Consider the following 279,192-nt stretch of genomic DNA (forward strand, 5'->3'; position numbering starts at 1 on the left):
CGTATAAAAATATAAACCAAAAGAGTAACATGCGGCTGTAAAATCAACGCAAGTCCTGAGCATAATTTTTATTCAATGCTCAGCTCTGTTCACTCGCCACTGTTAAAATTTCTCCTTCCGAGCCGACTGTGGTGAAACACTCTCATCGCATTTTGTTAGGTTTTGACAATTCACACCAGAGATAAAGAGATGCCCAACTCGTCTCTCACTGGAAATAAGAGCGCAATTGATAAACGTCAAAACCTACTGAACTCAAGCAACTGTCAAAGTTCAGTAGGTCTGACGTTTAGCAATTGGAAAAAAGGGACGGCCAGATTAAAATCCTACAGAAAAATATGTAAACAGAGAGATTTGTGCTGCTGTTGAAGATCACTAACAAAAATTGGAAAACAATGAAAATGAAAGAAAACGCGAGATTGAAATGTATGTGATGATATCTTTTATGATGTCAAGCTAAGTGGTATTGATTTTCAATTGAAAATTTTTAAAAACATTTATTAATTGAGAGATAATACATTTGTTCTTTTGATTACGTATTGAAAGTTCAAAAATCAACTGTTTAATATATCACAAAATCACAAAAAAAGAGTATAAAAAGTTTCTGCATATGTTTAACGGATACATGTATAATAACATTTAATCTTTATAAATGATGGGTATTTTAATTTAAATTCCCAAAAATTATTTTGTCCGATCTGGCTACAATGGATAATGTTATAAAAAACTCTAATTTTGAGGCGCTCTCACACTGGAAAGAGTTGGGCATCCCATTATCCCTGATTCACACGCTGGTCCGTAGTTGGACCTTCTCTGTATTTTACGTTCTCTGCTAAGGCAAATTGAGAACCTAACAGAGAAAGAGGAAAAAAAAAACAGAAATTTACATACATACATACATGCATTTTAATTTACAAAAATATATACATACGTACATACAATATACCACATTCATATGCACACATACATTTTTACATATACCTATATACAAGGTTCGTTCAAAAGTAAACAGGACTTTAAAAAAAAAAACAGAACAAAAAGTCTTATCGGCAAAATCAATTAATTTTATTCAAAATAGTCTCCTTCTGCTGTAATACAGCTTTTTGCACGGTCCAAAAGAATGTCGAACGAGTGGTTTAGCTCGTTGCCCGGTATGGCCGCCAGTATGCCGGTGCAAGCCTTTTGAATGGCCTCCACGTCTGCATAACGCTTTCCGTTCATCGGCAAATGCATTTTTCCGAAAAGGTAGAAGTCGCACGGTACCATATCAGGTGAATACGGGGAGTGGTTGATTGTTAAAATGTGATTTTTGTTCAAATAATATCGTACAACAAACGCTAACTTCCATCTTCACGATATTCGGGTCGAATACGGCGCACCAAAAGCTTCTAAACTCCAAGGTAGAATACCGCATTAACGTTTTGGCCGGGTGGAACAAATTCGTTTTGGACAATACCCTTGGAATCATAAAAACAAATCATCACCAAACAACTTTTGACTTCTCCAGGCGCGATTTTTTGAGTTTCGGCTCATTTCTCATTTACGTCCTCACTACCACTTTGAACGTTGAAACCACTCGTGCATTCTGCTACGGGATAGGCAATCATCGCCATAAACTTGTTTCATTAATTGAAACGTTTCGGCAAAAGTTTTACCAATTTTAAAACCCAAATTTGATGTTGGCTTTTTTTCGAAGCTCATTTTCGCACCGATAACAAAAATATGAAATTTTTACTGGAAGTCGATAAAGGATAGCAGATTCTAACGCACTAGTCGACATATAGATGGCGCCACTACCCTGTTCAGGGTATAATAAGCAAGGAAGGGCTAAGTTCGCGTGTAACCGAAAATTTCATATTCTTGCAAGGATCAAAGAAATACCTACAGGTGTTGGCAAAGCGCTATATTAAGAAATGTCGCGAAAAGGTTCACATTAGCACATTAGCCTATATATGTGGAATACTAAGAGTTCAGAAATCTTTATATTATGTATAAGGGGCTAAGGGAAGTATTGATCCGATTCAACCCATTTCTGACACAAAGGCATATTGTTATCAGAAAACATTTTCCTCGAATTTCAACTATATATCTCACAGACCGATCGATATTTTAGACAAATAGTCAGCAATAGACCCTGGGGTCCACATTTCCGGTATCTGATAAGAAACTCACTAAGTTTTATCGCTATATTTTACTTCGCGACAGCTAAAATTATATTAAAGTCATCTTCAAAGGAGATATATCTGATATAAACTCAATCGAAGAGACTAAATTTAATATATAATAAATATTAAAATAATAGTTAAAAATAATAATATAAATAATAGTTGATGTGGAAAACGTTAAGCAGAAGATCGCAATTCAATATAAGGTTTGCACCAACTCCTTACATATTCAGCGCCAAAACACATAACTTTTAAGAAAATTTGTCCACTTAATTTTATTAAAATATCACACACTTTGACAACCCAAATGGTTTAAAGTCAGCTGCAAAGTTGGAAACCACCATACAGGGTATATTGGGGGCAGAGAAAGATATGGGCTTGTTGCATAAAAAAAACAAGGTGAAATTGCATATATGGTATTTTAAATGAAGTTACATGATTCTTTCAGTAGCAAGGGGCCACCATCAAAATCGATTTCCGCATGAAAAATGGTTAACATCGATTTTCAAGTTGCTACAGATTGTAGGGATATTCAAGAAGTTTTTTTGAAACCCATTCTTTCTTCAAATATACCATTTGATGTACTGGTATATTCTTCATAATTTATGCCCTTTTAAGCTAAAACAGTCATAATTGACTTTATAAGTTAACAAAGTTTTTTTTCAATGCGACCAAATCAAAACAAAACCATATGTGACAGGTTGCCGAAGTTCCCAATAGCATAATCGAAATTCGAACAATTCATACGAAGCTCGTGATCTAAATTTTTCGTTCGAATGAAAGTAAAAATACGTGAGATTTATTTATTCACACGAAGTTTATAATAAGGCTGATTATACTTGTATGCATGTAGTATATAGGAATCGGGGCAGTTCATAGATTAAATTCACATATTTTCGGCTTTAAACTTTAGTTTATTCAACATTATACGCTCAGTTAATTTTGCTAAGATATCTTACTTATGGACCGATTATACGGTATAAAGTCAACCGAATGTTTGAAAATCCTGTTACTAGTTTTATGAGGGCTAGGGCAAGTTTTCACCCGATGTAATTCATTTTAGGCGCAAAGATACACTGTTAATAGAAAAACACGCCTACTCAATTTGTTTAAAATAATTTACATATTGGCCGATATATGCGATATGCAGTCAGCCGGAAGTTCGAAAATATTTTTATTAGGCATATGGGTAAATGGGGGAGTATTGACCTGATTGAACCTATTTTTCACATACAGATATACATACAGAAAAAATTATGTACAAATTTCGATTATACTATAGATCCCACCCATTGAACGACATTTTGAGTGAAGAGTCAGCCATTGGCACTGGGGTCCAAAATCTTCGGTATCTGCGGGCTTGAGAAGTTATTCTCCGATTTTGATATGACATACCTCAAAGGCACTATTTGTACAAAGTTTTATACCACTATATACATTGGTGTTTGATTTACATACTGCAAAGTATAAGAATCATTGGAATATAAATTTGTCTTATATTGACAGTGGGCGTTGTTTTGGCCCGATATCGCCCATTGGAACACAAGAATGGCAGTATAGTGTTACGTAGCGAGATTGGTTGAAATTGGTCAATTAGTTCCGGAGATAAAGGTTTTTACCTTAAAATGGCCGGTGCCACGCCCAGTGATAAATTTTTCCACCAGCTCTTATAAAGCTCAATCATAACATCTTATGTGTTAAATAAAAGCGTTATATGAGAAGTTGGCAGGGTCCACCTACTTCCATACTGTCGTAAGAGGTGTGAAAAATATTTGAATGCTTAGTTATGGCAATTTATAACTTTTCGATTAATGGCGTTTTGTGGAAGTGTCAGTGCGCCCATCTGCAATAAGAAACTTTTTATGTTGCCAGGGAACACGTGTACCGAGTGTCATGAATATATTTTATTTTTACTCAAGTTACAGCTTGCACAGACAGATGGGCGGACAAGCAGTCATGCGGATTCCAACACGTCTTGTTATCCTGATCATTTATATATGTATGTTTATATAACTCCATATCTATTTCGATCAGTTTCAGGTGATACAAATAATGGTTAAGTGAACATAACAATTATACTCTGTAGCAACATGTTGAAAGGGTATAAAAATCAGTGGTTGATCGTATAAGAGAGATTTAGAATAGTAAATGTATGTAGAGCAGGTTCGTCTCCGCGCGGTGCATCCTGGGTAATGCCAGTTTGACCTGCGGCCTTTACGGCCTTTTTAAGCTCCTGATCAGACCTTTGCTCTACACGGACATATCCTTGACTATTAGATGGATTCGGTTGAACCCTGGGCTGGTGGTGAGGTTATTCTGTCACCTGAGTATGCAGGGGGATACCCTGCAGAAATGGCTGATGGGCTAATGCCAAGGCCGCCTCGGTCCCGTTAAAACCATGGCCGGCCTCAGAGTACGTTCCCCACCCGTCATCATTAAATTGGTGTGGTAGCTGTTTGTTGAGATGACTCCTTTTTGCATATAAATATCAATAAATCATAATCATAAATCATCATCATAAATCATCATCATAAATTAAACATCTTTCTGATGTTCCCTCTAGAAGGGAAAAGTGACAACCCTGTAAACACAGAAATCAATGACAAAAGTGGCAACAAAGCTTTTGTCGATTTAAAATATTTCACAATTCTAAAATATTTTTCCGTGGCTCGCAAAAATCTTCGTCAATATGTATGCATGTTCATATAAAAACATACATACCTACAATGATTTGTGGGCAAAGCTGTTAGAGCGGCAAGGGAAGCGATGACAATCGGCGAGCGTTCCGTTATTTTTCGGCACATCTCGGATTTTCTACCAACAACACAATGTTGTGACGCTTTGTCGTCGCGTCAGTCCTTCGACAGATTGACTCTTTGACATAAAAGCGAAGAACGTGAGCTTCGATCATTGGTTGACCGTGTCAACGGAGATTTCACATGAAGTAATGAGTGTTCATATCTACATACATATGTTGTTTATAGACAAATTTACAAATATTTTTACACATGATATAAAAATGCAGACGGCAAAACATAATTCTGTACTTTTATGACTCCATAATGGTGTCAAGCACTTGAATTATTTTAAGAAATATATCAAAATATGTTTAAATTATTATTAATAACTCACAAGAAAGTAAAAATGAATTAACAAAAAATAATTTAAAAATAATAATAAATAATAGTTCAATAAAAGATAATATGTTTCATATAGCATATCAATATTCCCAGTTTGGCATACATATACATATATTCTCTTCAATATTCGCCGTTTGGTTATGTTAAGAGAGTGTATGTTTACAGATTCACCGCTGTTATAAAAGCGAGAAATGTTATTTGTTTCTCGTGCATATGAGGTGAACTCCTTGATAAAATCCTACAAATTGTTCGCTATCGAACCTGCACCTTCTCATTGTTTTAAGTTCTCTGGTTGAACTTGCTTCTCGCAAAAAGCAAAAAGTGTGGACAAAAGTCATTGTTTGTGCGGGGCAAGAAGAAGCAAGCATCAGCGTACGTGTATTTAAGAACGTATGTGTGATTATCACATTTGTGTAAATACGCATAATAAGGAAATATTCAATAAACCTAAACATATGAACATATTTTCCTGATATATTTTAATTATACCAGGAAGGCTATTAAAGAAATGGAATTATGATATGCTTAGACTCCAATTAATAACATAAAAAAATTAAAAAAAATTTAATTTACATCAGTTTTAGGATTCGAACTTATATGCTCGTATTCGGAATGAGCTTAACTCCTTCGCGCTTACGACCTAAGCCACCACAAAAGTGGAAACGCGGCCGCTTAGCCACCGTTTTATTTTTATCCTTTGTTCAATACGCAATTACTCACTTATAAGTTGAAAAACTAGCCTATTAAATGTTTATATTATTATGAATTCTGGGGTTTTTATCGGTAATACAGATTTTTAATTCAGAAGGCTTTTCATAATTATGAATTTGCCATATCATAGAAATTGAAAACATAAATCTAAATAGGTATGCGCAACGATTTTTCATTTAGGAATATTCGTTGTGTCTATTTAAAGCATTTCGCACATTGCGTGGTGTATTTTTATTTTTCGAAGTTATATTTTTCGATGTTCCCTCATCTGGAACTTCAAATTAGTACTCAAAAAGATTTAATTTAACATTTGCTTCTTCTCTATTCATTAACATTCTCTGATATAAGCGTATAAAAATATAAACCAAAAGAGTAACATGCGGCTGTAAAATCAACGCAAGTCCTGAGCATAATTTTTATTCAATGCTCAGCTCTGTTCACTCGCCACTGTTAAAATTTCTCCTTCCGAGCCGACTGTGGTGAAACACTCTCATCGCATTTTGTTAGGTCTTGACAATTCACACCAGAGATAAAGAGATGCCCAACTCGTCTCTCACTGGAAATAAGAGCGCAATTGATAAACGTCAAAACCTACTGAACTCAAGCAACTGTCAAAGTTCAGTAGGTCTGACGTTTAGCAATTGGAAAAAAGGGACGGCCAGATTAAAATCCTACAGAAAAATATGTAAACAGAGAGATTTGTGCTGCTGTTGAAGATCACTAACAAAAATTGGAAAACAATGAAAATGAAAGAAAACGCGAGATTGAAATGTATGTGATGATATCTTTTATGATGTCAAGCTAAGTGGTATTGATTTTCAATTGAAAATTTTTAAAAACATTTATTAATTGAGAGATAATACATTTGTTCTTTTGATTACGTATTGAAAGTTCAAAAATCAACTGTTTAATATATCACAAAATCACAAAAAAAGAGTATAAAAAGTTTCTGCATATGTTTAACGGATACATGTATAATAACATTTAATCTTTATAAATGATGGGTATTTTAATTTAAATTCCCAAAAATTATTTTGTCCGATCTGGCTACAATGGATAATGTTATAAAAAACTCTAATTTTGAGGCGCTCTCACACTGGAAAGAGTTGGGCATCCCATTATCCCTGATTCACACGCTGGTCCGTAGTTGGACCTTCTCTGTATTTTACGTTCTCTGCTAAGGCAAATTGAGAACCTAACAGAGAAAGAGGAAAAAAAAAACAGAAATTTACATACATACATACATGCATTTTAATTTACAAAAATATATACATACGTACATACAATATACCACATTCATATGCACACATACATTTTTACATATACCTATATACAAGGTTCGTTCAAAAGTAAACAGGACTTTAAAAAAAAAAACAGAACAAAAAGTCTTATCGGCAAAATCAATTAATTTTATTCAAAATAGTCTCCTTCTGCTGTAATACAGCTTTTTGCACGGTCCAAAAGAATGTCGAACGAGTGGTTTAGCTCGTTGCCCGGTATGGCCGCCAGTATGCCGGTGCAAGCCTTTTGAATGGCCTCCACGTCTGCATAACGCTTTCCGTTCATCGGCAAATGCATTTTTCCGAAAAGGTAGAAGTCGCACGGTACCATATCAGGTGAATACGGGGAGTGGTTGATTGTTAAAATGTGATTTTTGTTCAAATAATATCGTACAACAAACGCTAACTTCCATCTTCACGATATTCGGGTCGAATACGGCGCACCAAAAGCTTCTAAACTCCAAGGTAGAATACCGCATTAACGTTTTGGCCGGGTGGAACAAATTCGTTTTGGACAATACCCTTGGAATCATAAAAACAAATCATCACCAAACAACTTTTGACTTCTCCAGGCGCGATTTTTTGAGTTTCGGCTCATTTCTCATTTACGTCCTCACTACCACTTTGAACGTTGAAACCACTCGTGCATTCTGCTACGGGATAGGCAATCATCGCCATAAACTTGTTTCATTAATTGAAACGTTTCGGCAAAAGTTTTACCAATTTTAAAACCCAAATTTGATGTTGGCTTTTTTTCGAAGCTCATTTTCGCACCGATGACAAAAATATGAAATTTTTACTGGAAGTCGATAAAGGATAGCAGATTCTAACGCACTAGTCGACATATAGATGGCGCCACTACCCTGTTCAGGGTATAATAAGCAAGGAAGGGCTAAGTTCGCGTGTAACCGAAAATTTCATATTCTTGCAAGGATCAAAGAAATACCTACAGGTGTTGGCAAAGCGCTATATTAAGAAATGTCGCGAAAAGGTTCACATTAGCACATTAGCCTATATATGTGGAATACTAAGAGTTCAGAAATCTTTATATTATGTATAAGGGGCTAAGGGAAGTATTGATCCGATTCAACCCATTTCTGACACAAAGGCATATTGTTATCAGAAAACATTTTCCTCGAATTTCAACTATATATCTCACAGACCGATCGATATTTTAGACAAATAGTCAGCAATAGACCCTGGGGTCCACATTTCCGGTATCTGATAAGAAACTCACTAAGTTTTATCGCTATATTTTACTTCGCGACAGCTAAAATTATATTAAAGTCATCTTCAAAGGAGATATATCTGATATAAACTCAATCGAAGAGACTAAATTTAATATATAATAAATATTAAAATAATAGTTAAAAATAATAATATAAATAATAGTTGATGTGGAAAACGTTAAGCAGAAGATCGCAATTCAATATAAGGTTTGCACCAACTCCTTACATATTCAGCGCCAAAACACATAACTTTTAAGAAAATTTGTCCACTTAATTTTATTAAAATATCACACACTTTGACAACCCAAATGGTTTAAAGTCAGCTGCAAAGTTGGAAACCACCATACAGGGTATATTGGGGGCAGAGAAAGATATGGGCTTGTTGCATAAAAAAAACAAGGTGAAATTGCATATATGGTATTTTAAATGAAGTTACATGATTCTTTCAGTAGCAAGGGGCCACCATCAAAATCGATTTCCGCATGAAAAATGGTTAACATCGATTTTCAAGTTGCTACAGATTGTAGGGATATTCAAGAAGTTTTTTTGAAACCCATTCTTTCTTCAAATATACCATTTGATGTACTGGTATATTCTTCATAATTTATGCCCTTTTAAGCTAAAACAGTCATAATTGACTTTATAAGTTAACAAAGTTTTTTTTCAATGCGACCAAATCAAAACAAAACCATATGTGACAGGTTGCCGAAGTTCCCAATAGCATAATCGAAATTCGAACAATTCATACGAAGCTCGTGATCTAAATTTTTCGTTCGAATGAAAGTAAAAATACGTGAGATTTATTTATTCACACGAAGTTTATAATAAGGCTGATTATACTTGTATGCATGTAGTATATAGGAATCGGGGCAGTTCATAGATTAAATTCACATATTTTCGGCTTTAAACTTTAGTTTATTCAACATTATACGCTCAGTTAATTTTGCTAAGATATCTTACTTATGGACCGATTATACGGTATAAAGTCAACCGAATGTTTGAAAATCCTGTTACTAGTTTTATGAGGGCTAGGGCAAGTTTTCACCCGATGTAATTCATTTTAGGCGCAAAGATACACTGTTAATAGAAAAACACGCCTACTCAATTTGTTTAAAATAATTTACATATTGGCCGATATATGCGATATGCAGTCAGCCGGAAGTTCGAAAATATTTTTATTAGGCATATGGGTAAATGGGGGAGTATTGACCTGATTGAACCTATTTTTCACATACAGATATACATACAGAAAAAATTATGTACAAATTTCGATTATACTATAGATCCCACCCATTGAACGACATTTTGAGTGAAGAGTCAGCCATTGGCACTGGGGTCCAAAATCTTCGGTATCTGCGGGCTTGAGAAGTTATTCTCCGATTTTGATATGACATACCTCAAAGGCACTATTTGTACAAAGTTTTATACCACTATATACATTGGTGTTTGATTTACATACTGCAAAGTATAAGAATCATTGGAATATAAATTTGTCTTATATTGACAGTGGGCGTTGTTTTGGCCCGATATCGCCCATTGGAACACAAGAATGGCAGTATAGTGTTACGTAGCGAGATTGGTTGAAATTGGTCAATTAGTTCCGGAGATAAAGGTTTTTACCTTAAAATGGCCGGTGCCACGCCCAGTGATAAATTTTTCCACCAGCTCTTATAAAGCTCAATCATAACATCTTATGTGTTAAATAAAAGCGTTATATGAGAAGTTGGCAGGGTCCACCTACTTCCATACTGTCGTAAGAGGTGTGAAAAATATTTGAATGCTTAGTTATGGCAATTTATAACTTTTCGATTAATGGCGTTTTGTGGAAGTGTCAGTGCGCCCATCTGCAATAAGAAACTTTTTATGTTGCCAGGGAACACGTGTACCGAGTGTCATGAATATATTTTATTTTTACTCAAGTTACAGCTTGCACAGACAGATGGGCGGACAAGCAGTCATGCGGATTCCAACACGTCTTGTTATCCTGATCATTTATATATGTATGTTTATATAACTCCATATCTATTTCGATCAGTTTCAGGTGATACAAATAATGGTTAAGTGAACATAACAATTATACTCTGTAGCAACATGTTGAAAGGGTATAAAAATCAGTGGTTGATCGTATAAGAGAGATTTAGAATAGTAAATGTATGTAGAGCAGGTTCGTCTCCGCGCGGTGCATCCTGGGTAATGCCAGTTTGACCTGCGGCCTTTACGGCCTTTTTAAGCTCCTGATCAGACCTTTGCTCTACACGGACATATCCTTGACTATTAGATGGATTCGGTTGAACCCTGGGCTGGTGGTGAGGTTATTCTGTCACCTGAGTATGCAGGGGGATACCCTGCAGAAATGGCTGATGGGCTAATGCCAAGGCCGCCTCGGTCCCGTTAAAACCATGGCCGGCCTCAGAGTACGTTCCCCACCCGTCATCATTAAATTGGTGTGGTAGCTGTTTGTTGAGATGACTCCTTTTTGCGCCTATCTGCGGACGAGATTGATGAGCTCGTCGAGGTTTTCAATTCTGTTAGTAGAACTACTCTAGAAAGCTTCTGTCCTCTGAGAACTCAGAAAAGTAAAGGGAAACCCCCTTGGCGGACTTCAGAGATAACGGAGATCAGATCTTGGAGTAGAAGACTCTTCAATAACGCCCGTAAAATGGGCTTTAGTGACGACTGGGCGTTGTACAAGGCCGGACTGAGCTTTTACAAGTCCGAGTTGAAGAAAGCTAAGAGAGCTTCGTGGAGAGCCTTCTGCGGCAGGGTGGAGGTTTGTCACGAGTCCTACTCTAGTGGGATATCTTAGAAATGCAGATAGCGGGTAGACAACGAGTAGCAAGGAGTCGCGAAGCTACTCCTAGATGCTTATTTTCCGCTGAATCTCTCCACTGAAAAAGTGCCACTGGGGAAGCTTCAGGAAAAGTGTACAGCCTTCTTTGACCTTCTGGATGAGCGTCACCTTACCTGGGGGCTGAAAACATTCAAGCCCTTCAAGTCCCCGGGTCCTGATGGCATCATGCCGACGCAACTACAGCGTACGGTCAAGTTGTCATGCAGCTGGCTGGACGCCATCTACGCGAACTGTGTTAGATCGGGCCATGTCCCGAAGGTCTGGAGACAGGTTAAGGTTACGTTTATTCCGAAGGCCGGTAAAAGCTTTCACGTGGGTGCAAAGGATTTCAGACTCATCAGCCTATTTTCGTTTCTGTTGAAAACGCTGGAGAGACTTATGAGTAAAAACACGTCAAGTGGAGCCCCCATTTTCCACTTGATCATCGAATTTGAATGTGAGTATTTTTTCATAAAGTAGTCACCATGAACAAGTAATCCCCCGCTCAGTTTTTTTAAATTTTAATTTTAACAACAATTTTTTTTTTAATTGAAAATATTTACTAGTTTTAATTAAAAAATTAATAATTAGAAAACTATTGGTGATTTTTAAGTTAAATTTTTAGGAGTTTTATTATATATTGTTATTTTTTTCATATTGTTAATAAACTTTTAAGTTAACAAATAAAAATTTTAATGACTTCTCCCTCAAAAAATTAAAAAAAAAATTAAGTAACGAAATCCGCAAACAAATTTTACTGTTTTCTTGTTCTTGTTTTAAATAAACTACAAGCAAATATATCCATATGGGAAAGAACAATTACAAATTGAAAATATTTGATTTTTAAGCATTTAAAGCTTTTTGACCATTTTTGATTTTTGCGACCAGCCTCTTGAAACTCTTACAGATATATTCTAGACTATTTTGATAATTTTTTTTTAAGCATTCTGAGGCGAAATAAAAGCTGTAATCTTTGTAGACCCTCAAATTATGCACTGTGATATTTATCCCGAGGTTAATTAGCGATGAGGAGAAAAGAGTCTGGAACAGTTTTAAAGTAGTAGAACATGGTGTCCTTGAAAACCACAGAGCTGACAATTATGACGACCAGATCACTGACATGATTACGAATTTCTACATCATCGGATGTAAAATGTTTGAAAGATGCACATGTTACATTTTCATTTAGATAAATATTAAGATAATATGAGAGGATATTCGGAAGAACAATGATAACGCTTCCATCAAGATATATTGGAATTTGAAAGAAGTTACCAAGACCAGTATACAGTATTGGGGACTCTATTTGGCGGTAAATAAAAGAAACTTCAACGAAATATGACAGGAAATGTAAAAATGTTCATTTTTAAGTTTTTGGAGTCTATTTTAAAATGTGCATTGTAAAAATGAATTCTAAATGAATGATCGGTATCTTTTAAAAAATTATTTATATGTAAAAGTTTTGTGTATTTTTATTGAGCTAAATTTTTTCATTTTTTTTTTTGATAAGAATAAAATATAATTTGTAATTCTTTGAGGTAATGTGATCCCTGTTCACATAAATGGAACCGAGGGCCTTGAACCTGCGTCTACAAATTGCTGTGCAATCTAGAATCAGGTGTTCTACAGGAGCACCGGCAGTTTCTTCAAGAAGCTATGCCCATGTTGGACAGGTGCTTCTTGAGCCTGCAGTGCCCAATATAGACCACGACAAGGTCCATTTTTTATACACAAAAGCAAAAGCAAAATTTTTTTTATTTTTATTCTTATTACAAGGTGTAAATGCAACAAAAATAAGGTATGTAGTATCTGGGTGGTGAAGTAATTCCAAAATCACATATTTTCGGCATTAAACTATAGTACAGGATGGTTCACGACTCGTCCTACAAAAACAACCCGTTATAATTTTTTTTGTTTTCTTGTGAGTAATCCATTTATTTTTATTTTTTGGCAGGTTATTATTTAATTATCTTTTAAATGGAAAACATAAGATTATGACTATAGAAAATGTCATAATTATTGAGTTTAAGTAAAAATGCAAAATATCTTGATTTACAAAACATAATAAACGTAATTTAACACCGAAATGCGCCTTTATTTATTCGATAACGTGATCTAAATCTGTAAAGTTAGCATGTATGCAAGCTTACAAGTAAATCAAGCCAAATTTCAAATGTAGGGGAACCACGAGGGGAACAACCAAGTGGAGTACCTTCCTTTCATTTTGTAAACTTTAATAGACTTTAAAAAATGTATCTATTTTCTTGTCACATTTGTAACAGCTGAATCGAATATTGGTTTTGCGTATGTTCGAAAAGACGAAAATTCAATCATATTCATCGGTTATTGCGGAGCTCCAACGAAAATTTGAAAACAAATTAATATCAAAAAACACCATTTTCCGCTGGCACCCAAGGTCACCTGATCTGACAGCACTAAACTTTTCTATGGGGTTATGTCAAGCAAGAGGTGTACAAAACAAAACTCTGTGTTTGTCTAAAAGTAAAAAACGTATGGAAAGTGCAGTAAAAATATTAAATAAAACTTTTGTATACTATTTTTATACATAATAAGTTATTTGAGCACAAATTTATCAGTTTATTGTTTTCATGTCGAGGTGTACGGATAATTTTTCTGGGGAGTGTATATGCGAAAATGGCACAAGCCATCCCACGCTTTCCTCACAATAATGAAATATTATATATTTTTTTTGGTCAATATTAGGTCAGTTTATATTAATAATTATAATTTACTTTTTAGCTTGAAGTGCTTTAAAAACGTATTTTTTGGTTTTTGTGTTCTAAATATTTATTTTCCACTATTTAGTTTCAATGTGCTGTAAAAGAATGTGTTTTAGACTTTTATACCGTACCTATTATTTAGCCACAAGTGGTGTTTTCACTTTCTTTAATAATGTGTTTGAATAAATTTGTTATTCAAATGACGGCATGGAAAGTTGATGCTTTTACCTGCATAGGGGTATTTTTTTTTTGCAGGATGGATCATGCTTTTAACTGCATAGTTTAAGCAGAGAACTTAAAACAATGAGAAGGTGCAAATTGAATTTTGTATGATGCTCGATTGGTTGGCTGAAAATTTGAGATCAAGGAGTTTACCACTTTCTGTATAGTTTTGCTCTTATTTAACAGAAATGAGAATTTTTAACAACGTTCTCTGACAAAATACGTATCTACCAAAATAAAGAGAAAAATTAAATGAAATGAATGAGAAAATAAGAAATACAAATGCCACTTCACATATGCATGATTATTTTTTGCCATATAAACGATTTTTATGATGAAAAATTGATAAATTATTATTTTTTTGCACAAATGCTACATTGATAAAATGTGAAAGATTATGCAAAAAATGATATTTTACTATTTTCATAATTTTCTAATTTCAATTTTTACAGAATTAATAATTTATGTATGTACATCAATATGTTATATTATATAATATAATAATATATTATCAATTATCAATAAATACATGTGAGCGCACTGCTCTATATGTAAGTATGTATGTACAAATATGCATATGATCGCGCAAAATAAGTAATGCATACACAAATCTACATACATTTAAGCGTACAAATGTAAGTACGTCAGCCAATAGGAAAAATACAAACATTGTTGTACAAAAACAACAATTGTCTCAAATAGCATCAGCACCAGAAATCAATATGGCAGCCAAATTGACAAATCCTAAATTTGTAGTAAATCACACACCAACAACATTTTCATTCATGAACGCTGGCGCACAAGCAATAAGCTTTGTCGTTTCATTCATAAAAGCATACGCCTTACACATCTCCCCGAGCATGCGTTTGCCCACAAGCGTCTTTTCGCGACGATGGCAAAAGCTAAAAATCATAAATTGAACAAATTTCTGATATTCCCTCTAGAAGGGAAAAGTGACAACCCCTCAAATATGAGTATTAAAATATTTTAGAATAAAAGTGACAACATAGTAAATTTGTCGATTTACAATTCAAGAAACTTTTTAAAGAAAATATTCAATATTCCTCTGATTTATGTATACAGTAAACCCCGGTTAAGTATCACTCCTCCAATCCCTCTTATCTGCCGGTGTCTTGCTGCATCTCACTTTTTTTTCTTAATTTTTTAAAGAAAACGGTAATTTTTTTTTATAAATACATAGAAATAATTTTTTTTGGTACCACTCGCTTAAGTACCACAATCGCTTATGTACTACAAAGCACAAAAAATCTGCATCTTTGGTTTTGGCACTTAACCGGGATTGACTGTATTTGTCAAAGAATTTACGTAAGTACGTTCGAATTTTTTGTACACACATTGACTTTACACTTGGCCATATGCGATGTATGTTTGTAAGAGTGTGTATGGCACATCTCGGATTTTCTACCAACAACACAATGTTGTGACGCTTTGTCGTCGCGTCAGTTCTTCGACAGATTGACTCTTTGACATAAAAGCAAAAAATGTGTCAACGGAGATTTCACATGAAGTAATGAGTGTACATATCTACATAAAAATACATACAAATGTGTAAACGACATAATATATGTATGTCCTGTTACATATGTTTACACATGCATTTGAAAAGAAAAATTTAATGTGAAATACCGACGGCAAAACACAATTCTGTACTTTTATGACTCCATAATGGTGTCAAGTACAATTAATGAATTATTTTAAGAAATATATCAAAATACTTTATTAGTAATAATTTAAAAGTATTTTGATATATTTCTCATAATAAAGTAAAAATGAATTAACATAAAATAATAAATAATAGTTCAATAAAAGGGAATATATTTCAAATGGCATATCAATATGCCCAGTTTTGCTCACATATTATATTCTCTTCAATATTCGTCGGTTGGTTATGTTAAGAGAGCGTATGTGTACAGATTCACCGCTGTTATAAAAGCGAAAAATGTTATTTGTTTCTGGTGCATCTGTGGTGAACTCCTTGATAAATTCCTACAAATTGTTCGCTGTCGAACCCGCACCTTCTCATTGTTTAAAGTTCTCTGGTTTAAGTATCGTTGTCCGATTTCGTCCGTTCTCGCAGTGTTGATAGGAATGGCTGGGTAACCTCACATACCAAATTTGGTTGAAATTGTCCGGGTAGTTCCTGAGATATAGAATTTCACCTAAAGGTGGGCAGTGCCACGCCCACTGTTAAATTTTTACACCTCCTCCTATAAAGCTCTTCCCTACCATCTTGGTTGTGAAGTTTAATGTGGGGCAATTATTTGGTGAGTTATGGCACTGTTAATGGTTTTCAATATAATCGTTATATGGGGAGTGGTTATTATTTGATTTTAACCATTTTCACAGCATGGGCTAAAACTACTTCGTCTCAGCAAATTTGGTCGAGTTAGCTTCAGTGGTTTGGAAGATATGTTCATTAAACCATTTAGAAGGCGGGGCTACGCCCACTAAAAAAAATTCAGACTTCAAGCGTCCCTTGTTACTCCGATCCCCCGTAACAAATTCCAGTTCGGTATCTTAATTTAGTGTAGTGGGACTTTATAGGTTTTCTTTTAATGGCGTTTTATGGGTGTATTTGTGGTTATATTACGCCCATTTGCAATACTTACCCCTTTTGGGTGCGAGAGAACACGTGTACAAAGTTTCATCAAGATATCTCAATTTCTTATTTCACAGACAGACGGCCTGATAAAAGTTATAAACATACTTACATACATAAAAACATACATGTGAAGCTAATAAAAGCGTATCAAAAAACATTGCGTGCGTTGCGAATACCATTGTTGTTCTATTATCTAAATAATATACTACGACTTTGCAGAACATGCAATTATCTACAAAAAATGTCGCGACAGTATATGTCTAACTGTTATATAATATTTAAGTCACAATAAGTGTTCTTTTATTTAAAAATAATAATAATGAAAATGCTGTCTCTGTAAAAGCTCTTTATTTGTACCTTGGTATTAATCCTTATCAAAATTATTTACTTAATATTCAAGACCTTTGAGAATTATTCGATTCGGATATCCTATTCGAAAGATATCACGATATTAACAATGTTACAATAAGAAACAAGTAAGGAAAGGTGTAGCCGAGCATTTCATACTCTTGCAACTGACATGGGTCAAAGCCGGTTAAATACCTTCAGTTGTTGGTAATATTGACAAATGTAGCGAAAGGGTTCATTGTTCGACGAAATCATCATATATGGATTACAATCAAATTTGGTATCATAATAATTTATTTTAAAGGTCTCTTAGTTGTATTACTATATTTTACTTCCCGTCACCGAAATTTATACAAAGAAATGGAAGGGCTGACTGCATTAATATTAAATATTTCTAAGGTATACTTAATAACTGGTTTTAAAGCAATTTCATAAATATATATATATAAGGAGTAAAGTCATCCGGAAGTTTCAAAATCGTTCAGTTATATGGGGGCTAAGGCAAGTTTCCAAACGAATTTTCATTAAGGCCCCGTTATTAAAAAAACGCGCTCTCTTAGTTTCATTAAAACAACTCCCACACTGGCCGAAATCAATTTCATTATAATATCTCCCACATTGGCCGATTTATGTGTATAAAGTCAACTGAAAGTTCAAAAATCATTATATGAGGTATATGGGGGCTAAGGGAAGTATTGACCGATTCAACCTCCTTTTAACAAAAGAGTGTATTAGTATCAAAGAGATATTTTCCAGGAAATTCAAAAATATATGATGTAAATTTTGTCTCTAAAGTATTTAGTTACTGATATACCGCGCTTTTAGTAGTTTTAATCCGATTTCATCCATTTTTACACGGTCTTAGGGGTTCTTAAAGGATTTGTTCAAAGCGAATTTGGGTAATACAAGTATACAAAGTGCGTTCCAAAGTAAACAGTAAAAAAGTAACAACGTAAACTCTAGTGGCCATCTAGCCATCTATATGTCGACTAGTGCATTAGAATCTGCTATTCTTTATCGACTTCCAGTAAAAATTTCATGACATTTCATGTATTGGAAGTAAAATTATTGCGTTTTAAGTGTCAGTATGTGAGGACATAAATGAGAAATGAGCCTAAAAAATCGCGCCTATCCAAAAAGAATTTGTTCCACCCGGCCAAAACGTTAATGCGGTATTCTACCTTGGAGTTTTAAAGCAATTGGTGCGCCGTATTCGACGTGTTCGGCCCGAATATCGCGAAGATGGAAGTTGGCGTTTGTTGCACGATAATGCGCCGTCTCATCGATCGACGCTTGTGGCCGATTATTTGACCAAAAATCACATTTTAACAATTAACCACTTCCCGTATTCACCTGATATGGCACCGTGCGACTTCTACCTTTTCGGAAAAATGCATTCGCCGATGAAAGGAAAGCGTTATACAGACGTGGAGGCCATTCAAAAGGCTTGCACCGGCATACTGGCGGCCATGCCGGGCAACGAGCTAAAACACTCGTTCGACATGCTTTTGGACCGTGCAAAAAGCTGTATTACAGCAGAAGGAGACTATTTTGAATAAAATTAATTGATTTTGCCGATAAGACTTTTTGTTCTGTTTTTTTTTTAAAGTCCTGTTTACTTTTGAACGATTCTTGTAGCTTGAATGATTTGGGTATGTATGTATTGTACATTAAACTTATTAAAGGGCGAAGTAGCGCCCAATTTGTTTTAGCTCACAAAAGTGGTGTGGTGAGCGGCGACCCGTTTAGTTTGATTGCAACATAATATGCAATGTGGGCGTCATTGAGGCACGGAGAAATAAAATACAGCGTAGCTCAGTCGCGTGCAGAATTGAATAATTTTTGCTTGAATACAATTTTAATAAATGTATACTCTTGCAACAATTACTACAGAGTATAATAGAATTATTCACTTAACTTGTATCAACTAAAAATAATCGTGTTAGATATAGGGTTCTACAAGTATATATATAAATGATCAAGATGATGAGACGAGTTGAAATCCGAGTGACTGTTTGTCTGTCCGTCCGTGCAAGCGTTTACTTGAGTAAAAATTGAGACATATGAATGAAACTTGTACACGTGTTTCTTGGCAAAAAAGTGAAGACGAGTTCGTAGATAGGCATAATTGGACAACTGCCACGTAAATCGTAATATAACCACGCCCGTTTTACATATAACGGTTTTGTTAAATACTACTAAATCTGCGATAAATCAATAACGATATGACACAAAAGGGCTTTATAAGAGCGGGTCTCAAAATTGGACTATGGGCGTGGCACTTAGGTAAAATTACCTATCTCCGAACCTACTCCATCATTTTCAACCAAATTTTGTACATAAGATTATTTTAACATTCTCATGTAAATGGGCGAAATCGATCAGTAACCATACCTATTTCCCATATAACACATCTTTAAATTTCATCTGATTTTTTTGCTTTTCAGTATAAGGTACAAATCAAACACTAATTAATATATCAGGATAAAAATTCGCAAGAATATTTCCTTTAAGGTATGCCATCTCAGGTCTAAGAATTGTCCAAATCGGTCCATAATCATTTAAGCCTGCAGATACCGGAAATGTGGACACAGATACTATGGCTGACTTTTTACTGAAAGTATCGGTCAATGCGTGGGACACGTTATTGCATTTGGAAGATAATGCTTTACTGATAAAACTATGTCTGTATGTAAAAAATGTAATGATTCGGGTCAATACTTCTTTAATCCCCATATACAAGGTGTGTTCAAAAGAAAATGTTAATATTTATTTTCGGGGGATGTGTACATTCAATTATCGATATTTTGGTTTTGTTATAGTTGGACACATATGTTTATCATGTGCTTGGATTAGGAGCCAATTTCGATTAGTAGTTTGACTTTGACAACAGAAAAGGTTAGTCACGTTTTCATGCGCTCTTGGATTTTTGACTTTTGAAAGAAATGGATCAAAGAATATGTACTAAAATTTTTGTTAAAAATGGAACAAAGTGCTCGAAGGCATTTGAAATGTTGACTGTGCCATTCGGTAAGTTCACTATGTATGTCCCAAAAAAAGTGATATAAGTGGTACAAAGGCTTTACAAAAGGGCGAGAAGATGTTGATGACGATGAGCAGCCTGAAGGCGGGACCACGTCAACAAGCGAAGAAAACATCGAAACAGTGAAACAAAGAAATGTCGCTCAGAAACAAAATATTTCACCAAAAACAAAACCGTTTTGCCACAATCCGAATCAAGGAAAGAGCTGATAGCCATACCAAAAAGCGCATTTCAGAAGTGCTTTGAGGATTGGAAAAAGCGTTGGTACAAGTTTTATATCCGAGGGTGATTAATTTTAAGGGTACTGAATATATATTGATGAATAAATAATTATTATTATAATAGATATTTTAATGAAATTGAGAAAGCGTGCTTTCTAATGAAAGTTTTTCTTGGTGTCTTTTTAAGAGGCCAGACCACGCCCACTTTTTAAAGATTTTCAAACCGAGGGTGCTCCTCCTTATTGCGATTCATTGTCCCTTTGTATGTAGTTTTGTATCTTAATTTACGACTTAGTTATTGCAGTTTATATATTTTCATTTGATGGCGTTTTGTGGGCGTGGCTGTGGGCCGATAACGTCCCTGAACTGAATTTGTTATGGTGCTATGGACACTTGTAGCAAGTTTTATCAAGATATCTTAATTTTTACTCATGCTACGGCTTGCACGGTCAGTCGGACGGACGGACAAACAGTCATTCACACCTAATCGTTTAAACCATATATGTATAACTCTCTAGTTACCTCGATCAGTTTTAGGCGATACAAACCACCGTTAGTTCAACAAAACTCTTATACTCTGTAGCAACATGTTGCAAGAGTATAAAAATCTGTGGCTATTAAAACACAATGCGCACAATTACCTCCAAAGCAAGGGAGAGCAGGACAAAGCTTTGGACTCCACAATATACGAAATGTTCGTTAAAACCCCAGGATAAAACAAAATTTCCTGAAAGCTCTTCCCCACACTTTAAAAATTAGGCTAATAACATTATAAAATAGCACCTTAGACCAAGGCATACTCCCTCAAACATTTCTAATACCTCAATCAGCTCATAAGACAATTTCCTTAGTATCCTACATGACAAAAGTTCAAACAAAAGGATTAATAAAAGGAATTATAAACCTTAATTGTGAGAAAGCTTTTGACATAATCGAAACTCACATCATACTACAAAAAATAAAGGTTGCATTTGGAAACAAAATCTACAGTTTATACACCTTCCCTATCCTGTTCTTTGCCAATATAAATCAAACACACGAATATTTTGAGGATACTTGGACTTTTGAACTTTTAAAGACCATTGAAAATATTATTGTCAAGAATGCATATGAGATTTATGGATACTAAAAACACCACCCCCTTATTCACACATTACCATAAAACAGCGAGAACAAGCATTTGCACATTCCCCACCTATCCAATCAAAGTGATATTACGTACTATAACTCGCCACAGAACAAGATACAACACTGATGCTCACCCAAAACTTTCTCCATCGTAGAAACAAGCTCCTATTTTACCTAGTGGAATCACACCGTGCAACAAAACCGTCAAGATCTAATAACGTTTGTGCGCCTTAAAATAGGCCACACCTCCAGAACGCACTGTTATCCACTGGTGATCATGAAATGAATGCACTGATATAGATCAAAAAGGTAGAATCAATTACCTCTATAACTATTACATCAGCAACTCGAAAGAATAACTAGTAGTAACATAAAAATCAAAAGCAGAACATAGACCAATAGACGAGTACATATAGGTATTTCGCATTCGCGTATTGTATAAAGATATATATTTATTATAAAACAATAATACAAGTATGGTAAAGGGTAGTTTTATAACATACATGTACAAATTATAAATGAAACAGTGTCTATATTATTTCATCAATCGCAAGCTTAATCCTCACTAGGTTCAACAATTCTACAAATAATAGGTATATCCTGAACTTTTGTTGGATTTCCCAAATACCTCGTTAAGTTGCTTGATATTATACTATTTTTGAACTTCTGCCATGTGCGAGTAGTTAAAAAGTCTTTGAAGAGTTGTTCTCTAGATGGGATTGTGGAATCTAAGTAGAATCGCCTACGTTGCCATATGTTTCCTGGATTTTGATCCCTTTCCATGAGCCAATATCTTGGAAGCATAAGACATTGGACGGTAGTTCTGGCCATTATAACTCTATGTTCTAGTTTCTCGCCTAAACTAAAAATACCTCCAAACGTTATTGACCCAACGTCAATAAAATGGTTTTCAATTTTGGTATTAGATTCCTGTAATAAAAATTACTATAGTTATAGCTATATATTTCTAAAGAAGCTTTGTAACTATCAATAATTTATAATCTTATTATTAACAACAAATAAATGTAGTTCAAAAAAACTGAAAACCACGCTTTCAAAGCATTTCAAATTAAAAAGTGAAAAATAAGTCTAAATGTAAGTGACAGTAATATTTCCCGAAAAAGTCTTGTATTATTGCGAGAAAAGTGTGGTATGCTCGATATGCGACATAGGTATATGGCACGAACCATCCTATGCTTTTTTCATAATAATATACGTTTTCTTCGATCAATTAATTTTTACTTTTTAGTTTGATGTGCTATATGAGCATGATTTTTAGTATTTTCTATCATATTTTTTGTTTAGCCACAGGTGGTGTTTTCACTTTCTTTAAGAATATGTTTGTGTCATTTTGTTCTTCAAATGATATTTTGGAAAGTTGATGCTTTTAGCTGCTTACAAGTAGTTTTAGGGTAATTTTTTGGGCCTATGAAACTGTTGATTCTTTTTCAGTGCCATTCAGTTTCAGTACCACTAAAAAAAGTTACAAACATAAAGGTGAAGCTAATAAAAGCGCTAAAGAGAAGAAAAGCTTATAGCTACATATATTTTCTAAAAAAGGTTTGAAACTATATATATAACTATATAGGGCTTGTTCGAGTTGCAATCACAAGAGTTGTGATGTACGATTTCTTAAAGTATCACTTTCGATGTGAAATTCAAGCTGTCAAAAAATTGGTAATTGTTATGAGCGAAGTCAAATAAATTAGCATCAAGAATTTCTTGTTTGGATGACTGCTATCGAAAGGTGAGCAAACTAGTTATTTGCAATTAAATATATTATATTTAATTTATAATATACATATGTACATCAATATATCTAATATTATTTGTATTTGTTTTATATTTCAGCGAAAAACATTGCAGCATCTAGGTATTCAACTTCGGCAATATATGCAAAAGAAATGGCGAATAACAGAAAAGAGCTGAGTGGTTGAAACAGAGCTGCAAATTTTTGTCAGTGCAGCAGTATTGCCATTTTTATTATTTGCCTCGGACAAGCCCATAATCTTATTATAAACAACTATGTCCAAAAACTCTACGTTTTAGCAAAAATTTCAATACTCTAATTATAGCTATGCGTAAAACATATGTATATTACTTTCTTTGTACTGGACATTCCTTCAGGTTCAATATTAGAATTTAAATTATTGAAATAATTGCGGTTTCCACTACTTCTAATTTTAATGCCGGGTGGTATATTTTCTTTGTTGTTTATATTTGATAACCTTTGCTTATCGATGCCAGTTTTGCTTTCCGATGATATCACATGTTCGTGTAGAGTTTCGACACTTAGCTTTTGCGTATATGAAAAATTACTGAACTCAGAGAGGAATTCTGTGTCTTCAGATTCGTTTAAATACTCCTTGGAAAAGTGACTATCTTTTCCAGATGTAATTTCCTCCTCGCTTGTTCCTTTTAGGCCACATGAAACTTCTATACTTTTAATGTCCATTTTCTGAAACTAGCATTTTAACAAATATGTTAACAATCAATACACAGACTTTCCTTTGAAGTCATATTGTAAACAAAATTGTATTATAAAAAGAAATCCTGATAAGAATTTTTAATGTCTACACAATCTTCGTTGGTTTGCATATATATTTTATTAAAACATATTTCTTATTTCTAGATTTGGGTATAACCAAACATACTGGGGAAATACCTTATACACGACGATACATTGTTATTAGAAAAACACGCTCTTCCAATTTCATTAAGAAAACTCACATATATGTATATTGACCGACATATGCGGTATAAAGTCAGCCGGAAGTTCGAAAATCTTTCTATTAGGTATAAGGGGTCTAAGGGAATTATTGATCTGATTCAGCCCATTTTTGACAAACACACATACTATATCAGAAAATTATTACTTCCAAATTTCTTTAATATATCTCACAGATTGGCCGATATTTTCAATAAAAAGTTTGTAATAAGAACTGGGGTCCATATACTTGTATTCGGTAGCTGAAGGCTCGAACAGTTTTACACCTATGTGCGCAATTATTGGTCATAAGGTGGCCACTATTCATGCAAAGTTTTATCTGGATCAATTGATTGGTTCTTGATTTGATACATGATAGTTCCAGAATAGAAAGTGAAAGAATCAGGTGGAATTTAAAATTGTTGTGGAAAAGTAGGAGTGGTGTTTATCTGATATAATTTTCGCACCGTAATGTAGGAGTTTCAGGATAATATTATCCTATCTGTCAAATTTGATTGAAACGATGAAGTAGGTCTCGAGATATGGGGTTTCACCTAAATGGGGGCCGTGCCACGACCAATAAGGCCCTCTTGTCCCATTTTGGATGTAAAATTGTATCTCACGGGCGCTTTTATTTATATATTTATCGCATTTTAAGTAGTTTTTAACAAAATCATTATATGGGGAGCGGGCGGTTACCTTCAGAATTCCCCCATTTTCACAGGGTGAATAGCGATGCTTAAAAAATGTATCCTGAACGAATTTGGTTATTACAGCTTGAATGGTTTATATATGTTCAATAAACTTATTAAGGGCGGGGCCACGACCACTTTTAAACAAATTTTTCAACCATAGGTACTACTTTCTAATGCAATTCGATGTACTGAATAACAGCTTTGTATCTTATTGCGGAGCTTATGGAAATTTATTGGTTTTCGATTAATTACGTTTTGTGGGTGGGCATGCCGATGGCAGTCTGATTACGCCCGTCTACAATACCGACCTTCTTACAGTGCCAAGAAACTTGTATACCAAGTTTTATCCAGATATCTCAACTTTTATTCAAGTTACAGCTTGCACAGATGCACGGACGGACGAACGGACGGAGAGTCACCCGGATGTCAATTCGTCTCTTCTTCTTATCTAACTCGATTAGTTTTGGATGATACAAACAACCGTTGGGAAAACTATCATACTCTGTACATGCTGCAACAGGTTGCAAGAGTATATAAATGGAGCGAAAGTGCTCAATATATAGGTACTTACATCGGTCACTTTATGAGTTATCTTGAGATGCTCATCTCTGATAATACTACAACTACATCTAGCCCGCGTAAAAAAACGGCGATTACTCGTAACGGTTTGGTTAAAAGTTTGATCAGTTATGCATACTTTTGTTTTTGACATTTGTTTCGGTGTCCCAGTTCTGGGAAATCCGATTCAAATAAAACCTCGTTTTAATAGTAAAAGTAGCTTATATATTTTTTTTTGCAAAGTTTTCGATAATTGTGCGACCTGATGTTCAATTTCCACCGTCGGGTTTACTGTTTGCCGGTTATTTTGGACCTTTATTTAATAAAAATTTGCCTTTCATCTATTTTAATTTCTTTCGCTTTCCATTACGACCAAAACCGCAAAATGTTTAACAATTTACAAAATAAGACTTTAATAAGATAGCTTTTACTATAAAAACGAGCTTTTATTTAAATTCGTCGGATGTACGATACAATAACTACAACTGGAACGAGATGAGGGTACACTTTTGACGCATGTACATATTTCTTTTTTGCGGCAACTTAAGTCCCGCTATCTATGGCGTCGCCTGTTTGTTTGGCATTATTAGTACTACAAGTATTAGCATCTTAGCTTATTGAGAATAATAGTAACATACTTGTATATATGTATAAAAAGTTTTAAAAGTTATTTAAATAATAATTCCTATGATTTATAGCAGTAAACATTTATTTTGCTGATGAGTATGTATAGATATATTCTGATTAGTTTCTAAGAATAATGATGAATTTACTATTAAGTGCGAAAGGTACACCCATTTGTATATTGCTAGGAATTTAAGTTTTATACATAGTTTATTAAAATCTCTTACCAGGCGACTTCCTTTCTTATTTTTATCATCCTCTTCGGACATTATTTCATAATTCACATCAAAAAACGACAATATATTGCGAAAATTTCCATCTTTCGAAATATTTAAAGCGGAATCTTGAAATATATTTTCGTCTTCGTTTTGAGAAATATCAAAAAGTTCAAATAATTTTCCGCCTAGTTTAGTAGTAACCTGAAATTCAGTATGTTTTATACTTTATCAATTTTGTACCGATTTTTATGTTCCATATATTTCTTATATAGATTAAATCTATTTATATGAGTATAAAGCCAATATTGACAATGTGAAAGTTATCTTTTGTACATTAAAAAAAAGTGGCTTTTTCAAAGATTTTTTGTTCACATAATTAATTTTTTATTAAATCGTTAAATAAATGAAGCTTTAGCTTTTCCTTACTTTTAATTTTATTTTTTAAGTACTGTAATATAATATATTGATATTTTTTATCATTATATGAACAGAAATCGGTCAGAGGGAAAATAGTAAGTTATTTTGTCACCTTCATTTTTAAACATTGTAAGATCATGCATTCACCACTAATTACGAAATGCACGTAACTAATGTGACCTTTATCTTCATAATATATTGTTTCCAGTGGATCAAACTGTCGAATAAGGCCTAATTTGCAGGCGGTAATAATCTAAGAAAGTGTCAAATGAGTATTTAATATTGTTGTAAACTTTAAAAACTATTTTTACCTGATCATTATTTAAATACTTAAAATACTCCAATGAAAAAAGGGCTGCCTTCCTTTCCATCCATTGCTTTGACATTGTGGGTCGCAGAATGTTATTAAAATCGTCCTCATGCAGAACAAGAAGTTCAACTTGATCTAAAAATTTTATACTTATTTTTTATGTTAAGGATAATCAATGTAATTTCAAGGGTCATAGTAATAAGTTGAAGGCAAAATATAATAAGATATATTAGAAATAAATAAGCGAATATTAGAAAGGCGTAGTTAAGCAAGAATGATTATCCCTAGTTATGGTATGTATGGTTACAATAGGTACATATTTATCTACAAGACATAACCCTCTAACTTTAATATATTTAATTCTGAGAGCGATGCATTACATACCTATGGAGAACAATTAAAGACATTTAAATTCTCATTCGCTAATCGCAACATATTGTATAGAGTATAATAGTTTGTATTTTAGTTTCCTTTTTAACGATATAGCAATGAGAAAGCTACTTAAGTTCTAAATTTTAAATTTCCATATCGAATTAAAAGACAATTTGTTAAAATGGTGTTGATGAAAATATTCCTAATCAAAAGTTGTTAAATTTCAGTAATACGAATATATTTAAATATGTGTGTATTTAAAAATATTTCTATATACTACGTTTTCACAGTTTAATTTAGCCTGAATTAGTGCATCATTTAAAAGTAGTATTCAAGTTTCAAGAATGTGCTCTTCCAAACCTATTTTTCCAAGAAGCGGGCCCAGTTTCTCTGTTACACCGATTTTTGAGATATTGTCAAATAACGGATATTTAAAGAAAAAATTCATCGCTGCATTATAAATAAGAATATATGTTTTACACGCATTCTTCTCATTAGTCTCTTAAAACATTATTTGTTCATGATGTTATGACTTCACCAAAAAAAATTCATATTTAAACTCACATTTAATCAGATTAAGAAACTCTTAACCGGAACCGCCCCAACTGTTCTGATTTTAGAGCGTTAGAAAATTATCGAAGTACAAAGTAAAAGGAAAATAACGAGGAAATATGTTTCATTCGTATAATAATTCCTAAATTTTACTTTAATATTTCCTACAACTAATTATTATAATTAAGGCAAATCTGATGTTGAATTCGGACTTCTCTAATAGAACCGAATTAGCGTAAAAAATATATTGGTTTAAGCCTATATTTCGCGTATTTTAGTAACACAAATATTTTAGTCAAAATCTTAATTTTCTACTTAGAAACATTTTTCTTTTAATAAGCATTTGAACGGAGATAATTGTGTACTAAGGTGGTCACATGCAACCTGCTACATTTATTTATCAAAGTATTCCGGATGACGAGGCGAGTGGAATTCCTATCTGTCTTTCCGTGCATAAAAAGTGACATATCTTGATGATGATGAATCTGAAGAAATTGGTATTGCAATTCGCACTTGTAATTTAAGCAGGAGCAATGAAGCTAAGATGGTATGGGCGGAAATTGGTATAAGCATCTGACAAGGTTCGTTTTACCACCCACCTATGTATATCTCTACTAAATCAATCATATAGATAAATCAAGCACAAAAAATAGTATTGGAATATAACTTTGCTCAAATAGTTCCTAGCTCCCTCATACCGAATATTTCGGTTAATAAGTGAGTTATCTTCTTAGAATGAAAACATATTTCCGAATATACTTGAGTAATGCCGAAAGCTAATATAATCAATTCAGACATTTTATTTTGTTCAAAATGTGTGGTATTTTAAATTTTATTAAACATGTGTGCTAAAACATAATGTTGTTTAGTGCAGAATATGAATGAAATCAGTCTAGATCTTGGTACAAAGTTTTATCCGTAATATAATGAGTTATGCCCTCTTGATGATTTTTTCACCACATACCCACTATAATAAATTTCGTCCATTTGCTTGAATTTAAGTCGCATCAGCATAAGTAGGTCGCTAGTAAAATTTATGGATATCGATACAACAATTTAATACAAATATATAGGATATAAAACAAAATATATTGATGAAATTTATTGACAATTTTTCTTAACAATTGAATTGAATAACAATTTTTAGTACAAAATTTGGCCAACATTTTTCATTATTTGAAATTTTAGAGCATAAATTGTATAGTATAGTGAAAATAAAAAGGATGTTAGGTACATACATAAACGAAAGATAATTAACTTATATGTAGAAAGGGGAAATTGTTGAAAGCAATATCGATATATTTTCTATATATAACTATTTGTTATAAGTTCATCTTTTAATACAACAACCATAATATTATATTGTATGTAGAAGGCAATGGAAGTGGTTATTGCAGGATAAATGAACATCCCTAATAAGTACAAATGTGATTGACATTTCCATTTAAGTTATTGAATAATGTTTTATTACCATGTAATATTCTACAGTACCACACAAACTCCAAGTTGGATCCAATAAAATCAACAAAGCCCAAATTCATTTATTTGCAAGGCAATATTTGTATATACATACATTATTGTATACCTGAAAAATCTACTAACAAACCATAGACCCGACCTCTAGAGCCCCAAGCTCAGATAAAGAGTAAGCGAAAAGTGTAATAGTGAGTGTGGAACATATTTTGCCAGTTTCTATGCAAAAGAAAAATCTAGGTTACTGAGTACAAAAATGGAAACAGTATAAAATAGTAAGTAAAAGAGTTAGTTCTATGATTATAACTTGAATTATCAATTTTAATTATTTTGTCCACACAAATATTAAGATTTTTTATTTATTTATAAAATCAAATATTTTATTCAATTAACGGGATTTTCCTAAACCCAAATTAAGATGGATATAGGGCTAAGTCGCGTAATTTTAAGATATCTGCCTTGATTATACTTGTCGCGCAGTACTACTTTCTATTTTCGTAAAAGTGCAGAATCGGACCATTATTGGGCACGATGTGTTGATACTTCGGCAGGGAGTGTATTATAAAAATAATTATATAATTTTTAGGAAGGAAAGAGTATATATATATATATATACTTGTACTTGTATATATATATATATATGTATACGTTTCGAACGCAAAAATAGCAATACGTAGAAATTTCTTGTCCGTTATTTATTTACTTTTAGTAAATTGCATTTAAAATACAGTTAAAAGAAAGTTCGGGTTTAATATAACATTTTTATCAAGCCGGAGCAACATGTCACACAGCTCGTACCACAATCGTTTTATTGAAAGACACGTTTGGTGACCGCCTAATTTCACGTTTTGGACCTGTGAATTGGCCTCCAAGATCTTGTGATTTAACACCGCTAGACTACTTTCTGTGGGAAATTATCTGCTCACCGAAGTGTTCTCTCAATAAATCCATGGCTTGATGCGATGTGTGAAAATCAAATGTCGCCGAGATCAAGAGCTTCCATATCAGGCATCCAAAAGTCGGTTATCATGGCGCGATAACGGTCGCCATTGACGTTTACGTTCATACCGGTATCATTTTTGAAGAAATATGCACCTATGCTTCCACTCACAAACCGTTGTTTTTTTCTGGATTAAATGGCAGATCTTGAATCTCTTCAGGTTGCTCTTTGTCCCAAATGCGGCAATTTGCTTGTTTACATACCCATTAAGCCAGAAATAGGCTTCATTGCTCAACAAAATTTGGCTCGAAAGCGCGCGCAACACATTCTTTACAGATCGTGAAATTTCGTAATAAAGTTAAACAATTTGTTAAAGTACCTCTAAGTACTCTAGTACTAAAAATGGATTACTTCGATAATTTTCTACTTCAACTATAATACTTTATATACAATACTATAGTTTATTGCAGGAAATTCGTGAATTCAGTCCACGAAATATACCAAATCTCATATACTTCATATCATGATTTTCGTTATTTTAGCAGTTTTTATGCCGAATGTTTCCGTGAATTAATGCAATTAATACAACCTTCCCAATGCCGAAATATACACTTTTTCTGCTATTCAATGTGTGAGATCTATTAATGAAATTATAATTATTTATTATGAATACTTATTATAAAACGATTATAATTAGTAGTACAATAAAAAAGTTTATGGCACCTAATTCTGTTAACACACAGTTTTGATTTACACAGTTTCAAAAAAATTAAACATTAAACACAATTAAAAATTTCGTTGGGCTTAAATTTTATTTGTCAGATTTAATTTTTGCGAAATATGTTCATATCACAACTTTCGAGGAATTCTCTTTTTGTGGATATAAGCAAGTTTGCAGATCAGAGCAATTATAAATTGTACAACTTTAGGGGAGATCCCTTTTTATGCATACCAACAAATATTTTATAGGCAATAATTTTTTTTCAACGTTACATTAACTTTAATGCATGTCTTTATTTTCTTAAATAACTATGCTTGCATGCTGTAATACAAATTATATATATATGCGATTTATCAAAATAAACATTGATACTTGTTCTCAAAAATTTCTTGTTTTTTATTAATTTTATTAGGTTTTAAAGTATAGAAACCAATCATATATTCTTGCATACGATCAATGTCTTTTTTTACACGTTTTTTTGTACAGATTGTTTTGGAACCAATCTATCGTGTAAAATGTTGCCTAGCCTACCAGTCTTTCTTCACACATTGTAGAGCGCAGGTAGGTTTTACAGGATGTGAACGTTCGTTTCGCTGTAAATTCGGAGGTCAAGAGAACAAAAACACTTTTTACTAAAAAAGCACATAAAAGAGAGCAAATCAACGAAATACTCGCAATCAACGCATAGCAACGTACACCATACAAAAACAACCACGAGGAATTAACAACACTCCCGTTGTCGTTTATTATTTAAATTTGAAGGCAAAAATATAAAACTATGACTTTTTTATATTATAAAAAATTATATTTATAATGAAATAAATAAAGTAATTTGCCAATTATTTTATACTTTATTTAAACAAAATCTGAAAAAAAAAACAAAAAAGTTAACTTCGGTTGCACCAAAGCTATTATAGCCTTCACAATACAAAAGAGTTCTTACACGAACTTGATTTTGATAGGTCAGTTTGTATGGCAGCTATATTCATTCGATCTGAACAATGTCTTCACCATTTTCACCGTTGTCATGGACAATAAGCCATGCCACATTTCGTGAAGATATCTCGTCAAATGAAAAAGTTTTCCATACAAGCACTAGATTCCGATTGTCCAGTTTATGTGGCAAATATACTTGTATGGCATAGTGATCTGATCTGAGCAATTTCTTCGGGGTTTGCATCATGGGCTTAAACAATAACCCATGCAACTGCTGTGGCATCTCTATGCTATAACAGTCCGATATCGGCCGTTCCGACAAATGAGCAACTTCTTGGTGAGAAAAGGATTGATGCGAAATTTCAGATCGAATCAGACGAACATTCTTGGCTAAATCTACACAGCTCGTCACGCTGATCATTTGTATATATACTTCACATGGTCTCTGAAATTTCATTTTGATATTACATACATCGTGTCAAACTTAACATAATATACCCTGTTCAGGGTTTGATAAATAAACAAACAAATAAAATATGTAAAGAAAATGTGCCAAAATGTCGCCCCAAATACCTGCGCCCAAGGCAATTGCCTAACTTGCCAATATGAATGCCAATATAAAAGTGTTATTCAAATACCGGTTGTCTAAAAATCGCAAAATTTGTTTATATAGATATAGAGTGTTAGTTTTTAAATCAAAATTATGAGATGATGATACAAATTAAGTTCGCGAAATTTTTTTGTCTGTTAATCCCATGTTTTGTCACTTGTTACAATACGTTTTAGTAATTCTGCACCGTTGTTGACTTCATTTAGCAATTCCTGCGCAACCTCAACGGGTATGACCTGGGGCGTACGCAAAGGGGGTGTTTAGAGGTTCAAACCACATACCACCAGCCTCCTGCCCACCCAAAATTGTAAAGAATAAATGTTAAGTGTTTTTAATGATTAATTTAGTTTACCCCAAAAAATTAATCTACTTCGAACTAAGAAATATATGAATATTTACATATATAATATGTATGTTAGCTTGTACAATAAATAAATATTTCTATACAATTTTTATACTCTCGCAACCTGTTGCTACAGAATATAATAGTTTTGTTCAACTAACGGTTGTTTGTATCACGTAAAACTAATCGAGTTAAATATAGGATTATATATACAAGTATATAACTAATCACTATGAAGAGCCGAGTTGAAATAAATGTTTGTTAACTTGAGTAGAAATTGAGATATTATTATGAAACTTGGTACACATGTTTCATTAATCAATAACAAATAAATTGCCATAACTAAGCTCCACAATAAGATACAAAACTGTTATTTATTATAAAGGATCACATTAGGGTGGGGCATATGCAGTTTTTTTTTTTGCCTATTTCAGTGCCTATAGTTGACTACTTACTGAAAATATCGGTCAAGGTGTAAGATATGTAATTGAAATTCATATAATAAAATAAATAAATGAAACTCTTGATAATAGTATGTCTTTGTGTCAAAAATGAATGGAATCGGATCAATACTTCCTTTAATATAAAATTTTGCCAACACCTTAAGGGTTTCGATTATTGCAAGTTGCGAGAGTATAAAATGTAAATGCACCCGAACTTAGAGCTTTATTACTTGTTTAATTTTATTTCATCGCCGGTATTCTATTTTAGCGATGCATCGTTATCGACGATATTGCATAGTTTATTCGATAGCGTACCGATTATCTTTTGAGATCGATACATGAGGGAAGGGAGAACTCGGGGAACGGTCGTTACGAGGCTTCGTCAAACTTCGTTCACGTGGGCAGGTCCGTCGGGGTCGCTAAGGATAATCGAAACAAGCTATATACGTACGACTCGTGTGCACGCGTGTCAAAAAGTTTTATAAGCACTTTTTGCATTTGCGAAACATTTTGTTCAGCTTAAAAGTGAATATGATTTAATAAATAATTGACGTAGAGGACTACAAGTATATTAAACAATAAAAAAATACACGTGGCAGCACTTATTATTTTTAACTTTCTCATCCTGTTTCTGCGTACGCTGCTGTCGTTGAAACTAACGCTCAATCGTCTTCATTTTATCCATCTCTTTTAACAAATAAAAATCGCCAAGCTCATAAAAACTTGTCTAACCTCAGCGGCTGCTACAGACAAAGTAAGCTAAAAAAAATTTGCATACTTATATACATATATATATATATCAACATTCTAAAAACAATTAAGGATTGGAAATTCCAATATCGTGAAATTTTAAAATTCCTGTTATTTTTTAACACACCTCGTATGGGTGTTGAGTAATTCGTAGACTAATTTCATTAAAGTATTGTACCAATTGTATTGTTGTATTGTATTAGTATAGTAATTAATGAAATGAATTTATCTATTTTTAGCATTACTACATATTACTAACTGAAAAAGTTGGTATCTTAGTTTCATTATGGTACTTCACAAACCTTCACTAATATGTAAGGAGTAAAGTCAAACAGATGTTTGACAATCCTGATATTAGATATATGGAGACAAGAGCAAGTTTTCACCCGATTTTATCCATTTTATGCTCAACGATGTACCGATATTAGAAAAACACTCTCACTCAATTTTACCTTGTAGACATACTATTACCAGGAAAGGACCTCCTCCGAATTTCAATTATCATATTATATCAGCCGAGGTCCGCATCTACGGTAACCTCCAGAGTACTAAACAGTTTTGGTCTGAATTTGAGAAATTTTATACTTGAGATGGCATAACTTAAGCGCGGTTATGGTGCAAAGTTTTATCCCGTTATATTCATTGGTGCTTGATTTGTATACTGGATTAAAATAATCACTTAAAATTGTAGTCCGATTTCGCCAGGTCTCACTGTAACATAGAAATGTCAAGATAATATCACCAAAGGAATTTGGTTGAAATCAGTCCAGTATATCTCGAGAAATGGACTTTCACCTAAAAGTGGGCGGTGCCACGCCCATTGTCCAATTTTTGTATTGGACCCTATAAAGCTTATATGTTGCACCATATGTGTAAAATTCAAAGTTTCCGACCTGTTTATTTAATGGGTTATTGCACTTTAAATAAAAATTTGGACTGAAGATGCCCCTCCGTATATACATACATACATATGTACCATATGTGGCGGAGCAACTTTTGCCGGGCCAGCTAGTATAATAATAAAATTTAGTAGGTACATATGCCTTATAATACAAGATACCAAATATAATTGTAATCCATTCGCATTTTCTTTAAATAATAAAGCTCAATTCTTACTTAACATGTTTAATATAAAGTTTTGTTAATACCTGCAAGCATTTCCCCGGTTTTGATCCTAATAATGAATGCCCAGCATATCCAATGAATTCAAAAAGTCGGTTGAAAATTTCACAGTTTTCTTTGCGTCGATAGATTTGTAGGACACCAATTCCCCTGGAAACAACTGTTGTATCATTGAATTTAATCCATTGAGGGTGTCCCAAAAAAATATGGTTACTCGTTTGTGACGCATACCCTCTTAATTCGTTTGAATCGTGTTGAAACAATTAAAAACTAAGTTTGGTGCAGGTAGGATTACGATAAGCCGAGCCGATTTGCATCGAAACTTGTACTTACTACAGCCGACACACGCGATCTGTCAATATGCATGTTATAATTTGTGTTTCTTATATGTACATTAAACACATATTTTTTGTGCGATGAACATGTCAGTGGAACGGCCCAGTTGTAAGAAAAATATATTTTTAATAGGTAATGCGAAACACCAATTAACAGGATCAAAACTTCCTTCTTATAAACTAGTTTTAGCACTGTAAATACCAGTATTAGCAGGTGCATTATACAAGTATACACTCATACCCTCACTATAGGGCATTTTGCTGTAGTGGCCTTCTTGAATTAAGGCACATTTTCGATATACGGCCTATATTGTTTCGTTATAAAATCCAAATTTTTTGTATCAATGTGAGCACGACAGTAAACATATTCATTGAGAACTATCTATGTAACCTTATATTTTGAGAATTTTGTTTTGTCATTTCATTGAACAAGCTTTTCGTTTTTATACCCTCACAACATGTTGCTACAGAGTATAATAGTTTTGTTCACCTATCGGTTGTTTGTATCACCTAAAACTAATCGAATTAGATAAAAATTGAGATATCTTTATGAAACTTGGTAGACATAGTTCTTGGTACCGTGAGACGGTTGGTATTGCAGATGGGCGTAATCGGACCACTGCCACGCCCACAAAACCCCATTGATCAAAAACAAATAAATTGCTATAACTATTGCCGCAATAAGATACAACACTGTTATTTGGTTATCATTTAGCACCTCTACCTACGGTGTGAAAATGGGTGAAATCGGGTGACCACCCCTCCCACTCCCCATATAACGGTACTGTTAAAAACTACTAAAAGCGCGATAAATGAAGCACTAAACAAGTCAGAGAAACTAAATTTTATCTCTAGGATGGTATGAGATGACTTAATAGGAACCGCGTTCAAAATTAGATAATGGGCGTGGGACCGCCCACTTTTAGGTGAAAATCCATATCTTGGGATCTACTTATCCGATTTCAACCTAATTCGGTACATAATATTTTCATAATTCATTGTTATAGTATGAATGTATAGGCGAAATCGGATTACAACCACGCCCTATTTCCCATATAACATCATTTCAAATTCCATCTGATTTTTTCACTTTGCAGTATGCAAATCAAGCAACAATGATTACAAGTATATCGGCGTAAAAGTTTGAGTGAATAATACGTTTAAAGTATGCCACCTTGTGACCAAATATTATCTAAATTGAACCAAAACTGTTCAAGCCCCTGGGTACTGAATATGTGGACCTCAGTGCCTATAGTTGACTTTTTACCGACAATATCGGTCAACATAGAACAAGGCGGCAAGATCCACAAAGAAATCTAAAACGAGTATACCATTTGACTTTGCGAGAGTATAAAATGTTCGGTTACATCCGAACTTAGCCCTTCCTTACTTGTTTAGTTTAACTTCTTGTAAGCGAATACCATTCTCATTTTGGGAGTACCGTTTTCATTGGTTCCTTTTTTTGGAACCACCCATATATGGGAGCTATAAGGACTCTTGATTTCCATTATAATATTTTTTTAACAATTTTTCTATTTCTTGATTAACGAATTTGTTGGCTGATAGTGGGTAAGGGTATTGCTTACTCCAGATAGAACTGTTCGTAGCAGTCCTGATTTCTGCGTTTACGTCTGTTCTGAAGGATAATGAGGTATCTATGGTATTTTCCCATGTTCCCATGCTCATTGTTATCCTGCTCATTTCTATCCATCATAGGTATAGAATTTTTCTCTTTTCCCGTTTATTAGAAGTGTATTACTTATTTTCAAATTTAGTTGTATTTTCGTTTTACTAAGCGAATTTATTCCTATTAGGATATCACTTTCTAAATTTTCAATCTCAGAAAATCTCCTTTAGTGGTTAAAAATCTATGCATTATAACAGTGTGTAATTGCTGTGTAACCATTTATTGTTTTTACGCGCTTCGCAATTTCTAGTAACTCTCTATTGGGTAGGATGTTTGGTTTACAGAGGCAGTTTGTTGCTCCTGTGTCTAGCATTACTTTTAATTTTATGTTTGTGTCTCGGATTTCCCTGAATATATAAGGTATGGGGTTGCTTCGTCTAAAAAAACATTATCTTGAATATTATTAATTCTTTGTTGTTTAGTCTGGGGTTGATGACGAATGCCTGACCTCAAAGCTCTTTTAGGATTTGGTTCAAGTGTATTATAGCTATTTTGGAAGTTAGATATAGTAGTCTGCTTCGGTTGGGCGTTGAGTTGTTGCCTATATAGGCCTAAAATATCTACCTGCATTAGTTCTAAATTAGGTTGGGTTTGCCATCCGAAATTTCTATAACTGCTGATCTGTTGGATGGGACGCTGGTCAAAGCGTAATTTATTCGAATGTTGATTGTAATTATTTTATTTAGGAATATTCCTAATATCATTGTGGGCATTTCTATATCTATTCACTTGATTTCTGGCATCTCTGATTTCATGCGAAGTTGTGATTCGATTAGATTCTATTTCTTGGACTTCAGCCAATGCTTTGGGTAAATCTTTTGGTCTCAAAGCCATTAAAATATCATTTAAAATATAATTCAATTCTGTTACAAAAATCCTAAGCGCATCTCAATGTCTTTTGTTATATTCCTTAGTAATTTTCAAACTATTTCCCTAGGTATTTATGGTTTTATTAATCATAAGAGTTAACTGTGATTTTACTTTATTATAGGAATATATTACAGAGGACGCTTGTCTGCATAAGCAAAGTCCAGGCGACTAATAGGTTAGAATATCATTGGCTTCTTGTGTAATTTATTTCCTGAGGATAGTTAGTGCACAGAATTGTTTTCTACTTCCATGAATGCATAATAAAATAGTAATATGGGCTTCTTGCCACCAGCTAAGATAACTTTTTCCATTAAATTGCAGTAAGGATTTTATAATATCTAATTTAAAATTTTTAATTGCAGGCTCAATTGTTCTAATTCCACTTTAAAACTTTTTTGTTTGCGCTGCAATGAGTTGCTCTACCATTTCACTATTTGTATGTAATTTTGTCACTCCACAATTTATTTTCTTAAAATTAAAAGTTTACTTTTTTCTCTAAAGAATACTTGATTGTTGAGATTTTTGGCGGAGCTCCTTTGTCCTTTGGAGGTCCTTGATGTCCTGGTACCTTGCAAACTTGATTAAATGTTCTGCTCAATTCAAGTTAGTTGATTGTGGCACAGGAATAATGTAAATTTGTACTTATTGCTTATTTCTCCTTATTTATTGCAAGGATACTTTTTAGCGAAATATTCACTTTTAAACTCACTGATCGGGCGCCAATAAATAAAGCTGCACTTCACCGTTTGGTTTGAACTAAAAATTTAGTATACCTTAATTTTAGATATTCATTCTTTAATGAACAAATGAAGATAAGTATTTTTTTGCAATGACTACGCGATCCAAGTTGACAGGGTGAAGGGGACAAAAAAAAACCGATAAAGAATAAAGGGCGCCTGAGATCTAATGAGAAAGAGAAACGGTGATCTATATTATCGCAGAGTCAACTCCATCCAAATCATCATATGATCCTATGCAAGAAGACTCATCTGATTCGGGCACAGACTTAATATCATTGGCGCTGGGCACTTAAGTATGAGAGCCCCGTATACATATATTCTTGAAGCTACTATTGAAGCACTTGGAAAAAATACTGATGAATTTCCCATAAGTTAGTCCTCCATGCAAAGAATTCACACAGAAAAATGCGAGGAGCGTCGGGGATCCTTTAAAATTAATTTTCAAATTGAAATGCAGGAGTTTGTAACGGTTTATTTGTTGGAAAATTATTGGTTGTTGCTTTAAATGAAAGTTTATAGAATAATGTTTTTATGTATAATATTAAATAGTATGTAATATGCTTTGAGTATATTAGTGTTTTATTAACTAAATAAGCTCAAACTCGAAACTTTTTATATTTTATGTTCGGCATCAAGTCGGCACGGGTTGTTATGATCGCAATAATATTTTTGATTTGTGCTAATAAGGTCATTTAGAAAGAAAGTGAGGTATTATGCAATTTAATTTTCGAGAAAAAAAAATTATTGCCTTATACCTTGACGATGAGAGTATTTTGTTAGTTGATGATGGCGCATGTTTACTGCCAGTTGTTCTTTTTGAACGCCACAGTCGCGATATTTTATTGCATCTGGGTTATTTTGAATGTTTTTAATGGCAGTTTATATGCTAAATGAGTTGTTCTGCCTCTATATAATAAAGTTGCTGCAATGCCAGATGATGCAACGGCCAATGCGATACCATGAAATATAGAATGTCTTTGTATTTCCACCTTGTGCGTCCAAGAAAAGAGGAAAGGAAGCATTATGCCGCTGCTAATAAGACAGTATCATACTGCACTTCACGATTTATATAAGTATGTGTTCATTGAGTCAGATGCACTGCGATTTGGTGAACGATATTGATACAATATTTCATCAGTTATCGAATCTTTCTGATTATTCCACAACATTTATGCTCGAATCTAAAAACATGTCATCAGTGCAATATTATAGTAGACGAATTTTTGTCCCTTGCAATTTAATGCAGTTGCAGCAAGCATACTGTCACAATGATTATCATCTTCTAGCAATCCTAGTACAAGACACGTGCATCTTTATACATTGGATAATGTTGTCCATTTCTTTACGTATATCTTAAAATGACAATGGTCCGATGACATTAACCAACAACAGTCGATGATAAAAGCGCTCAGTCTACCTTGGGCTGACTGTATATGCATTATTATAGAAGAATCTTGTTCGTGAAGAATACTCGTTGGCCCTTTTCGAGATGTGCAACTAAATGGATAACTGCGGGCTCTTGTTTATGAATTTGGAAACCGAAGATACGTCAGGCAACTTCACGGGAGCTGATAAACCAACCAATTTGGTAATTCATTTTCATTTATTGGAGGAGCATTTACATTAGTATTTTCAATTCTAAATTCATTTCTTTTATTCGCTAACTTAAACTTGCAAATATACAATATTTGATAGCCTTCATCGAACTGCGGAACTCAACATTATTATAAGTATTGAATGTTTTGGTCAGCACAGATAAATTTGGTATCACCCAACGATTGCAATTTTAATGTCTGTGATATCGATATTTTTAGCACAAAGAAATAATATTCAATTAACTCGAGACAGAGAACGTATATTATAGATAAGCTTCAATTGTGGACCAGCGTGTGAATTGTCAAAACCTAACAAGATTTTATTAGTGAATTTCACCACATCTGGCTCGGAAGGAGAAATTTTAACAGTAGCGAGCGAACAGAGCTGAGAATTCAATGAAAATTATGCTCAGAGACTTGCTTTGATATTACCAGAGAATGTTAATGAATAGAGAAGGAGCAAATGTTAAATGAAATCTTTTTGAGTACTAATTTGAAGTTCCAGATGAGGGAACATCGAAAAATATAACTTCGAAAAATAAAAATACACCACGCAATGTGCGAAATGCTTTAAATAAACACAACGAATATTCCTAAATGAAAAATCGTTGCGCACACCTATTTAGATTTATGTTTTCAATTTCTATGATATGACAAATTTATAATTATGAAAAGCCTTCTGAATTAAAAATCTGTATTACCGGTAAAAACCCCAGAATTCATAATTATATAAACATTTAATAGGCTAGTTTTTCAACTTATAAGTGAGTAATTGCGTATTGAACAAAGGATAAAAATAAAACGGTGGCTAAGCGGCCGCGTTTCCACTTTTGTGGTTGCTTAGGTCGTAAGCGCGAAGGAGTTAAGCTCATTCCGAATACGAGCATATAAGTTCGAATCCTAAAAATGATGTAAATTAAATTATTTTTCATTTGTTTATGTTATTAATTGGAGTCTAAGCATATCATAATTCCATTTCTTTAATAGCCTTCCTGGTATAATTAAAATATATCAGGAAAATATGTTCATATGTTTAGGTTTATTGAATATTTCCTTATTATGCGTATTTACACAAATGTGATAATCACACATACATTCTTAAATACACGTACGCTGATGCTTGCTTCTTCTAGCCCCGCACAAACAATGACTTTTGTCAGAGAATGTTGATGAGTAGAGAAGGAGCAAATGTTAAATGAAAACTTTTTGAGTACTAATTTGTAATTCCACAAGAGGGAACATCGAAAAGTATAACTTCGAAAAAGAAAAATACACCACACAATATGCGAAATGCTATAAATAGACACAACGAATATTCCTATATGAAAAATCGTTGCGCATACCTATTTAGATTTATGTTTTCAATTTCTATGATATGACAAATTTATAATTATGAAAAACCTTTTGAATTAAAAATCTGTATTACCGGTAAAAACCCCAGAATTCATAATAAAATAAACATTTAATAGGCTAGTTTTTCAACTTATAAGTGAGCAATTGTGTATTGAACAAAGGATAAAAATAAAACGGTGGCTAAGCGGCCGCGTTTCCACTTTTGTGGTGGCTTAGGTCGTAAGCGCGAAGGAGTTAAGCTCATTCCGAATACGAGCATATAAGTTCGAATCCTAAAACTGATGTAAATTAAATTTTTTTTAATTTTTTTATGTTATTAATTGGAGTCTAAGCATATCATAATTCAATTTCTTTAATAGCATATTTTACTTCCTGAGATAATTAAAATATATCAGGAAAATATAATATGTTCATATGTTTAGGTTTATTGAATATTTCCTTATTATGCGTATTTACACAAATGTGATAATCACACATACATTCTTAAATACACGTACGCTGATGCTTGCTTCTTCTTGCCCCGCACAAGCAATGACTTTTGTCTACGCTTTTTGCTTTTTGCGAGTTGAACGATCGCAGGCAAGGAGGGATTGGGGCGCACCGCCACATAATTATTTCAGATATATATTTTATTTATCGAATTCAGTTTGAAAACGATTATAGGTATGAATTTATTGGTATATATATATATATATATATATATATATATATATTGTATTACGAAAATAATTCATAAATGCATCAGTATTTTTCAATACAAATTAAGCAACATATCAATATATTATGAGCCCTCACTTGACACGCCTATGTGCATGGTGGCAAGCCAACGAAATAACGGCGAGTTCGCGCGGACATTGTGTTGTTGAAAAAAACCAAATGACGACTTTGCCGACAAACATACATATTTATATACATACATACAAACGAGCTCGCATACATATTGACGCCAAATTTTGCGCATCGTCGCGGAGTTGACAAAATTTGTTTCAATCGACAATGTCGATCGGCTATGTTGTCTCGTTTGTCCTTTTTGCAGTGGTTTGCTATTGAAAGTTGACTTATGCTCTTTTGAATATAAAATGGGCTAAATCGAAAAACTATGAAACAATGATAATAAGTAAACATATAAAAGTACTATATGGACTGTGCTTAGAATATATAGAAGTAGTTAATGATTTCATATGAATGTCAATTTGATATAAATTTTATAATTTAATGCCATAAATAGTGCATAATATGAAAAAATATAAATATTATTTAAACTCGAATAGGTCATGTTGCCAATTCTCCTTTCTGAAGTGAACATCAGACAAATTCTTCAATTTCTGATTTTTAGCAAATGTTGTGAGGAAGCAGCTTGTGGGCAACATACAAATGCGAGGGGGATGGTAGGATTTTCAGTGGTGGCTGTCAAATTGTAAAATTGAATTTTTCTCGTTTTACTCAATTTCATTCATTTATTTCGCATATGCGTAGGAATTCTATATGAAAACCAAATGTAGTTTACCAGGCGCACAGAAAAAATAGCGCGGCGCAGAGTTATGAACGAACGCACTTTGCTTTGAAGCAGCGCACGTTCCTTATGAATGAATTTGTTGTCGTTGTAATATAAAATACTTAGAAAATAAGCCGCGAGTTTGCTTGAATATTATTGGCCGATGCTGGTGCGTCTACGTTTTTTTGTCACTTGCGCGAATGTTTGATTTTTTGCGAAAGACATATTGAGGGACATACATATGTACATATGTATACATATATGCAAATATATTTGGACATGCGAATGAAAGAAGGCAATTTCAAGAATATTCACATATGGACATATGAACATTTGAAGCAAGTAAACAATAATAGCTGTTTGAATTCACAGATTAAACCCAAGAGCTTGAATATTGTCTGTGGTGCTGCTTGTATAGCAGACTTCTTTATTGCAATGTGAAATATTTTGCCTAAGTTCAAATCCTATCAGATATTTTTTTATACTCTTTTTTTATTTTTATATTCCTTTTTTATTAAATGATATTTTAATTCTATTTTCATATTATTTCCCTCATTATTTATATTTTCTTGTCGGAAGTCAATTACTTTCATTTTTATTATTTCAATTTTTGTTTATGCGCATATCAAAGAACATCTGCGCATATGTATGTATATACATTTTGCTTATAGAGTGGTGTAGTTCGTTGCGTAAATTGACAGCTGTGGTGACATTTTATTTTCGAACTTGCGCGTTTTCGATGTTCCTTCTTAGCAATTAACATTTTAGTACTGCTAACATTTGCTCCTTCTCTACTCATCAACATTCTCTGCCCTCCGTCAAGCGGTTCCTATAAAATCATCTAATGTCATATCAGAGAGAAAATTTAATGTCTCTGGCGTGTTTATTGCTTGATTAATCGCGCTCTTAGTAGCTTTTAACAGTACCGTTATATGGGGAGTGGACGTGGCTGTCACCCGATCTTACCCATTTTCACACTGTAGATAAAGGTGCTAAACAAATTCTTCCATGAATCTGGTTGTTATAGCTTTAGCGGTTTTGGAGATAGGCACATTAAACTTATTAGAGGATGGGACCACGCCCACTTTAAAAAAACTTTAACTGCAGATGCATGTTTCTATAGTGATCCTGTATACCAAATAACAGTCTTATATCTTATTGTGGAGCTTAGTTATGGCAATTTATTTGTTTTCGATTAGTGGCGTTTTGTGGCCGTGGCAGTGATGAAACGATATATTATTTCACTAAAATTAATTCTAACTAATCAACTTCACAATACCGATTGTAAAACGGGACTGAGATCACGTCAAATATAGCATATAACTGGTAAAAAGAAACTTCACATATTTACCGATAAATCATCGAAATTTTCTGTTATTAATTATAAAGTTAATTAACAATATCATAATATAAGATTAGTTTTAATTATTAATATATTATTCACAATAAATATTAAACTATAAATCTTAAAAATTTCACTAACTTATCTTTAACGGTTGATTCAAAAAAAAATTTTTAATTAAAAGTACTTAAAATTTTAATTTTAACAAAATTATTTTTAAAACTAAAATTTAAAAAAGTCGTTTAGGGGATACATTTTACACTACAACTACAATATATAATACAACGGGGTAATAACGCCGATTTGGATGCACAGTATTCAACTGTGGGGTACGACTTGTGCAATTAACATTGATATAACACAAAGATTAAGTGGACAATGGGGAACCAGATGACGTGATCTTGATTACAGTTAATGTAAAACTGATAATAACTTGCAACATTGTACTAAAGATTAAACTTGGGAAAAATTGTAATGTCCTGATGCCACTTGGCACTCTGCAAAGGTTGGTGTTGGAAATGAGCGAAATCGCACTATTGCTACAACCATAAAAGACCATTAAACGAAAACGTATAAGGTGCTATAACCAGAGAATGTTGATGAATAGAGAAGGAGCAAACGTTAGCAGTACTAAAATGTTAATTACGATGGAGGAACATCGAAAACGCGCAAATTGGAAAATAAAATTTCACCACAACTATCAGGGTACGAAACGAACTACACCACTCTATAAGCAAAATGTATACACATACATATGCACAGATGTTCTTTGATATGCGCATAAACAAAACTTAAAATAATAAAAAGGAAAATAATTGACTTATGAAAAGAAAATATAAATAATGAAGGAAATAATACTAAAATAGAATTCAAATATCATTTAATAAAAAAGAGTTATAAAAATAAAAAATAGTATAATATATAAAAATATGATAGGATTTGAACTTAGGCAAAACATTTCATTGCAATAAGGAAGTGTGCTATACAAGCATCACCATAGATGATATTAGAACATATTTGTCTAATCTGTGAACTCAAACAGCTATTGTTGTTTACTTGCTTCAATGTTTATATGTCTATATGTGAATATTCTTGAAATTGCCTTCCTTCATTCGCATGTCCAAATATATTTGCATATATGTACACATATGTACATATGTATGTACCTCAATATGTCTTTCGCAAAAAATCAAACATTCGCGCAAGTGACAAAAAAACGTAGACGCACCATCATCGGCCAATAATATTCAAGCGAACTCGCGGCTTATTTTCTAAGTATTTCATATTACAACGACAACAAATTCATTCATAAGGAACGTGCGCTGCTTCAAAGCAAAGTGCGTTCGTTCATAACTCTGCGCCGCGCTATTTTTTCTGTGCGCCTGGTAAACCACATTTGGTTTTCATATAGAATTCCTACCGCAAATGCGCGAAAATAAAAATGAATGAAATTGAATTTGAATGTCTTCAGTAAAATTGAAGAATCAGCAAAATTTCAATTTTACAATTTGTATCACTGAAAATCCTACCATCCCCCTCGCGTTTGTATGTTGCCCACAAGCTGCTTCCTCACAACATTTGCTAAAAATCAGAAATTGAAGAATTTGTCTGATGTTCCCTTCAAAAAGGAGAATTGGCAACATGACCTCTGAGCGAGTTTAAATAATATTTATATTTATGCATATTATGCACTATTTAAGGCATTAAATTACAAAATTTATATTAAATTGCCATTCATATGAAATCATTAACTACTTCTATATATTCTAAGCACAGTCCATATAGTACTTTTATATGTTTACTTATTATCATTATTTCATAGTTTGTCGATTTAGCCCATTTTATCTAAATACGACGCTATGAAAATGCAGCCCAATCGGTAATCGCAATATTTCAAAAGAGCATAAGTCAATTTTCAACAGCAAAGCCCTGCAAAAAGGACAAACGAGACAACATAGCCGATCGACATTGTCGTAAAATTGTGGATTGAAACAAATTTTGTCAACTCCGCCACGATGCGCAAAATTCGGCGTCAATATGTATGCGAGCTCATAGGTATATATGTATGTTTGTCGACAAAATCGTCATTTGGTTTTTTTCAACAACACAATGTCCGCGCGAACTCGCCGTTATTTCGTTGGCTTGCCACCATACACAAAGGCGTTTCAACTGAGGGCTCATAGTATATTAATATGCTGCTTAATTTGAATTGAAAAATACTGATGCATAAATTACTTATTTTCGAATTATAATATTAATATACGTAAAAATATAAATACACATATATTCATACTTATAATCGTTTTTAAAATAAATTCGATTAATAAAAATATATCTGAAATAATTATTTGGCAGTGCGCCTCAATCCCTCCTTGCCTGCGATCGTTCAACTCGCAAAAAGCAAAAAGTGTAGACAAAAGTCATTGCTTGTGCGGGGCAAGAAGAAGCAAGCATCAGCGTACGTGTGTTTAAGAATGTATGTGTGATTATCACATTTGTGTAAATACGCATAAATAAAGGAATATGCAATAAACCCAAACATATGAACATATTTTCCTGAAATATTTTAATTATCTCAGGAAGTTAAATATGCTATTAAAGTAATTGAATTATGATATGCTTAGATTCCAATTAATAAAATAAAAATTAAATAAAATTTCAGTTTCATGAGTTTTAGGATTCGAACGTATAGGTTCGTATTCGAATTGTGCTTAACCCCTTCCCGCTTACGACCTCAGCCACCACAAAAGTGGAAATGTGGCCGCTTAGCCACCGTTTTATTGTTATTCTTTGTTTAATAAGCAATTGCTCACATAACGCACATACATAAGTTGGAAAAATAGCCTACTAAATGTTTATTTTATTATGAAATCTGGGGTTTTTACCGGTAATACAGATTTTTAATTCAGAAGGCTTTTCATAATTATAAATTTGTCATATCATAGAAATTGAAAACATAAATCTAAATAGGTATGCGCAACGTTTTTTCATATAGGAATATTCGTTGTGTCTATTTATAGCATTTCGCATATTGTGTGGTGTATTTTTCTTTTTCGAAGTTATATTTTTCGATGTTCCTTCATGTGGAATTACAAATTAGTACTCAAAAAGTTTTCATTTAACATTTGCTCCTTCTCTATTCATAAACATTCTCTGCTATAACTCAGCTTCAAATTAAGAAATCGAATATAATAATTGTACAATAGTATACTATAATTTTCATTTATAGTTCTATCAATCAATCAGTTATCCCCGCCAGATGTCTCCCGTTATCATTTCTGACAGAGAACGTATATCATTGAATTTCTGAATTCGTACAATCAAATGCGCATGTTCAGATAAACGTACATATGACTATATAAGATTAATATGATAAAAGATATACAATTATATAGGAATTCATATTATGTAAAAACTATATAATATAATATTATTAAATGCCCAAATTGACTATAAATATTATTTCGAAATTCCATAATTTAATAGATCTTATCAGTTTTTCATGCATTCATAAAAATTCGTAAAATGATATTCATATCAATAAATATGATGATATGCAAATAAACGTATAAAAATATAAGCTAAAAAGCCAACATGCAGCTGTAATATCAAATCAAGTCTCTGAGCGTAATTTTCATTGAATTCTCAGCTCTGTTCACTCGCTACTGTTAAAATTTCTCCTTCTGAGCCAGATGTGGTGAAATTCACTAATAAAATCTTGTTAGGTTTTGACAATTCACACGCTGGTCCGCAATTGAAGCTCCTCTATAATATACGATCTCTGTTTTTGAATCAGCAAATATTACGGAGTAGGGATAAAAAACATTCTCGATCGTAGCAGTGACTATTATTCGTGTCATTTTAATTTTTTAGTGCAACTCTCGAGCAGAGAACGTATATCATAAAGAAGGTTCATGGTGTGCCGATTGTCAAAATGTTCCGTGACACCGCCCACTTTTAGGAAAAACCCCATATCTTGGGATCTGCTTAACAGATTTCAACCACATTCATTACATAACATTCAGTGCGAAAATGGGCGAAATTGGTTTACAACCACGCCTTTTCCCCATATAACACCATTTTAAATTCCATCTGATTCTTTCACTTTCCACTATGCAAATCAAGCAACAATAACGGTATCGGGGTAAAACTTGGCGTGAATAATGCTTTTAAAGTACTAGGTACTGAATATGTGAACCCCAGTACCTATAGTTCCCTTTTTATCGAAAATATCGGTCAATATGTAAGATATATAATTGAAGTTTATGTAATAAATGGATTTGTCAGTAAATAACTGAGGCAACAGTTCCTACTTCTACTTAATAAAATATATAAAGAAATGTCAAACGAGTATATAGCCGTTCCTTACTTTAATTTAAATTACATATTTATCGGGTGATCCAAGCAGAGGTACTTTTTTCATCAGCCTTTTTTACAGATCACGTGTGAGTCGTGTCAAGCTATCATGTCATTGTTGTTTTTTGTTGTTAAGTACTTGTATTGTTTGACAAATCGTTCAACTTTATTATGATAATTCACGTTCTGTAAAGAATGTGTTTCGCGCGCTTCGCCTAACTTATGGTTAACATGATCGGCCTGCTGATCGTACTATTCGCAACACCATTACCCTTCTTTAAACTCAGCATTCATTAGAAGACCGTGGTAAGTCGATTCGGCGCCATTCGCAGCAATTCGGACTGACGCATGGAACGACTTGGCGCATTTTACGTCGCGATCTTTCTATATTTCTTCAAATACAATGCCGTTGAGAACGTAACCGTCAATGGCGACCATTATCGCGCCATGATAACCGACTATTTGATGCCTGACATTAAATCTCGTGATCTTGGCGACATTTGGTTTCAACAATACGGCGCCACTTCCCACACATCGCATCCATCAATAAATTTATTGAGAGAACACTTCGGTGAGCAGATAATTTCACATTTTGGGCCGGTCGATTGGCCACCAAAATCGTGTGATATCACACCGTTAGACTTTTTCCTGTGGGGATATATAAAATCTTAAGTCTATGCGGACAATCCCGCTTCAATTGAGGCCATGGAGCAAAACATCACGCGTGTCATTCGCCAGTTACAAGTCGAAATGTTAGAACGAGTCATCGAAAATTGGACTCAACGAATATATCATCTGATATGTAGCCGCGACCAAAATTTGAAAAATCTTCAGAAAATAAATACCAAAGAATGTTCTTTCGAATGATAATAAACAATCCTAATTAAATTTGAATTTTCTGCGTTTTTTCTTTAAAAAAGTAGGGAACCTCGAAATAGATCACCTTTTACAATATTAAAATCCCTCAAAATCTTATCACTTACTGCGAGAAATATATGTATTTAATCTATCACACTCTTCAATCATTTCAATATCTCCAAGACAGTCTCCTGGCCCGCTAATAGATTCTAATTTATCCACATATATGTGTTTTGTCTGATAAAGATAAATCTTAATATAATTTAAAGAAGAACTTAGCGTTGGAGAATTATTTGTTATACTAACCCGATCATAAACTCTTTTGTATAGCTCCACTTCTCCACTCAGTATAAAATACACCGTGGAAGGTGGATCGCCTTCCTTTATTATTTTCCTTCCAGGACCCACGAATGATAATTTAATTACTGGTGTTAGCCTAGCTCGTACTTTCTGAGGAATATATTTGTACATATATCATTTGAAAATAAGATGGTAAATTTAATCGATAACTAACCGGTGGTATTCTAGAAAAACACATGAGGCTTGCCAACAAGTTAACTAACTTTTTCCGGTCATCTACTGAACGAAGGTAGTGATGGGTCCGCAATAACGTCTTTTCCTTAAATAATACAAATAAACTTTCATTATATTGATAATAGTCCATTATCGGAGCGAAGTTATTGATGGACATTTAACAAATTTTTAACATGTCACACGTTCCAATTTTACCAAATAAAATTTTTAAATTAGTTTTAACGAAACAATCAATTTTACGAAACGAAATAAGAACTGATATATCAATGCTCTTATTCTCAATAAATACAAAAAACCTATTATTATTAACATATTTCTTTTTTGTAAGTATTGTAGCTACTAAACTCGGGAGTATATTTTCAGGTGTTGGAAAATCTTTGTATTATATTAATAACGAAGGAAGGGCTAAGTACGATTTTATTATTATTCCGAAATTTTCAAGGATCAAAGCCTTGGAAATTCTTTTAGGTATTCACAAAACTTTATATTCAACAATTGAACATTCATTATTTGTAGAAACTGCGAATATATTACAATTATATAATATTTGGTATCTTATATTACAAGGCATACCTAATCAATTTTATTAATATACTAGCTGTCTACGTTATTTCTCAGGAAATGTTTTTTCAGAAATATTTTTTTGTAGTTTGATTAATTTATAGTTTGGAACATAAGAAACAATGGCCCCCAGACCCCAATCTCAGAGATAACAGATTCGCCTTGCTGGCATCTGTCCCCCAACCAAAACGGAAAAAAATAAAATAAAAACAATTTGAACCTTTTCCCAATCTTTCAGAAATAGAAGTGAAAAATCTAAAATACGTTGTAATATCGTCCGTTCATATTAATAAACCATTAAATAGGTGTAACTGCTTTGCCATTCATACTGCATTAAAATTGGTATGCAAAGAAATTATCAAAATCACAGAATTATGCGACGGAAGTCTGTGCCTATTACTAAAAGACAAATCAACCGCCGAAAAGTTCATTCTTACATTCATACTTTTGACTAGTACCAACTACCCAATCACATAGATGTCACATGGCATTCAGTTAAGGTTAGACCATGTTTGTCAAATCCTATGCAATCCAAAGATATTTTAAAATACAAAACAAAAGTAAAATGGAGCAGCAATAAACATATATAGAAATCAAAGTCTACCAATTGTTGGTCGTCGTCCTTTCTTATCGTAAGCCAACTAATTAATCCAAAAATAATAATAAATAATACCTAGATCCCACTTAAACAAAATTTCTCTAGCTAAGACATTTTACATATTTTAATAAAATCCCAAAATCCTTTAGTTTGGTTGGGGGATTTTAACTCATGGAGCCAAAAATTTAAGACAGCAATCTCATAGTTTTAAACGATGGCAGTACTATACACTTCTCTACTCATCAATCACTCACTCATCTAGATGTCACAATATGTTTCACTAAAATGTTTCCATTATGTTCTTGAAAGGTCCTTAGTGACCTCCATGGTAGTGATCCCTTCACTTTCATGATAGATATCGGACTTCACCCAGACAAGTCTATAAAAAAGTTTAAACCTATTTTTCTAATAAATAAAGCCAATTAGGATAATTTGAAAAAAGATTTCTGCTCATCAATATCCAACAAACTCAGTGTTTCTAATAATTCTGCACTTGTACGAAAAATAAAACGTTCTTTTGCACACCATACCTCAAACTAAAAATACATATCAACTCCGAAATGAACCATGGTGGAATAGTGAGTTAGCAAACCTTAGATCACAAAACGGAAAAGCTGGTATAAATACAAAAAAACACGCAACCTTCTGACCTCTTAATATTATATATAAACGCGATAATGTTTTTTTTAAATGACAAACCAAAAAGGCAAAAAACTTTGTGTTATAGAATTTACTGAAAATATCAACTCCACAAACTCTCTTCAACATGTTTGGCGAGATATATGTTAAGACCCTAAAAAAAACCTATTACTACAATCAATTACTTAAACACCCAATCTGGATTAACAAACGACCTGAATATCCTAGTGGAGGGCTCATATTCTAGTGACTTTACTTCTACCAAACAGTTCGTGACTGAAAAGCGAAAATATCTGAGCCATAACCTCTTACCTAACGATAATCTTAGTAATTCAGCGCTAAATTTAGAATCAAATATAAGCACTGACAAGTTTGAGGACGCGATATCCAACTCCAGAGGTAAAACACCTGGTTTAGACAGGATTGCCTATGCCATGTTAAGAAACATCCCACAAAACGTTAAAAAAAGGAATAGTAAATCGTTACAAGAAAATACCTTCAGACGAGTATATCCTCAAAGTTGGAAAATAGTTGAAGTCATTCCTATATCGAGGTAGGAGGAGTACTATATGGACTGTGCTTAGAATATATAGAAGTAGTTAATGATTTCATATGAATGTCAATTTGATATAAATTTTATAATTTAATGCCATAAATAGTGCATAATATGAAAAAATATAAATATTATTTAAACTCGAATAGGTCATGTTGCCAATTCTCCTTTCTGAAGTGAACATCAGACAAATTCTTCAATTTCTGATTTTTAGCAAATGTTGTGAGGAAGCAGCTTGTTGACATACAAATGCGAGGGGGATGGTAGGATTTTCAGTGGTGGCTGTCAAATTGTAAAATTGAATTTTTCTCGTTTTACTCAATTTCATTCATTTATTTCGCATATGCGTAGGAATTCTATATGAAAACCAAATGTAGTTTACCAGGCGCACAGAAAAAATAGCGCGGCGCAGAGTTATGAACGAACGCACTTTGCTTTGAAGCAGCGCACGTTCCTTATGAATGAATTTGTTGTCGTTGTAATATAAAATACTTAGAAAATAAGCCGCGAGTTTGCTTGAATATTATTGGCCGATGCTGGTGCGTCTACGTTTTTTTGTCACTTGCGCGAATGTTTGATTTTTTGCGAAAGACATATTGAGGGACATACATATGTACATATGTATACATATATGCAAATATATTTGGACATGCGAATGAAAGAAGGCAATTTCAAGAATATTCACATATGGACATATGAACATTTGAAGCAAGTAAACAATAATAGCTGTTTGAATTCACAGATTAAACCCAAGAGCTTGAATATTGTCTGTGGTGCTGCTTGTATAGCAGACTTCTTTATTGCAATGTGAAATATTTTGCCTAAGTTCAAATCCTATCAGATATTTTTTTATACTCTTTTTTTATTTTTATATTCCTTTTTTATTAAATGATATTTTAATTCTATTTTCATATTATTTCCCTCATTATTTATATTTTCTTGTCGGAAGTCAATTACTTTCATTTTTATTATTTCAATTTTTGTTTATGCGCATATCAAAGAACATCTGCGCATATGTATGTATATACATTTTGCTTATAGAGTGGTGTAGTTCGTTGCGTAAATTGACAGCTGTGGTGACATTTTATTTTCGAACTTGCGCGTTTTCGATGTTCCTTCTTAGCAATTAACATTTTAGTACTGCTAACATTTGCTCCTTCTCTACTCATCAACATTCTCTGCCCTCCGTCAAGCGGTTCCTATAAAATCATCTAATGTCATATCAGAGAGAAAATTTAATGTCTCTGGCGTGTTTATTGCTTGATTAATCGCGCTCTTAGTAGCTTTTAACAGTACCGTTATATGGAGAGTGGACGGTCACCCGATCTTACCCATTTTCACACTGTAGATAAAGGTGCTAAACAAATTCTTCCATGAATCTGGTTGTTATAGCTTTAGCGGTTTTGGAGATAGGCACATTAAACTTATTAGAGGATGGGACCACGCCCACTTTAAAAAAACTTTAACTGCAGATGCATGTTTCTATAGTGATCCTGTATACCAAATAACAGTCTTATATCTTATTGTGGAGCTTAGTTATGGCAATTTATTTGTTTTCGATTAGTGGCGTTTTGTGGCCGTGGCAGTGATGAAACGATATATTATTTCACTAAAATTAATTCTAACTAATCAACTTCACAATACCGATTGTAAAACGGGACTGAGATCACGTCAAATATAGCATATAACTGGTAAAAAGAAACTTCACATATTTACCGATAAATCATCGAAATTTTCTGTTATTAATTATAAAGTTAATTAACAATATCATAATATAAGATTAGTTTTAATTATTAATATATTATTCACAATAAATATTAAACTATAAATCTTAAAAATTTCACTAACTTATCTTTAACGGTTGATTCAAAAAAAAAATTTTAATTAAAAGTACTTAAAATTTTAATTTTAACAAAATTATTTTTAAAACTAAAATTTAAAAAAGTCGTTTAGGGGATACATTTTACACTACAACTACAATATATAATACAACGGGGTAATAACGCCGATTTGGATGCACAGTATTCAACTGTGGGGTACGACTTGTGCAATTAACATTGATATAACACAAAGATCAAGTGGACAATGGGGACCCAGATGACGTGATCTTGATTACAGTTAATGTAAAACTGATAATAACTTGCAACATTGTACTAAAGATTAAACTTGGGAAAAATTGTAATGTCCTGATGCCACTTGGCACTCTGCAAAGGTTGGTGTTGGAAATGAGCGAAATCGCACTATTGCTACAACCATAAAAGACCATTAAACGAAAACGTATAAGGTGCTATAACTCAGCTTCAAATTAAGAAATCGAATATAATAATTGTACAATAGTATACTATAATTTTCATTTATAGTTCTATCAATCAATCAGTTATCCCCGCCAGATGTCTCCCGTTATCATTTCTGACAGAGAACGTATATCATTGAATTTCTGAATTCGTACAATCAAATGCGCATGTTCAGATAAACGTACATATGACTATATAAGATTAATATGATAAAAGATATACAATTATATAGGAATTCATATTATGTAAAAACTATATAATATAATATTATTAAATGCCCAAATTGACTATAAATTTTATTTCGAAATTCCATAATTTAATAGATCTTATCAGTTTTTCATGCATTCATAAAAATTCGTAAAATGATATTCATATCAATAAATATGATGATATGCAAATAAACGTATAAAAATATAAGCTAAAAAGCCAACATGCAGCTGTAATATCAAATCAAGTCTCTGAGCGTAATTTTCATTGAATTCTCAGCTCTGTTCACTCGCTACTGTTAAAATTTCTCCTTCTGAGCCAGATGTGGTGAAATTCACTAATAAAATCTTGTTAGGTTTTGACAATTCACACGCTGGTCCGCAATTGAAGCTTCTCTATAATATACGATCTCTGTTTTTGAATCAGCAAATATTACGGAGTAGGGATAAAAAACATTCTCGATCGTAGCAGTGACTATTATTCGTGTCATTTTAATTTTTTAGTGCAACTCTCGAGCAGAGAACGTATATCATAAAGAAGGTTCATGGTGTGCCGATTGTCAAAATGTTCCGTGACACCGCCCACTTTTAGGAAAAACCCCATATCTTGGGATCTGCTTAACAGATTTCAACCACATTCATTACATAACATTCAGTGCGAAAATGGGCGAAATTGGTTTACAACCACGCCTTTTCCCCATATAACACCATTTTAAATTCCATCTGATTCTTTCACTTTCCACTATGCAAATCAAGCAACAATAACGGTATCGGGGTAAAACTTGGCGTGAATAATGCTTTTAAAGTACTAGGTACTGAATATGTGAACCCCAGTACCTATAGTTCCCTTTTTATCGAAAATATCGGTCAATATGTAAGATATATAATTGAAGTTTATGTAATAAATGGATTTGTCAGTAAATAACTGAGGCAACAGTTCCTACTTCTAATTAATAAAATATATAAAGAAATGTCAAACGAGTATATAGCCGTTCCTTACTTTAATTTAAATTACATATTTATCGGGTGATCCAAGCAGAGGTACTTTTTTCATCAGCCTTTTTTACAGATCACGTGTGAGTCGTGTCAAGCTATCATGTCATTGTTGTTTTTTGTTGTTAAGTACTTGTATTGTTTGACAAATCGTTCAACTTTATTATGATAATTCACGTTCTGTAAAGAATGTGTTTCGCGCGCTTCGCCTAACTTATGGTTAACATGATCGGCCTGCTGATCGTACTATTCGCAACACCATTACCCTTCTTTAAACTCAGCATTCATTAGAAGACCGTGGTAAGTCGATTCGGCGCCATTCGCAGCAATTCGGACTGACGCATGGAACGACTTGGCGCATTTTACGTCGCGATCTTTCTATATTTCTTCAAATACAATGCCGTTGAGAACGTAACCGTCAATGGCGACCATTATCGCGCCATGATAACCGACTATTTGATGCCTGACATTAAATCTCGTGATCTTGGCGACATTTGGTTTCAACAATACGGCGCCACTTCCCACACATCGCATCCATCAATAAATTTATTGAGAGAACACTTCGGTGAGCAGATAATTTCACATTTTGGGCCGGTCGATTGGCCACCAAAATCGTGTGATATCACACCGTTAGACTTTTTCCTGTGGGGATATATAAAATCTTAAGTCTATGCGGACAATCCCGCTTCAATTGAGGCCATGGAGCAAAACATCACGCGTGTCATTCGCCAGTTACAAGTCGAAATGTTAGAACGAGTCATCGAAAATTGGACTCAACGAATATATCATCTGATATGTAGCCGCGACCAAAATTTGAAAAATCTTCAGAAAATAAATACCAAAGAATGTTCTTTCGAATGATAATAAACATTCCTAATTAAATTTGAATTTTCTGCGTTTTTTCTTTAAAAAAGTAGGGAACCTCGAAATAGATCACCTTTTACAATATTAAAATCCCTCAAAATCTTATCACTTACTGCGAGAAATATATGTATTTAATCTATCACACTCTTCAATCATTTCAATATCTCCAAGACAGTCTCCTGGCCCGCTAATAGATTCTAATTTATCCACATATATGTGTTTTGTCTGATAAAGATAAATCTTAATATAATTTAAAGAAGAACTTAGCGTTGGAGAATTATTTGTTATACTAACCCGATCATAAACTCTTTTGTATAGCTCCACTTCTCCACTCAGTATAAAATACACCGTGGAAGGTGGATCGCCTTCCTTTATTATTTTCCTTCCAGGACCCACGAATGATAATTTAATTACTGGTGTTAGCCTAGCTCGTACTTTCTGAGGAATATATTTGTACATATATCATTTGAAAATAAGATGGTAAATTTAATCGATAACTAACCGGTGGTATTCTAGAAAAACACATGAGGCTTGCCAACAAGTTAACTAACTTTTTCCGGTCATCTACTGAACGAAGGTAGTGATGGGTCCGCAATAACGTCTTTTCCTTAAATAATACAAATAAACTTTCATTATATTGATAATAGTCCATTATCGGAGCGAAGTTATTGATGGACATTTAACAAATTTTTAACATGTCACACGTTCCAATTTTACCAAATAAAATTTTTCAATTAGTTTTAACGAAACAATCAATTTTACGAAACGAAATAAGAACTGATATATCAATGCTCTTATTCTCAATAAATACAAAAAACCTATTATTATTAACATATTTCTTTTTTGTAAGTATTGTAGCTACTAAACTCGGGAGTATATTTTCAGGTGTTGGAAAATCTTTGTATTATATTAATAACGAAGGAAGGGCTAAGTACGATTTTATTATTATTCCGAAATTTTCAAGGATCAAAGCCTTGGAAATTCTTTTAGGTATTCACAAAACTTTATATTCAACAATTGAACATTCATTATTTGTAGAAACTGCGAATATATTACAATTATATAATATTTGGTATCTTATATTACAAGGCATACCTAATCAATTTTATTAATATACTAGCTGTCTACGTTATTTCTCAGGAAATGTTTTTTCAGAAATATTTTTTTGTAGTTTGATTAATTTATAGTTTGGAACATAAGAAACAATGGCCCCCAGACCCCAATCTCAGAGATAACAGATTCGCCTTGCTGGCATCTGTCCCCCAACCAAAACGGAAAAAAATAAAATAAAAACAATTTGAACCTTTTCCCAATCTTTCAGAAATAGAAGTGAAAAATCTAAAATACGTTGTAATATCGTCCGTTCATATTAATAAACCATTAAATAGGTGTAACTGCTTTGCCATTCATACTGCATTAAAATTGGTATGCAAAGAAATTATCAAAATCACAGAATTATGCGACGGAAGTCTGTGCCTATTACTAAAAGACAAATCAACCGCCGAAAAGTTCATTCTTACATTCATACTTTTGACTAGTACCAACTACCCAATCACATAGATGTCACATGGCATTCAGTTAAGGTTAGACCATGTTTGTCAAATCCTATGCAATCCAAAGATATTTTAAAATACAAAACAAAAGTAAAATGGAGCAGCAATAAACATATATAGAAATCAAAGTCTACCAATTGTTGGTCGTCGTCCTTTCTTATCGTAAGCCAACTAATTAATCCAAAAATAATAATAAATAATACCTAGATCCCACTTAAACAAAATTTCTCTAGCTAAGACATTTTACATATTTTAATAAAATCCCAAAATCCTTTAGTTTGGTTGGGGGATTTTAACTCATGGAGCCAAAAATTTAAGACAGCAATCTCATAGTTTTAAACGATGGCAGTACTATACACTTCTCTACTCATCAATCACTCACTCATCTAGATGTCACAATATGTTTCACTAAAATGTTTCCATTATGTTCTTGAAAGGTCCTTAGTGACCTCCATGGTAGTGATCCCTTCACTTTCATGATAGATATCGGACTTCACCCAGACAAGTCTATAAAAAGGTTTAAACCTATTTTTCTAATAAATAAAGCCAATTAGGATAATTTGAAAAAAGATTTCTGCTCATCAATATCCAACAAACTCAGTGTTTCTAATAATTCTGCACTTGTACGAAAAATAAAACGTTCTTTTGCACACCATAGCTCAAACTAAAAATACATATCAACTCCGAAATGAACCATGGTGGAATAGTTAGTTAGCAAACCTTAGATCACAAAACGGAAAAGCTGGTATAAATACAAAAAAACACGCAACCTTCTGACCTCTTAATATTATATATAAACGCGATAATGTTTTTTTTAAATGACAAACCAAAAAGGCAAAAAACTTTGTGTTATAGAATTTACTGAAAATATCAACTCCACAAACTCTCTTCAACATGTTTGGCGAGATATATGTTAAGACCCTAAAAAAACCTATTACTACAATCAATTACTTAAACACCCAATCTGGATTAACAAACGACCTGAATATCCTAGTGGAGGGCTCATATTCTAGTGACTTTACTTCTACCAAACAGTTCGTGACTGAAAAGCGAAAATATCTGAGCCATAACCTCTTACCTAACGATAATCTTAGTAATTCAGCGCTAAATTTAGAATCAAATATAAGCACTGACAAGTTTGAGGACGCGATATCCAACTCCAGAGGTAAAACACCTGGTTTAGACAGGATTGCCTATGCCATGTTAAGAAACATCCCACAAAACGTTAAAAAAAGGAATAGTAAATAGTTACAAGAAAATACCTTCAGACGAGTATATCCTCAAAGTTGGAAAATAGTTGAAGTCATTCCTATATCGAGACCTGGAAAATCTTCATCAAAACTTTGGAACTATAGGCCTATTTCGCTACTTTTCTGTTAAGGGAAGGTCTTGGAGAAAATAATCTCCAAACGATTAATGTGGTATGCAGAGAAGAATAGACTTATCAATCACAACCAAGTCGCATTCAGAAAAAATCAAGGTACAATAGACGCCCTTTTACACTTCGAGCGCTTTTCCTCCAAATTATCTGTAACCAGGGGCATGTTACTTGCTTGAGCTTAGACTTTGAAAAAGCGTATGACCGTTTTGGGTTTCATAAAGTTCTACAACAATTAGAAAAATTGAAATTAGGAACAAAATATACAATCTACTGAAAAATTTCTTAGCAAACCGAAGATTTCGTGTTAAAGCCCACAACAAATTTTCTCACTGTTTGAAACTAGAAAGTGGAGTTCCTCAAGGTTCCCCTTTATCTGTGGTCATATTCATAAATATATTTACCGAAATCAGCCAGATACTATCCAATTACCCAGTCGACCATTGTATGTACGCAGATGACATTGTGATATTTTCAAATTTTACGGAAATATTTAATAATATATCCCACTAGTCTCTCACATCAGGCGCTAAGCTATCTTTCGATACATGTAATATCTTACAATAATAAAGTAAGAAATAATTTTAATAATAATAATAACTAATATTAATAACTCCTTTAAGAACATACATATAATATGTGCATATGAAATTAAATTTTTAGGACTAGTTTAAGATCAAAAAATATCAGCATTTTTACATAAGAAAAAACTTTTTGAATACTAAGTATAATTAAGTTTTTATCTTCACGACATTCTTTTATTCATCCTTTAATACTTATCAACATTGTGAGATCTTTCCTATTACTCATTATTGAATATGGACTTCCAATCTACGGACATCATAGCGGTAGTGAGTTAAAGAAGCTTTATGCGACTAGTCACATGGCAGTAAGAAATAGTCTTAGGGCATTTTCAACTTCCAGCACCAAAAGTATTCTCGCTGAATCCGGAATGCCACATATTAACGAAAGACTGGACTAACATATTGCGGCTGATATCAAAGGTATATCACGGCTCTAACCCGAGTCTGCTGAACAACGTACCTACGGCTACCCGGCACAAAGGAATACTCAAGTTCCCCTCAACAATACACATAATTATAAAGTACGTTCATGAACTTGATATTCACCTTACACCTAAATTATGTTGTTTTTTACCGCAGAAGCATACGCCATAAAAGAACCTAACCAGTGGGTCACGTCCTCAATAAGTACAAGTATTCACGTGAGAACTTATGAAAGCAACGACATCTTGCGATTCGTTAAAAATTTCTTAAAGTCTAAAGCGAAAGCGGCATGGTGTACTTATGACAACCGCTTCCGACTCATAAATAAACAGAAAAGCAGTATACCCTCCTACATGCAGTATCCCACAGATACAAATTTTCACACGTCTCCGTTGAGGACACTGTATTTTAACGCACCAACATATACTAGAACGCAATCTAACGCCTTGCTCCCGTTATGCAACAATTCAACAAATTCTGTGGAGCGCATTTTTAACTCCTGTCCTGCCTTTCGTAATATACGACAAGATTACGTCAAGTCTTCTCTTTCCTAATTCCTCAAGAAACCATCTACTGTCAATATAAAAAAAAAGAACGTGAGACACTCGGGGACTGCCGCGGTAAAGCTATTGCATAGCATTTTTTATCAAGTTATGCAATTATATGCGAAGAAATGCGAGATTTGTTTCTAAACAATTATTTATATATTCTTCTGATTAAATGGTCTCTTTCGTAATTGAAGTACCTTGCCCAACATACACAAACGTAACGTTGAAACATCTCCTAACTCACAACCTCATGATTTTAGCGGCGATGTATAACAGGTGTTGTGGGTCAGTAGCACGCCTATCAGTATGCCGAAGTTCACTAGTAGCTTGCATAAATGATGTAACAATAAAACCATATCTGTATGTTCGAAACTGACCGCCGTAAATTGTCGGAAAAGATGGTTCTTCCGCATGTTTATCCATTAAAATACTGACTGGCCTGTTATATTCACCGGGTGCTAGACTCAAAATTAAAATCAAATTACATATCCACGATTTTTCTACATTTCGTTGACGAAATTTCCTTTGACGTTCAACATTTGATTTTGGTACTTTTTCGTTTTTATACTCTTCCAACCTGTAGCTACAGAGTATAATAGTTTTGTTCACCTAACGGTTGTTTGTATCACCTAAGACTAATCGAGTTGGATATAGGGTTATGTATATATAAATGATCAGGATGAAGAGACGAGTTGAAATCCGGGTGACTGTCTGTCCGTCTGTCCGTCCGTCCGTGCAGGCTCTAACTTCAGTAAAAATTGAGATATCTTTATGAAACTTGGTAGACATGTTACTTGATACCGTGAGACGGTTGGTATTGCAGATGGGCGTAATCGGACCACTGCCACGCCCACAAAACGCCATTATTCAAAAACTTTTATTTGGTGTACAGGATCAGAATAGGGAGGGGCATCTGCAGTTAAAATTTTTTTTAAGTGGGCGTGTTCCCGCCCCTAATAGGTTTAATGTGCATATCTCCTAAACCGCTAGTGCAATAATAAAAAAATTAATTGGAAGCAAATGTTTGTAGAACCTCTACCTACAGTGTGAAAATGGGTGAAATCGGGTGGCAACTCCGCCCACTCCCCATATAACGGTACTGTTAAAAACTACTAAAAGCGCGATAAATCAAGCACTAAACACGCCAGAGACATTAAATTTTATCTCTGGGATGGTATGAGATGACTTTATAGGAATCGCGTTCAAAATTAGACAGTGGGCGTGGCACAGTCCACTTTTAGGTGAAAACCCATATCTTGAGATCTGCTTAACCGATTTCTACCAAATTCGGGGCATAACGTTCTTTTCATATTTCATAGTGCGAAAATGGGCGAAATCTGACTACAACCACGCCTACTTTCCATATAACACCATTTTAAATTCCATCTGATTCTTTCACTTTCCACTATGCAAATCAGGCAACAATGACTGTATCGGGATAAAACTTTGCGTGAATAATGCGATTAAAGTATGCCACCTTGTGGCCAAAAATTGTCTAAATCGAACCAAAAGTGTTCAAGCCCCTAAGTACTAAATATGTGGACCCCAGTGCCTATAGTTGACCTTCTACCGAAAATATCAGGCAATCCACAAAGAAATCTCAAACGAGTATACTATTTGACTTTGCGAGAGTATAAAATGTTCGGTTACATCCGAACTTGGCCCTTCCTTACTTGTTTATTTTTTTAATTTAATTTTTTTCATTTTTCTTCACATATTTCTAACACTGATAATATGCCCTATGAAATGTACGCTTACAGATTCGTATATTTACAATGCGCAAACGAATTTACATATAATTTTAAGATATTCTGCATATACAGGGCGGCTCACAAATCGTGCTACAAAAATAAACCGTAATAAGTTTCTTTTTAATCAATGCATTACAATAATTATTTTTGGATTGTATAGAAAATCTTATTTTATTTTATACAATTAATTATTCCTCCATGCTCGGCCACGCATATGCGACACCTAATTAGAAAATTAATGCGGGCTGGAGGGTTCGTCGGGATTGATGGGAGTTCAGTCAGATTTCTGGGTTTGATTTTGTACTCCTCTTGCTTGACATAACCCCATAAGAAAAGACCAAGCGGTCGCAAATATTCTTATACATATAAATGTAAGTATATGTATAATTATGTGTGCATGTAAACAAATATGAAAGTTAATTTGTCTATATGCAACGTATGTATGTAAATATGTACACTCATTGTTTCATGGGAAATCAGAACCATACACACTCTTACAAACATACATCGCATATGGCAATTGCAAAATCAACCATTTTCATATACAACGTGGCATGCGTAAATGGAAACAAAGTCAACAAGTCATGTGCATGTATACGGGCAGATGTGTGTACAAAAAATTCGCATATTTACATACGCACATTCTTTGACAAATACAGTCAAACCCGGTTAAGTGCCAAAACCAAAGTTGCAGATTTTTTGTGCTTTGTAGTACATAAGCGATTGTGGTACTTAAGCGACTGGTACCAAAAAAATAATTTCTATGTATTTAAAAAAAAATTACCGTTTTCCTTAAAAAATTAAGAAAAAAAACGTGAGATGCAGCAAGACACAGGCAGATAAGAGGGATTGGAGGAGTGATACTTAACCGGGGCTTACTGTATACATAAATAAGAGGAATATTGAATATTTTCTTTAAAAAGTTTCTTGAATTGTAAATCGACAAATATACTATGTTGTCACTTTTATTCTAAAATATTTTAATACTCATATTTGAGGGGTTGCCACTTTTCCCTTCTACAGGGAATATCAGAAATTTGTTCAATATATGATTTTTAGCTTTTGCCATCGTCGTGAAAAGACGCTTGTGGGCAAAAGCATGCTCGGGGGGATGTGAGGGTATCTGTTTTTATGAAAGAAGCGAGGTTGCTTGTTAAAAGTACGCCTGCGTTCATGAATGAAAATGTTGTTGTTGTATATTTTGCTATAAATTTGGGATTCGGCTATTTGGCTGACATATTGACTTGTGACTATTGTTGTTTTTGTAGAACAATGTTTGTAGTTTTTGCGGGTGACATATTAACATGTGTACGCATATACATATGTATGTATGTTGGTTTGTGTATGCATTATTTGTTCGGCAATTTTATGTATACATACATATATGCGTGTACATATAAATCAATGCGCGCACATAAGTATAGTGTATTGATAAGTGATAAAATCATGATTTGAATTTCTGAATGCGTACATTCAAATACATACGTACATACATATGACTATATAAGATTAAAAGATGTATATATTGTACATACATATATTGTAATAAAGTTAATCTCTATTATTATAATATAAACTATTTAGTATGAATGTACTTATATTAGGTGAAAACTAAATAAAATTATTAAATGCCCAAATTGCCTATAAATATTATTTAGAAATTCCATAATTTCATAGATCTTATCAGTTTTGCATGCATTCATAAAAATTCGCAAAATGATATTCATTTCAATAAATATGATTGCATATAAACGTATAAGAATATAAGCCAAAAGGCTAACATGCAGCTGTAATATCAAAGCAAGTCTCTGAGAATAATTTTCATTGAATTCTCAACTCTGTTCACTCTTCACTTTTAAAATTTCTCCTTCCGAGCCAGATGTGGTAAAATCAGAGAATGTTAATGAATAGAGAAGGAGCAAATGTTAGCTGTACTAAAATGTCAACACCTATCAGGGTACGCAACGAACTACACCACTCTATAAGCAAAATGTATATACATACATATGCACAGATGTTCATTGGTATGCGCAAAAACAAAAGTTTAAATAATAAAAACGAAAGAAATTGACTTCTGACAGGAAAATATTAATAATGAGGGAAATAATATGAAAATAGAATTAAAATATCATTCAATAAAAAAGGGTTATAAAAATAATAAAATAGTATATAAAAATATGATAGGATTTGAACTTAGGCAAAATATTTCACGTTGAAATAAACAAGTCTGCTATACAAGCAGCATCACAGACAATATTTAAACCAGAGAACTTAGAACAACTTAGCGAGTGTAAGGCGCTATGTTGTGGTGTGGTGCGTTGTAATCGGGTGCGCCAGTTTTTCCCGAATAGAGCGTTTTGTATATGTAGGGGAGTCTTAATTCATTTATATATCATAAGCAACATAGGCGAATATTTTGCACATATGTATATGCTGTTGCATGTGTTATTTGGATTTCGGCGTGCTTCTGCTAGAATAGCCGAGGGCGCGGCATACATGGCGATGGAGTATTCGTATATCCTTATTTACCAGTATATGTAGGAATCAATTTGGGAATTGGTGTTTGAGGAAAGCAACTTTATTTTGCATATTTATTTGATTTATTATTTTGGCGACTTATTATTATTATAGTATATATAAGTTTTTCATTTTTAATAGTTTCATTGGAAGTTGTTTAAAATTTCTTTAGTATCGGCTTGTTGGGGTTAGCGACTCTATGTCTGGCTCAGATGTAGCCGGAATGGGTGCTCCGTTGCAAAACATGTCCTGGAGTTAGGCCTGTGACCTTGAAGAGATCTTGCGAGCGTACTATGATGGGCCTTGAACTGGGAACGGCTTCATTTCGTGTTAATAATGTTCACAATTTTTCTACTCTTGCAACATGTTGCTACAGAGTATAATAGTTTTGTTCACCTAACAGTTGTTTGTATCACACTAATAGAGATAGATATCGAGTAACAGCAGGTTTTCCAATAGGGTTGATATGATTTCTAAGTGTCGTTACGGCCATTTGAATATGTTATGATTTGTAATTTTTTTTTGATTGCATTCAATAATGTTTACAATTTCATCGTGGAAAGATATATGCAAGAATAACGTTTAAAAATAATTAAATTTTATTATTAAAATAATTGTTCTCCAATTGAAACTTTTTCTGCGCTTTTGCATTTTATGGTCGTAATAATAGTCCACCTGTGCTCGCTATTCGTAAAATTTCTGAAAATTTCGAGCGTACATTTTCTCTACATAATGTTCAAGCAGAGAACTTAGAACAACGAGAAGGTGCAAATTGAATTTTCTATGATGCTCGATTGGTTGGCTGAAAAATTGAGATCAAGAAGTTCACCACTTTCTGTAATATTTGCGATTATTTAACAGAAATGAGAATTTATAACAACGTTCTCTGACAAATTACGTATCTCCCAACATAAAGAGAAAAATGAAATGAAATGAATGAGAAAACAAAACATACAAATGCCACTTCACATATGAATGATTATTTTTTGTCATATAAACGATTTTTATGATAAAAATTGATAAAATATGATTTTTTTGCACATATGCTACATTGATAAAATGTGAAAGATTATGCAAGAAATGATATTTTACTATTTTCTAATTTCAGTTGTTACAGAATTAATAATTTATGTATGTACATATGTACATCAATATGTTATATTATATAATATACTTGTAATAATATATTATCAATTATCAATAAAAACATGTGAGCGCACTGCTCTATATGTAAGTATGTATGTACAAATATGCGTATGACCGCGCAAAATAAGTAATGCATACACAAATCTACATACATTAAAGCGTACAAATGTAAGTACGTCAGCCAATAGGCAAAATACAAACATTGTGGTACAAAAACAACAATTGTCTCAAATAGCATCAGCACCAGAAATCAATATGGCAGCCAAATTGACAAATCCTGAATTTGTAGTAAATCACACACCGACAACATTTTCATTCCTGAACGCTGGCGCACAATCAATAAGCTAAGTCGTTTCATTCATAAAAGCAAACGCCTTACACATCTCCCCGAGCATGCGTTTGCCCACAAGCGTCTTTTCGCGACGATGGCAAAAGCTAGAAATCATAAATTGAACATATTTCTGATGTTCCTTCCAGAAGGGAAAAGTGACAACCCTGCAAACACAGAAATCAATGACAAAAGTGGCAACAAAGCTTTTGTCGAGTTAAAATATTTCACAAATCTAAAATGTTTTTCCGTGGTTCGCAAAAATCTGCGTCAATATGTATGCATGCTCATATATTATATAAAAATACATATTTACAATGATTTGTGGGCAAAGCTGTTAGAGCGGCAAGGGAAGCGGTGACAATCGGCGAGAGTTCGTTTATTTTTCGGCACATCTCGGATTTTCTACCAACAACACAATGTTGTGACGCTTTGTCGTCGCGTCAGTCCTTCGACAGATTGACTCTTTGACATAAAAGCAAAGAACGTGAGCTTCGATCATTGGTTGACCAGAGAACTTAAAACAATGAGAAGGTGCAGGTTCGACAGCGAACAATTTGTAGGAATTTATCAAGGAGTTCACCACAGATGCACCAGAAACAAATAACATTTTTCGCTTTTATAACAGCGGTGAATCTGTACACATACGCTCTCTTAACATAACCAACCGACGAATATTGAAGAGAATATAATATGTGAGCAAAACTGGGCATATTGATATGCCATTTGAAATATATTCCCTTTTATTGAACTATTATTTATTATTTTTTAAATTATTTTATGTTAATTCATTTTTAATTTATTATGAGAAATATATCAAAATACTTTTAAATTATTACTAATAAAGTATTTTGATATATTTCTTAAAATAATTCATTAATTGTACTTGACACCATTATGGAGTCATAAAAGTACAGCATTGTGTTTTGCCGTCGGTATTTCACATTCATGCTTCAATTTTTCTTTTCAAATGCATGTGTAAACATATGTAACAGGACATACATATATTATGTCGTTTACACATTTGTATGTATTTTTATGTAGATATGTACACTCATTACTTCATGTGAAATCTCCGTTGACACATTTTTTGCTTTTATGTCAAAGAGTCAATCTGTCGAAGAACTGACGCGACGACAAAGCGTCACAACATTGTGTTGTTGGTAGAAAATCCGAGATGTGCCATACACACTCTTACAAACATACATCGCATATGGGCAAGTGTAAAGTCAATGTGTGTACAAAAAATTCGCATATTTACATACGCACATTCTTTGACAAATACAGTCAAACCCGGTTAAGTGCCAAAACCAAAGTTGCAGATTTTTTGTGCTTTGTAGTACATAAGCGATTGTGGTACTTAAGCGACTGGTACCAAAAAAAATTATTTCTATGTATTTAAAAAAAATTACCGTTTTCTTTAAAAAATTAAGAAAAAAAAAGTGAGATGCAGCAAGACACCGGCAGATAAGAGGGATTGGAGGAGTGATACTTAACCGGGGTTTACTGTATACATAAATCAGAGGAATATTGAATATATTCTTTAAAAAGTTTCTTGAATTGTAAATCGACAAATTTACTATGTTGTCACTTTTATTTTAAAATATTTTAATACTCATATTTGTATTTATTGATAATTGATAATATATTATTATATTATATAATATAACATATTGATGTACATACATAAATTATTAATTCTGTAAAAATTGAAATTAGAAAATTATGAAAATAGTAAAATATAATTTTTTGCATAATCTTTCACATTTTATCAATGTAGCATTTGTGCAAAAAAATAATAATTTATCAATTTTTCATCATAAAAATCGTTTATATGGCAAAAAATAATCATGCATATGTGAAGTGACATTTGTATTTCTTGTTTTCTCATTCATTTCATTTAATTTTTCTCTTTATTTTGGTAGATACGTATTTTGTCAGAGAACGTTGTTAAAAATTCTCATTTCTGTTAAATAATAGCAAAACTATACAGAAAGTGGTAAACTCCTTGATCTCAAATTTTCAGCCAACCAATCGAGCATCATACAAAATTCAATTTGCACCTTCTCATTGTTTTAAGTTCTCTGGGTTGACCGTGTCAACGGAGATTTCACATGAAGTAATGAGTGTTCATATCTACATACATATGTTGTTTGTAGACAAATTTACAAATATTTTTACACATGTTATGAAAATGCCGACGGCAAAACACAATTCTGTACTTTTATGACTCCATAATGGTGTCAAGCACTTGAATTATTTTAAGAAATATATCAAAATATGTTTAAGTTATTATTAATAACTCACAAGATAGTAAAAATGAAATTACATAAAATAATTTAAAAATAATTATAAATAATAGTTCAATAAAAGGGAATATGTTTCAAATAGCATATCAATATTCCCAGTTTGGCATACATATTATCAGAGAATGTTGAAGAGTAGAGAAGGAGCAAATGTTAGCAGTACTAAAATGTTAATTGCTAAGAAGGAACATCGAAAACGCGCAAATTGGAAAATAAAATTTCACCACAACTATCAGGGTACGAAACGAACTACACCACTCTATAAGCAAAATGTATATACATACATATGCACAGATGTTCATTGGTATGCGCATAAACAAAAATTGAAATAATAAAAACGAAAGAAGTTGACTTCTGACAGGAAAATTTAATAATCAGGGAAATAATATTAAAATAGAATTCAAATATCAATTCATAAAAAAGGGTTATAAAAATAAAAAAGGACTATATAATATATGATTGGATTTGAACTTAGGCAAAATATTTCACGTTGCAATAAAGAAGTCTGCTATACAAGCAGCACCACGGACAATATTCAAACTCTTATGTCTAATCTGTGAACTCAAACGGCTATTGTTGTTTACTTGCTTCAAGGTTCATATGTCTATATGTGAATATTCTCGAAATTGCCTTCCTTCATTCGCATGTCCAAATATATTTGCATATATGTACACATATGTACATATGTATGTCCATCAATATGTCTTTCGCAAAAAATCTAACACTCGCGCAAGTGACAAAAAAAAACGTAGACGCACCATCATCGGCCAATAATATTCAAGCGAACTCGCGGCATATTTTCTAAGTATTTTATATTACAACGACTCAATTCATTCATAAGGAACGTGCGTCTGCTTCAAAGCAAAGTGCGCTCGTTCATAACTCTGCGCCGCGCTATATTTTCTGTGCGCCTGGTAAACCACATTTGGTTTTCATATAGAATTCCTATCGCATATGCGCGATATGAATGAAATTGAATTTGAATTGAATGTCTTCAGTAAAATTGAAGAATCAGCAAAATTTCAATTTTACAATTTGTATCACTGAAAATCCTACTCATCATCCCCTTCGCCTTTGTATGTTGCCCACAAGCTGCTTCCTCACAACATTTGCTAAAATTCAGAAATTGAAGAATTTGTCTGATGTTCACTTCAAAAAGGAGAATTGGCAACATGACCTCTTAGCGACTTTAAATAATATTTATATTTTTGCATATTATGCACTATTTATGGCATTAAATTACAAAATTTATATTAAATTGACATTCATATGAAATCATTAACTACTTCTATATATTCTAAGCACAGTCCATATAGTACTTTTATATGTTTACTTATTATCATTGCTTCATAGTTTGTCGATTTAGCCCATTTATCCAAATACGACGCTATGAAAATGCAGCCCAATCGGTAATCGCAATATTTCAAAAGAGCATAAGTCAACTTTCAACAGAAAAGCCCTGCAAAAAGGACAAACGAGACAACATAGCCGATCGACATTGTCGTAAAATTGTCGATTGAAAAAAATTTTGTCAACTCCGCGACGATGCGCAAAATTTGGCGTCAATATGTATGCGAGCTCGTTTGTATGTATGTATATAAATATGTATGTTTGTCGGCAAAGTCGTCATTTGGTTTTTTTCAACAACACAATGTCCGCGCGAACTCGCCGTTATTTCGTTGGCTTGCCACTATGCACATAGGCGTGTCAAGTGAGGGCTCATAATATATTGATATGCTGCTTAATTTGTATTGAAAAATACTGATGCATTTATGAATTATTTTCGTAATATAATATATATATATATATATATATATACCAATAAATTCATACCTATAATACCGATAAATAAAATATATATCTGAAATAATTATGTGGCGGTGCGCCCCAATCCCTCCTTGCCTGCGATCGTTCAACTCGCAAAAAGCAAAAAGCGTGGACAAAAGTCATTGCTTGTGCGGGGCAAGAAGAAGCAAGCATCAGCGTACGTGTATTTAAGAATGTATGTGTGATTATCACATTTGTGTAAATACGCATAATAAGGAAATATTCAATAAACCTAAACATATGAACATATTATATTTTCCTGATATATTTTAATTATCTCAGGAAGTAAAATATGCTATTAAAGAAATTGAATTATGATATGCTTAGACTCCAATTAATAAAATAAAAAAATTAAATAAAATTCGTTTTAGGATTCGAACGTATAGGCTCGTATTCGGATTGTGCGTAACCCCTTCCCGCTTACGACCTAAGCCACCACAAAAGTGGAAACGTGGCCGCTTAGCCACCGTTTTATTATTATCATTTGTTTAATAAGTATATTGCTTACGCAACGCACATACATAAGTTAGAAAACTAGCTTATTAAATGTTTATTTTATAATGAATTCTGGGGTTTTTACCGGTAATACAGATTTTTAATTCAAAAGGTTTTTCATAATTATAAATTTGTCATATCATAGAAATTGAAAACATAAATCTAAATAGGTATGCGCAACGATTTTTCATATAGGAATATTCGTTGTGTCTATTTATAGCATTTCGCATATTGTGTGGTGTATTTTTCTTTTTCGAAGTTATACTTTTCGATGTTCCCTCTTGTGGAATTACAAATTAGTACTCAAAAAGTTTTCATTTAACATTTGCTCCTTCTCTACTCTTCAACATTCTCTGACTACACCACTCTATAAGCAAAATGTATATACATACATATGCAGAGATGTTCTTTGATATGCGCATAAACAAAACTTAAAATAATAAAAAGGAAAATAACTGACTTATGAAAAGAAAATATAAGTAATGAGGGAAATAATATGAAAATAGAACTAAAATATCATTTAATATAAAAGAGTTATAAAAATAAAAAAGAGTATATAAAAATATGTGATAGGATATGAACTTAGGCAAAATATTTTACATTGCCATAAAGAAGTGTGCTATACAAGCACCACCACAGATGATATTCGAGTAATTTTGTCTAATCTGTAAACTGAAACAGCTATTGTTGCTTCAATGTTCATATGTCTATATGTGAATATTCTTGAAATTGCCTTCCTTAATTCGCATGTCCAAATATATTTGCATATATGTACACATATGTACATATGTATGTACCTCAATATGTCTTTCGCAAAAAATCAAACATTCGCGCAAGTGACAAAAAAACGTAGACGCACCATCATCGGCCAATAAAAATTCAAGGGAAGTCGCGGCATATTTTCTAAGTATTTCATATTACAACGACAACAAATTCATTCATAAGGAACGTGCGTCTGCTTCAAAGCAAAGTGCGCTTGTTCATAACTCTGCGCCGCGCTATTTTTTCTGTGCGCCTGGTAAGCCACATTTGGTTTTCATAACGAATTCCTACGCATATGCGAAAGAAATGAAATGAGTAAAACGAGAAAAATTCAATTTTACAATTTGACAGCCACCACTGAAAATCCTACCATCCCCCTCGCATTTGTATGTCCACAAGCTGCTTCCTCACAACATTTGCTAAAAATCAGAAATTGAAGAATTTGTCTGATGTTCACTTCAGAAAGGAGAATTAGCAACATGACCTATTCGAGTTTAAATAATATTTATATTTTTGCATATTATGCACTATTTATGGCATTAAATTACAAAATTTATATTAAATTGACATTCATATGAAATCATTAACTACTTCTATATATTCTAAGCACAGTCCATATAGTACTTTTATATGTTTACTTATTATCATTGTTTCATAGTTTTTCGATTTAGCCCATTTTATCTAAATACGACGCTATGAAAATGCAGCCCAATTGGTAATCGCAATATTTCAAAAGAGCATAAGTCAACTTTCAATAGCAAACCACTGCAAAAAGGACAAACGAGACAACATAGCCGATCGACATTGTCGATTGAAACAAATTTTGTCAATTCCGCGACGATGCGCAAAATTTGGCGTCAATATGTATGCGAGCTCGTTTGTATGTATGTATATAAATATGTATGTTTGTCGGCAAAGTCGTCATTTGGTTTTTTTCAACAACACAATGTCCGCGCGAACTCGCCGTTATTTCGTTGGCTTGCCACCATGCACATAGGCGTGTCAAGTGAGGGCTCATAATATATTGATATGTTGCTTAATTTGTATTGAAAAATACTGATGCATTTATGAATTATTTTCGTAATATAATATATTATATATATATATATATATATATACCAATAAATTCATACCTATAATCGTTTTCAAACTGAATTCGATAAATAAAATATATATCTGAAATAATTATGTGGCGGTGCGCCCCAATCCCTCCTTGCCTGCGATCGTTCAACTCGCAAAAAGCAAAAAGCGTAGACAAAAGTCATTGCTTGTGCGGGGCAAGAAGAAGCAAGCATCAGCGTACGTGTATTTAAGAATGTATGTGTGATTATCACATTTGTGTAAATACGCATAATAAGGAAATATTCAATAAACCTAAACATATGAACATATTATATTTTCCTGATATATTTTAATTATCTCAGGAAGTAAAATATGCTATTAAAGAAATTGAATTATGATATGCTTAGACTCCAATTAATAAAATAAAAAAATTAAATAAAATTCGTTTTAGGATTCGAACGTATAGGCTCGTATTCGGATTGTGCGTAACCCCTTCCCGCTTACGACCTCAGCCACCTCAAAAGTGGAAATGTGGCCGCTTAGCCACCGTTTTATTGTTATCCTCTTTTTAATAAGCAAATGCTCACATAACGCACATACATAAGTTGGAAAAATAGCCTATTAAATGTTTATTTTATTATGAATTCTGGGGTTTTTACCGGTAATACAGATTTTTAATTCAGAAGGCTTTTCATAATTATAAATTTGTCATATCATAGAAATTGAAAACATAAATCTAAATAGGTATGCGCAACGATTTTTCATATAGGAATATTCGTTGTGTCTATTTATAGCATTTCGCATATTGTGTGGTGTATTTTTCTTTTTCGAAGTTATACTTTTCGATGTTCCCTCTTGTGGAATTACAAATTAGTACTCAAAAAGTTTTCATTTAACATTTGCTCCTTCTCTACTCATCAACATTCTCTGATATTATATTCTCTTCAATATTCGCCGTTTGGTTATGTTAAGAGAGCGTATGTTTACAGATTCACCGCTGTTATAAAAGCGAGAAATGTTATTTTTTTCTCGTGCATGTGAGGGCAGAGAACGTAAATGAATAGAGAAGGAGCAAATGTTAGCAGTACTAAAATGTTAATTGCTAAGAAGGAACATCGAAAACGCGCAAGTTCGAAAATAAAATGTCACCACAGCTGTCAATTTACGCAACGAACTACACCACTCTATAAGCAAAATGTATATACATACATATGCGCAGATGTTCTTTGATAAGCGCATAAACAAAAATTGAAGTAATAAAAATGAAAGTAATTGACTTCCGACAAGAAAATATAAATAATGAGGGAAATAATATGAAAATAGAATTAAAATATCATTTAATAAAAAAGGAATATAAAAATAAAAAAAGAGTATATAAAAATATGTGATAGGATATGAACTTAGGCAAAATATTTCACGTTGCAATAAACAAGTCTGCTATACAAGCAGCACCACAGATGATATTCAAGTAGTTTTGTCTAATCTGTAAACTGAAACAGCTATTGTTGTTTACTTGCTTCAATGTTCATATGTCTATATGTGAATATTCTTGAAATTGCCTTCCTTCATTCGCATGTCCAAATATATTTGCATATATGTACACATATGTACATATGTATGTCCCTCAATATGGCTTTCGCAAAAAATCAAACATTCGCGCAAGTGACAAAAAACCGTAGACGCACCAGCATCGGCCAATAATATTCAAGCAAACTCGCGGCTTATTTTCTAAGTATTTTATATTACAACGACAACAAATTCATTCATAAGGAACGTGCGCTGCTTCAAAGCAAAGTGCGTTCGTTCATAACTCTGCGCCGCGCTATTTTTTCTGTGCGCCTGGTAAACCACATTTGGTTTTCATATAGAATTCCTACGCATATGCGAAATAAATGAATGAAATTGAGTAAAACGAGAAAAATTCAATTTTACAATTTGACAGCCACCACTGAAAATCCTACCATCCCCCTCGCGTTTGTATGTTGCCCACAAGCTGCTTCCTCACAACATTTGCTAAAAATCAGAAATTGAAGAATTTGTCTGATGTTCACTTCAAAAAGGAGAATTGGCAACATGACCTCTTAGCGAATTGAAATAATATTTATATTTTTGCATATTATGCACTATTTATGGCATTAAATTACAAAATTTATATTAAATTGCCATTCATATGAAATCATTAACTACTTCTATATATTCTAAGCACAGTCCATATAGTACTTTTATATGTTTATTTATTATCATTATTTCATAGTTCGTCGATTTAGCCCATTTTATCCAAATACGACGTTATGAAAATGCAGCCCAATCGGTAATCGCAATATTTCAAAAGAGCATAAGTCAATTTTCAACAGCAAAGCCCTGCAAAAAGGACAAACGAGACAACATAGCCGATCGACATTGTCGATTGAAACAAATTTTGTCAACTCCGCCACGATGCGCAAAATTCGGCGTCAATATGTATGCGAGCTCATATGTATATATGTATGTTTGTCGACAAAATCGTCATTTGGTTTTTTTCAACAACACAATGTCCGCGCGAACTCGCCGTTATTTCGTTGGCTTGCCATCATACACAAAGGCGTTTCAACTGAGGGCTCATAGTATATTAATATGCTGCTTAATTTGAATTGAAAAATACTGATGCATAAATTACTTATTTTCGAATTATAATATTAATATACGTAAAAATATAAATACACATATATTCATACCTATAATCGTTTTTAAACTGAATTCGATAAATAAAATATATATCTGAAATAATTATGTGGCGGTGCGCCCCAATCCCTCCTTGCCTGCGATCGTTCAACTCGCAAAAAGCAAAAAGTGTGTACAAAAGTCATTGCTTGTGCGGGGCAAGAAGAAGCAAGCATCAGCGTACGTGTGTTTAAGAATGTATGTGTGATTATCACATTTGTGTAAATACGCATAATAAGGAAATATTCAATAAACCTAAACATATGAACATATTATATTTTCCTGATATATTTTAATTATCTCAGGAAGTAAAATATGCTATTAAAGAAATTGAATTATGATATGCTTAGACTCCAATTAATAAAATAAAAAATTAAATAAAATTCGTTTTAGGATTCGAACGTATAGGCTCGTATTCGGATTGTGCTTAACCCCTTCCCGCTTACGACCTCAGCCACCACAAAAGTGGAAATGTGGCCGCTTAGCCATCGTTTTATTGTTATCCTTTGTTTAATAAGCAATTGCTCACATAACGCACATACATAAGTTGGAAAAATAGCCTATTAAATGTTTATTTTATTATGAATTCTGGGGTTTTTACCGGTAATACAGATTTTTAATTCAGAAGGCTTTTCATAATTATAAATTTGTCATATCATAGAAATTGAAAACATAAATCTAAATAGGTATGCGCAACGATTTTTCATATAGGAATATTCGTTGTGTCTATTTATAGCATTTCGCATATTGTGTGGTGTATTTTTCTTTTTCGAAGTTATATTTTTCGATGTTCCTTCATGTGGAATTACAAATTAGTACTCAAAAAGTTTTCATTTAACATTTGCTCCTTCTCTACTCATCAACATTCTCTGGTGAGGTGAACTCCTTGATAAAATCAATCAAATTGTTCGCTGTCGAACCTGCACCTTCTCGTTGTTTTAAGTTCTCTGGATTAACTACCAGCGATGGCGCACTGGGTATTCAGTTGCGCATTAAAAAAACTGTATGTTCTATTTTGTCCACAAATTGCTTATTCAATAAGCACAAATTCACCTGGGCTGCGCTAAACTACATGCTGGTACAGTCGCTTAGGCACGCCTATTCAAAATCTGTGTATTTACTTCACTGATTCGTTTTTCTTTTATTTTTCCCCCATTTCTGGGTTTATTATGCTCAAATAAAACACTTCTTTTTTGCTTTACACTTTTATTAGTTATATTTCAATCCGAGCTCTTCAACGGTTAAAAGTCTTCTGAACTTACAAGCTAAAAGATATATAAACCGTTACAATTTCTTAGGCTGCTATGATGGACGCTTCTTTCTCTTTCCGGTCAGTTGGTATTGCCACTTGTTACTATTTGTCCTACTACCGTATCGTTCCTAAATACATATATTTTTTTGTCACACACAGGAGTGGTGTTTTCTTGTATCACTTTTGAGCAACTAACATTTTTTTTTGTTTCTTCTCTTTCACTATTCACTATTTTTCATTGTTTTTATACTCTCGCAACATGTTGCTACAGAGTATAATAGTTTTGTTCACCTAACGGTTGTTTGTATCACCTAAAACTAATCGAGTTAGATATAGGGTTATATATACATATATAAATGATCAGGATGAAGAGACGAGTTGAAATCCGGGTGACTGTCTGTCCGTCTGTCCGTCCGTCCGTCTGTCCGTGCAAGCTGTAACTTGAGTAAAAATTATTTATGAAACATATCTCCTAAACCGCTAATGCTATAACAACAAAATTCACTGGAAGCAAATGTTTTTAGAACCTCTACCTACAGTTTGAAAATAGTTGAAATCGGGTGGCAACTCCCCCCACTCCCCATATAACGGTACTGTTAAAAAATACTAAAAGCGCGATAAATCAAGCACTAAACACGCCAGAGACATTAAATTTTGTCCCTGGGATAGTATGAGATGACTTTATAGGAACCGCGTTCGAAATTAGTCAGTGGGCGTGGCACAGCCCACTTTTAGGTGAAACCCCATATCTTGGGATCTGCTTAACCGATTTTAACCAAATTTGGTGCATAACGTTCTTTTCATATTTCATAGTGCGAAAATGGGCGAAATCGGACTACAACCACGCCTGTTTCACATATAACACCATTTTCAATTCCATCTGATTCTTTCACTTTGCACTATGCATATCAAGCGACAATGATTATATCGGGGTAAAACTTTGCCTGAATAATACGTTTAAAGTATGCCACCTTGTGACCAAAAATTGTCTAAGTCGAACCAAAACTGTTCAAGCCCCTAAGTACTAAATATGTGGACCCCAGTGCCTATAGTTGACCTTCTACCGAAAATATCAATCAATCCACAAAGACATTTCAAACGAGTATACCATTTGACTTTGCGAGAGTATAAAATGTTCGGTTACATCCGAACTTAGCCCTTCCTTACTTGTTATTTTTGAGTTTTGTCACCACTGGAACGTTTATTTTTACTCTTTATTATTTTTTACAAATTTTTATGTTGTTTTTACATAGTGCCATTCGGAATGGATAGAATGAAGGCTCATATGCTTTAACCAGAGAACTTAAAACAATGAGAAGGTGCAAGTTCGACAGCGAACAATTTGTAGGAATTTATCAAGGAGTTCACCACAGATGCACGAGAAACAAATAACATTTTTCGCTTTTATAACAGCGGTGAATCTGTACACATACGCTCTCTTAACATAACCAACCGACGAATATTGAAGAGAATATAATATGTGAGCAAAACTGGGCATATTGATATGCCATTTGAAATATATTCCCTTTTATTGAACTATTATTTATTATTTTTTAAATTATTTTATGTTAATTCACTTTTACTTTATTATGAGAAATATATCAAAATACATTTAAATTATTACTAATAAAGTATTTTGATATATTTCTTAAAATAATTCATTAATTGTACTTGACACCATTATGGAGTCATAAAAGTACAGAATTGTGTTTTGCCGTCGGTATTTCACATTCATGCTTCAATTTTTCTTTTCAAATGCATGTGTAAACATATGTAACAGGACATACATATATTATGTCGTTTACACATTTGTATGTATTTTTATGTAGATATGTACACTCATTACTTCATGTGAAATCTCCGTTGACACATTTTTTGCTTTTATGTCAAAGAGTCAATCTGTCGAAGAACTGACGCGACGACAAAGCGTCACAACATTGTGTTGTTGGTAGAAAATCCGAGATGTGCCATACACACTCTTACAAACATACATCGCATATGGGCAAGTGTAAAGTCAATGTGTGTACAAAAAATTCGAACGTACTTATGTAAATTCTTTGACAAATACAGTCTATCCCGGTTAAGTGCCAAAACCAAAGATGCAGATTTTTTGTGCTTTGTAGTACATAAGCGATTGTGGTACTTAAGCGAGTGGTACCAAAAAAACTTATTTCTATGTATTTAAAAAAAAATTACCGTTTTCTTTAAAAAATTAAGAAAAAAAAGTGAGATGCAGCAAGACACCGGCAGATAAGAGGGATTAGAGGAGTGATACTTAACCGGGGTTTACTGTATACATAAATCAGAGGAATATTGAATATTTTCTTTAAAAAGTTTCTTGAATTGTAAATCGACAAATTTACTATGTTGTCACTTTTATTCTAAAATATTTTAATATTCATATTTGAGGGGTTGTCACTTTTCCCTTCTAGAGGGAATATCAGAAATTTGTTCAATTTATGATTTTTACCTTTTGCCATCGTCGCGAAAAGACGCTTGTAGGCAAACGCATGCTCGGGGAGATGTGTAAGGCGTTTGCTTTTATGAATGAAACGACTTAGCTTGTGCGCCAGCGTTCATGAATGAAAATGTTGTCGGTGTGTGATTTACTACAAATTTAGGATTTGTCAATTTGGCTGCCATATTGATTTCTGGTGCTGATGCTATTTGAGACAATTGTTGTTTTTGTACAACAATGTTTGTATTTTTCTTATTGGCTGACGTACTTACATTTGTACGCTTAAATGTATGTAGATTTGTGTATGCATTACTTATTTTGCGCGGTCATATGCATATTTGTACATACATACTTACATATAGAGCAGTGCGCTCACATGTATTTATTGATAATTGATAATATATTATTATATTATATAATATAACATATTGATGTACATACATAAATTATTAATTCTGTAAATATTGAAATTAGAAAATTATGAAAACAGTAAAATATCATTTTTTGCATAATCTTTCACATTTTATCAATGTAGCATTTGTGCAAAATAATAATAATTTCATCATAAAAATCGTTTATATGGCAAAAAATAATCATGCATATGTGAAGTGGCATTTGTATTTCTTGTTTTCTCATTCATTTCATTTCATTTTTCTCTTTATATTGGTAGATACGTATTTTGTCAGAAAACGTTGTTAAAAACTCTCATTTCTGTTAAATAACAGCAAAACTATACAGAAAGTGGTGAACTCCTTGATCTCAAATTTTCAGCCAACCAATCGAGCATCATACAAAATTCAATTTGCACCTTCTCATTGTTTTAAGTTCTCTGCTCTTACAAACATAGATCTCATATGGGCAAGTGCAAAGTCAATGTGTGTACAAAAAATTCGAACGTACTTACGTAAATTCTTTGACAAATACAGTCAATCCCGGTTAAGTGCCAAAACCAAAGATGCAGATTTTTTGTGCTTTGTAGTACATAAGCGAGTGGTACCAAAAAAAATTATTTCTATGTATTTAAAAAAAAATTACCGTTTTCTTTAAAAAATTAAGAAAAAAAAAATGAGATGCAGCAAGACACCCGCAGATAAGAGGGATTGGAGGAGTGATACTTAACCGGGGTTTACTGTATACATAAATCAGAGGAATATTGAATATTTTCTTTAAAAAGTTTCTTGAATTGTAAATCGACAAATTTACTATGTTGTCACTTTTATTCTAAAATATTTTAATACTCATATTTGAGGGGTTGTCACATTTCCCTTCTAGAGGGAATATCAGAAATTTGTTCAATTTATGATTTTTAGCTTTTGCCATCGTCGCGAAAAGACGCTTGTAGGCAAACGCATGCTCGGGGAGATGTGTAAGGCGTTTGCTTTTATGAATGAAACGACTTAGCTTATTGCTTGTGCGCCAGCGTTCATGAATGAAAGTGTTGTTGGTGTGTGATTTATTACAAATTTAGGATTTGTCAATTTGGCTGCCATATTGATTTCTGGTGCTGATGCTATTTGAGACAATTGTTGTTTTTGTACAACAATGTTTGTATTTTTCCTATTGGCTGACATTTGTACGCTTAAATGTATGTAGATTTGTGTATGCATTACTTATTTTGCGCAGTCATATGCATATTTGTACATACATACTTACATATAGAGCAGTGCGCTCACATGTATTTATTGATAATTGATAATATATTATTATATTATATAATATAACATATTGATGTACATACATAAATTATTAATTCTGTAAAAATTGAAATTAGAAAATTTTGAAAATAGTAAAATATCATTTTTTGCATAATCTTTCACATTTTATCAATGTAGCATTTGTGCAAAAAAATAATAATTTATCAATTTTTCATCATAAAAATCGTTTATATGGCAAAAAATAATCATGCAAATGTGAAGTGGCATTTGTATTTCTTGTTTTCTCATTCATTTCATTTCATTTTTCTCTTTTTTGGTAGATACGTATTTTGTCAGAGAACGTTGTTAAAAATTCTCATTTCTGTTAAATAACAGCAAAACTATACAGAAAGTGGTGAACTCCTTGATCTCAAATTTTCAGCCAACCAATCGAGCATCATACAAAATTCAATTTGCACCAGAGAACGTAAAAGAACGAGAAGGTGCAAATTGAATTTTGTATGATGCTCGATTGGTTGGCTGAAAATTTGAGATCAAGGAGTTCACCATTTTCTGTAATATTTTCTGTTATTTAACAGAAATGAGAATTTATAACAGCGTTCTCTGACAAATTACGTAACTCCCAACATGAAAGAAAAATGAAATGAAATGAATGAGAAAACAAAAAATACAAATGCCACTTTACATATGCATGATTATTTTTTGCATTATAAACGATTTTTATGATGAAAAATTGATAAAATATGATTTTTTTGCACAAATGCTACATTGATAAAATGTGAAAGATTATGCAAGAAATTAAAATATCATTTCTATTTTCATAATTTTTTAATTTCAGTTGTTACAGAATTAATAATTTATGTATGTACATATGTACATCAATATGTTATATTATATAATATACTTGTAATAATATATTATCAATTATCAATAAAAACATGTGAGCGCACTGCTCTATATGTAAGTATGTATGTACAAATATGCGTATGACCGCACAAAATAAGTAATGCATACACAAATCTACCTACATTTAAGCGTACAAATGTAAGTACGTCAGCCAATAGGCAAAGTACAAACATTGTTGTACAAAAACAACAATTGTCTCAAATAGCATTAGCACCAGAAATCAATATGGCAGCCAAATTGACAAATCCTAAATTTGTAGTAAATCACACACCAACAACATTTTCATTCATGAACGCTGGCGCACAATCAATAAGCTACTTAAGCAGAGAACTTAAAACAATGAGAAGGTGCAGGTTCGACAGCGAACAATTTGTAGGAATTTATCAAGGAGTTCACCACAGATGCACGAGAAACAAATAACATTTTTCGCTTTTATAACAGCGGTGAATCTGTACACATACGCTCTCTTAACATAACCAACCGACGAATATTGAAGAGAATATAATATGTGAGCAAAACTGGGCATATTGATATGCCATTTGAAATATATTCCCTTTTATTGAACTATTATTTATTATTTTTTAAATTATTTTATGTTAATTCATTTTTACTTTATTATGAGAAATATATCTAAATACTTTTAAATTATTACTAATAAAGTTTTTTGATATATTTCTTAAAATAATTCATTAATTGTACTTGACACCATTATGGAGTCATGCAAGTACAGAATTGTGTTTTGCCGTCGGTATTTCACATTCATGCTTCAATTTTTCTTTTCAAATGCATGTGTAAACATATGTAACAGGACATACATATATTATGTCGTTTACACATTTGTATGTATTTTTATGTAGATATGTACACTCATTACTTCATGTGAAATCTCCGTTGTGGAAGAACTGACGCGACGACAAAGCGTCACAACATTGTGTTGTTGGTAGAAAATCCGAGATGTGCCATACACACTCTTCCAAACATACATCGCATATGGGCAAGTGCAAAGTCAATGTGTGTACAAAAAATTCGAACGTACTTACGTAAATTCTTTGACAAATACAGTCAATCCCGGTTAAGTGCCAAAACCAAAGATTCAGATTTTTTTTGCTTTGTAGTACATAAGCGATTGTGGTACTTAAGCGAGTGGTACCAAAAAAAATTATTTCTATGTATTTAAAAAAAAATTGCCGTTTTCTTTAAAAAATTAAGAAAAAAAAAGTGAGATGCAGCAAGACACCGGCAGATAAGAGGGATTGGAGGGGTGATACTTAACCGGGGTTTACTGTATACATAAATCAGAGGAATATTGAATATTTTCTTTAAAAAGTTTCTTGAATTGTAAATCGACAAATTTACTATGTTGTCACTTTTATTCTAAAATATTTTAATACTCATATTTGAGGGGTTGTCACTTTTCCCTTCTAGAGGGAATATCAGAAATTTGTTCAATTTATGATTTTTAGCTTTTGCCATCGTCGCGAAAAGACGCTTGTAGGCAAAAGCATGCTCGGGGGGATGTGAGGGTATCTGTTTTTATGAATGAAGCGAGGTTGCTTGTTAAAAGTACGCCTGCGTTCATGAATGAAAATGTTGTTGTTGTGTAATTTACTATAAATTTGGGCCTCGCCTATTTGGCTGACATATTGACTTGTGACGATTGTTGTTTTTGTAAAACAATGTTTGTAGTTTTTGCGGGTGACATATTTACATGTGTTTTCTAGACGGAATATCAGAAATTTGTTCAATTTATGATTTTTAGCTTTTGCCATCGTCGCGAAAAGACGCTTGTAGGCAAACGCATGCTCGGGGAGATGTGTAAGGCGTTTGCTTTTATGAATGAAACGACTTAGCTTATTGCTTGTGCGCCAGCGTTCATGAATGAAAATGTTGTTGGTGTGTGATTTACTACAAATTTAGGATTTGTCAATTTGGCTGCCATATTGATTTCTGGTGCTGATGCTATTTGAGACAATTGTTGTTTTTGTACAACAATGTTTGTATTTTTTCTATTGGCTCACATACTTACATTTGTACGCATATATATGTATATATGTGGATTTGCGTATGTATTACTTATTTTGCGCGGTCATATGCATATTTGTACATACATACTTACATATAGAGCAGTGCGCTCACATGTATTTATTGATAATTGATAATATATTATTATATTATATAATATAACATATTGATGTACATACATAAATTATTAATTCTGTAAATATTGAAATTAGAAAATTATGAAAACAGTAAAATATCATTTTTTGCATAATCTTTCACATTTTATCAATGTAGCATTTGTGCAAAATAATAATATTTTCATCATAAAAATCGTTTATATGGCAAAAAATAATCATGCATATGTGAAATGGCATTTGTATTTCTTGTTTTCTCATTCATTTCATTTCATTTTTCTCTTTATATTGGTAGATACGCATTTTGTCAGAGAACGTTGTTAAAAATTCTCATTTCTGTTAAATAACAGCAAAACTATACAGAAAGTGGTGAACTCCTTGATCTCAAATTTTCAGCCAACCAATCGAGCATCATACAAAATTCAATTTGCACCTTCTCATTGTTTTAAGTTCTCTGACTTAAGTCGTTTCATTCATAAAAGCAAACGACTTACACATCTCCCCGAGCATGCGTTTGCCCACAAGCGTCTTTTCGCGACGATGGCAAAAGCTAGAATTTATAAACTGAACAACTTTCTGATGTTCGCTCTAGAACGGAAAAGTGACAACCCTGTAAACACAGAAATCAATGACAAAAGTGGCAACAAAGCTTTTGTCGATTTAAAATATTTCACAATTCTAAAATATTTTTCCGTGGCTCGCAAAAATCTTCGTCAATATGTATGCATGTTCATATAAAAACATACATACCTACAATGATTTGTGGGCAAAGCTGTTAGAGCGGCAAGGGAAGCGATGACAATCGGCGAGCGTTCGGTTATTTTTCGGCACATCTCGGATTTTCTACCAACAACACAATGTTGTGACGCTTTGTCGTCGCGTCAGTCCTTCGACAGATTGACTCTTTGACATAAAAGCGAAGAACGTGAGCTTCGATCATTGGTTGACCGTGTCAACGGAGATTTCACATGAAGTAATGAGTGTTCATATCTACATACATATGTTGTTTGTAGACAAATTTACATATATTTTTACACATGATATAAAAATGCCGACGGCAAAACACAATTCTGTACTTATATGACTCCATAATGGTGTCAAGCACTTGAATTATTTTAAGAAATATATCAAAATATGTTTAAATTATTATTAATAACTCACAAGAAAGTAAAAATGAATTAACAAAAAATAATTTAAAAATAATAATAAATAATAGTTCAATAAAAGGGAATATGTTTCAAATAGCATATCAATATTCCCAGTTTGGCATACATATACATATATTCTCTTCAATATTCGCCGTTTGGTTATGTTAAGAGAGTGTATGTTTACAGATTCACCGCTGTTATAAAAGCGAGAAATGTTATTTGTTTCTCGTGCATGTGAGGTGAACTCCTTGATAAAATCCTACAAATTGTTCGCTATCGAACCTGCACCTTCTCGTTGTTTTAAGTTCTCTGTTTGCACCTTCTCATTGTTTTAAGTTCTCTGCTTTAACACATCTACTTATTTATAACACTCACCAATCGAACGTTTAAAAAAATACAAAGAAGCCGGAAATGTTTAAAATTTAAGAAATTTCCGTACAACATTTATTCGGTTCAATTTTATAATCGTTAACCATGTTTTATAAAAAGAAAAAATTCCACGGTCGGATACCAGCAGAGACGACGTAATTGAATATAAAATAAAAACGAGATGAAAGTTGCGCGCCAATAACGGCCGCCGATATGGGATCATCGCATTTCGATGTAAAAAGAGGGCTGTTCACTTCGAAAACAGAGGCATTTGCTCGTTGGGCTGTGGAGAGTTATGGTAGGTTGGTATCTTTTGTGTTTTGCTGTGTGTGCTTGTATGCTGCTGCTTCCAGGTGTGGTGCATTGGTGTGTGGTGTCGGTGTGTACTTCTGTTTTCAGGTTTGTTGTGCATGCCAGTGTTGCCTTGTGAGTGGTGTGTTGTGCGGTGTTGTTTAGTGCATCAGGGCGAGAAGCTTAACTCGTTTAGCCACACATCAAACGAAAAAGTGAAATAATAATCCCGATATTTGAGGGCTGAATATAACTGAAAGTCATTTAGACCTTGACTAATCCCTAACAACTTCCAATTCTGTTTGTTTTTTTCTTCATGTGCCTAATATATTAAATTTAGCATCTTCGGTTGAGTTTATACCATATATGTATGTATATCTAATTTAATTAAATTATAAAATTCTGGAGTCAGGGTGTTTGTTGCCAAACTCCTCCGAAACCGCTGCATTATTATTTTTAATTTTTTGAAACAAATTTGTTGTTTTTATCTTTACATGATTCAGCATTGAAAAATACAAACAATTCTAAATTTTCATCCCTATGCGATAAGCCCCAGATTCTTAGTCGCAATTTTTATATTTTTCAGCAAACATTACGATAAAGGGATAAAACACTCTATACAGTGTTCCTCGATTTTTGATTTTTGTCTTATTTGTGTCTCGCACGAAGCAATCACTGTTATTCGTATCATTTTAATTTTTCATTGCAACTCTCAAGTTAATTTTATTCTCATATTGAATTTCCCGGTATTTCTTTATTTGCAAATATGTGAATAAAGGCAGTGAATTTGGAATTAAAAATAATAACGTAAACGCTCTTCTAATAAATGTAAATGATGAAATAACGTATTACCAAATTGGTCGGTTTATCAGTTCCAATGAAGCTGCCTGTCGTATCTTCGGTTTCCAAATTCATAAACAGAATCCCACAGTTATCCATTTAGTTGTACACCTCGAAAACGGCCAACATATTATTCACGATCGAGATTGTGATATAATAATTGGGTCGTGTATATACAGTCAACCCAAGGCAGACTGAGCGGTTTTATCTCCGACTGTTGTCGGTTAATGCCACAGAGCAATAGTAATTTCAAGATATACGTAAAGAAATGGACAACAGTATCCATCGTATAAAGATGCATGTCATGCACTAAGATTGCTAGAAGATAAAAGTCATTGTGACAGTATGTTTGTTGTAACTGCCGTTTTGAGCGCAAATGATAATCATAAAGGTTCGATGACTGATGATATCTTGTATCGACATCGTGCACGGTGCAACGATCTAACGATTTCATTCAGTGACGCAATGTACAATGAAGAATTGAATACTATTGAGGATAATTGCATTGTCATTGCGAATTTACCAATCAGTCAATTCGGTATCAGTTCACCAAGTCGGAGTGCATCTTACATAATCAACACAGATATAAATTATGAAGCGCAGTATGATACTGTCAAATTTTCATCGACTGTTAATCGCAATGTTCCATTACTAAATGATGACCCAAAATTAACTTTCGACCACATAATACTGGCAGTTTCGAACGCATAAGGTGAAACTGGACTAATATTCTTTGTTTCGATACTTCTTGCTGAAAGACGATCAAAAATGACATCGCAACCAGACGCAGTGTGCAACATAAAGAAACAATCGTCCATGGCCATGGTTTAGAATAATGTGGGAGTATTATTAGTACATATAGTATAACAAATATTTGATAAGTACGTATATTCTTATATATTTAGGGTATAAAATTAGCATTTATAAATACATCCAAAATTACACTAAGGCACACAAACATTCGCTTGGATATTGTAAGATATAAAAAAAATCAAGAATCATCAAACTATTTGGCGTTACTCTGTTAATCCTTGCAGTGATGGAGATGATGAAGTATAACTGACAGTGACCATGCGCGTTCATATGCTTCAGTTCAATCTGTCGATTTTTTCTCAAAGCAACTGTTCGATATTGGCAATAGAAAAGTTGCTCAACATGAAGTAACTGGATACATGAAATTACCGACTGACTTCTTCATAATTATTAGCTCACAAAATACTGTCATCGACAATATAAGTATGGTATTTCTCAGTGTACACACAAAATATAAAAATTTTGAATGGTTGGCAGGAAGAGCGACTTTGGCAGCAAAAAATGTGGACGTCAATGATACAACAATGGTTTGCAGTGGACTTGGTGTCATACAAATCTATCGACTATCCAATTGAATTTTTGAATTCATTGTATTTGTTGGGCATAGATTGGATCTCCGGTTATTTTGCTTCATAATTTGAACTCCCCACGGCAATGGCACAAGATTAGTCATTAAAAAATCACTGAAAAAAATTATCGAAGCCGAAATTTTAAATGGCAAGTTCCGAGGCGAAAATATATTGTTAGCACGAATTCCCATGATTCCTACAAATGTGCTAATTGAATTCAAACGCTCTCAATTTCCAATTAGATTGGCATTCGCAATGACAATGCACACGTCATAAGGCCAAACGGTGTAGGTTTGTGGTTTAGATTTGAGTACACCATGCTTTTCCCACGGGCAACTTTAAGTGGCATGTTCTTGCTTGGTCAAACCAGAGAACGTAAAAGAACGAGAAGGTGCAAATTGAATTTTGTATGATGCTCGATTGGTTGGCTGAAAATTTGAGATCAAGGAGTTCACCATTTTCTGTAATATTTTCTGTTATTTAACAGAAATGAGAATTTATAACAGCGTTCTCTGACAAATTACGTAACTCCCAACATAAAGAGAAAAATGAAATGAAATGAATGCGAAAACAAAAAATACAAATGCCACTTTACATATGCATGATTATTTTTTGCCATATAAACGATTTTTATGATGAAAAATTGATAAAATATGATTTTTTTGCACAAATGCTACATTGATAAAATGTGAAAGATTATGCAAGAAATTAAAATATCATTTCTATTTTCATAATTTTCTAATTTCAGTTGTTACAGAATTAATAATTTATGTATGTACATATGTACATCAATATGTTATATTATATAATATACTTGTAATAATATATTATCAATTATCAATAAAAACATGTGAGCGCACTGCTCTATATGTAAGTATGTATGTACAAATATGCGTATGACCGCGCAAAATAAGTAATGCATACACAAATCTACCTACATTTAAGCGTACAAATGTAAGTACGTCAGCCAATAGGCAAAGTACAAACATTGTTGTACAAAAACAACAATTGTCTCAAATAGCATTAGCACCAGAAATCAATATGGCAGCCAAATTGACAAATCCTAAATTTGTAGTAAATCACACACCAACAACATTTTCATTCATGAACGCTGGCGCACAATCAATAAGCTACTTAAGTCGTTTCATTCATAAAAGCAAACGACTTACACATCTCCCCGAGCATGCGTTTGCCCAAAAGCGTCTTTTCGCGACGATGGCAAAAGCTAGAAATCATAAATTAAACATCTTTCTGATGTTCCCTCTAGAAGGGAAAAGTGACAACCCTGTAAACACAGAAATCAATGACAAAAGTGGCAACAAAGCTTTTGTCGATTTAAAATATTTCACAATTCTAAAATATTTTTCCGTGGCTCGCAAAAATCTTCGTCAATATGTATGCATGTTCATATAAAAACATACATACCTACAATGATTTGTGGGCAAAGCTGTTAGAGCGGCAAGGGAAGCGATGACAATCGGCGAGCGTTCGGTTATTTTTCGGCACATCTCGGATTTTCTACCAACAACACAATGTTGTGACGCTTTGTCGTCGCGTCAGTCCTTCGACAGATTGACTCTTTGACATAAAAGCGAAGAACGTGAGCTTCGATCATTGGTTGACCGTGTCAACGGAGATTTCACATGAAGTAATGAGTGTTTATATCTACATACATATGTTGTTTGTAGACAAATTTACAAATATTTTTACACATGATATAAAAATGCCGACGGCAAAACACAATTCTGTACTTTTATGACTCCATAATGGTGTCAAGCACTTGAATTATTTTAAGAAATATATCAAAATATGTTTAAATTATTATTAATAACTCACAAGAAAGTAAAAATGAATTAACAAAAAATAATTTAAAAATAATAATAAATAATAGTTCAATAAAAGGGAATATGTTTCAAATAGCATATCAATATTCCCAGTTTGGCATACATATACATATATTCTCTTCAATATTCGCCGTTTGGTTATGTTAAGAGAGTGTATGTTTACAGATTCACCGCTGTTATAAAAGCGAGAAATGTTATTTGTTTCTCGTGCATGTGAGGTGAACTTCTTGATAAAATCCTACAAATTGTTCGCTATCGAACCTGCACCTTCTCGTTGTTTTAAGTTCTCTGGTCAAACCATCCAGTTTGTTTGAATTCGCTAAAGACGTACTAACCAAAAATAATGTACATTCTGTTGCGTTGAGGGATTAATATTTTTTATTTTTAATTGCCATAATTAGTAGTAGAAAAAGAAATAACGTTAACTACAGTTGCATGGAAGCTATAATACCCTTCACAATTACAAAGGTTTCTTACAAAATCTTGATACCGATCGTTCAATTTGTATGGTTGCTATATGATATAGTGATCTGATCTGAACAATATCTTCAAAGATTACATTATTACCTTAGACAACAATCCGTGCCTAATTTTTCAAAGGTACTTCGTCAAATAAAAGAGTTTTCCATACCATCACTTGATTCCGATCGTTCAGTTAGTAGACAGCTATATGATATAGTGATCTGATCTGAACCATTTCTCCAGAGAAAACATTGTTACTTTAAACAATTAATTAATTGAACAATTTCTTTAGAATACATTGTTGCCTTAAACAATAACTCATTATTATTGCAGCTAAATGATATAGTAACTTGATCTCAACAATTTCTTCAGAGAATACATTGTTGTCTTAAACAATAATTCATGGTAATTTGGTGAAGATACCACGTCATTGAAAAAAAGGTTCCATGCAATCACTTTACTCCGATCTAAAATATTTCGTTGAAGATTAACAATTTTTACTTTTCGCCTTAGCGCATTTCCGATGGGATTCTAGGGTAAGTCTCCCTCCATACACTAGTCGTTTTAAACTTATTAATCTACCTACACTTTCTAGTCGTAGGGAAATGCTTGTCATAATATCCTTAGTGAAAATCTTTAATGGAACAGTTTGCAGTTCTTTTCTGCTGTTGGAAATTAAATTTAATATCCCGGTTCGCTTTTTGAGGCAGTTTAGACCTTTACTGTTAAAATCCTGTAGATCAAATGTTGAACTAAACGAGCCGTTCCGCCGTATATGTCATGATTTTAATTTTCATTCCAGCCATTTGACTTATTTTACTCACTTTCCAAAATTAAAAAGACTTAATTGTTTTCTCTTAATGAATGAAAATGTAACAATTTATTATATTGTAACTATAAATCTTAGCTGCTGAAATTTTTGTTTCTGTAGATGAGCAGTTTTAGATCTCAACACTTAAAAAACTCTCTTACCTTTTCTGACTCGGCTAATTCCGCACGTATGCGGATTGCGGCCCCCGCGTCGGTTGGGCTTGAGGAGGGTAATCGTTGGGTTATTATTACATTATTGCTTTAGGAAATAACTCATGCCAAATTTCGTGAAGATTTTACGTCGAATAAAAAACTTTCCCAAGCGAGCACTTGATTCAGATTGTTCAGTTTGTATGCCAGCTATATACTGTAGCGGTCCGATATCGGCCGTTCCGACAAATGAGCAGCTTCTTTGGGAGAAAAGGACAGCTGCGAAAATTCAGATCTTAAAAACTAAGGGACCAGTTCGAATATATATAGGCAGACAGACGGACATGGCTAAATCTACTAAGCTCATCATGTCGACCGTATACATATGTATATATGCAATAGGGTCTCCAATGTTTCCTGGTGTTACAAACTTCGTGTCTTAATCACCCTATTCAGGGTATAAATATGAACTATTTTCGATATATATATAACTATCAATAATTGAAATTGAATAATGATATTAGAACTATTTATTAACTTTGATAAATTATACTTTAATCATCTAACAATTCTCTTCAGTCCTATTTCGATTATAATTAAATCCCCAAACACTTAGTTATTTTGAAAAATATTTCTTTAAAAAAGTTTTCTAAAAATTATCTCTTTCAGATGGTCCATCCGTTGAGTCCAATTCGTTCAAGCATTTCGACTGGTAACTGACGAATGACATGCTCACCGAAGTGTTCTCTCAATAAATCTATGGATTGATGGGATGTGTGGGAAGTGGCGCCGTCTTCTTGAACCGACCTTCAATTTCAGGCAGGAAATAGTCGGTTATCATGGCACGATAACAGTCGCCATTGACGGTTACGTTCTGACCGGCATCATTTTTAAAGAACTATGGACTGATGATTCCACCGGCCCACAAATCACAACAAATCGTTGTTTTTTCTGAATGAAATGACAGCTCTTGAATCTCTTCAGGTTGCTATTCGTCCTAAATGCGGCAATTTTTGCTTGTTTACATACCCATTGAGACAGAAATTGGCCTCACCGCAGAACAACTGGCTCGAAAACGTCAGATTTTCTTGGAACTTTCCGAATCAACTCTCCACGATCTTCATGTACACTCTCAGCTACGGGCGCTATATTTTCTTTACTGCGTGCTGGACGTGGACTATTCGGTCGAATATTATTCAATAATGAATGTTGGGTTTAAAGATGGGTGATGGTGTTGCGTATAATACGCTCATAAGTTGAGCGAAGCGCGCGAAACACATTTTTTACAGAACGTAATATTCCTAATAAAGTTTAACGATTTGTAAACGTTGTTCAGACGTTAGTTTTTCCATGATGATATGCCAAACACTCCTAAACAACAAAAAAAAAAATAACATGACAGCTTGACACGATTCACACATGCTCTGTAAAAAAAAGGCTGATAAAAAAAGTACTTCTGCTTGGATCACCTGATAAATATGTAATTTAAAATCAAGTAAGGAAGGGCTAAGTTCGGATGTTCAATTTATATAGCAATATGATATACTTGTAGTGATCTGATCTAAACAATTCCTTCGCAGATAAGATTGTTGCCTTAGAAAATATCTAATGCCAAATTTCGTGAAAATACATTGTCAAATGAAAGAGTTTTCCATACAAGCACTTGATTCCGATCGTTCAGTTAATATGGCAGGTATATGATATAGTCATCCAATCTATACAATTTCTTTGAAGATCGGAATATTGCCTTAAGTAATAATCCATGCCAAATTTTGTGAAGATACCTCGTCAAATGGAAGAGTTTTCCATACAAGCACTTGATTTCAATTGTTCAGTTTGTATGGCAGCTATATGCCGTTCCGACAAATGAGCAGCTTCTTAGTAAGAAAAGGACAGGTGCAAAATTTTAGATCGATAGCTTAAAAACTGAGGGACTAGTTTGTATATACACAAACAGACGGACGGACAGATAGACGGACATGGCTAAATCAACTCAGCTCGTTATGCTGATCATTTATGAATATATTTTATAGGGTCTCATACGTTTCCATTTGGGTGTTACAAACTTTGTGGCCAACTTAATATACCTTGTTCGGGGTATAAATATTCAATACGACATTATTTGAAGAAACCGAATGGATAACAATCAAATTGTATATTATTAACTTAAATTATTGCCCATAGACTCATTTAGTTTGATTACTACTTTAAATATTATTCAAAATATTATTCGAAGAAACCGAATGGATAACAATCAAATTTGTATCTTATTAACTTAAATTATTGCCTATAGACTCATTTAGTTTTATTACTACTTCAAATATTGTCCAAAATATAATAAAATCAAGCTAATTAGCTTAATTGAGATATGTGTGATATCAAATTTAATATATTTGGGAAAAAGTCAACCGAATAATCGGAAGTGTTTGTATTAGCGATATGAAGTTTAGGCCAAGGTCTGGACCAATTCGATCAAATTTTTAATTTCATTAAAATATCACTCACATTGCCCGACATAAAAGCTTTAAAATCAGATGGAAAGTCAAAATGAATGGAAATCACTACATCGCGTACAGGTTGGTTGCAAAGTTTCTACTCTCACCAAGAAATAGCACTACTAGCTCCAAAGTTTCTTTTCTCAAGTTGGTAAATCTATCGTGAGAACACATGCAAAGTTACAAGTCACTCCGTCAATTCATTTTTGTTTTTGTTAACAAGCCAATTTGACGTGTCAGAATATACTTTTAATAAGGAAAAAATTTAATATCGCGTGATTACATTCTTAGTTTTGAAAGGTTTAAAAAGAAAGGAAATTTATGAACAGTTGTTAGAAGTGTATAAGGAGTCCTCACCAAAAACCACACTAGAAATCATTGAGCAAGTTCATAATATTGTTAGTGAAGACCCAAGGCTTCTCAGATGAATGACTACTTCATATTTTACGTGGAGAATTACATATGAAAAAGCTGTTTGGAAAATTACAAGTAAGTCCGCACACGTTAACAATTCAACAAAAACTGGATCGAAAACAAATTTCCTAGCATAATTTGGAGCAGAATATGGATGAGACTTGGATCTACCACCATGATCCTTAATTAAAACAAGAACGTTTACAGTGGACTGAAGCTGGTTGTTCAGCTCCAAAGCAGGTGAAGTCACAACGATCAGCAAAAAAGTTATGGCATCAGTTTTTTGGGATGCAAAAGGAATATTGCATTCTTTTGGACCAGCTGGATGAAAAAATTTGTGAGAAAAGTCGTGGTTTGCAGCACAAAAAATCATTTTTCATCAAGACATTACACCTGCTAACAATGATGTTTCAACAATGACATCCACCATATTCAATAGATTTGGTTTCTAGCGACTTCAGAAACCTGAAACAATTCTTTCGTGGAAAGCGGTCTTCGTCGAATGAAGAAGCTATTACAGCCGTAGACGGGTATTTTACAGAGCTCCCGGAAGTCATTATAGGGATGGCATAAAATTATTGGAGGACCATTGGAATAAGTGTATTGAAGTTAAGGGAGATTATATTGAATATAAAAATATGTTTCGTACCAAAAACAGTATTCTTTCATTGCGAGTGCCAATTCAGCCAATCTGTACATACATATTTCATATATACATATGATGAGTACATATTGAGAGCACCCATTGTACATGTAATACATTACCAATATGTTATATTTTACTTACATATGGTACATACGCACATATTTATGTTGTATACCAATAGTGCACATTTATGAACCGACGTGCGATTAATTTTGTTTTTCAGTTCCTCTCAACTGCGAGAGAACAACTGCAAGCAATATTGGATGAAGATAATTCGTTGAGGAAAAAGCAATTGGCAGTTATGTTAAATGCCACATGAATTCAATGAAAGAAAATGGAAAAAAATCAGTTTCGCATCGAATTGTCACTGTCACTCCCAAACGAAGAAAATCATGGGTTAATTCGGGACAACCATCAACATCGACTGCAAAAACAGATTGATTCAGTATGCAGGGATCTGTGTTTGGTGGGTTCAGAAGGGTACGGTATATTATCAGCTTCTTAAGCCTGGAGATCAATTTGAACCATGCATTGATTGAAAAACGACCAGAATGGGTCAGAAGATACGGGCAAGTAATTTTGTTACACGACACTGATTACCAATTATTTTCATCGACAGGCATTGGCTGAGCAGCATTCCAACTTTACCCTTCAATTTCATTTTCACAAAAATTCATTAATTTCATACCGGTATAAGTATTATATATATGGGCCACAACACTATACCCTACTAGGATACTACTTAATATTAACTAACTTCAAACGCATTCGTGAAAAATTAAACGATTCGGTAAAGAAAACACGAATTATTGAAATATATACTTATATACATATATACTAACAAATGCATACAAACTGTTTCGCTTATAGGTACAACCTATAATACATACGAACACAATATAAATTAATAAAATAAATATTGCAATTTTTAATAAAATAAACGATATAATTGCGGCAAAAATAAACAAATACTGTTCTTTTTCCGAGATCAATAAAAACGAAACCCGTTTTTTTATTCAATCCGATTAAAAAAAAACTAGAAAACAAGAATCTAAAATATGAATCCTCTTATTTACATGAATAAGATTTCGCTTTGCAAAATGCACATTTTCTAAATGAACGCATATACTAAAGAATCAAAATCTACACAACAACTAAGACTACCTAAAATGATTTCTGTCGAAAAAAGTCCATATACCACTGCAGAGGCTACGCGCTCAAAGCAAGATGCTACAAAACAAAAAATGGGAAAAGACATTCAATACAGTAAATCCATTGCTGAGAGTGACAGTTTTATAAGCTACTGCTCTCGATTTTTATCTTGGCCGATTCAAGACAACTATGAATCCGCATAAGAAATCCAAAAAGAAAAATCTCGACATTTTTTAGTTACGTCTCCAAGCTTCATATGACACAATAGTAGAATATGCACTCAGATCTACCAGAAAAATTTAATAATCGGGTTATGCAAAATATAATATGAAAACTACTTAGACCAGTTGGAAGAAACTAAAGCAATGATTTCGGATCAATTAAAACTAATTAAAGCGATTGCACCTACGCCACATAAGAGAATAGAGCTGCCACAAGTATGAAGTCTAGAGGTAAGTTCAGGCATCCATCTCAAGGTGCTCGCATGTTACACAAAAATTTTTATTGGTGGTTATGAACAATTACCGTCTTTCCGAGACAAGTTTACAGCCGTTTACAAAAATTATCCAATGCACAAAAATTGCATCACTTCCGATACAAAACAAAAGGTCAAGCAGGCGTAATAGTCAAACAGTTCTAATAAAATGACGACAATTTAATTTGGCTTGGAAAGCTCTTAGATCATGATACGACAATGACAGAATATTGCTCGATAAGCAAGTAACGATGCTAATGAACTTATCTAAAATTCAGAAAGAAATAAATGAAGAAATTACCAATCTTCAGTCCACGGTTTCAAATTGTTGGTTGGTTCTATCGACACAAAACATTCCCAAAGACAACTGGGACCCTATTCTGGTAAATATATGCACCGCAGCATTACCAGGAAAATCGTTACTTTCGTGGGAGCAATCAATTTCATCTCGAAAAAAAGGTTCAACGTTTCAGTAAATGAAAAAATTTCTCACTACCCAGTACGAAATCGCAAAAAAAAAAGTATCTCAACCTAAAGGTATTCAACACGACCTCGAAGCTTCCTCAGACCACAAGCCAGTAGAAACGACAATTTAAATATAAGCTTCTTCAACACACAATTGTTTTCATCTGAACAGAATAAATATACGTCTTGCGAACTATGTACAGGAGGAGCTCAAATCTTGCGAGAGATTCAAAAAATTGAGTATTATCGACCGAAACAAAGACTTTGTACAAAATGCTGGTCACTTGCGCATACAACGACATTATGTCATGCTTCATAAAAACACTTGTTTTTCTAGCTCACCCCAAATAGCGAAAATATGAAGAGAACTACGGGTTTAGGTGGCAATCCTGAAGTGCCTAACCCGGAAAATTGCGAAGAAGCAAAATGCAGCTCATAGGCATTAAAAACTCAAACGCTAAAAAGCGAAAACCCACAGCAGCCGTATCCATCGAACACGGAGGAGAACTGTTGAAACTGTTAGATTCCAACTGCAACACCCCCGCTCAAATAGATATTTTATTATGCAGCGATCTCATACCACAGATAATACACGAAGGTATTGAGAAAACCTGAACGCACTTCTGGCAGAAAATACTATTATCGGTTGGATCCTAAGTGACCTAGTTACAGAACCAGTTACCACCATGACAACTAGAGTTGAGGAAATATCAAACGAATACCTCAATTCACAAAGAAGGAAATTTTGGGAGTTAGAAGAACTCCCCCCATATCATTCACAACTCCTGAAGATCAGTATTATGGAGACTTTTACAAAGCCACAACTACTTGATCAGATAATGGTCGGTACGTCGTACGACTACCACTAAAGCTAGAATTTCTCTTGCACCTCTGAAATACAGCATTTAAAGTATGGAAAAAGCTTAATTGAACAAGGTGAGTAAGATGGTGTGTTGGAGAATACCTCCATTTAGAACACATGGTGGCTATGTGGCTGTTTTTGTCTGTTTTATGACAAAAGCACTGCACCTCGAGCTAAGATGTACGAATCTGACAAAGTATGCTTTTCTTGCGGCATTTGCTCGCTTCATCGGACAACGCGGGTTTCCGTCAAAACTCATGAGCGACAATGGCAAAACATCGGAGCACAAAGAGCAATAGAAAAACAGTTTTTGGATTTTATCAAACAAGTTTCACCTGATATTGTACAAAAGTACACTCCCCAAGGTAATATGGTCATATGGGTGGTTTCTGGGAATCAGCTGTAAAAAGCTTCAAATAACTCTTAAAAAAAAGTAACTGGGAACTAAAAATTTAATTATGAAGAATTTGTAACATTATTAGTTCGCATTGCAGCCGTTCTCACTTCAGGGCCACAATGACACTCGCAAGATTGCTCAGATCTGACAGCCCTAACTCCATGGCACTTTCTCAAAGGAGCACCCATTCTGGCCATACCTGAGTCAGGTGTAGAGTCGCTATCCTTACTAAAAAGATGGGAAATAATAAAAACTCTACATAAATATTTCAGCCGCCGATGGAAGGAAGAGTATATAAAGGACCTTCATAAAAGGAACCGCTGGAAAACTCCCAAAAAGCGCCAAAGCTTGCAGATTTTATCCTAATCCATAACAATTGTCTCCCCCTCAACGGAATGACTGCTTTGTGCAATACAGCAAGTTGACCAGACGCATGGGCATTGCCTCAATTGCCTGGCACATACGCATGCGACTAAGGAATGTGAGCCTGGGATCTGTGCCAAATGTGTAGCAGGTAGCATCACACGCTGCTTCACCAAACCCCGAAACGCGAGGTCGGACGGCCACAAGCCCTACGCATCCGCGATAGCAACGTTGCAACAGCTCTAGCGACTACTAGACTGAACATTCGCCGAGGGGGGCCGGGATAGCTAAATAAGTTCAGCTTTCCGCCCTGATGCACTAAACTATAGCGCACAACACACCACACAAGGCAACACTGGCACACACAGCACACCCGGAAACACCAGTACAGACCGACTGACACCTTACCTGGAAGTAGCAGCATACACACTCACACACCAATGCATACAGGGTATCAACCCACTACAAATCTCCAACGAACAAAAACCTCTGTCCTTGAAGGGTAAAGTCCTTTTTTTACTTCGACATGCGATCATCCCACATCGGCGGACCGTTTTTGGCGCGTACCTTTCATCTCCTTATTTTTATACTCTTGCAACATGTAGCTACAGAGTATAACAGTTTTGTTCACCTAACTGTTGTTTGTATCACCTAAAACTAGTCGCGATAGATATGGAGTTATTTATATATATATATAAATGATCAGGATGACGAGACGAGTTGAATTCCAAGTGACTGTCCGGTCGTCTGTCTGTGCAAGCTGTAGCTTGAGTAAAAATTGAGATATCCTAATGAAACTCAGTAAATGGTGTTCTTGGCAAAAAGGTGAGGACAAGCTCGTAGTTGGGCGTAATCGGACCACTACACCCCCTAAAACGGAATCCAACGAAAATTTATAAAGTTCCATAACTAAGCACTAAGATATAAAACTGTACACAGGGGAGCACAGTAGCAGGAGGCACATTTTTATTATGTTCTTTACCGATAATGATTAATTTTACAATAAATCATAAATAATTTTTATTTTTGAGCAAAAAATTAAAAATCAAAAGACTTGGCCCATCGAGTTATTCCTGAGGTATAGGATTTTCTGATTGAACGATGTACATACATATAACATATGTACTTGTATGTACATATATGGTATAAAGTCAACCGGCAGTTTGAAAATTTTTATATGATGTTACCTGAGCTTTTACCCAATTTCATTTATTTTTAACACAAGTGAGCTGTATTATCAGGATCAAGATGTTCTTTTCATTTCATTAATGCATCTAACAAAGTAACCGGGCAAATTTCATCTACTTATTATTTCGTAGCAGCAGCATTATCATTTTCAAAGGATTCTGCACCAGTCTATAACCCAGCTTCAGCGGTTTGGAAAATAAGTATATTAAACTGCTTATGGCGGGTCAATGCCTACTTTAAAAAAAATTTAGTCTACAGGTATGTCGGTACTGCGATACCTTGTACTAAATTACGGTTTTGTATCGGTATTTAGTACTTAGTTATGGCACTTTATGCGGTTTTGGTGGACAGTCACCCGGATTTCACCTTGTCTGGTCATCCTGATCATTTATATATACATAACCATATATCTTACTTTATTAGTTTTAGGTTATACAGACAACTGTTAGGTTAACGAAACTACAAGTATTACTCTATAGTAACATGTTGCAATAGTGTGAAAATCATATCATGATACACACGTAAAATCTTTCAAATGTTCATTTAAATATTTTTCCTAGTTTTTAATCAATTACAGTCTCAATATAAATACTGGTCTATATTAGATAAGCTGTGAATTTACATAAAACTAAGAGCACTTATCAGCCCTTTCTTGACATTTTTTTTATGTTACGATGACTTTCATTAACAAACGACTGTTATGCAATGTGTACACATGCCTGTGATTATTATGTCTAACTATTCAACAATGCATTACGATACTGACCTTTCTAAGTCTATCTGATATATTCTTCTATTATGCAGTCTATAAAAAATACTTACTGCCATTGTTAGGATACCGACCTTCCGCTGCGGTCGAATCAGCATGTTAATATTTTTTTTCACATTCAGTGAGAGCTTTTGCTCACCGGAGTCCATTAACCAAATCCTATTTAAAGTTACACTTCGTACAAGATTTTTAAATCTTAAACGCGCTATTTTCTTCTTAACATCTCCTTCACCACGTCCTCGTTTCATTGCCATCTTTCAAGTATAATATGTTGTTTAAAATATATCTATGTACTATATGAAATGTTTCCTTTTTTGCGATATACATACATATGTAAATATGTTGTATGTAATACAATACAAAAATTTCAATGTATAATGATTATGATTCACATTGATATATTTTACTCATTTAAATATGTGCATACCTATATTTCAGTTTGATATATTTTTCATGACAACCAAGGCATTTGAAACAAGCATGAAGCACATGGAACAGGTATATATATCCTACAAGACGAGCAAGATATAGCTAACGCATTACTTATGGGTTCCAACTAATGAGCGCAAGTGTTACCAGATTGGTTACGGTTGTGCTAGCCCCGGAAAAACTGTAACTAATTCTCTTCTACTACACATCGGTGTGATTGTCTCACTCGCTCTCTTTCATTGTTTACACTGGTTAACCATCTGTTACAGAAAACAGCATGACTAGTAATTTGTTTGGACAGCCAGTGGCATCTGTGGCTTAAAATTTTTGAAAAAATGGAGCGTGTCTCGCCCTCTAAAAGGTTTAAAGTACTACATATTACTCTATAAGCAGCTATATCATGATTTCAAGACAAATCTTCTCGGAATCTCTTCTGACAGTATACAAATGGGTGAAATCGGATGGTAACTTCACCCACTCTCCATATTATGTATACCTACATACATAGATTACATATTGAGATAAGTCTCACAATAAATACGTCAGAGTCATTAAATTCCATTGTCAAAATACTACAGAAGGGCACACAAATCAAGCAGCAATGAATATCTACATACATATGTATGTATGTATGTGTATCTATACTACTTAGTAAGATCCGACGATGAGTTGCTGTGGCTTTGGTATACATTACTATAAATGCTATTATAATGGACTATTCAATACAGTGAAAATGCTATTTACTAATAAAGGCGAAAACATTATTGCGTGTATAAGAATTCAAGGAATTGTACTTGAGGGTTTATTTTTTAAATGATTCATACATACGAAAAAATGATGAATTTTCCATTCGGCATTTTACTGAAAATTATAAATACTTTATTGTACCCTGAACAGGGGTGCCTGTATGTATGGGTTAAATCGGATGAATAATTCTTCTAACTCCCATACACTTTAGGGGCTATCCATAAATTACGTCACACCTTAAAGGGGGGCCAGGGTATGATTTGAATGTGACATTGTGTGACAAGGGGTAGGGGGGGTCAAAAGCTTTGTGACATCATATTTAATAAAATAATATAGGTAGACAAAAAATATTAAACATTTAGAAACGCGATTTTTATCAATTAAGTAAAAAATGCATACAGCCATAAACTCTTTAGAATTAAGATTTTGCCAGATTTCTGAGCACAGTAAACATTTTGCTTTTTTCTATAACATATATTAAGAGAACTGCCAAAAGGTGAATTGTTAGAACATTGTAAGAATCTCGAGGCTATTTTAACTCATAAGAACTCAAGCGATATAAATGCATTAGAACTTTGTGAGAAGTTGTCAGTCCTTTGTATGTTTTTAAATAGTAATTTATCTCCTCAAGATGTTTTAAAATTTGTAAAATATTTAAAATTTAGTCAAAATATCAGTATTGCGCTCAGGATCCTTTTAACTTTACCAGTAACAGTTGCAAGTGGTGAAAGAAGCTTTTCTAAATTAAAAATACTAAAAAATTATCTGCGATTCATCATGACACAGAATAGATTATCTGGATTGGCTATGATTTCAATCGAACACAAGGTTTGCGACAGTATAAATTTATAAGATGTTATTAAAGATTTTGAAGAACAAAAAGTGCGAAGAAAATTACTATAATTACAAGGTAGGATTAAATATTCTCTGAAACCCGTTAATCTTTTGTTTCATTATTTTAAAAAATAACTGATTTGTTTTGGAATAACATAATTGTTTTTAGATCAGTATTAAATTTTTAAACAAATCTTTTGTTGTGCCTTTTTTATACGTACCGTATGAACCTTAACTTAAATTATATGAACCGATGGACTATAATAAACAATTAAGCAGCTTGGTCTTAATATTTTTAACTTCTGAACGATTTTGATGAAAAATGTTTATTGTTTCTTTAGTTAAAGGGCAACATTAGTAATACATAGGCAACATTAGCCCGAAACAGGGGAAAATAGCACAAGGGAAAAGAGGCCCATACGCAGCAGTGAGTCGCAATAGGTTGATGATGATGATGATGATAAACTAAAAGGTACATAACTATGCCGATAAAAAAATGTATCAATTTCTGTGAAATTCCTTATAAACATTCATAAACTTTCGTAAATGTACTACTTATATAGCTTTGTGTATGATGAAAATTATCTTTGCCCGGAGCGGTTTAATAGCTAGATCGGGCCCTGAGTTCATGTTATTGTTTATGTGCAGCACTTGCACTCAAATATTAAGAGATTCTCGCTAACATTTTTAAAATATTAATTGAAGAAGTCTGTAATTTTTTTGTACAATATATTGTTCAATCTACGTGAAATAACCAAGTTCAATTATGCGGAAAAATTACACGTATTTCGATTTCGCTCATTTTCATTCTGTAAGATGATAATGTCGAGAAAATGTACTTGATTTGGGTAGAATTGATAGAGTAGGTTTAGAGATATGTGACTTTATCAAAAGGTGAGCGGTGCCACGAACTTCGTCCAACTTATCCAACTTTTAGAAGTTTTTAATACAACCGTTTTAAGGGATGATAATCCTATTTCCGCTATTTCCACTTTGTCAAAGGGGATAACAAAAGCATTTCCTCTGAAAAAATTTGGTTGACTTAGCTTTAGTAGTTTGGGGATATGTTCATTCAAACAATTTGGAGGCGTGGACCCATTTTTTCAAAATTTTTCAAATCACAGATGCCCATCGCCAATGCAATTCGATGTAATAAACTACAGTTTTGTATCTTATTGTGGAGCTTAGTTAGGGTACTTTATAAGTTTTCGTTTAGAGACTCCGATGTACAGATGTACTGACAAAATTCGACTCTTCTCGTTATCCTGATCATTTATTTATAACTCTATATCTATCTAATTAATATGATTAAACGAATGTTTATATGATTAAACGAATATTTAAAAGCAATTTTTTTAAACTCAAATCATTTAAATTTAATGAACTTGAAGCAATTATGGCCACTTCCACAGTGAATGGTTAACAATTTATTTATCATTAGTTAATATAACCCAGAGCTGAATTATGTTTCACAGTACTAGGTCATAAAAATAAATTTTCTTCCTAAAACTCTGTGCAGCAAAAAACATTTGTTATTGATGTTTGATGAAATATGAAAGTTTTTATTTAATATTAGCTATTGAATTTTTACGTGCGTGCAATCCAAAGTACCAAAGCGTATACAATGTTTTCATAATCTTGCTAATAAATAGTTTGACATTCGAAAAGCTATTTGCTACGATAAAAAGTGCTCGGTGAAATAAAATCCAATTAGTTATCACAAAAAAATTCTAACTACTGACTGTGAAAACGGCTCTTGGACATTTTTCACGCAAAAAACTGGTAATTTGACGACGATCCTCCAAATTATTTCACATCTACTTACGATTTAAACATTCCGGTTTGAAATGTCAATAAACGTGATTGTTTTCCATTTCTTTATTTGTGATTTTAGGACTTCTGTCACAAATTTAATTTAGATTTCATACATTTTCGGAATTAAACTACTGGTATTTAAGAAATTATTCTCCCCATAATTCCTTTAGATACAGGTCGATATATACTGGATAAAGTCAACAAGTAAGAGTAAAATAATTAAGTTTTCGGAGGCTTGCAGAAGTATTTTAAGCACCATTTTATTATCAATAAAAGATGGAAAGGATTAAGATACATATCTAACAAATTTATACTTGTATATTATTATATTTATTCTCCCCTCTTCCTATGGTCCGGCCCCTACTTGTACAGGGTGGCTACAAAAACAAACCGTTATAACTTTTTTCTGTGTAAGTAATCGACTTACTTTTTTTTTATTTGGCAGATTATTATTTATGGTTTGGATAGTGCAGCGATACCATGCTTTGCAGTCCGTCATTTGCGTCCAAAGGGTATTCAGACGGGATTTTGGCTGCACTCCTCCGAGTGGATGGATCAATATGAGGTTGGTAAACATGTTAGCCGAATTCGAAAGTATCACAAGAAGACCGTACCATCGAGATCCATATGTTCGTGTTCAAGAAACAACTGCGGCTGTTGCATCATCAATACAGGCACATCCAAGAGCTACTTATCAGCGCAACTTGGAGTTAGCAGATGGTCATTACAACGGATAATTCATGATGACTTAAACCTGTTTCCATAAAAAGTTCAAATAACAAGCCGGTTAAACCTTCTAGATTTGCCTATTCGCCTGGAATTTTACCAAAAAATGATTGAAATGGCCGAAAAAAACAATAACTTCATAAATTGCCGGTTTTGGTCTGATGAGACCCATTTTAATCTAAACGGAAATCTAAACAAGCAAAATTGCCGTATATGGATCTCCCAGAACGAGTCACCGTGTGATGTGCAGTTTCATCAAGGTGTATTGTCGGGCCATACTTCTTTGAAGAAAACGGTGTAACAGTAACTGTCAATGGCCACCGTTATTTAAAGATGTTGAATGAGTTTTTTACCCAGGACTGCGCCGAAGACATATAGCTTTCAATAGCATTAAGTTTCAGCAAGATGGAGCAACTGCACACAAACCCAGACCGGTTCTTGCGGAGCTCCAACAAAAATTTGAAAACAAATTAATATCAAAAAACTCCACTTTCCGCTGGTCCCCAAGGTCATCTGACTTGACTGCACTAAACTTTTTTATGGGGTTATGTCAAGCATAAAGTGTCCAAAAAAAACCCATCGTCATATTTCTGAATTCAAGCAGTATATCAAATCTATAATTGAGGCAATCACGACTTCATTCCTTCAGGCTGCAATGAATAATTTTCTTATTGGGTGTCGCATATGCGTGGCTGAGCATGGAGGTAAAGGCATAATTTTTAAAAATAATTAATTATGTAAAATAAAATAAAATTTTCTGTATAACAAAAAAAAAAATTGTAATGCATTGAATAAAAAATACGTTATTACGGTTTGTTTTTGTAGCTCGATTTGTGAGCCATCTTGTATTAAAAATTGTTGCGAAATAATTTAACACTCATTATTCGACGAAATCGTCAATGCATATTCATGTCACGTTTGCCTGCTTGTAGGGCAAGTCAGGGATTTATTCCACCGAGACTCAGTTATATTTATAACTTGTTTGTCGACTAAATATTTGCAAGTAGCCAGAGGCATATACATTTCCTCTTGTCCTGGAAACCATTGCAGGTTTATCGTGAAATATAATATTAGATCCACTAAGAGACGAAACCCTAAGAGATATTAGTGATTTTAAAGCCGCTTAGCTATGTATAAATACAGTCTTTGTTGTGAGTACCTCCTCGTCAGAACAAGAATACTTTCTTTGATTGCTGTCATCTCCGCTTGTAAAACACTGCAGTGGTCTGGTAGACGGAAGATCAGTATCTAGTTTGGACCTATCCATGTAGATGCTTATCCCTGCGTTAAAAACGGTGAACTTTCTAAGTACCATAGAGTGCTCCTTCTTAGTGGTGACTCACAGGGAGGATTACCTCAGTCCAAGAGATCCTAACTTAATGCTAGCTGTCTTTACTTGCTTCCTTTTATAGGGTGATTCATTTGAAAGTTTCTTTCCTATTATTATACAAGTACTTTAAAAAAAAAATTACATATTCCCACAGAAAAAAGTCTAACGGTATAATATCGCAGGATCTTGGTGGCCAATCGACCGGCCAAAAACGTGAAATTATGTGCTCACCGAAAAGTTCTCTCAATAAATCCATTGATTGATACGATGTTTGGAAAACCAGATTTTAACTTCAGGCATTAAATAGCCGGTTATCATGGCGCGATAACGGTCGCCATTGACGATTACGATCACACCGGCATCATTTTTGAAGAAATATGGACCGATGGTTACACCGGCCCACAAACCACACTAAACCGTTGTTTTTTCTGGATGACAGCTCTTGAATCTCTTAAGGTTTCTCTTCGTTTCAAATGCGGCAGTTTTTGCTTGTTTACATACCCATTGTGCCAGAATACATTTTTGCTTGTTTACATACCCATCGTGTAGAGACACAGCTGCGGTCGCTATATTTTCTTCCCTGCGTGCTGGACGTGATCTATTCGGTCGAATATTATCCAGTAATGATTGCTGAGTTTCAAGATGGGTGATGGTGTTGCGAATAGTATGCTCAGTAGGTCGATTATGTTGACCATGGGTTGAGCGAAGCGCGAATTATGTATTTGCTGAATAGTAACTGTGGATCTTCAGGAACAAACACTGAACTAACAACACAACTGGTTTCTTCTCTTTAGCAAATCGGACTGCCTCTCGCATCAGATCGGCAACTCGAGCTTGCTACTATGCCCGGCTGTACCGCACATTCCAGCAAGCTCAAAATATGCTGAGTCTGCTGTTTGAGTCACGTTTTGGCGGATCATGCGATGTGGTGCAGTGCATGCCGTCGTTATACATAACTCCCCCAGAGCCACTCTGAGAAGTCTCCTGACTTTTTTTTATTTATAATTTTAACACTTACATTCTTGTTTTATTTTCTTAAGATGACAATAACAAGAGTTATACTTATTAATGTAATTATAATTACGGTGGCCCTAACGCCATAAGTTATATTTTTATGATATTTTATCTCTTCTATTTCTTTGATGTTTTTAAAATTATTTAGTACTATATTATCAAAGTTTATTTTTGTCTCATAAGTTTGATTCAACATCCTCACAGGATGTACAAATTTCTCAATAAATTTGGTTTTGCTGTTACTAAAACTTTCTTGATTAATCTTTATTTTACAATTTGCGAAATTTATTATATAATTATTTTGCAATATGAAGTTCCTTTCATCACAAGTCTGAATGAGACTTTCATTATGTGCATTTTTTATTATTAAGGTGTCATGACTTATTTCTTGAATTAGTGTTCTATAATTATACATAAATTTACAATCATCAGAAAAGATACAAAACTTGCTCAATTTTAATTTTTTAAATACAGTATTTTCCTTATACTCATAGTGTTCTTTATATATTAATACAATTAATTCATCTTCTTGATTTATTGTGTAATTGATCTATTTTTGCTTTGATTATTTTAATTTCATTCAAAAGAAGTGCCTCGTTACTTATATCTGCCTGTCTTATATTTTCCTCCATTTCTTCTACCAAACTTATTAGCTTTTTAGGATGTATAATATGCAGTATTGTATTAACTTCATTGACGATTTCTACTTCGTTGAGTTGAATCATGGTGTATCCCGCATCTTCAATTATCGGTGCTACTTGGAGGAACGCTGTTTTTAATAAATTTTTCTTATCATGTAAGAAGTTATTAATATTAATAAGGTTTAAATTCAAATATAATTCCTATATTTTCATTAACAATTCTGCAATTTCATGGGCAGGTAAGTGTTGTTAAATAAATTAATACTGAATAAAAAGTGGATAGGTTAGGAAAAAATGATAAAATATAATAGTTAATAAAAATTGACAAATATTTATAATCATTGATTTATCGATAGTTCATCAACTATATATGGCGCGTTTTTGATCGGAGGCACCGGTTGACCTGAAGTGATGCTGTGACCGTGCGCTCTAAGCCCTCTATCTCGAAAACGGTTCACCGTATGAAAAAAATTTTTAAACAAAATTTGTAGAGAATTTTGTATTCTACAATATTGATAATAAATACCAAAAGCAAAAAACCCATAGGAAATGAGCTATTTACAAAAAAAGAGCAAAAACCCGATTTTTGTGACCTTTGACCTTGAAATTTAATAGTTGCGTACACCCTACCATATGTAGGTTTTGAGACAACTTTTAGGGTGTCAATATACAAGTATTTACAGACTTACAGCTGGGTATCTGAATTCCGAGATTCTTACCTAATTTAAGCTTAAATGACTGGACTAAGGGGGTAATTCGGAAATACGGTTCGTCCTTGTGTCGTACTCGTTTTTAGTTTTTTATTGGCCCTGACGATCTCAGTTCTTCGTAATCCTCTCAGTACCTATTTCTTTCTTGTATTATGTGTTGTTTCACTTGGTCTATTGTTTTTTTTAAATGGTTGGATCTATACTATTTTTTGCGTTAGTACATTTAATGGTTGAGTGATATCGGTCATAATGTTGAAAGGCTTGATCATCAATTTCTGTTAGTTTCTCTAACAGGGTTGAGTGCAGCCTCTCAATGTCTGCATTGCCTGTATTGAATTTGGTTTTGTTAGGTGTACCTCTACTCCTTTTGCATTTAAGAACTGTATCAACTGTTCGGCCCTGAATTCATTATTATTTGTTTTGGTTTTCCAAATTTCGCGAAATGTTCAATTATAATAGCCTTCTTTGCCCTCCAATTTCTATCAGTTATATTGTATGCTGCCGCGAATTTTGTCAGTTTGTCAATAACTATGACAAAATACTGCTTTTTGAAATGAAAAATATCTACATGTATTATTTCGTTTTTATCTGTTGGTGTTTCTGTTAGTTTAAACTTTGGTCTTATTGGTTTCCTATCATACTTAACTCTTCGGCACTTTTCACAGTTATTTATTATTAACTGTATGTGCTCTTTGAATTTGGGATAGTATATTTTGTCCTTAAGTATTCCGCTATGCATTGACTCATTACTATGGTAAAGTGCGATTTGCTTATGTAAATCTTCTTCTTTTTCTATTTCTGTTGCTCTTTTTGTACATTTGACTAATTTAAATCAATAATATCTGAATTTTATGATAATCAGATTCAGTGACTTCTGAGAATATGCCGACACATCCTTTTCCTTCAATGTGCCGACTTAACACCTCTTTTATTATGTACTCTTCCTCCATTGGGTTGATCTCTATCATCTTTCACCCATGGAGTCTCTGCATTTCAAATTTTGGGCTGTACGTTAACATGATTTGAACTTTATGTTTATTCTTCTGCAGAATGTACTGTATCCGACATTTCAAAATTTGATTCATCGTCGTTCTAATCTGTTATTTTAGGCGAATTTTTAATTCGACTTAGGAAGTCCGCTATTACGTTATCTTTACCCTTTACAAACTCAATTTCATAATTGTACTCCTGGAGTTTTAGTGACCTGCAAGTGGAAAATACCGGGGCTGTGACGACAGAACTGATGATGCCGAAGGCATTTTCCACTCCCTCGCCCGCAAAAAACAAAAAAAAAACCATGTTCAATAAATCCAATGAATTCAAAAAGTCAATTGGATAATTTACAGTTTCCTTGCCAGCGATAGATTTGTATGACACCAAGTCCACTGCCAACAACTATTATATCATTGAACTAAATTCATTGACGTCCTCATTGGCTGCCAAAAGTGTACACTGGAGAATATATTGTCGATGAGAGAATTTTGCGGATTGATGGTTGTAAAGAAATCAATAGGTAACTTCATGTATGCAGTATTTTCATGTTGAGCAACTTTTTTATTGCCAATATCGAACAAATGTTTTGAGAACTTTTGATGGTACTGAAAAAAGTAAATACACTGTACCATTTCTTCAAAATAGTGTACCCAAATATAAATTATTTTTAAAAGAAGTGTTATGGGAGCTGGATGAAAACAGATTCCAGAAGATCACATGTGTGACTTGGAAAACTTTTGAAACTATATTGAATTTAATAAAGGATGATGATCTTTTCAACCATGCTCGATCATGCAAATATTTTCCAGTTGAAACCCAACTCGCAATTGTATTGTATCGATTGGGTTCAAGCGGTGAAGGGCCTACTCTGTCAAAGATTGCGGGCTTATTTGAAATCAGTGATGGTGATGTCATTCAGGTAAGAGTTTGTCATTTTTCCGCATAATGTTTCTTCATTTTAGAATACAAGGTGCAATTCAAAAGTTTCAGGACTTTTATTAAAAAACGAATATTATTTGTTTTTTTTTGAAAAATTTATTGGTCGCCTTCAAAATAGTCTCCTTCCGCCTGAATACAACGTTTTGAACGTTCAAGAAGGTTATCGAATGACTTTTTTAGGTCACTTGTTGGTATAGCGTTGAGGATGGCGGTCGTCGCCTTTTGGATGGCATCAACGTCAGCATAGCGGTTTCCTTTGATGGCCAAATGTAGTTTTCCGAACAAATAAAAATCGCAGGGTGCCATATCAGGCGAATAAGGTGAATGGTTGATGATATGAATGCGATTTTTGGTCAAAAAATCTGTCTGATTCTCAGGTATTTTTCGTGTTGTTTCAAAGTGTGCGGGACAAATCGAGCACAAACCATTCTGAGGCCCAAATTTTCTGTCAAAATACGATAAATCGACGCTGCGGATATTGATAATTCCGATTCCATATATTTAAGCGATGATTTCGGCTCTTTTTTAATGAACTCACGCACAATTTCCGTGTTTTTTTCGTTCACAACATCTTTTGGCCGGCCCGAACGTTCGTCGTCTTCCAAGTCCTCCCGTCCCTCTTGAAAACGTTTAAACCACTCGTAAATACGGCTACGAGATTGACAATCATCGCCATAAACTTGTTTCATCATTTGATGAGTTTTGGTAAAAGTTTTACCAAGTTTAAAACAAAACTTAATGTTGGCTCTTTGTTCGATGCTCATTTTCCGACCGACACTACAAATGTAATGTCACATGTATCGCGATATCTCAGCTGTTATATAAGTCAGCTGTTATATAAATTTTATACAACAACACTGAAGAATACACAATTGAGGGATAACAATTTCAGACAGATGGCGCCACTAGAGGTCGCGTTGTTTAAAAAGTCCTGGAAATTTTGAATTTTGCAGGAGATAATTCTAGAGAATTAACACAAAGCCAAGGGTTTTTTTTTACAAAATATTCAGTCGCTATAGAATTAAATTGAACACTGTTTCGGAATGCTGAAATAAAGATTTGGGAGTCTAAAAGGTTTACGGCTCCAAATCAAAAATGAAAACCGAAGGAGAAAAGTAAACAAATGGATTCACCGTTGTGCCATGTTTCACAACCTTATACTGCAGCCAGGTGATCATTTCGATTACCAATTTGAGGAATCGGATCACGAAATTGACGTGTTATTAGGTTCTCGTACCAGTGAAAGGGAGATAAGATGACGAACAATCAATGAACTGTTAAACAATTCAAACAATATACAACATATTCAATATATCAAACTGTATAGGATATTTAGTTGCTTATTTATTAATTAAATTAAATTAATTTTCATTACGTAAACATACATATGCACATTCTTTATATACAGCAATTCTTATATAATAAAAAATATGTTTATAAAAATGTAAAGAAAATTATTTCAATTGAAAAAAACTTAAGGATACTAACAAAATAAAAAATCAGTCACCTTTAGTAAAACTAAAAAACGATTCAAAAATATGAAGAGAGAAAAACATTTTCAAATTTATGAAACTCTGATTGTACAAAGAAGATAAAATTATAACACATTTCATCTCCTTATGAGCTATTTAAAACTTTTAATCGTTAATGCATGCAGGTTTTAATCGCAATTTTTCCATTTCGATTCGTTCTTATTTGTCCAGCCTTAGTTTTTGTAATTTGAAATTATTATTGTGTTTCTAAATAAATTTTTTTCCTTTCAATTTCAAATAATAAAGCAAACGAACTCGAGCTGTAGTGAGGTCTCTTTAATCTTCTCTTTGGTGAACTTGTTGGTGAACAAATGTCTGATAAAAAGTAACGGACGGACTGACTACACTCTCAAAAGTGGACTGGATAATACAAGAAATATAGCAGACGGACTGGGTAATGGGCTGATAAAAGATAGGTCAAGATCTCTGAATATTACACTCGTTTGCTCTCACCGTTTTAAATGCGTTTGGTGCAAGCACAATAAATGAAAATAGATTCGAAATCTAATGTAGGTTATCCGGTGGTATCCGCTATGTTTATTAAAACAAATGTAAAACAAGTAAGGAAGGGATAAGTTCGGATGTAACCGAACATTTTATACTCTCGCAAAGTCAAATGGTATACTCGTTTGAGATTTCTTTGTGGATTGGCTGATATTTTCGGTAGAAGGTCAACTATAGGCACTGGGGTCCACATATTTAGTACTTAGGGCCTTGAACAGTTTTGGTTCGATTTAGACAATTTTTGGTCACAAGGTGGCATACTTTAAACGTATTATTCACGCAAAGTTTTACCCCAAAATAATCATTGTTGCTGGATATGCATAGTGGAAAGTGAAAGAATCAGATGGAATTGAAAATGGTGTTATATGGGAAATAGACGTGGTTTTAGTCCGATTTCGCCCATTTTCGCACTATAACATAGAAATATGAAAACTTTATGTACCGAATTGGTTAAGCAGATCTCAAGATATGGGTTTTCACCTAAAAGTGGGCTGTGCCACGCCCACTATCTAATTTTGAACGCGGTTCCTATAAAGTCATCTCATACCATCCCAGAGAAAAAATTTAATGTCTCTGGCGTGTTTCGTGCTTGATTTATCGCGCTTTTAGTAGTTTTTAACAGTACCGTTATATGGGGAGTGGGCGGAGTTGCCACCCGTGCTAAAAACATTTGCTTCCAGTGAATTTTGTTATTATAGCATTAGCGGTTTAGGAGATATACACATTAAACCTATTAGAGGCGGGACCACGCCCACTTAAAAAAAAAAAATTAACTGCAGATGCCCCTCCCTAATGTGACCTGTGTACCAAATAACAGTCTTGTATCTTATTGCGGAGCTTAGTTATGACAATTCATTTGTTTTTGATTAATGGCGTTTTGTGGGCGTGGCAGTGGTCCGATTACGCCCATCTGCAATACCAACCGTCTCACGGTACCAAGAAACATGTCCACCAAGTTTCATAAAGATATCTCAATTTTTACTCAAGTTACAGCTTGCACGGACGGACAGACAGTCACCCGGATGTCGGACGGTTGATACAAACAACCGTTAGGTGAACAAAACTATTCTACTCTGTATCAACTGGTTGCGAGAGTATAAAAAGTATAGATCACAAAATCCCAATGAATATCTGGATACTCGGGAGAAAAGTTGCGAACGAAAAAAGGAGTCCTCTGGTCCTGTGTTAGTCCCTTTTGAAAGTTGGGTTGTGTAGAGTTGTGGTGTGATGTGATGTGTATGTGTGGGTGGTCTGAGTGGTGTGATGTCTGCGTGGTGTGATGTCTGCGTGGTGTGCGTTTGTGTGTGTTAGTGGGTGGAGTCTTCTTGTGGATTGTGGTGTATTTCGCTCAGTGGCGTGTATGGAAGGAGTAGGCGTAGCTCATATAGCCAGTCAGTATCTAAAATTACTATTAAATGTTAAATCAATTAAGATTAATTATTTTATTAATCTAATAATACAATATTATATTTTAATGTACTTACATTTAATAATCAAATTACAAAATATTATATTTTAATGTACTTACATTTTCCATTTTACAGTGAATAAAACAATAAACAGCTGATAAAGATTTGCGACAACTTGCCATGGATGCCACTGACAATAGTCTCGAATAATTGCAATTTTATCACAAAACAGGTTGCATGTAAAAATGATTAGCTGTTTTGCGATATTAGCATTTTGCGAACTTTACAATAAATGACATTACAATAAATTTGCGACATTAAACGCATACCACTAATGTATTTCCCTTTACTTGACCTTTCATTAACATATAATAATATGTATGTTGTTTAACACTCGTACAAGTCGTAAGTTCTTTATAAACCAAATACTACCTAATAAAAACCACTCATGCTGTAATAGTATGTAAAGTCAAGGGGACATTTTCTCACGATGTATTCTTGTAAAGCTAGGAACCAAAGCTTAAACGGGTCTATTTTTATATTCTTGCAACATGTTGCTACAGAGTATAATAGTTTTGATCAACTAACGGTTGTTTTTATCACCAAAAACTAATCGAGATAGATATACATAACTTCGTATATATTATACATATGACCGGCATGACGGGACGAATTAAATTCCAAGTGACTGTTTGTCTGTTCGTCCGTCCCTGCAAGCGATAACTTGAGTTAACATGGAGTTCTCTTGATGAAACTTTGTACACATGTTCATTAGCACCCAACGATGGTATTGTTGTTAGTTAGTATTGTGAATGAGCGGAATCGGACCATTGTCACGGCCATTTATAAAGTCAACCGGAAGTTCGAAAATCTTTACATTAGAATATTTACTTTGTTTTGATTGTATTTGGTTTTGTTTTGTTTGTTTGTTTGTATCATATCGGGTGCAATATTTAGTGTTCTACAGAGTGTAAAAGTTCTGTTCTTCTAACAGTTGTCTAAAAATCTTAAATTTATTTTAATAAATATAGGGTTTCAGTTTATGAATCAAAGTCACCAGGTGATGAGAGGAATTGAGTTGTCAAAATATGACTGTCTCTTCATCAGTTTGCTGATACGATAACTTCCCCTTGAGATACCTTAATGAAACTCCCAAACTTAATAGGTTGCAACCTTCTTAGAATATGAATATCATTATTGTTATTTGGAAACTTGTGAAATATGGTATTAACAACGAGAAACTCCCATATAACAGTATTATTTAAACCTATATTAAATAACTATATGAGTAACGAAATCTTAGGTTTTGAATGCGGGTGGTTTTTTATTTGATATTACTAAGTTTTATTCCAGTGAAGATTATAGATATTACTTAAATGTTGTAAGAAAATAACAAGTTAAAATGTATTTTGGCTTTTTATAAATTTATTTGGACTCAGAACTGTTCACAATTTTATATGTTATTTAAATTTGTTCATGGTGTAGGTATCGATGATCCTAAGTAGAACGATTTGTATAAATAGTACGTAAACGTAATTTAGTTCTACTGGTCGTACGACAAAATACGCCCCATTATTGGAATATCTTGTAGTTTCGCTTCAGACGCTCTAAATGAAGATATAATTCCTTTTATAAAATTTTGCCGTTTTCGTGAATTATTTTTCTTTGCCACAAATTACCTGGATTTTGTTCATTTTGAAATAACCAATATCTTGGTATCACTAAGCACTGTACCTTATTTTCGGCCTTCGAAAAATAGTCATAAGAACATGACGATTCTTCTTCCAACAAAAAGTGATATTCCTCATTTTCTTCACTTCTGCTGTCTTCATTATGCTCGTGGCCTTCTGTTTTCAGGGCTGAATTAGATATTATGGAAGACATCGACCCTAGCTTTGAAGACAATGCAGAATTTTCAACAGGATTACTAAGTGCACACTGCTTTTCTATCGCTGTGATATCCATGTTTTTCTTTAAATAGATGAAAAGTTTCTTATTATTGCTTTCTATGAAATTTAGAAAAAAACGGCATTAAGTTTTTTCATCTACGGTTAATCTAAATGGTTTAGAATAATTTAACACATTTAACAACATCATTGGCCAAATAAGTTATAATAATAAAATGTTATTCACACATACAATTTTTAATTTTATTATGGAACTAAAAATATATTACAAAACTTATTAAAATATAAACATACACATACATATACGAGTATGTATATGACAACAACGATAAATACAATTTTCGTCGATTGAGTTCTAGTCCAGTCATTTGAGCTTAAATTAGGTAAGAATCTCGGAATTCAGATACCCAGCTGTAAGTCTGTAAATACTTGTATATTGACACCCTAAAAGTTGTCTCAAAACCTACATATGGTAGGGTGTACGCAACTATTAAATTTCAAGGTCAAAGGTCACAAAAATCGGTTTTTGCGTTTTTTTGTAAATATCTCATTTCCTATGGGTTTTGTGCTATTGGTATTTATTATCAATATTGTAGAATACAAAATTCTCTCCAAAATTTTTTTTCATACGATGAACTGTTTTCGAGATAGAGGGCTTAGAGCGCGCGGTCACAGCATCATTTCAGGTCAACCGGTGCCTCCGATCAAAAACGCGCCATATATAGTTAATGAACTATATTAATCATGCATCTTCTTTAAAATCTGTAAATTTGTAAATAATAGGACAAGATATTGATTTAGTCATCATTTTAATTGGGCGTACACTGTCTTACGAACAAGAAATTTTCTTTAAAAAAGTTGGGAAAGGCAATGTAAAAACGGAGATATACTCGACTAAAAGTTTTGATAATTATCCTCATTCCAAAAGACATATTTTATTTCTGCACGCATTAAGTGGATGTGACACAACTTCTGCGCTTTTTAAAAAGGGAAAAAAAAACATTTTTAAAAGTTTTTGAGAAACTGACCAATTTGGATGAACTAGCTGCAGCATTTGAGGAAGAAAATTGTTCGGCCCAGAGATTATTAGAGAGTGGAACTCAAACCTTATTGGCAGTCTATAATGCTCCGAAATCTGTGAAAAGTCTCGATCATCTTCGTTATATGCATTACGTCAACTCTACAAAACTTAATAAACCTGTGCAGCTTTCAAATATTCCACCAACAAGTGCAGCTGCTCATCAACATTTCAAACGTGTATATTATCAAGTTCAAACTTGGTTAGGGCATGATTTGGAACCCCAGGTATGGGGTTGGGCAATGCGAAACGATTTTCTGGAGCCTATCATGACAATTTTACCACCTGCTCCAGAACATTTGCTAAATACAATTTTCTGCAACTGCAAGAGTGGTTGTGGTTCGCGATGCGGATGCAGGAAAGCGGGCTTGCAATGCTCTTTAGCTTGTGGCCAATGTAATGGGCAAGCTTGTCTCAATGCTCTACCATATCAGAGCGACATTAACGAAGATGGAACTTTTGACCCCGAAATCATGGAAGAACTTGAAAAAAATGTCGTTGAAGACGATAATGAAGACCAGTTTGAAATTTACCAGCAGCCGGAAGACGACGATGAAGAGGAAGAAGATGATTAAAATTATAAATTGTAGTTTTTGTACCCTTTATTCCATTTTTTTACTTTTAATAAAAATAAATGTATTGAATGATATTTTTTATTATATTTTTTTTTATCATGTAAGAAGTTATTAATATTAATAAGGTTTAAATTCAAATATAATTCCTATATTTTCATTAACAATTCTGCAATTTCATGGGCAGGTAAGTGTTGTTAAATAAATTAATACTGAATAAAAAGTGGATAGGTTAGGAAAAAATGATAAAATATAATATAATAGTTAATAAAAATTGACAAATATTTATAATCATTGATTTATCAATAGTTCATCAACTATATATGGCGCGTTTTTGATCGGAGGCACCGGTTGACCTGAAGTGATGCTGTGACTGCGCGCTCTAAGCCCTCTATCTCGAAAACGGTTAACCGTATGAAAAAATTTTTTAAACAAAATTTGTAGAGAATTTTGTATTCTACAATATTGATAATAAATACCAATACCAAAAAACCCATAGGAAATGAGATATTTACAAAAAAAGCGCAAAAAACCGATTTTTGTGACCTTTGACCTTGAAATTTAATAGTTGCGTACACCCTACCATATGTAGGTTTTGAGACAACTTTTAGGGTGTCAATATACAAGTATTTACAGACTTACAGCTGGGTATCTGAATTCCGAGGGGAACTTACTATAATGACTGGACTATTCTTACTGTTGACCTCTGCGGTTTTTCAATTACTGAAAAAACGGCTATTCTATACCATGTTATCGCAAAACAATAAATTTCCATTAGTTTCCTGTTATTTATCTATGATTAAAAACAGTAGTGAAGGTACCCGGCACAGTTGGAAACATTGGAGACCAAGTACGAGGTGTGTTCAAAAAATTACGAGAATATACAGGTTGGTTGAAAAGTGAGTAGTGGTCACCAATAAATAGCGCTACTAGCTTCATTTTTTTTTTTAGAATTGGTACATCTGTCGTGAGAACACATGCAAGGTTACAAGTCATTCTGTCAATTAATTCTTTGTTTACAAGCCATTTGAAGTTGACGAGTCAGAGTATTTTTTTCATATGGAAAAAAATTAATATCGCGGAGTGATTAGATTCTTTGTTTTGATAGGTTTAAAAGCAAAGGAAATTTATGAACAATTGTTAAAAGTGTATAAGGAGTCCTCACCCTCAAAACGCACCGTTGAGTTTTTGTGGCTGGTAAATTTAAACGTGGCCGTACTAAGCTTGAAGACGATCCACCCAAGTTTGACTAAGTCTGAAATTGCTAATGCCATAGGCATCTGAGACGAACGAGTATTTCATATTTTACAGGAAGAATTACATATGAAAAAGCTATTTGGAGAGTTAGTGCCGCACTAACAATTCAACAAAAACTGGATCGAAAAGAAATATCTCAGCATAATTTGGAGCGTTTTAAGTAAAATAAAACCGATTTCTTGCGTCGTTTTATAACTATGGATGAGACTTGAATCTACCACCACGATCCTAAATTGAAACAAGAACGTTTATAGTGGACTGAAGCTGGCTATGCTGGCTGTTCAGCTTCAATGCAAGTGAAGTCACAACGAGGAGCAAAAAAAGGTTATGAATCAGCTAGATAAAAAAATTCGTGAGAAAGACGTGGTTTGCAGACTAAAAATCATTTTTTATCAAGACATTGCACCTGCTTACAACGATGTTTCAACAATGACAAAATTCAACGAATTAAAGTACGAATTGCACGAGCATCCACCATATTCACCAGATTTGGCTTCTAGCGACTACTCCCTCTTTAGAAACCTGTAACAATAACATAAAATTATTGGAGGATCATTGGAATAAGTGTATTGAAGTTAAGAGCGATTATATTGAATAAAAATATATATTTCGTACCAATTTTTCAACCAATCTGTACATACGTATTTCATATATACATATGATGAGTATATATTGAGAGCATCCATTGTACATGTGAAGGTGCAGGTTCGACAGCGAACATTTGTAAAATTTCAGTCGGGGAATTCACCTCACAAGCAGCAATCAGTAACATTTTTCGCTATTATAACAGCGGAGAATCTGTACAAATACAGCTCTCTTAACCAGAGAACTTAAAACAACGAGAAGGTGCAGGTTCGATAGCGAACAATTTGTAGGATTTTATCAAGGAGTTCACCTCACATGCACGAGAAACAAATAACATTTCTCGCTTTTATAACAGCGGTGAATCTGTAAACATACACTCTCTTAACATAACCAAACGGCGAATATTGAAGAGAATATATGTATATGTATGCCAAACTGGGAATATTGATATGCTATTTGAAACATATTCCCTTTTATTGAACTATTATTTATTATTATTTTTAAATTATTTTTTGTTAATTCATTTTTACTTTCTTGTGAGTTATTAATAATAATTTAAACATATTTTGATATATTTCTTAAAATAATTCAAGTGCTTGACACCATTATGGAGTCATATAAGTACAGAATTGTGTTTTGCCGTCGGCATTTTTATATCATGTGTAAAAATATATGTAAATTTGTCTACAAACAACATATGTATGTAGATATGAACACTCATTACTTCATGTGAAATCTCCGTTGACACGGTCAACCAATGATCGAAGCTTACGTTCTTCGCTTTTATGTCAAAGAGTCAATCTGTCGAAGGACTGACGCGACGACAAAGCGTCACAACATTGTGTTGTTGGTAGAAAATCCGAGATGTGCCGAAAAATAACCGAACGCTCGCCGATTGTCATCGCTTCCCTTGCCGCTCTAACAGCTTTGCCCACAAATCATTGTAGGTATGTATGTTTTTATATGAACATGCATACATATTGACGAAGATTTTTGCGAGCCACGGAAAAATATTTTAGAATTGTGAAATATTTTAAATCGACAAAAGCTTTGTTGCCACTTTTGTCATTGATTTCTGTGTTTACAGGGTTGTCACTTTTCCGTTCTAGAGCGAACATCAGAAAGTTGTTCAGTTTATAAATTCTAGCTTTTGCCATCGTCGCGAAAAGACGCTTGTGGGCAAACGCATGCTCGGGGAGATGTGTAAGTCGTTTGCTTTTATGAATGAAACGACTTAAGTAGCTTATTGATTGTGCGCCAGCGTTCATGAATGAAAATGTTGTTGGTGTGTGATTTACTACAAATTTAGGATTTGTCAATTTGGCTGCCATATTGATTTCTGGTGCTAATGCTATTTGAGACAATTGTTGTTTTTGTACAACAATGTTTGTACTTTGCCTATTGGCTGACGTACTTACATTTGTACGCTTAAATGTAGGTAGATTTGTGTATGCATTACTTATTTTGCGCGGTCATACGCATATTTGTACATACATACTTACATATAGAGCAGTGCGCTCACATGTTTTTATTGATAATTGATAATATATTATTACAAGTATATTATATAATATAACATATTGATGTACATATGTACATACATAAATTATTAATTCTGTAACAACTGAAATTAAAAAATTATGAAAATAGAAATGATATTTTAATTTCTTGCATAATCTTTCACATTTTATCAATGTAGCATTTGTGCAAAAAAATCATATTTTATCAATTTTTCATCATAAAAATCGTTTATATGGCAAAAAATAATCATGCATATGTAAAGTGGCATTTGTATTTTTTGTTTTCTCATTCATTTCATTTCATTTTTCTCTTTATGTTGGGAGTTACGTAATTTGTCAGAGAACGCTGTTATAAATTCTCATTTCTGTTAAATAACAAAAAATATTACAGAAAATGGTGAACTCCTTGATCTCAAATTTTCAGCCAACCAATCGAGCATCATACAAAATTCAATTTGCACCTTCTCGTTCTTTTACGTTCTCTGTCTTAACATGCTCAACCGGGATATATTGAACCAGGGAATATTGATATGCCATTTGAAATATATTCCCTTTTGCTGAACTTTTATTTACTATTTTTATACTCTCGTAACCTGTTGCTACAGAGTATAATAGTTCTGTTCACCTAACGGTTGTTTGTATCACCTAAAACTAATCGAGTTAGATATAAGGTTATGTACAATGTATATATAATGTACTTGTATATATAAATGATTAGCTTGAAGAGACGAGTTGAAATCCGGGTGACTGTCTGTCCATCCGTCCGCCCGTCCGTCCGCCTGTGCAAGCTGTAACTTGAGTAAAAATTGAGATATCTTTATGAAACTTGGTACACATGTTTCTTGATACCTTAAGACGGTTGGTTTTGCAGATGGGCGTAATCGGACCACTGCCACGCCCACAAAACGCCATTAATCAAAAAAAAAAAAAGTCATAACTAAGTTCCACAATAAGATACAAGGCTGGTATTTGGCACACAGGATCGCATTAGGGAGAGGCATCTGCGGTTTTTAAAAAATTGGGCGTGGTTCCGCTCCTTATAGATTTAATGTGCATATCTCCTAAACTGCTAAAGCTATAATAACAAAATTCGCTGAGAACAAATGCAGCTCTATTTACGGTGTGAAAATGGGTGAAATCGGGTGACAACCCCGCCCACTCCCCATATAACGGTACTGTTAAAAAATACTAAAAGCGCGATAAATCAAGCACTGAGTCATTAAATTTTAACACAGAGATCGTATGAGCTCACTTTATAGGAGCCGCGTTCGAAATTAGCCAATGGGCGTGGCACCGCTTTCATTTAGGTGAAACCCCATATCTTACGATCTGCTTAACCGATTTCTACCAAATTCGGTACATAATATTCTTCTCACATTTCTATGTTATAGTGCGAAAATAGGCGAAACCGGATTACAACTACGCCTCTCCCATATAACACCATTTAAAATTTCATCTGATTTTTTCACTTTCCAGTATACAAATCAAGCAACAACGATTTCATCGGGGTAAAACTTTGCGTGAATAATATGTTTAAAGTATTCCACCTTGTGACCAAAAACTGTCTAAATCGAACCAAAACTATTCACGCCTCTACTACTCTGTTGCGAGAGTATAAAAATAATCACGCATATGTGAAGTGATCCACAGAATTCCCTGCTCAGAGTTTTTCAGCTCTGTTAGCCGTCCAATCGAACATCATTCAACTCGCACCTTCTCGTCCATTTACCTTTTCTGCTTGATTTGCATACTGGAAAGTGAAAGAATCAGATGGAATTCAAAATTGTGTTATATGGGAAGTAGGCGTGGTTGTAGTCTGATTTCGTCTGCTTTCGCACGGAAACATAGGAATGTCAAGGTATGAAGGAGATATGGGTTTTCACCGAAATGTGGGCGGTAACATGACCATCGTCCTATTTTGACTCCGGCTCCTATATCTGGCGTATTTATTTATTGATTTATCACGATTTTATTAGTATTTAACCTGTATATGAGAAGTGGGAGTGTGGTTCAGTGTGTGTGTGCCACTCTGTATAAAAATTAGTTGATTTTCGTTAGTCTCACTAAGACTCGAAAACGGCTGAATAATTTTAGTCTTGAAAAATTTGCAGAGGTCCAGGGAAGAAAAATGTTAAAAACGACAATTCTGTTTTCCAATACAAACTAATATTTGAGCCGTCGGCTCGGTATTTGTGAAACAATCTTTTATATTTATATATAAAGTGTTCATTCGTCTTGCTAAATCTCGAGAAAGGTTGGACCGATATAACTAATTTTGGGATTGAAGGGTTTATTGTAGTCCAGTTAGATTTCTAAATTGGGAAGAAGATAATAATAAGAAAATATTTTTTTTGAGTTGACAACGTTAATAACAAAAAAGGAAGGCTAAGTTCGGGTATAACCGAACATTTTATATTCCTGCAACTTGTAAGAACCAAAGCAGGGGAAATACCTTCAGGTGTTGGAAAACCTTTATAGGTATTAAAAATATATTTTGAAAGAATTTATCATTCATTATTCGTCGAAATCTTAAATGGATTATAATAAAATTTGGTATTTTATTATGTTATTTTATAGGTCATTGACTCACTTAGTTTTACTCGCGTCAGCGAACATTATGTAAAAATCGTCTTCAAATAGGATGTATGTGATATAAAATCAACCGAAAGAGATAAATTTAACATATTGAGATGACGTTTTTCATTGTCAAAAGAGAATGAAAATTCATTATATAGGGTGATCCATTACAAACTTCCCTATTTTTTTTTAAAGAAAAAACAAGAAAATTCAAATATAATGAGGAATGCTTATTATCATTCGAAAGAACATTCTTTGGCCGCGGCTACATCTCAGATGGTCCATTTCGTGAGTCTAATTTTCCATGACTCCTGATGTTTTGCTTCAAGGCCTGAATCGAAGCGGGATCGTCCGCATAGACTTTGAACTACCCAAATCCGTTTTGGGAAGGACAAACGGCTTCAGTTATTGCACAATTGTTTATGTATTTTGTACGCTTTCAATTTAAGATCTTGACGTAAAATGAGCTAAGCCGTTCCATTTGTCAGTCCGAGTTGCTGCGAGCAGCGACGAATCGACTCTCCACGGTTTTCGTGTACAGTCTCAGCTGCGGTGGTGAATTATTCGGTCGAATATTATCCAATAATGATTGCTGGGTTTCAAAATAGGTAGGCCGATTATGTTGACCATAAGTTGAGCGAAGCGCGCGAAACACATGGTCACCAATAAATAGCGCTACTAGCTTCATTTTTTTTATAGAATTGGTACATCTGTCGTGAGAACACATGCAAGGTTACAAGTCATTCTGTCAATTAATTCTTTGTTTACAAGCCATTTGAAGTTGACGAGTCAGAGTATTTTTTTCATATGGAAAAAAATTAATATCGCGGAGTGATTAGATTCTTTGTTTTGATAGGTTTAAAAGCAAAGGAAATTTATGAACAATTGTTAAAAGTGTATAAGGAGTCCTCACCCTCAAAACGCACCGTTGAGTTTTTGTGGCTGGTAAATTTAAACGTGGCCGTACTAAGCTTGAAGACGATCCACCCAAGTTTGACTAAGTCTGAAATTGCTAATGCCATAGGCATCTGAGACGAACGAGTATTTCATATTTTACAGGAAGAATTACATATGAAAAAGCTATTTGGAGAGTTAGTGCCGCACTAACAATTCAACAAAAACTGGATCGAAAAGAAATATCTCAGCATAATTTGGAGCGTTTTAAGTAAAATAAAACCGATTTCTTGCGTCGTTTTATAACTATGGATGAGACTTGAATCTACCACCACGATCCTAAATTGAAACAAGAACGTTTATAGTGGACTGAAGCTGGCTATGCTGGCTGTTCAGCTTCAATGCAAGTGAAGTCACAACGAGGAGCAAAAAAAGGTTATGAATCAGCTAGATAAAAAAATTCGTGAGAAAGACGTGGTTTGCAGACTAAAAATCATTTTTTATCAAGACATTGCACCTGCTTACAACGATGTTTCAACAATGACAAAATTCAACGAATTAAAGTACGAATTGCACGAGCATCCACCATATTCACCAGATTTGGCTTCTAGCGACTACTCCCTCTTTAGAAACCTGTAACAATAACATAAAATTATTGGAGGATCATTGGAATAAGTGTATTGAAGTTAAGAGCGATTATATTGAATAAAAATATATATTTCGTACCAATTTTTCAACCAATCTGTACATACGTATTTCATATATACATATGATGAGTATATATTGAGAGCATCCATTGTACATGTGAAGGTGCAGGTTCGACAGCGAACATTTGTAAAATTTCAGTCGGGGAATTCACCTCACAAGCAGCAATCAGTAACATTTTTCGCTATTATAACAGCGGAGAATCTGTACAAATACAGCTCTCTTAACCAGAGAACTTAAAACAACGAGAAGGTGCAGGTTCGATAGCGAACAATTTGTAGGATTTTATCAAGGAGTTCACCTCACATGCACGAGAAACAAATAACATTTCTCGCTTTTATAACAGCGGTGAATCTGTAAACATACACTCTCTTAACATAACCAAACGGCGAATATTGAAGAGAATATATGTATATGTATGCCAAACTGGGAATATTGATATGCTATTTGAAACATATTCCCTTTTATTGAACTATTATTTATTATTATTTTTAAATTATTTTTTGTTAATTCATTTTTACTTTCTTGTGAGTTATTAATAATAATTTAAACATATTTTGATATATTTCTTAAAATAATTCAAGTGCTTGACACCATTATGGAGTCATATAAGTACAGAATTGTGTTTTGCCGTCGGCATTTTTATATCATGTGTAAAAATATATGTAAATTTGTCTACAAACAACATATGTATGTAGATATGAACACTCATTACTTCATGTGAAATCTCCGTTGACACGGTCAACCAATGATCGAAGCTTACGTTCTTCGCTTTTATGTCAAAGAGTCAATCTGTCGAGGGACTGACGCGACGACAAAGCGTCACAACATTGTGTTGTTGGTAGAAAATCCGAGATGTGCCGAAAAATAACCGAACGCTCGCCGATTGTCATCGCTTCCCTTGCCGCTCTAACAGCTTTGCCCACAAATCATTGTAGGTATGTATGTTTTTATATGAACATGCATACATATTGACGAAGATTTTTGCGAGCCACGGAAAAATATTTTAGAATTGTGAAATATTTTAAATCGACAAAAGCTTTGTTGCCACTTTTGTCATTGATTTCTGTGTTTACAGGGTTGTCACTTTTCCGTTCTAGAGCGAACATCAGAAAGTTGTTCAGTTTATAAATTCTAGCTTTTGCCATCGTCGCGAAAAGACGCTTGTGGGCAAACGCATGCTCGGGGAGATGTGTAAGTCGTTTGCTTTTATGAATGAAACGACTTAAGTAGCTTATTGATTGTGCGCCAGCGTTCATGAATGAAAATGTTGTTGGTGTGTGATTTACTACAAATTTAGGATTTGTCAATTTGGCTGCCATATTGATTTCTGGTGCTAATGCTATTTGAGACAATTGTTGTTTTTGTACAACAATGTTTGTACTTTGCCTATTGGCTGACGTACTTACATTTGTACGCTTAAATGTAGGTAGATTTGTGTATGCATTACTTATTTTGCGCGGTCATACGCATATTTGTACATACATACTTACATATAGAGCAGTGCGCTCACATGTTTTTATTGATAATTGATAATATATTATTACAAGTATATTATATAATATAACATATTGATGTACATATGTACATACATAAATTATTAATTCTGTAACAACTGAAATTAAAAAATTATGAAAATAGAAATGATATTTTAATTTCTTGCATAATCTTTCACATTTTATCAATGTAGCATTTGTGCAAAAAAATCATATTTTATCAATTTTTCATCATAAAAATCGTTTATATGGCAAAAAATAATCATGCATATGTAAAGTGGCATTTGTATTTTTTGTTTTCTCATTCATTTCATTTCATTTTTCTCTTTATGTTGGGAGTTACGTAATTTGTCAGAGAACGCTGTTATAAATTCTCATTTCTGTTAAATAACAAAAAATATTACAGAAAATGGTGAACTCCTTGATCTCAAATTTTCAGCCAACCAATCGAGCATCATACAAAATTCAATTTGCACCTTCTCGTTCTTTTACGTTCTCTGTCTTAACATGCTCAACCGGGATATATTGAACCAGGGAATATTGATATGCCATTTGAAATATATTCCCTTTTGCTGAACTTTTATTTACTATTTTTATACTCTCGTAACCTGTTGCTACAGAGTATAATAGTTCTGTTCACCTAACGGTTGTTTGTATCACCTAAAACTAATCGAGTTAGATATAAGGTTATGTACAATGTATATATAATGTACTTGTATATATAAATGATTAGCTTGAAGAGACGAGTTGAAATCCGGGTGACTGTCTGTCCATCCGTCCGCCCGTCCGTCCGCCTGTGCAAGCTGTAACTTGAGTAAAAATTGAGATATCTTTATGAAACTTGGTACACATGTTTCTTGATACCTTAAGACGGTTGGTTTTGCAGATGGGCGTAATCGGACCACTGCCACGCCCACAAAACGCCATTAATCAAAAAAAAAAAGTCATAACTAAGTTCCACAATAAGATACAAGGCTGGTATTTGGCACACAGGATCGCATTAGGGAGAGGCATCTGCGGTTTTTAAAAAATTGGGCGTGGTTCCGCTCCTTATAGATTTAATGTGCATATCTCCTAAACTGCTAAAGCTATAATAACAAAATTCGCTGAGAACAAATGCAGCTCTATTTACGGTGTGAAAATGGGTGAAATCGGGTGACAACCCCGCCCACTCCCCATATAACGGTACTGTTAAAAAATACTAAAAGCGCGATAAATCAAGCACTGAGTCATTAAATTTTAACACAGAGATCGTATGAGCTCACTTTATAGGAGCCGCGTTCGAAATTAGCCAATGGGCGTGGCACCGCTTTCATTTAGGTGAAACCCCATATCTTACGATCTGCTTAACCGATTTCTACCAAATTCGGTACATAATATTCTTCTCACATTTCTATGTTATAGTGCGAAAATAGGCGAAACCGGATTACAACTACGCCTCTCCCATATAACACCATTTAAAATTTCATCTGATTTTTTCACTTTCCAGTATACAAATCAAGCAACAACGATTTCATCGGGGTAAAACTTTGCGTGAATAATATGTTTAAAGTATTCCACCTTGTGACCAAAAACTGTCTAAATCGAACCAAAACTATTCACGCCTCTACTACTCTGTTGCGAGAGTATAAAAATAATCACGCATATGTGAAGTGATCCACAGAATTCCCTGCTCAGAGTTTTTCAGCTCTGTTAGCCGTCCAATCGAACATCATTCAACTCGCACCTTCTCGTCCATTTACCTTTTCTGCTTGATTTGCATACTGGAAAGTGAAAGAATCAGATGGAATTCAAAATTGTGTTATATGGGAAGTAGGCGTGGTTGTAGTCTGATTTCGTCTGCTTTCGCACGGAAACATAGGAATGTCAAGGTATGAAGGAGATATGGGTTTTCACCGAAATGTGGGCGGTAACATGACCATCGTCCTATTTTGACTCCGGCTCCTATATCTGGCGTATTTATTTATTGATTTATCACGATTTTATTAGTATTTAACCTGTATATGAGAAGTGGGAGTGTGGTTCAGTGTGTGTGTGCCACTCTGTATAAAAATTAGTTGATTTTCGTTAGTCTCACTAAGACTCGAAAACGGCTGAATAATTTTAGTCTTGAAAAATTTGCAGAGGTCCAGGGAAGAAAAATGTTAAAAACGACAATTCTGTTTTCCAATACAAACTAATATTTGAGCCGTCGGCTCGGTATTTGTGAAACAATCTTTTATATTTATATATAAAGTGTTCATTCGTCTTGCTAAATCTCGAGAAAGGTTGGACCGATATAACTAATTTTGGGATTGAAGGGTTTATTGTATTCCAGTTAGATTTCTAAATTGGGAAGAAGATAATAATAAGAAAATATTTTTTTTGAGTTGACAACGTTAATAACAAAAAAGGAAGGCTAAGTTCGGGTATAACCGAACATTTTATATTCCTGCAACTTGTAAGAACCAAAGCAGGGGAAATACCTTCAGGTGTTGGAAAACCTTTATAGGTATTAAAAATATATTTTGAAAGAATTTATCATTCATTATTCGTCGAAATCTTAAATGGATTATAATAAAATTTGGTATTTTATTATGTTATTTTATAGGTCATTGACTCACTTAGTTTTACTCGCGTCAGCGAACATTATGTAAAAATCGTCTTCAAATAGGATGTATGTGATATAAAATCAACCGAAAGAGATAAATTTAACATATTGAGATGACGTTTTTCATTGTCAAAAGAGAATGAAAATTCATTATATAGGGTGATCCATTACAAACTTCCCTATTTTTTTTTAAAGAAAAAACAAGAAAATTCAAATATAATGAGGAATGCTTATTATCATTCGAAAGAACATTCTTTGGCCGCGGCTACATCTCAGATGGTCCATTTCGTGAGTCTAATTTTCCATGACTCCTGATGTTTTGCTTCAAGGCCTGAATCGAAGCGGGATCGTCCGCATAGACTTTGAACTACCCAAATCCGTTTTGGGAAGGACAAACGGCTTCAGTTATTGCACAATTGTTTATGTATTTTGTACGCTTTCAATTTAAGATCTTGACGTAAAATGAGCTAAGCCGTTCCATTTGTCAGTCCGAGTTGCTGCGAGCAGCGACGAATCGACTCTCCACGGTTTTCGTGTACAGTCTCAGCTGCGGTGGTGAATTATTCGGTCGAATATTATCCAATAATGATTGCTGGGTTTCAAAATAGGTAGGCCGATTATGTTGACCATAAGTTGAGCGAAGCGCGCGAAACACATGGTCACCAATAAATAGCGCTACTAGCTTCATTTTTTTTATAGAATTGGTACATCTGTCGTGAGAACACATGCAAGGTTACAAGTCATTCTGTCAATTAATTCTTTGTTTACAAGCCATTTGAAGTTGACGAGTCAGAGTATTTTTTTCATATGGAAAAAAATTAATATCGCGGAGTGATTAGATTCTTTGTTTTGATAGGTTTAAAAGCAAAGGAAATTTATGAACAATTGTTAAAAGTGTATAAGGAGTCCTCACCCTCAAAACGCACCGTTGAGTTTTTGTGGCTGGTAAATTTAAACGTGGCCGTACTAAGCTTGAAGACGATCCACCCAAGTTTGACTAAGTCTGAAATTGCTAATGCCATAGGCATCTGAGACGAACGAGTATTTCATATTTTACAGGAAGAATTACATATGAAAAAGCTATTTGGAGAGTTAGTGCCGCACTAACAATTCAACAAAAACTGGATCGAAAAGAAATATCTCAGCATAATTTGGAGCGTTTTAAGTAAAATAAAACCGATTTCTTGCGTCGTTTTATAACTATGGATGAGACTTGAATCTACCACCACGATCCTAAATTGAAACAAGAACGTTTATAGTGGACTGAAGCTGGCTATGCTGGCTGTTCAGCTTCAATGCAAGTGAAGTCACAACGAGGAGCAAAAAAAGGTTATGAATCAGCTAGATAAAAAAATTCGTGAGAAAGACGTGGTTTGCAGACTAAAAATCATTTTTTATCAAGACATTGCACCTGCTTACAACGATGTTTCAACAATGACAAAATTCAACGAATTAAAGTACGAATTGCACGAGCATCCACCATATTCACCAGATTTGGCTTCTAGCGACTACTCCCTCTTTAGAAACCTGTAACAATAACATAAAATTATTGGAGGATCATTGGAATAAGTGTATTGAAGTTAAGAGCGATTATATTGAATAAAAATATATATTTCGTACCAATTTTTCAACCAATCTGTACATACGTATTTCATATATACATATGATGAGTATATATTGAGAGCATCCATTGTACATGTGAAGGTGCAGGTTCGACAGCGAACATTTGTAAAATTTCAGTCGGGGAATTCACCTCACAAGCAGCAATCAGTAACATTTTTCGCTATTATAACAGCGGAGAATCTGTACAAATACAGCTCTCTTAACCAGAGAACTTAAAACAACGAGAAGGTGCAGGTTCGATAGCGAACAATTTGTAGGATTTTATCAAGGAGTTCACCTCACATGCACGAGAAACAAATAACATTTCTCGCTTTTATAACAGCGGTGAATCTGTAAACATACACTCTCTTAACATAACCAAACGGCGAATATTGAAGAGAATATATGTATATGTATGCCAAACTGGGAATATTGATATGCTATTTGAAACATATTCCCTTTTATTGAACTATTATTTATTATTATTTTTAAATTATTTTTTGTTAATTCATTTTTACTTTCTTGTGAGTTATTAATAATAATTTAAACATATTTTGATATATTTCTTAAAATAATTCAAGTGCTTGACACCATTATGGAGTCATATAAGTACAGAATTGTGTTTTGCCGTCGGCATTTTTATATCATGTGTAAAAATATATGTAAATTTGTCTACAAACAACATATGTATGTAGATATGAACACTCATTACTTCATGTGAAATCTCCGTTGACACGGTCAACCAATGATCGAAGCTTACGTTCTTCGCTTTTATGTCAAAGAGTCAATCTGTCGAAGGACTGACGCGACGACAAAGCGTCACAACATTGTGTTGTTGGTAGAAAATCCGAGATGTGCCGAAAAATAACCGAACGCTCGCCGATTGTCATCGCTTCCCTTGCCGCTCTAACAGCTTTGCCCACAAATCATTGTAGGTATGTATGTTTTTATATGAACATGCATACATATTGACGAAGATTTTTGCGAGCCACGGAAAAATATTTTAGAATTGTGAAATATTTTAAATCGACAAAAGCTTTGTTGCCACTTTTGTCATTGATTTCTGTGTTTACAGGGTTGTCACTTTTCCGTTCTAGAGCGAACATCAGAAAGTTGTTCAGTTTATAAATTCTAGCTTTTGCCATCGTCGCGAAAAGACGCTTGTGGGCAAACGCATGCTCGGGGAGATGTGTAAGTCGTTTGCTTTTATGAATGAAACGACTTAAGTAGCTTATTGATTGTGCGCCAGCGTTCATGAATGAAAATGTTGTTGGTGTGTGATTTACTACAAATTTAGGATTTGTCAATTTGGCTGCCATATTGATTTCTGGTGCTAATGCTATTTGAGACAATTGTTGTTTTTGTACAACAATGTTTGTACTTTGCCTATTGGCTGACGTACTTACATTTGTACGCTTAAATGTAGGTAGATTTGTGTATGCATTACTTATTTTGCGCGGTCATACGCATATTTGTACATACATACTTACATATAGAGCAGTGCGCTCACATGTTTTTATTGATAATTGATAATATATTATTACAAGTATATTATATAATATAACATATTGATGTACATATGTACATACATAAATTATTAATTCTGTAACAACTGAAATTAAAAAATTATGAAAATGGAAATGATATTTTAATTTCTTGCATAATCTTTCACATTTTATCAATGTAGCATTTGTGCAAAAAAATCATATTTTATCAATTTTTCATCATAAAAATCGTTTATATGGCAAAAAATAATCATGCATATGTAAAGTGGCATTTGTATTTTTTGTTTTCTCATTCATTTCATTTCATTTTTCTCTTTATGTTGGGAGTTACGTAATTTGTCAGAGAACGCTGTTATAAATTCTCATTTCTGTTAAATAACAAAAAATATTACAGAAAATGGTGAACTCCTTGATCTCAAATTTTCAGCCAACCAATCGAGCATCATACAAAATTCAATTTGCACCTTCTCGTTCTTTTACGTTCTCTGTCTTAACATGCTCAACCGGGATATATTGAACCAGGGAATATTGATATGCCATTTGAAATATATTCCCTTTTGCTGAACTTTTATTTACTATTTTTATACTCTCGTAACCTGTTGCTACAGAGTATAATAGTTCTGTTCACCTAACGGTTGTTTGTATCACCTAAAACTAATCGAGTTAGATATAAGGTTATGTACAATGTATATATAATGTACTTGTATATATAAATGATTAGCTTGAAGAGACGAGTTGAAATCCGGGTGACTGTCTGTCCATCCGTCCGCCCGTCCGTCCGCCTGTGCAAGCTGTAACTTGAGTAAAAATTGAGATATCTTTATGAAACTTGGTACACATGTTTCTTGATACCTTAAGACGGTTGGTTTTGCAGATGGGCGTAATCGGACCACTGCCACGCCCACAAAACGCCATTAATCAAAAAAAAAAAAGTCATAACTAAGTTCCACAATAAGATACAAGGCTGGTATTTGGCACACAGGATCGCATTAGGGAGAGGCATCTGCGGTTTTTAAAAAATTGGGCGTGGTTCCGCTCCTTATAGATTTAATGTGCATATCTCCTAAACTGCTAAAGCTATAATAACAAAATTCGCTGAGAACAAATGCAGCTCTATTTACGGTGTGAAAATGGGTGAAATCGGGTGACAACCCCGCCCACTCCCCATATAACGGTACTGTTAAAAAATACTAAAAGCGCGATAAATCAAGCACTGAGTCATTAAATTTTAACACAGAGATCGTATGAGCTCACTTTATAGGAGCCGCGTTCGAAATTAGCCAATGGGCGTGGCACCGCTTTCATTTAGGTGAAACCCCATATCTTACGATCTGCTTAACCGATTTCTACCAAATTCGGTACATAATATTCTTCTCACATTTCTATGTTATAGTGCGAAAATAGGCGAAACCGGATTACAACTACGCCTCTCCCATATAACACCATTTAAAATTTCATCTGATTTTTTCACTTTCCAGTATACAAATCAAGCAACAACGATTTCATCGGGGTAAAACTTTGCGTGAATAATATGTTTAAAGTATTCCACCTTGTGACCAAAAACTGTCTAAATCGAACCAAAACTATTCACGCCTCTACTACTCTGTTGCGAGAGTATAAAAATAATCACGCATATGTGAAGTGATCCACAGAATTCCCTGCTCAGAGTTTTTCAGCTCTGTTAGCCGTCCAATCGAACATCATTCAACTCGCACCTTCTCGTCCATTTACCTTTTCTGCTTGATTTGCATACTGGAAAGTGAAAGAATCAGATGGAATTCAAAATTGTGTTATATGGGAAGTAGGCGTGGTTGTAGTCTGATTTCGTCTGCTTTCGCACGGAAACATAGGAATGTCAAGGTATGAAGGAGATATGGGTTTTCACCGAAATGTGGGCGGTAACATGACCATCGTCCTATTTTGACTCCGGCTCCTATATCTGGCGTATTTATTTATTGATTTATCACGATTTTATTAGTATTTAACCTGTATATGAGAAGTGGGAGTGTGGTTCAGTGTGTGTGTGCCACTCTGTATAAAAATTAGTTGATTTTCGTTAGTCTCACTAAGACTCGAAAACGGCTGAATAATTTTAGTCTTGAAAAATTTGCAGAGGTCCAGGGAAGAAAAATGTTAAAAACGACAATTCTGTTTTCCAATACAAACTAATATTTGAGCCGTCGGCTCGGTATTTGTGAAACAATCTTTTATATTTATATATAAAGTGTTCATTCGTCTTGCTAAATCTCGAGAAAGGTTGGACCGATATAACTAATTTTGGGATTGAAGGGTTTATTGTAGTCCAGTTAGATTTCTAAATTGGGAAGAAGATAATAATAAGAAAATATTTTTTTTGAGTTGACAACGTTAATAACAAAAAAGGAAGGCTAAGTTCGGGTATAACCGAACATTTTATATTCCTGCAACTTGTAAGAACCAAAGCAGGGGAAATACCTTCAGGTGTTGGAAAACCTTTATAGGTATTAAAAATATATTTTGAAAGAATTTATCATTCATTATTCGTCGAAATCTTAAATGGATTATAATAAAATTTGGTATTTTATTATGTTATTTTATAGGTCATTGACTCACTTAGTTTTACTCGCGTCAGCGAACATTATGTAAAAATCGTCTTCAAATAGGATGTATGTGATATAAAATCAACCGAAAGAGATAAATTTAACATATTGAGATGACGTTTTTCATTGTCAAAAGAGAATGAAAATTCATTATATAGGGTGATCCATTACAAACTTCCCTATTTTTTTTTAAAGAAAAAACAAGAAAATTCAAATATAATGAGGAATGCTTATTATCATTCGAAAGAACATTCTTTGGCCGCGGCTACATCTCAGATGGTCCATTCCGTGAGTCTAATTTTCCATGACTCCTGATGTTTTGCTTCAAGGCCTGAATCGAAGCGGGATCGTCCGCATAGACTTTGAACTACCCAAATCCGTTTTGGGAAGGACAAACGGCTTCAGTTATTGCACAATTGTTTATGTATTTTGTACGCTTTCAATTTAAGATCTTGACGTAAAATGAGCTAAGCCGTTCCATTTGTCAGTCCGAGTTGCTGCGAGCAGCGACGAATCGACTCTCCACGGTTTTCGTGTACAGTCTCAGCTGCGGTGGTGAATTATTCGGTCGAATATTATCCAATAATGATTGCTGGGTTTCAAAATAGGTAGGCCGATTATGTTGACCATAAGTTGAGCGAAGCGCGCGAAACACATGGTCACCAATAAATAGCGCTACTAGCTTCATTTTTTTTATAGAATTGGTACATCTGTCGTGAGAACACATGCAAGGTTACAAGTCATTCTGTCAATTAATTCTTTGTTTACAAGCCATTTGAAGTTGACGAGTCAGAGTATTTTTTTCATATGGAAAAAAATTAATATCGCGGAGTGATTAGATTCTTTGTTTTGATAGGTTTAAAAGCAAAGGAAATTTATGAACAATTGTTAAAAGTGTATAAGGAGTCCTCACCCTCAAAACGCACCGTTGAGTTTTTGTGGCTGGTAAATTTAAACGTGGCCGTACTAAGCTTGAAGACGATCCACCCAAGTTTGACTAAGTCTGAAATTGCTAATGCCATAGGCATCTGAGACGAACGAGTATTTCATATTTTACAGGAAGAATTACATATGAAAAAGCTATTTGGAGAGTTAGTGCCGCACTAACAATTCAACAAAAACTGGATCGAAAAGAAATATCTCAGCATAATTTGGAGCGTTTTAAGTAAAATAAAACCGATTTCTTGCGTCGTTTTATAACTATGGATGAGACTTGAATCTACCACCACGATCCTAAATTGAAACAAGAACGTTTATAGTGGACTGAAGCTGGCTATGCTGGCTGTTCAGCTTCAATGCAAGTGAAGTCACAACGAGGAGCAAAAAAAGGTTATGAATCAGCTAGATAAAAAAATTCGTGAGAAAGACGTGGTTTGCAGACTAAAAATCATTTTTTATCAAGACATTGCACCTGCTTACAACGATGTTTCAACAATGACAAAATTCAACGAATTAAAGTACGAATTGCACGAGCATCCACCATATTCACCAGATTTGGCTTCTAGCGACTACTCCCTCTTTAGAAACCTGTAACAATAACATAAAATTATTGGAGGATCATTGGAATAAGTGTATTGAAGTTAAGAGCGATTATATTGAATAAAAATATATATTTCGTACCAATTTTTCAACCAATCTGTACATACGTATTTCATATATACATATGATGAGTATATATTGAGAGCATCCATTGTACATGTGAAGGTGCAGGTTCGACAGCGAACATTTGTAAAATTTCAGTCGGGGAATTCACCTCACAAGCAGCAATCAGTAACATTTTTCGCTATTATAACAGCGGAGAATCTGTACAAATACAGCTCTCTTAACCAGAGAACTTAAAACAACGAGAAGGTGCAGGTTCGATAGCGAACAATTTGTAGGATTTTATCAAGGAGTTCACCTCACCAGAGAACTTAAAACAATGAGAAGGTGCAAATTGAATTTTGTATGATGCTCGATTGGTTGGCTGAAAATTTGAGATCAAGGAGTTCACCACTTTCTGTATAGTTTTGCTGTTATTTAACAGAAATGAGAGTTTTTAACAACGTTTTCTGACAAAATACGTATCTACCAATATAAAGAGAAAAATGAAATGAAATGAATGAGAAAACAAGAAATACAAATGCCACTTCACATATGCATGATTATTTTTTGCCATATAAACGATTTTTATGATGAAATTATTATTATTTTGCACAAATGCTACATTGATAAAATGTGAAAGATTATGCAAAAAATGATATTTTACTGTTTTCATAATTTTCTAATTTCAATATTTACAGAATTAATAATTTATGTATGTACATCAATATGTTATATTATATAATATAATAATATATTATCAATTATCAATAAATACATGTGAGCGCACTGCTCTATATGTAAGTATGTATGTACAAATATGCATATGACCGCGCAAAATAAGTAATGCATACACAAATCTACATACATTTAAGCGTACAAATGTAAGTACGTCAGCCAATAAGAAAAATACAAACATTGTTGTACAAAAACAACAATTGTCTCAAATAGCATCAGCACCAGAAATCAATATGGCAGCCAAATTGACAAATCCTAAATTTGTAGTAAATCACACACCGACAACATTTTCATTCATGAACGCTGGCGCACAAGCTAAGTCGTTTCATTCATAAAAGCAAACGCCTTACACATCTCCCCGAGCATGCGTTTGCCTACAAGCGTCTTTTCGCGACGATGGCAAAAGGTAAAAATCATAAATTGAACAAATTTCTGATATTCCCTCTAGAAGGGAAAAGTGACAACCCCTCAAATATGAATATTAAAATATTTTAGAATAAAAGTGACAACATAGTAAATTTGTCGATTTACAATTCAAGAAACTTTTTAAAGAAAATATTCAATATTCCTCTGATTTATGTATACAGTAAACCCCGGTTAAGTATCACTCCTCTAATCCCTCTTATCTGCCGGTGTCTTGCTGCATCTCACTTTTTTTTCTTAATTTTTTAAAGAAAACGGTAATTTTTTTTTAAATACATAGAAATAATTTTTTTTGGTACCACTCGCTTAAGTACCACAATCGCTTATGTACTACAAAGCACAAAAAATCTGCATCTTTGGTTTTGGCACTTAACCGGGATAGACTGTATTTGTCAAAGAATTTACATAAGTACGTTCGAATTTTTTGTACACACATTGACTTTACACTTGCCCATATGCGATGTATGTTTGTAAGAGTGTGTATGGCACATCTCGGATTTTCTACCAACAACACAATGTTGTGACGCTTTGTCGTCGCGTCAGTTCTTCGACAGATTGACTCTTTGACATAAAAGCAAAAAATGTGTCAACGGAGATTTCACATGAAGTAATGAGTGTACATATCTACATAAAAATACATACAAATGTGTAAACGACATAATATATGTATGTCCTGTTACATATGTTTACACATGCATTTGAAAAGAAAAATTGAAGCATGAATGTGAAATACCGACGGCAAAACACAATTCTGTACTTTTATGACTCCATAATGGTGTCAAGTACAATTAATGAATTATTTTAAGAAATATATCAAAATACTTTATTAGTAATAATTTAAAAGTATTTTGATATATTTCTCATAATAAAGTAAAAGTGAATTAACATAAAATAATTTAAAAAATAATAAATAATAGTTCAATAAAAGGGAATATATTTCAAATGGCATATCAATATGCCCAGTTTTGCTCACATATTATATTCTCTTCAATATTCGTCGGTTGGTTATGTTAAGAGAGCGTATGTGTACAGATTCACCGCTGTTATAAAAGCGAAAAATGTTATTTGTTTCTGGTGCATCTGTGGTGAACTCCTTGATAAATTCCTACAAATTGTTCGCTGTCGAACCTGCACCTTCTCATTGTTTTAAGTTCTCTGACCTCACATGCACGAGAAACAAATAACATTTCTCGCTTTTATAACAGCGGTGAATCTGTAAACATACACTCTCTTAACATAACCAAACGGCGAATATTGAAGAGAATATATGTATATGTATGCCAAACTGGGAATATTGATATGCTATTTGAAACATATTCCCTTTTATTGAACTATTATTTATTATTATTTTTAAATTATTTTTTGTTAATTCATTTTTACTTTCTTGTGAGTTATTAATAATAATTTAAACATATTTTGATATATTTCTTAAAATAATTCAAGTGCTTGATACCATTATGGAGTCATATAAGTACAGAATTGTGTTTTGCCGTCGGCATTTTTATATCATGTGTAAAAATATATGTAAATTTGTCTACAAACAACATATGTATGTAGATATGAACACTCATTACTTCATGTGAAATCTCCGTTGACACGGTCAACCAATGATCGAAGCTCACGTTCTTCGCTTTTATGTCAAAGAGTCAATCTGTCGAAGGACTGACGCGACGACAAAGCGTCACAACATTGTGTTGTTGGTAGAAAATCCGAGATGTGCCGAAAAATAACCGAACGCTCGCCGATTGTCATCGCTTCCCTTGCCGCTCTAACAGCTTTGCCCACAAATCATTGTAGGTATGTATGTTTTTATATGAACATGCATACATATTGACGAAGATTTTTGCGAGCCACGGAAAAATATTTTAGAATTGTGAAATATTTTAAATCGACAAAAGCTTTGTTGCCACTTTTGTCATTGATTTCTGTGTTTACAGGGTTGTCACTTTTCCGTTCTAGAGCGAACATCAGAAAGTTGTTCAGTTTATAAATTCTAGCTTTTGCCATCGTCGCGAAAAGACGCTTGTGGGCAAACGCATGCTCGGGGAGATGTGTAAGTCGTTTGCTTTTATGAATGAAACGACTTAAGTAGCTTATTGATTGTGCGCCAGCGTTCATGAATGAAAATGTTGTTGGTGTGTGATTTACTACAAATTTAGGATTTGTCAATTTGGCTGCCATATTGATTTCTGGTGCTAATGCTATTTGAGACAATTGTTGTTTTTGTACAACAATGTTTGTACTTTGCCTATTGGCTGACGTACTTACATTTGTACGCTTAAATGTAGGTAGATTTGTGTATGCATTACTTATTTTGCGCGGTCATACGCATATTTGTACATACATACTTACATATAGAGCAGTGCGCTCACATGTTTTTATTGATAATTGATAATATATTATTACAAGTATATTATATAATATAACATATTGATGTACATATGTACATACATAAATTATTAATTCTGTAACAACTGAAATTAAAAAATTATGAAAATAGAAATGATATTTTAATTTCTTGCATAATCTTTCACATTTTATCAATGTAGCATTTGTGCAAAAAAATCATATTTTATCAATTTTTCATCATAAAAATCGTTTATATGGCAAAAAATAATCATGCATATGTAAAGTGGCATTTGTATTTTTTGTTTTCTCATTCATTTCATTTCATTTTTCTCTTTATGTTGGGAGTTACGTAATTTGTCAGAGAACGCTGTTATAAATTCTCATTTCTGTTAAATAACAAAAAATATTACAGAAAATGGTGAACTCCTTGATCTCAAATTTTCAGCCAACCAATCGAGCATCATACAAAATTCAATTTGCACCTTCTCGTTCTTTTACGTTCTCTGTCTTAACATGCTCAACCGGGATATATTGAACCAGGGAATATTGATATGCCATTTGAAATATATTCCCTTTTGCTGAACTTTTATTTACTATTTTTATACTCTCGTAACCTGTTGCTACAGAGTATAATAGTTCTGTTCACCTAACGGTTGTTTGTATCACCTAAAACTAATCGAGTTAGATATAAGGTTATGTACAATGTATATATAATGTACTTGTATATATAAATGATTAGCTTGAAGAGACGAGTTGAAATCCGGGTGACTGTCTGTCCATCCGTCCGCCCGTCCGTCCGCCTGTGCAAGCTGTAACTTGAGTAAAAATTGAGATATCTTTATGAAACTTGGTACACATGTTTCTTGATACCTTAAGACGGTTGGTTTTGCAGATGGGCGTAATCGGACCACTGCCACGCCCACAAAACGCCATTAATCAAATAAAAAAAAAACTTATAACTAAGTTCCACAATAAGATACAAGGCTGGTATTTGGCACACAGGATCGCATTAGGGAGAGGCATCTGCGGTTTTTAAAAAATTGGGCGTGGTTCCGCTCCTTATAGATTTAATGTGCATATCTCCTAAACTGCTAAAGCTATAATAACAAAATTCGCTGAGAACAAATGCAGCTCTATTTACGGTGTGAAAATGGGTGAAATCGGGTGACAACCCCGCCCACTCCCCATATAACGGTACTGTTAAAAAATACTAAAAGCGCGATAAATCAAGCACTGAGTCATTAAATTTTAACACAGAGATCGTATGAGCTCACTTTATAGGAGCCGCGTTCGAAATTAGCCAATGGGCGTGGCACCGCTTTCATTTAGGTGAAACCCCATATCTTACGATCTGCTTAACCGATTTCTACCAAATTCGGTACATAATATTCTTCTCACATTTCTATGTTATAGTGCGAAAATAGGCGAAACCGGATTACAACTACGCCTCTCCCATATAACACCATTTAAAATTTCATCTGATTTTTTCACTTTCCAGTATACAAATCAAGCAACAACGATTTCATCGGGGTAAAACTTTGCGTGAATAATATGTTTAAAGTATTCCACCTTGTGACCAAAAACTGTCTAAATCGAACCAAAACTATTCACGCCTCTACTACTCTGTTGCGAGAGTATAAAAATAATCACGCATATGTGAAGTGATCCACAGAATTCCCTGCTCAGAGTTTTTCAGCTCTGTTAGCCGTCCAATCGAACATCATTCAACTCGCACCTTCTCGTCCATTTACCTTTTCTGCTTGATTTGCATACTGGAAAGTGAAAGAATCAGATGGAATTCAAAATTGTGTTATATGGGAAGTAGGCGTGGTTGTAGTCTGATTTCGTCTGCTTTCGCACGGAAACATAGGAATGTCAAGGTATGAAGGAGATATGGGTTTTCACCGAAATGTGGGCGGTAACATGACCATCGTCCTATTTTGACTCCGGCTCCTATATCTGGCGTATTTATTTATTGATTTATCACGATTTTATTAGTATTTAACCTGTATATGAGAAGTGGGAGTGTGGTTCAGTGTGTGTGTGCCACTCTGTATAAAAATTAGTTGATTTTCGTTAGTCTCACTAAGACTCGAAAACGGCTGAATAATTTTAGTCTTGAAAAATTTGCAGAGGTCCAGGGAAGAAAAATGTTAAAAACGACAATTCTGTTTTCCAATACAAACTAATATTTGAGCCGTCGGCTCGGTATTTGTGAAACAATCTTTTATATTTATATATAAAGTGTTCATTCGTCTTGCTAAATCTCGAGAAAGGTTGGACCGATATAACTAATTTTGGGATTGAAGGGTTTATTGTAGTCCAGTTAGATTTCTAAATTGGGAAGAAGATAATAATAAGAAAATATTTTTTTTGAGTTGACAACGTTAATAACAAAAAAGGAAGGCTAAGTTCGGGTATAACCGAACATTTTATATTCCTGCAACTTGTAAGAACCAAAGCAGGGGAAATACCTTCAGGTGTTGGAAAACCTTTATAGGTATTAAAAATATATTTTGAAAGAATTTATCATTCATTATTCGTCGAAATCTTAAATGGATTATAATAAAATTTGGTATTTTATTATGTTATTTTATAGGTCATTGACTCACTTAGTTTTACTCGCGTCAGCGAACATTATGTAAAAATCGTCTTCAAATAGGATGTATGTGATATAAAATCAACCGAAAGAGATAAATTTAACATATTGAGATGACGTTTTTCATTGTCAAAAGAGAATGAAAATTCATTATATAGGGTGATCCATTACAAACTTCCCTATTTTTTTTTAAAGAAAAAACAAGAAAATTCAAATATAATGAGGAATGCTTATTATCATTCGAAAGAACATTCTTTGGCCGCGGCTACATCTCAGATGGTCCATTCCGTGAGTCTAATTTTCCATGACTCCTGATGTTTTGCTTCAAGGCCTGAATCGAAGCGGGATCGTCCGCATAGACTTTGAACTACCCAAATCCGTTTTGGGAAGGACAAACGGCTTCAGTTATTGCACAATTGTTTATGTATTTTGTACGCTTTCAATTTAAGATCTTGACGTAAAATGAGCTAAGCCGTTCCATTTGTCAGTCCGAGTTGCTGCGAGCAGCGACGAATCGACTCTCCACGGTTTTCGTGTACAGTCTCAGCTGCGGTGGTGAATTATTCGGTCGAATATTATCCAATAATGATTGCTGGGTTTCAAAATAGGTAGGCCGATTATGTTGACCATAAGTTGAGCGAAGCGCGCGAAACACATTCTCTACAGAACGTGAATATTCGTAATTAAGTTAAACGATTTGTAAACGTTGTTCAGGCATAAGTCTTTCCTTGATGAAATACTAAACAATATTGAACCAAAATAGCATTACAGCTTCACACGACTCTCGCGTGATCTGTCAAAAAAAAGCGATTGAAAAAAGTATTATATAAAAATTTCAATCGTTTGGTTGACGTTTTCCGCATCAACTCAATGTAGCAAATTTAGGTTCGGTTGAGTTTATATCATATACTAGCTGACCCGGAAAACGTTGTTTTGCCATATAAGTTATTTTTAGGAAAAGTGGTTTAAAGAAATATTTTTTTAAGAAGGATTTTTTAAAATAACTAAGTGTTTGGGGATTTAATTATAATTGAAACAGGAATAAAGAGTTGTAGATAATTAAAGTATGCTTTATCTAAGTTAATATATTATTATTTACCAAAGTAACACATATATATTAAATATTAATTATTGATATCTATCTACACATCGAACATAATTAAATTTTTTACTACTCATTTTGGCAAATAAAAATAAAAAAGATTAATCTTTCAATATATTACAATATTTATGGTCAGTTTGTCTTTAGGAAATGGTTTGTCCATGCGAGAACATGCCGCATAAAGTTGTCCGTGGGAAAACCGTGGTATATCCAAATCTAAGCCGCAAACAAAAAAGGTTTGGCCTTGTGACTTATTGATCGTCATTGAGAATGCCAATCTAATTGGAAATTGAAAGTGTTTGAATTCAATTGGCACATTTCGTGCTAGCAATATATTTCCGTCTCGGAACTTTCCATTTAAAATTTTGGCTTCGATAATTTTTTTCAGTAATTTTTTATTGACTAATCTTGTGCCATTTCTGGGGTGAGTTTAAATTATGAAGCAAAATAACCGGAGATTCAACGCATGTCCAATATATATCATAAAAGAATCTCGGGCCACTCAAAACTCACCGAAACAAGAGTATATCACTCAAATGAGACAGGCAAAAGAGGAATCTTTAGAAAAGTGCAAGAGCATCGTGCAAATAAGAGTGTTAAGTGTAAAAAAAGTGTTACGGGACTCCATCGAAGACTTGACGATAAACATAACGGCACCTAACAAAAGAGAGCAGAAAAGGGTGTATATAATCATCAGGATAAAGCTGACACACTGATGCGAAAGACACGCATTAAAATGGGCTGGGTTAACTGCAGGCTGCGACTTAAGGGGTTACATGAGTTTCACGGCTTCAAAATTTTTTTTATTTATTGATTTATTTAATTCTATAACACCTCTAGAATATTGTCCTAAATTCCCAAATTGATACCAGTAATAATTTTCGAGATACAGCTTTGAAAAGTTGCGCGCTCGAGGTCAGCTATATGTTTACTTAAAACTTTAAACGCGTTTTTCTCGAAACTGTGATTTCAAAGTCGGTTGTGAAGAAAACTACTCAAGATGAAATTTTATGGAGGAGGTGTTTGAGATACAATTTACTCGAGCTTGGACTGGAATTTTGGCAGACCTTTTTTCAACAAATTCAAAAAAAAATTTTCCAACAAATTCGAAAGAAAGTGCGTTGGAGAAGAGCCACAAATTTTTATATTCGCCGTCTTCAAATTGGCTAAAATGGTCAGGATGGACTTTAACAATTCTGGTTATTGTGTGGTCCAGCATTTCTTGCAAAGGAAATTCTGCAAAATCCTCTTTCACTTTCACCAAATCCGCTCATTCTCTTGGCAAAAAAACTCGCAAAACATCGTTGGAAAGATATTGCAATTATGTGCTTTTGTTCCTTCCAGCTTGCAAAAGTTTATATGTTCTTTTGGTATAATCGCCAGCAATATAAAGGACCAAAGCACTCTCAGCAGTATATTTTAAAGGAAGCTCTTGATTAAGACTTCTTTTAATTATTTTAGTTGATTCGAGCTCTGTGGCAACCATTGAAACAATTTCGGATGTACTACGCTTTCCAGATTTGTACAAACTTATACATGTTGCTTTAACAAGCTCACTGCAGGTATTGCTTTCGACGAGATTCGCAACCTTGGCGCATTGATGTTTAGGGTGGCAATATGTGAAGGCTTTCTTTTTCCTGCCGACATTTGTGCTCTGCTCTGGGGATGGGAAAACAATATGTTACTTTAACTAAGCTTCGTTGTATTTCTCAAAACGCACGGTTCGCGCACTCAGGGCTTGTATTGCCGCTCTGCTGTCGGAGTGAATGCTCACCTCTCTAAACAAAGCTGCACTTCGTTACAGTACTTCTACCACTACCTTGATCGCGACAACTTCCGCCTGAAAAACGCTACAGTGGTCCGGTAGCCTGAAGCAAAGATTGACGGAGAGTCCTTTAGAGAAACCCCCCTCCAACTTTCCCTTCTAGCTTCGACCCATCTGCGAAAAAGCTCACCGAAAAAGCTTCCCTTAGCCTTATAGCACACCTCGCAGCAATGCACCTACCGGCAATGTCCACAGGTACTACATTTAATAGAGCGTTGAGAGCTATCGTTGGTGTGGTTCGCAGTGCACCGGAAATTTCGATGAGCACCGCTCTTTGGACTCGCTTTAGCTTTTTAGCCAGGGTAGTCTTCTCGAGCGCCCTCCACCAGATACAATAGAATAGAACAATATTGGCTTGACTACGGTTTCGTAGAGCCAGAGCACCACCTTTGGTGAGAGTCCCCACCTTTTCCCTGTAGCTCTCCTACAGCAAAAAAAGGCGACCGATGCCTTCTTGACTCTCTCCTCGATGTTCGCCCTCCAAGAAATCTTTCTATTAAGGATAAGGCCTAGGTATTTCACCTTATCAACAGGTTAAAGACGTGAACCCCCGAAAGAGGGGAGAGGCACATTTGGGATCTTATACCTCCTAGTAAATAAAACCATTTCGGTTTTACTTGGGTTGACGACTAGGCCGCTTCTATTTGCCCAATTGGATACCACGTTTAGGTACCCTTCGGTGAGCTCATAGACTGTATTCAGGAATTTACCTTTAACCATAAGAACCACGTCATCAGCATAGGCTATCCCCGATAGCCTTGCTCCTCGAGTTCTATAAGTAGGTCGTTTACCACCAAGATTCAGAGCAGTGGGGAGAGTACCCCTGCGGAGTTCCCCTATTAACCTTTCTGGTTGACTTGGCCTTACCTCACTCCGCTAAGATAGTTCTGCCGCAAAAAAGACTGAAAATGAGGTGTTTGAGGTTCGATTCTACCTCAAAGTTTTCGAAGGCTTTAACCACTGCCTCTGGCCGCACGTTATTGAAGGCCCCCTCGATGTCGAGAAAGGTGCCTACTGCAAATTCCTTGTGAAACAACGCTATCTCCAGCCATGGCACTACATCATACAAAGCAGTGTCGACCGACCTGCACTTGATATAGGCATGCTGCGCCCGTAACCGTTTGCCCCTCGGTATTCTGCACCTAATGTACAGATCCATAAGTCTCTCCAGCGTTTTAAACAGAAACGAGGATAGGCTGATGGGTCTGAAGTCTTTTGCACCGGTATGAGAGCTTTTACCGGCCTTCGGAATAAACGTAACCTTAACCTGTCTCCAGGCCTTCGGGACATGGCCCAATCTAACACAGTTCGCGTAGGTGGGATCCAGCCAGCCAGCTACATGACACCTTAACCGTACGCTGTAGTTGCGCCGGTATGATGCCATCAGGATCCGGGGACTTGAAGGGCTTAAATGATTTCAGCGCCCAGGTAAGGTAGCGCACATACAGAAGGTCCAAGAAGGCTGTACAGCCTTCCTGAAGCTTTCCCAGTGGCACCTCTTCAGTAGAGAGATTCAGCGGAAAATGAGTATCTAGGAGTAGCTTCAGCGACTCCTGGCTGCTCGTAGTCCACCCACTATCTGCATTTCTTAGATACCCCACTGGAGTAGAATTTTTTGCAAGAATGCGTCTAAACCTTGAGGATTCGTGACAACCGTCTACGCTGCCGCAGAAGGCTCTCCACGAAGCCCTCTTGACTTTCTTCAACTCGGACTTGTAAATGACCGGTCGGGCCTTGTACAACGCCCAGTCGTCCCTAGAGCCACTTTTACGGGCTTTATTGAAGAGTCTTTTACTCGAAGATCTAATCTCCCTTAGCGCCGAAGTCCACCAAGGGGGACAGGAGCTTTCAAGAGTAGTTCTACTAACAGAGCTGCAAACCTCGACGAGCTCCTCAATCGCGTCCACTGATAGGAGCGAATCCCTGTCAGGCGCGGTTGGAAGAGCTGATCGAAACTTCTTGCAAGAATTTTTTTGCACTTTCCTCCAGCCTAGCAGTGGCGACGTCCTCGTTGCTGAAATTAGGTAAAAGAAAAACGTTAAGTTCATTTCTGACCAGCAGACAGGCTCTGATTCTACCTGTGCTGTTTGTCGCCAGGAGCTTATGGCTTTTTGTCCTTAGTCCAGATATTTTATGGCTGCTCAGCCACGGTTCTTGGATAAGGCACACGTCGGCTTCGTCCCTTCCTAGACCAAGCAATAGATCGGCGGAGGCCACCTGTGAGTGCTGGAGGTTAATTCGGAGGATCATCATCCTCCAAACTCCTCTCCAGCAGTGCGAGTTCCGCACCATCGTCCATATCATCGACGCCAGCCTCCTTCAACAGACGATCGAGACTGAGGACGGATCCATCATCCCCTGACGACCCGCCTCCCGTGCTCATCGCGATCGAGAGGACAGGGTCGACATCCATTTTTGAGGGCGAAACTTTCCCACTCTCTTCCACCCCATCAGGAGGCAGTGGGCCATTCGCCCTGGCTTCTGTTGAGAGCATTCTGAGAACGACCCTCTCGAAGCCATAGCTTATGGCCCCCTTTGTGACACTGAGAGGAGCGAGGGACTCCCTGTTTAGGAGTATCAGCGCGGATTACATCAGAGATGGATTACAGTACCGCAACATCTCTTTAATTTCGGCCGGGGTTGAGGGTTCGGGCGGAAGCCAGACCCGAGCCCGAGGCCGCATCGGGAGATCCGATTTGGCCACCACAAAGAGCCTTGCTCCTTTTCACACCTCCCCTACCCTGGCTACCGCCCCCTTATAAAGGAGAGCCGACCGTTCGTCGGCACACCTAATTAGTTTGTGAATGCCGAGGTTCCACCCGGCACTTTCACATCTAGGAGGTGGTCCAGGGCTCCCCTGAGTACCTTCATAAAAACAGCGGAGATAGCAGCTGGTACCCGCTTCCACTTGTCATGGGAGATGTCTCCATCTCCCCTGCCTCGGTCGTACACACCAAGCTCCACTGAGCTTGCGAGTTTAGCGATTTCGCTAAACATCGGTGCGAGTCCGACGCGAGGTTTTTTGCCGAGGGAAGATTCCGCCTCCTACTATCTCTGCCGCTTTATCGAGGTGTGGGGCTCGCTCGGCCCCACTTTCCCGTCGCCTACGTCGCGCAGCACCCTTTTGGCCCACTCAAGTGTGCTAGCATGCTGGTCAAATTTCTGATCAGCTTGCTTGCCACCGTAGCGCTCCAAAATCTTGGTAGCCAATCGACGATCAGACTTCAGCATTTTAGCTGCAGTCACGCGCTTCCCCACGGGCCCTTAGCGTTCGCCGAGGACCCCGTGAACCCCATGAACTTAGCAGAGGTTCCTCTGCTAGTGCTGGCGATTCCGCCTCGCACTTCCGCTGCGTCCTTAGTATGGGTCCCCACTCAGAGCCGCTATCCGCCTCCAGGAAAGGTAGTCGCCTTTTATGATCCCAAGGTTGTCTCAAAAACGAGGCCCAGGCGAGGGTTGACGCACGCCCTTATGAGGCAATACGTTCAGAGTCGACCAGCGCAAAGAAGGAGTTATCTCAACAAACACCTACCACACCAACTTAATGATGACGGGAGGGGAACGGACTCCGAGGCCTGCGATGCCCATGTCGAGCAAAGGTCAAATCAGGAGTTCAAAAACGGCCGTAAAGGCCGCAGGTTATTTGGCGTTACCAAGGATGCACCGCGCGGAGGCGAACCTGCTCTACATCCCAAGTGAAGGGGTTACTTTGTCAAAGATTGCGGGCTTATTTGGAATCAGTGATGGTGATGTCATTCAGGTCACAGTTTGTCATTTTTCCGCATAATGTTTCTTCATTTTAGAATATACAATAGCTGAACACATCTTTAATGCAATATTTTAATATAAAAACCAGTGTATATTTTGGCCAAATACCGAGAAATGTAAAAAGCTCCTTTCAGAAACGTGGAGTGCGTTACCTAACTGCGTGCGATAGGTTGATGGTACCAAAATACCATTAGCGGAAACCGTCACAAGACCCAGAAGTGTTCCTTCCAACGCATTACATTTATTCTGTTAAGGCGCAAGCCATGTGCGTATTTTTAATAATTGAGAGTTTCCAAACGAAGCAGATACATTTTTTGGAGGAAGTAAATGGATCGCAGGAGATAATTCTAGAGAATTAACACAAAGTCAAGGGTCTTTTTTCAACAAAATATTCAGTCGCTATAGAATTAAACTGAACACTGTTTCGGAATGCTGAAATAAAGACTTGGGAGTCTGAAAGGCTTACGACTCCAAATCAAAAATGAAAACCGAAAGAGAAAAGTAAACAGATGGATTCGCCGTTGTGCATTGTTACACATCCTTATACTGCAGCAAGGTGATCATTTCGATTATCTATTTGAGGAATCGGATCACGAAATTGGCGTGCTTTTACGTTCTCGTACCAGTGAAAGGGAGATAAGTGACGAACAATCAATGAACTGTTAAACAATTCAAACAATATACATTATATTCAATATATCAACTTATATAGGAAATTTAGTTGCTTATTTATTTATTAATTAAATTTTTTTTATTTTCATTACGTAAATATACATATGCATATTCTTTATATACAGAAATTCTTATATATTGTAATAAAAAATATGTTTATAATAATGTAACAAAAATTATTTCAATTGAAAAAAACTAAAGAATACTAACAAAATAAAATTTTTTTTGAGGTACATAATTTTCACTCCCAGTCACCTTTAGTAAAACTAAAAAACGATTCAAAAGTATAAAGAGAGAAAAACATTTTCAAATTTCCGAAACTCTGGATGTACAAAGAAGATAAAATTATAACACATTTCATCTCCTTATGAGCTATTTAAAACTTTTAATCGTTAATGCATGCAGGTTTTAATCGCAATTTTTATACTCTCGCAACCTGTTGATACAGAGTATAATAGTTTTGTTCACCTAAAACTAATCAAGTTAGATATAGGGTTATATATATATAAATGATCAGGATGAAGAGACGAGTTGAAATCCGGGTGACTGTCTGTCCGTCCGTCCGTCTGTCCGTCCGTGCAAGCTGTAACTTGAGTAAAAATTGAGATATCTTTATGAAACTTGGTAGACATATTTCTTGGTACCGTGAGACGGTTGGTATTGCAGATGGGCGTAATCGGACCACTGCCACGCCCACAAAACGCAATTAATCAAAAACAAATAAATTGCCATAACTAAGCTCCGCAATAAGATACAAGACTGTTATTTGGTACACAGGTCACATTAAGGAGGGGCATCTGCAGTTAAATTTTTTGTTTTTAAAGTGGCCGTCGTCCCGCCTCTAATAGGTTTAATGTGCATATCTCCTAAACCGCTATTGCTATAATAACAAAATTCACTGGAAGCAAATTTTTTTAGCAATTCTATTGACAGTTTGAAAATAGTTGAAATCGGGTGGCAACTCCCCCCACTCCCCATATAACGGTACTGTTAAAAAATACTAAAAGCGCGATAAATCACGCACTAAACACGCCAGAGACATTAAATTTTATCTCTGGGATGGTATGAGATGACTTTATAGGAACCGGGTTCAAAATTAGACAGTGGGCATAACACCGCCCACTTTTAGGTGAAAACCCATATCTTGGGATCTGCTTAATCGATTTTAACCAAATTTGGTGCATAACGTTCTTTTCATATTTCATAGTGCGAAAATGGGCGAAATCGGACTACAACCATGCCTATTTCACATATAACACCATTTTCAATTCCATCTGATTCTTTCACTTTCCACTATGCAAATCAAGCAACAATGATTATATCGGGGTAAAACTTTGCGTGAATAATACATTTAAAGTATGCCACCTTGTGACCAAAAATTCTCTAAATGGAACCAAGACTGTTCAAGCCCTTAAGTACTGAATATGTGGACCCCAGTACCTATAGTTGACTTTTTACCGTAAATATCGGCCATTGTGTAATATATAATTGAAATTCATATAATAGAATAAACAAATGAAACTATCGATAATAGTATGTCTTTGTTTCAAAAATGGGTTGAATCGGATCAATAGTTCTTGTAGCCCTCTTATACCTAATATAAATATTTTTGAACTTCCGCGTGACTGTATACCGCATATGTGAGTTATCTCAATGAAAATGAGAGAGCGTGTTTTACTCATAACAAGATCAAATCGGGTGAAAATTTTTCTTGGCCCCCATGTAACTAATATCGGGATTTTCGAACATTCGTCTGACTTTACTCTATTTGATTGGTGATGGTATGTGAGGTACCTTAATGAAACAGTGGGAGTATTTTATTAGTCTGTGGCATGTTAGTAGTATGTGGTATTGGAAAAAATTAATAAAATCGGGTTAATACTACCCTCAAATTCCATATACTACTTATAATAATTTTCGTTATTCTAACCAGTTTTACGCCGAATATGTCGGTCAGTGAGTATTAATATTTTTTTTATATATAATATAAAATTGCTTCAAAATATGTTCTCGAGTATAGCTGAGCAATGTCAAAATTAATATAGTTCTCTATCCTCAATATATATATGATTTCCAACTTAATATTTCAAAAACATTTATTTCCAAAATATAAATAAGGGCCCTACTGAAATATGTATATGCTGCGTCGGATTATGGTTTTCACACCAAGTTCGCAAATTAAATTTCGAAACTATTGCGCAAGGTCACCCGAATGCTGCATCCGTCTTCTATTTAATGCAAAAATTTCCTTCGGAAAATGGAAACTACAATTTTTGTGCTACTTGCAAAAATGCGATTGTCAAAAAGAACGTTCCAAAAATATGTTTAGCTAACGGTCTAGACTTTCCTGAAATACCAGATTGTTTGAAAGATTTAACCCCAATTGAAGAACGGCTCATAATGCCTAGATTGCCTTATATGACAATCCGTCCGTTAGGATATCAAGGTCAGAGTTTGCTCAAAGGTGCTGTTGTTAATATACCAATTTCTGTTAACAATAATGTGACATCGCTACCAAGGTCCTTTGATGAGGCTCATGTGATACAAATTCACTTAAGAAGGCGTTTGGAATACAATCATGATTAGATGATCGATACCATACGCCCCGCAAAGATTATGGAAGCTTTGCAATTCTTAGTGAATACCCTTCTGTATCGTGAGCACAATATACATATTAATGAGAACTGGATTTCACAATTTAATAACTAAGAAGAAGTTCCGTTTATTGCATCTGCAGAGGATTCCCGATTGGTTCAATATTTTCATGCGGCACAAACTTATCATGATAATCTCTCAGGTAATAATATCCTCACGTGTGTTTTACCTTCAGAGCTAAATTCAGGCGGTCAAGAAACTCTTTTGGACAATATTCCTGTAGAAAACTAAGACTAGCACCAATAGAAGGACAAAGACCAATTGACATAATTTTAGATTATAATTCAGAAGAGTTGTCATTTGGAACAATATACGTTAGGCAGAAACGTACATGCTCTGAAACATTTAGCAAGATAATATGTTCTGAAATTCGCCGTTTTGACAGAAGAGCGTGTACCATTCCAAAGTCGTTCTATGATTACAAAAAATTAGAACTGCTACAAATTAAGAATAGTACATCCATTTGCCTTAGAAAGTTTTCAGGTCGCAACCGAGTTACGGCCCAAAATCTATTAAACGAAAACTTTGTTCACAACTTGATTCAACACGATGATGGTTACAAGGTTTTGAAAGCCGTTCGATCCTTACCCGCGCACTGGAAAGCTGAGAAGAAAAAGGCAATCGCTATGATTCGCCAATTTGGGCTTCCAACCTTCTTTATCACTTTATCGGCTGCAGAATCTCAGTGGGTTGAGCTTTTGGTCATCCTCTCTAAAACTGTTGATTCTAAATATATTTAAGAAGAGGAAGCCACTAGTTTAACAACCCAAGATAGATATCGCTTAATTCGGTCAGACGCGATTACTTGTTCTAGATATTTTGACCACCGCTATCGAAAAATTCTTAAGCTTTTTAAAGATAACACCGGCATTTTTGGAGAGCATTTTGTCACAAATTTCTACTGGAGAGTGGAGTTTCAACAGAGAGTGTCCCCGCATGTACACGGCATATATTGGCTTAATAATGCTCCCAGGATTAACCTTCAAGACCCTCAGACATTCACTGATGTCATAAGTTTTATTGACAATTATATTTCTACAAATAGTTCGATCAGCCACTTAGAAAATTATTTGGATTACTAACATACCATAACCACAGTCCGTCTTGTACTAGGGAAATAAGAGGACAACAGTTTTGTCGTTTTGGTATACCATATTCACCAATGCCTTCAACGCAAATACTGTTAACTCTTACAGAAACAAGTCAAAATTCAGAAAGACACAAGGAAAACTTTTTCAAAATTCAAATATGACTACAGAAGACATTTCTAATTTAAACGATTTTGAACACTTCCTGTCTGATAGTATAATAAATATGTCTTTTGATGACTATTTGTTAGCCCTTAAGTCAAGTTTAACAAAACCCAAAATTTTTCTAAAAAGAAAATTACAGGATCGTTTTATAAACGCTTATGATGGATTTGAACTCCATAGAGCCTCTGATTTTGGAACTCCATAGAGCAAATATGGATATCCAATATATACTGGATGCATATGCTTGCTGTTCATATATAATTAATTATATTAACAAGTCTAACAGGGGAATTTCTAGGCTCTTAAATGAAGCTATATCAGAGGTAAATGCTGGAAATTATACTATTAAGCAAAAACTTAAACATATAGGTCACAAATTTATATCAGGCACAGAAATATCTGCACAAGAAGCAGCATATTGCTGCTAGATATCCATCTTTGGAAGCAAGTAATGCAGAAATATAATATTTATAAATACCTCTCGACCTGAGGAACCTGTTCGAATGGTAAAACCTAGAGCGGAACTTCAGAACCTTTTTTCAGGTTCGACTGAAATATTCGTAGCCGGTATTTTAGACCGTTATGTTCAAAGATCCGTTCAGTTAGAAACTCTTTGTTTAGCCGATTTTGCATCTAGGTATAAATATTTTGAACCTAGTAGAAGAGAACAAGATAGTGATCATGAAGAAGAAGAGAGGGAAGACGATAATTTACCAGAAAGCGGGGTTGTCATGCCTCTTAAAGACGGTAGCGGTTATGTAAAAAAACGTACCAAACCTTGTATTATTCGGTATAGAAGGTTTAACCCAGATTTGGCCAGAGTTGAGTATTTCCGCGAAATGTTAATGCTTTACTATCCTTGGCGGAATGAACAGCAAGATCTCATTGAAAACGATAATGAGCAGACTTGCATAACACATCGTATTATAATTGAGGAAAATCAAAGAAAATATGATGTTTTTGAGCAAAGAGAACGTGAAAATGTTCTAGAAAGTCTTTATAATGAAATAGAATACCTATCGTGGAAAATGAGTTCAGAGTGTTGGCACTTCCAGAAATAAACACAAATATAAATTTGCTGAACTTGCGTGGCGAAGATTCAACAGATAATGGCACTGAATCTAATTGCAATATTAGACTTATTAAACTACCCCCCTTTAATTCCAGTTGAGGAATTATTTTCTTTAGTTCAAAGTCCAAGTACTAAGCAAAGGACCTATTTGACACATTTGATGCACCACCTAAAAACAAATCTCCCATTTTATGAGTTCGTTGGCGGCGGTGCAGGTGTAGGAAAGAGTCGTTTGATATCTTCAATATATCAAGCTCTTAACCATCGTTACAATTCTACACCTGGATCCAATCCAAGTTCCTTAAAAGTTCTTCTTTGCGCAAAATATCGATGGTAGGTGCTCGCATGTTTAGCTCTGTTGATGCGAGATTAAAACAAATTTTCAAAACAGACAGCCCCTTCGGTGGTATACCGATCATAGTGTTTGGTGATTTGAAGCAACTCTCACCTGTTGGAGATAGGTGGATATTCTCTCCTAATCCCAATGATGCATACAGCACTTTAGTTGGTTCCCCCTTGTGGGAGTTATTTAAATACTTTGAATTAACAGAAATAATAAGACAACGGGAGGATCAGGCCTTTGCAATTGCATTAAATCATATGGCATCTGGTACTATGACAAATGAGGACATATCACTCATTGGAACTCGAGTAGTTAATTTCGAAGAAGTTCCCGATGATGCCATACATTTATTTTGGCCCAATGAAGGGACAAATAATTTCAATGCCCTTAAGCTCAGTCGAATCCCAACAGAAGCTTTCCTTTCAACTGCAAAAGACTCAGTTAAAGGAATTGGTATAAATGAACATGATAATATTTTGGAAAGAGTTAAACTTTTCAAAACTTCTGAAACGCTGGGACTGCCCTATGAATTGACACTAAAAACCTCCGCCAAATATATGATTACAGTGAACATAGACACGTGTGACTTGGTTAATGGGGCAGCTGGACAACTTATGCAAATTGATTTCCATTTTTCTTTTCCAACAGTTCTGTGGATTAAATTTTTGGAACCTTCTGTTGGTTTGATAGCACGATCAAAAAAGCCTCATCCTCTAGAAAGTTCTTGGACACCAATTGAAAAAGTCTTCTTTTATATAAAAGTCTTTTTTATATAAAAGAAAAGAACAAATTTCAATTGAAAGAAATCAGTTTCCAGTTGTTCCGGCTGAGGAAATAACTATTCATAAAAGTCAGGGTGCCACATATAATAAAGTTGTAGTTCATACTCGACCCAGAATGCCTAGAGCTTCAATATATGTCGCTTGTAGTCGAGCTACTACTGCAGAAGGTCTATTCATCATAGGAAATTTTATTCCTCCTAACAAATTTTCTGAATCGGATCCTGTATTTAGGGAACTGAGGGAATTGAACACAAATAAAGCTTTGACAACAAGTTTCAATTTTTTGATTTCCCGAACATCAAGACATCAAATTTTATTCCATAATGTTCAGAGTCTTCACGCTCACATTAGTGGTATAAAAAGCGACTGTTTTGTAGAAACTTGGAGTTATCCTTGCGAAAGTTTTGGTATACCAGGATTTACTCCAATTAACGAGCTGAGGATAGATAGCACGGAAACAACCAACAGAAATAAACGGAGCATTATAATATATGCAAAGCATAGTATTGCTTGCTCTATAGAAGGATTTAGAAGCGGTTTTGTTTAAATGTTTCAATATTAATATTCGGGTTCTATATAGAAATTCAGCTTTCTCTGTCAGACAATTAATTGTAGAACTTCAGGAAGTCCTTACTTCTGAGTTAGGCAATCAAAATGTGCTAATTGTTGGAGATTTTAACATTTGTTTAATATCTACAGGGTCTGCAATAAGAAATCTGTTCCAAGAAAAAAACTTTAGTTCCCTGCTTGGTGCAGAATATTCAACTACACCTGCCGGTACACAAATTGATTGGGCATTTTCAAACATGGATCCTTCCCGTGTAAATTCAATTACTTTTGAGACAGTACACAGCTATCATGACAGTATTTGTGTCTCTATTTCGAGCTAAAGTTTTCAGACTTAGTGCAATAGTTCTTCATTTTTTTTTTCCAAATATAATGGAATTGGAATGGTATAGGAATTTTGACAGTAGTTTTTAAGACAATGTAAAGAAAAATATGTAAATAATCAAATTAGGAAAATTTAAATTATATATATAATTTGTTATTATATATGACATTATTGTATAAATATATGATAGAAATTAAATATTATAAGGAAAAAAGAAATATAATTTGGATATATGTATAAGAATCTCTATAAAAATTTATGTTTAATATTGTAAATATTACATACAAATTAATATAATAATTTTTAAAATAAAAATATCTATTGTTTTTAAACGAAGCGTGTATAATAATATCGATATAATAAATAAAAAATGTTATTCATTGTCCAAAAACGATTTCTTTTCATGCTCCTCAATTCAGTTGTAATGCATTCTATATAAAATCAATTATAAGCCTATACAACGATTTCTCATGATTTGTGTAAATTTAGTTTACAAATTGCTTTAATTAATTTCACTGCGAATGAAAATAACTGAGGCAAGTTACTACTTCTAGTTATTAAAATATATAAAGAAATCTCAAACGAGTATATCACTTGACTTTACGAGAGTATAAAATGTTCGGTTACATCCGAACTTAGCTCTTCCCTACATGTTTCTCCTTTTTTTTTTTTTTTTTTGTATGTGTATATATGTGTTATTCTACTGCATTGCACAGCTCTTATATCTTTGTTTCTTTTTTTTTTTTTTACGTTTGTGTTTCTATATTATATGTTTATTTATTTCATCTGGTACAAGTCTATAAAGATGTTTAACATCTGTGCATAGAACCAGGGAATTACAAATACAATATATTTAACAGCTTATTTCCTAATATTATTAATATTCTATTATAGATGATAGTATATTACACTAAATAGATTATATTGCGTAACAAAGTTATACATATAAAAAGTATAAATTATACCAAGTAAGAGCAAAAATGAGACACATAATAGATAGCTAAAATTTGCTATATTGATAAGTTATTTATCCAGGATTTTAGATTTTTGTTAAGAGATTTTTTATTACATATTATAATCCTCAAATTATTAGGAAGCATGTTAAAGTACTTACTTGCTATATAATATGCATTTTTAATGCTAGTTGACTTTTTAATTGTTGGTAATGTTAGAGTATTAGCTCTAGTTTGTACTTGTTTAGTAAGATATTTTCATTTACACTTTTCATAGTATTTTATTAGAGCCTTAACAATAAAGTTTTCTTGATGTCAAGTGGTAAACTAGTTTCATAATTATTTTCAAAGAACTTTAATAAACGGTTTTGCATATTTGTTATAGGCTACAAAACATTTTTGTAGGCTCCCCCCCCAGGCAATTATTCCGTAATTGATTACACTTTCGAAAAGTCCATAGTATATAGTATTTAAGATTTTTATGTCAACCCATTTACTCAGTTGAACAGACCCAGATGTTTGCTGTAATCTACTCTTGTGAGTTCTCTGTTGTCTTAGTAAATAATTGACAGGTATACTATCACAATAACTGCCAAAAGTGATGTATGTTGACTTGTCTATGTTAAGAGATAATTGATTACTTCGTAGCCATTTATTTAGTATCTCCAACCATCTATTCAGGCGTGTTTTAACTTCATTCCAATTTTTACCAGAGCAAAGCACTGCAGCATCATCAGCATAGGCTACAAGAACCATTTCCGGTAGAGTATTGAAGATGTCATTTATATACATGATAAACAGCAGAGGACCCAATATTGTGCCTTGTGGCACACCAACTTTTACATTAGTTGTTGTACTAATACAATTGTTAATTTTTACACATTGTTCCCTTTCGTAAAGGTAGTTTTTAAGTAATTGGTGAGGTATTCCTCTAATCCCAAGCCTCCAGATTTTATCTAATAGTATTTCGTGATTTACAGTATCGAACGCTTTTGCTGGGTCTAGAAAGACTAGGACAGATGGTAAATTTTTATCAATATTTTTATACTCTCGCAACCTGTTGCTACAGAGTATAATAGTTTTGTTCACCTAACGGTTGTTTGTATCACCTAAAACTAATCGAGTTAGATATAGGGTTATATATATATAAATGATCAGGATGAAGAGACGAGTTGAAATCCGGGTGACTGTCTGTCCGTCCCGGCAAGCTCTAACTTGAGTAAAAATTGAGATATCTTTATGAAACTTGGTAGATATGTTTCCTGGTACCGTGAGACGGTTGGTATTGCAGATGGGCGTAATCGGACCACTGCCACGCCCACAAAACGCCATTAATCAAAAACAAATAACTTGCCATAACTAAGCTCCGCAGTAAGATACAAGACTGTTATTTAGTACACAGGATCACATTAGGGAGGGGCATCTGCAGTTGAAACTTTTTTTAAAAGTGGGCGTGGTCCCGCCTCTAATAGGTTTAATGTGCATATCTCCTAAGCCGCTAGTGCAATAAAAACAAAATTCACTAGAAGCAAATGTTTTTAGCACTTCTATTGACGGTGTGAAAATAGTTGAAATCGGGTGGCAACTCCGCCCACTCCCCATATAACGGTACTGTTAAAAACTACTAAAAGCGCGATAAATCAAGCACTAAACACGCCAGAGGCATTAAATTTTATCTCTGAGATGGTATGAGGTGACTTTATAGGAACCGCGTTCAAAATTAGTCAGTGGGTGTGGCACCGCCCACTTTTAGGTGAAACCCCTTATCTTGAGATCTGCTTAACCGATTTCAACTAAATTCGTAACGTTCTTTTCATGTTTCTATGTCATAGTGCGAAAATGGGCGAAATCGGACTACAACCACGCCTACTTCCCATATAACACCATTTTAAATTCCATCTGATTCTTTCACTTTCCACTATGCAAATCAGACAACAATGACTGTATCGGGAAAAAACTTTGCGTGAGTAATTCGATTAAAGTATGCTACCTTGTGGCCAAAAATTGTCTAAATCGAACCAAACTGTTTAAGCCCCTAAGTACTAAATATGTGGACCCCAGTGCCTATAGTTGACCTTCTACCGAAAATATCAGTCAATCCACATAGAAATCTCAAACGAGTATACTATTTGACGTTGCGAGAGTATAAAATGTTCGGTTACATCCGAACTTAGCCCTTCCTTACTTGTTATAAATAAAATCAGATGTAAGAGTTAAAGCATCACTGGTACCTCTATTTTTCATAAATCCAAATTCGTTCGGAGAAATTAAGATATTTTTACTACAGAAATCGGATATATATTATTTTCTCGAATATTTTAGCAAGGTTTGAGATTAGAGAAATAGTCCGATAGTTATTTGCTAAGTGTTTGTCCCCGAATTTATGTATAGGTATAATATCAGCTTTTTTAAGTACAGAGGGCCAAATAGCTTTATTATACATATATTGAAAATATGCTCTAAAGGTATACTAATATCTTTGGCTATAATTTTTAAAATCTTACTGCTAATGCCGTCTACATCACCAGATATATCTTTAATTTCTTTTATGATTTTTTCAATTCAGTATTAGACACTTCACAGCACCTTTTCGTTTTCGTTTTATAGGTTTCTCCATAGTGCCGCTTACTATGGCTCGAAGGACCATGAATATTACACTCGTTTGCACTCACCGTTTTAAATGCGTTTGGTGCAAGCACAAAAAATGAAAATAGATTCGAAATCTAATAGAGGTTATCCGGTGGTATCCGCTATGTTTATTAAAACAAATGTAAACAAAATATAGATCACAAAATCCCAATGAATATCTGGATACTCGAGCGAAAAGTTACTACGGTCGGCGTACGTCTGAACAGCTCGAGTTGCGAACGAAAAAAGGAGCCCTCTGGTCCTGTGTTAGTCCCTATTGAATGTTGGGGATGTGTAGAGTTGTGGTGTGATGTGATGTGTATGTGTGGGTGGTCTGAGTGGTGTGATGTCTGCGTAGTGTGCGTTTGTGTGTGTTAGAGGGTGGAGTCTTCTTGTGGATTGTGGTGTATTGTTAATGTGGTGTATTTCGCTCAGTGGCGTGTATGGAAGGAGGAGGCGTAGCTCATCTAGCCAATCAGTATCTAAAATTACCATAAAATATTAAATCAATTAAGATTAATTATTTTATTAATCTAAGAATACAATATTATACAAGTTAAAAATTAAAGTACTTACATTTAATAATCAAATGTACTTACATTTTCCATTTTACAGCGAATAAAACAATAAACAGCTGATAACGGTTTGCGACAACTTGCCATGGATGCCACTGACAATAGTCTCGAACAATTGCAATTTTATCGCAAAACAGGTTGCATGTAAAAATGAACAGCTGTTTTGCGATATTAGCATTTTGCGAACTTTACAATAAATGCCATTACAATAAATTTGCGACATTAAACGAATACCACTAATGTATTTCCCTTTACTTGACCTTTCATTAACATATAATAATAGGTATGTAGTTTAACAATCGTACAATTCGTAAGTTCTTTATAAACCAAATACTACCTAATAAAAACAACTAATGCTGTAATCGTATGTAAAGTCAAGGGGACATTTTCTCACGATGTATTCTTGTAAAGCTAGGAACCATAGCTTAAACGGGTCTATTTTTATATTCTTGCAACATGTTGCTACAGAGTATAATAGTTTTGATCAACTAACGGTTGTTTTTATCACCAAAAACTAATCGAGATAGATATGGAGTTATGTATATATTATACATATGATCGGCATGACGGGTCGAATTAAATTCCAAGTGACTGTTTGTCTGTTCGTCCGTCCCTGCAAGCGATAACTTGAGTTAACATGGAGTTCTCTTGATGAAACTTTGTACACATGATCATTAGCACCCAACGATGGTATTGTTGTTAGTTAGTATTGTGAATGAGCGGAATCGGACCATTGTCACGGCCACTTATAAAGTCAACCGGAAGTTCGAAAATCTTTACATTAGAATATTTACTTTATTTTGATTGTATTTTGTTTTGTTTTGTTTGTTTGTTTGTATCATATCGGGTGCAATATTTAGTGTTCTACAGAGTGTAAAAGTTCTGTTCTTCTAACAGTTGTCTAAAAATCTTAAAGTTATTTTAATAAATATAGGGTTTCAGTTTATGAATCAAAATCACCAGGTGATGAGAGGAATTGAGTTGTCAAAATATGACTGTCTCTTCATCAGTTTGCTGATACGATAACTTCCCCTTGAGATACCTTAATGAAACTCCCAAACTAAATAGGTTGCAACCTTCTTAGAATATGAATGTCATTATTGTTATGTGGAAAATTGTGAAATATGGTATTAACAACGAGAAACTCCCATATAACAGTATTATTTAAACCTATATTAAATAACTACATATATGAGAAACGATATTAGACACGTAAATTTGGAATGCGAAATCTTAGGTTTTGAATGCGGGTGGTTTTTTATTTGATATTATTAAGTTTCATTCTAGTGAAGATTATAGATATTACTTGAATATTGTAAGAAAATAACATGTTAAAATGCATTTTTGTTTTAATTTATTTATTTGGACTCAGAACTGTTCACAATTTTATATGTTATTTAAATTTGTTCATGGTGTAAGTATCGATGATCCTAAGTAGAACGATTTGTATAAATAGTATGTAAACGTAATTTAGTTCTACTGGTCGTACGACAAAATACGCCCCATTATTGGAATATCTTGTAGTTTCGCTTCAGACGCTCTAAATGAAGATATAATTCCTTTTATAAAATTTTGCCATTTTCGTGAATTTAGGAACAAATTGAAAAGAGCTTCTCTGGATGGTAAGGTAAAATCTAATTGAATTCTTTTTCTTTGCCACAAATTACCTGGATTTTGTTCATTTTGAAATAACCAATATCTCGGTATCACTAAGCACTGTACCTTATTTTCGGCTATTACAATACGATGTTCCATTGCCTCACCAAGTCCGAAAATACCACCTTTGCTTATCGTTCCCACATCGATGAAATGATTCTCAATTTTTGTTTCCGTCTGTACTAATTAATATTTATAGAAAATGTTAAACTGTTTTTTTTAATTTGAAATTCTTTTGTTTTATTATTATTTTTTATTTCATACCAATTTCTTTACAGCTGCATGTTTTCCTGAACTATTTTCAAAAGTATTATTGCTAGATTCGGCCTTCGAAAAATAGTCATAAGAACATGACGATTCTTCTTCCAACAAAAAGTGATATTCCTCATTTTCTTCACTTCTGCTGTCTTCATTATATTCGTGGCCTTCTGTTTTCAGGGCTGAATAAGATATTATGGAAGACATCGACCCTAGCTTTAAAGACAATGCAGAATTTTCAACAGGATTACCAAGTGCACACTGCCTTTCTATCGCTGTGATATCCATGTTTTTCTTAAAATAGATGAAAAGTTTCTTATTATTGCTTTCTTTGAAATTTAGAAAAAAACCGCATGTAAGTTTTTTCATCTACGGTTAATCTAAATGATTTAGAATAATTTAACAAATTTAACAACAACATTGGCCAAATAAGTTATAATAATAAAATGTAATTCTCACATACCATTTTTAATTTTATTATGGAACTAAAAATATATTACAAAACTGATTAAAATATAAACATACACATTCATATACGAGTATGTATGTATATGACAACAACGATAATTTTGAATCAGCTAGATAAAAAAAATTCGTGAGAAAAGACGTGGTTTGCAGCACCAAAAATCATTTTTTATCAAGACATTGCACCTGTTTACAAGGATGTTTCAACAATGACAAAATTCAACGAATTAAAGTACGAATTGCATGAGCATCCACCATATTCACCAGATTTGGCTTCTAGCGACTACTCCCTCTTTAGAAAATTGAAACAATTCTTTCGTGGAAAGCGTTTCTCGTCGAATGAAGAAGCTATTACAGCCGTAGACGGGTATTTTACAGAGCTCCCGAAAAGTCATTATAGGGATGGCATAAAATTATTTCGTACCAATTTTTCAACCAATCTGTACATACGTATTTCATATATACATATGATGAGTATATATTGAGAGCATCCATTGTACATGTGAAGGTGCAGGTTTGACAGCGAACATTTGTAAAATTTCAGTCGGGAATTCACCTCATAAGCAGCAATCAGTAACATTTCTCGCTATTATAACAGCGGAGAATCTGTACAAATACAGCTCTCTTAACATAACCAAACGGCGAATATTGAAGAGAATATGTATATATATGTAATATGTATGCCAAACTGGGAATATTGATATGCTATTTGAAACATATTCCCTTTTATTGAACTATTATTTATTATTATTTTTAAATTATTTTATGTTAATTCATTTTTACTTTCTTGTGAGTTATTAAAAATAATTTAAACATATTTTGATATATTTCTTAAAATAATTCAAGTGCTTGACACCATTACGGAGTCATAAAAGTACAGAATTGTATTTTGCCGTCGGCATTTTCATATCATGTGTAAAAATATTTGTAAATTTGTCTACAAACAACATATGTATGTAGATATGAACATTCATTACTTCATGTGAAATCTCCGTTGACACGGTCAACCCAGAGAACTTAAAACAACGAGAAGGTGCAGGTTCGATAGCGAACAATTTGTAGGATTTTATCAAGGAGTTCACCTCACATGCACGAGAAACAAATAACATTTCTCGCTTTTATAACAGCGGTGAATCTGTAAACATACACTCTCTTAACATAACCAAACGGCGAATATTGAAGAGAATATATGTATATGTATGCCAAACTGGGAATATTGATATGCTATTTGAAACATATTCCCTTTTATTGAACTATTATTTATTATTATTTTTAAATTATTTTTTGTTAATTCATTTTTACTTTCTTGTGAGTTATTAATAATAATTTAAACATATTTTGATATATTTCTTAAAATAATTCAAGTGCTTGACACCATTATGGAGTCATATAAGTACAGAATTGTGTTTTGCCGTCGGCATTTTTATATCATGTGTAAAAATATATGTAAATTTGTCTACAAACAACATATGTATGTAGATATGAACACTCATTACTTCATGTGAAATCTCCGTTGACACGGTCAACCAATGATCGAAGCTCACGTTCTTCGCTTTTATGTCAAAGAGTCAATCTGTCGAAGGACTGACGCGACGACAAAGCGTCACAACATTGTGTTGTTGGTAGAAAATCCGAGATGTGCCGAAAAATAACCGAACGCTCGCCGATTGTCATCGCTTCCCTTGCCGCTCTAACAGCTTTGCCCACAAATCATTGTAGGTATGTATGTTTTTATATGAACATGCATACATATTGACGAAGATTTTTGCGAGCCACGGAAAAATATTTTAGAATTGTGAAATATTTTAAATCGACAAAAGCTTTGTTGCCACTTTTGTCATTGATTTCTGTGTTTACAGGGTTGTCACTTTTCCGTTCTAGAGCGAACATCAGAAAGTTGTTCAGTTTATAAATTCTAGCTTTTGCCATCGTCGCGAAAAGACGCTTGTGGGCAAACGCATGCTCGGGGAGATGTGTAAGTCGTTTGCTTTTATGAATGAAACGACTTAAGTAGCTTATTGATTGTGCGCCAGCGTTCATGAATGAAAATGTTGTTGGTGTGTGATTTACTACAAATTTAGGATTTGTCAATTTGGCTGCCATATTGATTTCTGGTGCTAATGCTATTTGAGACAATTGTTGTTTTTGTACAACAATGTTTGTACTTTGCCTATTGGCTAACGTACTTACATTTGTACGCTTAAATGTAGGTAGATTTGTGTATGCATTACTTATTTTGCGCGGTCATACGCATATTTGTACATACATACTTACATATAGAGCAGTGCGCTCACATGTTTTTATTGATAATTGATAATATATTATTACAAGTATATTATATAATATAACATATTGATGTACATATGTACATACATAAATTATTAATTCTGTAACAACTGAAATTAAAAAATTATGAAAATAGAAATGATATTTTAATTTCTTGCATAATCTTTCACATTTTATCAATGTAGCATTTGTGCAAAAAAATCATATTTTATCAATTTTTCATCATAAAAATCGTTTATATGGCAAAAAATAATCATGCATATGTAAAGTGGCATTTGTATTTTTTGTTTTCTCATTCATTTCATTTCATTTTTCTCTTTATATTGGGAGTTACGTAATTTGTCAGAGAACGCTGTTATAAATTCTCATTTCTGTTAAATAACAGAAAATATTACAGAAAATGGTGAACTCCTTGATCTCAAATTTTCAGCCAACCAATCGAGCATCATACAAAATTCAATTTGCACCTTCTCGTTCTTTTACGTTCTCTGGTGCAAATTGAATTTTGTATGATGCTCGATTGGTTGGCTGAAAATTTGAGATCAAGGAGTTCACCATTTTCTGTATAGTTTTGCTGTTATTTAACAGAAATGAGAGTTTTTAACAACGTTTTCTGACAAAATACGTATCTACCAATATAAAGAGAAAAATGAAATGAAATGAATGAGAAAACAAGAAATACAAATGCCACTTCACATATGCATGATTATTTTTTGCCATATAAACGATTTTTATGATGAAATTATTATTATTTTGCACAAATGCTACATTGATAAAATGTGAAAGATTATGCAAAAAATGATATTTTACTGTTTTCATAATTTTCTAATTTCAATATTTACAGAATTAATAATTTATGTATGTACATCAATATGTTATATAATATAATATAATAATATATTATCAATTATCAATAAATACATGTGAGCGCACTGCTCTATATGTAAGTATGTATGTACAAATATGCATATGACCGCGCAAAATAAGTAATGCATACACAAATCTACATACATTTAAGCGTACAAATGTAAGTACGTCAGCCAATAAGAAAAATACAAACATTGTTGTACAAAAACAACAATTGTCTCAAATAGCATCAGCACCAGAAATCAATATGGCAGCCAAATTGACAAATCCTAAATTTGTAGTAAATCATACACCAACAACATTTTCATTCATGAACGCTGGCGCACAAGCAATAAGCTAAGTCGTTTCATTCATAAAAGCAAACGCCTTACACGTCTCCCCGAGCATGCGTTTGCCTACAAGCGTCTTTTCGCGACGATGGCAAAAGCTAAAAATCATAAATTGAACAAATTTCTGATATTCCCTCTAGAAGGGAAAAGTGACAACCCCTCAAATATGAGTATTAAAATATTTTAGAATAAAAGTGACAACATAGTAAATTTGTCGATTTACAATTCAAGAAACTTTTTAAAGAAAATATTCAATATTCCTCTGATTTATGTATACAGTAAACCCCGGTTAAGTATCACTCCTCCAATCCCTCTTATCTGCCGGTGTCTTGCTGCATCTCACTTTTTTTTTCTTAATTTTTTAAAGAAAACGGTAATTTTTTTTAAATACATAGAAATAATTTTTTTTGGTACCACTCGCTTAAGTACCACAATCGCTTATGTACTACAAAGCACAAAAAATCTGCATCTTTGGTTTTGGCACTTAACCGGGATTGACTGTATTTGTCAAAGAATTTACGTAAGTACGTTCGAATTTTTTGTACACACATTGACTTTGCACTTGCCCATATGCGATGTATGTTTGTAAGAGTGTGTATGGCACATCTCGGATTTTCTACCAACAACACAATGTTGTGACGCTTTGTCGTCGCGTCAGTTCTTCGACAGATTGACTCTTTGACATAAAAGCAAAAAATGTGTCAACGGAGATTTCACATGAAGTAATGAGTGTACATATCTACATAAAAATACATACAAATGTGTAAACGACATAATATTATATATCTATGTCCTGTTACATATGTTTACACATGCATTTGAAAAGAAAAATTGAAGCATGAATGTGAAATACCGACGGCAAAACACAATTCTGTACTTTTATGACTCCATAATGGTGTCAAGTACAATTAATGAAATATTTTAAGAAATATATCAAAATACTTTATTAGTAATAATTTAAAAGTATTTTGATATATTTCTCATAATAAAATGAATTAACATAAAATAATTTAAAAAATAATAAATAATAGTTCAATAAAAGGAATATGTGTCAAATAGCATATCAATATTCCCAGTTTGGCATGAATATAATATCTCTTCAATATTCGCCGTTTGGTTATGTTGAGAGAGCGTATGTTTACAGATTCACCGCTGTTATAAAAGCGAAAAATGTTATTTGTTTCTCGTGCATCTGTGGTGAACTCCTTGATAAATTCCTACAAATTGTTCGCTGTCGAACCTGCACCTTCTCATTGTTTTAAGTTCTCTGGTTAAACATTTAACGCAACCTTTTCCGAACTCCCATTTGAAGTTTCACTACAAAATTGGTGAATATAATTTGAACTAAGTCACGTCAAAACGCTCATAAAAGTTGTGGAAAAGTAAGGTTCCATTCATATACATTTTTAATTACTACTATACTAGTACTCGTATTTGTAAATAAAATCTAAGTTTCTATAAAATATAAAACGGCAATACACACAAATTTCTTACCTTTTTTTGTTGCTGAGCACTAATATCCTCATCTGACTGCGATTTGACTTCTACAACGGAGGAAAACCTGGATTTTACGCGCATATGGCTTCGAATTTCTGCGAGGCTTAAATTTCTGAATGTATCATCACTCTTGACAAAATCAACAAGTTCGAATCGTTTTCCCTTTTGCTTCATAGAGACCTGCGAAACATAAATTAGATTTCCTGTTTGATGAATACTCAAATAGTAAAGAAACCTTGATTTCTAAGCATTGTAGAACCATACAGGTGCCGCTTATAACAAAATAAACAAATGTTTCTAGTCCTTTATCTTCATGGTAAATAGTCTCATAAGGTTCAAATTGTTGTAGGGAAGCTAGCTGGGAAGCAGAGACTGTCTGAAAAATTATGAAGAGAAGTACATTTGTAAGTCTTATTTTTTCACATCATCATCACAAATTTACATTACTTATACGTAAGTGAAAATGCGATTGATCTCAAATATAAGTACATTAAAACATACTTAATTTTTATATCAAAGCTATTAATGTTAAAATTGAAACGATTCGGTCTGATGTTGAGTGAAACGATGTGTCAGTTTGAATTCCGCCAATGTCCGGATTCTCATTTGGCAAATCGAGTAAGGAAACGCGTGTCGCATCGATGTGTATAATGTACCATACGCCAAATCGCTGTTGTTTCGAAGTGAGGTGAAGAAGTGGCGGTAACCATCCTTTTTGTTAGCGAGTGTAAAGGCGCTGTGTTGTGGTGTGGTGCGTTGTAGTCGGGTGCGCCAGTTTTTCCCGAATAGAGCGGTTTGTATATGTAGGGGAGTCTTAATTCATTTATATATCATAAGCAACATAGGCGAATATTTTGCACATATGTATATGCTGCTGCATGTGTTATTTGGATTTCGGCGTGCTTCTGCTAGAATAGCCGAGGGCGCGGCATACATGGCGATGGAGTATTCGTATATCCTTATTTACCAGTATATGTAGGAATCAATTTGGGAATTGGTGTTTGAGGAAAGCAACTTTATTTTGCATATTTATTTGATTTATTATTTTGGCGACTTATTATTATTATAGTATATATAAGTTTTTATTTTTAATAGTTTCATTGGAAGTTGTTTAAAATTTCTTTAGTATCGGCTTGTTGGGGTTAGCGACTCTATGTCTGGCTCAGATGTAGCCGGTATGGGTGCTCCGTTGCAAAACATGTCCTGGAGTTAGGCCTGTGACCTTGAAGAGATCTTGCGAGCGTACTATGATGGGCCTTGAATTGGGAACGGCTTCATTTCGTGTTAATAATGTTCACAATTTTTCTACTCTTGCAACATGTTGCTACAGAGTATAATAGTTTTGTTCACCTAACAGTTGTTTGTATCACACTAATCGAGATAGATATCAAGTAACAGCAGGTTTTCCAATAGGGTTGATATGATTTCTAAGTGTCGTTACGGCCATTTTGAATATGTTATGATCTGTAATTTTTTTTTGATTGCATTCAATAATGTTTACAATTTCATCGTGGAAAGATATATGCAAGAATAACGTTTAAAAATAATTAAATTTTATTATCAAAATAATTGTTCTCCAATTGAAACTTTTTCTGCGCTTTTGCATTTTATGGTCGTAATAATCGTCCACCTGTGCTCGCTATTCGTCAAATTTCTGAAAATTTCGAGCGTACATTTTCTTTACATAATGTTCAAGCAGAGAACTTAGAACAACGAGAAGGTGCAAATTGAATTTTGTATGATGCTCGATTGGTTGGCTGAAAAATTGAGATCAAGGAGTTCACCACTTTCTGTAATATTTGCGATTATTTAACAGAAATGAGAATTTATAACAACGTTCTCTGACAAATTACGTATCTCCCAATATAAAGAGAAAAATGAAATGAAATGAATGAGAAAACAAGAAATACAAATACCACTTCACATATGCATTATTATTTTTTGCCATATAAACGATTTTTATGATGAAAAATTGATAATATATGATTTTTTTGCACAAATGCTACATTGATAAAATGTGAAAGATTATGCAAAATATGATATTTTACTATTTTCATAATTTTCTAATTTGAATTGTTACAGAATTAATGATTTATGTATGTACATATGTACATCAATATGTTATATTATATAATATAATAATATATTATCAATTATCAATAAATACATGTGAGCGCACTGCTCTATATGTAAGTATGTATGTATAAATATGCGTATGACCGCGCAAAATAAGTAATGCATACTCAAATCTACATACATTTAAGCGTACAAATGTAGGTACGTCAGCCAATAGGCAAGATACAAACATTGTTGTACAAAAACAACAATTGTCTCAAATAGCATCAGCACCAGAAATCAATATGGCAGCCAAATTGACAAATCCTAAATTTGTAGTAAATCACACACCAACAACATTTTCATTCATGAACGCTGGCGCACAAGCAATAAGCTAAATCGTTTCATTCATAAAAGCAAACGCCTTACACATCTCCCCGAGCATGCGTTTGCCTACAAGCGTCTTTTCGCGACGATGGCAAAAGCTAGAAATCATAAATTGAACAACTTTTTTATGTTCCCTCTAGAAGGGAAAAGTGACAACTCTGCAAGCCCACAAAACACAGAAAAAAGTGACAAAAGTGGCAACAAAGCTTTTGTCGATATAAAATATTTTACAATTCTAAAACGGCACCAATATTTTGATTACCTCGAGCGGTTCTTTGTCTTATTGGCACTTGAACCAGAGAAAATAAAGGAATAATGAATGATGAATGTTCTAAAATCTCTGGAGTAATGACCAATCAAAGATAGCTATAGTTTATGTCCGTGTTGGTGTACATAGGTAAATCTTAATACAATATAGTTCAATTGTATGTATGTACGTATGTTGCTTAATTAATTATTTTTGTTTAACCGCGTTTTGTTATACTCTTGCAACATGTTGCTTTAGAGTATAATTGTTTTGTTCACCTAACGATTGTTTGTATCACCTAAAACTAATCGAGATAAATATAGGGTTATGCAAATGATCAGGATAACAAGACGAGCTGAATTCCGAGCGACTGTCTGTCCATCCGTCTATCTGTCTGTCTGCCTGTGCACGCTGTAACTTGAGTATAAATCGAGATATCTTGGGACTTGGGACACGTGTTTCTTGGCATAAAAGTGAGGACAGGTTCGTAGATGGGCGTAATCGGACCGTTTTCGCGCCGCACAAAACATACAAGTAATTAATCGAAAACCTATAAAGTTCTATAACTAAGCATTAAATTAAGATATAAAACTTTAAGTAGGCATAAAAGATCGCCGTAGCATGGGGCACCTGTGGGCAAAACCTTTTAGAAAAATAGGCGTGGTCCCGCCCACTAAGAGGTTACATATCTTCTTAACCAATATAGCTATAATAATCAAAGTCGCTCAGTATAAATCGCCACTACTGACACTGTTAAAATGGATTAAATCAGATGATAACCCCGCTCACCCCCACATAACGGTAAATAAGCCACAGACATGAAGTTTTACATCCGACATATCTCGGGAACTGCTCGGCCGATTTTAATCAAATAGTAGGTGGCACTATTCTGACATTCTTATGCAGCAGTGTGAAAATGGTTGATATCGGACTACAACCAAGCACCAATGAATGTATCGGTATAAAACTTTGCACCAATACTGACGTTAAAGTGTGCAAGCTTATGACCAAAAATTATATAATATAAATATCTGTCTATCTGAGGGATTTTTTATAGAAACTCAGAATCTTTATCTGATGTTATTATACACGTGTGCCAAATTGGACTGAATCAGATCAATAATTTATATATGTATATGTGTAAAATTAAAACTTTTGTTGATAATAAATCTACATATATTGATAATAATAATAATATATAATTATACTCTCTGTAACTTTGTTACGTACATGTTCATATGTCCATTGTGTATGAAATGTATATATGGCAAATGTATACAAGTACGTGGTAAGTAATTGTGTATATAGCTATGTATTATTTATTATATTTAATATTTATTTAATTTAATATTTTCGATTATGCCTCTGCTTACATGTTAAATGCAATTCTGCTTACTGCTTTATGTTTTATTTTACAGTGAACTTTGTTACCGCACTTTTTTGTTTCACTGAATTTTTTTAAATTTTGTATCACCATTTATAAACTTTTCGATATCATAAATATTTCCACAGTGCCTTTCTTTAAGGCTCTAAGAATCATGATTAGTTGGATGCCCAATGTACATAGTGGGAAACACCCACCACTGAATTTAAATTGTTGAAAGTTCACTTACACTCGCGTTATATAATATATTATACGTAAGTGAAAATGCGATTTATCTCGAATATGCATTAAAATAGACTTTATTTTTATCAAAGCTACTAATGTTAAAATTAAAACGATTCGGTCTGATGGTGAGCAAAACGATGTGTCAATTTGAATTCCGCCAATGTCCGGATTCTCATTCGGCAAACCGAGTAAAGAAACGCGTGTCGCACCGATGTGTATAATGGAATAGTCGCTGTATTGTGATGTGTTGTGTTGTCCTGTGTGGTGATGTTTGAGCGTGGTGCTCTCAGGTATGCTGTGTAGTAATAGGGTGCGCCAGTTTTTACCGAGTAGAGGGAAGTGTACCATATATGTAGGGGAGGCTTAGCTCATTTATAGAAACTTGCTTAGTTTCTTTACAACTATTTGCATTTCCGAGACATTTATATTAAAATCATCCCAATAAAGCCAAATATCATAGGTAAATACATATGTATGTGTGATTCAAACTCATTTAAATGAAAACAGGCGCGAATTAAAATCCATATATATGTATATATATATACATACTAACACATAAAACGGGCACGAAATTAATACAACAAAAAACATCCAAAAACACCTAGGAACATCCCAGGAAAGGATTTGGATGCGTCTACAGGAAGTCCACAAACAATATATACAAGCTGTAGTCCCCAAAATCCCTTGACGGATATTCAAGTGAGTTGAATCGATTCCGTTTTGTATTTCATTACTGTAGGGCATATGTATATTTATTACAGTTTACATTTAATTTCAAGCCGGTTTGAATCACAAAAAAAAAACAGGTTACCAAGCGGTTTAATTTTTTCAGTAAAAACCTAAATACCGTAAATACAACAGTTTGGAATAATACATATAATATATATATATATACATATATATATTACATATTATATATATATCTAAATGTATACATATTTATATTGCCTATGAAAGCTTACCTTCGTGTACTTAAACACAAAATATTAAAAATACTAAAAACAAATATGTGATATATAAAATTCAAGTACTCTACTTGCACAAACATCCGGCATTATCCCTTATGCTTGATCAAGTAATAAGCAGGATTGCCTAAAACAAGTAAGCAAAGGTAAATAAAAAACAAGTAAAGAAGGGCTAAGTTCGGATATAACCGAACATTTTATACTCTCGCAAAGTCAAATGGTATACTCGTTTGAGATTTTTTGTGGATTGACTGATATTTTCGGTAGAAGGTCAACTATAGGCACTGGGGTCCACGTATTTAGTACTTAGGGGCTCGAATAGTTTTGGTTCGATTTAGACAATTTATAGTCACAAGGTGGCATACTTTAAACGTATTATTCACGCAAAGTTTTACCCCGATATAATCATTGTTGCTTGATATGCATAGTGGAAAGTGAAATAATGAGATGGAATTGAAAATGGTGTTATATGGGGAAAAGGCGTGGTTGTCGTCCGATTTCGCCCATTTTCGCACTATAACATAAAAATATGAAAAGAATGTTACGCGCCGAATTTGGTTGAAATCGGTTTAGCAGATTAGAAGATATGGGGTTTCACCTAAAAGTGGGCGGTGCCACACCCACTGACTAATTTTGAACGCGGTTCCTATAAAGTCATCTCATACCATCTCAGAGATAAAATTTAATGTCTCTGGCGTGTTTAGTGCTTGATTTATCGCGCTTTTAGTAGTTTTTAACAGTATCGTTATATGGGGAGTGGGCGGAGTTGCCACCCGATTTCACCCATTTTCACACTGTAGGTAGAGGTCGCTTGCAGTGAATTTTGTTATTATAGCATTAGCGGTTTAGGAGATATGCACATTAAACCTATTGTGATCCTGTATACCAAATAAGAGTCTTGTATCTTGTTGTGGAGCTTAGTTATGGCAATTTATTTGTTTTTGAATAATGGCGTTTTGTGGGGGTGGCAGTGGTCCGATTACGCCCATCTGCAATACCAACCGTCTCACGGTACCAGGAAACATGTCTACCAAGTTTCATAAAGATATCTTAATTTTTACTCAAGTTAGAGCTTGCACGGACGGACGGACAGACAATTACCCGGATTTCAACTCGTCTCCTTATCCTGATCATTTATATATATATAACCCTATATCTAACTCGATTAGTTTTAGGTGATACAAACAACCGTTGGGTGAACAAAACTATTATACTCTGTAGCAACAGGTTGCGAGAGTATAAAAAAAAAACATATACAAATACCCATAGCAACATATAACGAATAAAAAGAGATAGAAAGTGTCCTTTCTCAAAAAACAAAAAAATGAAAGAATTTCTTACCTATATGCCAAAGCTCTCATTATATACATATTTACATATTTTGCACATAACATATACCTACAAGTATATAGTTAGAAACTCATAATTTTGAGCGCATGCAAATACATATATACATATTCTTAACATAATTTACCTACATAAAAAAATAAGTAATATACGTACATTATCTTACTCTCATACATACGTACATATTTACTTTATATACCGAGAGTGTACATTTACAAATCGTAGTGCACATACGATTATTCTGTTTCAAATTACGTTTATGCGATCTTTCTTAACAGAGAAACAATGTCCGCTCGCTTATATACGTACTTATACAAGTACGGGACATATTATTATACCCTACTAGGGTACCACTCCAAGTTAAAGAATTTCTAAAAGCGCATTCAAAATAAAAAAAGGAATAAAAAACCATCAACAACGGTTCGGTAAAAAAAAACAATATATATATTCATAAATAAAAAAAATTGTGAACAATATTATACATTTATACACAATTTAATCTAATATATTCGAAGTCCAAATTAACACATATTCGGTAATACCCCTTGTTGTTTGGCAAACAAAAAAGAAGTAGGATTTCATACATACATATATAGGTATGTATAAACTGCATTGATCTCTTATACGAGCTCTTATTGACACATACTAATTCGCTAATAGGTACACCCTATAACGCATACGAACACAAAGAGATATAACAAATTAAATGTTGCTATTTTTTAATAATTATTAAAATAAACAATGCAATCGAGACAAATAATAAATAAATACCGTAACAACGAAACACGCTATCTTATTTATTCCGATTAAAAAAAAAAAACCGAATTACTAATTCTCTAATTTAAATAAAAGAGATTACGCGTTGCAACTACGAATTTTGCCTAAATTTAATCAGTTTACACTCAGAGAAATCATTTCAATAATTGAACTTTTATAAATAAATGAACGCAGACTCTAAAGATTTTAAATCTACACAACTATTAAAAGTACCAAAAATGATTTCGGACGAAAAAAGTCCATGTACACCTGCAGAAGCTACACGCTCACAGCAAGGTGCTACAAAACCAAAAAGGGGGAAAGACATTACATACAGTAAATTCATTGCTGAGGGTGACAGTTTAATAAGATACTGCACTTGATTTTCATCTTCTCCGATTCAAGATATTTTTGAATCGGCATGAGAAATCAAAAAAGAAAATCTCGACGATTTTTGGATACGTCTCCATGCTCCATATGACGCCATAGTAGAATCTGACGCTTCAGATCTACCAGAAAATTTCAAGACCTCGGCTTACGCCAAATATGAAAACTGCTTAGACCAGTTCGAAGAAACTAAAGCAATGATTTCCGATCAACTTAAGCTAATAAAAGCAATTGTACCTACTCTACATCAGCGAGTAGAGCTGCCACAAGTACAAAGTCAAGAGGCAAGTTCAGGCATCCATCTCAAGGTGCCCGCATGTGACACAGAAATATTTCATGGTGGTTATGACCGATGCCCGTCCTTCCGGGACATGTTTACAGCCGTTTACATAAACCAACCAAAATTATCATCTGATACAAAACTTGCTAACACAACAAGCTTGCTTACAAAACAAAGACTTTTTACAAACTGCTTGTCACATGCGCATACACTTAAAAAGTGCGAAAGCAAATTTTATTGCGTTTATTGTCATAAACGGCATCATTCTATGCTTCATTATAACAATTTTTACAGCTCACCCCCAAACAGCGCAAATATGAAAAGAGCCACGGGTTTAGTTGCAACAGCAAATCCCGAAAATTGCCAAAAAGCACCATGCTGCTCAAAGGCATTAAAAATCCAAACGCTACATAGCGAAAATCCAAGTAGAGTACCAATACCTACAGCAGTCGTCTCCATCGAACACCTAGGAGAACTGTTTAAACTTAGAGACCAAGGACCACAACGATCATTTATTGCGTCTAGGGCACGAAATAGGCTACAACTGCCAACAAAACTAGCCAACTTTCAAATTACAGGAATGGGCGGAAGAGTAGTTCAAAACTCTAATAAAATCTGTCCCATTACCCTAATTTCCTCCCAAGCCGAGGAGAATTAAAACAGAAGCTATAGTCTTACCGCAGCTAACAAATATGCTTCCAAGCTATTATATAAATATAGTTTAAAAAAACTAAAGACACACGCTTTTAAAGAATATCGAACGAAAAAGTTGAAAATAATTTTAAAAATTAACTTAAAAAAATAGTATATAAAAAATACTAGTATATATATAAATACTAGTATTATTGAATATTTTCTTTTATTTTGAATATTTTTTAAAATTCAAGTACTCTACTTACACAAACATCCGGCATTATCCCTTATGCTTGATCAAGTAATAAGCAGGATTGCCTAAAACAAGTAAGCAAAGGTAAATAAAAAACAAGTAAAGAAGGGCTAAGTTCGGATATAACCGAACATTTTATACTCTCGCAAAGTCAAATGGTATACTCGTTTGAGATTTTTTGTGGATTGACTGATATTTTCGGTAGAAGGTCAACTATAGGCACTGGGGTCCACGTATTTAGTACTTAGGGGCTTGAATAGTTTTGGTTCGATTTAGACAATTTATAGTCACAAGGTGGCATACTTTAAACGTATTATTCACGCAAAGTTTTACCCCGATATAATCATTGTTGCTTGATATGCATAGTGGAAAGTGAAATAATGAGATGGAATTGAAAATGGTGTTATATGGGGAAAAGGCGTGGTTGTCGTCCGATTTCGCCCATTTTCGCACTATAACATAAAAATATGAAAAGAATGTTACGCGCCGAATTTGGTTGAAATCGGTTTAGCAGATTAGAAGATATGGGGTTTCACCTAAAAGTGGGCGGTGCCACACCCACTGACTAATTTTGAACGCGGTTCCTATAAAGTCATCTCATACCATCTCAGAGATAAAATTTAATGTCTCTGGCGTGTTTAGTGCTTGATTTATCGCGCTTTTAGTAGTTTTTAACAGTATCGTTATATGGGGAGTGGGCGGAGTTGCCACCCGATTTCACCCATTTTCACACTGTAGGTAGAGGTTGCTTGCAGTGAATTTTGTTATTATAGCATTAGCGGTTTAGGAGATATGCACATTAAACCTATTGTGATCCTGTATACCAAATAAGAGTCTTGTATCTTGTTGTGGAGCTTAGTTATGGCAATTTATTTGTTTTTGAATAATGGCGTTTTGTGGGGGTGGCAGTGGTCCGATTACGCCTATCTGCAATACCAACCGTCTCACGGTACCAAGAAACATGTCTACCAAGTTTCATAAAGATATCTTAATTTTTACTCAAGTTAGAGCTTGCACGGATGGACGGACAGACAATTACCCGGATTTCAACTCGTCTCCTTATCCTGATCATTTATATATATATAACCCTATATCTAACTCGATTAGTTTTAGGTGATACAAACAACCGTTGGGTGAACAAAACTATTATACTCTGTAGCAACAGGTTGCGAGAGTATAAAAAAAAACATATACAAATACCCATAGCAACATATAACGAATAAAAAGAGATAGAAAGTGTCCTTTCTCAAAAAACAAAAAAATGAAAGAATTTCTTACCTATATGCCAAAGCTCTCATTATATACATATTTACATATTTTGCACATAACATATACCTACAAGTATATAGTTAGAAACTCATAATTTTGAGCGCATGCAAATACATATATACATATTCTTAACATAATTTACCTACATAAAAAAATAAGTAATATACGTACATTATCTTACTCTCATACATACGTACATATTTACTTTATATACCGAGAGTGTACATTTACAAATCGTAGTGCACATACGATTATTCTGAAACAATGTCCGCTCGCTTATATACGTACTTATACAAGTACGGGACATATTATTATACCCTACTAGGGTACCACTCCAAGTTAAAGAATTTCTAAAAGCGCATTCAAAATAAAAAAAGGAATAAAAAACCATCAACAACGGTTCGGTAAAAAAAAACAATATATATATTCATAAATAAAAAAAATTGTGAACAATATTATACATTTATACACAATTTAATCTAATATATTCGAAGTCCAAATTAACACATATTCGGTAATACCCCTTGTTGTTTGGCAAACAAAAAAGAAGTAGGATTTCATACATACATATATAGGTATGTATAAACTGCATTGATCTCTTATACGAGCTCTCATTGACACATACTAATTCGCTAATAGGTACACCCTATAACGCATACGAACACAAAGAGATATAACAAATTAAATGTTGCAATTTTTTAATAATTATTAAAATAAACAATGCAATCGAGACAAATAATAAATAAATACCGTAACAACGAAACACGCTATCTTATTTATTCCGATTAAAAAAAAAAAACCGAATTACTAATTCTCTAATTTAAATAAAAGAGATTACGCGTTACAACTACGAATTTCGCCTAAATTTAATCAGTTTACACTCAGAGAAATCATTTCAATAATTGAACTTTTATAAATAAATGAACGCAGACTCTAAAGATTTTAAATCTACACAACTATTAAAAGTACCAAAAATGATTTCGGACGAAAAAAGTCCATGTACACCTGCAGAAGCTACACGCTCACAGCAAGGTGCTACAAAACCAAAAAGGGGGAAAGACATTACATACAGTAAATTCATTGCTGAGGGTGACAGTTTAATAAGATACTGCACTTGATTTTCATCTTCTCCGATTCAAGATATTTTTGAATCGGCATGAGAAATCAAAAAAGAAAATCTCGACGATTTTTGGATACGTCTCCATGCTCCATATGACGCCATAGTAGAATCTGACGCTTCAGACCTACCAGAAAATTTCAAGACCTCGGCTTACGCCAAATATGAAAACTGCTTAGACCAGTTCGAAGAAACTAAAGCAATGATTTCCGATCAACTTAAGCTAATAAAAGCAATTGTACCTACTCTAAATCAGCGAGTAGAGCTGCCACAAGTACAAAGTCAAGAGGCAAGTTCAGGCATCCATCTCAAGGTGCCCGCATGTGACACAGAAATATTTCATGGTGGTTATGACCAATGCCCGTCCTTCCGGGACATGTTTACAGCCGTTTACATAAACCAACCAAAATTATCATCTGATACAAAACTTGCTAACACAACAAGCTTGCTTACAAAACAAAGACTTTTTACAAACTGCTTGTCACATGCGCATACACTTAAAAAGTGCGAAAGCAAATTTTATTGCGTTTATTGTCATAAACGGCATCATTCTATGCTTCATTATAACAATTTTTACAGCTCACCCCCAAACAGCGCAAATATGAAAAGAGCCACGGGTTTAGTTGCAACAGCAAATCCCGAAAATTGCCAAAAAGCACCATGCTGCTCAAAGGCATTAAAAATCCAAACGCTACATAGCGAAAATCCAAGTAGAGTACCAATACCTACAGCAGTCGTCTCCATCGAACACCTAGGAGAACTGTTTAAACTTAGAGACCAAGGACCACAACGATCATTTATTGCGTCTAGGGCACGAAATAGGCTACAACTGCCAACAAAACTAGCCAACTTTCAAATTACAGGAATGGGCGGAAGAGTAGTTCAAAACTCTAATAAAATCTGTCCCATTACCCTAATTTCCTCCCAAGCCGAGGAGAATTAAAACAGAAGCTATAGTCTTACCGCAGCTAACAAATATGCTTCCAAGCTATTATATAAATATAGTTTAAAAAAACTAAAGACACACGCTTTTAAAGAATATCGAACGAAAAAGTTGAAAATAATTTTAAAAATTAACTTAAAAAAATAGTATATAAAAAATACTAGTATATATATAAATACTAGTATTATTGAATATTTTCTTTTATTTTGAATATTTTTTAAAATTCAAGTACTCTACTTGCACAAACATCCGGCATTATCCCTTATGCTTGATCAAGTAATAAGCAGGATTGCCTAAAACAAGTAAGCAAAGGTAAATAAAAAACAAGTAAAGAAGGGCTAAGTTCGGATATAACCGAACATTTTATACTCTCGCAAAGTCAAATGGTATACTCGTTTGAGATTTTTTGTGGATTGACTGATATTTTCGGTAGAAGGTCAACTATAGGCACTGGGGTCCACGTATTTAGTACTTAGGGGCTTGAATAGTTTTGGTTCGATTTAGACAATTTATAGTCACAAGGTGGCATACTTTAAACGTATTATTCACGCAAAGTTTTACCCCGATATAATCATTGTTGCTTGATATGCATAGTGGAAAGTGAAATAATGAGATGGAATTGAAAATCGCACTATAACATAAAAATATGAAAAGAATGTTACGCGCCGAATTTGGTTGAAATCGGTTTAGCAGATTAGAAGATATGGGGTTTCACCTAAAAGTGGGCGGTGCCACACCCACTGACTAATTTTGAACGCGGTTCCTATAAAGTCATCTCATACCATCTCAGAGATAAAATTTAATGTCTCTGGCGTGTTTAGTGCTTGATTTATCGCGCTTTTAGTAGTTTTTAACAGTATCGTTATATGGGGAGTGGGCGGAGTTGCCACCCGATTTCACCCATTTTCACACTGTAGGTAGAGGTTGCTTGCAGTGAATTTTGTTATTATAGCATTAGCGGTTTAGGAGATATGCACATTAAACCTATTGTGATCCTGTATACCAAATAAGAGTCTTGTATCTTGTTGTGGAGCTTAGTTATGGCAATTTATTTGTTTTTGAATAATGGCGTTTTGTGGGGGTGGCAGTGGTCCGATTACGCCCATCTGCAATACCAACCGTCTCACGGTACCAAGAAACATGTCTACCAAGTTTCATAAAGATATCTTAATTTTTACTCAAGTTAGAGCTTGCACGGACGGACGGACAGACAATTACCCGGATTTCAACTCGTCTCCTTATCCTGATCATTTATATATATATAACCCTATATCTAACTCGATTAGTTTAGGTGATACAAACAACCGTTGGGTGAACAAAACTATTATACTCTGTAGCAACAGGTTGCGAGAGTATAAAAAAAAAACATATACAAATACCCATAGCAACATATAACGAATAAAAAGAGATAGAAAGTGTCCTTTCTCAAAAAACAAAAAAATGAAAGAATTTCTTACCTATATGCCAAAGCTCTCATTATATACATATTTACATATTTTGCACATAACATATACCTACAAGTATATAGTTAGAAACTCATAATTTTGAGCGCATGCAAATACATATATACATATTCTTAACATAATTTACCTACATAAAAAAATAAGTAATATACGTACATTACCTTACTCTCATACATACGTACATATTTACTTTATATACCGAGAGTGTACATTTACAAATCGTAGTGCACATACGATTATTCTGTTTCAAATTACGTTTATGCGATCTTTCTTAACAGAGAAACAATGTCCGCTCGCTTATATACGTACTTATACAAGTACGGGACATATTATTATACCCTACTAGGGTACCACTCCAAGTTAAAGAATTTCTAAAAGCGCATTCAAAATAAAAAAAGGAATAAAAAACCATCAACAACGGTTCGGTAAAAAAAAACAATATATATATTCATAAATAAAAAAAATTGTGAACAATATTATACATTTATACACAATTTAATCTAATATATTCGAAGTCCAAATTAACACATATTCGGTAATACCCCTTGTTGTTTGGCAAACAAAAAAGAAGTAGGATTTCATACATACATATATAGGTATGTATAAACTGCATTGATCTCTTATACGAGCTCTTATTGACACATACTAATTCGCTAATAGGTACACCCTATAACGCATACGAACACAAAGAGATATAACAAATTAAATGTTGCAATTTTTTAATAATTATTAAAATAAACAATGCAATCGAGACAAATAATAAATAAATACCGTAACAACGAAACACGCTATCTTATTTATTCCGATTAAAACTACCTACAGCAGTCGTCTCCATCGAACACCTAGGAGAACTGTTTAAACTTAGAGACCAAGGACCACAACGATCATTTATTGCGTCTAGGGCACGAAATAAGCTACAACTGCCAACAAAACTAGCCAACTTTCAAATTACAGGAATGGGCGGAAGAGTAGTTCAAAACTCTAATAAAATCTGTCCCATTACCCTAATTTCTTCCCAAGCCGAGGAGAATTAAAACAGAAGCTATAGTCTTACCGCAGCTAACAAATATGCTTCCAAGCTATTATATAAATATAGTTTAAAAAAACTAAAGACACACGCTTTTAAAGAATATCGAACGAAAAAGTTGAAAATAATTTTAAAAATTAACTTAGAAAAATAGTATATAAAAAATACTAGTATATATATAAATACTAGTATTATTGAATATTTTCTTTTATTTTGAATATTTTTTAAAATTCAAGTACTCTACTTACACAAACATCCGGCATTATCCCTTATGCTTGATCAAGTAATAAGCAGGATTGCCTAAAACAAGTAAGCAAAGGTAAATAAAAAACAAGTAAAGAAGGGCTAAGTTCGGATATAACCGAACATTTTATACTCTCGCAAAGTCAAATGGTATACTCGTTTGAGATTTTTTGTGGATTGACTGATATTTTCGGTAGAAGGTCAACTATAGGCACTGGGGTCCACGTATTTAGTACTTAGGGGCTTGAATAGTTTTGGTTCGATTTAGACAATTTATAGTCACAAGGTGGCATACTTTAAACGTATTATTCACGCAAAGTTTCACCCCGATATAATCATTGTTGCTTGATATGCATAGTGGAAAGTGAAATAATGAGATGGAATTGAAAATGGTGTTATATGGGGAAAAGGCGTGGTTGTCGTCCGATTTCGCCCATTTTCGCACTATAACATAAAAATATGAAAAGAATGTTACGCGCCGAATTTGGTTGAAATCGGTTTAGCAGATTAGAAGATATGGGGTTTCACCTAAAAGTGGGCGGTGCCACACCCACTGACTAATTTTGAACGCGGTTCCTATAAAGTCATCTCATACCATCTCAGAGATAAAATTTAATGTCTCTGGCGTGTTTAGTGCTTGATTTATCGCGCTTTTAGTAGTTTTTAACAGTATCGTTATATGGGGAGTGGGCGGAGTTGCCACCCGATTTCACCCATTTTCACACTGTAGGTAGAGGTTGCTTGCAGTGAATTTTGTTATTATAGCATTAGCGGTTTAGGAGATATGCACATTAAACCTATTGTGATCCTGTATACCAAATAAGAGTCTTGTATCTTGTTGTGGAGCTTAGTTATGGCAATTTATTTGTTTTTGAATAATGGCGTTTTGTGGGGGGCATCTGCAATACCAACCGTCTCACGGTACCAGGAAACATGTCTACCAAGTTTCATAAAGATATCTTAATTTTTACTCAAGTTAGAGCTTGCACGGACGGACGGACAGACAATTACCCGGATTTCAACTCGTCTCCTTATCCTGATCATTTATATATATATAACCCTATATCTAACTCGATTAGTTTAGGTGATACAAACAACCGTTGGGTGAACAAAACTATTATACTCTGTAGCAACAGGTTGCGAGAGTATAAAAAAAAAACATATACAAATACCCATAGCAACATATAACGAATAAAAAGAGATAGAAAGTGTCCTTTCTCAAAAAACAAAAAAATGAAAGAATTTCTTACCTATATGCCAAAGCTCTCATTATATACATATTTACATATTTTGCACATAACATATACCTACAAGTATATAGTTAGAAACTCATAATTTTGAGCGCATGCAAATACATATATACATATTCTTAACATAATTTACCTACATAAAAAAATAAGTAATATACGTACATTACCTTACTCTCATACATACGTACATATTTACTTTATATACCGAGAGTGTACATTTACAAATCGTAGTGCACATACGATTATTCTGTTTCAAATTACGTTTATGCGATCTTTCTTAACAGAGAAACAATGTCCGCTCGCTTATATACGTACTTATACAAGTACGGGACATATTATTATACCCTACTAGGGTACCACTCCAAGTTAAAGAATTTCTAAAAGCGCATTCAAAATAAAAAAAGGAATAAAAAACCATCAACAACGGTTCGGTAAAAAAAAACAATATATATATTCATAAATAAAAAAAATTGTGAACAATATTATACATTTATACACAATTTAATCTAATATATTCGAAGTCCAAATTAACACATATTCGGTAATACCCCTTGTTGTTTGGCAAACAAAAAAGAAGTAGGATTTCATACATACATATATAGGTATGTATAAACTGCATTGATCTCTTATACGAGCTCTTATTGACACATACTAATTCGCTAATAGGTACACCCTATAACGCATACGAACACAAAGAGATATAACAAATTAAATGTTGCAATTTTTTAATAATTATTAAAATAAACAATGCAATCGAGACAAATAATAAATAAATACCGTAACAACGAAACACGCTATCTTATTTATTCCGATTAAAACTACCTACAGCAGTCGTCTCCATCGAACACCTAGGAGAACTGTTTAAACTTAGAGACCAAGGACCACAACGATCATTTATTGCGTCTAGGGCACGAAATAAGCTACAACTGCCAACAAAACTAGCCAACTTTCAAATTACAGGAATGGGCGGAAGAGTAGTTCAAAACTCTAATAAAATCTGTCCCATTACCCTAATTTCTTCCCAAGCCGAGGAGAATTAAAACAGAAGCTATAGTCTTACCGCAGCTAACAAATATGCTTCCAAGCTATTATATAAATATAGTTTAAAAAAACTAAAGACACACGCTTTTAAAGAATATCGAACGAAAAAGTTGAAAATAATTTTAAAAATTAACTTAGAAAAATAGTATATAAAAAATACTAGTATATATATAAATACTAGTATTATTGAATATTTTCTTTTATTTTGAATATTTTTTAAAATTCAAGTACTCTACTTACACAAACATCCGGCATTATCCCTTATGCTTGATCAAGTAATAAGCAGGATTGCCTAAAACAAGTAAGCAAAGGTAAATAAAAAACAAGTAAAGAAGGGCTAAGTTCGGATATAACCGAACATTTTATACTCTCGCAAAGTCAAATGGTATACTCGTTTGAGATTTTTTGTGGATTGACTGATATTTTCGGTAGAAGGTCAACTATAGGCACTGGGGTCCACGTATTTAGTACTTAGGGGCTTGAATAGTTTTGGTTCGATTTAGACAATTTATAGTCACAAGGTGGCATACTTTAAACGTATTATTCACGCAAAGTTTCACCCCGATATAATCATTGTTGCTTGATATGCATAGTGGAAAGTGAAATAATGAGATGGAATTGAAAATGGTGTTATATGGGGAAAAGGCGTGGTTGTCGTCCGATTTCGCCCATTTTCGCACTATAACATAAAAATATGAAAAGAATGTTACGCGCCGAATTTGGTTGAAATCGGTTTAGCAGATTAGAAGATATGGGGTTTCACCTAAAAGTGGGCGGTGCCACACCCACTGACTAATTTTGAACGCGGTTCCTATAAAGTCATCTCATACCATCTCAGAGATAAAATTTAATGTCTCTGGCGTGTTTAGTGCTTGATTTATCGCGCTTTTAGTAGTTTTTAACAGTATCGTTATATGGGGAGTGGGCGGAGTTGCCACCCGATTTCACCCATTTTCACACTGTAGGTAGAGGTTGCTTGCAGTGAATTTTGTTATTATAGCATTAGCGGTTTAGGAGATATGCACATTAAACCTATTGTGATCCTGTATACCAAATAAGAGTCTTGTATCTTGTTGTGGAGCTTAGTTATGGCAATTTATTTGTTTTTGAATAATGGCGTTTTGTGGGGGGCATCTGCAATACCAACCGTCTCACGGTACCAGGAAACATGTCTACCAAGTTTCATAAAGATATCTTAATTTTTACTCAAGTTAGAGCTTGCACGGACGGACGGACAGACAATTACCCGGATTTCAACTCGTCTCCTTATCCTGATCATTTATATATATATAACCCTATATCTAACTCGATTAGTTTTAGGTGATACAAACAACCGTTGGGTGAACAAAACTATTATACTCTGTAGCAACATGTTGCGAGAGTATAAAAAAAAAAACATATACAAATACCCATAGCAACATATAACGAATAAAAAGAGATAGAAAGTGTCCTTTCTCAAAAAACAAAAAAATGAAAGAATTTCTTACCTATATGCCAAAGCTCTCATTATATACATATTTACATATTTTGCACATAACATATACCTACAAGTATATAGTTAGAAACTCATAATTTTGAGCGCATGCAAATACATATATACATATTCTTAACATAATTTACCTACATAAAAAAATAAGTAATATACGTACATTATCTTACTCTCATACATACGTACATATTTACTTTATATACCGAGAGTGTACATTTACAAATCGTAGTGCACATACGATTATTCTGTTTCAAATTACGTTTATGCGATCTTTCTTAACAGAGAAACAATGTCCGCTCGCTTATATACGTACTTATACAAGTACGGGACATATTATTATACCCTACTAGGGTACCACTCCAAGTTAAAGAATTTCTAAAAGCGCATTCAAAATAAAAAAAGGAATAAAAAACCATCAACAACGGTTCGGTAAAAAAAAACAATATATATATTCATAAATAAAAAAAATTGTGAACAATATTATACATTTATACACAATTTAATCTAATATATTCGAAGTCCAAATTAACACATATTCGGTAATACCCCTTGTTGTTTGGCAAACAAAAAAGAAGTAGGATTTCATAGATACATATATAGGTATGTATAAACTGCATTGATCTCTTATACGAGCTCTTATTGACACATACTAATTCGCTAATAGGTACACCCTATAACGCATACGAACACAAAGAGATATAACAAATTAAATGTTGCAATTTTTTAATAATTATTAAAATAAACAATGCAATCGAGACAAATAATAAATAAATACCGTAACAACGAAACACGCTATCTTATTTATTCCGATTAAAAAAAAAAACCGAATTACTAATTCTCTAATTTAAATAAAAGAGATTACGCGTTACAACTACGAATTTTGCCTAAATTTAATCAGTTTACACTCAGAGAAATCATTTCAATAATTGAACTTTTATAAATAAATGAACGCAGACTCTAAAGATTTTAAATCTACACAACTATTAAAAGTACCAAAAATGATTTCGGACGAAAAAAGTCCATGTACACCTGCAGAAGCTACACGCTCACAGCAAGGTGCTACAAAACCAAAAAGGGGGAAAGACATTACATACAGTAAATTCATTGCTGAGGGTGACAGTTTAATAAGATACTGCACTTGATTTTCATCTTCTCCGATTCAAGATATTTTTGAATCGGCATGAGAAATCAAAAAAGAAAATCTCGACGATTTTTGGATACGTCTCCATGCTCCATATGACGCCATAGTAGAATCTGACGCTTCAGATCTACCAGAAAATTTCAAGACCTCGGCTTACGCCAAATATGAAAACTGCTTAGACCAGTTCGAAGAAACTAAAGCAATGATTTCCGATCAACTTAAGCTAATAAAAGCAATTGTACCTACTCTACATCAGCGAGTAGAGCTGCCACAAGTACAAAGTCAAGAGGCAAGTTCAGGCATCCATCTCAAGGTGCCCGCATGTGACACAGAAATATTTCATGGTGGTTATGACCAATGCCCGTCCTTCCGGGACATGTTTACAGCCGTTTACATAAACCAACCAAAATTATCATCTGATACAAAACTTGCTAACACAACAAGCTTGCTTACAAAACAAAGACTTTTTACAAACTGCTTGTCACATGCGCATACACTTAAAAAGTGCGAAAGCAAATTTTATTGCGTTTATTGTCATAAACGGCATCATTCTATGCTTCATTATAACAATTTTTACAGCTCACCCCCAAACAGCGCAAATATGAAAAGAGCCACGGGTTTAGTTGCAACAGCAAATCCCGAAAATTGCCAAAAAGCACCATGCTGCTCAAAGGCATTAAAAACCCAAACGCTACATAGCGAAAATCCAAGTAGAGTACCAATACCTACAGCAGTCGTCTCCATCGAACACCTAGGAGAACTGTTTAAACTTAGAGACCAAGAACCACAACGATCATTTATTGCGTCTAGGGCACGAAATAGGCTACAACTGCCAACAAAACTAGCCAACTTTCAAATTACAGGAATGGGCGGAAGAGTAGTTCAAAACTCTAATAAAATCTGTCCCACTACCCCAATTTCCTCCCGAGCCGAGGAGAATTAAAACAGAAGCTATAGTCTTACCGCAGCTAACAAATATGCTTCCAAGCTATTATATAAATATAGTTTAAAAAAACTAAAGACACACGCTTTTAAAGAATATCGAACGAAAAAGTTGAAAATAATTTTAAAAATTAACTTAAAAAAATAGTATATAAAAAATACTAGTATAATTGAGGAAAAGGCTTAGGGCGCTTTTTGCCATAATTTTCGTATATCGAACGCCCCACGCTTTTTCCTCAATTATACTAGTATTTTTTATATACTATTATTTAAGTTAATTTTTAAAATTATTTTCAACTTTTTCGTTCGATATTCTTTAAAAGCGTGTGTCTTTAGTTTTTTTAAACTATATTTATTTTCAACTTTTTAGTTTGATATTCTTTAAAAGCGTTTTTTTTTAGTTTTTTTAAACTATATTTATTTATATTTTATTATTTTTTAATAAATAGTAGCTGTAGCTATCTACACCAGAGAACTTAAAACAACGGTGAAGAAGGTGCAAATTGAATTTTGTATGATGCTCGATTGGTTGGCTGAAAAATTGAGATCAAGGAGTTCACCATTTTCTGTAATATTTGCTGTTATTTAACAGAAAAGAGATTTTATAACAACGTTCTCTGACAAATTACGTATCTCCCAACATAAAGAGAAAAATGAAGCGAAATGAATGAGAGAACAAAAAATACAAATGCCACTACACATATGCATGATTATTTTTTGCCATATAAACGATTTTTATGATGAAAAATTGATAAAATATGATTTTTTCGCACAAATGCTACATTGAGAAAATGTGAAAGATTATGCAAGGAATGATATTTTACTATTTTCATAATTTTCTAATTTCAGTTGTTACTGAATTAATAATTTATGTATGTACATATGTAAGTTAACACGGGTAATCAATCATCTGGCCAAAATATCACGCGTCTACAGTTTTGCACATAACACCAAAGAAAAGTTCAGTACTGCAATAATAACGCTTCCGGTCATATTGCTGATCGAACACTTATAGTCTTGCGCGTGACAACAATAAACCAAATACAAGACAATAAGCGGAATTGGTTCACGAGGCAAATAACGTGCAGCAACTAAAGTTAGCAAGCAGTGTAGGTATTTAGACGCTAGCGTCGCCTTTGTTTAAATCAGTTGTAGTACCTCTCCGCTAAGACCGGCTGCCCTTGTAAAGGGAAATAAAAAATTCAAAACGAAATTAACAGATCGTTTTACTGGCGCCCAACGTGGGGCCAAACAATAAAACTCCTTGTAAAGGACACTCGCGTCTGACCGTGAGTTCGGACCCACCTCCTAAAAAGAAAAGGACTCTCAACTAAAGTGAAAATATTCAGAACATAAGATCGACACCGCTTGACGAGTCAAGATCACTTGAATGTTTGTTACGTTTAAAAAAAAATTTAGAAAATTTTAAAACGGTTCAAAATCACGCTAAAAGTGTCAAAGGTTTTTTAAAAAAAAATCCTTGTGTTCGACATAAACTGATAAACGTTTTTGGAAAGAAAAACAATTAAATAAAAACTTTAAATATCGAATAATATTTATAAACAAAAAACTATCATCCGAAGAACTTTTAATGGATTTTAAGTGTCAGTGACTAGTGACTTCTTAAATATTGTAAATCACACACACACACACACTCGCATCCAGCGATAAAACGACGATGTTCGCAAGCACAAACAGAAATAATAAAAAACTTACAAACTCTATTCAAAACCATATCTACAGAATCTACAAAGCTAGATAGATAGCTAGCTAGAACGTGTGTACGACGAAGGCATAGAACCGAACTGGCAGGACAACCAACTTTAACCAGAGAACTTAAAACAATGAGAAGGTGCAGGTTCGACAGCGAACAATTTGTAGGAATTTATCAAGGAGTTCACCACAGATGCACCAGAAACAAATAACATTTTTCGCTTTTATAACAGCGGTGAATCTGTACACATACGCTCTCTTAACATAACCAACCGACGAATATTGAAGAGAATATAATATGTGAGCAAAACTGGGCATATTGATATGCCATTTGAAATATATTCCCTTTTATTGAACTATTATTTATTATTTTTTAAATTATTTTATGTTAATTCACTTTTACTTTATTATGAGAAATATATCAAAATACATTTAAATTATTACTAATAAAGTATTTAGATATATTTCTTAAAATAATTCATTAATTGTACTTGACACCATTATGGAGTCATAAAAGTACAGAATTGTGTTTTGCCGTCGGTATTTCACATTCATGCTTCAATTTTTCTTTTCAAATGCATGTGTAAACATATGTAACAGGACATACATATATTATGTCGTTTACACATTTGTATGTATTTTTATGTAGATATGTACACTCATTACTTCATGTGAAATCTCCGTTGACACATTTTTTGCTTTTATGTCAAAGAGTCAATCTGTCGAAGAACTGACGCGACGACAAAGCGTCACAACATTGTGTTGTTGGTAGAAAATCCAAGATGTGCCATACACACTCTTACAAACATACATCGCATATGGGCAAGTGTAAAGTCAATGTGTGTACAAAAAATTCGAACGTACTTATGTAAATTCTTTGACAAATACAGTCAATCCCGGTTAAGTGCCAAAACCAAAGATGCAGATTTTTTGTGCTTTGTAGTACATAAGCGAGTGGTACCAAAAAAAATTATTTCTATGTATTTAAAAAAAAATTACCGTTTTCTTTAAAAAATTAAGAAAAAAAAAGTGAGATGCAGCAAGACACCGGCAGATAAGAGGGATTGGAGGAGTGATACTTAACCGGGGTTTACTGTGTACATAAATCAGAGGAATATTGAATATTTTCTTTAAAAAGTTTCTTGAATTGTAAATCGACAAATTTACTATGTTGTCACTTTTATTCTAAAATATTTTAATACTCATATTTGAGGGGTTGTCACTTATCAGAAATTTGTTCAATTTATGATTTTTACCTTTTGCCATCGTCGCGAAAAGACGCTTGTAGGCAAACGCATGCTCGGGGAGATGTGTAAGGCGTTTGCTTTTATGAATGAAACGACTTAGCTTGTGCGCCAGCGTTCATGAATGAAAATGTTGTCGGTGTGTGATTTACTACAAATTTAGGATTTGTCAATTTGGCTGCCATATTGATTTCTGGTGCTGATGCTATTTGAGACAATTGTTGTTTTTGTACAACAATGTTCGTATTTTTCTTATTGGCTGACGTACTTACATTTGTACGCTTAAATGTATGTAGATTTGTGTATGCATTACTTATTTTGCGCGGTCATATGCATATTTGTACATACATACTTACATATAGAGCAGTGCGCTCACATGTATTTATTGATAATTGATAATATATTATTATATTATATAATATAACATATTTATGTACATACATAAATTATTAATTCTGTAAATATTGAAATTAGAAAATTATGAAAACAGTAAAATATCATTTTTTGCATAATCTTTCACATTTTATCAATGTAGCATTTGTGCAAAATAATAATAATTTCATCATAAAAATCGTTTATATGGCAAAAAATAATCATGCATATGTGAAGTGGCATTTGTATTTTTGTTTTCTCATTCATTTCATTTCATTTTTCTCTTTATATTGGTAGATACGTATTTTGTCAGAAAACGTTGTTAAAAACTCTCATTTCTGTTAAATAACAGCAAAACTATACAGAAAGTGGTGAACTCCTTGATCTCAAATTTTCAGCCAACCAATCGAGCATCATACAAAATTCAATTTGCACCTTCTCATTGTTTTAAGTTCTCTGCTTTAACAACCATCAATCAACCACCAAACAACCAACTTTAACCAACACAGCAACATACTAACATATGAACATGGGAATATTTATGTAAGTAGAAAGGTCAGCAGCTAATATTTCTCAATAAAAGTGTGAGTAAATTAGATTTCCATTCTAAATTTTAAAAAAAGCAAAGATAGTATTTTTTTATTTTGAATCAAAGACTATGGATTCCCAGACTCTCCAAACCCTTCTAAATACCGCAATCCGTGCGGCAACCGAACATTCTAGACAGGAATTTCAGACCCACATAGACGAGCTTACAAATAGGTTAGCTAGAATTGAGACCCCGACTCAGGTAATTCAATATGAACCAGTTACAATTAATCCAAATGTATTGTGTGACGAATCCCTAGACCTAGTAAAGACCATGCCGGATTTCAGGGGTGATCCTACTCGTTATGTCTCCTGGAGACAAGCGGCGCACACGGCGTATAAAGTATTCGAAGGATACCAGGGTAGTTCTAAGCACTACCAGGCAGTAGGCATCATAAGAAAGGGGCAGCAGACAGTGTACTTTCGTCCTTCAACACAGTCTTGAATTTTAAAGCAATTATTGCAAGGCTAGATTTCGCATACGCCGATAAAAGATCCATCCATCTAATAGAGCAGGAGCTGTCCACCTTAAGGCAGAGTAAACTATCAGTGATAGCGTTCTACGATGAAGTTGAAAGGAAACTGACCCTTATAATAAACAGAACGATCATGACTCACGGTGGAAACACCACCCTAATAGAGTCACTCAATAATAAATACCGCGAGGACGCTCTCCGCATTTTTATTTCGGGACTCAATCGTCCTTTATGTGACATACTGTTTTCCTCCAGGCCTAATGACCTTCCCTCCGCTTTAGCTTTAGCACAGGAGCTTGAATCAAATCAAGCTAGGTCCATCTTTGCCCAGAATTTTAACAGGCAGACAATTCAGAGTCCAAGCCAATTTCCGTATTTACCACAGTAGCGAACGATTCGGCCTGACCAGCAACGATGGTCTCAGGGACAAAGGGTCGTACCAATGGATGTAGACCCATCGCTCTCAAGGTTCAGACAAAATAGACCCCAGCCAATAAAGGGTAATAGTGGGAGGTTCCATCAAGGAGCCTATCCAAGGGCTCCTCATCCAAATATTGGCAACTCGAGGTGCTTACCCAACCGAAATACCATCCAGACCTTCGGAAAACAAGAGCTAGCTTCTCTAGGCAGGGAAAGGCCAGAGAAAAGACCACACGGGAGTGGCCAGCAGGCATTACACAAGGTACAAAGGATAAACAACCTTACCCAGGAACAGGACGACTCTGAGGAAGAATACTGAAATAACGCTAGTTATGATAATTACTATCATAGCGAGGGTTATGCAGAATGTAATCAAGTTGTATACCAAGACGAAATAAATGATGATGTGAATTTTTTAGGACAAAATCCCTCTTGCCCTATATCGAGCGGACAATCGGGGGAAGAGGTATAAAATTCCTTATTGACACTGGTGCTGCGAAGAGCTACATAAAACAGCTCGACGACCTAAAGGGAATCAAGCCAGCAAACCACGCCTTTACAGTCAAATCTATCCACAGCACCACTGAAATTGACAAATGTTGTACAATCAACATTTTTAATAAAAATACTAAATTCTTTATCTTACCCAGCTTAGACACCTTCGACGGTATCATAGGTTTTGACCTATTAACCGGAGTGAACGGTAAAATAGATTGTAAAAACGGACTTCTTAGTTATGATGGGGGACAGGAAAAGCTTTTTTATCACTATTGCCCGGATGTTAATAAATTAATTGAAACAAACGTGAGCAAGTTGGACATTCCCGCTCTGTTGCAGCGACACGCTAAAGTTTTCGCGGACTCCAACGAAGCTCTACCTCATAATACCAATATCAGGACCACCGATGACCTTCCAGTTTACTCAAGGAGCTACCCATACCCCATAGCTTCAGCCGAGTTTGTCAATAAGGAGATTTCGAATCTCCTGCGTGACGGTATAATAAGACCATCCCGTTCTCCTTATAATAATCCAATATGGGTTGTAAGTAAAAGAGGCATTGACGAAGACGGTAATAGGAAATCCAGACTCGTAATAGACTTTAGGAAACTGAACAACAAAACAGTTAGTGACAAGTATCCGATTCCGGACACTTCCGTAATTTTGGCTAACATTGGAAATGCCAGGTTTTTTTCAACAATAGACCTCAAGTCCGGCTTCCACCAAATTAAGCTAGCTGAAAAGGATCGAGAATAAACGGCATTCTCGGTTAGAAATGGCAAATACGAGTTCTGTAGGCTCCCATTTGGCCTAAAAAATGCGCCCAGCATTTTTCAGAGGGCCATTGATGACGTATTAAGAGAAGAAATCGGTAAAATATGTCATGTCTATGTAGATGATGTCATAATTTTTTCGGAAAATGCCGAGCAACATCTAAAGGACATAGACCAGGTACTACACAAACTTTACGCTGCTAATATGCGAGCATCCGCCGACAAATCAAAATTTTTTCAAGAAAGTGTCGAATTTTTGGGCTTTACAGTGTCTAAAGAGGGTATTAGGACATGCCCCGATAAAGTCAGGGATATTTTGGACTTCGCTGTTCCCAAATCCTTGAGAGCCTTACGATCATTCTTGGGGTTAGCTAGCTATTACAGACGATTCGTAAAAGACTATGCTGCGATTACGAAACCCCTAACGAAATACCTACGTAGAGAAAATGGTAACATCAGTGCTAACCAATCTCGGAAAATAGAAATAACTCTAGACGAGGAAGCACTTAACGCGTTTGGTAAAGTTAAGAAAATTCTTGCATCAGAAGACGTACTGCTCCTTTACCCTGACTACAAACAACCTTTTGACTTGACAACGGACGCCTCTTCACATGCCATAGGCGCCGTTTTGTCACCAAATGGTAGACCTATCACCATGATCTCGAGAACTCTGTCTCCGACAGAAGAAATCTACGCGACCAACGAAAGAGAGCTCTTGGCGATCGTATGGGCCCTACAAAAACTGCGTAACTATTTGTACGGCGTCAAACACTTAAACATTTACACAGATCAGCAGCCACTCACCTTCGCTTTATCTGATAAAAACCCAAATGCAAAGATGAAAAGATGGCGCGCTTTTGTCGAGGAGTACTCACCAAAGTTTCACTACAAACCAGGTAAAGAAAACTTTGTGGCTGATGCACTCTCCCGGCAACACATAAATGCATTGAATCACGAGGTAGACACAGAAAGTATGGCCACCAATAGCGAGTTATCACTTACTCAAGCAATACTTACAGTAAAAAAAACCCATTAATTGTTTTGAAACTCAGATTATTCTGGAAGAGGGTGCCAAATTGCCGGTTAACACGTCAATCCTATTTAGGACACAAGTGAGGCATCAAATATCTTTTAATAACCTACAGGATTTACTGAAATCCATGAAACAGTGTGTTAATCCGAACGTCGTTAACGGGTTGCTATGCGAACTCCCTACTTTGGCACTAATCAAAGACGACCTTGCCACATCTTTTCCAGGGGTAAAGTTCCGCCACACTACAAAACAGGTTATCGATGTTTTTAATAAAGAAGACCAAAGAAAAAGCCTCCAAATCGAGCATAATCGTGCACATAGATCTTGTCGCGAAAATGAACAGCAGATCCTAGAAAATTACTACTTTCCTGACTTAAGAAAAGTGCTAAAGGAAATAGTTTCAAACTGCCAAATATGTCATGAATCAAAATACCAACGACATCCCCCCAACCCAGAAATAGGATCAACTCCCATACCTTCGTACCCAGGAGAAATCCCTCACGTGGACATTTATTCAACAGACAAAACGCATTTCCTGACAACAATAGATAAATTCTCTAAATTTGCAATAGTTTTTCCAATAAAATCTAGAGCCATAGTAGATATTAAGGAACCAATCTATGAACTCCTCAACTTTTACAAAAACACTAAAGTTTGTGATAACGAGAGGTCACTGAATTCTGAAACTATTAAAGCGATCCTAAAAAGCCACTTCGGTGTCACGATCTACACCACACCACCGGCTCACAGTACGACTAACGGCCAGGTGGAAAGGTTTCACAGTACACTTACGGAAATTGCACGCTGCCAGAGGCTCGAGACTTGCATTTCCGACACGGCCGAATTAATTCTGCTAGCAACGGCTAAGTACAACCGCACAATTCATTTCGTGACAAACAAAAAACCTATAGACATCATCCACGCAATTCCGGACGAACTAGTTAATGAAATAAAGAACAGACTTATATGTACCCAACAAATTGACTTAAAAAGGCACAACATAAAAAGACAAAGAAGACAATACAAACCAGGGGAAAGGGTTTTTGTAAAGACCAATAAGAGAATAGGAAATAAATTCACTAAACTTTACACCGAAAAAATAGTCCAGAGCGATTTGGGCACCTATGTTTTAATCGATGGACGTAAAGTTCACAAAATCAATTTAAAACACTGAAATGTCTCCTTCTTCCTTAGGGTAACTCTGCTCTTGATAATGAACCATTGGGCTAACGCAGGGATATTTAACTATACCAGCTCTCATTACATCCCGATAGTAACAGGAAAAGTAATCGTCCACGAGCATTATGAGTTTTTACTCCACAAGACAAACTTATCAGAATTCGAGGCGATAGCCGAAGAGACGGACACGATATTAGAACAATTTCCACTTTCCCATGCCAGGCAACTTCTCCGAAATGACGCTGACGAAATATTAAAACTACTCGACGCGGTCAAGATACATCACCGACATGCGCGAGGTATTAATATCTTAGGGACTGCATTAAAATACATAACCGGCACTCCGGACTTTGACGACTTTCAGACAATTGAGACCAGAGCCGAAGCCCTAATAGAAGCAAATGAACAACAGTCAATGATTAATCTAGCTACCCAGAGGCAAATTAACGAGCTGACGGTGACGGTTAATAAACTTTTAACACAGGCAAAACGGACGCAGATCGACACGGGAAATCTCTTTTCTTTGGTCAGCACTAGAAATAGAGCGGTAATAATGCAATTAGAAACCATCATTACATCAGTAGCTTTAGCAAAAGTAAATATTATTAACCCCATTCTGCTTAATGGCTTGGAAATAAGTAATATATTAGCTGCTGAGCTCTCTACAAATACTAGTATAACTGACATACTTTCTGTTTCTAAATTTAAGATATTTCAAAATACACAGTTTATTTATTTCATTATTAAATACCCAAAAATAGCTAGAATTTGTAATATTGTAAAGTTGCTGCCCGTGATCCAGGAAGGAAAGATTATTTCCTTGGAAACGAATCTTATGGCTGAATGCAGCGGAGAATACATCCCACTTTATAATTGCAAAGAAGCCATAATAGCAAACTTCTGCCAGCCTTTGAAAGAAAGTCCCTGTGTACGAGAACTACTGAACCAGCGCTACGCAAATTGCAAATCAAAATCCACCGATCACGTGCCCGCCATTGAGGAGATCGATGACGGCGTAATTCTAATTAATGACCAGCCCGCTATAATACAAACCGAAAATTTGACAAGATTAGCTAGAGGAACCTTTTTGATAACATTCAAATGTGATATTATGATAAACTTCACTGTTTATAGCAACTGGAATGAGGTAATGCGTTCACATCCCGAGGCGGTACCCGCGCAGCACGTTAACTTCACCGAACATATTGAGCTATTATCACTTCCACACCTACAAAAAATTAATTTAAAAAATCTCAAGCACATAGCTCACCTACGGAATCTTATTGAGACCCGCTCCATACAATTAGGAAGCGCCTTGCTCCTAATCGTATTAGCCATAGCTATGGGCATAGCAATACTTCTGAGGAGACGACAAAAAAATATGGTCATACTGAAGAATGTCATAAAAGAAACCGAGGACGCTTTCACTTCAAGAGGGGGAGTAGTTACCACGGGTAATCAATCATCCGGCCAAAATATCACTTCGACGTAATCAAATATCGCTTCAACGTAATCTGATGACGGCGCGTCTACAGTTTTGCACATAACACCAAAGAAAAGTTCAGTACTGCAATAATAACGCTTCCGGCCATATTGCTGATCGAACACTTATAGTCTTGCGCGTGACAACAATAAACCAAATACAAGACAATAAGCGGAATTGGTTCACGCGGCAAATAACGTGCAGCAAATAAAGTTAGCAAGCAGTGTAGGTATTTAGACGCTAGCGTCGCCTTTGTGTAAATCAGTTGTAATAACTCTCCGCTGAGACCGGCTGCCCTTGTAAAAGGAAATAAAAAATTCAAAACGAAATTAACAGATCGTTTTACTTGTATGTACATCAATATGTTATATTATATAATATACTTGTAATAATATATTACCAATTATCAATGAAAACATGTGAGCGCACTGCTCTATATGTAAGTATGTATGTACAAATATGCATATGACCGCGCAAAATAAGTAATGCATACACAAATCTACATACCTTTAAGCGTACAAATGTAAGTACGTCAGCCAATAGGCAAAATACAAACATTGTTGTACAAAAACAACAATTGTCTCAAATAGCATCAGCACCAGAAATCAATATGGCAGCCAAATTGACAAATCCTAAATTTGTAGTAAGTCACACACCAGCAACATTTTCATTCATGAACGCTGGCGCACAAGCAATAAGCTAAGTCGTTTCATTCATAAAAGCATACGCCTTACACATCTCCCCGAGCATGCGTTTGTCTATAAGCGTCTTTTCGCAACGATGGCAAAAGCTAGAAATCATAAATTGAACATCTTTCTGATGTTCCCTCTAGAAGGGAAAAGTGACAACCTTGCAAACACAGAAATCAATGACAAAAGTGGCAACAAAGGTTTTGTCGATTTAAAATATTTCACAATTCTAAAATATTTTTCCGTGGATCGCAAAAATCTTCCGCAATATGTATGCATGTTCATATAAATACATACATACCTACAATGATTTGTATGCAAAGCTGTTAGAACGGCAAGGGAAATGATGACAATCGGCGAGCGTTCGTTTATTTTTCGGCACATCTCGGATTTTCTACCAATAACACAATGTTGTTACGCTTTGTCGTCGCGTCAGTCCTTCGACAGATAGACTCTTTGACATAAAAGCAAAAAATGTGTCAACGGAGATTTCACATGAAGAATTGAGTGTACATATATACATACAAATACATACAAATGTGCAAACGACATAATACGTACATATTACGTACATAATTACTTTTACACATGCATTTGAAAAGAAAAATTGAAGCATGAATGTGAAATGCCGACGGCAAAACACAATTCTATTTAATTTCTAATATTTTTAAATTATTATTAATAACTCACAATAAATTAAAAGTGAATGAACATAAAATAACTTAAAAATAATAATAAATAATAGTTCAATAAAAGGGAATATGTTTCAAATAGCATATCCATATTCCCAGTTTGGCATACACATTATATTCTCTTCAATATTCGCCGTTTGGTTATGTTAAGAGAGCGTATGTTTACAGATTCACCGCTGTTATAAAAGCGAGAAATGTTATTTGTTTCTCGTGCATGTGTGGTGAACTGCTTGATAAATTCCTACAAATTGTTCGCTGTCGAACCTGCACCTTCTCGTTCATTTAAGTTCTCTGGTGAAACTAATATAAGCGTGTTAATAAGCAATACTAACTTCTCATTTATTCAATTCTTTTTTATTTTTTATTAAATTCCATATTTTGATCTGCCATTAAAAAATGTTATCCTAAATATTATAATTTTTGTTGTCCGTTCAGTTGATTTGTTCCCTTTGAGATGCCAAAATATGCCTAACAGTATGCAAATATTTTGCGCATACTTTGTAGTCGTGTTGGGTTTAGTTTGATTACAAACAGACAGACACACATAGAAATGAAGCTAATAAAAGAGTGTTAAAAAGTATGCAAACATTTTGCGCATACTTTGTAATCGTGTTGAGTTTAGTTTTTTAGTTACAAACAGACATACAAGTGAAACTAATATAAGCGTGTTAATAAATAGCAACCAATGGGAAAAGGTTTCACACCTCAAATTAGCAGATCCCAACTGCAACACCCCCGCTCAAATAGACATTCTATTAGGCATCGATCTCATACCTCAGATAATACTCGAGGGTGTGGAGAAAATTTCAAACACACTATTGGCACAAAATACCATTTTCGGTTGGATCCCATGAGGACTAGTTACGGAACCAGTTACCACTATGACAACTCATGTTGAGGAAATCTCAAATGAATCCCTCAATTCATAATTGAAAATATTTTGGGAGTTAGAAGAGCTTCCACCCATTTCAGTTACAACCCCAGAAGATCAGTATTGTGAAGACTTTGACAAAGCCACAACTACTAGATCAGATAATGGTCGGTACGTCGTACGACTACTGCTAAAACAACAATTTCCTAACACACTCGCCTTAGGTCACTCTCGCACCTCTGCAATACAGCAGTTTTTAAGTAAAACCAGTATAATGATGGTGGGTTTGGAAGAATACCTCCAGTTAGACCACATGGAGAAAGTAAACCCATGCGAAAAAATCATCAACTACTTATGGTAGAATTTTTTTCGTTAATTTGATAATTTAATGAAATTAAATGGACAGTTTTTCTTAAAAATAATAAAGTTTATCGCTGCATATGAATGAAATTGGTCTAGACCTTTGTTTAATCCTTGTAACCCTAATATACTGATTTCCGCTCCTCTGGTACAACAGCAACCTCATATACCACATATTAATTCGTAACTCTTTGGTTCAGTTTATATATCATATATTATGTTTTAGTTAAATAGCTTCTTTTAGTTTGACTTAACATTTTGGAGAAAAAAATACTATTGACACTAAATAAATCTATGATCAATAACATAAGTTAAGGAAAAAATTTACACTTAAATAAGATACCAAATAATAATCGAATAATAAATGTTGAACTCTTTCGAAACATTTTTTTACTTTCGCAACATGTTAGGTTAGGTTAGGTTAGAGGCTCGATCTTAAGAAGGATCACACTTGGACAGCTTAAACGCCGGTTCGTTGTGGTACCCAAAACTCCTATGAGCCGGATCATTGGACCCTTACATGTCGACAAAGTACTTTGTGCCTATGACAAACTTGCTAAAGCGGCCAATATCTGTTTCGGCCAAATCTTCTGGTCCGCCAAAAGTGTGATTGCCGAGATGCTTCAATCTCAACCTAGCAAAAGCCGGACAGTGGAGGAGAAAGTGCCGGGATGTTTCTACTTCACCCTCCTACCATCGGGTAGTATTCTAAGCCGCACCGCATGAGTTCCATGGTATCGAGGTGAGCTTTGTTCAAGGCGAGAAGATCCCCCGACCTTCTGCGATCCACTCTCGGCCAGAAGGATCGCGCAATCGCGCAGGAGCTGGACGTCGACCATCGTCTGCTCAGTGCATGCCTGGTCCATTGGTCCAGAGCCAGAATGCAAGACGTTAGTGGAGGACCAACTCGATCCCATTCCGATGTGAGCGGGCCAAGGGTGCCCCCTGGCCAGATACTCGGCCTTGCAATTCCTCGCGATTCCGCTGTGACCAGGCACTCAAACGAGTCTGATATTGAAGTATCCTGATGCTAATTCTAGTGAGGACAGACACTCCTTGACCAGCTTTGAATGCACGGTTCGCGCACTCAGGGCTTGAATTGCCGCTCTGCTGTAGGAGTGAATGCTAACCTTTCTAAACGAAGCTGCAGTACTCCTACCGCTACTTTGATTGCGGCCACGTCCGCCTGAAAAACGCTACAGTGGTCCGGTAGCCTGAAGCAAAGACTGCTGGAAAGCTCTTTACAGAAAAGCCCCTCTCCAACTTTCCTTCCTAGCTTCGACCCATCCGTGTAAAAGCTCACCGCGCCTCTTCTCCAGCAACTTCTTCCCCTCAACATCTCCCTCCAGTGATCCAAATTTTTAGGTATGCAGCTGAAGGAGGAGAGAATATTGGCGTGTCCTTGTTCGGACCTCTTCAAAAGCCCAGCTTCCCTGAGCCTAATAGCACACCTCGCAGCAATGCACCTACCAACAATAACCACAGGTGCTACATTTAATATAGCGTTGAGAGCTATCGTTTTTGTGGTTCGCAGTGCACCGGAGATTCCGATGAGCGCCGCTCTTTGGACTCGCTCAAGCTTTTTAGCCAGGGTAGTCTTTTCGAGAATCGATGTCGACATGCTGCTCACTGCAAATTCCTTGTGCAACAGCGCTATCTCCAGCCATGACACTACATCATGCGAAGCAGTGTCGACCGACCTGCCCTTGATATGGGCATGCTGCTCCCGTAACAGTCTACCCCTCGGTATTCTGCACCTAATGTACAGATCCATAAGTCTCTCCAGCGTTTTAAACAGAAACGAGGATAGGCTGATGGGTCTGTAGTCTTTTGCACCGACATGAGAGCTTTTACCGGTCTTCGGAATAAACGTAACCTTAACCTGTCTCCAGGCCTTCGGGACATGGCCCAATCTAACACAGTTCGTGTAGATTGGGGCCAGCCAGCTACATGACACCTTAACCGTACGCTCTAGTTGCGTAGGTATGACTCCATCAGGACCCAGGCTCTTGAAAGGCTTGAATGATTTTAGCGTCCAAGTAAGGTAACGCTCATCCAGAAGGTCCAAGAAGGCTGTACAGACTTCCTGAAGCTCCCACAGTGGCATTTCTTCAGCTTCAGCTTCTGCATTTGTTATGCGGTTAAACCTTGAGGACTCGTGACAACCATCTACGCTGCCGAAGAAGGCTTTCCACGAAGCCCTCTTGACTTTCTTCAACTCGGAGTTGTAAATGGCCAGTCCGGCCTTGTACAACGGCCAGTCGTCACTAGAGCCACTTTTACGGGCTTTATTAAAAAGTCTTCTACTCGAAGATCTAATCTCCGTTAGCTCCGAAGTCCACCAAGGGGGTTTCTCTTTACTTTTCTGAGTTTTCAAAGGACAGGATCTTTCAAGAGTAGTTCTACTAACAGAGCTGAAAACCTCGACGAGCTCCTCAATCGCGTCCGCAGATAGGATCGAATCCCTGTCAGGCGCGGTTGGAAGAGCTGATCGAAGCTTACTGCAATACAGGACCCACTTGGTATTCCTGAAGTTTCTGTAAGTTCTATGCTTCGGGCGTTAGGCGTCCAAGCTGAACCCAATATATTAGGTGATGTAAAAAGTTCGTTCGGTTTTTATCTCAGAGATGGCGTTATTGTCCATAGTATTAGTGTTACGTGTCGCATCATGTCATACTATACGGTGCTGAAAACGTGTTTATTCGCGCTAAAAGTTTGTCTTTGACAGCTTTTCGATTGATTGACTTAGTACGTTGCGAGCGCTCGTCAAAGATGGACACCAGCAAAGAGAAAATTCGCTATATTTTACAATTTTTCTTCGATCAAGGCGAAAAAGCAGCCAAAGCGACTGAAAAAATTAATTTAGTTTATGGGCCCGATACTGTAAACGAACGTGTAGCACAAAAGTGATTTGCTAAGTTCCGTTCCGGTAATTTCGATGTCAAAGATGCACCACGCGTCGTGAGGCCTGTCGTCGAAAATTGCGATAAAATCATGGAAATAGTGGAAACAGACCGTCACGTGAGCACTTATTTAATTGCTGAGGAACTAAAGATAAGCCAGAAAATCGTTTGAAACCATTTGCATAACCTTGGATTCAAAAAGAAGCTCGATTTTTGGGTGCCATACGAACTAACGCAAAAAAACATGATGGACCGAATTTCCATCTGCGAATCGCTGCTGAATTGCAACAAAATCAACCCGTTTCTGAAGCGGATCGTGACTGGCGATGAAAAATGGGTCACTTATGACAACGAACGTGGTCAAAGCTCGGGGAAGCGGCCCAGATGGTGGCCAAGACCTGATTGACGGCCAGGAAGGTTTTGCTGCTGAATCATCTACTGCGAGCTGCTTCCCTATGGCCAAACGCTCAATTCAACCCTCTACTGCCAACAACTGGACCGCTTGAAGGCAGCACTCATCCAGAAGAGGCCATCTTTGATCAACAGAGGCCGAATTGTGTTCCATCAGGACAACGTCAGGTCACACACGTCTTTGGTGACGCACCAGAAGCTCTGGGAGCTCGGATTGGAGGTCCTAATGCACCCACCTTATAGACCGGACCTGGCACCAAGTGATTACCATTTTTTCCTGTCCATGGCGAACGCGCTTAATGGTGAGAAGTTAGCCTCAGAGACGCCTGTGAGTTTTTTGGCAATAGGGACGCAGCCTTCTACGAGAGAGGTATGATGAAGTTGGCATATCGTTGGCAACAAGTTTATGAACAAAACGGCACATATTTGACTTAAATCGGACAAATGCACTCAAAGTTATCATCTTTTGAGAAATCAATAAAAAACCGAACGAACTTTTTTCTTTAACTAATATTTATGATCAGAAAAGGAGTGGTCGTCTAGAACTCCATTTCGAGATCAAGGGATCGATTTCCCTAGAGGGCAGTTTCCCCTATTGCAGGTTAAAAGGTCTACATCACAATTAAAATTAAAAAGTGACTCACCTCTGGTGTTTGTATCAAACCTCCCCCAGACGGTGTGCCTTGAATTGGCATCCGAGCCTATTAGAACCACGGCTCCTTCGTAGACAAAACAATAGATCGGCGGAGGCCGCCTGTGAATGCTGGAGGTTAATTTGGAGGATCTTCATCCTCCAAACTCCTCTCCAGCAGTGCGAGTTCGGCACCATCGTCCATATCATCGACGCCAGCCTCCTCGAACAGACGTTTGAGACTGAGGACGGATCCATCATCACCTGACAATCCGCCTCCCGTGCTCATCGCGTCCGAGAGGACAGGGTCGACATCCATTTTTGAGAGGGAAACTTTCCTACTCGCTTCCACCCCTTCAGGAGGCAGCGGGCCATCCGCCCTGGCTTCTGTTAGGAGCATTCTGAGAACGACCCACTCGAAGCCATAGCTTATGGCCGCCTTTGTGACACTGAGAGGAGCGAGGGACTTTTTGTTTAGGAGTATCAGCGCTTGCTGATGTGGTGCCTTGGTCCTCTCCTGCCTAATCACCCTCCAGTCTTGGGTGGGAAGAGATGGATTACAGTACCGCAACATCTCTTCAATTTCGGCCGGGGTAGAGGGTTCGGGCGGAAGCCAGACCCGAGCCCAAGGCCGCATGGGGAAATCCGATTTGGCCACCACCTCGAGCCTTGCTCCTTTTCACACCTCCCCTACCCTGGCTACCGCCTCCTTATAGAGGAGAGCCGACCGTTCGTCGGCACACCTAATTAGTTTGTGAATGCCGAGGTTCCACCCGGCACTTTCACATCTAGGTGGTTGTCCAGGGTACACATCAAGCTCCATTGAGCTTGCTGCACATCGGTGCGGGTCCACCCGGGGTTTTTTGCCGAGAGGATTCTCCCTCCTGCGATCTCTGCCGCTTTATCGAGGTATGGGGCTTGCTCGGCCCCACTTTCCCATCGCCCACGTCGCTCAGCACCCTTTTGGCCCACTCAAGTGTGCTAGCATGCTGGTCAGATTTCTGATCAGCCTGCTTGCCACCGTAGCGCTCCAAAATCTTGGCAGCCAATCGACGATCAGACTTCAGCTGCAGTCACGCGCTTCCCCACCGCGCCCTTAGCGTTCGGCGAGGACCCCGTGACCCCCAAGAACTTAGCAGAGGTTCCTCTGCTAGTGCTGGCGATTCCGCCTCGCACTTTCGCCCTACCCAAGGATTTCGTCCCCCTCGGTGAAAGTGTCCTCCCTAGGGAACCGTCCACTATAGCAGAGGTCGATTTCGACCTGCTTCCTTCCTCGTCCTTAGTATTTTTGTTCGTATTCATTTTGATTGGATCCCCACTCAGATCCGCTATCCGCCTCTGGGAAAGGTAGTCGCTTTTTATGGTCCCAAGGATGTCTCAGTTACGAGGCCAAGGCGAGGGTTGACGCACACCCTTATGAGGCAATACGTTCAGAGCCGACCAGCGCAAAACAGGAGTCATCTCAACAAACACCTACCACACCAACTTAATAATGACGGGAGGGGGACGTACTCCGAGGCCTGCCATGGTTTTAACGGGACGGAAGCGCCCTTGGCATTGGCTTGTTGCAACATAGTATAGTTTTGTTCACCAAACGGTTGTTCACCTAAAACAAGATATAGATTTCTATATACAAATATTTCTTCTAATTTTTGGTGATAATCAGTGGATAAGTATATTTTCTCAGCCATCATGTTGGACTTATTATAAAATATACCAGACAACAATGCTAAAAAAGTTTCTTAGAGTGCTGGACTTTGTATAGACCAAAAATATCTTTCTAGAAAAAATTGCATGAAATAAATATTAGTAATGTAGTATCAAAAGGGCTAAAGACCCTTTTTATGTGGTTATAGATAAACTGCGACCCCATCGGCTTACATGCTACTGTCTATTATTTCAGTTTTGCGACATTTTAATATGATATATAATTACATTTTTACCTAGCGCCGTTGGCAGCTTATGAAAGGTTTAGATATTAAGACAGAAAGAAGAAAATCTACATACCTGCTCTACATATGTGTATACCATACTTAATTATATGTAAGTTATTGTTAATTTAGCCTTCATGGGTACATATGTGTATACCATACTTAATTATATGTAAGTTATTGTTAATTTAGCCTTCATGGGTAGACCCTTCAAAATAGGTACCATAGATCCCCCTGTTTTTGAGAGCGTTTAACAAAAGTAATTATGGAGGGGTTTCCCGAAAACTTAATTTCACTACAATGAAATAACCTACTGATTTCTAAAATATAAATATAACTAAATATTATGTATGATTATGTTAGTGAATAGCTAAGTAATATATAGGTATACAAAAGTACGTAAGCTGTACCAACATGTTGCAAGAGTATAATAAATATCATTACACTGTGTTTGTAGTTTCAGTTTCACTAGATGTCTTCACCAGCAAAGTGCTTTATTCAAACTAATTTTAGTGTATTAGTTATATAGTGTTTAAAGTATTATTATACACAGCACGAGCAAAACCGTATTATATACAGTGGTGAGCAAACACATATACATATGTGCACCAGTATACCATAGTAGTCATAGCAAGGACTTACAAGGAATTACAGTGAAAAAGAGCAGCACCTAGGATCCAACTTTTAACACCCGGACGGACTGAATTATATAAGTATTATCTATAAGTATTTTATATATTAAGCCATTTATAATTTATTATTTATGCCTAGATTACGTAGAAAATCTGTATTACTAAGTCGTCTTCAGAATAGAAGACGTATGGGAGTTCTTCGTACAAACTCTTTATATAGAGATTGTGACCAGTCACAAAATACTGTAAGTCACGCTAATCGTAGATTAGATTCTAATGTAAGTCTGCCCGAACAAATTATCAATACAAATCAACATAGAACCAGGCGGGAAAATCTCGAGATACGGGATAAAAATCCCGAGGTTCGATATGTTGAGCAAGTTGTAAATACTGTTCAACATAGAACAATGCGGCAAGATCCATAAATTTGCTCTGAAGAGCAAATAAGAAATACTCCAGGTCATAGATCTCGGCGCGAATACCCCAAGATTCGGTCTGTTCAGCAAGTTGAAAATACTGTTCAGCATAGAACAAGGCGACAATATCCACAAACTCGCTCTGAAGAGCAAATAAGAAATACTCGAGATCATAGATCTCGTCGAGAAAATCAGAGGTACGTTATGATGAGCAAAGTAGGAACACTAGGGATGATAGAGAACTTCGTGCAAGAAATCCTGAGTATAGGAATTTAGAGCGCATTCGTGATAAAATGCAAGAAGAACATGCAGGAAGAATTCCTGAAATAAGGAGAGAGGAGCGTGATAAGGAAATACAACGTCGACAGCTTAGTAGGAGGGGTACGAGGGAAGAAATTTTGAATCAGAGACGTCTTAGACAAAGTCACGTTCGTCTTTGTAGAGATAACCCAGTCAATAGACAAATTGAAAACGAAAGGCAGTCCCAACGAATCCGTTTAACGAGAGAAAATAATGTTATAGAAACTGATACATTAACAGATTTCTAAAACATTTATTTCCAATATATAAAGAAGAAAATTAATTTCGAAACTATTGCGCAAGATCGCCCGAATGCTGCATCCGTCTTTTTTTAATGCAAAAATTTCCTTCGGAAGATGGAAATTACAATTTTTGTACTACTTGCAAAAATGCGATTGGTAAAAAAAACGTTCCAAAAATATGTTTAGCTAACGGTCTAGACTTTTCTGAAATACCGGATTGCTTGAAAGGTTTAACCCCAATTGAAGAACGGCTCATAATGCCTAGATTGCCTTTTATGACAATCCATCCGTTAGGGTATCAAGTTCAGAGTTTTCTCAAAGGAGCTGTTGTTAATATACTTGTACCAATTTCTGTTAACAATATTGTGACATCTCTACCAAGGTCCTTTGATGAGGCTCATGTGATACAAATTCACTTAAGAAGGCGTTTGGAATACAATCATGATTAGATGATCGATACCATACGCCCCGCAAAGATTATGGAAGCTTTGCAATTCTTAGTGAATACCCTTCTGTATCGTGAGCACAATATACATATTAATGAGAACTGGATTTCAGAATTTAATAACTAAGAAGAAGTTCCGTTTGTTGCATCTGCAGAGGATTTCCGATTGGTTCAATCTTTTCATGCGGCACAAACTTCTCATGATAATCGACCAGGTAATAATATTCCCACGGGTCTTTCACCTTCAGAGCTAAATCCAGGCGGTCAAGAAACTCTTTTGGACAATATTCCTGCAGAAAACTTAGATTATAACCGTTTAATTATAGTGCCAGGTAAAGGACAAATACCAATTGACATAATTCAAAAGAGTTGTCTTTTGGAACAATATATCATGTATTTGCTTAATAATTCGCCCAGGATCAACTTTCAAGATCCTCAGACATTCGTTTTATTGAGAATTATATTTCTACAGATGGTTTGGTCAGCAACTTAGAAAATTATTTGGGTTATCAAAAGCATAACCACAGTCGGTCTTGTATTAGGGAAATAAGAGGACAACAGTTTTGTCGTTTTGGTATACCATATCCACCAATGCCTTCAACGCAAATACTGTTACCTCTTATAGAAACAAGTCAAAATTCAGAAAGACACAAGGAAAACTTTTTCAAAATTCAAAACGTTTTAAATTCAAATATGACTACAGAAGACATTTCTAATTTAAACGATTTTGAACACTTCCTGTCTGATAGTAGAATAAATATGTCTTTTAATGACTATTTGTTAGCCCTTAGGTCAAGTTTAACAAAACCCAACATTTTTCTAAAAAGAAAATTACAAGATCGTTTTATAAACGCTTATAATCCTCTGATTTTGGGACTCCATAGAGCAAATATGGATATCCAATATATACTGGATGCATAGGCTTGCTGTTCGTATATAATTAATTATATTAACAAGTCTAACAGGGGAATTTTTAGGCTCTTAAATGAAGCTATATCAGAGGTAAATGCTGCAAATTATACTATTAAGCAAAAACTTAAACATATAGGTCACAAATTTATATCAGGCACAGAAATATCTGCACAAGAAGCAGTATATTGCTGCGTTGGGCTCCATCTTTCGGAAGCAAGTAATGCAGAAATATTTATAAATAACTCTCGACGTTAGGAACGTGTTCGAATGGGGAAATCTAGAGCGGAGGCGGTATTTTAGATAATTATGTTTAAAGATTCGATAAGTTAGAAACTCTTTGTCTAGCTGATTTTGCATCTAGGTATAAATATTTTAAATCTAGTAAGAGAGCACAAGATAGTGATCATGAAGAAGAAGAGAGAGAAGATGATAATTTTCTAGAAAGCGGGGTTGTCATGCCTCTTAAAGACTATAGCGGTTTTGTGAAAAAACGTACCAAACCTTGTATTATTCGGTATAGATGGTTTAACCCAGATTTGACCAGAGTTGAGTATTTCCGAGAAATGGTAATGCTTTACTATCCTTGGCGGAATGAACAGCAAGAACTCATTGAAAACGATAATCAGCAGACTTGCATAACACATCGTATTATAATTGAGGAAAATCAAAGAAAATATGATGTATTTGAGCAAAGAGAACTTGAAAATGTTCTAGAGTCTTTATAATGAAATAGACTTAGAGGAAGATGGTCAAAATGAATTAGCTATGGTGGAAAATGAGTTCAGAGTGTTGGCACTTCCGGAAATAAACCTAAATATAAATTTGCTCGACTTGCATGGTGAAGATTCAACAGATAATGACACTGAATCTGATTGCAATATTAGACTTATTAAACTACCCTCTTTAATTCCAGTTGAGGAATTATTTTCTTTACTTCAAAGTCTAAATACTAAGCAAAGAACTTATTTGACACATTTGATGCACCAGCTAAAAACAAATCGCCCATTTTATGAGTTCATTGGCGGCGGTGCAGGTGTAGGAAAGAGTCGTTTGTTATCTGCAATATATAAAGCTCTTAACTATCTTTACAATTCTACATCTGGATCCAATCCAAGTTCCTCAAAAGTTATTCTTTGCACCTACGGGTAAAGCAGCATTCGGAATAGGTGGAATGACCCTTCATTCAATATTTTCTTTACCTGTTAATCAGTTGAATAGAGAGTAGGAGCCACTTAGCAATGACACAGTTAATTCATTGTATTCCAGACTTATCGATTTAAAGTTAATCATAATTGATGAAATATCGATGATAGGTGCTTGTTTGCTTAGCTCTGTTGATGCAAGACTAAAACAAATTTTCAAAATGGGGCAGTCCATCGGTGGTATACCGATCATAGTGTTTGGCGTTTTGAAGCAACTCTCTTAGAGATAGGTGGATATTCTCTCCTAATTCCAATGATGCATACAAGACTTTAGTTGGTTCCCCTTTGTGGGAGTTATTATAAATACTTTGAATTAACAGAAATTATGAGGTCTTTGCAATTGCATTAAATTATATGGCATCTGGCACTATGACAAATGAGGATATATCACCCAATGAAAGAAATAACTGTGGCAACTTTTCCTACTTTTAAATATTTAAATATATAAAGAAATCTCAAAAGAGTATACCATTACACTTTGCGAGAGTCTAAAATGTTCGGTTACATTCGAACTTAGCCCTTCCTTACTTGTTATATATTGAGTTGATGTGAAAAACGTCAACAAAAGGATCGGAATTCATTATATCAGGGATATTAATCTAAAATATAAAATTTTCGTGCTTGTTGTTAAGCTCCTCCGAAACGGCTGGACCGAGTTTAATGAAATTTGGTGTGCTTATCTGGTAAGTCTGAGAATCGGATCTATTTTTTAAATCCCTAAATGTAAAGGGTGGTCCAACCCAAATACCAATGTATTTTATGGAATTTCTATCAGTTAATTAGTTATCCCCGGCGGATGTCTCCCTTTGTCACTTCTGAACTAACAAACATTACGGAGTAGGGATGAAAACATTATATACAGTGTTGGTCTATTTTGTTTTTGTGGTCATATTTGTGTTTCGATCGTTGCAGTGACTGTTCATACGTATCATTTTAATTTTTCATTGCAACTCTTAAGTTAATTTTTTTCTTATAGTGAATTTAACAGTATTTCTTAGTGCTAAAAATATCGATATCGCACGTGCCAATCATTGAGTGGTACCATAGTCACCTTTGCTGAATAAAACATTCAATACTTATATTAATGTTGAGTTCTGCAATATGTAAATGCTCCTCCAATAAATGAAAAAAATTAAATAACGAATTATCAAATTGGCTATTTAATCAGAACAAATAAAGCTGTATTGCGTATCTTCGGTTTCCAAATTTATAAACAGGATTCAGCAGTTATCCATTTAGCTGTGCACCTACGTCCTAGATCGTCCTAAAATAGTTGGGTCATGTATATACAGTCAATTTAAGGTAAACTGAGTTTTGATATCTGTGGTCGGGTAATGCCAGCGAACCATTGTCATTTTAAGATATACGTAAATACATAGACAACAGTATCAAACTTGTAGAGATGCTTGTCTTGCACTAGGATTGCTAGAAGATGACAATCATTGGGAAAGTATGCTTGCTGCAGCTGCATTACATTGCACAGGAGCCCAAATTCGTCTACTATTTGCTTTAGTACTGATGACATTTTTCTAGATCCAAACACATATGTTGTGGGATAAAAATTCGATTACTGATGACAATGAATTATATTATATATATTGTATCGACATCGTTAAATTTGCAACGATTTAACGATATCATTCAGTGACGCAATGTACAATTAAAAACTGATTAATATTAAGGATTATTGCATTGTTATTGCAAATTTACCAATCGGCTATTTCGGTATGAGTTCACCAAATCGGAATGCATCTAATTTAATCAATACAGATATAAATGGTATATGGTATGGCAGTATGATACTGACAAATAAGTAGCGAATGTTACTCGCAATGTTCCACTACTAAATGATGAACAAATATTAACTTACGACCTTAAATACATTAATCAAGACTAATCAAGGAGTTATTACAGCTAACACCGTTGCCAAATGCAAACATAACTCTCAACACTTTAGGCAGTTAGTGGCATTTTTTTAGGCAACATTGTTATAAATATATATACAGCTGTATTCTATTGTGAATTAAATGTAACCAAAACTGACACTTGTTTTTCAAAAATATTTGCAATTACAAACTGGAAAAGACGAACAGAAAGAAGAAGGCAGTAACTTTAGTATTTAACATATTTATTTTAAATCAAAATTATTATCTTTTTTCAGTTTGAGATGGTATCAAGCGCTCGGAATGGTTACTCCACGATGAAATGGAGCTGCTTAAGAAGTGGTAGGCGCGTTCCCCGGACCTCTGCAAAACAAAAAGAAATGCCCATATATTCAATGTCCGGTGTGTTTAACGTGGGTACCTGCTGATGACAGCTTTATCCCACGGCGCTCAAAAGCTCAGCGGATCAAATCAATGAATTGATTGCTAAGCATTTTTCAGTACCGATTGGTAGTGTGGAATGGACATACTAACCATCTTGGTGGTGTTTGATGCCCATCTAAAAGTTTGCCGTACTTTAGGTCAGGCACCCGGTTGCAATAAAACTTCACATTGAACTGCAAGGATACCTGAATTAAGCCTCCGGTCAGACCTCGTGGGATGCACCTAACTAACTGTTCTGGGTTCCGATCGCACTCGGCGATCACGTGAGCCCAATCCTCACCCCGCGCCCGCGTCATCATCGGAAATCTAATCACTCCGCAGCAATGACACACTCAAGCCTCTTCTTAACCTGAATGCAACAGCGCGCTGTATGCAACGTTGCAACGAGAGGAGTTTTCGGCGACACGAAATCGTCATCGCTAATTCTCACCATCAGCGGTTAACGAACCGCCGACAATCTGCTCTTGAGCAGCATTTTTACCGTTTTTTCCATCGATATGTCATCCCCTACACTTAAACCCCAACTGTTAACAATTTCTAAAAATTGTCCTCCCACCAGCTCTAAATCTGACCCCAATCCACCAGAAGAAGAAAGTTGTCAGCATACGCACAACATTTGCAGAGGGGCCCGAGGTGCCCAAGCAGAGAGTTCATCATAAGGTTTCAAATATATGGAGCGCAGATGGATCCCTGGCGGCAGCCACGAACTACTCCGCAATATCCGCTACCTAAACCAAACCCACCGAAAATATGCCCAAAAATGTGCACTTGTCCGAAAAAGCATTCGCGGTCCCGTACCCGACCAATAACAACGAAACACGCTATTAGCGAATACCCGCACAAAACTAATTTTGCAAGAATTTGTACCAACAAATTCCCAATCACTCACGTCAGGCAACGGTGCATATGCTAACTCGTAAATAAATATCGCTCAAAAAGAAAACGAAAAAATCACCAGGAAAAATCGCAAGGATGCGCATGCATGTCACAACGAATGATCATGTATACACTGATATATCACAGCATATGGGCAGCAAATACACCGCAGTGAAGGTTCACTACAAAGTGACGAATTTGACTTATTTCTGAAGCCGCCAATCTGGTACTCGTTTCCAGTGTCGCTTCCTCACAGCACTTCCCAAATTAAACAAGTACGGAAGGGCTAAGTTCGGATGTAACCGAACATTTTATACTCTCGAAAAGTCAAATGGTATACTCGTTTTAGATTTCCTTGTGGATCTTGCCGCCTTGTTCTATGTTGACCGATGGTTTCGGTAAAAAGTCAACTATAGGCACTGGGGTCCACATATTCAGTACCTAGGGGCTTGAACAGTTTTGGGTCAATTTAGATAATTTTTGGTCACGTTAAACGTATTATTCACGCAAAGTTTTACGACGATATAATCATTGTTGCTTGATTTGCATACTGGAAAGTGAAAAAATCAGATGGAATTTAAAATGGTGTTATATGGAAAATAGGCGTGGTTGTAATCCGATTTCGCCCATTTTCATACTATAACATAGAAATATGAGAAGAATATTATGTACCGAATTTGGTTAAAATCGGTTAAGCAGATCCCAAGACATGGATTTTCACCTAAAAGTGGGCGGTGCCACGCCTACTATCTAATTTTGAACGTGCTTCCCATAAAATCATCTTATACCATCCCAGAGATAAAATTTAATGCCTCTGGCTTGTTTAGTGCTTGATTAATCGCGCTTTTAGTAGTTTTAAACAGTACCGTTATATGGGGAGTGGGCGGGGTTGCCACAGACGGACGGACGGACAGACAGTCACCCGGATTTCAACTCGTCTCTTCATCCTGATCATTTATATATATATAACCCTATATCTAACTCGATTAGTTTTAGTTGATACAAACAACCGTTAGGTGAACAAAATTATTATACTCTGTAGCAACAAGTTGCGAGAGTATAAAAAGATTGCCCAAATTTTGTGCTAATCTCTGCAACAGATTCGAACGAATAACTTTCCAAATACTATTGTTTCGCTGTGCATAAAAGAATCAATGAGTAAGGAAATTTTGTCTATCACTGAATTGCGTGATGGTAATCTACTTTTACTTGTTAAAAACCGGAAAATAGCTCAAAAATTTCTAAAAACAAAGAAATTACATGAAATTTGTGATATTTCTATGAAATTACATGACAATTTGAATTGCTCTAAAGATACAATTCACGCTCAATTCCTAAACGACGTTTCAGAAGAAGAAATTCTCGATAATTTTAAAGATATTACTTCCGTCTATAAATTTACTAAAAGTCTGGAAGGCAATCAAAAACCTAGCGGAGTGATTCTCCTTTCATTTGACCTCTACAAAAATCGAAGATTTTTTGCGCACAGTACGGATTAGAGCCTATTTCCCAAACCCCATGAAGTGCAAAAGTTGCCAATATAAATAAACGCTGCAACAACATCCCAACATGCGGCACATTTGTTATTCGCCACCGCTTATCATCTCCCCCGACTATTTCCCACAGACATTCTATTAAAATCTGCAACAAATGATCTTCTTCCACAACAAAAGAGAACAATAACTGCTATCTAATTATTAATACCCACCTAAATTCACCAATTGAAACTACAAAAAAAAAACAACAATAGGCACTCCTAACTTAATGTTTTCCCAAATAAAAAAAAACTCAACCAAAGTAAACATACCACTCATTCCAAAAAAGTCCAAAACCGATTCTTTTAGCAACTAAACTTACTCTCTCTTCCTTATTACCTTATTAGCAAGCAAGGATTTGCTACTGTTATAAAAAAATATATCCCAACCAAACTTCTTTTAACATGTTTTAATATCGTTGTTATAGCAATGAAAATTGTTATTGGATTTAAATTAACCATCCTAACAGTTTATATTCCAACACATTAAATCTTCAATATCAAAGAACTTTGATATAATCAGACCTATTCAAATATCCGTAATTATTAACCAAAGAGATAAAATTCTAGAACAAAAACCACCACTATGGATAGTATACAAAAGAACTCGCTCTATCCACAATTTGATAAAATATAAAAACGACAATGCAGTATTCCGAAAAAATACTAAAGAAGCTAAGAGGGCTTGCCTACAAAAAACTTACCGAAGCTTTCACTCCGTTAACAACCGCCAAGAAACTATGGGCTGACATAAAAATACTTTCCTTTGTATCAAATAAAAACGAACCTCTCAGAAGAAGGTACAGTAAAGGCAACCCACCTACATATTACCGAATCAGACATAAACACCGCCGAATTCGATTCCCCAATATCATCAATGTCAGGAAACACTCCCGGTGCAGACAGATTTTCATACCCCATGCTTAAAAACTGCCCTTCAAGTCTCAAAAATATAATTATTAAATTGTTCAACAATATTCTATGTCAAGGTGTCTACCCCCAAAGCTGGAAAAAGGCAGTGGTAGTAGCCATTCCCAAATCCAATCATGTCTCTACAGATGTACTTGGTTACAGACCTATATCACTCCTCTGCTGCATGGGCAAAGTATTAGAAAAAATTCGCATTAAAAAGCAACCTTCTCAGCTCAAGCCAAGCGACATTTAAGGAAAGGCAAGGCACTATAGATGCTTTACTTTATTTCGAAGACTTCGTTAAAACTGCCTTATCGACAATAAATCACGTATCTACTCTCAGTTTGGATTTCAAAAAAGCTTTTGACAGAGTGGGTTCGTACGTTATCTTACTACAGCTGGAAAAGTGGCATATTGGTGAAAAAATATTTAATTTTGTTAAATCTTTCCTAATTAATCCAAAAATCACGGCCACAATCAATAATATTTCTCAAATACTTACAATATGTACAACGGGATCCCGCAAGGATCACCACTATCTGTTATACTATTTGTAATCGCATTTAACGAAATCAGTGTGATCATTTCTAAATATAAGCTCATCTCTCTCTCTCTCTCATCTATTAAATGGAAACAGAATTCCCCCCTGCATATACTTGTATTGCAGCTCGTCGATCTTATCCATAATCCATCTACAAGATGAATGCGTCTACTTCAACTCTGCAAGAACCAGTACCTTTTAGAACAATTAAGCTCTTGATTTACTAAAAATAACATCTATGGTAAATATTCCTAAGATTTCTGTCCTTGATTCCTATCTCGTAAAAAATTAAAAAAATATATTTAAATTAATCCTTCCTTTTCTAAATTTATTTATTATATAATATCTAATTTTTATTGCATAAAAACATAATGTCTGTAAACATTTTTTACACGAAAGATACTTGTATGATTTTTATACTCTCGCAACTTGTTGCTACAGAGTATAATAGTTTTGTTCACCTAATGGTTGTTTGTAACACTAAAAACTAATCGAGTTAGATAAAGGGTTATATATTTATAAATGATCCGGATGAAGAGACGAGTTGAAATCCTTGTGACTGTCCGTCCGTCCGTCCGTTTGTCCGCCCGTCTGTGCAAGCTGTAACTTGAGTCAAAATTGAGATATCTTTATGAAACTTGGTGCACATATTTCTTGGTACCGTAAGACGGTTGGTATTGCAGATGGACGTAATCGGACCACTCCCACGCCCATAAAACGCTATTAATCAAAAACAAATAAATTGCCATAACTAAGCTCCACAACAAGATACAAAACTCTTATTTGGTATACAGGATCACATTAGGGAGTGGCATCTGCAGTTTAAAATTGTATTTAAAAGTGGGTGTGGTCCCGCCCCCTAATAAGTTTAATGTGCATATCTCCTATACCACTGAAGCTATAACAACAAAATTCACTGGGAACAAATGTTCTTAGCATCTCTATCGACGGTGTGAAAATGAGTGAAATCGGGTGACAACCCCGCCGACTCTCCATATAACGGTACTGTTAAAAACGACTTAAAGCGCGATAAATCATGCACTAAACAAGCCAGAGACATTAAATTTTATCTCTGAGATGGTATGAGATGACTTTATAGGAAACACGTTAAGAATTAGTCAGTGGGCGTGGCACCGCCCACTTTTAGGTGAAACCTCATATCTTAACCGATTTCAATCAAATTCGGTACATAATATTCTTTTGATATTTCTATGCTATAGTGCGAAAATGGATTACACCCATGCCTATTTTCTATATAACACCATTTTCAATTTCATCTGATTTTTTCACTTTCCACTATGCAAACTAAGCAATAATGATTATATCGGGGTAAAACTTTGCGTGAATAATACTTTTAAAGTATGCCACCTTGTGACCAAAAAATGGCCAAATCGAACCAAACCTGTTCAAGTTCCTAGGTACTGAATATGTGGACCCCAGTGCCCATAGTTATCCTTTTACCGAAAATATCGGTCAATCCACAAAGAAATCTTAAACGAGTATACCATTTGATTTTGCGAGAATATAAAATGTTCGGTTACATCCGAGCTTAGCCCTTCCTTACTTGTTATTATTTAAGACCTTTATAATTAAAGCAGCGAGCGGAAAGCCTCTGAAGCTAGTACTCATTTTACTTTGTATAATAATAAATGTATTATTATTTTACATATAATAAATAAAATTTTGTAAGAGTAATATTTTAGTGGATACTCGCCGAACTGGTCATCAGTGCAAATAATAAAGTATAAATTGGTGACTGGCGTCCATTTAGAAAAGGACAAACAAGTAAGGAAGGGCTAAGTTCGTGTTAACGAATATTTTATACTCTTGCACCTTCCACTGAGCAAAGGAGGGGTAACACCTTTAGGTGTTGGTGTTGTTCATATCAAAAAATCTTGCGAAAGAATTCTACATTCATTATTCGACGAAATCGTGAATGAATTACGCTCAAATGTGGTATTTTACTAAGTTATATTATATGTCATAAACATTATTGTATGTACAAAATTATACGTTTAGTTAAATTTGCTAAGATATTCACAAATTGCCTGATATATACGATATAAGGTCAACCGGAAGTTTGAAATTCTTTATTAGGTATATAGGAATAGGTGTATATTGACCCAATTTTATCTATTATATTTTAGGCATTTCTATATCTTATTAACAGAAACAGGTGCTCTCTTAGTTTCGTTAAGGTACCTCACATACCAACAACAATATATTTATAAGGAGTAAAGTCAACCCGATGTTTGAAAATCCTGATATTAGTTATATCGGGGCTAGGGCGGATGTTCGTCTAATTTTATCCATTTACGATACATAGTTGCAATGTGAAGAGAAAAACACGCTCACTCAATTAAATTAAACTAACGTACTTATTCGCCCATATATGGGGTATAAAGTCAGCCGGAATTTCGACAAATTTCCTATTAGGTACGATCGATATATGAGGTATAAATTCAGTCAGAAGTTTGAAAATCTTATACAAGTATATGGTATACACATGAGAGTTAAGGATAGTATTAAATCGCTTTGAGCTCTGAGTTTCATTAAGGTACTTCACATACCATCCCAAATATATGCGGAATAAAGGCAACCGAATGTTTTAAAATCTTGATATTAGTAATATGGAGGCTAAGGGAGAAAAAGACGCTCACTCAATTTAATTAAACTAACTTACATATTGGCTCATATCGGCGGTATGAAGTAAACCGGAAGGTCGAAAAAATTTCGACAAGGTATATGGGGACTAAAGGAATTATTGATTCGATTCAATCCAATTTTGATACACAGTCACACTTTTATCAGAAAAGGATTATCTCCCAATTTTTATAATATATCTCACAGATCGACCAATATTTGCGATAAAATGTTCGCAATTGGGACTGGGGTCCACATATTCGATAACTATGAGCTTGAATATTTGTAGTATTGGTACGACATGGACAATTTTTAGTCATAAGGTGGCACACTTCAAGGTGTTCGTGCAAGTTTTATCCTGTTATATTCGTTGGTGCTTGATTTGTATACTGGAAAATGAAAGAATCAGATGGAACTTAAAATTGTGTTATATTGGAAGAAGGCGTGGTTGTAGTCCGCTTTCGGCCATTTTTATACTGTAACATAAGAATATCACATAATATTACCTACCGAGATTTTCACCCATAGGGGGGTGGTGCCACGCTCATTATCCAATTATTGTATTGGGTCCAATAGAGCTTAACTGTGCAATCCCATGTTTAAAATTTGGAGTCTCTGATTTGTTTATTTAATGACTTATCGCACTTTAAGTAGTTTCAATCAAAGCCGTTATATGAGGAGAGGCGGGATTATCGCCCGATTCCACTCATTTTCGCACTGTCGGTAGGGGTGATAAAAATATTTATAACCAGTGAAATTGAATTTTTTTAGCTTTACTGGATTAGGAAATATGCATATTAGTCATTGGAAGGCGGGCCACGCTCCCTTTTTCAAAAAAATTTAAACTGAATATGCTCCTCCCTACTGATATTCGTTATATTAAATAACAGCTTTGTATCTTATTGTGGAGCTTAGTTATGGCTATTTATTGATTCTCGCATAAAGGCGTTTTGTGGGCGTGGCAATGGTCCGATTACGTCCATCTACAATACCGTCTTGCGATGCCAAAAAACATGTACTTATATCAAGACGGACGGACCGGCAGACAGTCACCCGGATTTCAACTCGCCTCTTCATCCTGATCATTTATGTCCATAACCATATATCTAACTCGACTAGTTTTAGGTGATACAAACAACCGTTAGGTGAACAAAATTATTATACTATGTAGCAATATGTTGCAAGAGTATAAAAAGAACGAATCCAGGATCACAACATGATAGCAAGCAGTACAAATAACCACTGTCAGGAGAGGAAATATAATAATTTATAATACTAATATTGTAAGTAGAACGCTTGAAAAAAATTTCAAATTTAAATAGTTTACGTAAAGTATTTTACTAAATAATAAGATTGAATTGTATGGCGAATTTCAATTAAATTTAAAGTTGATATGAGATAAACTTCAAATTGCTCAAAATATCGTGAATAAAGCGAATTCGAATCTTAACAGAATTATATCAGTTAATCAATTACATACTTTCATGAGAGTAATAGCGAACAGAACATAGAAAAGTTGTTTGAAAGAGTGAATAAATTAAAAGTCAAAATAAGGAAACAAACGATTCCCAACAACAATAAAAGTGAACAAAATTGGTAGTGAAATCCAAAAATTGTATTAGAGCCCGGTCAACTAAAAGCAGTTGTGGAAAGTGTTATCTCGATGTTCAGCAAGAGGACTTCAAACAAAAAATTAAGGATACCACCCAAAAAATTCAATTAGTTTGAACCACTATTAAGCTTTAGCTATATATAGTGATAAGAAAAGGACTCTGTTGATGAAATTTTAGCCTAATCTAATACAGTTTTAAATTTCGATACGATAATGTCGAGATGGGACTTCTCTTATGCGGTCAAACTTCCGATATGTTGAATTGACAACTTTCCACCTTAAGTTAGGGTAACCTTTCAATGCATCAATATTTCGAGGAGGTTCCGAAGAAATTGACGCTTTTCACGAATAAGACTGCAGATGCGTTAAGAGTTTTTATACCACTTCTTAAAATAACGTTATGCGACATACTGTTTACTTCGCGTCCCAGTGATCTACCTAGTGCCTTGACATTAGCCCAAGAGATGGAGTCAAATAGAGAAAGGTGAATAAGAATGACAAACAGTCATTCCGTCGGATTCAAAAATACGGCAAAACATATATTGGCGTAGAGAACCATCGCAAAAAACATTTTAAAGCCTGCAGTAATACCAAAACAATTAACAGACAGGGGTTTAGTAATACACCTCTAAAAAAGTTCGCCACATTATTCAATGTAGGTATAAAGATGCACTGATTGACGAAATGACGTAAAAAAATGGCAATATTTGTAGCAAAGCCAAATAGAGATCCGCGTAAACAGGAACTTGGTGTAGTACCAATGCCCACAAATGCAGATATGTAAATCCGCGTATTTAATATATAGGGGCTAGAGGATGTATTTCTATGATTTCATTCATTTTAGGCACGAGGATACGCTGTTATTAGGAATAGATTCTTTCTGAATTTCAAATAATAGCAAGCATTCTTTTTCATTAACTGCATAGTTTTCTTCAGTTTTACTTAATGTTCTAGATATAAAGGTAATGGGTTTTCCATTCTGTTCCAAGACAGTGCCCATGGCATATTTGGAAGCATCTGTGGTTAATTAGAACTCTTTTTTATAATCAGGATATTGTAAGATGACGTCTTGCGATGTCAATGTATATTTTATTTCATTAAATCCTGCTTTTGCTTCATCGTTTAATTGGATTTGAATTTTTTTGGAAATATTTTTGACATTCTACCTTCTTTGCCACCAAGTAGGGTTGTGAGTGATTTTGTTAACTTTGCGTACTCTTTTATAATACTATAGGCTATACTATCGGGCTATCCAATAGGCATGATATGATTTCTAAATGTTGTTTCGGCCATTTTTATATGTCATGATCTTTAATTTTTTTTCATTGTATTCAGTAATGTTTACAATTTCATCGTGGAAAGACATACACAAGAACAACGTTTCCAAATTATTCAATATTACTATCAAAATGATCGCTGTCCAATTGCAACTTTTCGTGCACTTTTACATTTTATGGTCGTCTGAGTGGTGTGGTAAACAAACAAAACTATAAATTCTGGTGCGAAGAAAACCCACAAATTATTCATGAACAACCATTACATTCACCAAAATTGACAGTTTGGTGTGATTTTTGTCCTGGTGGAATCATCGGCCCGCAATGGAGAGCGGTATAGGTCGATGATAACCAACTTTTAATGGCCGCAATGGGAAGCTGTTGATCTTGACAACATCTGGTTCTAGCAAAACCGTGCAGCAACAACCGAATAATTACGAGAAAAGTTTGGAAATTCGATAATCTCAAGAAATTGTGACACGCTTTAGAAGTCAATATTAAACGTTCTGTTCATGACATAGGACTTGATTTAGTGGAAAAAGTACTCGAAAATTGGGTTCAAAGAATTCATTCCTGCAAAAGAATTGGTGGAGGCCATTTGAATGATATTATATTCAGAACATAATTGTATTGATTGTACTTCATATAATATTAAATAAAAAACATTTGAATTTCCTTAACAGTTAGTGTGCTTATTTTTGAAAAGAAATTATAACATTCTTATTGGAAAACCTTGTATATACTATAGACATCCTGAAAGTTCTAAAAATGATCTAAGGTCTTTGAGTGTTTTTGGGTATGGAAAATCTGAAATACTTTTTACTTTGGATGGGTTTGTTGAAATACCAACATCAGAAATCATGAATCCTAAAAATTGTACTTGGGTTTTATAGAATTCGCATTTGCCTGCTTGTAAATACTTTCATATTAGCCGTTATGCTCTGAATGAGATTTTTCATCTTTGCTAAGTATTATTATCTCGTCTTGAAAGCATTTGTTCTTAAGCTAACGTCTACGTCCATTGGTTGAGGTGGTTTTGATGGTCTTGGAAGAGAATTATTTGGTAGTTGATAAAATGGGTTTTGGTTTTGATAACTATGTTGTTGATTTACTGGATATTGGAGTAAGCGTTGTTGACCGTAAAGATTAAAGATTTGAGTAGGTTTTGATATGAAAGCTGATTCGGGATGGAATCTAGCTTTAGGAGATTGATAATTAAAAGCTGGAAGAAATTTCTGTTATTGATATTGTTGTCTACGATATTAATGCTGATAATTAATAGTTTTGATTTTCTAGTTTCAGGCAGAATTAAAGAACTTATGTTAGGTTTTTTGAATCTCTGATGCCGTGAAGCTTAGGAAGATCACCAAAAAGTCCTCTAACAAACGTGCCATGGGCTTTAGCACGGTAGTTTTCAGTAAAAAAATGTTTTGCTTCTTTTCCTACTTCCATAGAGCCTATTTTGTTGAGGATTAAAGATTTTTGAAAAAACTCATTAATTGTCAGTCTTCCCTACATAAGGCAAGCCATTTGGAACCCTAAAGTTCCCATATCTATTTTTTTTTCATAATGGGTAGTTAAATAACGAGATATTGCTGTCAAATCTCAGGGCGTGTTATACGACCCTAATGCTTCCCTATAATTTTATTTCGAATTACATACTTGTATGCTCTCAGAATACGCTCCACACTATTTTCCATTAGGTAAACTCCGAAACGTTCCCTGAAAATTCTCGTAGTGATCGCACTAAGTCGGGAATTTTGTCCACTTCATTCATGTTATCCCAATTGTTTGATTTGTAATGTTTTGCTTCGCGCCATTATTAAAAATATTCTGTATAATATTTTGTCCGCCCGTCTTTAAAATCTGAGTAACTACGTTTTTTACTAAGTGTGCCAATTTCGCCAGAAAATTGATTGCCGAAACCGGAAGGTCCTGTTAGTGTAGCGGGAGTTGTATTCCTTACCATTAGTGGTCTTATTAAATTGTTTGGGTTAGACATTATTACTATTAGTATTTATTTTTATACTATCGCAACATGTTGCTACAGAGTATATTAGTTTTGTTCACCTAACGGTTGTTTGTATCACCTAAAACTAATCGAGTTAGATATAGGGTTATGTATATATAAATGATCAGGATGAAGAGACGAGTTGAAATCCTGACTCTGTGTCCGCCCGTTCATCTGTGCACGCTGTAATTTGAGTAAAAATTGAGATATCTTTATGAAGCTACATATGCTTCTACTTGACAAACTATAGTATATATTTATAAGTGTAAGTAACATACGCTTTTACTCAAAAAATACAAATATAGAATTTATCAACTTATCTCGTGTGGTCTCTGCTACTCGATTGAAGTCGATCTGCTGTTCTCTACCTCGTCGATGTTCTGCTCGTTCGCTTACTGCTACGTTGCGTTACTGCTCGCAGTTTTGCCACTCAGAGTTTTGCTGCTTACAGTTTTGTCTTTTTTTGTTTTTCTTCTCCTTCTGTCACTTCTTTATTCTCCACTTTATTTCTTTACTTTTTAAACTGAAGGTTTTTTTTTTGCTTACTAGTTGTCTCTTCCACAGAGGCAAACCCACTGGCTGCAATGACCAACGCACTGGTACAGTCGCTTCCACCAAAAAACTGTTTGCACCAAGTGAGACTTCTGACCAACGTACTGGTTCAGTTCCTTCTTCCACCAAAAATAGTCTGTCACCACAAACAATTTTAACTGAAACTTCACTGGGGCTACGCTGATAACTACCAGCGATGGCGCACTGGATAGTCACTTGCGCACTTAAAAACTGTACGTTCTTTCTTTTTTTTCACAAATTGCCTTTTCAATAAACACAAATTCACCGGTGCTGCGCTGAACAACGTGCTGGCACCACATGCGTACTACCATTAAAAAACTGTTTATCTCCAAAAATAACTGTTAACTGGAACTTCACTGGGCCTGCGCTGATTAACTACCCGCGATGACGCGATGGGTACGTACTTAACCGAATCGTTTTTTCTTCTTTTATTTTTTTTCACTTTAATTTTCGATTTTCGGATTTTTTATGCGAATACAATTCTGTTTATACGTTTAGTTTTTACACTTCCATCTGTGTTGTTCAGTGGTCAAAAGTCTTCTTCACTTACAAGCTAAAAGATATATCAACCGTTACAATTTCTCAGTCCGCTATGATGGACGCTTTATTCTTCTTTCGTTCAGTGAGTATTGCTACTTGTTACTATTCATCATGCTAACGTATCGTTCCTACATGTATAAGCAATATAAATCAACCAATTGTCGAAATTTATAATTCACTAAAATATATTAGGAAAAGGACAACAAAATAATCGGACCTCATTATATTACCAACGTGAGGTTTAGGCCAAGGGCTAAACCGATCCCATTTATATTTGGCATTAAGCCACGTTTTTTTTTAAAGACACACAATATCATTATAATATCAAACAAGTTGCCCAACTGAAATGGTTTATTTTCAGCTGAAAAGTTGAAAATTAGTATCTCGCGTATTTTATTGCTAGGGACAGGTCTGGTATTACTTAAGTATACTTGAAATCGTATTTTCGCCCAATTTTAAGAAGATAACTTCCACACTGACATTGGGCTTAAAGTATAATAACGAAAACATGATGGGTAGTATATGGATTCTGGGGTAATTTGTGGACCGAGTATACGCATTTGCGGTAATAAACTGTAGTATATCCTATATTATTAGTTCTCTTATACGGTACAAAGCCAACCGGAAGTATAATATAAAAATATTGTCGTGAACTCTCCATAAACTTTATTTTCAGGCTTGCAAACCATTGTAGATTTTTCTAAGTGTAAGAGCTTTCAACTGTAAATCACTAAAGAATTTGTGATCTTTTCGCCCCCTCTCTCCACTAGCAATGATTCCAACCTGGAAATGTCTAACGGTTAAGCTTAAAATATTGAGAGTGCCAGAAGCCGAACTTGTTTAAAAAATTCTTCCTTCTCAATTTTCTTGCTTTTTATACCCTGAACAGGGTATATAAAGTTTGCAACGAAGTTTGTACCACCCAGAAGGAAACGTCGGAGACCCTATAAAATATATAGGTACATAAATGATCAGCATGATGAGCTGAGTTGATTTAGCCATGTCCGTCTGTCTGTATATATACAAAATAGTCCCTCAGTTTTTAAGCTATCGATCTAAAATTTTGCACCTGTCTTTTTCTCACAAAGAAGCTGCTCGGTTGTCGGAACGGCCGATATCGGACCACTATAGCATATAGCTGCCATATAAACTCAACAATCGGAATCAAGTGTTTGTATGGAAAACTCTTTCATTTGACAAAGTATCTTCATGAAACTTGGCATTTATTATTATTTAGGATAACAATGCAATCTTTGAATAAATTATTCAGATTGCATGACTATAGCATATAGCTGCCATACAAACTGAACAATCGCAATGAAGTGCTTGTATGGAAAACTCTTTCATTTGACGAGGTATCTTCACGAAACTTGGCATGGATTATTATTTATGGCAATTATCTAATTGTCGAACAAATTATACAGATCGGAGACTATAGCATATAGCTGCCATACAATCTGAACAATCGCAATGAAGTGCTTGTATGGAAAACTCTTTCATTTGACGAGGTATCTTCACGAAATTTGGCGCGGATTATTATTTAGGACAACAATGTAATCTCCGAAGAAAGTGTTCAGATCGGATGACTATAGCATATAGCTGCCATATTAACTGAACGATCGGAGTAAAATGCTTGCATGGAAAATTTGTTTATTTGACGAGGTATCTTCACGAAATTAGCACGAGTTATCGCTTAAGGCAACAAATTATTCTCCGCAGGAATTGGTCAGATCAGATCACTATATCATATAGCTGCAATACAAATTGAACGTTCGAAATCAATTCCTTGTAAGGGGCCTTTGTATTTGTGAAGGGTATTGTAGCTTCGGTGCAACCGAAGTTAACGTTTTTTCTTGTTCCAGTCTAAGACTGAAAATCCTTGATATTATACCTTAAGCTTTCCAGGCGAATCAAGGTTTAAGACACTTTATTAAAAATAGGGTTAAGGTCCACCTATGAGTGAATCTGTATTATAAAGAGCGCAATGGTAAATATCCAATTATAATTTTTTGCATACACTTTGCACTCGTACGTTTCTTTCTAAAACGATGTATCTAAATAGACATTTAACTTGTTAATGTATATACATAAATACATATGTGTAAATTAGTTAAATTCAATCAGTTTGTAATGTTATGTAGAATGTCTATGATCATTCTATTGAAATAATGTTATTGTAATTAAAGATATTTAAATTGTTACAAAGTAGAAAACTGTTTACACCCAAAGACTTCATTTGTAGTATATATACACTCGCCAGAAAAAGTCCGCGTTCACGCTTATATCTTATTTTCTTATGTTAAAAATAACTTTTATAACCCAAATTTAGAGCATAACCATATTGAGTGCTATATCACTAGTCTATTGCATAATCAAAGCAATGAAAATCTGACACCATAGTTTTATAGAAAATTTTACAAAAAATAGTAATTTGGTAGCGCAGAAAAAGTCTGCGTACAAGTTCAATAGTAAATGGGATTTCACTACGTAATTACCAAATATAAAGGTAACGCTAAGTTATAGTTTTACTTGTTTTCGAAAAAGTAGCATTTTCAAAAGATTTTTGTTTTATTCAGTTTTAATTAAATTTTGAATATCAAATCTCGTCTAAAAGAAACGAATAAGCATCTTTGAAAGGGAAACAATGGTTGAAGTTTTCGAAGAAGGAAAAACATACCCTGTATTTAGATTGTTGCACCAAAAACACTCACAACTTTCACTCCCAGTTGCTCCCGAATCAAAAGAATAAATATAACTATGTATATAAAGGGTTTTCAAATCCACAATTTTAATATAAAGTCTTTGAAATTATAGAATTATTCAAAAAGAAACGATGTAGTTGTTAAAAACTTTGAAATGAATTCATGATTTGAATTCCGGGGTGGCGCAGAAAAGGACTTGGCTGATGCACTTGCGACGGCGATCGATCGAAAAATCCAGTCGTCGATCCCTTTGGTTGGCTGGGTAGCGTGGTGAGATCGTGGGTGTGGTGTGTGTTAGTATCCCTTGGTAAGTTGTGTGAAGTTGTATGTATTGGTGTGTGGTGTTTTCGGGAGTGGATGGTATTGTTGTGGTGTGTTGGAATGTATCAGTGTTGCTTGTGAAGTGGTGTGTGGTGCTTGTATAGGGATGTTCGCTGGTTTATAGTTCATTTAGCCATCCCGATCCCCCTAGGCGAATGTTGAGCCTAGGAGTCGTTGCAGGTGTTGCAGCGTTGCTACAACGCTCGTAGAGTGGCGATATTGCGGCCTAGAGTGCCGGCGCCATCGGTGCTTCGATTCGGTGACTCCTTAATTGGGACACAGGGGGGGCTGCTGGTCGTCGGTGCTGTATCGCTCGTCGCGGGTTGCGATGGAGCAACGTATGATGCAGTCCGCAGCATATTTGGCACAGATTGACGGACGTGCACTCCTTAGTATTGTGTGCCGCTGTCAAGCAATTGAGACAAAGCAATTTGCTGACGTTGCATCGGCTGCATGCCTCTAAAAATGTTGCAGTGTTGTAGTCGGTGAAGGCGGTGGCAAATGATGCACCGGACGCGCTACGATTCCATGTTTGGTGTTGGTGATGGTCGCGCGCCACTTCGAGGAGCGGCTGTAGGAACGGTTGCAGTTACAGATCGGGGCGCTGAAGTAACCCCAGGTCGCGGCACATTGATAGCCGACCGAATAGCAGGCGCTGGCAGTTAAAAACTGCTGTATTGCAGAGGTGCGAGAATGACCTAAGGCGAGTGTGTTAGGAAATTGTTGTTTTAGCAGTAGTCGTACGCCGTACCGACCATTATCTGATCTATTAGTTGTGGCTTTGTAAAAGTCTTCACAATACTAATCTTCTGGGGTTGTAATTGAAATGGGGGGGAGTTCTTCTTATTCCCAAAATCTTTTCAATTGTGAATTGAGGTATTCGTTTGAAATTTCCTCAACTTGAGTTGTCATAGTGGTAACTGGTTCCGTAACTAGTCCTCTTGGGATCCAACCGAAAATGGTATTTTGTGCCAATAGTGTGTTTGAAATTTTCTCCACACCCTCGAGTATTATCTGAGGTATGAGATCGATGCCTAATAGAATGTCCATTTGAGCGGGGATGTTGCAGTTGGGATCTGCTAGGTTAAGGTGTGAAACCTTTTGCCAATGCTTGCTATATATATGATAGATTGGCAGCATATTTGTAAGTTGCGGCAAGACTATAGCTTCTGCCTGTATGTGCTTATCGACTTGGGGGAAATTATGGTAATGGGGCAGATTTTATTTGAGTTTTGGACTACTCTGGCTAGTTTTGTTGGCAATTGTAGCCTATTTTGTGCCCTAGACGCAATAAATGATCGTTGTGGTCCTTGGTCTATTAAGGCCCTAAGTTTAAACAGTTCTCCTCGGTGTTCGATGGAGACGACTGCTGTGGGTAGTGGTACTCTACATTACTATATCATATATCATATAGCTGCCATACAAACTGAGTGATCGGAAACAAGTGCTTGTATGGAAAACTTTTTCATTTGACTAGATATTTTAATTAGGCAGATTTATTGCTTAAGACAACAGTATATTCTCCGAAGAAATTGTTCAGATCATATTACTATATCATATGCTGATATATAAACTGAACGATCGGAAACAAGTGCTTGTATGGAAAACTCTTTCTTTTGACGAGTTATCTCACAAATTTACACACGATTTATTGCTTAAAGCAACAAAATATTTCTAACAATAAACGCAATTAAATTTGCTTTCGCACTTTTTAAGTGTATGTGCATGTGACAGGCAATTAGTACAAAGTCTTTTTGATGTCGATAATATTAAATTTTTTGAATATCTCGCAAGATTTGAGCTTATGCCCCCCTGTACACAGTTCGCATGACGTTTGTTTGTACTGTTACGATAGGAACGTTTGATTTTTGCAGAAGCTTCTATTTAAATTGTTGTTGCTACTGGCTTTGGGTCTGTGGAAGCTTCTATTTAGGTCGTGGTGAACCGTTTTCGATCTGACCATGTTTTTATATCTTCTTTCTGCGATTTCGTATTGGGTTATTAAAAAGTCTTTGATCTATTGCTACGTTGGGCATTTTTTTCGAGATGAGAGCGTTTGCTCCTACAAAAGTAACGATTTTCTGGTAAAGCCGCGGTGCATATATTTACCAGTATTGGGTCCCAGCTGTTTAAGAGCTTCCCAAGCCAAATTGAAATTATCGGCTTTTAGTGCGAACTGTTTTACTATTATGCCTGCTTGACCTTTTGTTTTGTATCGGAGGTGATACAATTTTGGTGAATTTGATAATTTTGGGTGGTTCATGTAAACGGCTGTAAACATGTCCCGGAGGGACGGCCATATTTCATAACCAACATGAAATATTTCTTAGTTTTCGTATTTGGCGTAAGCCGAGGATTTGAACTTTTCAGGTAGATCTGAGTCGTCAGATTCTACGATCCATATGCAGCCTGGAGACGTTTCCAAAAATTGTCAAGATTTTCTTTTTTATTGATTTCTAATACCGATTCAGAATTTTCTTGAATCGGCGAAGATGAAAATCGAGTGCAGGATCTTATTAGACTGTCACTCTCAGCAATGAATTTAGTATAAGAAATGTCTTGACCCCTCTTTTGCTTTGTAGCACCTTGCTTTGAGTGTGTAGCTTCTGCAGGTGTACATGGACTTTTATCATCTGAAAACATCTTTGGTACTTTACAATTGAGATATTTTTGATTCTTTTGGGTCTGAGCTCATTTAAAAAGGTATGCCGAAATAAATTAAAATATTTTCATTATTACATATTATCATTCATCGATAATAAATATATCTTTTAAGAAAAAAAAAATTTTTTTTGTATAAAGCTAGTAAGCAAATGACGTTTTGAATCTTCGTATACATTCGTATGAGTAACTGAACTCTTTTAAGATAATAAGAGTTTATAATTTCATTAAGTTGCAAAAATTCGCATATTTAGTTCGTACCGTTCGTATTCGCTTGCGATATTTTTTTATAATTATTTTTTTATATTTTTTTTTATTTATTAAATTTTTTTTATAGGTTCAGCTTGTGTGTGATTTAGTTACTAACCCGCACTTTTTATTTATTAATATTTTTATGTCCTTATGTAGGGGTATATAGGTACACCCTAATACGTGGACTTGTCAATGCACTTCGTACCTATGTATGAACGAATTGTTTTTACTTTGGTGTTTGTACGCAAACCTGCTTGTTTTTGCAAGGGGTATTGCGGAATATGTGCCAATGTGGACTTTGAATGTATAATATACGCAATCCTACTTGTTCTTAGTTTCCAAAGGACAAGGGGTATTGCGGGATGTATGTCAATACCATATTGTCCATACTTGAATATAAAATGTACGAACGTATTGTGTATGAACCAATATGTATGGGGTTGGCAACTAAGTACTTGCGGATTTAAAAAATCAAAGACAAATTTTTCATGGAACTAAATAATTTTATTCTGTAATGTATTGCCCATTTTGATCAATGACCTTTTGCCATCTTTCAGGCAGCATCATAATCCCACGTTCATAAAACTTCTGGTTTTTATTAGCAAAAAATTGAATCAGGTACGATTTGACATCATCATCATTATTGAAATGTTTACCATTCAAGGAGTTTTGTAAAGATCGAAACGCATCCGATGGTGCAAGGTCAGGACTATATGGTGAATGTGGCAAAACATCCTAACTCAGCTCCAATAATTTTTGCCGAGTGACCAAAGATGTGTATATCTTTGCATTGTCATGATGGAATACAACACCTTTTTGATTTATCAATTCGGGCCGCTTTTCTTCAACTACATTGTTAAATTTCGTTAGTTGTTCAATGTAGACAACATAAGTGATCATTCGGTTGGATGGTAAGAGTTCAAAGTAGACAATTCCTTTATAGTCCCACCAAACTGATAACAAAACCTTCTTTTGATGAATACCAGCTTTTGATGTTGTTTGAGCTGGTTCACCTGGCCTGCTCCACGATCTTTTCCGCTCGATATTGTTGTAAACAATCCATTTTTCATCGCCAGTTATCATTCGTTTTAAAAATGGATAATTTTCATTACGTTTCTTTAGTAAATCGCAGCTGTTAATGCGTTGCGTTAAATGCGTTTCTTTCAGTTCGTGAGGAACCCATGTATCGAGTTTTTGAACATAGCCAAGTTGTTTTAAGTGATTTTCAATGCATGTATGTGATACCTGAAGTTTCTCTGCAATCTCACGTGTGGTACTGTGACGATCCGAATCGACTATTGCTTTGATTAGGTCATCATCAACCTCAACTGGACGACCAGAGCGTTTCTCATCTTTGCGTGAAAAATCATCAGAACGAAATTTGGCAAACCAATTTTGACACTGCCATTCTTTTACGGCTTCGTCGCCATAAACAGCACATAACTTTTTGTGAGCTTGCGATGCGTTTTTCTCTTAGAGAAAATAAAAAAGCAAAATATGACGAAAATGTTCCGTTTAATCTTCCATTTTTCAACGAACGCCAAACGAAAACTACGCAACCGATCATAAAACTTTTTTTTAATGATTGACAGCTGAATTGCCAACTATCAAATAAAAAGCCATCTATGAGTCAAATCCGCAATTACTTAGTTGCCAACCCAATATGTATGTATATGATTCACAAAATTATTGGAATATTTTATTTTTAGCTTTTGCTATTAATAATTCGTATGTAATTTATCGCACCGTTTATATAATTGTTTATTTGACGTCAATTTAAAAAAAAATTTTAATTGTACCATATGTAGGGTATTAAGCGATAGGCAAATTTTCTGCTTTATGTATTTTCAAATGTCCGTATATATGTATGAACTCTGTGCGGAGAGAGCGAGAAATTGCGATTGGTAATGTGCCGATGTTTTACCGTATGCACTTATGTATATATGTATCAATTTATAATTTTGTCGTACGATATACGTATATTGAAATAGATAAAATTGAATTTATGTATGTAGGTGTATTGCTATTGGCAATTATATAAAATGTATTTTCAAATATACTCGTATATGTATATGGTTGTTGTTAGATTAAGTACAAGTATACTTGTATATATGTAAAAATGAATGTGTGCATATGAGTGTGTGGTATATTGTATGTACGTATGTATATATTTTTGTAAATTAAAATGCATATGTGTATGTAAGTAAATTTCTGATTTTTTTACTCTTTCTTTGTTAGGTTCTCAATATGCCTTAGTTTACTTGGTTTGACGCAATCCTACTTATTGCTTTGTTAAGCGTAAGGGGTATTGCTGGAAAAGCTTGCAAGTAAATACTTAAAATATTTTGGCATGATGTTGGAACTCTAAAGTGTGTTTTTAATACACAAATGTAAGCATATAAGGAAATCACTTTATGTAATATGTTTATATTCGATACACGTATATATATCTATTATATATATGTATATATATGTAGAGATATATATAATATATTATATATACCAAACTGTTTTCGTTTTTTCCCGTAAATTGAGACAGTTTGGTGACCGTAATATTTAAGAATTAATATAGGTTTTTATATGAGAGACGAGATTATAAATATAATCATTAAGAGGAAGCGATACAACTCACTCTGATTTCTTGCAGGGGTTGTGGGAGATATAACGTGGATGTTATAAAGTTTAGTTGTCCCAGCTGTTGGTTTATACTTGTATGTATTTTGATTGGTATATATTTTGTATCCGTTTTGTTATTTTTATTGTTTTATATGTTTTTAATATTTATTGTATTTTTTTATATTGTTTAGCATCATTCCTTTTAGTTATATGTGTATATTCACTGCACTTATTTTGCACTTATATGTATATGTACATATGTAATTTTACTTTGCAACAGCACTTTGTTGGTTTTGTTTTACTAATCAGTTTTAGTTATGTGTGTATATGCACTGTATTATTTGCATGTACATAACTTAAAGCGTTTTTTTTTTTGTTTCCGTAACTGCACTGTACTGTAATTTTGTTTTTTTTTTGTTTTTCACTGATTTTTGGCAGTTTCACAGCCTTTCACTTTAGGTTTTTTTTGTTTTGGGTTTTCGTTTTATTTTTTTTTTAACACCCATAGGGCCGTCCACTAGGGCTCGAAGGACCATATACAGTTTGATGCTAAATTCCACCAAAAACACACACCACTTTCACTTCCACTTGCTTCCGAATCAAAAGAATAAATATAACTACTTGTATGTTTACAAGTATAAATGGTTTTCAAATCCGCAATTTTAATATAAAGTCTTTGAAATGATAAAGTAATTAAAAAAAAAGTAAGGAAGTGCTAAGTTCGGATGTATCCGAACATTTTATACTCTCGCAAAGCAAATGGTGTACTCGTTTGAGATTTCTTTGTGGATTGACCGATATTTTCGGTAGAAGGTCAACTATAGACACTGGGGTCCACATATTCAGTACTTAGGGGCCTGAACAGTTTTGGTTCGATTTAGACAATTTTTGGTCACAAGGTGGCATACTTTAAAATTATTATTCACGCAAAGTTTTACCCTGATATAATCATTCTTGCTTGATTTGCATACTGGAAAGTGAAAAAATCAGATGAAATTGAAAATGGTGTTATATGGGAAATAAGCGTGGTTGTAGTCCGAGTTCGCCCATTTTCGCATTATAATATAGAAATATGAAAAGATTGTTGTATACCGAATTCGGTTGAAAGCGGTTAAGCAGATCCCAAGATATGGGTTTTCTTCTAAAAGTGAACGGTGCCACGCCCACTGACTAATTTTCAACGCGATTCCTATAAAGTCATCTCATACCATGCCAGATATTAAATTTAATGTCTCTGGCGTGTTTAGTGCTTGGTTTATCGCGCTTTTAGTATTTTTTAACAGTACCGTTATATGGAGAGTGGGCGGGGTTGTCACCCGATTTCACCCAGTTTCACACTGTCGATAGATAGCCAAAAACATTTGTTATCAGTGAATTTTGTTATTATAGCTTTAGCTGTTTAGGAGATATGCACATTAAACTTATTAGGGGCGAGACTACGCCCACTTTTTAAAAAAAGTTTAACTGCGGATGCCCCTCTCTAATGTGATCCTGTGTACCAAATAACAGCCTTATATCGAACGATGTAGATTTCCGGTGATGCACTTGCGACGGCGATCGCTCGAAAAAAGAGGCCCGTATCCAGTCGTCGATCCCGTTTTGTTGGCTGGGTAGAGTGGTGAGATCGTGGGTGTGGTGTGTGTTAGTATCTCTCGGTGAGATGTGTGAAGTTGTATGTATTGGTGTGTGGTGTTTTCGGGAGTGGATGGTATTGGTATCAGTGTTGTTTGTGACGTGGTGTGTGGTGCTTGTATAGGGATGTTAGCTGGCCTTTAGTTCATTTAGCCACCCTGAAATCGGCCAAATTGTTGGAAAAACACATTCTTTCATACAAAGAGTAATAAAAATTAAAAATATACGGGCGTTTTTGTATCTCGGCGCGTCCAGGGCGCGACTAGCACATCGTTAAACACGTAACGTTCTGTAAAGTGTGAAGCAAACACTCGATTTACTGCATCCAAAATCGATCAAAATGTTAAGAAAAATTTAAGAAATCACTCTGTACTGACACCATTTGCAAAATGTAAAAAAAAACAGTCTTCTATGGTCAAGTCGCACACAAGAACTTATTCATATCGGTAGTGAATAGGTAAGTGTTGTCGTCAGAGTGTACTTAAATAATCCCCGGGAGTTTTGGCAGAAAGGTATATTTGGAATCAAGGGACGTAGGATTCTATGGCGAAAAACGGACATGACATTCGATAAGGAAATCTTGATGCATACTGCGAAGAACGATGGTGAAGAAGCAATGATATGGGGGTGCATAGCTAGTAATTGTGTGGGCCAAATAGACTTTATAGAGTTGAGCGAACAGCGGAAGAATTGGGTCACTACATATTTAATGTCCTCTAATCAATATCAAATAAATAGATTTTGATAAAAAGTATATAAAGTTATTTTTTCCAACAATTTATTTTTGTTGGTACGTCGTACACAGACTTTTTCTGCCCAGTGTATATATTTTTGGTATTTTATATGTATAACTCTTTACAAAATAACCTAATACTTCAAATGAGCAATATGTAGTAACATAACAACTACTGTAATATTACCTGTTCATTTGTGAAGAAGTAAAAATATTCAAGGTTCCGTATTACAGATTTCTTGTCTTCCCACGTATTTTTTAAATAGGGCATCAAAATTCGTTCGAAGTCCTCACGATCAAGTGCAAGCAGTTCCACTTCAGCTGGTTAACAGATAAGTATATGTTTATGCGCTTGGATTAGTAATATTATGAATATGCGGTAGTGAGAATTCAATATCTGTCTAGATCTGAATAATAATTATACTCCATAGTAGTTGATGAAATTTCAACTGATGAAGTTTTGATCCAAAACAAGTTTGCATTGCGTCTATTTTATTTTTTCTTCTGCCATTTTATTATAAGTACTAGACAAACAATGTACTCGTATATACTCGTACGTATTTCCGCATAAAAAATGAAACAAGTAAGGATGGACTAAGTTCGGATTTAACCTAACATTTTATACTTTCGCAATTTGCAAGGATAGCCGTTAAAATACTTTCAGATGCTGGCCAAACTTTGTAATCAAAAGGGTGGCGTAAGAATTAAACATATATTAATTATCTTATTAAACTTTTGCATAGCTTTTATCGCGTGATTTGAGCGCGGCGACCGATTCAAGAAATTCCGTAACGGAAATAAACCTAACACGATCAAAAAGTATGCGCAAAATATTTGCCTACTTTTAGGCAATCGATCTCTCGAGCGGAGCATATCAATCGAAAGGACAGAGCAGAGTGATTCAAAAATAATAATATTTAAGATACATTTTTTAAGCTATTGCATAGCTTTTATCGCGGCAACCGAATCCATTTCCAACCACAGAAACAACAAAATATTTTTATATTTCACTTTTCGTCAACTTAATTTACCTGAATATCGTGGCTTCCTTCCATATTATTAATGAAATTGATGAAATGTATTTATTTTATTAATTTTAGACATTTAAACGTCAACAATAAAAAAGTAAACAGATACAGCTGATAGAATAGCACACTCAAAAAACATACCTCGCCGTGGTGTATATGTCGTATTTCACTTTTGCATGGGAAACAACAACAGTGTTATATGACAGTCATAAAAAACAAGACGATATGACACAATATGACACCTTGTGAATACCCTAATAAAGTTGTTCGTGAGAAAAGTCTAATATAATCAAATCTAAGCCACAAAAAGACAATGTTAGGAACATCTGTAAGAATCATTGGGATTGCTGGTGTCAATACATTTTCTGCTCGGAACTTGCCATTTAAACTAGTGGCTTCGATAATGTTTTTCCTTAATTTTTTAATAACTAATCAAAGCCGTGGTGGGTTCAAATTTCGAAGCAAAATAACCGGAAATTCATTCTTCAGTTTAAATGGTGCGGTGATATGCCCAGTACATCCAATAAATTCAAAAATGTATTTATTATACGAAAAATAATAATACAATTATTATTATACAAAGTATAAGGAGCACGAGCTTCAGAGGCTTTCAGCTCCATAAATTCAAAAATTGAATTGGATAATTCACAACTTCCTTGGCATCGCAAACAGCATAAATAAATTTGTGCCACGCCAATTCCCGCGGCTAACAACTGTTGTATTTTTGAATTTAACCCATTGACGTCCACATTTTTTGCTGCCAAAAGCACTCTTATCTGTCAGGCACTCAAGATGTGTTTATTTTATATGTACATCGGGAAATATATTGTCTATAAGAGTTTTTTGTGAGTTGATGATTGCGATATCCATTGGTAATTTTATGCATCCAGTATTTTCATGTACAGCGGCTTTTCTTTTGCCAATATCTAATAGTTCGGTTGGATTTTGAAGCATATGAACGCTCATGTTCACTGTCAGTTGTAATTTTTCAACATTTCGTCACAGTCGCGATGATTTTAAGCAAGCCATGAAATCATCACATTACACTGAGCGTGCTTAAAGTTACCTGAAAGGAGTAACAAAGTGCCGCTAAATAGTATGCTGTCGTAAATTTATTTTTGTTCATCATTTAGTAGTGGAACATTGCGGGTAACAGTCGCTGCCAATTCGATAGTGACATACTGCGCTTGACAATTAATATCTGTGTTCATTTAATCTAAAACACCCCTATCGACACTTTAAAAATGGATTATATAACGGTACAGTTAAAAAGTACTTTAAGCGCGATAAATCAATGACTAAAAACGCCAGAGACATTAAATTTTACCTCTGAGATGGTATGAGAGGACTTTATAGGAGCCGGAGGCTTATGTGAAGCAGTGTCTGATGTTTTCAAATATTATTCTGTGAGAAAAATAAAAGTTTTCTCAGTTTTTTTCCAGTCGAGTTTATCAGTGAGTAGCGCCCAACCAATTAATTTTAAATGAGCAAACTGTTAAGTCCATGCCTCATGATATTCGAAGCAATCACCCTATTGACATATTGAAGACAATTAAAAATGAGAAAACGAAATTGAGGTGTAAAATTAAATATTTACTGAAAAATTGTTTAGCCTCTACTTGAAATAGCTTCAAGTCATAGTTTTCTTTCTTCCTATCTTCAGGTTCTCCATTTCCGCTTTTACTTGCAACGGAAAGTAATTCTGTTGGTCGGATGCTTGCAAATTGTTCATTAAATGTGGCAAGTCTTTGTAAATTATAACTGCTGTGAATAAATTATACACTCTCACAAATTATTGTAAACAAAAACGCCCGTGTAATTAGTATACATAAGCTTAATAAATTTTTATTTATTACCGCTTAGGTTTAAATTAATTATACAATAATTATAATGTATTTGCAAATGCTGTACAAGTAGAAGCACGGGATTGTAGTTGTCGCAAAAACGAATAAAGGCAGCAAGCAGGAACCGTGTTAGCTGCCGCATATAACCGAATGTGTTTTTATACCCTGAACAGGGTATATTAATTTTGCCACGAAGTTTGTAACACTCAGGAGGAAACGTCAGAGACCATATAAAGTATATATATAAATGATCACCGTGACGAGCTGAGTTGATTTAGCCATGTCCGTCTGTCTGTCCGTCCGTCTGCCCGTCTGTATATACGCGAACTAGTCCCTCAGTTTTTGAGATATCGATCTGAAATTTTGAACACTTCTTTTTCTCCCCAAGAAGCTGCTCATCTGTCGGAACCGCCGATATGGGATTGCTATAGTGATATAGCTGCCATGTAAACTGAACAATCAGAATCAAGTGTTTGTATATAAAACTTTTTCATTCGACGAGATATGTTCACAATATTTGGCATGAGTTTTTGCTAGAAGAAGTAATGCAATCTCCGAAGAAATTGTTCAGATCTGATCACTATAGCATATATCTGCCATACATACTGAACGATAGGAATCAAGTACTTGCATGGAAAACTTTTTCATTCGACGAGGTATGTTCACAATATTCGGCATGAATTTTTGCTAGAAGAAGTAATGCAATCTCCGAAGAAATTGTTCAGATCGGATCACTATAGCGTATATCTGCCATACAAATGAACGATCGGAATCAAGTACTTGCATGGAAAACTTTTTTATTCGACGATATAGACTAGAAGAAGTATTGACATATCCAAAGAAATTGTTCACATCGGTTACTATAGCATATAGCTGCCATATAAACTGAACGATCGGAATCATGTTCTTGCATGGAAAAATTGTTCATTAGATAAAATATCTTCACGAAATCCGGCATTGATTTCTCTCAATGGCATATAGCTGCCATACAAACTGACAACTAAATAAAGTTCTTATATGAAAAAAATTGTTTATGACAAGTTATCTTCACGAAATATGGCATGGATGATGATTGTCCAAGATATCGCTACAATTTTTGAACAAATTGTTCATATCAGACCACTATATTATACAGCTATCATAGAAACTGACCGATCAAAATAAATTTTTGTATGGAAGTTTTTAGTATGGATTATTGTTTAAGATATGACTTCAATCTTCGAACGAATTGTTAAGATCGGATACAGCTGTCTGATTTAACTACTTTACAAATAATATATTATAAACAAATCAGATTAATTAATTATTTATACTGTCCAATTTGAGCTTTCAATAAAAATTATCTTATATCTGCCAAAAACTGTTTTGCTTGTGCCAAAAGTAAGCTATGACATATAGATAATTGGGACAATAAGTTGAAAATTGTGTTAAGAATAGATACATAAGAGTAAGGAACAAAAATATGATTTAATTAACCATAAAATAAACAAATCCCTAATTATTCCATATATATTATTATTTATTAATAATAATAGAGAACTACCTTTGTAAAGATAATTATTCAGTTTTAACTGAAACCCTAAACCCTAATTAACTGATAGGTAGGTACAAAACAAAATCTAGGTAGAATAAGAGGTAGGAAATAAATAGTTCGAAACGTAGGTAGAAAACATAACCTATGTAAAAAAAAACCTCGATAAGGCCTCTTTTGTAGTTAACGCCTTAATATTTCAACTAAAATTACTTGATGAAATTTGGCATGGATTATTGGCAACGGTAACAATAAAATATCCTAAGAAATTTTTCAGATCTGACTACTGTATCACATAGTTGCCGTACAAACTGATCGATCTAAATAAATTTGTAAACTAGAAAATTATGTTAAGAATATATACATAAAGAGTAAGGAGCAAAAATATTATTTAATTACCCATAAAATAAATAAATCCCTAATTATTCAAGATATAATATTATTTATTAATAATAATAGAGAACTATCTTTGTAAAGATAATTATTCAGTTTTAAAACCCTAATTAACTGATGGGTAGGTACAAAACAAAACCTAGGTAGAAGAGTAGGTAGGAGTAAACATAGATTACAAGTTAGGTAGAAAGTATTATCTAGGTAAAAAAGAACCTCTACAATGCACTTTCTGTAATTAACACATTACTATTCCTACGGAAGTTGCTTGATGATACCAAGAAGGGCAAAAGACTTTACAGATGTGAAGTCGGGCTCTAAAACATTCAATAAATAGGACCCAACACATCGGATCTCTTCAGTTTACGCGAGCAGCTTAAACTTTCAACAACGCAAATAGCTTTCAAAATCAACGAAAAAATCCTTTTTTAAATAAAACGCATTCTTTTAATTATATTATTATTACTTAATTTATTAATATTTTAGTATATTTTTTATTTGTATACTATTTTTTAATAATTTTTGAAAATGCCAAGCGTATCTAGGCAATCGCAGTAACAAAGACGTCGCAATGCTCTGAATCGAAGCCCAAGACAATATAGTCAAAATTTGGAAAATAATAGACAAAGGAACGCTGTGTATATTGCAGAATTACGCAGCTCAAATTTGGAGTACCGCAATGAGGAGAGAACTCGTGATAGGTCTGCACGTTCCACTAGACGACAGAACCTACATCACAGAGCAGCAGCGTAATACAGTAGGTCACTCAAATAGACGTTTGAATCCAGAATATAGAGCAGCGGAGCAGGAGCGCGACACAATAGAACATTCGATCAGGCGCTTGGATCCGGAATATAGAACTGAAGAGCAAGAACGGAACACCGCGGAACATCTAAATAGGAGAACCAATCCGGAATATAGAGCAGCGGAGCAGGAGCGCAACACAATGGGTCATTCAAACAATGGAACGTTCTGTACGGCGCCAGAATGCAATAATAAGAGAAGAAGAGAGTCAACGAGATGCAGCATTGAGGAGAAGTCGTCAAGAAGATCCAATAAGAAGACGTCGTGAACAAATTTTAAATTCTTCTCAAAGAAGAGTGTCCCGCCAAGTTTCACCAAGTGAAAAAACTAGAAAAAGGTCAGACTTCAACAAAATTTACGCGCTCAGAAGATGCTAGAAACGTGTTTTACCTATCATCAAAATTCCGTCTTCAAACCAAAAGTACAACTTTTGCAACACATGCTATCGTATTATTAGGAAAGGCATGATACCAAATATCTGCCTCTCCGAAGGATTGAAGTTTCCTGATATTCCTGAATGCCTTCAGGATTTAACGTGGCTGGAAGAAAGACTGATATCACCAAGGATCCCATTTATGCGCATCATCTCCTTAGGATATGAACGACAATTTGGTATTCGTGGAGCAGTGGTGAATATCCCGATTTCTGTTGTAGAGACTGTCACCATGCTCCCACGAAGATTTGACAACAGCTATATTATTCAAGTGCACTTGAAACGTCGATTTGAATATGAGCAAAATTTTATGACGGAGACGTGCGACCAGCAAAGATATTGGATGCACTAAACTATTTGCTGAGTACAGAGCTGGATTTAGGGCTAGCAAATGTTGGAAACGGGGAAACTGTGCTATTTATTGCGGATCCTGCAGATGAGGCAGAAGTAAGAGACATGCTTAATGCCCGTCCGGAAAATGTACCGCTTGAAATGGAAGAGGAATTAAATCCAGGTGGTCAGGAGACTTTAGTGGACAATGAACCCGTTGAAAATCGATCCATTGAACGGGTTGCAATAGCACCAGGACAGGGTAGATGCCCAAGGGACATTACAACCGACGACGATGTTCAGGAATTGTTGTATCCAACGATTTACTGCGGAAAAAAGAGACCATCCACAACAACTTACAGTAAAATTGCACGTTCTGAAATTCGACGTTATGATCGACGTTGTGTGCGCGTGGACGTGCTCCTGTATATTTATAAGTTCTACGAGTTGGAGCGCATTAAAAATGCAATTTCCATTTGCCTGCGTAAAAAGTCTGGATCAAGGAATATAACTGTTGCAAATGTGAGGGATGCAAATTTTGTCAGCAACCTTATCCAGCATGATGACGGCTATCATTTGCCAACATTTTTTATCACAATGTCTGCTGCAGAAACAAAATGGCCTGAGTTGTTAGTCATATTGAAGAAACTGGTGGATAAAGTAGACATTTCGGAAGAGGAAGCTACTGCTCTATCAAGCTCTGAAAAGGCGAGGCTGATAAGGACAGATCCAGGTACATGTTCCGATGGGGATGATTTGGACTTATTGGAATTCATTCAGTATCAAAAACACGGACATAGTCGAGTTTGCTTAAGAGACCTACATGGAAAACAAGTGTGCTGATTCAACATGCCATATCCACCGATGCCACGGACAGAAATACTATTCCCTTTGGAGAATGAGGAAAGTTTTGAGCAACACAAAGTTCAATTCCAAAAATTACAGGAACTATTAACTCTAGCGGATCTCCCAGCGGATGAAATAACACGGTTCAACTGCTTCGAAAATTTTTTGGCGGATGAGCGAATCAATACTTATTATGAAGGATACAAGCTTGCTCTTCGCTCATCTGTAAAAAAGCCACACATTTTCCTAAAGGGAAAATTTTCAGACGGGCTTCTAAATGCCTATAATAAAAATATTCTTAAATTGCATAGAGCAAATATGGATATTCAATTTATTCTGGACGCATACGCTTGCTGCAGCTATATCATTAATTATATAAATAAATCCAATAGAGGAGTATCAACATTATTGAGACAAGCCATGGAGGAAATAAATGCAGGGAATTTCTCCATTAAAAGAAAACTGCAGAACATTGGAAACAAATTTGTAAATGGATCGGAAATATCGACTCAAGAAGCAGTTTATAATATTTTGGGACTGCATCTATCAGAAGCCAGTAATGGGGAAATATTTATAAATACATCACATCCAAACAACCGAGTAAGGATGATAAAGCCCCGACTTGAATTGAATGCTTTACAGGAGGACTCTTCAGACATATATGTGCCGAGTGTGCTGAAGCACTACTCTCAAAGGCCCAATCAATTGGAAGAACTATGTTTAGCAGATTTTGCAGCATGGTTCAGATTTTGCAAAACAAGCAGATTTTCTAAGGAAAAGGAAGCAAGCTCTTATTCTGCGTTGGAAACGCTTTAGCGTTGAAAGTTCAAGAGCCGATTTCTTCAGAGAAACCGCCATGATGTTTCACTCATGGAGAAATGAGGAAACAGACTTATTAAACATTGACGTCGAGAGTATTTGCAATGCACATAAGGAGCAAATTGAGCTGAATAAGCTCAAATATGACTAATTTTTATCGAACGAACTAGAAAGGATTTTGGAAAACCTTCATATCAAAGTGGAAGAAACAGCTGATGATCGAGCTGCCTCACAACTTTTAGATTCCGAATTCAGAGCTCTAGCTGTTCCAGAGCAAACAGGAGACATTAATGTTTTTCAAGAGCACAACAATACAGAGGAAGAGAAAGAGGCGGTTCGATTAATTAAACTCCTACCTCTAATATTAGAAGACGATTTACTGGCAATGGTGGTCACTTAACAGCAAACAGAGGGAATACTTTGCTCATGTAATGCACAATGTCAGTAAAAGGGAAATCTTCTTCGAATATGTTGGAGGCGGTGCTGGAGTAGGCAAGAGTCGGCTTATAACAACTATATATCAGTCGTTGACATTGCGAGCTAATAGTGTACCAGGAACCAACCCCGAAACAGCCAATGTGTTAATCTGCGCACCCACTGGCAAAGGAGTATTTGGAATTGGAAGCCTAACTCTTCATTCGGTTTTTTCACTTCCCGTCAACCAGTCTTCCGGCGATCTTCGGCCACTGAATAGTAATAGATATTAGGCTTACTATAATTGACGAAATTTCAATTGTTGGAGCAAAGATGTTTGATATTTAGATTGTAGACTAAAGCAAATTTTCAGGAGCAGCGCTTACTTTGGAGGCATACCAATTATCGTGTTTGGTGATTTAAAGCAGCTGCCGCCAGTAGGAGATCGATGGATATTTGCACCGGATAGGAATGATCATTACAGTACAATTACAGGAACACCGATTTGGGATCAATTTCGGTAGAAGACCAAGCATTTGCCATCGCTTTAAATAACATGTCAGAGGGAAATATGACACACCCTGACATTAAACTAATCAAACGCAGGAAAAAGACCTGTAATGAGATACCATACGAAGCCATCCATCTATTTTATTCAAATGCTGGAGCAAATGATTTTAATGTAACTAAACTGGATACAATTAAGTCAAGTTCCCTAACAGAACGCAGCAGGGCAAACATTTTAGAAGCTGTAAAGTCTTTTAAGCCATCGGAAACACATGGAATACTTTATACATTGCAGCTCAAGACTTCGATCAAATATATGGTGACAGTCAACATAAGCATAAGTGATGGTCTCGTCAATGGGGGAACTAATGCTAGTTGATTCCGAATCACATGGATCTGAAAGTTCAGTGGTGCGACTATAAACAAAATTCGCAGAATCAAGAGTTGGGCAACAATCATGAGCGTGGTCCGATCATTCCAATACAAGCGAAATGACCAAATAACCATAGAACGTAGACAGTTCCCCGATCGCGATACATAAAAGTCAGGGTGGAACATACACACAAGTTGCTGTTCATCTAGAGGGTAGAGTTAGCAGATCAGCTTTATATGTAGGATGTAGCAGAGCCACAAGTTTCAATGGATTATATATAATCGGGACATTTTCTCCACCGAACCCATTTGGACCCCAGGATCCAATTAAAACTCAACTTAATAGATTGAAGGCAGAAGGAACATTGACGACATACTTCAGATTTTTGACTGAAAAATCGGGCCAACGCCTGGATATTTATTATCAAAATGTAAGGAGCCTAAACAAGCATATTGAAGATATCAGATCAGGCAAGCTGATTTGTTCTGCTGATATTCTGTGCTTTGCCGAGACCTGGGCCTTACCTCAAGAAGAATTTCCAATAGAAGGCTACAATGTTATTGCACGCCTTGATGGAGAAACAAGGTCATCCCGACGACACCCTGCCAACGGTCTTATAATATACTACAAGCAAGATAGATGCCCAGGTCTATCAGAAGGATCATTTTCAAGGAACGACACCGATTCAACAAACGTTTACCAACCGTTAAACGTAACAATTCAACAGTTTCCATATCACTTGTGTATAGGAACCCCCACTATAGACTTCCGGAATTTAGAAACCAAGTGGAAAATAATATCCGTCAGATAACTGAACAATGTAATGGACCGTCAGTAGTCCTTGGTGACTTTAACATATGTCGCCAAACAGCAACTGACGCTTTGGAGGCTCGATTACAATAGTTAGGATTTCAATCTTCATTGGCTAAGGTCGCCACAACAAAACAGGAAACAGCAATTGATTCGGTATGGACAAACATGGATTCTGTAATGACCTCATGTATTACATATGAAATACCGTATAGTGATCATGACGGAATATTTTTAAGCTTTAGAAAATAGATATATTATATATATAGACATATGTTAGATTCAATATTTGGCTAAATCAACTATAAGCCTTCCTAGCAAACATCCCTGCACAAGCACCACACACCACTTCACAAGCAACACTGATACATTCCAACACACCACAACAATACCATCCACTCCTGAAAACACCACACACCAATACATACAACTTTACACAATTCACCGAGGGATACCAACACACCCACGATCTCACCACTCTACCCAACCAACAAAAGGGATCGACGACTGGATACGGCCCTTTTTTTCGATGGATCGCCGTCGTATACGCATCATCCGAATCCTGTTCTGCGCCACCCCAGAAATCTATATTCTCATCTCGTTTTTCTCATCATTTTTTTAAACAACTTTTTAGTTTCAAAGACTAGAATAAAATTGCGGATTGGAAAATCCTTTATACATTTTTAACCATATTTGTTCTTTTCAATTGATAACGTGTGAAAGTGGTGAGTGTTTTGGTGCAATTTAGTAGCCGAATAACTATGGTCCTTCGAGCCCTAGTGGACGGCACTATGGGTGTTTAAAACAAAAAAAACCAAAAAAAAAACTAAAGTGAAAGGCTGTGAAATTGCCAAAAAATAAGTGAAAAAGAAGAAATACAGCGCAGTTACCAAAGAAAAAAAAAATATAAGCAAAATTACAGTAACGTAACAGTGTACGTGCAGTTACGAAAAAAGAAAAAAAAAAGCTTTAGTTTAAAACAAAGTGCTGTTACAACAGAAAAATACATATGTACATATATAAGTGCAAAATAAGTGCAGTGCAGTGCATATACACATATAACTAAAAGTGTTCAGTAAAACAAAACCAAAAAAGTGCTGTTGCAATGTATAATTACTATATATGTACATATATAAGCGCAAAATAAGTGGTGCATATACACACATAACTTAAAGGAATGAGGCTGAACAATATAAAAAAAAAACTACAATAAATATTAAAAACACATAAAACAATAAAAATAACAAAACGGGAGCGAATCTTAATACATAACATGAATCAAATAAGCGGGCTCGACACAAAATGTCCCCACAGACAGCTGGGACCCAATACTGGTAAATATATGCACCTCCGCTTTACCAGAAAAATCCGTCATGTCCGTCTGTCTGTCCGTCCGTCTGCCCGTCTGTATATACACGAACTAGTCCCTCAGTTTTTGAGATATCGATCTGAAATTTTGAACACTTCTTTTTCTCCCCAAGAAGCTGCTCATCTGTCGGAACCGCCGATATGGGATCACTATAGCATATAGCTGCCATGTAAACTGAACAATCAGAATCAAGTGTTTGTATGGAAAACTTTTTCATTCGACGAGATATGTTCACAATATTTGGCATGAGTTTTTACTAGAAGAAGTAATGCAGTCTCCGAAGAAATTGTTCAGATCGGATCACTATAGCATATATCTGCCATACATACTGAACGATAGGAATCAAGTACTTGGATGGAAAACTTTTTCATTCGACGAGGTATGTTCACAATATTCGGCATGAAGTTTTGCTAGAAGAAGTAATGCAATCTCCGAAGAAATTGTTCAGATCGGATCACTATAGCGTATATCTGCCATACAAATGAACGATCGGAATCAAGTACTTGCATGGAAAACTTTTGTATTCGACGATATAGACTAGAAGAAGTATTGACATCTCCAAAGAAATTGTTCACATCGGATTACTATAGCATATAGCTGCCATATAAACTGAACGATCGGAATCATGTTCTTGCATGGAAAAATTGTTCATTAGATAAAATATCTTCACGAAATCCGGCATTGATTTCTTTTAATGGCATATAGCTGCCATACAAACTGACAATCTAAATAAAGTTCTTATATGAAAAAAATTGTTTATGACAAGTTATCTTCACGAAATATGGCATGGATGATGATTGTCCAAGATATCGCTACAATTTTTGAACAAATTGTTCATATCAGACCACTATATTATACAGCTATCATAGAAACTGACCGATCAAAATAAATTTTTGTATGGAAGTTTTTAGTATGGATTATTGTTTAAGATATGACTTCAATCTTCGAACGAATTGTTAAGATCGGATACAGCTGTCTGATTTAACTACTTTACAAATAATATATAATAAACAAATCAGATTAATTAATTATTTATACTGTCCAATTTGAGCTTTCAATAAAAATTATCTTATATCTGCCAAAAACTGTTTTGCTTGTGCCAAAAGTAAACTATCACATATAGATAATTGGGACAATAAGTTGAAAATTGTGTTAAGAATAGATACATAAGAGTAAGGAACAAAAATATTATTTAATTAACCATAAGATAAACAAATCCCTAATTATTCAATATATAATATATTATTATTTATTAATAATAATAGAGAACTACCTTTGTAAAGATAATTATTCAGTTTTAACTGAAACCCTAAACCCTAATTAACTGATGGGAATAGATACATAAGAGTAAGGAACAAAAATATTATTTAATTAACCATATAATAAACAAATCCCTAATTATTCAAGATATATTATTATGTATTAATAATAATAGAGAACTACCTTTGTAAAGATAATTATTCAGTTTTAACTGAAACCCTAAACCCTAATTAACTGATAGGTAGGTACAAAACAAAATCTAGGTAGAATAATAGGTAGGAAATAAATAGTTCGAAACGTAGGTAGAAAACATAACCTATGTAAAAAAAACCTCGATAAGGCCCCTTTTGTAGTTAACGCCTTAATATTTCAACTAAAATTACTTGATGAAATTTGGCATGGATTATTGGCCACGGTAACAATAAAATATCCAAAGAAATTTTTCAGATCTGACTACTGTATCACATAGCTGCCGTACAAACTGATCGATCTAAATAAATTTGTAAACTAGAAAATTATGTTAAGAATATATACATAAAGAGTAAGGAGCAAAAATATTATTTAATTACCCATAAAATAAATAAATCCCAAATTATTCAAGATATAATATTATTTATTAATAATAATAGAGAACTATCTTTGTAAAGATAATTATTCAGTTTTAAAACCCTAATTAACTGATGGGTAGGTACAAAACAAAACCTAGGTCGCCACAACAAAACAGGAAACAGCAATTGATTGGGTATGGACAAACATGGATTCTGCAATGACCTCATGTATCACATATGAAACACCATATAGTGATCATGACGGAATATTTTTAAGCTTTAGAAAATAGATATATTATATATATAGACATATGTTAGATTCAATATTTGGCTAAATGAACTATAAGCCTTCCTAGCAAACATCCCTGCACAAGCACCACACACCACTTCACAAGCAACTCTGATACATTCCAATACACCACAGCAATACCATCCACTCCTGAAAACACCACACACCAATACATACAACTTTACACAATTCACCGAGGGATACCAACACACACCACACCACCAACACACCCACGATCTCACCACTCTACCCAACCAACAAAAGGGATCGACGACTGGATACGGCCCTTTTTTACGATGGATCGCCGTCGTATACGCATCATCCGAATCCTGTTCTGCGCCACCCCAGAAATCTATATTCTCATCTCGTTTTTCACATCATTTTTTTAAACAACTTTTTAGTTTCAAAGACTAGAATAAAATTGCGGATTGGAAAATCCTTTATACATTTTTAACCATATTTGTTCTTTTCAATTGATAACGTGTGAAAGTGGTGAGTGTTTTGGTGCAATTTAGTACCCGAATAACTATGGTCCTTCGAACCCTAGTGGACGGCACTATGGGTGTTTAAAAAATAAAAACCAAACAAAAACCTAAAGTGAAAGGCTGTGAAATTGCCAAAAAATAAGTGAAAAACAGAAAAAAAAGGAAGAAATACAGTGCAGTTACCAAAGAAAAAAAATATATAAGCAAAATTACAGTAACGTAACAGTGTACGTGCAGTTACGAAAAAAGAAAAAAAAAAAGCTTTAGTTTAAAGCAAAGTGCTGTTACAACAGAAAAATACATATGTACATATATAAGTGCAAAATAAGTGCAGTGCAGTGCATATATACATATAACTAAAAGTGTTCAGTAAAACAAAACCAAAAAAGTGCTGTTGCAATGTATAATTACTATATATGTACATATATAAGCGCAAAATAAGTGGTGCATATACACACATAACTTAAAGGAATGAGGCTGAACAATATAAAAAAAAAACTACAATAAATATTAAAAACACATAAAACAATAAAAATAACAAAACGGAAGCGAATCCTCATACATAACATGAATCAAATAAGCGGGCTCGACACAAAATGTTCCCACAGACAGATGGGACCCAATACTGGTAAATATATGCATCTCCGCTTTACCAGAAAAATCGTTACTTTTATGGGAGCAATCGCTCTCATCTCGACAAAAAATGCCCAACGTGGCAACAGATGAAAACTTTTTAATAACCCAATACGAAATCGCAGAAAGGGTAGATAAAAAAATGGTCAGAACGAAAACCGTTCAACACGACCTAAATAGAAGCTTCCACAGACCCCAAGCCAGTAGCAACAACAATTTAAATAGAAGCTTCTTCAAAAATCAAAAGTTCACATCCGAACAGTACAAACAAACGTCATGCGAACTATGTACAGGGGGGCATAAGCTCAAATCTTGCGAGAAATTCAAAAAATTTAATATTATCGACCGAAATAATTTCGTAAAAACAAAAAGACTTTGTACAAATTGACTGTCACATGCACATACACTTAAAGAGTGCGAAAGTAAATTTAATTGCGTTTATTGTCATAAACGACATCATTCAATGCTGCATTACAGCACATTTTCCAGCTCACCCCCAAACAGCGCAAATATGAAAAGAGCCACGGGTTTAGTTGCAACAGCAAATCCCGAAATGCGAAATCCCGAAAATTGCCAAGAAGCACCATGCTGCTCAAAGGCATTAAAAACCCAAACGCTACACAGCGAAAATCAAAGAAGAGTACTACTACCCACAGCAGTCGTCTCCATCGAACACCGAGGAGAACTGTTTAAACTTAGGGCCTTAATAGACCTAGGATCACAACGATCTTTCATAGCGTCTAGGGCTCAAAATAGGCTACAACTGCCAACAAAACTAGCCAATTTTGAAATCACGGGAATGGGCGGAAGAGTAGTCCAAAACTCAAATAATATCTGCCCCATTACCCTAATTTCCCCCCAAGCGGATAAGCACATACAAGCAGAAGCTATAGTCTTACCGCAACTTACAAATATGCTTCCAAGCTATCACATAAATAGCAAGCATTGGCAAAAGGTTTCACACCTAAAGCTAGCAGATCCCAACTGCAACACTCCCGCTCAAATAGACCTTCTATTAGTCAGCGATCTCATACCACAGATAATACTCGAAGGTATTGGGAAAATTTCAAATACACTTCTGGCACAAAATACTATTTTTGGGTGGATCCTAAGTGGACTAGTTTCGGAACCAGTTACCACCATGACCACTCAGGTTGAGGAAATCTCAAACGAATACCTCAATTCACAATTGAAGAGTTAGAAGAACTCCCCCCCATATCAATCACAACCCCTGAAGATCAGTATTGTGAAGACTTTTACAAAGCCACAACTACTAGATCAGGTAATGGTCGCTATGTCGTACGACTACCACTAAAACAACAATTTCCTAACACATTCGCCCTAGGTCACTCTCGCACCTCTGCAATACAGCAGTTTTTAAGTATGGAAAAAAACTTACTTGAAAAAGGTGAGCTTAAGCCAGAATACGATGGCGTGTTAGAAGAATACCTCCATTTAGACCACATGGAGGAAGTAAGCCCATGCGAAAAAATCATAAATGGAAAATATTACTCATTTTAGTTGCCTTAGTAGTAAAGCCAGACAAAAAAACAACTAAAGTAAGAGTTGTTTTTAATGCATCAAGATCTACTAGCTCGGGGAATTCCCTAAATGATATTCTATTTACGGGACCCACGCTCCAACCAGATTTAATGCTACTAATTTTAAATTGGCGTATATTCAAATACGTATAACGGAGACGTCGAAAAAATGTATAGACAAATAGTCGTACATAAAGACGATCAAGATTTTCAGCGAATTATTGTATTTTCCGAAAATCTCCCAATAGTCCACTCCGCGACAGTTACCTTTGGCGTCAACTGTGCTCCATATTTAGTCATTCGAACACTGCACGAATTGGCAGAAAACACCAAGTCAGAATTTCCTCTGGCAACCCAGGTGTTAAAAACACAAACGTATGTAGACGATATCCTGTCGGAAAGTCACAGTCTTCCACAAGCATACGAGTCACTAGCACAAGTAAACAAGCCCTCAAAACCGCAGGGTTTCCGTTGAAAAAGATAACGGCGAACCACCCTAATATTTTAAAAAATATACCACATGAAAACTTGTTAGATACTAATTTCCTTAAATTCGAAAAGGAAAGTACAACAAAAACTCTGGGGATCCAATGGAACGCGATATCTGACCAGTTTTCATACACTACAGAGTCAATATCAGCATTATCCGCCATAACAAAACGCCAAATTTTATCCTCTGTGGCAAAACTTTTCGACCCCGCAGGATGGCTTTCGCCAATTATGATACAAGCGAAAATCTTGATACAAGAATTATGGCTAGACGGAACCGACTGGGACGAACAAGTGAAACCTCTTCGCTTAGAAAAATGGTCCCAGTTCGCAAACAATCTGGAAGACATTTCCCAGATACAAATCCCACGATGGGTAAACTATTTCCCCGAACACAAAGTCGAAATACACGGCTTCTGTGATGCCTCGGAGAAGCACACAAAGCGATACTGCGACCACAAGCCAGTTATTAGTAGCAAAAGCAAAGGTGGCTCCTTTAAAGACGCTAAGTCTACCTCGACTTGAGCTCTGTGGAGCGCTACTTCTCACAAAATTAGCTTCCATGGTGCAGACCTATTTAAACATGAAGAAACATAGATTGTATCTCTGGTCCGATTCTGAAATCGTTCTAGCCTGGTTGGAAAAACCACCACATGCATGGAAGACGTACATTGCTAATCGAACGTCTCAAATACTTGACCTAGTGGGATCAGCCACTTGGCGACATGTAGCCAGTGCTGACAATCCTGCTGATCTAGGTACAAGAGGGTGCAAACCGCTGCACCTTACCACCAGCACCCTCTGGTGGAATGGTCCCCGATGGTTAACAGAATCTCCCGATTCTTGGCCACAATCGCCCATGCGCAATATAATAGCCCCAGAAAGTCGAAAAATCGACTCCTTTGACACAGCAGTGGAGGATACTGACATACTTGAGCGATTTTCATCGTTCTCCCGAGCCCTCAGAGTAATCGCCTATATGTTAAAGTTCATAGAGCGACTTAAAATTAAAATTAAGGGAGTTCCCTCAGAGTACCCCCAATGCGATACATTGACGCACCTAGAATTGCAAAAGGCAAAGGTCGCTCTAATCGCATCAACTCAAACGCGCGACTTCAGCCGCGATATAACACTATTAAGAGAATCAAAACCCATTGACAAAAGGAGTTCACTCTTAGTTCTTAACCCATTCCCTGACACGAAAGGTCTTCTTCGTGCGAATGGTCGGCTTGCCAATTCAAGCCTCACGTATAATAACGCCAGCCTCTAATCATACCAGAGAAATCTCGACTTGCCACTTTACTCCTCAATTATATCCACTTACTTATGCTCCACGCAGAACATCGCGTAATGCAACATATAGTCCGCCAAGAGTTCTATATTCCCCGACTTAAGCCCCAAATAAAAAAATGCATTTCCATGTGCAAGATCTGCACTCTGCATAAGCAGAAGTTGCGAACGCAGATTATGGCAGCACTTCCACCGGAACGCTGTAACTTCGCTCTGCCTTTCACAGTCACAGGTGTCGATTTTGCTGGGCCTTTTCAAATAAAGGCGTCCATGTTAAGGTCTCCCACTCTGATGAAAGGCTATGTGGCTGTCTTTGTCTGTTTTACGACAAAAGCAGTACACCTTGAGCTTTGTACTAATCTGACAAAGGAAACTTTCCTTGCGGCATTTGCTCGCCTCGTCGGACGACGCGGTTTTCCATCGAAGATAATGAGCGACAATGGTAAAACCTTTATCGGGAAATCGAAAAACAGTTTGTGGACTTTATTCAACAAGTCTCACCTGAGATCGTACAAAAGTACGCACCACAAAGCATTAATTGGCAGTTTATCCCCCCAAGCGCTCCTTATATGGGTGGTTTATGGGAATCAGCTGTAAAGAGCTTCAAATCCCACTTAAAAAAAGTAGCTGGAAATTACAAATTCAATTATGAAGAATTCACTACATTATTAATTCGAATTGAAGCCGTTCTCAATACACGGCCTCTCACCACCCTCTCGCAAGATCCCTCAGATTTCACAGCCTTAACTCCAATATCCTTATTAAATCGCTGGGAAAGAATTAAAACTCTCCATCACGATGTCAGCCGCCGATGGAAAGAAGAGTACATAAAGGATCTCCATAAAAGATATCGTTGGAAGAGCTTGGAGATTGTGTCATTATTCATGATGATTGTCTACCCCCTACCGAATGGTGGCTTGGTCGCATAGAAAAGCTACATTATGGCTCCGACGGTCATATAAGAGTAGTCGATCTCCGTACCCAAAGCGGAACGCTAACCAGACCGCTCGTGAAGCTGTGCTTTCTACCAACCGCAGATATAAACGAAAAAGCAAATGATAAACGATAAACCGATCATAATCCCGAAAACGCAATTCATAACCGTTTCAATAAATCGACAAAAAAACGAAAAGACAATAACTCACAAACTCGACAACAATCCGTATATATAAGTATATAAGTATATAAACTAACGAGTCGATCAATATGACGACCCCTTCATGCTACCAAGAGTTGTAGAATGCCAATTTCAACTTATATCTTAAAACTTTATAAAGCCCAATAATCTTTTCTACATAGATAACTATGGACGCAGATGCACCTATGCCAACGCCTGCTATTCGGTCGGCTATCAATGTGCCGCGACCTAGGGTTACTCCAGCGCCCCGATCTGTAACTGCAACCGCTCCTACAGCCGCTCCTCGAAGTAGCGCGCGACCGTCACCAACAGCAAACAGGGAACCGCAGCGAGTCCGGTGCATCATTTGCCGCCGCCCTCACCGACTACAACACTGCAACATTTTTAGAGGCATGCAACCGATGCAACGCCAGCAAATTGCCCAGGCTCATGGGCATTGTCTCAATTGCTTGACAGCGGCACATAACACTCAGGAGTGCACGTCCGTCAATCTGTGCCAAATATGCGGCAGGTTGCATCATTCGTTGCTCCATCGCAACCCGAGACGTGACATCGGTCGGCAGCCTGCCCCGCGCAGCCGCCCGTCCAAGTAGACAACCACTATCTACTCGGGCAATACAGCACCGACGACCAGCAGTCCCTCCCGTGTCCCGATTAAGGAGCCACCGAAACGAAGCACCGATGATGCGCCGGCACTCTAGGCCGCAATATCGCCTCTCTACGGGACTGAGCAACGTTGTAGCAACGCTGCAACAGCTGCAACGACTCTTAGGCTAAATATTCGCCTAGGGGGGCCGGGATGGCTAAATGAACTATAAGCCTTCCTAGCAAACATCCCTGCACAAGCACCACACACCACTTCACAAGCAACACTGATACATTCCAACACACCACAACAATATCATCCACTCCTGAAAACACCACACACCAATACATACAACTTTACACAATTCACCGAGGGATACCAACACACCCACGATCTCACCACTCTACCCAACCAACAAAAGGGATCGACGACTGGATACGGCCCTTTTTTTTCGATCGATCGCCGTCGTATACGCATCATCCGAATCCTGTTCTGCGCCACCCCAGAAATCTATATTCTCATCTCGTTTTTCGCATCATTTTTTTAAACAACTTTTTAGTTTCAAAGACTAGAACAAAATTGCGGATTGGAAAATGCTTTATACATTTTTAACCATATTTGTTCTTTTCAATTGATAACGTGTGAAATTGGTAAGTGTTTTGGTGCAATTTAGTACCCGAATAACTAATATTATTAAATATAAGTTTGTAAAGTGTAAGTCATAGATGTCATTATTGTAACTTACATACTATATAGAAAAGTATTATAGAATAATAAATATTATTATATGTTATATATTTTCTAATTTCTATATATATTATAATTTGTGTTGTTTTCCATTAATTTAATGTGAACAATCAATCAGCTCTAAAAATTAAAATTTATGTAAATGTCTGGAAGATCTATTTACCTCAATAACTAACCTTAATTCGAATAGAAGATTGTTTAATGCAAAGAACCTGGCTAGAAAGAACTGGCAAAATGCTTTCCCTTGGATGCAAACTGTTGGCAAGTTACGTTCTCAAATGTAGTCATACATATAGTAGTTACTAAAAGAAATGCACCTGTGTAGGGTATTATAGCTTCGGCGCAGCGTTTTCTCTTGTTTCTGAGGGGCGATGTGCAGGCGCGCTACTGAGGTGTTTTGTGCATGTTGTTCTCAGAGGTTGAGTGTGGTGGTGTCGTCATGTGGGGTGAAATTCCTTGAGTGTTCACAGGTGTGGTGTATTTTATTAGGGTGTGCCAGTTTTACCCGAGTAGAGTGGTGTACTTAGAGTAGCGAGTTTAAACTCATTTAAACAGTTATGTGTTAGTCCAATGTTAACACCACCACTTACTTTTTACAATCACTCCGCGTATGTGCAAATGAGATTCAAAATAAATGGTTTTTTTTTTAAAGGGTTCACAAAATTAATTTTTTAAATCCTTTTTTTTATATTTATTCAAAGGGTTATTTCAATGCAATCACTCCCTGGTCGTATACTAGTGGAGAGGTAGTAAAAATGTATATAAATAAAAGGTCGATGATAAAAAAAACGGAGTGACTCGCGCTCCAAAAGAAAGTTTGTTGCTCGAAAGTCACTGAGAGAAGGGGTTTTAATTGTTATAAGGGGAGCTCTTCTAACTCCCAAAATTTCTTTAATTGTGAATTGAGGTATTCGTTTGAGATTTGCTCAACTTGAGTGGTCATGGTGGTAACTGGTTCCGAAACTAGGCCACTTAGGATCCAACCAAAAATTGTATTTTGTGCCAGAAGTGTATTTGAAATTTTCTCAATACCCTCGAGTATTAAATGTGGTATGAGATCGCTGCCTAATAGTAGATAGGAGGGGAGTGTTGTGTTGCAGTTGGAATCTGTTAGCTTTGGGTGTGAAACTTTTTTTTTTTTTTTTTTTTTTTTTTTGTGTTTTTAGGTTTGTTTATTTGATTAAAATTAATATAAGCTTAATTACTATAATAAACAATAGTACACCGATAACATATAATAAGTACAGTGTCTCTAGACGAGCTCTCAAGTACTCTGCTATCAATAATTAGTAACATTTTATTAACTAATGATATTATTTATATATATATACTTGTACAAGTATTTCTTGCAAGGAAAAAGAGAAAAAAACGATGTATTGATGATTTTATAATATAAAATGGTTGAAAGAAGAACAAGAAATCAGACCAGATGTGTCATGGAGTGAATTAGTTTTCAATATCATTTAATAGCCAGCAGCAGTTCTGTTTCGTCAAAGTGGTTTCAGTTTTGTCTCTAAACGGGATGTATGTGTCGAATCGTTTGTTTTCAGCAGTGAGTATTTTCGAAGTGACTACTTTGTTGTTAGCTCTTCTAAATATGTGATAGATTATTGGGATGTTGTCTTCGTTTTGGATGAAGCCATTTTTGTCCAAGTAGAGAAAGGATTCTGGTGGTGCAAATCCATTTGTAATAGCTAATGCAAAGTAGTCATCACTTTCGTAAAAAGGAGCTCTTATTAAAGTGTTATTGTCATCATATAGGCAGCGACCTATATGCTTTCTAATTAGATTTATGATGTGACAATCAATTCTGGGAACTTTTGCAGTGTCGTATAGTTTAGATATAAATTTGGTGAAATTATTATTCTGTGACCTATGCAGCGATGTGCATGATCGTAGTATTCTTCTCTCGACTTTTCTTAGTCTTTCCATATATGAAGGAGAGATATTAAACCAAATTGAACATCCATATGAAAGTATTGGTCTCACTAGTGATTGATACGTGATAATTTTTAGCCTGTTATATAGCAGTTTTGAAGAAAACATTTTTTTATGTTGATGTGATCATAAAAAAGGAAAAACTTATCGAGGTGAATATCAAGATATTTGATTCTCTCCTTGTGCTGTATTTGGATATTTGCTACACTGGATTTTATATTAAATTGCTTCCATTTTTTTTTAACGTTTGAGTTACACTTATTAACGGGAGGGCGAAAAAGAATACTTTCGCATTTGTTAATATTTATTTTGAGATGCCAGTTTATTGTATAATCCTCAACAGTATTGTATTTGAGTTGCAGGTTCCTATTAACGCTGTCGATCGTTCTGTCGGAGTGGTAAATGACAATGTCGTCTGCGAAGGCTATAATGTTGTCCAATTTTTGTACTAAGTCGAGGATGAAAAGATTAAACAGAATTGGAGCATTTACTGTCCCTTGTTGCAGACCATTTACTACGTGAAATTCGCGACTGCTTTTTGTATTATTTATATGAACTGAAAATGTTTTTGCCGGATATCATGTTATAAATAAGTGTAATCAGATGGAGAGGAAATTTATAGCTGATGAGCTTACATATTAACCCTTCGATCCATACTTGATCGAATGCTTTCTCAAGGTTAAAGAAGCATGCACCTGTGACATATTTCTTATTCCAGTTCCAGTTTATTTCGGAGACGAGAAGATTAATAGCATGTATAGTCGAATGCCTGTATTTGAACCCAAATTGCTTAGGGCTTATTAAGTTGTTGATTTTAATAATTTTATTTATATTTATATTAACCAAAACTTCAAAAATTTTACTAATATTTGGTAGCAGGCTAATTAGCCGAAGGTTTTTCAAGGTTTTTTTGTCCTTATCTATCTTTGGTTTCTGAGGAGAAGTTTTTTAGAATGATATTGGGTATTTGGTCTAAGCCGGATGATAGTTTACCTTTTAGTTTAAAGAACACGTCTGTGAGGTCGTATGAACTAAAAAAAAGTTTTCCGTTTGGTCGTCATTTAAATTATTGGCTATTTTGTTGGTATTGAAGTTTGTTTTGGTCGCTCGAGTGCTGTCGAATAAAGTTTTCATTTCCAGAAACTTTTTGAAGCATTCTTGTACCTGAAAGTGGACTGAATTGTTGGGTATACTTTCTTTTGAAGCATGGACTGCTTCGAAATGAGTCCCGATTATTTCATTTATAAATTTTTTGTTATTGATGACGTAGTTGTTTTTAACTAAGTCCTTTTGTAGAAGCTCACGGTCCAAGCCCGCGTTTTGGATTATGTCGGGGATATTTATATGACTGATTGTATTATTATTATCTTTTAAAAACGGGAGAGGGATCGTTAGTCTTAAGGGTTGCAAGTCTTTTCTCGAGTTGGTTATTAAAATGTTTCTTAATATTATCATCTATTAGTTTTTTTACAAGTTTCAGTTTTGCTTTTTCTACTTGAAGTGTCGTGGAAGGTAAATATAATTGAAGTCGATTATGTTTTTTAATGGCTGAAAGGATTTTACTTTTTTCTGCTATCAGTTTTTTTTATAATAGGCAAGTTTATAAGAGTTTGAGTAGGGCTATTGATTTTCGCTTTTGGTACATTATTTTCTATGGCTTTCAAGACAATATTATTTAAATGTAGCAAATGGTGATCAATCTCTGTGTTGCTCAAGTTTCTATCGTTAGGTACAAGGGATTTATTTTGAAGTTGCGCGTTAAGATCTTTTTTAAATTTTGTCCAGTTAGTTTTTTGTAGTCAAGTGTGGTTTTTATTGGGTTGCCTAAAAAAGTCAAATAGTTTGTGTTGTTCCTGTTAATCGCGACGATTTGAATAGCGCAGTGATTGCTATCGTAATCAATGCATCTCAATCAGTTAACTGTGTTGTTGGCTCTGTGAATATCTATTCTGTGATCAGCAATGCAAATATCAAGAAAGGAATTAGCTCTTTTGTAGGACGGAGTAACCGAAGCATACATATTGCATCTGAACTTTAATTCGTTGGAGGTCAGCCAGTTTTTTAGGGCTTTACCTTTAGAGTTGTTGTGTAGGTTAGCCCAGTCTGTGTGTTTACTGTTGAGATCACCAGCTAATATGTAATAGTGGTTGGGATTTTGTAGGTTTAACGATTCGAAGATTGTGTTGAGTTCAGATTTAAATGTGCCGTTATTATTACCTGAAGGGTAATAGGCTGAAATTATATACATGATGTTATTCGGAGGCATATGAATTTTTATTACACAAGATTCTAAATAGGATAAGGCATTGATGTGTTGGTTGAAAACTTCCGTGTATTTTATATTTTCAATAATTAGAATTGCAGTTCCTCCACCTCTCGATCCTAACAATCTATCTTTGCTTATTAAATTATACCCTATAAATTTTAGTTTGTGTCTTGTGTTAAGTTTAGTTTCGTTCAACAGAATAATATCGGGCTTATTATTTGATAAGAATACTTAGCTCTATTCTCCTGCTTATATTAATAAGCGAGTTGACATTAAGTGAAATTATGTTTAACTGGGATTGGGTAATATGTAGTTATAGTATGGTCTGAATTCATGCTGTATCTATTATATTGTAAATTGCATCAACTCTTGCCGTTTGTATTTCCAGCTGCTTCTACAGAACTGTTAATAGTTTACTTAAAGATAACATTGTATTTTTTAGTTCTTCGAATATTTGATTTTGAGAGTTTTGATTATTGGTATCACAAAATACACTAGTTGACTGTTTACAGACATTTGCGTAACTTAAATTAGAGTTACTAAAATTTTGGTTAGTGTTTATTTTCGTGGCTATTAGATTTTGTTTTTTCAATCTTATTTTTTGTTGAAACTCTTTATACCCCTCACAGCCTTTGTAGGAAGCTGGATGCCCAAATTTCTTGCATTAAACACAATACACCTTATCATTTTCAGTTGAGTTTGCGTTTAATGAGTTACAATCTTTGCGTTTATGTGTTCCGCTACATTTGACACATCTTAGTGGTAGATTACAATTAGCTGCGCTGTGAAAGAAACTTTGACAGTTTCTACATTGCGAAATCTCAGCTTTCCGTAGGTGTTCCCATTTAATACAGTGGTATAAAACAGTTTTAATTGCTTTTAATTCCTTAACGTTACTTTCGGCACTTGTTTGAACCATAAACATACGTAGTTTTATATTGCGTTGTGTGGAAATTTTTGTGGTAAATTGATTAACTTTAAGAATTTTTAGGTTATCGTTTTGATATGTGCAAAGTTCATTAAAAATTTCTTCGGGGTCGGTATTGCCGTTTAGCCCTTTCAATAGGTATGTTTTGGTTTTTAAACATTTAGGCGTGTAAGAATATAATTTTACTTTTGTGTTTTCTAAGTACCCTCGGACTTTTTTGTAGTCTTCAATATTGGTTAAAAAAATTGATTTTAAATTGTGTTATGTTTAGACCGTCTTTTATTAGTTCTATTATTTGTTTTGATTCGATGTCGAATGTGTTTATTGGAGGAATGTTTTTGCTGTTTATTTTTCGTTTGACGTTTGGGATCGAATTAACTTCACTAGTGTTGTTTCTATGCGAGACGCCAGCTGGAGTTATTGCTGCCGCTGCACTTGTTGATGGGTTGTTTTTTGTTGTATTACTAGTTTCATTTTGTTCATATTCGTTGCTTAGATTATTGGAACAAACGTGTTGTTCGAATTTTTGAAGTGTTTCATTGCACTCTCTTAGATCGTCATCTAATATGGCGTAATAATTGTTTTTGGTATTTTTCGACATTGTGTGTTCAAACACGTTGTCGTTTTTTCTTTTTCTATTTAAGATGATCGTTCGACATTGTTTGCAGGACTAAGCGCATTGCGCTCACTCATTATAAAAAGGAACACCTTTACACTGATTATGGATCACGATTGGCACTTCAGGAAATTAAATGATTTTTATGATCTTTATAATGGGTATCGATTTGTTATCACTTTACACTCCGTGGTACGTGCTTACGCTCTCGCTGTCACAATCAGACTCCGGGTGTGAAACCTTTTGCCAATGCTTGCTATTTATATGATAGCTTGGCAGCATACTTGTTAGTTGCGACAAGAGTTCTGCTGGAATGCGCTTATCCGCTTAGGGGAGGTTAGGGCAATAGGGCAGATTTTATTTGAGTTTTGACTTCTCTTCCGCCCATTTCCGTAATTTCGAAATTGGCTAGTTTTGTTAGAAGTTGTAGCCTATTTTGTGCCCTAGACGGTCCAAATGGTCGTTGTGATCCTTGGTCTATTAAGGCCCTAAGCTTAAACAGTTCTTCTTGGTGTTCAATGGAGACGCCTGCTGTGGGTAGTAGTACTCTACTTTGATTTTCGCTGTGTAGCGTTTGGGTTTTAAATGCCTTTGAGCAGCATGGTGCTTCTTGGCAATTTTCGGGATTTCGAATTTCGGGATCTCTCTATTGTTGCTTCTATTGCGTTTAGGTCGTGTTGAACAATTTTTGTTCTGGCTATTTTTTTGTCCAATCTTTCTGCGATTTCGCATTGGGTAGTTAAGAAATATTTCACTTGTTGCTCTTCGTGATGAGAGCGATTGCTCTGAAGTGATATAATTTTTGTGAATTTGACAGTTTTGGGTGGTTTATGTAAACGGCTGTAAACATGTCCCGGAAGGACGGCGATTGTGCATAACCACCATGAAAAATTTCTGTGTCACATGAGGGCACCTTGAGATGGATGCCTGAACTTGCCTCTTGACTTTGTATTTGTGGCAGCTCTACTCTCGAATGTGAAGTAGGTGCAATTGCTTTAATTAATTTTAGTTGATCCGAAATAATTGCTTTTGTTTCTTCGAACTGGTCTAAGCAGTTTGCGTACTTGGCGTAAGCCGAAGATTTAACATTTTCAGGTAGATCTGAGTGATCAGATTCTACTATGGCGTCATATCCAGCTTGGAGACGTGTCCAGAAATTATAACGATTTTCCTTTTTTATTTCTAATACCGATTCTTGAATCGGTGAAGACGAAAACCTTGTACAGTATCTTATTAACCTGTCATTTTCTGGAATAAATATAGCAACCTGTTTTGAGCGTGTATTATCAACATTTATCATTTTATTTATATATTTAAATAAGTGTCAAAAGGAATTAAAATTTTCTCAGTGTATACTAATTTGAATAAAGCAATAAAGTTTATTACTCTTTTCGGTAAATAAGTTTTTGTTATTTATATTATATTATATTGGTAAAACGTTTACTAATACAATTTCGTATTTACTCGCCTTCAATTTTCTTTATTGTTTCTTCGAAAAGCATGGCCTAAAATTAATGAGATAATAATTAAATACTATCTTAATTTAGAAAAAAAATCTCAGTTATTAAAAACATATTTTCACCTGTCCATGAACAAAAATTAACCAGAGCTTCACTTGTGGATTACTGAAAAAATGGCGGATACATCTGGGTTTTTTGAGGGATGAAGGAAGGTCGTCAAAAATCGTTTTCAAAGTTTGGAACATTCAAATGATTTTCCACAAAGCTTTTCTCATACCAATGAACCGAGTTTTGCAGTAACTAACTAGTTGATCGTATTCGTCTTCAGAAATCTCGTAGATTGACTTTTATGCTTCTGTGTGAATGCTGTGGATGTAAAAATGTGCTCTCTATTTCAACATCAAGTGCGCTGCACAACCTACACCAACTATGTTCGATTTTAATTTCCTTAATTTTTCAAAAATATTTCCTTTACTTTTCTGATCAACGTGGCCGAAATTATTTGGCGCATTATTACCACAGTAAGCGATCAATTTATTAGTCAAATCAAAATTTTCAATCATAATTATTTTAATCAATGAAATATCATATACGAAGTTTTACCTTTTTCTTGTGAAAGCTCAATTATTTTAACATTCACTCCAGATAAGGGAAGAAAATAACAAATGGCAGGAATCATCTTGATTGCTTTGCGATTGAAAGCGTCGGTCGACAAACATATGAATTGGGCTTTCTGTAAATCAGTCTTGTCGCATTCCAATGCGTATGGTGCAAAAACCTTGGTTATTATCGCTTCACTTTTTGTTCTTGAACACAAACATTTTTTCATTTGGAAACAGGCTCGAAATATTTTGGTTGCGCAGTTTGATCTACAATAAAAAGTTTGAAAAAAGTTTAATCGGACGGTAACTGCTGTTTTTTAAATGATAGTGTGAATAGCAAACCTGAAATCGTGATTCTCATCAATTGTGTGGTACGCCCACACGCCTTCCATCGTCGATAGATTAAAATCACTTGGTGCTTCCTTGTCTTCATATCATTTTCAATATCATTGCCTCCACCAGAAGCAACTGAAAAAGTTGATTTACATTTGCCGCAACAACCGATGGAATCGTCATAAGTCATAAGTGACTCTCAAAAAAGCATATTTTTTCTTCAAATTATGGTTGAAAACACACTTTCGTTTCGATATTTCACAAAGTAATATAAATATATTTGTAAATATTTATGCTTCAAATTCACAAAATTATCTTATGTTTCACTTTGAATGTTGAATGAAAGTAACGAGCTGTCAGTGAAAAAAAGTGCAACACATTCAAAACGACTGCGGAATGAAACAAGTAAGGAAGGGCTAAGTTCGGATGTAACCGAACATTTTATACTCTCGCAAAGTTAAATGGTATATTCGTTTGAGACTTCTTTATATATTTTAATAATTAGAAGTAGGAACTGTTGCCTTAGTTATTTACTTTTCACTCACAGTGAAAATAATTAGAGCAATTTGTAAACCAAATTTACTCAAATTATGAGAAATCGTTGTTGTGCTTTTTGTATACGCTTATAATTGATTTTATATAGAATGCATTACAACTGTATTGAGAAGTAGGAAAAGAAATCGTTTTTGAACAATGAATAACATTTTTTATTTATTTTATCAATATTATTATGCATGTTTAGCTTAAAAATAATAAATATTAACAACTTTAAAAATTATATTATTATATTAATTTGTAGATAATATTTACAATATTAAACATAAATTTTTGTAGAGATTCTTATACATATATCCAAATTATATTTCTTTTTTCCTTATACCATTTAATTTCTATCATATATTTATACAATAATGTCATATATAATAACAAATTATATATATAATTTAAATTTTCTTAATTAGATTATTTACATATTTTTCTTTAAATTGTCTTAAAAACTACTGTCAAAATTCCTATACCATTCCAATTTGATTATATTTAAAAAAAAAATGAAGAACTATTGCACTAAGTCTGAAAACTTTAGCTCGAAATAGAGACACAAATACTGTCATGATAGCTGTGTACTGTCTCAAAAGTAATTGAATTTACACGGGAAGGATCCATGTTTGAAAATGCCCAATCAATTTGTGTACCGGCAGGTGTAGTTGAATATTCTGCACCAAGCAGGGAGTTTTTTTCTTGGAGCATATTTCTTATTGCAGTCCCTGTAGACATTAAACAAATGTTAAAATCTCCAATAATTAGCACATTTTGATTGCCTAAATCAGAAGTAAGGACTTCCTGAAGTTCTACAATTAATTGTCTGACAGAGAAAGCTGAATTTCTATATAGAACCAGAATATTAATATTGAAACATTTAAACAAAACCGCTTCTAAAACTTTGCGGCCTGAATAAATTTTCTTTACAGCCTTTGATTCTATAGAGCAAGCAATACTATGCTTTGCATATATTATAATGCCCCGTTTATTTCTGTTGGTTGTTTCCGTGCTATCTATCCTCAGCTCGTTAATTGGAGTAAATCCTGGTATATAAAAACTTTCGCAAGGATAACTCCAAGTTTCTACAAAACATAAAATATCTGAAGATAGCATCAAACAGTCGCTTTTTATACCACTAATGTGAGCGTGAAGACTCTGAACATTATGGAATAAAATTTGATGTCCTGATGTTCGGGAAATCATAAAATTGAAACTTGTTGTCAAAGCTTTATTTGTGTTCAATTCCCTCAGTTCCCTAAATATGGGATCCGATTCAGAAAATTTGTTAGGAGTAATAAAATTTCCTATGATGAATAGACCTTCTGCAGAAGTAGCTCAACTACAAGCGACATATATTGAAGCTCTAGGCATTCTGGGTCGAGTATGAACTACAACTTTATTATATGTGGCACTCTGACTTTTATGAATAGTTATTCCCTCAGCCGGAACAACTGGAAACTGATTTCTTTCAATTAAAATTTGTTCATTTCTTTTATATTGAAAAGATTTTAGAACTTTTTCAATTGGTGTCCAAAAACTTTTTAGAGGATGAGGCTTTTTTGATCGTGCTATCAAACCAACAGAAGGTTCCAAAAATTTAATCCACAGAATTGTTGGAAAATAACAATGGAAATCAATTTGCATAAGTTGTCCAGCTGCCCCATTAACTAAGCCATCACACGTGTCTATGTTCACTGTAATCATATATTTGGCGGAGGTTTTTAGTGTCAATTCATAGGGCAGTCCCAGCGTTTCAGAAGTTTTGAAAAGTTTAACTCTTTCCAAAATTTTATCATTTTCATTTATACCAATTCCTTTAACTGAGCCTTTTGCAGTTGAAAGGAAAGCTTCTGTTGGGATTCGACTGAGCTTAAAGGCATTGAAATTATTTGTCCCTTTATTGGACCAAAATAAATGTATGGCATCATCGGGAACTTCTTCGAAATTAACTACTTGAGTTTCAATGAGTGATATGTCCTCATTTGTCATAGTACCAGATGCCATATGATTTAATGCAATTGCATAGGCCTGATCCTCCCGTTGTCTAATTATCTCTGTTAATTCAAAGTATTTAAATAACTCCCACAAAGGGAAACCAACTAAAGTGCTGTATGCATCATTGGGATTAGGAGAGAATATCCACCTATCTCCAACAGGTGAGAGTTGCTTCAAATCACCAAACACTATGATCGGTATACCACCGAAGGGGCTGTCTGTTTTGAAAATTTGTTTTAATTTCGCATCAACAGAGCTAAACATACGAGCACCTACCATCGATATTTCATCAATTATGATTAATTTTAAATCGATAAGTCTGGAATACAATGATTTCACTGTGTCATTGCTAAGTGGCCTCAACTCTCTATTCAACTGATTAACAGGTAAAGAGAATATTGAATGAAGGGTCATTCCACCTATTCCGAATGCTGCTTTACCCGTAGGTGCGCAAAGAAGAACTTTTAAGGAACTTGGATTGGATCCAGGTGTAGAATTGTAACGATAGTTAAGAGCTTGATATATCGCAGATATCAAACGACTCTTTCCTACACCTGCACCGCCGCCAATGAACTCATAAAATGGGAGATTTGTTTTTAGGTGGTGCATCAAATGTGTCAAATAGGTTCTTTGTTTAGTATTTAGACTTTGAACTAAAGAAAATAATTCCTCAACTGGAATTAAGGGGGGTAGTTTAATAAGTCTAATATTGCAATCAGATTCAATGCCATTATCTGTTAAATCTTCGCCATGCAAGTCCAGCAAATTTATATTTGAGTTTATTTCTGGAAGTGTCAACACTCTGAACTCATTTTCCACGATAGGTAGTTGATTTTGAGCACCTTCGTCCAAGTCTATTTCATTATAAAGACTTTCTAGAACATTTTCAAGTTCTCTTTGCTCAAAAACATCATATTTTCTTTGATTTTCCTCAATTATAATACGATGTGTTATGCAAGTCTGCTCATTATCGTTTTCAATGAGATCTTGCTGTTCATTCCGCCAAGGATAGTAAAGCATTAACATTTCGCGGAAATACTCAACTCTGGCCAAATCTGGGTTAAACCTTATATACCGAATAATACAAGGTTTGGTACGTTTTTTCACAAAACCGCTACCATCTTTAAGAGGCATGACAACCCCGCTTTCTGGTAAATTATCGTCTTCCCTCTCTTCTTCTTCATGATCATAAAGTGCTCTTCTACTAGATTTGAAATATTTATACCTAGATGCAAAATCAGCTGAACAAAGAGTTTCTAACTGATCGGATCTTTGAACATAACGGTCTAAAATACCGGCTACGAATATTTCAGTCGAACCTGAAGGAAGGTTCTGAAGTTCCGCTCTAGGTTTTACCATTCGAACACGTTCCTCAGGTCGAGAGGTATTTATAAATATTTCTACATTACTTGCTTCCGAAAGATGGAGCCCAATGCAGCAATATACTGCTTCTTGTGCAGATTTTTCTGTGCCTGATATAAATTTGTGACCTATATGTTTAAGTTTTTGCTTAATAGTATAATTTCCAGCATTTACCTCTGATATAGCTTCACTTAAGAGCCTAGAAATTCCCCTGTTAGACTTGTTAATATAATTAATTATATATGAACAGCAAGCATATGCATCCAGTATATATTGGATATCCATATTTACTCTATGGAGTCCCAAAATCAGAGGATTATAAGCGTTTATAAAACGATCTTGTAATTTTCTTTTTAGAAAAATGTTGGGCTTTGTTAAACTTGACCTAAGGGCTAACAAATAGTCATCAAAAGACATATTTATTCTACTATTAGACAGGAAGTGTTCAAAATCGTTTAAATTAGAAATGTCTTCTGTAGTCATATTTGAGTTTAAAACGTTTTGAATTTTGAAAAAGTTTTCCTTGTGTCTTTCTGAATTTTGACTTGTTTCTGTAAGAGTTAACAGTATTTGCGTTGAAGGCATTGGTGGATATGGTATACCAAAACGACAAAACTGTTGTCCTCTTATTCCCCTAGTACAAGACCGACTGTGGTTATGCTTTTGATAACCCAAATAATTTTCTAAGTGGCTGATCGAACCATCGGTAGAAATATAATTGTCAATAAAACTAATGACATCAGGGAATGTCCGAGGAACTTGAAGGTTGATCCTGGGAGAACTCTCTGTTGAAACTCCACTCTCCAGTAGAAATTTGTAACAAAATGCTCTCCAAAAATGCCGGCGTTATCTTTAAAAAGCTTAAGAATTTGTCGATAGCGGTAGTCAAAATATCTAGCACAAGTAACCGCGTCTGACCGAATTAAGCGATATATATCTTGGGTTGTTAAACTGTTGGCTTCCTCTTCCGAAATATCTTTAGAATCAACAGTTTTAGAGAGAATGACCAAAAGCTCAACCCACTGAGGTTCTGCAGCCGATAAAGTGATAAAGAAGGTTGGAAACCCAAATTGGCGAATCATAGCGATTGCCTTTTTCTTCTCAGCTTCCCAGTGCGCAGGTGAGGATCTTACGCCTTTCAAAACCTTGTTACCATCATCGTGTTGAATCAAATTTTGAACAAAGTTTTCGTTTAATAGATTTTGGGCCGTAACTCGGTTGCGACCTGAAAACTTTCTAAGGCAAATGGATGTACTATTCTTAATTTGTAGCAGTTCTAATTTTTTGTAATCATAGAACAACTTTGGAATGGTACACGCTCTTCTGTCAAAACGGCGAATTTCAGAACGTATTATCTTGCTATACGTTTCAGAGCATGTACGCTTCCGCCCAACTTATATTGTTCCAAATGACAACTCTTCTGAATTATTATCTTGAATTATGTCAATTGGTCTTTGTCCTTCACCTGGCGCTATAACTAAACGGTTGTAGTCTAAGTTTTCTACAGGAATATTGTCCAAAAGAGTTTCTTGACCGCCTGGATTTAGCTCTGAAGGTAAAAGACCCGTGGGAATATTATTACCTGAGGGATTATCATGAGAAGTTTGTGCCGCATGAAAAGATTGAACTAATCGGGAATCCTCTGCAGATGCAACAAACGGAACTTCTTCTTGGTTATTAAATTCTGAAATCCAGTTTTCATTAGTATGTATATTGTGCTCACGATACAGAGGGGTATTCACTAAGAACTGCAAAGCTTCCATAATCTTTGCGGGGCGTATGGTATCGATCATGTAATCATAATTGTAATCCAAACGCCTTCTTAAGTGAATTTGTATAAATGAGCCTCATCAAAGGACCTTGGTAGAGATGTCACAATATTGTTAACAGAACTTGGTATATTAACAGCAGCACCTTTCAGCAAACTCTGACCTTGATATCCTAACGGACGGATTGTCATAAAAGGCAATCTAGGCATTATGAGACGTTCTTCAATTGGGGTTAAACCTTTCAAACTATCCGGTATTTCAAAGTCTAGACCGTTAGCTAAACATATTTTTGGAACGTTCTTTTTAACAATCGCATTTTTGCAAGTAGCACAAAAATTCTAATTTCCATCTTCTGAAGGAAATTTTTGCATTAAAAAGAAGGCGGATGTAGCATTCGGGTGACCTTGCGCAATAGTTTCGAAATTTAATTTGCGAACTTGGTGTGAAAACCATAAGCCGCCGTAGCAAATACATATTTCAGTAGGGCCCTTATTTATATTTGGGAAATAAATGTTTTTGAAATCTGTTAAATTGAAACTATTATCAGTTTCTATAACATTTTTTTCTCTCGTTAATCGGATTCGTTGGGACTGCCTTTGGTTTTCAATTTGTCTATTGAGTGGGTTATCTCTACGAAGGCGAACTTGACCTTGTCTAAGACGTCTCTGATTCAAAATTTCTTTCCTCATACCCCTCCTACTAAGCTGCCAACGTTGTGTTTTTCTATCACGCTCCTCTCTCCTTATTTCAGGATTTCTTCTTGCATGTTCCCTTTGCATTTGATCACGAATGCGCTCTAAATTCCTATACTCAGGATTTCTTGCGCGAAGTTCTCTCTGATCCCTAGTGTTCCTACTTTGTTCATCATAACGTACCTCAGGATTTTCTCGACGAGATCTATGACCTCGAGTATTTCTTATTTGCTCTTCAGAGCGAATTTGTGGATCTTGCCGTCTTGTTCAATGTTGAACAGTTTTTGCAACTTGCTCAACAGATCGAACCTCAGGGTCTTCACGCCGAGACCTATGACCTCGAGTATCTCTTATTTGCTCTTCAGAGTGAATTTGGGGATCTTGCCGCCTTGTTCTATGTTGAACAGTATTTGCAACTTGCTCAACAGATCGAACCTCGGGGTCTTCACGCCGAGACTTATGACCTCGAGTATCTCTTATTTGCTCTTCAGAGCGAATTTGCGGATCTTGCCGCCTTGTTCTATGTTGAACAGTATTTGCAATTTGCTCAACAGATCGAACCTTGGGGTCTTCACGCCGAGACCTATGACCTCGAGTATTTCTTATTTGCTCTTCAGAGCGAATTTGGGGATCTTGCCGTTTTGTTCTATGTTAAACACTATTTGCAACTTGCTCAACTGATCGAACCTCGGGGTCTTCACGCCGAGACCTATGACCTCGAGTATCTCTTATTTGCTCTTCAGAGCGAATTTGCGGATCTCGTCGCCTTGTTCTATGTTGAACAGTATTTGCAATTTGCTCAACAGATCGAACCTCGGGGTCTTCACGCCGAGACCTATGACCTCGAGTATCTCTTATTTGCTCTTCAGAGCGAATTTGCGGATTTTCCCGCCTGGTTCTATGTTGATTTGTATTGATAATTTGTTCGGACAGACGTACATCGGAATCTAATCTACGGTTAGCGTGACTTACAGTATTTTGTGACTGCTCACTATCTCTATATAAAGAGTTTGCACGAAGATCTCTCATACGTTTTCTATTCTGAAGACGACTTAGTAATATAGATATATAAAATACTTACTTAGCTATTCACTAACATAATAATACATAATATTTAGTTATATTTATATTTTAGAAATTAGTAGTTTATTTCATTGTATTGAAATTAAGTTCTCGGAAAATCTCTCCGTAAATTACTTTTGTTAAACGCTTTCTAAAACAGGGAGATCTATGGTACCTATTTTGAAGGGTCTACCCATGAAGGCTAAATTAACAATAACTTACATAGAATTAAGTATGGTATACACATATGTAGAGCAGGTATGTAGATTTTCTTCTTTCTGTCTTAATATCTAAACCTTTCATAAGCTGCCAACGGCGCTAGGTAAAAATGTAACTTTCTTGAGTTTACAGTTCACCTCATGACCTTCATATTAAAATGTGTCGCAAAACTGAAATAATAGACAGTAGCATGTAAACCGATGGTCGCAGTTTATCTATAACCACATAAAAAGGGTCTTTAGCTCTTTTGATACTACATTACTAATATTTATTTCATGAAATTTTTTCTAGAAAGATTTTTTTGCTCTATACAAAGTCCAGCACTCTAAGAAACTTTTTTAGCATTGTTGTCTGGTATATTTTATAATAAGTTCAACATGATGGCTGAGAAAATATACCTAACCACTGATTATCACCAAATATTAGAAGAGATATATGTATATAGAAATCTATATCTATCACTTTAGATGATGCAAACAACTCTTTGGTGAACAAAACTCTGTTGCAACATGTTGCGAAAGTATAAAAATGTTGCGAAAGAATTCAACATTCATTACTCGATTATTATTTGGTATCTTATTAACTTATGTTATTGATCATAGATTTATTTTGTGTCAATACAATTTTTTTTTCCGAAATGTTAACTTTTATAAAAATAAGCTATTTAACTCAAACATGGTATATGTGATATAAACTGAACCAAAGGGGTTAGATTTAATATGTGGGGTATATGAGGTAGCTGTTGTACCAGAGGAGCGGAAATCAGTATATTAGGGTTATAAGGTTTAAACAAAGTCTAGACCAATTTCATTCATATGCAGCGATATACATTATTTTTAAGAAAAACTGTCCTTTTAATTTCATTTCATTATCAAATTGACGAAAAAAATTATACCATAAGTATTACATGTGAGCTGGGAAAATCAAAGACCAGAAAATTCCTCCAAACCATGCTTGAAGTGAGATATATATAAGTATGAATGTGATATTAACTCCACCAAAGTGGCTAAATTTTATATTATAAGCTTAGGTGGCAAACGTCAACCAGAGAATCGGAATTCATTATATGAAAGTGTAAGGTTTAGACTTAGTATATACTAATTTCATTCTAATTCAGCGTCAAACCATATAATTTTTAAGAAATCTTTTCCACTTAATTTCGTTAAAATATCACGTTGATCAACCGGAACGGTGTAAAGTCAGGTGGAAAGACGGAAATCATATATATATTGGGGATAGAGAAATATATTAATTTTGACATTGCTCAGCTATACTCGAGAACATATTTTGAAGCAATTTTATATATAAAAAAAAATATTAATACTCACTGACCGACATATTCGGCATAAAACTGGTTAGAATAACGAAAAGCATTATAAGTAGTATATATAATTTGAGGGCCGTATTAACCCGATTTTATTAATTTTTTCCAATACCACATACTACTAACATGCCACAGACTAATAAAATGCTCCCACTGTTTCATTAAGGTACCTCACATACCATCACCAATCAAATAGAGTAAAGTCAGACGAATATTCGAAAATCCTGATATTAGTTACATGGGGGCTAAGGAAAATTTTCACCCGATTTGATCTTGTAATGAGTAAAACACGCTCTCTCATTTTCATTGAGATAACTCACATATGCGGTATAAAGTCACGCGGAAGTTCAAAAATATTTATATTAGATATATGAGGGCTACAAGAACTATTGATCCGATTCAACCCATTTTTGAAACAAAGACATACTATTATCGATAATTTCATTTATTTATTCTATTATATGAATTTCAATTATATATCTTACACAATGGCCGATATTTACGGTAAAATGTCAACTATAGGTACTGGGGTCCACATATTCAGTACCTAGGGGCTTGAACAGTTTTGGTTCGATTTAGAGAATTTTTGGTCAAAAGGTGGCATACTTTAAACGTATTATTCACGCAAAGTTTTACGCCGATATAATCATTGTTGCTTCATTTGCATAGTGGAAAGTGAAAGAATCAAGTGGAATTTAAAATGGTGTCATATGGAAAATAGGCGTGGTTGTAATCCGATTTCCCATTTTCGCACCATAACATAGAAATATAAAAAGAATGTTATGTACCAAATTTGGTTGAAATCGGTTAAAAAGATCCCAAGATATGGGTTTTCACCTAAAAGTGGGCGGTGTCACGCCCACTGTCTAATTTTGAACCCGGTTCCTATAAAGTCATCTCATACCATCCCTGAAATAAAATTTAATGTCTCTGGCGTGTTTAGTGCTTGATTTATCGCGCTTTTAGCAGTTGTTAACAGTACCGTTATATGGGGAATGGGCGGAGTTGTCACCCGATTTCACCCATTTTCACACCATAGGTAGAGGTGCTAAAAACATTTGCTTCCAGTGAGTTTTGTTATTATAGCTTTATCAGTTTAGGAGATATGCACACTAAACCTATTAAGGGCGGGACCACGCCCACATAAAAAAAAATTTTAACTGCAGATGCCCCTCCCTAATGTGATCTCGTGTACCAAATAACAGTCTTGTATCTTATTGCGGAGCTTAGTTATGACAATTTATTTGTTTTTGATTAATGGCGTTTTGTGGGCATGGCAGTGGTCCGATTACGGATCTACCATCTGCAATACCAACCGTCTTACTGTACCAAGAAACATGTGTACCAAGTTAATTGAGATTTTTTTTCTAAGACCGGGACCGCCAGGACGCTTATCTTGGAGTCCGTGACTGTCCCGGCCAAATCGGTACGAATGGTCAGCTAAGTACTAACCTTATACTTATGCCTAATGCAAGTAACTGTAATCTTTTGGTTGAATTCAAAATTAATTTTTTGTGCAAAAAATAAGTAAATAGGTCGATTCAATTGTTTTTAATTATCAATTGTTATTACAATGATATATCTGTGCTATTTTATGCTTTTGTTTGTAAACCAACGTTTTTAGAGCTTTAAATAATTTAACATTTCACATATGTATTAATAACATCACTACAGCTGCCCATTGTCGTCGGTAAAGTTAGAAATGGTTTTAATTTAGCGACAGCAACAACTGCAACCCTGCTGTCGTGAAGTCGTGCCCATTAGAACGTGTGTATTTTAATATTTGCCACATGTTATCCCCTCTTTCTTAACCCTTTGTTCCCAAGCTTAGAAAGAAATAATTTTTCTAATTTATTTTCGTAAATTATTATTCATATGCATGTTTTATTAATCCATACAACATATCGTACACTTCAACGATCTTGTAGTTTAAAAAATGATATAGGTCGGGTTTGAGGAACATCTAAATTTTTATGAACCAATGGTATGATATTTAAGGAAAGAGTTTTTTTTTCAATGCAGCATAAAAATATATCGTTACATTACACAGCTAATCGGCATGGTCTACTCCACCCATTAACTCGTTTTAATCTTTAATGGTCTTTGGACTTTGAACTTGTATTTCTTGGCCTTTTCGATCTATTCTCTTCACTGTAGTTTGCTCAGTGCCATGAAAATTAGACGCAAATTATATTGATTTATTATATTGTATATCCACTTTATTATTTACAGCCTACTGAGCGTACTATTCGCCCATCTTGCAGAAAGCAATGAAGATCAAATCGTACTATGATTTTTACATGTAAACGATAATTCAAAAAACCTGTAAATAATAAAGATCGGCGAATCGTACGCTCAGTAGGCCGATTATGTTGACCATAAGTTGAGCGAAGCACGCGAAACACATTCTTTACAGAACGGGAATTTTCGTCATAAATTTGAACGATTTGTAAACATTGTTTAGGCGTAAGTCTTTCCACGATGAAATGCCAAACAATACTGAACAAAAATAACATTACAGCCTAACACGACTCCCGCATGATCTGTCAAAAAGGGCTATTGATAAAAGTAACTCTACTTGGATCATCCGTCATAGAGAATTTCAATCCTCTGGTTGACGTTTTCCACATCAACTTAATATATTATATTAAATTTAGCCTCTTCAATTGAGTTTATATCATATATTGTATTACCTGACCCGGCAAACGTTATTTTCCCATATAAGTTATTTTTAGGAAAAGTGTTTTAAAGAAATATTTTTTTAAGAAGAATTTTTTAAAATAACTAAGTTTTTGGGGATTTAATTATAATTGAAATAGGAATAAAGAGTTGTAGATAATTAAAGTATGCTTTA

General features: G+C 34.8%; 1 protein-coding gene and 1 long non-coding RNA gene across 6 annotated transcripts; both read right to left on the minus strand.

The window, feature by feature from the left end:
* Window positions 1–22,089: 22,089 nt before the first annotated feature.
* On the minus strand, window positions 22,090–239,066 carry LOC106624016 (uncharacterized). Of its 5 annotated transcripts, XM_070113096.1 has the most exons (15): window positions 238,916–239,065; window positions 169,944–170,084; window positions 169,706–169,888; window positions 164,271–164,558; window positions 164,073–164,183; window positions 57,845–57,949; window positions 57,637–57,780; window positions 50,615–50,719; window positions 50,407–50,550; window positions 50,226–50,337; window positions 27,209–27,342; window positions 27,010–27,150; window positions 26,490–26,681; window positions 23,780–24,142; window positions 22,090–22,608 (listed from the first exon to the last, which is right to left on the minus strand). In XM_070113096.1, exons 1-15 carry the CDS (start codon window positions 238,997–238,999, stop codon window positions 22,234–22,236), a joined length of 2,622 nt encoding a protein of 873 aa, XP_069969197.1. In that variant the 5' UTR covers window positions 239,000–239,065; the 3' UTR covers window positions 22,090–22,233. The 5 variants fall into 5 exon arrangements, with proteins under 5 accessions (XP_069969197.1, XP_069969200.1, XP_069969198.1 ...); XM_070113099.1 differs by lacking the exon at window positions 23,780–24,142 and having other exon boundaries at window positions 238,916–239,066; XM_070113097.1 differs by lacking the exon at window positions 169,944–170,084.
* Window positions 239,067–266,391: 27,325 nt separating this feature from the next.
* On the minus strand, window positions 266,392–267,625 carry LOC138858940 (uncharacterized). Its single transcript, XR_011397976.1, has 3 exons — window positions 267,385–267,625; window positions 266,563–267,309; window positions 266,392–266,485 (listed from the first exon to the last, which is right to left on the minus strand). It is a non-coding gene; the product is annotated as an uncharacterized lncRNA (long non-coding RNA).
* Window positions 267,626–279,192: the final 11,567 nt, after the last annotated feature.

The sequence above is a fragment of the Bactrocera oleae genome, chromosome 2, assembly GCF_042242935.1.
Source record: "Bactrocera oleae isolate idBacOlea1 chromosome 2, idBacOlea1, whole genome shotgun sequence".
NCBI lineage: Eukaryota > Metazoa > Arthropoda > Insecta > Diptera > Tephritidae > Bactrocera > Bactrocera oleae.

Excerpts from the sequence above, each read along its gene's own strand:
- LOC106624016 (XM_070113096.1), bottom strand. The coding sequence starts at position 238,999 with ATGCCCTATTTAAAAAATACGTGGGAAGACAAGAAATCTGTAATACGG. Across the intron at positions 164,559-169,705 it reads GTGCTCAGCAACAAAAAAAG|AAAAACATGGATATCACAGC; the intron begins GTAAGAAATTTG and ends ATCTATTTTAAG. Across the intron at positions 50,720-57,636 it reads ACAAAAGAGTTTATGATCGG|GAAAAGACGTTATTGCGGAC; the intron begins GTTAGTATAACA and ends GTATTATTTAAG.